Here is a 288,358-nt window from a genome sequence, read left to right on the forward strand (position 1 = left end):
CCAAAGTTTAAGACTACTCTAAGCTCAAACAGTGTGGACCCTTTTTATTCCTACCCATTTTACAGGTCATTCAACTTAATGCTCTCTAAAGAGAGATAAGTACAAGCCTTTTAAGTAGCTTTCAGTATCATTGAGACATATGTGAGTTAATAGCGGTTGGGAAGCTATTTATTATAAAGCAGCCCGTAGGGTCCAACAAGTAAGTTTGTATGATTATTGTACTTGAGGTGTTGGCACAGTTCACTGGTCGTCTTTAGAGATCTCTGGGGCCTTTCTGCTTTTGTAACTTTCTGGTTTGTGTGGTTCTCTCAGCCTAGGTATTACCCTACCGAGGATGTGCCTAGAAAGCTGCTCAGTCATGGCAAAAAGCCCTTCAGCCAGCATGTGAGGAGACTCCGATCTAGCATCACCCCAGGCACAGTTCTGATCATGCTCACTGGCCGCCACAGGGGCAAGGTAAGCTTGTGATTGTGAAGGGCTCGGCTTTTGTTGGCTCCCATAGTAAGCTCTGCTTGTAAGTTCTTTTGCTCCGTTCCTGGGTAATTGTATTCCTTTACACGCCCCTGTTTTAGTTACAGATAGATCTGTTTTCTGGTCAATAAAGAGAGTATCAGGGACAAAGGCATGATAGTTCAAAGATCTGACATTTCTTTTTCTTTTGTAGCGAGTGGTTTTCCTGAAGCAGCTGGCTAGTGGCTTACTACTGGTAACTGGTAAGGAAACTGCTCCCTTGAAATACCATTTCTGTGTACAGTTTTCTCATGAAAATAAATGTAACCACGTGTTTGTGCCCAGTGGCCAGTCAGTGGACACCTAGTAGATGGGGTGCTGGGCCTCTTGATGGAAAAATCGGAAAGTCCTTTTTCCACTTTGCCAAGCTTCTAATGGCGTAGCTTCTGGTCATTGTGAAAAGGAAATGAGAAAGGGGGTGCCCCATGCTCTCCCTCTGAACTTTAGGGTGCTTCCACCACCCTAAGGGAATCAATGACTCAATGTGGAGACATCTGATAAGATGACAGCTTTTTCTCAAGGTCACTTTTCTAAGCTTAATCATCATAAAGTCTCTAGCTCCCAAGCTTTTGCACTTGTCTAGTAGTGAACACTGGCTTTTCTAGAAAGCCGTGTCAGTGACATGGGGAGCGTTCCTCTGATCCATCCTATCTGAGGACAGGAAGAATATCATGGGAAATTTGATGAGCCCCCTGACCCCAAATGAAGTTTTCTGGACAATATTATTTAAATGACATTTTATATTTGAGTTAGGTCAAAAACCCTATCAACTTTCTCATTTTTTAACTAGGACCTCTGACCATCAACCGTGTTCCTCTGCGAAGAACCCATCAGAAATTTGTTATTGCCACTTCTACCAAGGTTAACCTTTCAGGTGTGAAAATTCCAAATCATCTTACTGATGCTTACTTCAAGAAGAAGAGGCTCCGTAAACCTAGACACCAAGAAGGAGAGATTTTTGACACAGAAAAAGAGGTAAGTTTTCTATTTTTTTGTTATGATGGGTTTTTTTGTTTTGTTTTGTTTTGTTTTGTTTTTAGTGAGGCAATTGGGGTTAAGTGACTTGCCCAGGGTCACACAGCTAGTAAGTGTTAAGTGTCTCAGGCTGGATCTGAACTCAGGTACTCCTGACTCCAGGACAGGTGCTCTATCCACTGCGCCACCTAGCTGCCCCTTCTATTTTGTAGGATATTTCCCTAACTCTTAAAATGGTCTCAGGGGTTGGGGGGGTGTTTTTTGTTAAGGGGACACAATTGGGATTCACTAGTGCAATTTTGACCTACAATTCCACTCTATCTAATCTCCAAGGAACTTGCTGCATTCTGTTGTACTGTATTTTGTTATTAAATATGGATCTTTCAGGACCTTTAATAGCCAAGGCTTCTTATAGAGATAACTTTGCTAAGCTGATTTGATGGTAGCTATTGAGCATATTTTAGTCTTCTGGTTGAATTTGAGTATGTTCTTTTCTCTTTAGAAATATGAGGTTACAGAGCAGCGCAAGGCTGACCAGAAAGCAGTGGACTCTCAGATCCTGCCCCAAATCAAGAAGATTCCTCAGCTCCGTGGCTACCTGCGTTCTGTATTCTCTCTCTCCAATGGAGTCTATCCTCACAAACTGGTGTTTTAAATGCCTGGCAGAGAACTCTTATTAAAATATTTGAAATAACTATTCATTGTTCTTTTTGTGTGTCCTAAAGGACTGGGCTGCCATGATTATTTGTTAGGTCCGAGCTCCCAAATCCTGAGGTTCCTAATCATGCCAACCTGAAGCATTGGGTCTGAGTGCTTTATTGTGGTGTAGTGATGAACCTAGGGACCTGGGAAATTTCTTCCCAGTGATACTATTTGTATGTTCCACAGGGTATGTATTTATGTGTGAATTCGGTGTCTTAGGGAATGGCACCACGGCACTTATTTACAGAAGGTTTGGAAGGGACTTGAAGACCACCTATACCATTGCAGACCCTAAATATGGTCCTCTCCCTATCCTGCCTCTGGAAGCAGCCATTTCCCTTTTTTTCCCCCCACGGGGCAATGGGGGTTAAGTGACTTGCCCAGGGTCACACAGCTAGTAAGTGTCAGGTGTCTGAGGCCAGATTTGAACTCAAGTCCTCCTAAATCCAGGGCTGGTGCTCTATCCACTGCGCCACCTAGCTGCCCCCATTCATTTCCTTTTGACTACAGCTCTAATGGTTGTTTCCTAATGGGCAAGCTTTCTATTTCTAGCTGTTGCTCCCTTTTCTTCCTTCTGGGGGTCAAGGAGAGTATCTGATCTCTTCTGTGTGACAGCCTTCAAATCCTTGAAGGCAGCAATCTGTCCCCTGCCCCCCTCCCCATTCCTATTCATTTGAACAATCCTGGTGGGGGCACTCTCCTGATCCTCACTTGGATGTTGTATTGAGAACTGCCAGGCATGGACAGCTAGGTGGCATGGTGAATAGAGCACCGGGACCGTAATCGGGAAGACCCAAATTCAGACAACAGCTGTGTCACCCTGGGCCTCAGGTCTTCATCTGTGAAATTAGCTAGAGAAGGAAATGACAAACCACTCCTAGTATCTGCCAAGAAAACCCCAAATGGGGTCACCAAGAGTTGAAAAAAATGACTAAACAAAAGTGCCAGGAACTGTGCAAAAAAGGCCTTAGCGCTTTTCCTGAACATGAGTGATACTTGATATTAGTTGAATGCTTGAAAGTACACCACTAGGACCTGTCAGCACTAAACTTTAGGATGTAACTCCTAGGAAGTAGCAACCTAGCTGAATACCATCAGGCCAGGCCTAGGTATCTCAAGTTTCAATTAGCATATTGATTACTGGCATTAATGTAATGACACAAGATGGTTCACCGCTACATGGGCAAGAAGAGGCCCTGCTAACAAAAATCAGTTTGGAGACTTAAGATCCATATGGAGCTTTAAGAATAAGCTTATATGTGCATGTATGCATGTGTGAGCTTACTTAATCATCTGGTACAGTTCTGACACCATGTAGTTTCGAGAGCTGGATTCCAAGCTCAAAAAGAGTTGGTTTTGAATCCCCATCTATGACAAATTTATGTGTGGCCCTGTACATGTGCCAACTTCTCAGGGTTCTCATAAGACTTTCAGAAAAAGTGAGTGATAACCTGCCTTGGTTGAGGGGAGTTCCCAATATAAATGAAATTGTAGGGCCAGCCCCTATTAATTTTTGCCCAATAGGAAGTGTATCCTTTTTTTCATGCATCATAATACACTGGAAAGAGCTCTAAAATGAGCAATTAGCCCTAAATCTTGCTGTGAGATTTTAGGCAAATCATTTGACCTCCTCAAGGGCCAAACCCTCATTTGATACAAGGAAACAAGCCCAGAAAGGAGTCTGGGGCAGAATTCAAACCCCATTCTTTTCTGACTACAACAGACATATATAACATAACTCATAAATATATATTACAACATATAGCCTCAATTATCAACTATAAATGCCAAAAACCTTCCTAGCTCCTAAAAAAGTTTGACTTGACGGTATTTCTAGGACAGAAAAAACTTATACAATTCTTTAATGTCCAGTCTAATTTTTATCCCTGTGGGAGATAGGGAACTTATATAATAACTATCTTTTTTGGTCATCTGGAAGACCAGAAACTTCTACTGGTGAAGATTGGCAATCTTGTCTGAAATTTATAATCTTAGAGAATTTCCTGGGGTATAGGAAGAGATTAAGTGACTTGCCCATCCTTACGTGGCTAGTAGGTGCTAGCAGGGAGAAGGTAACTTTTTTTTTTCATAAAGTATTTGATACTTTTTCAAAAATTTTTGGGAGAGAAAGTTTAAGTTGAAGGTGTTATTAGTGCAAGCCTATCTGGAAAGAGTCAACAAGTCCTAAAATCCCTTCATGTTCCCATATTTCTGTAGCTTCAGAGCCTAAATCAGATGAGAATTTGGCTGTATTGAAGAGCCGAATCACAGGTTTTCTATCCTTTTCCAGAAAAGAAAAGCCAGTCAGCCACCTCATCAGAAGTGTTCAAGATATTACATTCTTTTTTTTTTTTTTTTTTTGCGGGGCAATGGGGGTTAAGTGACTTGCCCAGGGTCACACAGCTAGTAAGTGTCAAGTGTCTGAGGCCGGATTTGAACTCAGGTCCTCCTGAATCCAGGGCCGGTGCTTTATCCACTGTGCCACCTAGCTGCCCCCTCAAGATATTACATTCTTAAAATAGCGATAGCTAGAACCCCAAACAAATCATTGGACCTCATTAGTGTCAAATCTGCTCTCCGGTTCCATTTTCCTAAACAGATCAGGGCAATGCCCAGAGAACAGCATCCAAAGCCAACCGCATCATTGGACAAATAACACTGGACTCGAGTTAAGATGCCAGAATCCCATTTCTATTACTGATATGGTGTGGAATATCAGATAAAAAGTACCCCACATTTGCCTTACATTATCCTTTCCTTTTTGCTGTAAACATAAGAATCTAACAAATAAGCCATGCTTTTGGGGGGAGAGGGCGTTGGGGAGGGGGAGGGCTGGGTTTGGTTTTTCCGACCTTGACTAATTTGGAAATTTGTTTTGCATGACTTCTCTGTAATGGGTTTTGTATTTTTTGCCTTCTCAGTGGGTGATGGAGAGAGAATTTGGAACTGAATATAAAACTAAATTTTTAAAACCATGCTGTTGATACAGAGAAGATCCAGAGATGATTGTATGTGAAACTGAACTGACGGTTTTTTATTAGATTGCTTTCTGTCTCAGGCAGAGGGGAGGGCAGGGAGGACAGAATGTGGAACTCAAAACTTTAATAAATTTTTTTTAATGTTTAATATGTAATTGGGGGGAAATAAATATATAATTTAAAAAAAATTTTCTTTTTTTGGTGAGGCAATTGGGGTTAAGTGACTTGCCCAGGGTCACACAGCTAGTGAGTGTCAAGCATCTGAGGCCGAATTTGAACTCAGGTACTCCTCATTCCAGGGCCGGTGCTCTATCCACTGCGTCATCTAGCTACCCCAAAAATTTTTAAAAGAAGGAAAAAAAAAAGGATAGGGAAGGAACTAGCATTTATTAAGCACCTTCTCTGTGCCAAGCACTGTGCTAAGCATCGTACAAATATTACCAAATGACAACCCTGGGAGATAAGGTGCTGTTATTATTTCCATTTTTTTTTTAAACAATTGAGGAAATGGAAGCAAGCAAAGGTTAGATGGTTTGCCCAGGATCATATAGTTAGTAAGTGTCTGAGGTAGGATTTTAACTTGGGTCTACCTGATTCCCAGATGTATCCACTGTGCCATGTAGCTGCCTCTAATAGAGGATAGGGACTTGACCTGTGATTTCTTTGGAATAGAATTAGGGTTTGTCATGGAATTAGGGTACTCCCTGGATGGGAAACTCCCTTTACCAATACAAGATGGTGCCATCTCTGCAACTTAAGACTATCAGAGAGTTAAGTGACTTGGCCAGGTTTATGCAGCCTGCATGGCCAAGATGGGTCTTCAGTTCAGGTCTTCCTGGCTCCAAGACCTCCTCTTGATCTGCTTCATGCATGGCTCTTGTTTTTAAGAAACTCTTTGTATTTTCCAGTGCATTTTCACATTAAGTGACGTGACCCCATTTCCTTACAACTCCAAATTATCTACATCCCTCTCATCCTCCTAGGCTCTCATTAGGTCCTACCTTTTGTATGTCCCACCCTAACTATCTCTCAGATCTGGAAGGAACCTCAGGGGCCAGCCAAATCCACCCCATTCCATTCCCCCTCCTCTCTGGACACCCCAGATACCATCTCACCCAAGAGACCATGTCTTGGAAAAACTTCTGTCTGCATCTTTGATCTCCTAATTGGTGACTACCTCTCCTCTCTGGGAATACTTTCAGGAAAGCTTTATCGAGGCTTCGCTTCACTCCTCTCTGCCCACATTACGACTTTGCCAACCTTCCCTAGTTCTGGATTTGAGAACCATGATTACCTCAATTGTACCTGGAGAGAGGAACTGTTATTGTATCAACCATGCTTCCATGAATGGCCCCGTTCACGGTCCTTGTAACTTTCTGAACCAAAGTGACCCCTCCCTGGTCACCACTAAAATATGAGCTACTTAAGGACAGGGACTGTCTTTGCCTTATTTTAACTCCATAGAAAGAGATACAGCTCTTAGGATAAGCTCATCACTTTTTTTTTTTTTTTTTTTGGTGAGGCAATTGGGGTTAAGTGACTTGCTCCGGGTCACACAGCTAGTAAGTGTTAAGTGTCTGAGGTTGGATTTGCACTCAGGTCCTCCTGACTCCAGGGCTGATGCTCTATCCACTGTACCACCTAGCTGCCCCATAAGCTCATCACTTCTAAACTCACCCCCCTGCCACTAACTCCAGTCTTGATTGACACCACCTCCCTCAGTCCCCTCTGATTAAAGGGCTGGAGGGTGGGGTACTAAACTCCTCCCAATGCCTTTATAGAGGGCAGACATTATATTCTCAGACACTTTGCATTTGCTGCCCTGCCTCATTTTAACTCTATGGAACATGATGTCCTTGCTCCAGGTCCTCCTTGGTCCCCCTTTCCTGTCTCCTTTATGTGTTGTCTCCTCTTTTAGATTGTAAGCTCCTGGAGGGCAGGGGCTATTTGGAGTGTTGTTGTTTTATTATGGATTGTATCCCCAGCATTTAGCATAGAGTCTAGCACATAGTAGGTGCTTAATAAATGTTTACTAGGTATTGGATTGGATCCCTGGTTCTTAGGATGGTGCTTAATGAATTCCTTTTCATCCATCCATCCATCCATCCATCCATCCATCCATCCATCCATTCATTCATTCATTGTCCTTTTAAAATGGTCATTTAGCCTCAGCTGAAAAACCTCCAGTGAGTGAAAAATCAACCTTCTGGGTCCCATTTATTTCACTTTTGAACAGTCCTCTTACAGCAAACCTAAACTTGTCTCTGGACACTTCGAAACACCACACAGGTTTGATGCTTGTTCAACTTTCTGAGTTCCTTCTGGTATGATACATCAGTGTCTAGCATTTGTTGGCTTGGTTCATATTTCTCTCTTGTGAGTATGGCCAGACTCCCCGACTACATTACAAGCCCCCAAAGACAAATAAATGAATTTTGTACCAATAGCATAATAGCTTATATATAATCAGTGAACAATTCAAATCAATAAACATTAACTGCTACCTGTTTTCACACCAGATATTGGCATATATACTAGAAACACCTAGAAATATGGAAATAAAAATGAAAGACAGGCCCCCAACCTCAAGAAATTTACCTTTCTAATGGGGGAGATGATATAGGTAGATAAGGATAATACAAGGGAGAAACTCAGAGGCATTCTAGTCCAACTCAGTCAATAGAGCACAGGGCTTGGAATCAGGGCTTTGCATCTTCATGAGTTCAAAACTGACCTCAAGACATTTCCCCTGGGTAAGTCACTTCACCCTGTTTGCCTCAGTTTCCTCATCTGTAAAGTGAGCTGGAGAAAGAAATTGCAAACCACTTCAGTATCTCTGCCAAGAAAACCCCAAACTTAGGGGCAGCTAGGTGGTGCAGTGGATAGAGCACCAGTCCTGGAGTCAGGAGAACCTGAGTTCAAATCTGACCTCAGACACTTAACACTTACTAGCTGTGTGACCCTGGGCAAGTCACTTAACCCCAATTGCCTCACCAAAAACCAACCAAACAAAAAAACCCCAAATTCAATCATGAAGAGTCACATGTGACTGAACAACTAGATCTCAATGAATGCAAATAACACCTAGGTCACAGTGAATGTGAATAATGAATTATTGGGAAACATCCCTAGAATTCCAACTATTCACAATTATCATTATGTAAAATATGGTAATTGGTTCCATCCCAAAGACATTTTCAGAGCTAATTCAATTGATGCGACCACTTACTGGGATTCATTATTCACACTAATCAGGACCTAGCCATATTATTTATAGAGGGCTAGGTCTTCCCAAGAGGCAGCTGGTGGTTCAGTGAATAGAACATTGGGCCTGGAGTCAGGAAGATCTGATTTCACATCCAGCCTTAGACATTTACTAGCAGCTTGACCCTGGGCAGGTCACCTAACCCTGTTTGCCTTGGTTTCATCATCTGTAAAATAAGCTAGAGAAGGAAATGGTAAACCAGTCCAGTATCTTGGCCAAGAAAACCTCAAATGGGGTCACAGAGAATGAATGGATGGATGGATGGATGGATGAATGGATGAATGAATGAAAAGGCATTCATTAAGCACCATCCTAAGAACCAGGAATCCAATCCAATATATAATAAACATTTATTAAGCACCTACTATGTGCTAGGCTCTATACCAAGTGCTGGGGATACAATCCATAAAAAAAAAAATGACCCAACAACAACAAAAGCCCAAGTCTCGAGGTTCATAAATCTAAAGCAGGGTAGTGATTTACCCAAGATCACAGGGGAATTAGCAAACCTGAGACTCAAACCCAGGTCTTGTGACCCCCAAATGAATCATTCCTTCTTATGTGTCTTACACTTGGCTATAACCTAACCTCAGACCCATATCATATACTCTCTTCTGGGATTTTGGCAGGAAAAAGGAGCATAGGATGAGCAGACATGGATGGGTTGGAATCTATCTTTTTTTTTTTTTTTTGCAGGCAATGGGGGTTAAGTGACTTGCCCAGGGTCACACAGCAAGTAAGTGTCAAGTGTCAGAGGCCGGATTTGAACTCAGGTACTCCTGAATCCAGGGCCGGTGCTTTAGGCATTGCGTCATCTAGCTTCCCGGGTTGGAATCTATCTTGCAGATACCACTATGTAATATTTTCCCCAAAACCCACCCCCCTTCTCATCCTCTCTTTCTTTCCAAGATACCACCATCTTTCAAGTTCTAGGTCTCACCTTCCCCTTTCATTATCCTTGACTCTTCACTGAACTGAAGTATTAAGAATCTTCCTATTAGCATCCTTTGGGAATCTGAAAAGAGAATTTTTTAACCTGTTTAAAAAATCTCCTTAATGAAGATTCTGCCTGGGTTTTGAACCCCCTTGCAAAAAATAGAAAAACACATCTTCTGATTACTTTGTGAGAACAACTGATTAACATCAGGGAACACAGACATTTATTGGTCAAATTTCAACAAAAACCTTTGCTTAACTGATGGATGAGATTGAAGAAATGATAGTTGACATTTATACTGCCCTTCAAGATTGGCAAAGTACTTTGGCTATGTTAACTTGTTTGAAAAATGAATATTCTGTTTTAGTGCGTGAAGCCAACAGTATACTTCTTCCATTTGGATCCATATACCTTTGTCAAATATCTTTGATAGCTCTGACAGCCAAGTATGGAAATCACATATTGAAATAAATTGGTTAGAATTGGGTCTTTGGCTTGCTGTATTTATTGCAAAGTGTTAAAATAAGATTTGGTTTTTTTTTAAATGACATTCAAGGGGGTTGGTCAGCTGGGTGATGAAGTGGATAAAGCACCTGGCTTCAGGAGGACCTGAGTTCAAATCCACCCTCAGACACTTGACACTAGTTGTGTGACTCTGGGCAAGTCACTTAATCCTCATTGCCCTGCTCCACCCTCCCCCCCGCAAAAAAGACATTCAATCAATGACATAAAAATATCATTACTGATATTTTTAGTGAGAGCAAGAAGGTTATTAGTCCTGTCAAGTTTTTTTAAAGTACTTCATCTCAGCCATTTTAAATGTCCACTTTTGTGTGTTTCAAAGTGTAAATATTCATTAGAACAATAGTATATGCTTATCCTTTTAAAACTTTTAATGATTTTATTATTTTTGTTTGTTTGTTTGTTTTATGGGGCAATGAAGGTTAAGTGACTTGCCCAGGGTCACACAGCTAGTAAGTGTCAAGTGTCTGAGACTGGATTTGAACTCAGGTCTTCCTGAATCCAGGGATAGTGCTTTATCCACTGCGCCATTGAGCTGCCCCCTTTTAAAGCTTTTAAAAATAATATTTAATTTTTTCCAATAACATGTAAAGACAGTTTTCGACATTCGTTTTTGTGAGATTTTGAGTTCCAGATTTTTCTCTCTCCTTTCCTTCCCTCCCCACTATGGAAGCCAGCAAGCAATCTGAGATAGGCTATACATTACAATCATGTTAAACATATTTCCACATTAGTTATGTTGTGAGAGAAGAATCAGAACAAAAGGGAAAAAACCCACAAAAATGAAGAAAGAAACAAAAAACAACAACAAAAGTGAAAATAGTATGCTTCAATCTGCATTCAGACTCTATAGTCCTTTTTCTGGATGTGGAGAACATTTTCCCTCATGAGTTCTTTGGAATTGTCTTGGATCATCGTATTGCTGAGACCTAAGTCTATGTGTAATTTAAGATTCTAAATGTGGATTCTAATCTGTTCCCCCAGTTTGGGGGAAACTGACTAAAAATCACTGATAAAACGAGTTTAGGTTTTTAAGGGTTTATTGGAAAATAGAAAGAAAAAGATTGAGAACAGAATTCTAACAGCCTGGCATTCCTATCTTTCCTCAAATTTCCTGTGAAGTCCTCTGCCGCCACCACCATCAAGTCAGGAAGCCAAAAAAGGGCAGCTCTCTCTGCGCAGGCTCCCTTTCCTCCTTCCTGTCTCCTCCCAGACCATAGGAGGCTCCTCAAGTTGATTGGCTGGTAGCCTTGATAGACAGCACCCATGAGCAAACGTCATTTCCTGACGCCAAGGAAAAGCCACAATGCCTCTGAGGCATTTTCCTCATGGTGGAGCTTTCTACAGCAAGTCTCCAGTAGGTGGCGTCATTCCAATCATTACAGTCTATCATAGTTGATCATCACACAATGTTGCTGTTACTGTGTACAATGTTCTCTTGGTTCCGATCATTTTACTCAGCATCAGTTCATGTAAGTCTTTCCAGGATTTTCTGAAATCTTCCTGCTCATCATTTCTTTCTTTCTTTTTTTTAAACAAAAGCATTTTATTATTTTCCAGTTATATGTAGAGATAGCTTTCAACATCTGTCCACATAAGATTTCCAATTTCAAATCCCTCTCCCTCCCTCTCCTCCCTCCCCCCACCCCCAACAGCAGGTAATTTGATATAGGTTTTATATATATAATAACATTAAAAATATTTCTGCATTAGTCATGTTATAAGAGAATAATCAGCTGCTCATCATTTCTTACAGCACAATAGTATTCCATTACGTTCATGTACCACAACTTGTTCAGCCATTCCCCAATTGTTGGGCATGCCCTCAGTTTCCCATTCTTTGCCACCACAAAAAAAAAAGCAGCTATAAATATTTTTGTACATGTGGGTCCTTTTCCCTTTTTTAGGATCTCTTTGGGATCATTTTAGAGCCCTTTGGGCATAGTTTCAAATTACTCTCCAGAATGGTTGAATAAGTAAGTATACAACTCCACCAACAATGCATTAATGTTTATGTTTATAATTTATGTGTAAGTAAATATACATATATTGGAGTATGTACTCAGAAAGAATAGACAGTTAGGTGGTAGACTGCCAGGTGTGAAATCAAGAAGACTCATCTTCCTGAGTTCAAATACTGCCTCAGATGTGTACCACCTGTGTGACCCTGGACAAATCACTTAACTCTGCTTCAGTTTCCTCATGTCTCTGTCTCTGTCTCTGTATCCCCTCCCTCCCCATTTTGACCCACAGAACCACCTAGGCACATTATCTCAAAATCTTCCCTGCCTGACACTGATTAGATTAAGGTTCTAGAACTGAAAGTGAGTGGTAGGAGAGGAAGATGACTCTCCTTTAAAGTGTAGCTTTGGGGCAGCTAGGTGGCACAGTGGATAGAGCACTGGCCCTGGATTCAGGAGGACCTGAGTTCAGGTCAGACCTCAGACACTTGACATTTACTAGCTGTGTGACCCTGGGTAAGTCACTTAACCCCAATTGCATCACCAATAAATAAATAAATTAAATTAAATTAAAATAAAGTGAAGCTTGGCTTGGGGCTACCTGGATATATCAGGAGGGAGACCCAGCGACAGAAGTTACGCAGCTGAAAGGGTTAAACCTTTTAGCTTAACTGATGGATGAGATCTGCTCTGAGGGTGTGGCTTTGTTGAGTGATTGCTATTCACGCAGATGTCCTGTTCTCTTCAGTAAAACTAAGAAACCAGGGACAATTTTTGTCTTGGTGTATTCCGCTACCATATCCCGCGGTGGTTCTGCCCCCGTCCCGCCCCCTAGCCGAATAGTCGGCTCATCCTGGGCACTCCGGGAGCGTTTCTGAGCAGGGCTTGCAGTTTGATCAGGGGCCGCAGGCACCTCAGCCCCGGCAGCAGCTCGCTCTGGGTCGGCCTCGCTGTGCCCAGGAGAGTGGCCCCTCTTGCTCTTATCCTGACCAGAAGACGCTATTCCTCGGGCTTTGTGCATTGCCCCTGCCAGCCTGGAGATGGAGTCGGCATCCCGAGCTAAGAAGAGAAGCGGGGTTCTACCAGTGGCGCATAGCCTAGGCTGTCTGAAACGGCAACAGCCGCACCGACCGGGGGAGTCTACACAAATTAAAGGGGATTTTGTGAAGCCTACCTACGGAGGGGCCAGCCAAGGGGTCACAGGAACTGAGTTCAAATCTCACCTTTCCTATTGCATGACCGTGGGCAATTTCCTGGGCCTCGGTTTTCTCATTTATAAAATCAGGGAGTTGGACTAGCTCTTTAAGACCCAAATCTGTGATCACATGACTTTAAGTGAAGTCAATACCGACCTTTTAGAGCTCTAGTTATCCTATCCTTTCAATTCTGTTCTTGCCCTACTGTGGTTCCCGTCATGTACCTTAATTTGCCTGGAGGAGCAGCTAGGTGGCGCAGTGGATAGAGTTCAAATCCGGACTCAGACACTTAACACTTACTAGCTGTGTGACCCTGGGCAAGTCACTTAACCCCAATTGCCTCACACAAAAAAAGAGAAGGTAATTTGGGGGCAACTAGGTGGTGCAGTGGATAAAGCACCAGACCTGGATTCAGGAGGATCTGAGTTCAAATCCAGCTTCAGACACTTGACACTTACTAGCTGTGTGACCCTGGGCAAGTCACTTAACCCTCATTGCCCTACAAAAAACAAACAAACAAACAAAAAACCTCTGATAAACCACCAGTAAGAATTTGCCTGGAAGCTTAAAAAGTCTCACTCCCTGTCTCTGTCTTCCTCTCTCTCTGTCCATTCATCTATAATTCTTTCTTCCTTTCTTTCAATCTACCCACCATCTATCAATCAACCTATCTACCCACCCACCCATCCATCTTTTTATCTATCCATCTAATTTGACCCTCCCAACCACTCCGACACATTATCTCAGCATCCTCTCTGGCTGCTACTGCATTTTCCCAACCACTGGACCTCGCCAACTGCCTGGTCACTGGAACCTTCCTGTGGGACTTAACGCCCCTTAGCTGTGCAACTCCCACCCTTGTTCTGAATTGTCTCGACTGGTGAGGGTATCACATGACCTGCTCTGTTTAGTCCCAGACATAGTTCATCTTTCACCCCAGCCTTTTCCTTGCCACTCATCCTCCCTGACTGCTCCTGAATCCTCCGGATCCCCAGGCCTCGACACTCACCTTGGTAACCTTCCTTCTCCTCCAATGCCCTTTATTGGACAGCTCCAGAGCCATATTTAAATCTGTTCCACCATCCTTACCGGCCAAGGGAGTTCCAATCATCTCCCCTTGACGCTACTCACCCCTCCCCAAGACGTCCCAAACCAAAACAACAGCCCTTTCTGGCCACTGTTCCCACTGTTAGAATGAAAGCTTCCTGAGGCCTAAGACTGTCTTGATTTTTTATTTTTTGGTTTGTTTTTTTTTTTGGCGGGGCAATGGGGGTTAAGTGACTTGCCCAGGGTCACACAGCTAGTAAGTGTCAAGTGTCTGAGGGCAGATTTGAACTCAGGTCCTCCTGACTCCAGGGCCAGTGCTTTATCCACTGCGCTACCTAGCTGCCCCTCAAATGTTACTATTTCTACCTTAAAGGTGAGGAACTTAAGATTTAGCAGGATCAAGGGACTTGATCAAAGTCACTTAGCAATTAAGTGATCAAAAAAGCAAACAAGCAGCTATATATATATATATATATATATATATATACTCACCCTTTCTCACATATATATGTGTCGACATACATACATGCACACATAGGTTTTATATACACGTTATATATGCATATATATATATATATATTTGTGGGGCAGCTAGGTGGTGCAGTAGATAAAGCACCAGCCCTGGATTCAGGAGGACCTGAGTTCAAATCCAGTCTCAGACACTTGACACTTACTAGCTGTGTAACCCTGGGCAAGTCACTTAACCTTCATTGCCCCACCAAAAAAAGAAAAAAAAGATAAGATCATCAATTATATATATATATTTGTGTGTTTATATATGTATTTGTTGTTGTTTAGTCATTTCATTTGTGTCTGACTATGATCCCATTTGAGGTTTTCTTGGCAGAGATACTGAAGTGGTTTGCTGTTCCCTTCTCCAGCTCATTTTACAGATGAGGAAACTGAGGCAAACAGGCTAAAGTGACTTACTCAGGGTCACCTGCCTAGTAAGTGTCTGAGGAAAGTTTTGAACTCAGGTCCTCCTGACTCTAGACCCAGGGTACTCCATCCACTGCACCACCTAGCTCACATACACCACACACACATTTTGGTCTGGAGAAGATAAGACTCAGAAGGGTCCAGTATTTCAAGGGCTGTCATGCATATGGAAGAAGGACTAGACTTTTTCTATCTTGGTCCCAAAGGACAGAACCAGGAGCATTAATTAGGAGGGAAGACACAAGGGGGAAAATTAATCTTGATGTCTGCAAACACTTGCAGAGAATGAGAGCCATCCCTAAGTGGAACAGGCTACACAGAGAACTCATGGGATCATTGTTTTGCCTGTCTGTGCCTGGAAGAGACCTTTGGGGTCAGCTGGTCACCAGCCCTTTGACTGCAGGCTTTTACCCTCATTCTGCTGCCAAATACGTTGCAGACAGGTCTCTCGAGATCTGTTTTGTCCTCATGTAACTGTAACTCCGACAATCTCTTTGTTGTTGTTGTTGTTGTTTTTGTAGGGCAGTGAGGGTTAAAGTGACTTGCCCAGGGTCACACAGCTAGTGTCAAGTGTCTGAGGCTGGATTTGAACTCAGGTCCTCCTGAATCCAAGGCCAGTGCTTTATCCACTGCGCCACCTAGCTGCCCTGACAATCTCTTCTTAATAGAGCCTGCTCTTTGACTTGGTCTTTCCATCTTGGTAATGGGTCTGCTATGATACCTTGATTTCTTTGTGGGCTCCTGGGAGACCAAGGGCTCACATTTCTGATGGGGTGGGGGCGAAGCGCGAATGAGCAAGAATGAAGGCTGTGTCCATGACACTGAAAGCAATTACTTAATCCCCCTAAGATCAAACCTCTGACCTTATGAACCTAAGAATCCTAATAGCTCTGTGCTTGAACCATATGAGGAGCACTGGGCTTGGAGCTCAGCTTCCAAATAAATAATTTGGGTCAAAAGGACATTGCCAGATGAAGATATCCTGAAGTAAATGGGGGGGGGGATCTTTAGCCTAGGAAGAGAAGACTTAGAGGGGAGATGATAAGACCAGTGTTCTCCCCATTTCCCCACAACAGGGAGTAGTTTTCCCAAAGAGGAAATTAAGCTACATCTGGGACCCAATGCCCTGTTGCCTCCCTCAATGCAGTTTCTTGGTCAGAGGAAGACGGAGCTCACAGAAGCTAATTGCCTATGTATCATTGTTGCACATCTTTGCTATTTTGTGGCTAAGTAAATTTTTTGTTAACTGGTCAATGATTTAGGAGAGCCTCACTTTACTCCACCTGAATCAAACCTGAACTCACAGGGTCCCAGTGCCGGGCTTGCCCCTAACATTTGGGCTAAGTAATGATTTGGATGAGTTGAGATGGCCTTGAGGCTCACATTATGATATATATTTTACCACTGGACCCAAATGGCTATGAGGAGAGAGTGAGGCTGATGACTTTGCACAGCCCTCCCTCACATAAATCCAATTCACTGAAAATGATGACATCACCCTGATGTCATGGTCCTCTTTAAGAACGAAGAACAAGCAATTTTAATGACCCCTGATTGAGTTGGGGGAAGGGCACTGCACATATGGGAGGGTGTAGGATGGCTGGACACCCCATGGTGGTATCTGGTAACAAGAGCTCTTCTGGCAGTGAACGGGGAGTCCTCTCAGTGGGACAGGAAGCAAGCTCCTGCTGACAAAGGGCCATTAGTGATGGATGATGCTGACCAGGAGGGCAAAGAAAGTGCCAAGTCCAGCATTCCCATTGTTGACTGACCTGCGGAAGTTGGACTGCCAACACAATCAGACTGAAAGGGAACTGACTCAATATATACAGCTACTGGAGACAGAAACCTTAGCTTTGGGGGACTAAGCAACAAAACAGGAGCCCCTAATGGAGCTGGTAACTGGGCAAATAAAGGGATTTCTCCTTTTTTAAAAATTATTTTTGTTTATTTGTTGTTTTTTTTCAGTGAGGCAATTGGGGTTAAATGACTTGCCAGGGTCACACAGCTAGTAAGTGTCAAGTGTCTGAGGCCGGATTTGAACTCAGGTACTCCTGACTCCAGGGCCGGTGCTCTATCCACTGTGCCACCAAGCTGCCCCATTTTATTTTATTTTTTGGTGAGGCAATTGGTCTTAAGTGACTTGCCCAGGGTCACACAGCTAGTAAGTGTTAAGTGTCTGAGGTCAGATTTGAACTCAAGTCCAGGAATCTTTCCTTTTAAAAAATTAAATTTTTTTTGGTGGGACAATGGGGGTTAAGTGACTTGTCCAGGGTCACACAGCTAGTAAGTGTCAAGTGTCTGGGGCCGGATTTGAACTCAGGTCCTCCTGAATCCAGGGTTGGTGCTTTATCCACTAGGCCACCTAGCTGCCCCCTAAAAATTTATTTTTAATATTAAAATTTAAAAATATTTAGTTCCAAATTATTTTCCTTCCTTTAGCCCCTCTCCCACCCATTGAGAAGGCAAGCAATATGATCCCCATTATCCATGTGAAGCATATTTCCACATTAACCATATTGGGAAAAAAAGAAAAAAGAAAGAAAGAAAAAAGCAAAAAGCTAGAAAAATAAGGTGAAAAAAATCTGCTTCAATCTACCTCAGAGTTCATCAGTTCTCTGGAAGTGGATAGCATTTTTCATCATGAGTCTTTTGGAATGACTTAGATCATTCTATTGATCAGAATACAACTGTCCTCAAGGAGCTTACAGTGAGAAGGCAGGGGAGAGACCTTATAGATACAAAAATTTATATTACACATATGCAAAATAAATCCAAAGTGATTTTCAGAGAGGTAGAATCATTTGCAGCTTGGGAGATCAGGAGGGACCTTGGGTAGGAGATGATGCTTTGTTGTTGTTAGTTGTGTCCAACTCTTTATTTATTTGTTTATTTATTTTTGTGAGGCTATTGGGTTTAAGTGACTTGCCCAGGGTCACACAGCTAGTAAAATGTTAAGTGTCTGAAGCCAGATTTGAACTCAGGTCCTCCTGACTCCAGGGCCAGTGCTCTATCCACTGCACTACCTAGCTGCCCCTGTGTCCAACTCTTCATGATCCCATTTGAGATTTTCTTGGCAAAGATATTGGAATGGTTTGCCATTTCCCTCTCCAGCTCATTTTACATATAAGGAACTAAGGCTAACAGGGTTAAGTGACTTGCCCAGGGTCACACAGCCAGCAAGTGTCTGAGGCTGGATTTGAACTCAGTAGCTAGAGATGAAAGTGGATTCAGGAAGAGGTAGATCTAAATCTTGTCTTTAACACATAGTAACTGTGAGATCCTGAGCAGATCACTTCACTTTCCTTGAGCCTCAGTTTCCCCATCTGTCAAATAAGGATAATAACACTACCTCTCTGAAAGCTGAGGCATGGTGAGGATCAAATGAGATGAATATGGAAGTATGCAGCAAACTACAAAGTTAAATAAATGTGAGCCATTATTATTATCAGGGCAATTGAAACCTTCAACAAAGAAACTGAGTTTCCTCTCTATTTCAGAGGGTCATAACATAGAAAACTGGAAAAAAACTGAGTTCAAAATCTATTCATATTATATAGATCATCTTATCCAAACCTTCCATTTTACAGAGGAAGAAACTGAGGGCCAGTTTCCTCTTTTCTGTGATGAAAAGGATTTGGTCCAGGCTGCACTGGTTTGGATTTTTTTTTTTGTTTAGTTGAATTTTCCATTAAAATTTCATTTTAATAAGGATGTTTTCTGAACACCTTTGAGTAATAAGTAGCAGCTGGCAACTTGACCTAAGGTAAATCATTAATGAAATACTCATCTGTCTCCTTAAGACATTTTTCTGTATAATTTCATTTGCAAAGTAATGAAACAGGGATGAGTTTTTATAGAATAACATGGTTCTGATCCATCCAACAAATAACCAATAAGGAAAAGAAAAGGAATAATCTTTTTTTTGGGGGGGGGGGCGAGGCAATGAGGGTTAAGTGACTTGCCCAGGGTCACACAGCTAGTAAGTGTCAAGTGCCTGAGGTCACATTTGAACTCAGGTCTTCCTTAATCCAGGGCCAGTGCTTTATCCACTGCACCACCCAGTTTCTCTCAGAAAAAGGGATAATCTTAAAGATGAATATCAATGATCAAGGTCTGGGGGTTCTGTCTTATCCATTATCAATTTAATCCATCGGATATATTGGATGTTCAGGGAAGACTAGTACATGTGGTGTAAGGGCTCATTGAGCCCTTTTCAGGGCTGCTCATCCACGTTTGGTGTCCACCTTTCGCCCAACCATCACTTTTTTTTAGTGAGGCAATTGGGGTTAAGTGACTTGCCCAGGGTCACACAGCTAGTAAGTGTTAAGTGTCTGAGGCCGGACTTGAACTCAGGTCCTCCTGACTCCAGGGCCGGTGCTCTATCCACTGCGCCACCTAGCGGCCCCCCAACCATCACTTTTAGCTTCAAGAAGCTGTATGTGGCATGTACAGTGGCCCCGCCCAAATAAACCATCTTGGAAGACAGGCTAAACCAGGTTGAGTTAGTGAGTTAGAAGGATGTCTATCCCGAATATGTGAAGACTTTCCTTGGCAGCAGGGGTAGATAAGAACAATTTGTTCCAATGGCTATGAAGGCGGCTGAAGCAGGCACTGTGGAACACTTAGAGCTTGGTCAGACATTGAAGATTACAAAGTCGTCCACTGCATCCCAGGTCACCACCAGCCATCCTGACTGCTGTCCTGCCGCTGGACTGGACTTCAATGACTCTGGAAGAGAGAGTGAGGCTGAAGGCTTTGTGCAACTCTGCCTCACTTCAATCCAATTCACACACAAATCTTCTTCAAAAACAAAGCAGAGGGGCAGCTAGGTGGCGCAATGGATAAAGCACTGGCCTTGGATTCAGGAGGACCTGAGTTCAAATCCAGGCTCAGACACTTGACACTTACTAGCTGTGTGATCCTGGGCAAGTCACTTAACCCTCATTGCCCTGAAAAAACAAAACAAAACCAAACCAAAGCACAAACAACAATTTAATCCATTAAACTGTAAACTCCTTGAGGGAAGGGATTGTCTGTTTTTTTCTTATTTGTATCTCCAGTACTTAGCGCAGTGCCTAGTAAATGGTAGGCATATAATAAATATTTCTTATATAGTATTTTTGGTTTTTGGTGAGGCATTTGGGGTTAAGTGACTTGCCCAAGTATTGAAGGATGACATATTACAGAATATTTCCAATAGAGAGTCCTCCATTAGGAGGGAAAGGGAGTAAACATTTATATTGTACCAACTGCCAGGCAGTTTACAATAACCCTTGGTGGTAGTTCCTGTGTTAGCCCCATTTTATAGTTAAGGAAACTGAGGTGAATAGAGGTGATTTGTTCGGGGCTACACAGCTGTTGTCTGTCCTTTGTTCTCAAAGAGGACCATGACATTGGGTGATGGCATGACTTGTACTGCATTGGATTTAAGTGAGGGAGGGCTGTGTAAGGTCAACAGCCTCCCTCTCTCCTCCAGAGCCATCTGGGTCCAGTGGCAAGTTATACATCAGGATGACTGGAGATGGCCCCGGATGTTGAAGGCAATTGGAGCTAAGTGACTTGCCCAGGGTCATACAGCTAGCAAATGTCTGAGGTCAAATTTGCACTCAGGTCTTTCTGACTCCAGGCTTGGCAACTTTCTCCACTGCACCAGCTGTCTGCCTCTGATTTTCACTACATCTGACAAGGTCACTTGTAGCAAGGAAAGACCTCTGTGTACAAAAGCGTTCAGGGCAGTATTATTCATGATGACAAAAAGCTGGAATCAGTATAAACACCCAGCAGTTTGGGAATGGCTAAATGAATTGTGATGTGTGAATGTAAGAACATAAGGAAGGATGATCGTGAAGAATGCAGGGGATTATGGGAACACACATTATAGGAAATACTGCAGAAGCAAATGATTGGTGTACATGTAACAGGGCATATCCAGGGCTGCTCAGCCCTGACCTGCCTACTCCATCATCACCACATGGATTAGTTCAACACTTGGGCACTCTGGGAATGATGAAGCTCCTAGCTTCTCATAGCTGGCCACTGGGGCCTTAACAATGAAGGTTCTAGGGGCAGCTAGGTGGAGCAACGGATAAAGCACTGGCCCTGGATTCAGGAAGACCTGAGTTCGAATCCGGCATCAGACACTTAACACTTACTAGCTGTGTGACTCTGGGCAAGTCACTTAACCCCAATTGCCTCACAAAACAAAAAAACAACGAAGGTGCTTTGGGCATTTCAAAGCAATCCTCTTATTTGCTCCTGAGAAGAAAGAGCTCATGACTTGTTGGGTATTTACAAGGGAATATTGTTGTTCAGTGATTTCAGTCGCGTTTGACTCTTTGTGACCCCCTTTGGGGTTTTCTTGGCAGAGATACTGGAGTGGCTTGCCATTTCCTGCTCCAGCTCATTTTACAGATGAGGAAACTGAAGCAAACAGGGTGAAGTGACTTGCCTAGGGTCACCTGGCTAGTAAGTGTCTGAGGCTGGATTTGAACTCAGGTCATCCTTACTCCAGACTCAGCACTAACTGCCTATGTGATTCCTCCCACAATACAATACACATTTATTAAATGCTTATTATGTATCAGGCACCATGCTAGGGATACAAATAAGAAAATTCCTTCCCTCAAGGAGCTTACAGTCTAATGGGGGAAGACAACGTGTAGAAGGAAACAATGCAGCTGATGAGAAATGAAGAAGAGACTGAGTTTCTGGATTCTCTCTCTCTCTCTTTTTTTCTTTCTTTTCTTTTTCTTTTTCTTTTTTTTTTTCTGGGCAGGGTAATGAGGGTTAAGTGACTTGCCTAAGGTCACACAGCTAGTGTCAAGTGTCTGAGGCTGGATTTGAACTCAGGTCCTCCTGAATCCAGGGCCAGTGCTTTATCCACTGCGCCACCTAGCTGTCCCCCTGGATTCTCTTTAAAGGGAGGCTTTGGGAGGAGTTTTATGCTCTGCCCTCCAGTCCTTTGATCAGAGGGACAGAGACAATTGAGGGTACAACTCTGTTGTCATTTCTCTTCCAGGCTGCAGAACTCACCTTGTCTATTTGATTCTGCCCTTGCAGCAATGGGGAAGTGGGATGGGGAAGAAAGAGGCTATCCTTCCCCTAGACTTAGGAACGGTGCCTCCTCCAGAGCAAATGCTCAGCTAGGTAAACTGAGCGTTGAGGACTCAAAACTGACTCAATGCTTTGTATTTCCTTTCCTGAGTATGGTGACTGGACAATAATCCTTGGATGGAAGAGTCAGATCTTTTTTTTTTTTTTTTTTTGTGAGGCAATTGGGGTTAAGTGACTTGCCCAGGGTCACACAGCTAGTAAGTGTTAAGTGTCTCAGGTCGGATTTAAACTCAGGTACTCCTGACTCCAGGGCTGGTGCTCTATCCACTGTGCCACCTAGCTGCCCGGAAGAGTCAGGTCTTAAAGACCAGTTCAAGATTGGAGATCCTAGAAGCAGGGGGAGTTTTTGCATTGGAGAGCCTTATAGAGTAAACATTTCTTTTTGTGTATGTGAAATAAATACTAGATGGACATTGTGCTTTGAATATCTTTCTACTCTCCCTTTGGAAGGCCCTAGACATGAACCAGACTAAAGTTTAAGAAAGTTTCCCTCAGGGAACTGAGTACAGGACACGAAAAGTCAGAGTTTAAGAAAACGACCTTAAACTTTACTTTAGATGGGAGTTGATTGACTTGCCTTTTTATTAGCAATGAAAATCTTAACCTGATTATGGTGCTAGAGCTGGAAAGTGGAGTGTGTGGGGGGGGGGGACAGCAGGAAGAAGGTATGAACACAGGTGGAAAGGATAGGATGTGAAACATGACTGGGGCTAGCTAAATAGAACGAACTGTGTGATATACTCATCAATCAGTGTAGGCTCGTGTTGGAAATCCAGATCTGAGAAGGTAAAAATATCCAGTCAGGTTTCTAGACAGGTGGTGTGGCAGGTGTAATTGCAAGGCAGATGGTAAAGTCCGGTAGCTTGGAGGGAGCCACAGCAAGATGGATGGCAAAAAGATTCCCAGCATTGATAGCAAAAGGCCATTTGACTCTAAAAGAATGTTAGGGCAGGAGAGGAAAAGGGTATGTATGTATGTATGTATGTATATATGTGTGAAGTATGTGTATGTGTATTCATATCTGTATCTGTATATAGAAAAGTTTTTCTTATATCTACATGCATATATGTGTATATATGTATGTATATATAATATTCCTTTTTATAATGAACTTAGCAATAACTACAAACATTTCAGTATTTTTAAAAAGTTAAAGGGGGGGCAGCTAGGTGGCACAGTGGATAAAGCATCAGCCTTGGATTCAGGAGTACCTGTGTTCAAATCCAGCCTCAGACACTTGACACTTACTAGCTGTGTGACCCTGGGCAAGTCACTTAACCCCCATTGCCCCGCAAAAAACAAAAAAAAGTTAAAGGGGCAGCTAGGTGGTGCAGTGGATGGAGCACCGGCCCTGGATTCAGGAGGACCTGAGTTCAAATCCGGTCTCAGACATTTAACACTTACTAGCTGTGTGACCCTGGGCAAGTCACCAAAATAAATAAATAAAAATGTTTTTAAAAGTTGAAACAAGGTTGTAAATAAAACCATAAACTTCTGTTATGTATCATTGTGGGTTTTTTTTTTTTTGGTAAATTTAAAAACTTTTTTTGTGTTTTGCTTTTTTTTTTAAATGTCAGATTGCTTTTCTTGAAGACTAGTCACATACCCTACTCCATGGCTATTAGGTAAAAGAGGATATTGACATCCCTGTACTTCCATTGATTTAATCAATGTGGACATCCCCTCCAATGCTATAAATCACATCTCCTTTATGTGTTTTTCCTGTGACACTCCTGTCTCCCTGTAAACTCTCCCAGTGTTCTGGGGGTCAACCTTTAAATGTCTCAGTATCAAATAGACATCAAATAGTTGGATCTTCTCTTAGCTCTTATTCTCTCTACTTGGCCACCTCACCTTTTTTCCAGACCGACATTTCTCCAATAACATGCCGAATGCCTCTTTTCCTGTGTAATTATTCAGTATACATTTTGACAGAATTTTATTGATTTTTAGACTCAGAATGGACTAATGAGGAAATTAGTTCTGAGTGAAAACCTGAGCCCCAATGCTGGGTTTCCCCTGCAACAGCTAACAACAGCATTAGCATCTCTAATAAAAAAGGAACCATCTGCTCTCATTTGACCAATTTAAAGTCTGAGCCATCTATTCAAGGACACTGAGGGATAATCGGTGTCTGGACTCAGGCTGTGGCAAGAAAGGAAAGGAAAGAGATCTGACCATCTTTAATTTCACAATTTAAATTGATCCATAGTCTTCTCTGTGTGAAAAAAAAAATCTGACTTTCCTCATAGTTGCTTTAAAAAAATAAATAATTCAACTAGTGTGCTATAAGGAATAGTGAAGGAAAAGGTTTAATAAAAACTTGGGAAGGCCTGTCTGAACTGATGTAAAGTGAAGTGAGCAGAACCAGGAAAGCAATTAACACAGCAACATCAATGTCATAAAGATAATCAACTCTAAAAGACTTAGTGACTGATCAACGTAACTGACTACAATTCCAGAAGACTCTTGATAAAATATGTTATTCCTCTCCAGATAGCAAGGTGATGAATTTGGAATGAAGACTGAAGCAGATTTTTTTCTCTTTCTTACTTTCTCTTTGGAACACTGATGCGGAACAATAATGGAATAATAATGCAGAAATTTGCTTTGCATAACTATACATATTTTTATAGGGTTTGTTTTTCTTGCCTTCTCATTGGGTGGGGCGAGGGGTAGAAAGAGAAAAAGAAATTTGAACTAAAAAAAGGATAAAAGAGTCTCTCTGCTCTAAAAAAAAAAATTCATTTCAAATAAGCAAAGTGTAGGGGGCAGCTAGGTGGCACAGTGGATAAAGCACTGGCCTTGGATTCAGGACGACCTGAGTTCAAATCCAGCCTCAGACACTTGACACTTAACTAGCTGTGTGACCCTGGGCAAGTCACTTAACTCTCATTGCCCTCAAAAAACAAAAAACAAAAACAAATAAACAAACAAACAAACAAATAAGCAAAGTGTGATAGTAGATAGTAGATAGACAGCCAGCTTTGGAGTCAGGAGGACCTGCTTGGAATCAAATCCAAAGTACAATATATACTAACTGTGTGACCGCTGGCAAACCATTTAACTGCTCCAGCTTCCAAGCGAGTCTCTATGACTATAAATTAAGGCACTTTCTGATTTGCCCTGGTGGAGGGAGTTCCCACAGTAAGAGCAGATGAAATGACAAATCCCGGTTTTAAAAAATTCAATTCAACAAATATTTATTGGTCACCTAATATGCATGACACTGAACCAAAGTTTGGGAATCTGAAAGGAAAAAGAAAGTCCAAACCATTGCTATTTTCATGGCATTATTTTTGGAGTGTGTGGCTGGGTTTGTTGGGAGCTTGGGGAGTCACAGCCTTTCCTCCACCATCTTGGCTCCACCCCCACCATCCCTATTCTCAAAGAACTTATATATTACCAAGGAATACACTATGTATGCAGGTAAGCACAAGATAATTTGAGGAGTGAGAGAACATTTCAAATTGGGAGAATCAGGAAAGGATCTTCTAAGGAAGTGCTACCTAAGCTGAGACTTGGAGGAAAGCAAGGATGCTAAGAGATGGAAATGAGGAGAAAGGGGATCATAGTCAAGGAGGGCAGCCTATAAAAAGACACAGAGGTGGGAGATTGAATGATGAGTTCAGGAAATAGCAAGCATGCCAGTTTAGGTGGAACATAATGTGTATGAAGGCAAATAATGGGAAATAAATATGAAAAGGTAGGCTAGACCCAGATTATGGAGGTCTTTGAATGCCATGATGATAAATTTGAGTTTTATCTTAGAGACAATAGGGAATTACTGAAGATTTTTGAACAGGGAAGTGCACGGGTAAGACCTGTGGTTTAGGAAGGTGATTTAGCAGTTATATGGAGAATTGATTTGAGAGAAAGAAGAGGTTGGAGGCAGGGAGGACAGAAGGCTATTATGATAGTCTAGATGAGAAAGGATGAATGGATGGAAAATTATTTATTAAGTACTTACATTTTTTTTCATGAACATCATGCTTCCCCTGGGATAAGCTTATCACTTAAAATCTCCATCATCATTGTGGCAAAAATTTCTAAGTCACAGGGTTAGATGAAGAAAAACCAAAGTCTCCAAGCTGAAGAACATAGGTTTATTGAGAGAGAGATCCTGTCTCACAATAAAGTCAGTCTCAGGTCTAGGATCCAAAGACCCTGAGCCTCAGGATCTAAGACTATTTATACACAGTAAGTTCCTCCCACACTATTAACACAATCCAAGTGGTACATGTACAATAAGTATGAAGTAGAGATAAAGGAACCATTAGTCTTTCATCATCCAGTTGGCTAGGCCAGTGAATTTGGTTTTGCCTCCATAAACAATGACGATCTGATGACATTCCACCAAGCTGATTGCCAATGTCTGGCTGTCTGGTTGTCCACCATACCAATGTTCCAATTCTTCTCTAGTTCTGATTGGTCCCTTTCAGCTAAGAAGTTAATTTTTTTGGTATTTGACCTTTAAGCTGATTGGTAGACACCTAACTACAATTAGGATTCAGTTGATGGATATCAGTTATGTGGTTTCTAGACCAGTTTACAATATAGCATTTGTATTAGCTCGACTAATGTGTCTTACTCCATTTACTCCATTATTATTTGCTTAAGCTACTAAAGAATACCTAAACGTGTTAAATCAGAGTTTGTAGTCTATAAACTGATTATTACCATCATTGAATCACTTATACCTAAAGGGTGGGGAAAATCTCACTCACATCATGGAAACAGATTCAGTTTTTGATACTCAACTCCTCCTCTACACCCTCATTTGCTTTTCCCTCTTACAGGAGGGCTGGAAGATAAAGCATTAAGTTTCTCCCCAAACCTCCCTTTACAGAAGGCTCAGAATTTTCTGGCTAACTTCATTTCCCATCAGTTTCTTTGCTTGGTTTTGACTCCATGAACAACATGCCCCGGTTCAAGGTACCCTCTGGCAGTCCCTCTTCCCCATCAACTTCCTTTTGTGTACTGTCTTCCCCTATCAGATTGTAAGCCCCTTGAGGGCAGAAACTGTCTTTTTTCCCCCTCATTTGGATTTCCAGCATTTAGCACAGTGCCTGGCAAATAGGTGTTTAACAAAGGTTGATTGATTATTGACTTATTATGTGCCCAGCACTGGGCTAAGCACTAGGGATATACATTTTAGAAGCTGAGACAGTCCCTGCTCTCAAGAAGCTCATATTCTTCTTTTTTTTTTTTTTGGTGAGGCAATTGGGGTTAAGTGACTTGCCCAGGGTCACATAGCTAGTAAGTGTTAAGTGTCTGAGGCTGGATTTGAACTCAGGTCCTCCTGAATCCAGGCCTGGTGCTTTATCCACTGCACCTTCTAGCTGCCCCCGAAGCTCATATTCTAATATGAAAAATAGCATAGATTCAATTCTTCTGGAAAGGTCTCATGATACTCAGAGTGCAGAGGCAAAGCAGATGGTAATATATCTCCTTTAATGTCATTTACACTGACAACCATCTCCATTTCTGACACCATTTGACAGTGCCAAGGACTTGGGTGGTAATAACTTTCTTTTCTGGGTCTTTAGTAGTTGTAGATGACAAGGAGGCAGGGTTGTGCATGTGCCCATTGGTCAGTAGTTGGATGGAAATGGTGATCAAAGACATGGTGATGATTTGACTTGACTGGCACATGCTGCATCTTGTGATAGGGGTTTGAAGGTGGCAGTGGCCATAAGGGTGTGGAGAATGAGATGGATGCAAGAAATATTGTGGGGGTTGAATGCACATCTACTGGAAATGGATTGGATATGAGAAATGAGTGAGAAGAAGAATGACTCTGAGTTTGTGAATCTGGGTAATTGGAAGGATCATTTGCCTTCCTGGTCTACTGGTCAACATATTACATTGATGTTCTCTACATTTAAAAAAAGGTTAGCTATATGGACACCCCCATCTCCAAATAATGAATATGCAGCCTATATAAAGGACATATATCACATCTTCTGATTCTTTTCAATCTCTCTTTCTGGGCATACAAGTAGGGAAACCCATGTGACCAGGGCAACAACTCAGGCCTGAGTCCTACAGTCTCTTAGGGAGTGGTCTGGACCATATGTCACTTGTTCCTCTTCTGAGCCTCTCCTTTCTCTTGCTAGAAGAATTTGCTTCTCTGCTACTCTCAGACCATTAAAATTGTATTAAGCTTTTTTAGATAAAAGCAGCCTTACGCTCAACATCTGTAGAGGTTCTCAAGTCTCCTCCTTGGCCTGAGAAAGTATTTGAGGGTTTTCCCTTCTTGAGCCAAAGAAATCAATGTCGACAAGTTTTTGAGGGGGTATTCCCTCTCTCAAGTTATATATAGTTGTGGAAAGAAAGGCAGCCTTTCCACCCTGGACAGTTTTTCACCCATCAGCTCCTTCAAACAGCTAAGCTTTCCTCCAATCAGATCAGCTCCCTGCATCAACAGCAGGATCTGTGATCAGCTGGTTTCAACTTCTCTCAGCCTCTCAGTTTAGAAGGACTCTGTACTTTCTGGATTCTGATGTCTAGCTTCTAATGCTAGTAAAGGATAGGTATCCTCATTTCTTTCTTTCTTTTTCTTTTTCTTTGCAGGGAAATGAGGGTTGAGTGACTTGCCCAGGGTCACAAAGCTAGTAAGTGTCAAACATCTGAGGTCAAATTTGAACTCAGGTCCTCCTGAACCCAGGGCCAGTGCTTTATCCACTGTGCCACCTAGCTGCCCTAGGTATCCTCGTTTCTAACTTGGGTTGAGAACCTTCAAATCTGAATTTCTTCATATATGCCTCAAATAGTCATTGTACAATAGACCCCAAACAGTTCTTTGATGCCGTTTCTAAGCAACAAACTCCCAAATCCCCAAAACAGTCATATTCAAGTTCATGGCTAGAAAGAAAATCCCCTACAGCTTTCTCTATAATGAGTACATTTACCTTTGAGGGGCATGCTTTCACTCTGGTCCTCTCAAAACTCTTTATCTCTCCTCATGCACTTTTCTCCAAAGAGCTGTTCTTTGTGTTTCTTCAAGTGGCTTTTCTCTATATTCCACACAAAATGTCCTTTTCCTGCTCCTTTCAGCAAATAAAACGTCCATATAAGAAAGGGGCAGCACCTTACAAATGAATGAGTGAATGAATGAATTAAAAAAACAACAATATTAAGCACTTACTCGGTGCCAAGCACTAGAAACACAAATATAAAAGCAAGATGGTAATGGCTCTTAATGAACTCACATTCTAACTGGGGAAAACAACACAGAGAGGAGGGCCCAGCGGCAGTGCCGATGGAAAGGCCTCATTGAGTTTTAGGATTTCAGGGAAGGGAAGAGAGTGAGTCTCAGTGGGTCAGAGGACATGACACACAGCTTAAGGCAGAGGACATTGGTTAGTTTCATTTCATTTCCCAGCAGTGCTTAGAAAGGGTCCTGCCAACATGGGGAGAATTGTACTGACTCTTCCTCCATCCGCCATCCAGAATTAACCAAGGGAGCAGAACAAAGATGATTCAGCCTCTTCTGAGCCCCAGGATCCAGCCTGTGTGACGGCTGCTTTCCGGGGTCTCTGCAGACCTGGGGATTTACAATTTACTCATCTTCCTGACTTTGCTCTTTATTTATTCTTGGATGTGACGGGTCTCCCCATGCGCTCCTGAGTTCCCTGGCTCCTCTACACATGAGGATGCCAGTTGTCTTCCTTCAGGCCTTTTCTCCCTTTGTCTGTGCTTTCTGTCCTGTAATGAAGCTGGTGACTGGGAGCAGATGCTTAGGCTCCTGAGGCTGTTCTCAAATCACTGGGCTCTCAGGCATGGACATTTCAAGGAATTACTTCTTCCTTTCCAAGACTGCTTCGTTGACAGTGGAAAGAAAAAGCCTCTAGTCTTCTGGGGGGAAAGCTGGGAGCAATTATTATTTCTATTATTTCTATTTAGGAATAAAAGTAAGCTACCTTTACAAAGTAGCTTTGCTTACCAAAGCGAAAGGGACAGGGGTACGGGGTAAAAGGAAATGAGTCCTTGGAACACACTGGAGAGAGAAGTTTCAGCCATCTAGTACCAAGCCAGCACCTAGTGCTCTCTGTCTCTGTCTCTGTCTCTGTTTCTATCTCTGACTCAGTCTCTTTTTCTCTAGATTTTTTTGTTTTGTTTTGTTTTGCGGGGCAATGAGGGTTAAGTGACTTGCCCAGGATCACACAGCTAGTAAGTGTCATTTGAACTCAGGTCCTCCTGAATCCAGGGCTGGTGCTTTATCTACTGTGCCACCTAGCTGCCCCCTCTCTCTTTTTCTAGCAGAATGGGGCGAGGGTGGGGGGGTGTCAGGAGGATTGAACTTTGACCTGGCTTTGAGTCCTTCATCTGCTGCTAGCCATATGTCCCTGGGCCTGTCACTCAACCTCTGTTTCCTTATCTTTAACATGGGGGTGATAATAAATCAATCAATATTTATTAAGCACCTACTATGTGCCACTTGTTGATGGGACTACACGAAGCATGTAAACCTCCTGCTCCTATAGAAATAAGTTTTGTGACTCTGACAAAATGGTAATTCCCAATTCTAGGGTGATTTAGATTACAAAGTATCTTCCTCACTACCCTAGAAGGCGTTGCAGAAATGTGTATGTGTATGTGTGTGTGTGTTTGGGGGGTGAAAGCATGCATATAATGTCAGATTTCAATGTATCAACTGATTTTGATAATTTTTTTACTTTTTAAAAAAATTATTTGTTATAAGGGATGTTACTCTGAGGGGAGAGAGGAAGGAAGCAGGTGGAAATGTAGTCAATATAAAAACAAAAGATCAATGAAAAATATTTTTAAAAGAAAAAAAGTCTATCACAAGCGCCTTGAGAGATTACTAGTACAAATCTCACAACTTCCATTTATTTTTATTTTTCTCTTCCATTTTACAGATGAGGAAACGGAGGCTTATGGACATACACCATCCAACAGTGTTACTCACTAGGAGCCAGGATCTGAATGCAGAGGTTTCATCTCCCCAAACCTAGAGCTCTTTTTATACCTCAATCCTTTATACATTTCTCTATACCTAGACTACATTAATTTTAATAATAATGTCACCAAAATCAACTTACTAACTATATCTTAAACTTTTTAATTTTTTTTTTGCGAGGCAATGAAGGTTAAGTGACTAGCCCAGGGTCACACAGCTAGTAAGTGTCAAGTGTCTGAGGCTGGATTTGAACTAAGGTCCACCTGACTCCAGGGCTGGTGCTTTATCCACTGCATCACCTAGCTGCCCCACTAACTGTATCTTTTAACAAGATTTAACAGTTAAACAAAATCCATGCAGTGGAAGGAACACGAGTTCTAGTGTCAGAGGATGTGGGTTGAAATCCCACCTCCGATGGTTATCACCTGTATGATCTTGGGCAAACTGTCTGGGCCTCAGTTTCCTCATCTGTAAAATAAAAGAGCTATAGTCAACAATTACAAGTCAATAAACACTTATTAAACACCTACTATGTGTCAGGCACTGTGCTAAACCCTGGGGATCCAAAGACAGGCAAAAACCCAATCTCTTTTCTCAGGGAGCTCACAGCCTAAGGGAGGAGACAACATGCAAACAACTCTATGCACTTGTCACATACAGGATCAATTTGAGATCATTGCAGAGGGAGGGAGCTAGCATTCGGGAGGAACGCAAAAAGCTTTTTGCAGAAGGTGGAATTTAACAATGACTTGAAGAAAATCTAAGTCAGGAGACAGAGAAGAGGAGCAGGAGCATTCCAGACATGTAGGACAACCAGATAAAAATGTCCAGAGTCTAGAGATGGAGAGTCATGTCTGAGGAACAGGTCAGCATGACTGGATTACAGAGCATAAAGAAGGGAGTAAAGTAGAAGAAAACTGGGAAGGTAGGAGGGGTTCAGGTTATGAAAGGCTTTAAAAGACAGGGGCTGGGGGGGGGAGGCAGCTAGGTGGCGCAGTGGATAAAGCACTGGTCCTGGATTCAGGAGTACCTGAGTTCAAATCAGGCCTCAGACACTTGACACTTACTAGCTGTGTGACCCTGGGCAAGTCACTTAACCCCCATTGCCCTGCAAAAAAAAAAAAAAAAGACAGAGGAGGGTTTTATATTTGATACTGAAGGTAATAGGGAGCCACTGGAATTTGTTGAATTGGGTTGGGGGTCAACAGAGTCAGGGAGGGCAGCTAGGTGGCGCAGTAGATAGAGCTCTGGGCCTGGAGTCAGGGAGATCTGAGTTCAAATCCAGCCTCAGACATTTACTAGCTGGGTGACCCTGGGCAAGTTCCTTAACCATGTTTTCTTCAGTTTCCTTATCTGTAAAATGAGTTGGAGAAGGAAACGGCAAATTATTCCATTATCTTTACCAAGAAAACCCCAAACAGGGTCATGAAGAGTGGTATACAAATAAAAAATGACTCAACAACAAAACTTATCCCAGCTGCTGTCACATGCATGACATTTCATTTCTTGACCAGGAGACTATCTCTGAATAGCAACAAAAAGGCCTCCGAGAGAATGGGTGATGAGAGAAGGAGAATAGAAAAAAAATCCCCTCCTTCCTCTCTAGAGTGGAGGAGCAGTTACCTCTCAAAAACTTTGTTTTTCCTTTATCAATGATTATCTGTGCCACCTAGCTGCCCCCATGGTTTTTTTTTTTTTATTGAGACAGGGACAGCTAGGTGGCACAGTGGAGAAAGCACTGGCCCTGGATTCAGGAGGACCTGAGTTCTAATGTGACCTCAGATACTTGACACTCACTAGCTGTGTGACCCTGGGCAAGTCACTTAACCCCCATAACCCCACAAAACAAAACAAAACAAAACAAAACAAAACAAAACAAAACAAAACAAAACAAAAAAACCACAAGGGGGAACTAGGTGGCACAGTGGATAGAGCACAGGCCCTGGAGTCAACAGCACCCAAGTTCTGATCTGACCTCAGACACTTACTAGTTGTGTGACCCTGGGTAAGTCACTTAACCCTAATTACCTAAAAAAAAAAAAGACCACCAGGACTGCGACCAATCAACTTTGTTAGACACACAATGACTAGCTATCATTTCATTCTATGGATTTTGTAGTAGAGTAGGATTAGCCATTATAGCTTGTGATTTCATTTGTGAAGGAAGTTCTTAGATGACTTAAAAAGTGCCAATGCAGAGGGCACCTTCTTTACAACTTAGATTCTTAAAGGGTCACTTAAAGCATTGAGAAACAAAATGATTTGTCTATGTCACACGACAAATCCATGTCAGAGGTTCCATTCTGGCCACCATCACCACCTTTTCCCCACCAGAAAACTGGATTCTATTCCTGGAATCAGGCTGGGGTTTAATGCCCTTTTCCAGCCCAGACCCAGCACTTCCCACCCATGTCCATGTCATGGTGCTGCTAACTACTGTACAGCCTTCTCTCTCTGTCTCTCTGTCTCTGTCTGTCTGTGTGTGTCTCTCTCTCTCTCTCAGATCCCTTTTATATATTTTGTTCCTCCACTAGAATATCAGTTCCTTGAGGGCGGGAGTTGTCTTGCTTATAAGTATTTATCTCTTCAGCACTTAGGAGAGCGCTTGGCATGTAGTGAATGCTTCATGAGTGTTTTAATCTATCTGTAAATCTGTGATGGATTGAAATGAATCTTGTTTTTAGTCCTTTCCAGGTTTTGTGTTCTTTTTATTGTATGATGGCATGAAATTAATTTTTTAGGAAAGGGGAAAGTAAAACAAAGTTGACAATCTTAAGAGCATGAAGGGGATTTGGTGCTTCTTGACAATTAAGACAAATGAGCTCCTTTAAAAAAACACCAAAAAAGTTGTATTATAATCATTTTCTAGGGGGGAAAAAGACACAAAAAAAACAACAACCAAAAACCCAAACCTTCCCCTCTAGACTGAACTTATGATAAAAAAATAATTGGCAATACTAACACAGTAGACCTCATTTGACAATGTGCATAACATCCTGCCTCAATGTACTCCCCCATCTTTGCTATAAAGATTATAGGATGGGGCATCTAGGTGGCTCAGTGGATAAAGCACCGATCCTGGATTCAGGAGGACCTGAGTTCAAATCTGGCCTCAGACACTTGACATGTACTAGCTGTGTGACCCTGGGCAAGTCACTTAACCCTCATTGCCCCACCAAAAAATATATATATATTATAGGATCGTATGGATCATATCATAAAGAGCTGGAACTGATTTTGAATTCACCTAGTCCAGGGGTTCAGAACCTTGTGTCATGGACCCTTTTGGTATTATACTAAAGAGATCTCTATGGGGAATTTTTTAAAAAAGTAATCCAAGGAAATGCTAAATTTCAGTTAGAGGTTAGTGAAAATCAAGATGTCATTTCCCCCCCCTTGTCCGAGTTCACAGACCACCTAAAATCTGTTTACATATTCTGGGTTTAAAATCCTTGGTTAAATTTAATCCCTTCATTCTACAGTTCAAGAATCAGAGAAGTTAAGTCATTTGTCCAGGGCCATATAGCAAGTGTCTGAGATGGGATTTGAAGTCAGGTCTTCCTTATTCTGAATCTGACACTCTTTGTTTTTTTGTTTTTTGTTTTTTGTTTTTAAGTGAGGCAGTTGGGGTTAAGTGACTTGCCCAGGGTCACACAGCTAGTAAGTGTCAAGTGTCTGAGGCCGGATTTGAACTCAGGTCCTCCTGACTCCAGGGCCGGTGCTCTATCCACTGCACCACCTAGCTGCCCCTCTAATTACCTTTGAAGGTAAGTTCCATTATTATCTGTTCTCTAGAACTTTCATTAAAACCCTCCTTTTTTTTTTTTTTTCCAAGCATCTTGGAGGTAAGGAGATGATGCAATTTTGAAATTCAGGGCTCAATTTTAGCTTCCTGGACCAGGAGGAAAGCAGCTCCTTCAGTGACCAAAAGGTGGCATGGAAACACTTCTCTCATTGATCTTGGGGTGCTGAATTCTTGAACAAGGAAAGCAACAAGATGAACGTTTTCATGATTCTTTCTTTTGCGTTTTGATGATTCTTGAGCTTTCAGACTATGGGCAGGGCATCTTGCCTACTCTGTTATCTGTTGCCAGTTGTTGGGGCTTTTCCCTCCTCTGCATTATCTCTTTTAAAAACTCCCCTTGCTTAAAGCCCCTGCCTGGACAAAAAATATTAATATTAACTTAATAGCAATTTATTTATATAATTCATATAATAATTTAATAATATAATTGATTTTAATTAATTAATAGTAACAGTAGTTCTTTTTGTAGTGGCAAAGAACTGGAAACTAAGAGGATGCCATCAATTGGGGAATGGCTGTACAACTTGTGGTATGTGAATGAATGGAATACTATTGTGCCACAAGAAATGGGGAGTGGGCTGGTTTTAGGGAAACATAGGAAGACTTGTATAAACTGATGCAGAGTAAGGTGAACAGAAGCAGGAGAGCAATTTATATTATTACAACATTGCAAAAATAAGCAACTCAGGTCCTTCTGACTCCAGGGCCGGTGCTCTATCTACTGCACCACCTAGCTGCCCCTTGCCTATTTGTTAAAAGAGTCCCCTCTCACCTTTTTTATTATCTCCATTTTTTTTTTCAGGGCAATGGGGGTTAAGTGACTTGCCCAGGGTCACACAGCTAATAAGTGTCAAGTGTCTGAGGCCTGATTTGAACTCAGGTACTCCTGAATCCAGGACCAGTGCTTTATCTACTGAGCCACCTAGCTGCCCCCCTTTCACCTTTTTTAATGGTAAGTGGTAGGGGGAAATGGATTTTTATTAATTGGAAAAATAAATTTTAATTTTAAAATACCCTCCCTTTTTTGGCTACTTTTTTTTTTTTTTTACTATTTCCTTCTTTTTTTTCTTCTGCATCCCTTCTCGACCTCCCTAACCAATATTAAGAATGATGGGGGGGGGGGGCAGCTAGGTGGCACAGTGGATAAAACACCAGCCCTGGATTCAGGAGGACCTGAGTTCAAATATGACCTCAGACACTTGACACTTACTAGCTGTGTGACCCTGGGCAAGTCATTTAATCCTCATTGCCCTGCAAAACAAAAACAAAAACAAAAACAAACCAAAAAAACAACCATGGGGCCATAATTTATAACTGGGAGAGACCTTAGAATTCAACTAGTCCAAATTTCTCATTTTACAGATGAAGAAACTGAGGCTCAGAGAGGTTAAATTAAGCAAGTGTCAAAGCTGGTATTTGAACCCAGATCTTTTTATTCTAAACCTAATATTTTTCTCCCACTATATCACAGTAGCCCTGGTTTTGATATCAGAAAATTTGAGTTTTGAGCCCTGGCTTTGACACTTATTTGCTTGAGATCACATGCAGGGTCAGACTTTTAATCCGGCTCCTCTGACTGCATACCCAGTGCCCTTTCCACTATACCACATTAGCCCTACTCAGAAAGAATGACCAAAGAATATATATGTTTATATGTGTGTATATACACATACATACATATGCATGTGTGCATGTATAGACACACAGATACATACATATTCATACATACGCATTCATATATAGATACCTTTTCATATTCATATGTGCATAAAGAATATATACACAATTAATGTATTTCTATGTATACAATATACATATTCATATATACATCAATATACACCTCTATGTACATATTCACATGCACATCTATGTATATACATGTATACACACATATATGTATATGCATGCATACACACATCTATATCTTGCATTAACTCCCTAATGCATGTGTGCCACAATATCCCTTCAAAGGCCCTTGGGCCCCTTTAAAAGTAGAAGTTAAATGCATGCTTCTTCCTTAATGCCGATTATTAAGGACATAGAAATAATCTCCCTACTGGTTCTGTCATCTGGGCTATTGATCAGGTTTGGGGCTCTCTCCTTGGTATTTTAAAGGCAGTGAAATCAACATCTCAGCGTCATTGACCAGCACTGACTCCAATTTCCCTAATGGCTCATTTCGTTCTCCTTATCTCTGCTTTCAGCTCCTATCTGTGGACCTCACTCAGCTACCAGAACCATCTTAGCCAGTTAGCTCTTGCTGGGGAGCTAGAGGAAGACAGCGTAAACATTGAGAATCCCTGGGGGCTCCAGCCAAGCCACGTCAGCAGCTGCCATGGGCAGCTGTAGCAGCCTGGTGATGTCTCCATCAACAAGCTTGCTCTCTCTTGGGTAAATGGCTCCCAGTGGCCCCATGAACCCAAGCCTCCTGTTAGATCATCTGCTTCTTCCCCTTCCTTAAGATTCCTCTGTGCTCCTAGCCCTGCTCTCTTCAATTGGCTTCTTCCTGGGCTCTCTCTTTGATCTCTTGCCCATCTTGAATGACATAGTCAAAGGAAAATGACAAGGAAAATAAATTCACAAAGCAGATAATTTCTCCTTTTTCTTTTCATGGGTTTAATTACATTTGATTCAAGAAGCATTTATTAAGTGCCTACTATGTGTAAAGTATTGCTCTCCAGAAGGAAAAACAATAGATACATAGATAACTAAATAAACATACACATACAAAGTAATTTTCAGGGTGATACTAACAACTGGGGGAGATCAGGAAAAGCCTTATTTCAAAGGAGACACTTGATCTAGCTTTAAAAGGACCTGGGGATTCCAAGAGGCAGATATGAGGAGGGTGGGGAGAGCATACAAGACATAAGGTGGGGGACATTGTGCAAAGGCTCAAAGATGAGTGAAGGGATGTCCCCTGCAGGGAACAGCGAGCTGACCAATTAGTCTGTACATAGTCTATGAATGGGGTGCAATATATAATAAGCCTGTAAGGATAGGGTGAGTTGGATTGTGAAGGATTTTTAAAAGTAAAAGAGAAACTATTGTATCTATCCTTGAGGTAATAGAGAGCCACTGAAGCCTTTTGAGTAGGAAAATGACATGGTCAGACTTATGTTTGAGGAATATGAAATTGATCACTATGTGTATGATGGAATGTATGATGGAGATGGGACAGTGTGGAAATCAGAAAAAGCTGTTGCAATATTACAGGACAGAGTTGATGAGGACCAAAACTGGAAATTGTGTGAAGTGAGGATGCTGTGTTCATGGAGAGAAGGGGATGGATTTGAGGAATGTTGTTTTTCATGTGTTTGGCTAAATATGAACTCTGGTTTTCTATAGCTTGAATGTGGAGAAGTATATACATGATCAATGCAAAAATGAATGGAAGGTAGTTTTAGAAGGGGATGTGCAGGGACAGCTAGGTGGCTCAGTGGATAGAGCACCGGCCCTGGAGTCAGGAGTACTTGAGTTCAAATCCGGCCTCAGACACTTAACACTTACTAGCTGTGTGACCCTGGGCAAGTCACTTAACCCCAATTGCCTCACTTAAAAAACAAAAAAACAAAAAAAAAAGAAAAAAAAGAGAAGGGGATGTGCAAGCAACACACTTGTTTTGCCCTTATTTGCCCTCATATCTGAAATCCAATGTAATGAATTTATACCAATAATCATTAGCATTTGTATATCATTTTGGTTTTAATTTTAATTTTTAGCATTAATTTTTATAAGATTATGAGTTCCAAAATTTTCTCCCCTCTTTTCTTTCCCTCCCCCCCAAAAGGTAAGGATTTTAAATAGGTTATGTATGTACAATCATGTAAAACACATTTCCATATTAGTCATGGTGTGAAAGAAGAAACAAAAAGGGAAAAAACTACAAAAAAATTAAGAAAGTGAAAACAGTATGCTTTGATATGTATTCGGACTCCATCAGTTCCTTCTCTGGATGTGGATAATATTTTCCATCATAGCATTTTGTTCTTAAAAAATATTTTTTCAAATGTTATCTCATTTGATCCTCATAGCTCCCCTGGGAGGTAGGTGCTATTAGTATTTTGTAGATGATGAAACTGAGGCAGACAGAGAGGTTAAGTGACTTGCACAGGGTCACACAGGGAATAAGTATCTGAGGTTTCTACCACAGGTCCTCTTGAGTCAAGGTCCAGGACTCTAATCCACCTTACCACCTAGTTATCTGCTTATACTATGCCAGATGTTGTGCTAAGTATTGCTAATACAAAGAAGCAGGGGAGTCCCTGCCTTCAAGGAGCTTCCATTCTAAGGGATGACTATTTTTCTGTATACCATATGCATTTGGGTGGGCATCCCACTGAGACATTCCTAAGTGGACAAACCTCTAAGGACTCTTACAGATTTCAAGATCACCATGACTACCACCACCACTAATTCACATTTCTATATCAGGTTTGCAAAGTCCTTTCCTTACAACACCACTGGGTCATAGGTCATCTGAATATTATAGTATTTTATATGTAACACCTGGTTTCAGTGATGGTTTACTTGCTCTTTCTTTCTTTCTTTTTTTTGTTGAGGCAATTGGGGTTAAGTGACTTGCCCAGGGTCACACAGCTAGTTAAGTGTCAAGTGTCTGAGGTCAGATTTGAACTCAGGTCCTCCTGAATCCAGGGCCAGTGCTTTATCCACTGCACCACCTAGCTGCCCCAGTTTACTTGCTCTTAATCTTTGCAGATAGTGTAGGAATATCCAGAAGGACTGACAATTTAGGTTTAAGTAGCCTCAAGGGATTAGTGTAAATGAAATGCCTATGGTAATTTTAATGTACACTCTAAGGGGAACACCTAAAAACCAAGAAAGTAACTTTGCTTTACCTAAAAAATGGAAGAGAGACCAGAGTTTATCAGCATCAGGGGTTTGAGCTTATAATGGGAGCTCAGGATATGGCCATACTTTTGACCCAGGAAAGGACTCTGGGAGAAGCCAGGGGATTACAGAAGAGGAGTTATTGGGATATCATTTTACCACAGACCCTCTAGTGAATAGTTCATGGAGTATTCAAGGTTATGAAGAAATTTGAGTACAGGTATAGCCAAACAATGGGAGGTGAATGTTGTAAGCTGAGACAGACTTGTAGACCTTTGTCTTTGTCTCTGTGACCAAAAGGCTCAAGCAATGATCTCCTAACAGTATGATCTTTGGGTATACCAGGGAAACATGCAGAAGTCTGGAATGGAGGAGATGACATTTCAGACCTTACAAGGAGCATCCTGCTGCTGTTGGGGAGTTTTAAAAATGACATCAATTTCATTTTCCATTTAATGTGCATGAGGATCATTTTGAAATGTGTGAAGTTTAGAGCATGGATTAGAATCTCAATGGGGAGAGAGCCAAGGCATGAGATACATATGAATTATAGCATTCATATTCCTAGACAGTAACCCAAACTATGGGGTGGGGATGGGATGTTGTCTCAGCAGGCTCAGTTGTTACTGAATAAATTGGCCAAGATTGGGCCATAGGGGCTATTCGTGCATGCTTATTGAATGTTAGCTCCAGCTCAAACTCCAAAGGCCATTGTAAAGGGCTAAAATTCTAGCTAGTCTGTCTAAAATATCTAATGAGTGGTCACCAATAAACTATAAGCTTTAGCAAGAGTTAGATTTTTTAAACATTTATTAAGGAGAATAAGAATTTGGTGAAGAGAGAGAGAAAGAGGCCTAGACTCAGCTATCTCAGGAAGCCCGTATTTCTGTTCCACTCTCCACGACAGTCCTGATGAAAGAGAGCCCCTTCTTCCTCCCACAAACCTCCTGTGAAACCAGGAACATCCCATCCACACGTGCACACAAAGCTCCAAGCTAATTGGCCGGTAGCTTTGATAGATAGTACCCACGAGCAAACATCACTTCCTCATGCCAAAGAAAAGCCACATGGCTTGCCCTCAGACGCCTTCTCCTCATGGCAGAGCTTTCCTACAGTAACTTTCCAGTAGGTGGTGTCACTCCAATCATTACACCATCACGGCTTTCCCAGATTTTCCATGCCGAGCCAGTAGCCAAGTGGGAAGACTGGGAGGCGAGCTCAACAACACATTGGCAATATAAAGTCTCAATGGCAGGGCAGCTAGGTGGTGCAGTGGATAGAGCACTGGCCCTGGAGTCAGGAGTACCTGAGTTCAAATCTGGCCTCAGACACTTAACACTTACTAGCTATGTGACCCTGGGCAAGTCACTTAACCCCAATTGCCTCACTAAAAAAAAAAAAGAAAAAAGAAAAAGTTTGGGCAGCTAGGTGGCTCAGTGGATAAAGCACCGGCCCTGGATTCAGGAGGACCTGAGTTCAAATCCGGCCTCAGACACTTGACACTTACTAGCTGTGTGACCCTGGGCAAGTCACTTAACCCCCATTGCCCTGCAAAAAAAAAAAAAGTCTCAATGGCATACAAAAGTGTTTTTGTACCTCCTGAAAGGGATGCTTAGGTTCAGAAATTTAGTAACCCTGATACACTTTTCCAAAGAACATAAAACAGGTAGACCCACTGGTCATAAGACCAGTGGAACTACAGGATGCTTTGGGCTAGAACATGAAGGGAGCCTTCACTTTAAATATCAATTCCACAGTTCTTAATAAAACAAAGGTCTGGTATATTTTAGCCTTTGACAGATCTGCCATGGTTTCATCAGAAACTCAGTGGACAATCTGAGATAAGGAAACCCTACCTTTCTGCCTCTGACCCCCACATTAGAATCAATCAATCAATGGTGTGGTCAATGGAGTTGCTGCCATCCTGTGTGGCCAAATGGAGAACTTTTAGGTGATAGTACCATATTGCCTCCAATGATATAAAATAAAAAATCCTTTGCCTGGCATTTAAAGCCTCAGTACAGCCTGGATCCACTTATACATCTGGTTTTATTTCACATGACTTCTTTTGTTTTTTGTTTTTGGTGAGGCAATGAGGGTTAAGTGACTTGCCCAGGGTCACACAGCTAGTAAGTGTTAAGTGTCTGAGGCCAGATTTGAACTCAGGTCCTCCTGAATCCAGGGCCGGTGCTCTATCCACTGTGCCACCTAGCTGCCCCCTTCACATGACTTTTTATCCAGCATGCTCTCTATGATTCTAGACTTGTCATGGAACTGTACTCTTCACTGGGAGTGCTTTCTTGAGGAATGGAAGATGATGTCAGATTCGACAAAATGCATTCAGCATCCAGTTGGTTTATGTGCATAGCCATTGTATGGTGCTGTAGAAGTTCTGGATCTCAGTCAGAGGACCTGGGTTCAAATCCTGGCTGTCACTTATTGCCTTGGCATTATTTATCCTTGGATTCTCAAAGGTAAAACCAGGGGAATTCTGGTGGGTTCTATCAGGCTACAAAGGGTTTGCGCGTGGCCCCAGCAACAGCCTATATCTGCATTCCATGTGCTAGCCTAGCTAAATATAGACAGGCTCATTCAGCAGATAGCTTGGCCACTTGGTGATGAATAGGTTAGCTGGGACAATTCAGGAAACAAAGAAAAATACAGAAAGGCCCTCATTCCCATTTCTCCCTTTTGGTTACTGCAGCGATCAAAGCAGAATGGTATAAATAGAGCAAGTAAAGGGCAATAAGGATCCCAATCCTGAGACCTTCTATAAACATTGACTTAGCTCTTGTTACTTTAAAAATGAGATCTTTGTCCAGTGACCAGGTAGAGATATCCTACTGGATGAGCTGAATTTTATCAGTCTTGTTATTCAACTACAATTCCAATTGAGTGTAAAAGAGAGAAGGAAATGCAAATAAATGGAAAGGGAGGACGTTCAATTGACTTGAGAGTTCTCAAGCTCTTCTTGAAGTAACACATAAAGGAGGTGGTTTGGTTCATGTAAAGCCAGCATGAGCCAATTAGCAGCACTTGCTAGTGTTTTTTTGTTTTTTTTTTTGGTGAGGCAATTGGGCTAAGTGACTTGCCCAGGGTCACACAGCTAGTAAGTGTTAAGTGTCTGAGGCCGGATTTGCACTCAGGTCCTCCTGACTCTAGGGCTGGTGCTCTATCCACTGCAGCGCCACCTAGCTGCCCCACTTGCCAGTAGTTCTTGCTGCTGGGGATGCTGGTAGACTACTTGAGTCTGGGAGTTCAGATGTGCAATATCACTGACATTGACTGGGCATCTGTGCTCTGTCCTGGCACCAATATGATGAGTCCGTGGCAGTGGAGGACCACCAGGCTACCTAAGGAGGGGGTAGATTGGCCAGGGTCAGAATAACACAGCAGTTTAAGACTCTGTGCCATTCATTACCAGGATCAGGCTCAGGAGTGGCCACAGCCCTTCCAGTATGCATGAGATAAGGATATTCAGTCTCCAAAAAACAAAATTAAATCAAGGTAGTGTGAAAGATAATTTCGTGGGACAACTAGTTGTGCAATACTCATGATCAAAAAGACCACCATGAAAATGATTACAATGTATGCTCCAACATCTGTTGCTGATAATTAGGTAGTATTGAGGAGCTCGGTAAGATCCTCCAGGTCAAACTGACATATACTTTATTTATTTATTTATTTATTTATTTATTTATTTATTTATTTATTTATTTATTTATTTATTTATTTATTTATTTATTTATTCATTCATTTATTCATTCATTCATTTATTTATTTATTTATTTATTTATCTATTTATCTATCTATTTATCTATCTATTTATCTATCTATCTATCTATTTATTTATTTATTTATTTGTTTGTTTGTTTGTTTGTTTGTTTATTTGTTTGTTTGTTTGTTTATTTGTTTGTTTGTTTATTTATTTATTTATTTATTTATTTATTTATTTATTTATTTTGAGAGGCAGTGGGGGTTAAGTGACTTGCCCAGGGTCACACAGTTAGTGTTAAGTGTCTGAGGTTGGATTTGAACTCAGGTCCTCCTGAATCCAGGACTGGTGCTCTTTCCACTGTGCCACCTAGCTGCCCCATGACATATACTTTATTAGAGGATGGCTTCAATTCAAAGGTGGATATAGAAGAAGACAGCTTAAAATAGATGGTAGATAGAGAGATAAACATATTTATTAAGTGTTTGCTAGGTACCGAGAATTGTGTGAAGCACTGGGAATACAAAACAAGAAAACAAGATGGTCCATACTTTCAAGGAGTTAACTTTCTTTTTTTCTTTTTCTTTTTCTTTTTTTTTTTTAGGCAATGGGGGCTAAGTGACTTGCCCAGGGTCACACAGCTAGTAAGTGTCAAGTGTCTGAGGCCAGATTTGAACTCAGGTACTCCTGAATCCAGGGCTGGTGCTTTAACCACTGCGCCATCTAGCTGCCCCAACTTTCTTTTTTTTAATCATAAAATTTTTTAAAATTATTTTTCAGTTACATGTATAGATAGTTTTCAACATTTGTTTTTGTAAAATTTTGAATTCCAAATTTTTCTCCCTCCCTCCTCCCCAAGAGAGAAAGCAATCTGATATAGGTTATATGTGTACAATCATATTCAACATATTTCTGCATTAGTCATATTGTGAAAGAAGAATCAGAACAAAAGAATCAAAAAAGAAAAAAACAACAACAAAAAAGCAGAAACAGTATGGTTCAATCTGCATTCAGATCCCACAATTCTTTTTTCTGGATGTGGAGAGCATTTTCCATCATGAGTCCTTTGGAATTAATTGTCTTGGATCTTTGTATTCAAGGTGTTAACTTTCTAATAGAGTAAGACAAAAGATGAAGAAAAGGTAGAAAGTAAAGGAAGGCAGTGAGGAGAGTGAGATGGGAGGGAGTGACAAGCATGACTGGGACCTTTGATGATATAGTGATTACATATCATGGTGCAGGCAAGGACCCGTACATTTAAGAAATGTGAAAGACTAAAGGTCAGCACACAGTAGCCTTATATTTACACATAACAAAATAACAAATACTTTATTTGAGAAAAGAGTTGGGAGGCACTGGACAAGGTGAACACCAAATGACATCACACACAAAAATGAAATAGATTATTTTTTAACATATAGGAAACAACTAGTTATCCCCCGTGTAGGAGTCATTTTTGAAACAGTTATCTGTACTATGCATACTTAGACTGCTGACTTGTTGAAGTAAAGATAAAAGTCATGACCAAACTAGGAAAAGGAATAAGAATGAAAAGATACAGCATATAATTGAGGCAACTTACACTTGACCTATTTAAACAAACTATTGAAGCCCCAAAATTGGAAATAGATAAAAGAACAGACTATTACCATTTTCTAAAGAAATTTATATCATGAAAATTAATAACCATATCATGGAGACCAAAGGATATTTAAGGAACAAATACTTGCTCTTCTTGCCAAGTGAAGCAATATTTCAGCCAAGTCAAGTACAACAAATTTTTAGAACAGGGTTGGGCAAACTGCGGCCAGTAGGATCAAATCCAGCCTTCATCCTGCTTTGTATGGAGCTAAGAATACTTTTTACATTTTAAAATAAGGTTTTATTATATTTGAAAATGTAAAAAAACCCTATTCTTAGCTGTACAAAAAGGGACGGGGAGATTCAGATTTGTCCCTTGGGCCATAGTTTGCCAACCCCTACTTTAGAATACTTTTATCTCATAAACCTGTAAGTATCGGTGAAAGGGAAAACAAGTTTACAGAAAACTCTATGAGAGATTTTTTGAGTGCGTTTAAGGATTATAGTGAAGAGGGAACAATACATAGATGAAAAATGGAGATCTGTAATGATTTTTAAACCTCTTTTTACCATCAAGCAATGTGGAGCCACCACAGACAGACTTTATAGCTACAACCCTTGATGGTCTGTATAAGGAAATGGAAATGTCATCCAAGGAGACAAAGATGGAAAGGGCAGCGAGATAAGACAAGTATTTATTATAAGTATTATGGATGCAGAGGAGGTCCATGCTTGAAGAGAATTCATTTGAGGGTATTGAGGGTTGGATTCTCAAAGTATCTAAATGAAGGGAGAATATCAAAGACTCAGAAAAATCTTCAAACCTTATTTTTTTTTTTTAAAGAGTGCCTGTAAGAAATTACTAGTAACTAATGACCCATAAGCCAACTTTCTCAGGTATACATAATTTTTTTTTTGGTGAGGCAATGAGGGTTAAGTGACTTGCCCAGGGTCACACAGCTAGTAAGTGTCAAGTGTCTGAGGTCAGATTTGAACTCAGGTACTCCTGAATCCAGGGCCAATGCTTTATCTACTGTGCCACCTAGCAGCCCCAGGTATACCTAATTTTTATGAACATAATTGACATATGCATAGAGGGAATCTTTAGTGAAAGTTTGAGAAGGAAACAGGTAGATTTTCACAAACAATATTCCACAGCAGACTGCATGTTTATAGTTACAAAGCCTACTGAAAGGCACAGGGAACAGGAGGCCCTGCTATGTTTATTGTTTGTTGACTAGTTGAATTATTTTTTATTTGATTGAACAAAAAGCCACATTAGAGACTCTCCTCCAGGAAATATTCTCTCATGCATATGGCAAAATCATACAAGATTCCTTGAAAGATATAGCAACAGAAATAATTTTCTTCAAGGACTCTGATTATTAATAGAATAGCAAGCAAGGCATAAAGCAAGGTTACTCTGCATCAATGTTCTTACCTATGAAGGAGGATGTCCATGGAAGAGTCCAAATAGAATAATAATACCTAGCATTATATAGTGCTTTAATATTTGCTGGTGCTTTAACCACTGGGCCACCCAGCCGCCCCCTAGGACAACTACTTGGAAGAAGATTGTACTGGCTCTGGAGCTAGAGGACCATTCTAGTATTTACTCCCTATATGATCTCGAGCAAATCATTTAGCTTTGTTGGGGCTCATTTTCCCATCTGTAAAAAGGGGGGTTGGGTTACATGATCCTAAGCCCTTTACAGTTTAATATTGATGTGCCATAGCATTACTGAGGAATAACTGCAGCTGCCAACAAAAGTGCATTTGAGCATGATTTCAGAATAATTGGGGGTGGAAGAGTAGTAACATGAATAACAATAACTAACATTTATGCCCACTTACTATATGCTCCACACTGTGTTAATCACCTTATAAATATCATCTCTTTAGATTTTCACAACAACCCTGGGAGGGAAGTGCTATTGTTAGTCCCATTTTACATTTGAAGAACTTGAGGCAGACAGAGGTTAAGTGACTTGCTCAAGGTCACACAGTCACTAAGTCCCTAAGGTTAGTTTTGGGTTTTGTTTTTTGTTGTTGTTGGGTTTTGTTTTTGTTTTTTTTTTGCAGGGCAATGAGGGTTAAGTGACTTACCCAGGGTCACACAGCTGGTGTCAAGAAGTGTCTGAGGTCGAATTTGAACTCAGGTCCTCCTGAATCCAGGACTGCTGCTTTATCCACTGCGCCACCTACTGCCCTGATGAGGTTAGATTTTAAGTAGGGCCTTGCTGATTCCCTGGACAACACTCTATCCACCAAGCCACCTTGCTGATTGGAGATGGGGTAGCAGTATGCTTATATAAACCATAAAGCAATGGAGAAATGGATTGTGGATCAGGTACTGGGCTATGTGTTTGGTGTATAAGGACAAAAGTGAAATAGTAGAGAGCAGTGTATTATATAAGATGACTGGCCCCCAAGGAATGGCATAGAGAGGCAGATTTTGTTTGATGTCAGGAAAAACTCCCTACCAATTAGAGCCACCTCAAAATAGAATGGGCTGCCTCAGGAGGTTGCAGGTTTCCTTCCCCTAACTTGAGGTTACAAGCAATGGATATAAGCAATGTTTTAGAAAGGACACTTGTTCAGATTCAAGATGGACAAGATGGCCTCTGAAGTCCCTATTAGCTTAGAGAGTCTAAGATTCTGTGATATCATCCAGGAAAATGAATAATCAGGAAAAGGAAGTGGGTCAATTAGGTATCCACAAGGAGGGATAGCAGATAGCTTGAGTGGGGGCACATAGAGAATGCTTAAAAAAAAACAAACCTCTAAGAATAGCACCTAGCATATTTGGCTAGATTCCCTATGGAGAGTTTATGAAAGGATATGAAGACATGGAAAAGATTGGCATGAATGGATATAGAATCAGAAAACTTTATACTATAACATTGATATAAAACATTTTTATGGAGGAAATTGGTGGGATTTTGGGGGGTAGGGGTCCTTAGGAATTCCTCTTTAAAGAATTACACCCTCTCGCACACAAATCCAATTAAAATAAAATAATATTTTATTTAGGCACTAGAGAAAGGAAACCAAGAGAGAAGTCCTTGGACTTCTCAAGGGGAGAAGGCATGGCACAGAGATGTGGCTCTCTGAGATACCTTTCTCCTCTAGCAGGAGACAGGCAAATCCTTTTATAGAGGAACATGGTGGTCTGATGGGGTGATTATCTGACTGTGGAAAGTTCCCTTATTGGGTGGTAGGTTGGAAGCAGACACACCTAATAGGGTTATCTTCTCAAGGGGTGGGGGAAGACTTGAATGAAGGGTGGTGGTCCTGGAGTTATCTCAGTCCAGATCTGGTGCCACTTATTTCTTTAAGGTGTGTCTGTCCTTTGGTTTAGTTTCTCTAGGAGAAGGTTCCTTGATTTCCCCAAGAAAACTTCTGTGGTACCCCGGGCCCATAACAAAATGAACCAGTTTGAAGACTTATACAAGCAAATGAAGAATGAAATCAGCATAACCAAGAGAACAATTTTTGTAGCTAAAACATTGCAAAGATAAGCAACTTCGAAAGCTGTAAGAACTCTCATCAATGCAGTGATCATCAATGATTCAATTGGACTGATGATGAAGCAGGCTGTCCACCTCCTGACAGAGAACTGATGCACTCATGGTGTGGAATGAGTCATACAGTTTTTGGACATGAACAATGAGGGTATCTGTTTTGCTTAACTGTGCATTTTTGTTACAAGGAATTTGTTTTCCTTTTCTTTCTTTTTCCCAGTGGGGTGGAAGAGAAAATAGATTTCTGTTAGTTAAACAGTAAAATTTTAATTAAAAATGAAGGAAGGTTTAGCACAATGTCTAGCACATAATAATCAATGTATTGAACTGCCTGAACAACTAGATATGAACAAGAATCATACAGAATGGGGGCAGCTAGGTGGCACAATGGATAGAGCACCAGCCCTGGAGTCAGGAGGACCTGAGTTCAAATCTGGCCTCAGACACTTGACACTAGCTGTGTGACCCTGGGCAAGTCACTTAACCCCAATTGCCTCACCAGAAAACAAAAACAAAAACAAAACACAACAAACAAACAAAAAAACCAAGGGTTCCCTTCTCCATGGTGCTTCCTGGCTAGTAGGGGCCTGAAGCATAGACACGGTTGACAATTGTAAGCAGTGTGGTATGGTGGAAAGAATGTTAGAGAACAAGGGTGGTAGAAAGAGTTTTTTTATTTCTTCATTTATTTAATGGAAAGAATAATTCTTACACTACCTGTCTCACAGGGTGTTGGAAAGAAAGTGTTTTTGGAACCTTTAAGACCCTAGACCCTTCCTCTGCTGGACAGCTCCAAGGGATAGGAAATTCTTCCTTATATTTTCCTAGGTGTTGCAGCAGAAATCATGCTGGACTTCCAGTTCAGGGAAAGGGGTTTAAATCCCATCTCAGACACTCACTAGCTAAATGACCTTGGTCAAATCACTAAACCTCTCTGACCTCCATTTTCTCATTTGTGAAAGAGGGATAATAATAGCCCCCACCTCACAGGATTGTTGTGGGGACCAAAGGAGAAACTATATGCAAGCAACTGTCGTTCTTAAAGCACTATACAAACGTTTGCCATTGTCGACTTTGACTTTTTACCAGTGTAGACCACAAGTCATTCACATCATATTCTTTGAAATTCTTGTCTGAATCCTTCCTCAAATCCTTAGCAGAGAAGCAACCCAATGGGCTTGAAGTCTTCTTCCTGGCCTTTTAACCATGGGTTGCATCTTTCTTTGACCTAAAATCTGCCTTCTTATAAATTCCATCCATTGGTCCCAGCAGAATAGAAATATAATAATATCAACTGGCATTTATATAGCACTTTAAGGCTTGAAAAACACTTTAATCTCATTTTGTTCTCATAGAAATGGGGGGGGGCGGTTTCTCGGGAATGAATTATTTCTCAGGAATTTCTTGGCTATTATTATCCCCATTTTACAGATGAGGAAGTTGAGGGAGATAGAGGTTGAACTGCCCAGCATTGCACAACTAGTGAATTCTTGAAGCCAGATTTTAACTCATACCTTCTGGGGAGGGGGGGGGGGAAGGGAGAGAGGGAGAGAGACAGAGAGAAAGGACTTGAAAAGAAATTCTTTTGCACGTAGATTTGTTAACCATGGAAGGGGAAGAAAGGAGAGGAGAACAGACAATTCAAGCTGTCTCAAGGTAAAGTAGGTTCCCTCCACAGGCAAGGAGCTTCCCATAGATGCAGGTCTCCAAGCATAGTCTGGATTACTGCTAGTCAGGGATGTTGCAGAGTGGAAATGTTGTTCAGAGAAGGGTTGGAGCAGATGGTCCTTGAGGCCCCTCCCAAAGCTGAGATTCTGTGTTTCTCCCCAGGCTGTCAGGCTGTCTTGCTTGTTCAGAGGTGAGAGGGATAATAATAGCACCTACCTCACTAGGTTGTTGTGAGGCTCAAATGAGATAATGCTTTAGAGTTCCATAGACATGTAACTCATGATGAGTACAAGTGTTTCCACCCTTTGGAATGTAAATTCCCTCTTGGTGAGGCCTTTTCCCCCTCTAAGTGCAGATTAATAAATTCTGGTTTGGCTGAATATAATGTAATGGGCCACTGCGCTCCCCCAGTCATTTATAAGCTCCTTGAAGGCAAGAATAACTCAACTTGTTTTTTGTTTTGTTTTGTTTTTCAGGGCAATGAGGATTAAGTGACTTGCCCAGGGTCACACAGCTAGTTAAGTGTCTGAGGCTGGATTTAAACTCAGGTCCTCCTGAATCCAAGGCTAGTGCTTTATCCACTGAGCCACCTAACTGCCCCTTCAACTTTTTTTTTTTAATTGCATTTGCAGTGCACAGTGCCCGACATCCAAAGGGGACTGACCTGTCATTTTATTAGCATAGGGAACTTTTGATTGAGGAAACGCCCTCTACCAATATCCGTGACAATTTGTAGTTTTAAAGAGTGGCCCTGGCCACTGAGAAGTTAAACATGCCCACCTTTCCGTGTCTCAGTTTTGTCATCTGTAAAATGAGGAAGGTTAGACCTCACGGACTTTAAGACCCCTCCAATGGACGATCCTATGACATATCACTTGCGTGTTACATTCCGCAGGCAGAACCCAAGCTCCAGAGGGGACGGGAGGGGCTCCCTCACTTTTTTGCATTCCCAGACTGAGTCTTTGCATTCCCAGACTGAGAGCTCCTTGGGAGCAGGGATTGCCTTCTGCATAGAACTGGTACACAGTAGGATCTTCATAAATGCAGGCTGCCTTGGCTGTTTTGACTTGACATTTGGCCTGTGGGTCTCCAGCGCTTAGCACAGAGCCCGGCATACAGTTGGTGGCTAATAAATGCTGATGAGCTGAAGGACCTAGCGCGGTGCTTGGCCCACCACTGAGGCTTAAGCAATGTTCTTGAAATTGAATGGAATTATTGCTCTCTCCCAATAAAAGGGCGTGGGAGGGGCCGAGATGGGGCCTGACTGACAGCTGACCAATGGTCTGGACGGGGTGTGTGACAGGTCACGCCGGGGGCCATCCCGAGCAGGCCCCGCACGGACCATCCCGGAGGCCGCCCAGCTCCAAGGGAGGAGAGGCGGGAGGGGGCAGAGGAGCGCAGGGCGGGGCGGGGAGAGAGCCCGGGAGAGAGGGAGGGAACGCGTCCGTCCCGAACTCCCGGGCAGGGGCGGGGCCAGGCGGCGACCGGGGGCGGGGCCTGTATTGTCCGCTCCGCGGGGCATGCCGGGAGCCCCCGCCCCCAACATGGCGTCTCACTGACAGTTGGCTGAGGAGCGGCGGAGGCGGATCGGGCTCCTCAGGGCGGCGGCGGCGGCAGTGGCGGCGGGGCCTCCAGGTCGGGGGTGGAGACATGGCGGCCGCGGCGGCGGCTGCTCCTCGGGCTGTCTAGGGCGGCGGCGGCGTGGGCGCGAGCGCGGATCCCCGGGGCCGGGGGCGGCCATGGAGCGCTAGCGGTTCCGGCTCCGGCTCCTCGTCAGGCGGCTCCCCCAGCCCCGCTCGGGCCGCTCGGCCATGGGCTCCTCGGCGGCCGCGGCGGCCGCGGCAGCTGCGGCGGCCGCGGACTCGGCGCAGTGGCTCTCGGTGAAGGAGGAGACCATCTTCCTGCACGACGGCCTCATCCGGGTCACCGACCTGGCCGAGCTGCCCAGCGAGATCCTCGGCGCGGCCGAGGCGGCCGACACGGACCTGGAGGTGAGCGCGGCCCCGCCCGGCCAGGCCCGGCCCCGCGGCTGGGGAAGGGGGCGCGGGGGGTCACTCCCTGCCGGGGCCGTGGGGCTAGGACGGGGGCGGGGCCGGGGCCGGAGCATCATTGTTCTTCCTCATCCCGGGGGTGGGGTGTCAGCAGGGCCGCGACCCCTCCTGCCGCTCTATCCCAGCCCCCCCACCTTTAGTCCCGCTTGCCCCCGTCCGTGCCCCCATCCGTGCCCCCCTTATCCCTCCTTCCTCCATCCCTACCACCCCACCTTTATCCCTACTGTCTCCATCCCTGTTTCCTCCCTTTATCCCCACTTCCTCCATCCGTGCCCCCATCCTTGCTTCCTCTTTTATCCCTGCTCCCCCTTATCCCTGCTTCCTCCATCCCTACTCCCCTCCACCTTCATCCTTGCCCCCATCCCTGCTCCCCATTATTCTTTCTTCCTCCATCCCTATTCCCTCCCACCTTTATCCCCACTCCCTCCATCCGTGCCCCCATCCCCCTTGTATTTCTACTTCCTCCATCCCTACTCCCCCATTATCTCTGTTCCCTCCATCCTTGCCCCCCATCCCTGCTCCTCCACCTTTATCCTTACTCCCTCCATCCCTCCCCCCACCTTTATCCCTATTGCCATCACCTTTATCCCCACTCTCTTCCTTCTTTACTTTCCCCCACCTTTATCCCTACTCTTCTCTATCCTTAACTCCCCCACCTTTATTCCCACTCTCCTTCGTCCCTATTACTCTCATCTTTATTCCTGCTCCACCACCCTTAGAGCTGTTCTCCTCCATCCCTCCGTCTTCCACTTTTATCCCTATTCTCCATCCCTTCCCCCATTCTCCCTATTCCCCCCACTTTTATCTCTACTTCCCTCCATCTCTTTTCTCTCCCACCTTTATCCCTACTTCCCCCTCCCTGTCACCCTTATCCCTATTCCTAGCCTCCCTCCCTATCCCTTCTCCCCGCTGTTTCTCCCCACCCCCATACTGGGCTTTCACTGCCTTTATCTGTACCCTACCACAACTTCCATCCTTATGTCTTTATCCTCATTCTTCTATACCTATTTCTCTCTGACTCTACCACCCCCATTCCTGTGTGGGGTGGTGTTTTTTTTTCCCCTTTAACTCTGTACCAGGTACTTTGAAGGCCATATTCCTCCCCTGCCCCAGCCCCTGGTTTTTTATTAATTGAAGTAGTAGGAGGAGGGTGACTCCAGATTATAACACTAATTTCCATAAAATTTCTGTTATCTTGCCACTTGTGTCCTCTCTGCTTCTGCCCCAGGTGAAACTGAGCAACCTCTTCTTTCTTGATGATGGGTTTTGAAAATGACATGAGGTCTTTATAATGGGAGCTGACTGGTGTGAAGAGAGACAGACTGAGACTGGTTTAGCATTATTACATTTGTGTGTGGTGTTAGGTCACAGGCATTTTAGAATACAGAACCTTTTTAGGAGCCCAGGGTTGTAAATTGGGGTGTTATCAGAACCTGAACACTTAGGAAGTATGGCAGGTGGGTTAACCCCTGCAGTCTTGATAGTATTACTATTCTTTTGTCAACAAGAACTGGAATATGTTTATATGAACTTTCCCCCTATTTTCTATCAGCATTCTTTAAGAAAAAAAAGTCAACCCATGATTCCTGTTTGCCAGTACAGAGGTAGAAATACTCTTGTTACCAGCACCTCAGGTCCCTCTTGCTGACACTGCCCTCCCAGTTTTTCCCTTTCACTTGAGAGGTGACATTTTGGTTTGTAGGTAGCATTGGTTAGTTCTCATGAAATTTTTATTTTCACAAGTAGGGAGGACTCTGGGTAGAGCAAGGAAGGGATGTCTTGTCTTCTAGCTATAAAAGGAAAGCAAGAAATCCTTTGTGTTTTATGTTTTGAATACATTGGCTTTCAGCACAAGGAACATTTAGAAATGGATTTAAAACCATGACTGGATGATTTTGGAAACTATAGTGATCTAATCTCATCTCAGACACAGAGATGAAAGCATTTCAGAACCAGAGACAGGATATTTCTTTCTGGAATTGGTCTCCTCAGCATTCCTTTTGTAAGCTCTTCGATTTCACATTTTATAGCTTGTTCCCCCAACACCCTCTCCAAAATAAAGGCAAGTGCAGTCATTGGTAGGCCGTTCTTAACCTGGAACAAGATTCTGTTTCATAACATCTCATTTTGGTTTATTCTCAAAAGACAAAGTTCTTCATGGAAACTTAAGGTGTTTTGCAGTGATAGTAAGATGCTTTTGGTTAGTTTACCGGGGCTCTGGTGGGATGTGGGTGAGTGATAATCTTGGGTCTTTAGAGACTACCTGACCTTAATAAAACAAAACAAAACCGGAGAATGCGAATTTGCATAGAGTATTTCTACTGAATACTGAATTAATGAGGCAGTGGAACCTTCGTGGCTCTGTGGAAACAAAAACAGTGTGGCTTTCTTTTTGTCTCTAGATTTAGAGTTTAACTTCCCAGATAGCCATATGTATGTTGTGAGTAAACATTTATTATGACTGATAGTAGTGAAAAGCATTTTCATTCCTCCTCTTCTCCCAAGGTTGCATAGGTCATAGCATCAGAAATGAGTTGCCAAGAATGTGTTTGTGATCACTAGACTAAAAAGAAAATTCACAAAGCATATATGATCTTCATATTGGTGTTTACTGTTTTTTGATAACTTGAATGTAGATGTAATACATTAATAATGAAAAAAGAAGTATTTGCGCCCATTTTTAGTAATTTTTTGTCCTATGTATTTGAGAAAGGTGGGAAGTTTTATATCAATTTTTCTTTTTACAAAAATTCTTTGAAATGCTCTCACAACCATGAAGAATATTGCCATGAGGGTATTTTCAGATTTAAAGGCCCTTCCTCATAAGTCATGTACTGTCTCTTTGGCCTCAATTTTCTTATTTGTTAAATGTAAAGGTTGAATTATTTGATGGTTGAAACCTCTTCTGTGGCTAATTTTATAATCTGGTGATCTCAGTCAACAGAATTTTTTTGTGTATCATCTTATTTACCCTTTATTAGAAATATAATTGTTGGGGGCAGCTAGGTGGCTCAATGGATAAAGCACCAGCCCTGGATTCAGGAGGACCTGAGTTCAAATCCAGCCTCAGATGCTTGACACTTACTAGCTGTGTGACCCTGGGCAAGTCACTTAACCCCAATTGCCCCACCAAAAAAACCCCACAAAAAACCAAAGAAATATAATTGTTGGCAAAGGTTAGGTGATTTGACCAGAGCCATATGATTAAGGGCAAAGTTGGGACTTTACAGTTTAGATTGATTTTTTTTTTACTTACATTACTCTTGCCTCTGCTTCAAAAATTTTTTTCCACAGTTACTATTGTTAACTGTTTCCCTCCATCCTATTCCCCTCCCCATGATATTTACTCTATTTTCTATCTTCTTTCACCTTACCCTCCACAAAAGTGATTTGCTTCTGTCTGTCCCCTCCCCCAATCTGCCCTCCCTTCTTTCACCCCTCCCTCCTTATCCCCTTCTGCTCCTACTTTCCTGCAAGGGTTAGATAGATTACTCCACCCAATTGAGTGAGTATGTTATTCCCTCCTTGAGCCAACTCTGGTGAGATTAGGGTCTTTGAGCCAATTCTGATGAGTATAAGGTTCATTCACTGTCCCCTCCTCCCCCATCTCTTCCCCCACTCCACAAGACCTTTCCTGTTTCTTTCATGTGGGATTTCACCCCATTCTACCTCTCTCCTTCCCCCTCCCCCAGTGCATTCCTCTAACCCCTCAATTTTACACTAAAGATGTCATCATGGGGCAGCTAGGTGACACAGTGGACAAAACATCCACCTTGGACCCAGGAGGATGGGAGCCCAAATCCGGCCTCAGACACAAAGACACTCACCCACTGTGCAACCTCAGGCATGTCACCCAATTCCAACTACCCCACAAAAAGAAGATAAAAAATAAATGCTTTACAGATGTCATCCCTTCATAATCAATTCCCACCTTTGCCCTCTGTCTAAATTTATTTCTATCATCTGCCTTAATACTGAGAAAGTTCTTATAAATTAGATTGATTTGGGGGAGGGCGGGGCAATGAGGGTTAAGTGACTTGCCCAGGGTCACACAGCTAGTGTCAAGTGTCTGAGGCTGCATTTGAACTCAGGTCCCACTGAATCCAAGGCTGGTGCTTTATCCACTGTGCCACCTAGCTGCTCCCAGATTGATTAAAAAAAATTAAATTACATTTTTATTTTTTGTTTTTTTATTATTTTTTTTTAGTGAGGTAATTGAGGTTAAGTGACTTGCCCAGGGTCACACAGCTAGTAAGTGTTAAGTGTCTGAGGTCATATTTGAACTCAGGTTCTCCTGAATCCAAGGCCAGTGCTTTATGCACTGCGCCACCTAGCTGCCCCCTGGGTTTAATCTTCAAGAAAGTTTTACTCTGTGGTATATATGTGTTTGTGTTCATTTTTGGCAGCACTTGGCTCTCTTTTACAATACCAAATTAAAGCTCATAGGAAGTTATTTCCCTGCTTAAACATACTGAACTAGGGTTAGAAAATGGATTAGAGAAAATTGGACTAGGATGCCACTGTAACCTTGTGTAAATAAATTGCTACCCTTTTTATACTCATTCACCTAATTGTAAAATAAAAATGTTGGCACCTATTTTCCCCCAGATTCATGAGATGGTTGTGAGCAGTGACTTAAGCTTATATGAACTAAGTACACAGAGCTCCTCAGAAAGTTCACCATCTCTGTGGCATAAAAAATTACTTCATTCATCTCAATGTGTCATCTAGGTAAAGCTGACACATCTCCATTAATAGCTGGGCATGGCAGTAGAGTTGTTTCTTGAGAAGGGATGGATTTTTCCTCATTTCTCTCATGTTATCTCCCTTCTCAATAGCATTCATTTGCAATATGGCTGGCCAAGCAAGACAGTGGAGAGAGGTGGTAAGCATTGTTACCATCTCAGCTTTCCTCCAGTTGCATGGGAGGAGCCCTTGTTGATTAGCAGTCTTGATGCATATCTGTGTTCTTGGCTTTTTATTGATTGTAAAGAACACTCTGTTGGCCATTGTTACCTGGTAGACTGTAAAGTATCTTGTGAACTGGGAATGGCAACTATATGAAGGTAATTTTTGAAAGAGCAGGCATTTCTTTTTTTTTTTTGCGGGGCAATGGGGGTTAAATGACTTCCCCAGGGTCACAGAGCTAGTAAGTGTCAAGTGTCTGAGGTCGGATTTGAACTCAGGTACTCCTGAATCCAGGGCCGGTGCTTTATCCACTGGCCACCTAGCCACCCCCAGGCATTTCTATTTTTAATCTCTGCATTTTTGGTAACACCTGGAAGTGGCCCTTTCATTCCTTCTTTCATATGTCCTTCCTATGACTCTACCCATTATACAAAAGTGGTTATGGGATCCTTGATATTGGTTGTTTGGTTACTTACTGTATTTAAAGGTAAAGTTTATGTATAAAACTTTATACAGTATTTTACCACAATTTATGCTGAGATTAGTTATTTCCAGTCACTTGGGAGTTCTCACCTGATTGTTTTTTAGTGAGGCATTCGGGGTTAAGCGAGTTGCCCAGGGTCACACAGCTAGTAAGTGTTAAGTGTCTGAGGCTGGATTTGAACTCAGGTCCTTCTGACTCCAGGGCTGGTGCTCTATCCACTGCGCCATCTAGCTGCCCCCCTATTTAATTTTTTACACATGTCTTCTAACTTCTCCCTGCCTCCTTTCCATCCTCCAAAATTCCCTCCTGTCTTTGCTGTATGACATATTTAATGAAGGTTACTTCCAACTGTATTTTGAGAGTTTGGGGGAAACAGGATAATTGGAACTATCCTTAAGTTGTTGAAAACCCAAGATGCAGAAAGTCTAACTTATGAAATTCTTTGTTTAAAGCTGTCATTTGCTTTTTATCTAGAAGAGTCCAAATGGACCCAATTAGGAATCTGAAAATCCACATGAGCAGAGCCTTTGCATGGCTGTAGCAGAAGCCAGCTGGCCTGTTAGCTTAGACAGACCACTTGGCCTCAGAGGACCCTTTCCCCAAGGGGCCCATGCTTTTTTCTTGTGGTCACCAGTAATACATTGATTACAGATGCAACTCCATAAAGAGCTAGGGGAGAACCATGGCTTGTTGCTCCATGATGACCTGGGGATTGTGCCAGAGGCCCAAGGCAGACCTGTGTGGAGCCCTCGTGCACTGCAGTGGGAATGGAGATGCTCCAAGGGAAAATCCAGCTAATTATCTCCTATCTTAAATATGCGCACGAAAGGAGCAATGCTAGCTTTAGGAAACAAGAAAATAGTGTTCAATTTGAGCAGGTTTTATTTTTGCTCTTCTAGAAACTGCTTATTTGAAAGGGAATTGCATTTTTGCTGGGGGGGGGCTTCCTTCAAATATTTCAGTGTTGGAGATTAGATTTATTTGATTTTATTTTCAAAAACTGAAGCACAATGATGACCAGAGAAATTTCCAAACAGTTTTTTAAGTTGATCTTTTTTAGGTTTTGTATTTTCTTTCTCTTTTTTTTGTTTTTAAAGTATTTGGTTGAAAAGCATTTTAACTGTGTGTGGTTCCTGACCTTTTCCTATTTCAACCAAACGTGTTTTTAGAATAACTGGTATAGAGAGCTGTTTTATGGTGGGTCTGGAACCTCTGAACTGCTCTTCCTGTGGCCATATTTGGAATGCTTCCTGTGCTCACTCAAACTGGTATTTGGCTGTTTTACTAGGTCATAACACAGTGTGCAGTAGGAGAAAGGATGATAACAAGCTATATCGTGCTCACGCTCCCTTATGCCCTCATGTTATAGGTTTCTTTAAGTGCAAATAACTATTAATGCAGTAGCAGAATTGTAGTTTGACATATGATCAATCAGCTTCTTTGTATAAGTAATGGATCGTCTTTAAATTTATGGCAATGCTACAGTTATGAACTTGGTGCCTTTTAAACTGCAGTACCACTTTCAGGTGAATACATTCTAGAAATGCACAGATACCTTTTTGCCAGTTTCAAAGATTTGAACATTCTGCCTTTACCTTTAAAAAATATATGTAGCAGGTTGCATTGAGCTTATTGTTCAAAGAAAAGAATTATGGATATCAAAGGAGAATCTGTGATGGACACTTTCTTCAAAACACTGGCAAATAATAGAAAAGTTGTCTACATTATTTCTTGATGTCCCTTTCCTGTTTTTATACTTATAATGTACATATCTGAAGTAACCACTGACTTATTCTAGAAAGGAAAAGAAACTGGGGGGGGAGATTAATAACAATCTATAAGCACTTATTAGGCACCTTCTTGGTTCTAGGATTAGAAGTAGATAATATTGGTAATACAGAGACAAAAATGAAATAGACCCTGTCTTCAAGAAACTGGCATTCTATTAGGGGAAACAATGTGGACATGTAAGTGAACAAGACATACATACAAAATACAAAACTAATTTGTGGGGAGGTTAGGAAAGACCTCAGTTGAGGGGTAGCAGTTGAGATGAGGTCTGAATGGAGCGAGTTATTTTAAGAGGCAGAGATGAGAAAAGAGTGCATTCCAGGCATGGGAGATGGAATGTTGTGTGTGAGAACATGCAAGTAGGCTGATTTGAACTGTAGAGTTCATAAAGAGGATAATGTGTATTAAGCTGGGAAGGTACTGGAGCTATCAAAGAGAAGAGTTTATTTTGGATTGGAGAGGCAGTAGAGAGACACTGTAGTTTTTTGAGCAGGAGAATGACATGGTCAGACCTATGGCTTCAGGAATATCGCTTTGGGAGCCATTGTGTGGGGGATGAATTGGAGAAAGCAGTCATCTTCAGATATATGGCATACATGTGCTTTTTCTTTACTTAGATTCTAAGGGAAGTGTAGTTCTATTCAACAACAAATTCAGTTCAACTGGTGGTCATTAAGGGCTGACTTTTTGGGAAGAGCATGTAGACTCTGAGGCTAGGCACCTGTCTTACTCATCTTTGTATCCTTTCCACTACATAGCACATACAGTATCCTGTGGGTAGTAATAAAGGCTCTCAGCTCCATGGTGTTTTAGGGTTTTTTTCCAACTTTATGAGGTAATCAAAATATCGCCCCCATTTTACATGTGAGGAAAGCAAGGCTCAGAATGGTTGTGACTTGACTGAAGTCACCTCATGGGTGATAGAACCAACTCTAGTGTTGTCTTTGTTATTAAGTACAGTAAGCACTTAAAATGTTTCCTAAACTAAATTTGTGATATGTGACTGATCATTCAGCAGCTTTTAAGAAACTTCCACATTTCCATGTTGCAGCCCTCATCTCTTTCTTGACCGCAAGTACGTCTCTTTCTGCTTGCACTCTACCTGGAAGTCCCATAGGGAGCTCAAACTTAACAGGTTCGAAGTAAAACTCATGAGCTTTTCCACTAACCCTGCCTCTCCTCTTCACTATTCTGTTTCTGTTGAAGTTACCAGCATTCTTTAAGTCACTCAGCTTCGCAGTCTAGGAGTTGTCTTCCCGGTCCTCCACTCTCTATCATCTCCCATCTCCACCTTGGCAGTCGCCAAGTCTTACTGATTCTACTTCGTTAATATCTCTTGTTTCTTACTTTTAGAGAGGAGAGTGTCGTAGAGGAGAGAGAAGGGTTATAGAAGCCAGATAGCAAAAGACTGAGAAGGGGTTGGGGTTGTGACAAACTGGAAGCTCATCTTTCTGCTTGGTTTATCAATGAAAGGAAGAATAGATAGATATAGGGCAGTAGCTTGAGGAGATGACAGGGTCAAGGGAAGGTGGTTTTTGGTTTTCTTTCGGTTTTTAGTGCTTAGAGGAGACTTGTGCATATTAAATTCAATTCAGTAAGCATTTATTAAGCACCCACAATATTTAGCTCCCAGGCATTCCAAAGATAAAACCCAAACGCTTCATATCCTCTGGGCTCTGATATTTTACTTTAAAGTCTGCAGAATACTTTGCATACCCTCTCTCTTTTGAACCTCACAGTGACTCTGAGGTGGGCATTATCCCCATTTTACAGATGAGCAAATCAAGACTTAGAGAAGTTAAATGATTTACCCTTGGTCACATAACTGGTAAGTATCAGAGATGGGATCCAGGTCTTCTGACTTGAAGTCTACCCACTACCCCACTTTACCTGCCTCTTGACTTTTTATATATTACTCCCCTCTCTGCACTCTGCAGTTCAGCCATACTGTTCTATTTACTCACTGTCTTTACTCCTTTGCCCTGGTTCTTATTCCTTGGTCTCCCAGAATTCTTCCTTCCTGGGAAAGAAAATGGACCTCCTAGCTGCTAGCGCCTTCTCCTCCAAAGCTTTATGTGTACATGTTGTCTTATCTGTTAAGTGCAGGCTCTTTAGGGAGGGGACTGTTTCACCTGTTTTTGTATCCTCAGTGCCTAGCACAGTCTGACACACAGTAGGCATTGCTGTCCACTTCAAAAGATGCCATTCTTTAGCATGATTGATTCTTCATTTCTTTGCCCATGAAAGCCCATTATTCTACCTAATCAAGTAGTGCTTAATTGATCGGCAGGACATAACCACCCTTGTGGGTGGCTGAGGTACAGTGGGGACAAACAGAGGTCGTGGGATTTGAGGTTGATGAACTGAGGGGCTAAGGTTCTCAAAAGGTTATCAGCATGAATGTTGAAGTAACCAAGGAGTGGAGAAATCTGAGGAGAGTTAGGAGTGTGAGTAGCAGAGGGAAGGTTTAGAAGTGGCAGTGGGGGAACAAGGTATATGCTGATTCCTTCCAGCTCCCTGTGTAGAGGACGGAGGTTGGTGGTGAGGGAAGGGAGATGTGGTCTTCAGTAGAGATGGTAGGGAAAAGCATGAATTCTGTTTAGAAGACAGCCAGATTGTAGTAATTGGTTGATTGGACTAGATAATTCCTGAAGTCCCTTCTAATGCCCACAGTTTATGTACCTATGAGTCTATAAGTAGGTCAGCTGAAATTCTGGAAATAACTCCTTAATTTCTGTGTTTAGTATTAATGCACAAGCATTTTATACAGGTATCCTCCCGCAGTAACGTCTGCTGTTGGGAGGGCTTTTAGGATGGGAATCCATTTTTGATGAATAGAAATGAAATTTGCTTTCATTTTCAAAAGGCAAGATATTTTTTGTGGGGTGAGGCAATTGGGGTTAAATGACTTGGCCAGGGTCACACACCTAGTAAGTGTCAAGCACCTGAGGCCGGATTTGAACTCGGGTACTCCTGATTCTAGGGGCTGTGCTCTATCCACTGCACCACCTAGCTGCCCAAGTCTTTTTTTTTTTTTAATGTTTGTCATGTGAAAGTCCATTAACCTATCCATAGATTTTTTTATTTATTTAAACAAATTATTGATAACTGTTTGATACCACAAACATTTTCCAACAGAACACCCAAATAAGCTCTCTACAAAGTGCATTCTCTTCTCACCCTTCCCAGGTCCTATAAAGTTTATTATTAAGAGAGAGGATTGAGATAGGATACCAACATTGACTGTTGTCTTTGATTGGAATTTTGTTATTTCTCCAAGTTAACTTGATTTTTATCATTGTATACAGTTCTGTTACTGACACTAATGGACATGGGGCTCCTATATCGGAGATTTACGTTCTAAGAGAATTGATCATTTTCATCCATCTTAAAATGGTTTTCTGATAATCACAATGATTATTAAGAAGCTTGGTAGAGTGTTATCTTACACTTGTTGGTAAGGGCAGTAAACGAGTAAGACACAGGGAAAGTAACCTTCCAGTTACCCCCAGGAGACCAGACAGATTCTGGCCCTGGTCCTGGTCCTGGCAGCATTTGAACTTTGTCAGCAGTAACTCCAAGATTGGTATCTGGGGCATGTAGGTCCATTGAGGTTTTGGGGTTTAAAAAACAATACTGTGGGGGCGGCTAGGTGGCGCAGTGGATAAAGCTCCGGCCCTGGAGTCAGGAGTACCTGAGTTCAGATCCAGCCTCAGACGCTTGACACTTGCTAGCTGTGTGACCCTGGGCAAGTCACTTGGCCCCCATTGCCCCGCCAAAAAAAAAAAACAAAAAACCAATAGTGTGAGAAAGGGACAGACATCAGACTACAGTGCAAATGGAGAGGAAACAGTACATGGTAACTTTTGGTGAAATGAGATGGAGTCCTGCAGCCACAGTTACAGCCCTCACATTAAAGGGAGATGCATTTTAGTTTAGACCAAGTGTACCTCAGCATTGGAGGTTTGTTAAGGCCGAAGAGAGTCATGTAGAGGAGGAAAGCCGTTTTGGTTTTGCCAATAGAGTAATAAAGGTTTTTGTTGATATGTCTGTTAAAAACTTGAATGAGTTGGAAGAACTTAAAACTGTTTCACCTATCTCTGGTTCTTATTCTGAAGTGTTGGCCTTCATTTTAAATAGCTATCATGTAATTCCAAAAGACTCACCATGGAAAATGCTCTCCAAATCCAGAAAAAAAAGAACTGTGGAATCTAGATGCAGATTGAACCATACTATTTCTACCTTTTTTGTTTTTCCCTTTTGTTCTAATTCTTCTTTCACAGCATGACTAATGCAGAAATATGTTTAATGTGATTGTACATATATAACCTATGTCAGATTGCTTTCTGTCTTGGGGAATGGCCAGGGAGAGAAGGGAGAGATAAAATTTGGAACTAGAAATCTTATAAAAACAAATGTTGAAAACTCTCTACATGTAAATAGAAAATAATAAAATACTTTTATGGTTTAAAAAAAAAACTATCATGAATTTAAATGGACTTTATTTTTGTTTTTGCAGGGCAATGAAGGTTAAGTGACTTGCCCAGGGTCACACAGCTAGTAAGTGTCTATTGTCTGAGGCTAGATTTGAACTCAGGTCCTGCTTTATCCACTGCACCACCTAGCTGCCCCTTAAATGGACTTTAGAGAGATTTAGACATCTTGGGGCAAGGTACTAAAAGCTTGATCATATTTGTTTGAGTTCATTTTCATCCATAGATTTCTTTTTTTAAAGTTTCAAAAAGCTGTCTATGTCATCTTGTATAGAGTTTAAGTACCTTGAACACTGGAATTGTGACTCTTGGTATTGATACCAAGATGGTGCATTTGTGTGCCCTCTGCAAGGGTTGGGAATTATGCCTCATGTATGCAGCTGTCCCCAAAGAAGCTCTGGGCCTCAGGGAGTGGGATTTTCTGCCATGAACAATATGTATATTTGTGAAAGGTAATAGCCTTTCATTTTGCCCTTGCATATTGCCTCCTAGTCCTGCTCATAGTCCTGGCCCTGTTTATTGCACTGAGTGTATTTTGGGCACTGAATAAGAAATAAGAAAAAATGTCTCAATTTACTAGTGTGGGTGGAATAGTTTTGTTTAAATGAATAGGATCATTTTATTCCTGATTAAATTTTATAAGGTCAAACTTCTTAAGATTTGAAACATTGAGGAAATGTTTTTAGAAAAGGAAAAGTAAGGTTCTTCCATTTAAGAATGCAAAGTCAAATATACTGGCGTCATTTAAGTGCAGTTGTCATAAATCAAAGAATGAGGGAGGCTTTGGAGCCGTCCAAAATGATAGTTTTTAGCTTTCCAGTTTGATAAGGGTAATTAAATTCACACTATCTAGTCATGTAAGAAGTTATAATACATGCATTCCTCTGTTCTTTTCAGTTAGCCTCAAGGTAGTAATTGGATGTACCTAATGGAACTCTGCAGGGAATTTTAAAATGTGTACCCAGAGCAAGATGGTCCTCATGCCAAAGTCCTCATTATAGAAACTGGGGGTGCATTCAGCAATGGATAGGGAGGAAGGAAAGTTGAGGTGCCTGGTAACTAGTATGCCTTATCACAAGCCAATGCAAGCATCTTAGTGTTCCTTGGGTCACACTGCCTCCTGTACATTTTTGACCACCCAGTAGCTCATATTTCTATAGTACTTTAGTTTTGCTAAATGCTTTCCTTGTAACAACCCTCTGTTTTGTTATATAGAAAACCCCCCATTGCTATTTACCTAGAATGCTGCTGCTTTCAGCCTTCTTTCAGGCTTTCTGTCCTACAATGTATCCTTCAGACTCCTAACAAAATAATTCTTATTCATTTACCTGCTTGTGTGACTTCTCTGTTCAAAAATCTTCAGGGATTCTTTGTTGCCTAAGTGAGTTCAGTACTGTTTGCTAGATGCTCAAAGTGCTCCATAACCTGACACCTTCCTTGCTGCCTTAACAGTTGATCTCACATTACTGTCCATGCAGTCTATGCAGCAGGCACACTGCTTTAGTTTCTGTCTCTGAATGAGCCGTGTAATCCTTTACTTTCATGCCTTGGCCAAAGCTGTTTTCTGGGCCTAGAATACACCCTCCATTGCCACCCCACCTTTTTTGCCTATTGAATTCCTGCCCAGTCTTTAAAATTAAATTTGTGGCACCTTTTTTTGGGGAAGCCTTCCCTGACACTATGGGTCAGTAATAACCTTCTTCCTCAGATCTTATCTAGAACTTTATTTTGTAGTTCTTAAATACACTTTATATGTAATATTTTATGTTAGAACTCTCTCTGGGGTCATTTCCCATTCGACACATGGAAGGGGGAACCAGAAGGGCAGGGACAACATCTTTTTAAAAATATAACATTTTCCAGTGTCCAGCCATGGTACTCTGTACACAGTGATGCTTAATAAAGGTTTGTTGTTGCTCTTGTATTTTGGTCTGTTTTGCAGATGAGGTTATTGAGGCTCAGAGTTTGTTTACTTACATGATTGTTAAATGATGTAGTTATAACCCATACCCATACTTAACCCCGATCCAGTGTTCTGTCTATTATTTGAGTTTTTCAGGTGAAACACTGGTATTTTTAGGCATTTTCTATCCAATGCAGTTTTTTTTTTATCCATAAGAAATCTTGATAATACTTCCTTACTACAGCAGGAATAATGTGTACACATGCACCACAATTTTGATTTCTGGAATTCCTGGGATCTTGGCGTATTTTAGTCTGACTTAATGTGTAGATCTTCCAAAGCTCTCAACTGCACAGGATAGATTTTTTTTAAAATGCTGTTGGAAGAGGAGGGCACTTACCATAAAATAATATTGAATCCTTCATAATTTTTGTGTAGTGTATTGCTCCTCATCAAAGCATCAAGTGAATTAACACATCTGTTCCATTGCACTCCAAGCCCCAAATAGCTTACACCTAGAGGTGAGATGGTGCTGGAGGATTAGCATAAAAATAAGCCCTTGGGACTCCTTTTACCCCTCTTTGACCTCAACCCCATGAGAATTACATACCAAGAGGCAAGACAGAGATCACCTAGTGCATTTTTTTTTGGTAAGTTCAAGAATCTTTTTAGAGAACCTATATCTCCTTTGTAATAACTGAAGGAGGTTTAGACTCTTTTTAAAAACCACTGTCACAGTGGACTGTAATCAGTTTGAAAGGATTTGCTGTTTGAGGTCACAGTGCTTTTCAAAACTTCTTGAGGGATTATGACAATTAATGGAATTTGGGGGTAATCACCATTAATGATGAAAAGTTTCCAAGCCTTCTGGACTTAGATTTTCTCAGTTTAAAACCTTGACCCTCCTCACCACTCTTCCTTTACTAGTCCTTTCAGTAGAGCTTATATGCAGTCGAGGGAGCTTGGAGATCAGCTGGCTGCCTTTTAGGAGGAGCTGTGGTGTAGGCCTGAAGGAGAGGCAAAGTGCCAGTGAGCACTTGGTGTCTTCTAGCTGGGCTTTGCCCAGAGCTGCTCATTTTGTGGGCTTCTTGGCTTCAAGGCTAGCCGGAAGGCTTGATGTGTTCATGTGTGAAGTTCTCAGGTGGGAGGTAGGACCAAGCAACCTGATTTGTCTTAGAGTCTGTGTTTAAAGGTAAGAGAAGGATCCTGGCTGCTCTGTTAAGAACTGGATCTGTATAAAGTTTGTTTGGAATCTGCCAGCGTTACTTTCTCAAACTAATAGGCTGTGTTTGGCTTTCGCAGTCTAGTGGTTTGTAAATTGGGCTACTGCTTTCAGAAAGTGACATTTTGATGTTAATGTGTATAATTGTAACAAGCTTTGAACTTGTTAAGATGAAAAAGGTAACTTTACAGAATAATAGCTACAGATGAAAAGAGTAATGGCTATAAATGTACTTATTAGCTGAACTGCATCCTGTCCCTTCACCTTTTCGCACTTTTTGTGTGACTGATATTTATATTATATAAATGTTGAAGGAAAATTAAGTTAACAAACTTTTATTAAGATTCTATTCTAAGAGGGCAACTAGGTGGCACAGTGGATAAAGCACCCATCTTGGATTCAGGAGGACCTGAGTTCAAATGTGGCCTCAGACACTTGACACTTAACTAGCTGTGTGACCCTGGGCAAGTCACTTAACTCTCATTGCCCTGCCCCCCCCCCAAAAAAAGATTCTACTATATGCCAGGCATTGTAAAGCTTTGGTATTATGTCAGTTCTTTGAGGGCAGGGAGCTTGACCTTTTTGTCTTAGTATTCTCAGTCCCTAGCACAGTGCCTGCTACACAAAGCCTTACAAATGTTTGTCAGTTGTCATCGAAACCTTATCCATCCAGGTAAGCTTTTGATTTCTCTCATTTGGCAGGGAGGGGGCGTGTATGAGAATCGAATATGGTTTTAAAGAAATATCGATTAGACATCAAATGGACATCAGGGTCACAAGGAAGTAGCTGAAGTGCCAGGCCAGGAACCTCAGCCATGTGTCTCAGTGCTCCTTCCATTGCACCCCAGTAGGAAATAAATGTCACAGAATTTTACCAGATTTCTAGTCACACTCCTTTCTTTCTTTCTTTCTTTCTTTCTTTCTTTCTTTCTTTCTTTCTTTCTTTCTTTCTTTCTTTCTTTCTTTCTTTCTTTCTTTCTTTCTTTTTTTGTTTTTTGCAGGGCGATGAAGGTTAAGTGACTTGCCCAGGGTCACACAGCTAGTAAGTGTCAAGTGTCTGAGTCTGGATTTGAACTCAGGTCTTCCTGAATCCAGGACCAGTACTTTATCTACTGCGCCACCCAGCTGCCCCTAGTCACGCTCCTTTCATTCCTACAACATGCACCTCAGTTTCCATTTTCCTCTTCAGGCATCATAAAGATAGGAAACTTTTAGTGGAGGCATAGATAGCATGTGCATCAATTTGCAGATGATACAAAGATGGAAGGTGTAGCTAAGGTGCTGGAACACAGGAGGATTCAAAGATACCTCAGTGCGTTAGGTCTAAAAAAGCAGAATATGTTGGGATAAATAGAAATTCTTAGAATTATGTTTAAAAAATCACCATCATAGGGGCAGCTAGGTGATGCAGCGGATAGAGCACCGGCCCTAGAGTCAGGAATACCTGAGTTCAAATCCGGCCTCAGACACTTAACACTAGCTGTGTGACCCTGGGCAAGTCACTTAACCCCAATTGCCTCACTTAAAAAAAAAAAGTCACCATCACAAGTACAAGATGCTGACTTGTGTGATAGGCATCTTGATATATTGGCTAGAATTCTGGATCTGGAGATATGAAGGACCTGAGTTTGAAACCTCCCTCAGATATACCACCTCTATGTCTCTAGACAAGCCATGGAAAGTTTCCATGCCTTAGTTTCCTTCCCCATAAAATCAAGATAATATCCATTGCACTTACCTCATGAGATTATTCAAATGAGAAAAATAATACAGTTTGAGCCTTGAAAATCTGAAAGCACTTGAAATATCATCATTATTTTACAATTTGAAAAAGATGTAGGGTTTTTAAATGGACTGCATGTTTAGCATTATTCATTAGTATCATATGGGGGCCAAGAGAGCAGCTGGCTGCACTCTTGGGCTGAATTAGGAGAGGCCAGGTCTAGAGGTGACAGCTCCTCTGCCCGTTACCTTTGTCAGACCACACCTGGGATGTTGTGTTTATTTTCTGTGTGATCCATTTCAGGAGGAACATTGATAACCCTTAAACCTCAGGTGAAGAATCCCTTGTCTCATATAAAAGCCTTCGCTGATACTTCCATCCATGTCTTGACGTTCTAGAACACTTGGAGCAGTACTCCCCCCTCATGTGGAGCTCAAGGCTTGTCTTCAGTCTTTAGCATGGCTTTAATGAGTTTCCTGCTTTGTTCTTTCTCACAGTGATGTGAATGATTTTTTAAAAGTTTCTCTCTAAATAGCAATTTTCACTCTTGGATCTATAGTTTCTTCCATGGCCCTTTATTACCTTTACTGACATTTACAGTTAACTGAGAGACTGGTGTCCTCTGTAAGCTCTATTTACAGGTGTATTGACTGAGCCTTTCTTGTGGCTATCCAATAATAATTGGAAGTATTGAGCCAATTTTTGTCTAGTGGTGACTTGAATTTCATTACTTTAATTCACTAATTTTTTCCCCATAACAGAGAGATGTAGTTGCTGCTCTTTTTGTTTTATTTTTGAGTGAGGGCCTGGCTTACTTCCAAAGGCTATTGTCTGTACCAGTAAATCCCTAACTTTTTTTTTTTTTTTTTAGGCAATGGGGGTTAAGTGACTTGCCCAGAGTCACACAGCTAGTAAGTGTCAAGTGTCTGAGGCCGGATTTGAACTCAGGTACTCCTGAATCCAGGGCCGGTGCTTTAACCACTGTGCCATCTAGCTGCCCCAATCCCTAACTTTTTAAACCTTTTGACTTATATGATTTGATGACATCCCTTTAAAAATGCTTAATGACATGTCAGGATTGGTGTAATCAGCATTCTACCAGTCAGAAATCCAGGACCCTGGTAATAGGTGCTAATTATGACCCTGACACACTTTAATTCCAAAGTGCTATCAGAGTCCTCAAAGAAAGATTAGAACATAGAATTTTAGAGTTGAAAGGTACTAGATATTCTGGCCCATATCACTTTACAAATGAATCTGAGGTATGAAGAGGTCCAGTGAGTCAGCAAGCAGCTATTAATCAGTTACTTGGTGCCAGGCACATATACAAGAATCGAAGTAAAAAAGTTCCTGTCCTCACTGATCTTACTTTCTGCTTGGGGGAAACAGTGTGTGAGAAATGTATGACAGTGCAAAATGTACACCAGGTAATTGGGGAGGTCTGGCATTTGAAGAGGATAAACAAAGCTCTCCTATGGCTCTCGAGCAGTGGTTTGAATGGAAGTAGTTATTAGATAAGGAAGAGGTGAGGAGGAGTGCATTGAAGACAGGGGGCAGTCTCTGCAAAGGCCTAGAGAGGTCAAGCTTGCCCACTTTTTGCAGCTGTAACACTCCTGAGCGGAGTCTGAACAAGATTAAATGTAACTGGAAAAGATTTAGTAAATAAAAATACAGTGCAACATAGATGATATTTATTTATGGTTTTCTAAGTCACTATGCAATCAGCAGGGATCCATTTCTACTGCCGCAAATAGTTTAGTTTAGCTATAGAGTATAGAGTTGGCAGTGGGGTGTGTGGGCCTAGATCTGAAAAAGCAGGCGGGAGCCCAAACATGAAGGGCTTTAAGTGCCCAGTAGGGATTTGTATTTGATCCTAGAAGCAAGAGGGGCCTACTGGAACTTTCTGAACAGGGGCATAGCACTTTGGCAAGAGGGCGAGATCTGGGGGTCTAGAGACTCGTAACAATAAGGAGACTATTGCAGTAGTCCAGACAGGAGATAGTAGTGTGATGGCCTTGTGAGTAGAGAAAACAGGAAATGTATTAGAGCTGCTGTGGAGATAAAATTCACAAGAGATTAGATTTGGTAGATGAGGGAAGAATGAAGCGTGGAGGACGATTGCGACCCTGGATGACTTGCAGGAGGGTGATGGTGAGCTCCACAGAAATAGGGAAGTGGAAGAAGTACGACGTTGTGGGGAAGGGAAACAGGAAAGGAAGAGATGATATTGGAGGGGCTTTTAAAAAGTAGTATTTTATTTTTTTAATTAATACATTTTTAACATTAATTTTTATAAAATATTGAGTTCCACATTTTTCTTCCTTTCTCCCTCCCCTCCCTTCATCCTAAAATGGTAAGCAATTTGATATAGGTTATTTAGGTGCAGTCATATAAAACACTGCCATATTAGTCATGTTGTGAAAGAAGAAACAGACAAGAAGGAAAAAAACCCACACATACAACAAGAATAATGAAAGTGAAAATAGTATGCTTCTATCGGCATTCAGCAACCCTCAGTTCTTTCTCTGAATGTGGATGGTATCATGAGTCCTTTGGAATTGTCTTGGATCATTGTATTGCTGAAAGGAGCTACGTCATTCTTTTTTTGGGGGGGGGTGAGGCAATTGGGGTTAAGTGACTTGCCCAGGGTCACACAGCTTGTAAGTGATGGTAATACCTTTGGGCATTTAGTGGTGTATCCACAGTATCTTTAATGATTTGATATTTAAGAAACTGAATTACTGCTGACATACTTTGTTTTTTTTCTGTTACATTCATTTCTTAACAGACTTGTACTCAATTTCCCATATAATTGCCACATTTTGTTTTTTTTAAATCCTGTCTGAGGTCATATTTGAACTCAGGTCCTTCTGAATCCAGGGCTGGTGCTCTATCCACAACGCCACCTAACCGCCCCTAAAGTCATTCTTAGTTGATCTTCACACAGTGTTGCTGTTACTTTGTACAGTGTTTTGCTGGTCCTGCTCATGTCTTTCCAGGTTTTTCTGAGAGTGTCCTGCCCATCATTTCATATAGCACAACAGTATTCCTTCATGATCTTATACCACTTCCCTAATTGATGGGCATTCCCTCAATTTCCAATTTTTTGATACACAAACATTGCCCCTAGGCAATGTCTTGACATGTACTAGCTATATGACCCTGGACAAGTCACTTAACCCTCATTGCCCTGCCAAAAAAATTATTATATGGCATAGTTTGGGATAAATATTTAAAAAGGGAATCATCAGGGGCAGCTAGGTGGTGCAGTGGATAGAGCACCGGCCCTGGAGTCAGGAGTACCTGAGTTCAAATCCGGCCTCAGACATTTAACACACACTTACTAGCTGTGTGACCCTGGGCAAGTCACTTAACCCCAATTGCCTCAACCCCCCCCCCCCAAAAAAAAAGGGAATCATCTGTTCAGTACCTTACCCATTGAACTTAGTATTCCAACATGATGCTGTAAGGAATAATGTAAACTTGTTATGAACCTGTTTGGGATAAGCCTTTTGGTTGCCAATGTAGTGTCATCTACTGTGTCTTTTTTTTCTTTTTCTTTTTTTGGTGAGGCAACTGGGGTTAAGTGACTTGCCCAGGGTCACATAGCTAGTAAGTGTCAAGTGTCTAAGGTCAGATTTGAACTCAGGTCCTCCTGAATCCAGGGCTGGTGCTTTATCCACTGTGCCACCTAGCTGCCCCTAGGCAATGTATTTTAAACTTGTCTTCTTGACTATGAGTACAGTATCCTATCTACTCCACCACCTAGCTGCCTCCTTGTTACTGTGGTTAAACAATCCATCTCTTGTGACCAGCCTAAATGATGAGCCTCCTGGAACATCAATAGGCCGGTTTTCAAAGGACAGATAAACAGCTATCTTTGTGCTATATTTGAAGCTTTTCTAGTTTGGTAGCAAGCATCAGGGATTGTGGGCTTCAGGAATAGCTTTTGAGAACTCAGGGATATTGATATTGCCATGCCACAGTGAAGCATCAGAGTAGGAGAAGGTTCTTCACCTTTTTTGTTTAATATACTCTTTGGCAATCTGGTGCAGCCCATGGTCGCCTTCTCGGATTATTGGTTTTATGTACATGAAAGAAAACATATAGAATTACAAAAGAAACCATTTATATTGAAATACTCTTATCAAAAATTTTTTTAAGAATCAAATTCAGGGACCCGAGATTAAGAATCATGACTTAAGTGGAGATTCAGTACATACAAATAACATATCAATCACTGTGAAGTGGTCAAATTGCAAAGGTTCTAAGCTTTTCTCTTTTTAAAGGTTTTTAAATTAGGTTATTGTCGATAATTTTGAGTGAAGTTACATATTTTTGTTAAAGCCATGAAAGGATGACAAGAGCCTCAATAATTGTCCTCCCTGATATATTCAGAGTAATTTGTATTATGGGATCCCAGGCTCCCCTGCTTGGAAAGGTCTATTCTCCAAGGGCCTTTATCAAACTGTATGCTTTAGAAGTCCTAGTCAAAAATCAAGAATACTTCAAAACTGAAGTAATTTTGACTAGACGGTAATACCTTTGGGCATTTAGTGATGTATCCACAGTATCTTTAATGATTCGATATTTAAGAAACTGAATTACTGCTGACATACTTTGTTTTTTTTCTGTTACATTCATTTCTTAACAGACTTGTACTCAATTTCCCATATAATTGCCACATTTTGTTTTTTTTAAATCCCATTTGGCAAATATGTATTTTTTTTTTTTGCTTAATTAGGTACATCATGAATCTTTGATCAAAAGGACATTGATTCTTAATGTTTAGCCCTAATTATCATTACCTGACCCAGATTTAAGGACAGCTAGGTTGTCAGGTGGGTAGAATGCCAGGCCTGGAGTCAGGAAGACCTGAGTTCAAATGTGACCTCAGAAACTTCCTAGCTGTGTGACCCTTGAGCAAGTCACAACCCTGTTGGTCTCAGTTTCCTCATCTTAGGTCCTGAAGAGTTGGACAAGACTGAAACAGCTGAATTCTGCGCATCTATGACATTTGAATTTGAAATAGAGCTGAGGTAAAAACGAAAACAGACCAAAAAACAAGAGACCATAGGTCAGAATACAAGTTTTGTAGGAATTCATCCCTGCCGTCACCCCCACACAACATAAGGCCTGAAAGCAAATTGAGTTTTGGTGGTCTTCCTGCTGTTTCATGACTTGAATTTGAGTTTCAGTACATAGTCTCTGCAGAATTTCAGATTAGTAAAGTGGTGAGAGGAACATAGCCTATTCTAGAAAATATCTACTGATGAAGTTAAAATGACCTCTCATGGTTTCAAGAAGTCATTATTATATAATTAGCAAAGAGGAAGAGCCTTTGGGAACCAGGAAGGAAGATCATCTTTAAGTTACAAATTTGTTTTGCATTTTTATCCTGAAGCATGAGAAGGGAGTCTGGTGGTGCTCACTCCTTATTTCTTCTACTTGGAGTGTTGAACTGACCGCTGAAATCTTAAATGTCATAAAATGGAGAGAGCATGTGTGTGTGTGTATGTATGTATGTATACATGCATACACACATATAAGGAAAGCTTATAAATCTTGGCTTCTAGCGGTATTACATAATTTCTTTTAAAAAGTGATTGGGGGGCAGCTAGGTGGCACAGTGGATAGAGCACCAGCCCTGGAGTCAGGAGGACCTGAGTTCAAATCTGGCCTCAGACACTTAACAATTACTAGCTGTGTGACCCTAGGCAAGTCACTTAACCCCAATTGCCTCACCTCCCCCCCCCAAAAAAAAAGTCAATCAAAAAGTGATCGTTAGGGGCAGCTAGGTGGCGTGGATAGAGCACCGGCCCTGGAGTCAGGAGTACCTGAGTTCAAATCCGGCCTCAGACACTTAACACTTACTAGCTGTGTGATCCTGGGCAAGTCACTTAACCCCAATTGCCTCACTAAAAAACAAAAACAAAAAAACACACACACACAAAAGAAAAAGTGATCGTTAAAATTAAGTAGCATGCAGCTATGGTGAAAACATTTTACTTTAGCACCCCTTCTCTCACAAAATATTTATTAAGGCCCTTTGATCTTAATTCTAAGGGTCATTTAATTAAAGTATCCAAATCATTTGTCACATTATATTGCTTCAGTAGTTCTTGTGCTAAATTAAGATCTTGGTGTATGTCTAGTAAATCTCTTAGTCAGAAAGGTACTATTCACAATATCCCTATATTCCTATGTAAAATCCATCGTCTTCAATGCGAGAGGATCTCTCACCTATTTTTTTTTTAAGTGAGACAGTTGGGGTTAAGTGACTTGCCCAGGGTCACACAGCTAGTAAGTGTTAAGTGTCTGAGGCCGGATTTGAACTCAGGTCCTCCTGACTCCAGGGCCAGTGCTCTATCCATTGCACCCCTCTCCTATTTTTTAAAAGGTATAATTTGGCTGTAGCTCAGGCATAGGTAAGGCTTCTTGGAAGCCTTTAAAGCTGTCCACATGCCCTGGTCAGTGTAGATCAGGCAGACTGAGCCAGGTGGTGGGGTGTATTCTAGTCAGGTTCTCAATTCTTACACAATCTCTCTGCTTATTGTGTCCATAGGGTTGTCATCTGGGAAGAAGAGAAGCCTGGCCCTTTCCTAATTCAGTTTTGGGCTGGGCCACGGCAAGGACTTAGTCCCTGCCCTGGATGTCTGCTAACGTGAAAATGATGAGGCTTCCAGCCTTTTGGCGACTGCCTTGTAGGAATTCTGAAGTTTTCTTCATTACAGACAAGGCCTCCTCAAGACCCAGATACCAAGTTTCAGCTATTGAGTTTTCAAGAGTGGAATTGGATTTATGCTCTGTATATTTAAAACTAAAGCAAATTGATAGATGATAAAACAAGAACAAGAACAAGAACAAGAACAAGCACTTTTCCCTTTTGCTTTCTGTATTTTCAGGTGTTTGAGGTCTTTTATCACATATCTGGTAGTAATTCATGACCAAAAGCCCTTAGGGCCTTTGTGTATTATGGTCCACCAGCCCTGAAATTCAGCTGTCCCTTTTGAAAGATAACAGGCCTTTAGGCAGTGTTCACCCCATTGTCAAATCCTCTGCTTGTAGTAGGTGTTCAATAAATCTTTGGTTGATTGCTGATAGCAATTAGAAAAGATTGTGTGATCCTAATTATTTTCAAAGCTGTTTTTCCAGTTGTCCAACCTATATTTAAGTTTGCGCTGGGTGGCACAGTGGATAGAGCAATGTGCTTGGAATCAGGAAGACTCATCTTCATGAGTTCAAATCCAGCCTCAGAGAACTCGCTAGCTGTGTGGCCCTGGACAAGTCACTTAACCCTGTTTTCCTCAGTTCTTCATCTGTGAAATGAGCTGGAGCAGGAAATGGCAAACCACTCTAGTATCTTTGCCAAGAAAACCCCAAATGGGGTCATAAAGAGTCAAATGTGACTGAAAAATTACTCAACAACAAATATCTAAGTTATCATAGTTAGTTTCTTTCTTCATGCTATTTGAAAGGCCAAGAGTATTAGTGAAATCATTTTAAAGGTTTTTCTGAAAATTAATTCTTTGACTCTCCTGGCAGGACTTTAGACTGGGATTCCTAGTCGTTTCTAGTATAAATTCACTCACAAAGATCCACTTTATATAAAAATGAACTGAAAAGTGAGCATAAATGTTTATGGCACATAGAACACATCATAGTTGTGGTTCTTAACCAGAAAGTGCTTTGTGTCTTATGTTATGGTGTCGAACAATTTCTCAGCTGCTAAAAGAGAAACACAGGATAGAATCTTTGGAAAAGAGGAAGAAAACCAGCAGGCTGAATGATGAAACTAGTGGCATGTCATACATTGACACTGAAGTCCTATTAGATGCTGAGGCTTTTTTTTTTAAGTGCCTTCATTTTGAAAGACCTCTCATAAAAATCGGAAGTGCTCCATGGAGCACTGGAAGGAAAGTCAAATCCATGTGATGAAAACTCTTTCCAAATAAAACCCCAGAAAAGGAACCTTAAAGAAAGCAAAATAAAAGGGAAAAAGGGTCCCCAGATCCATGGTCAGAAATGAAAGAGTGAAACTTTTAGCCACCTCTTTGTTTCACTCTCAACTCTGAATTTATTCACTTGTGCTCATGAATATTCTGGGTTACCAATGGATAGAACCTGCAGTTTGTGTTTTAGCAGCAAAAAAAAATTTGGATGCCATTATCTTAATACTTCTTTTTCTGTGGAGAGGGCACTTCAAGAAGATCCTTTTTAATATTTAATTTCAAGATGTTTGTCCTTTCTAAACATGTGCTTTCTAGACTTTTTTGAGTTGTCATTACATTGTTCTGATTTACTTACATCCTTTCCCACCTTCTCCTGAAAAGTGCGATTTGGCATGGTTTTGTTTTGTTTTGTTTTTCACATTAAAGTGACCTTAAATAAATTTTGTTTGGAGAATTTCGTTACCTCTTTTAAGGAAAATGGGAACTATGTTTGGTGGGGCATCTCTCAAACCTGAATTGGGAGTTGTTCCTCCAATTTATCATTTAGGAATTGTTATAGGTGAGCCAGGAATTTTTGCTGTCCCTTACCATTTCTAACCCCCTCACTTTTCCTCTGACTTCGTGTGAGTGTGCATGTGCATGTGTGAGAGAGAGTGTGTGTGTGTGTGTGTTTCTGCTATACATAGTATAGGGACTTGGGATCCATTATAGTAGATTCCATTATAAGTAGTGAGTAAAAGGAAACAAATGAAAAATTAAGATTTTCCATTTTCTATGTGGCAGTAGGTGCAAGGTGAGGGATGGAAAAAATATCCTTAGATCTTAGGCACAGTATAGTTGGACACCAAATGTCTACAAATATCATAGGATCATAGTTCTTTAGAATTGGAAGGGACCTTGAAAATGTAGTTTAATGCCTTCATTTTTTAAGGCCCACAGAAGTTGATTTGCTCAAGGTTACAAAGATAGTTAAGTGGCAAAATGAAGATTTGAACTCCAGTCTTTTGACTCCTGCAGGGCTTTCCAACCTCCCCTCAACACCCAACTCAAAAAAATATCACCACCAAGCTTCCCTTTTACATATCCAGGTTTGACCCTGAAAATAAAAGCAAATGCTTAAAGAATAGACTTTTTGAGTAGAATATATACAACTCTTATTATGTGGAGCATTGTTATATCTATATAATGTCCAGATAATCGTTCCTTGTAGCACTGGCATAAAAAAGCATAATTACATACAAATTCCCAAACCTATACTTTTCTACCTGACCTTAAATCACATAGTCCAATTTATTACCAGAAGGAAAAGCTTTCTCAGTGTTTCTGCCCTAGTTGTCCCGGCTTCCCTTTACCCCTATAGGTGATGGGGAATAGTCCTAAATGTCCAAGCTCAAATTGGATCTCAGTTTATTCCCCTCAGAGATTGATCTTGTTTCTGGATTCTTCCCCTCTTTCTTCATGTTTTTTTCAAGGCCTAGTATGGTGAACTGCTACCACAGCCATCTTGTGAAATTCTGATGAATAAAAGGATATTTTTTCCATCCCCAAGACCTCCTGCACCTATGGTCTATTCTCAGTTGATATTTTTTAAAACTCTAGCCATTGTTTTAACTTCTTGTTTTGTTTTGGGTTTGTTTGTTTGTGTTTTTTTTTTTGGTGAGGCAATTGGGGTCAGGTGACTCGCCCAGGGTCACACAGCTGGTAAGTGTAAAGTGTCTGAGGTCAGATTTGAACTCAGGTCCTCCTGAATCCAGGGCCTGTGCTTTATCCACTGTGCCACCTAGCTGCCCCTGGCTGCCCCTGTTTTAATAAGTTCTTAGTGAGTTCTTGCCTAACTAATACATTTGGACAACAAAGAATGACATGCATTTATGAAAGAGAGAGCCATAATCTTCTCATTTCCACAATGCAAAATAGTAGGTTTGTTGGATTATTGATTAATTAATTGAAGCACCACGAAGTGAAAATATCAGATTTCTGAGCAGAGAAACAGAGAAGTCAGAGTCACTGACTAATTCAGGCTGGCCCTTTCCCATTAGGCTGTGGGCCGTTATTGTGCTTAGGACTGCTCTCTCTCTTATGCGCTCATGTGTCCTTTAAGTTCTTCAGGCACATCACCAGTCACCAGGGACATGAAAAAGAAGAAATAACCTATCATGATTGACCAGAATTTCATAGATTGGAGGAGGGAAAATCCTTTTCTTTATCCCATCTCCTGGAAATAGATGATGAAAAGTAGCAGATTCATAACCCATCTACCCAACTTCTGTGAGTGATTTAGAAATCGAAGTCCCAGCCATGGTTGTTTTGTTGTGGCACATACTATGAGGGGTTCATGTGATTTGTTCCTTATAAACATTGAACTTAGGCATTTCGGTTCAGATCTTTTGTTTTACAGATGAGTAAATGGAGGTCCAGACAAATTAAGCGCTTTGCCCAAAGTCACACAGATAGGAAGTAGCAGAGCCAGGATTCCCACCTAGGGCCTTGGTCACCAAGTTCACTTTCTACCCCACCAAGCCCCTCTCTTATGGAGGTTCTTAACCTCAAGTCCACTGACCCCTGAGAGGCCCATGGGTGGATTTCAGAGGGATCTGTGGACTTCGATGGAAAACAAAATTACATCTTTATTTTTATTCACCTCTAACTGAAATTTAGCATTTCTTTTGATTTGTAAAAACATTATTATGAGAAGTGGTCCATAGACTTCACCAGACTCCTGAAAGGAACATAATGCACAAAAAGGTTAAGGTTTCTGCTCTATTATCCGATGCTGGCAAAAGCTAATGGATTGGCTTTAAGAAAGTGTTTGAAATGGTAACAGAAAAAAGAGAAAACTCTCACTACCTATACTTCTAACAGCTCTTCTCACTTATCTCTGGGCTTACAGGCACTTTGGGGCTTAATTTAAACATGCCCCACCCTGCCAAGTCTAGTAGGAAAGTCAAGTTTGGGAGTTCCAATTCTGAATTTCATACCACATTTGTTACTGTCGTATGTCAGTATACCTTTGTACTCTTGATACTCTGGTACTGTTAAGTCGGTGTGCTTTTTTTGTGCATGGAAGAAAGAGTCATAAAAGGTGGTGGCCTACAGTGGCTATTTGTAGCCTCCCTATGGAATATTGGGCACAGATAGCTCAGGTGACTGATAGAAAAATGAATAAAACATTTTTTAAAATGTACACATACAGGGGCAGCTAGGTGGCGCAGTGGATAGAGCACCGGCCCTGGAGTCAGGAGGACCTGAGTTCAAATCCAGCCTCAGACACTTAACACTTACTAGCTGTGTGACCCTGGGCAAGTCACTTAACCCCAATTGCCTCACTTAAAAAAAAAAAATGTACACATACAGATATGGAAATGAAATCCCTGACGAGTCTTAGCACATATAGAGAGGTGATTTAGAATTTAGATGTTTAAACTTCTAGACAATAAGAAACTCGGAGGTAGATGCAGTTAGACTTTTCATTGCCATCCTTATTGTTAAGTGCAAATCAACAGAGCTGATCTGTCCAATAAAGAAAGCTGAACTCATCCTCTTTTGGGAAGGCGTGGAGGCAGAACAGACAAAGGATGCTATGAGGCTAGGTGGAGAGACCTGCATCTGTGTCATAATCTCCCATAAGTAAATGGCAATCACCATATTAGTGATGACTCGTGTAAGCATCGCTTCTGAGGGTGAGCCTTGATGACTGTCTTTGGCTATACTTAATTAGATTATCATTTAGTATGAACAGATTCTTGTTTACATGAAGGATGTAATATGCTTGTAGGTACTATTGGAGCCAAGAAAAACTCTCCATTACGAATGGTAAATGGGGCAGCTAGGTGATGCAGTGGATAAAGCACTGGTCCTGGATTCTGGAGGACCTGAGTTCAAATATGGCCTCAGACACTTGACACCAGCTGTGTGACTTAACACTTAACACTCATTGCCCTGCAAAAAAAAAAAAAAAAGAATGGTAAATAACAGTTTAAATTATTTCTTGTTGAGGGTTAGGAAGGGCCTGTCTATTTTTATACTTCATGGTTTCCATGGATGACATCAGAGTATATCTTTACCTGAAAAAAACCCAAACATATAACTTAAGTTCTTAGAGACCAAATTCATTTTTGAATATTTATATTTGGGGAAAAGGATGCAGGAAGACTTACGAGAGTTTGACAATATGACTTCAGGTACTACCAATGAACTCGAGAATAATTACAAGAATGAGGTATTTTTTTTATCCTAAGAATATTTTTTAAAAATTGTGTTCCCATGAAAGCCTGCCACCGTCTTTCAGTGATGCTTTGAGAAGAAGTTTGCTTTGGATTTTTTGAACCGTGGGAAGAAAAAAATGCTACTAAAATACTGACTTGGTTATTCACATTACTGAAAGGTTTTTTTTCTTTACTATTTTTCTTGATGCCTTTTAAAAAAATAGTCATTTCTTACCCTCCCTAACATTTCCTTAAACAAGCACAGTTAAAAAAAAACAACCAAGAAAGCAGCCATGTCTGATACCCTACATAACATTTTTCACTCTTAATTTTCCATCTTTCTGTCAGATAAGGGGATGTATGTTTTATCCTCAATTCTTTGGAGATTCTAAGATTGTTCACTGTAATTTATCTGAGTTTAGCCACCTGTTAGTATTGTTTTCATTTACATTATTGAAGAATTTGTTGTCTTTATAATTTTCATGGTTCTGATTTCTTCACTCTGCATCAGCTGATACAAGTCTTCGTATGTTTCTCTGAGTTCATTATATTCATTGGTTCTTATGGAGTAGTAGGATTCAGTTATATTCATATGCCATAATTTATTGTCATTCCCCAGTTGAAGGGCGTTGACTTTGTTTCCACTTTTGGGTTTTTTTGCTACCCCAAAGAATCCTTCCTTCTTTGAATCCTTTTTGATATATGGGTCTTTTCTTTCTGTTGTTGAACTGTGGGACTCATCCCATTTCTGATGCTTACTGTGTGCATCTGAGACTTGGTTTCCTTATCTATAAATAAGGACAGTAACTTCACCTTTGTCACAGATCAAATGAGATCATGTTAGTAAAGTGCTTTGCAAACATTAAGGCACTATATAAATATTAGCTATTATTACTATTAGTGGGATTGCTCAGTCAACTAAGACTTTGCAATTTAAAAATGTTCAAGGTATACCTAGCCCACACTAAAATAAGATTATTCTTGCTTTTTTAAAAAAGTAAGTAGGCTTCTTTAGTCTGCAAAGACAACAGGTACTTCTGAAAGATTTATTTTTTACTAAAATTTTAGGCTGCCATCTCCTTTCTCCGCCAAAAATAACAGCCCCCTACACATGCTTGCTCACTTTTGGTAACACTCCAGGAGCTGTTTTCAGGAAAAGGTTAGAGTGAGGGAAAGTGTATTTCCTGCTGACCATCAGTGTTTCACTAAGACAGCTGAATCCTGTGCCCATACCTGTGCCAGTTTCTTTGGCCATCTGCTATCAGCATGGATTAGTTAAAAATCATACAACAGGAGGAGGGAAGGGAAATAAGGTGGTTGGACCTACTTTTCCTTCCCTACGAAGCTGATGCCTTCTCTGCCAGCTGGATAATACAAAATCTCAGATCTTTACTGGAGAACAACTGAACATGGAAATATGCAAGTCCCATTTTAAACAAAGTCCCATTTGGTCCACTTTCATTATTATAAAATCCATGAGATTTATTTTCCATAGATATAACCATTTGGTGCTTTATAGCTTGATGTTGTTATTCAGTCATTTTTCATTTTTCAGTTTTTTGGTTTTTTTTTTTTGTCTGGCTCTTCATGACCCCATTTGGAGTTTTCATGGCAAAGATACTGGAATGGTTTGCCATTTCCTTCTCTGGCTTGTTTTATAGAAGAGGAAATTGAGACAGAGTTGAGTGACTTACCCAGGGTAACACAGCTAGTAAGTGTCTGAAGCCAGATTTGAACTGAGGAAGATGAGCCTTCCTGACTCCAGGACTGACTCTCTATCCACTGTGCCACTTAGCTGCTGTTGTACATAGGAAGAAAAATCCTAGTGTCATCCTCCCAATAAACACCTATGGTCTTTCTTTGACCTGGTGCATCCTCATTGAGAACAGATATTGTGTTGATTAGTCTGTCCTATTTAATGGTTCCAGGACAGTCATCAGCTGTATTCTGTGGGCTGCTGTCATTTCAATAAATTAACTTGAAGTTCTCTCCACCAAAAGATAATTTATCCACCTGTCTTTAGAAGATTTGGCATCTATGACTATCTCCTACAAATCAGTGGTGCAGGAAGTCAGTTAGTTGGCACATTGTCCTCTAATAATTTTATCGTAGATTCCTCTGGTCTCTTAATATGAAGTCTGAAGGAAGAAATGAAATCTTTCTATTCGAGCCTGGGGCAAGGACATTGGCTCAGTTAATGAGGTGACAGACTGGAAACAAGCTCTAAATTCAATGCACTAATCATATTACATGTAATTCATATAAATGGGGTGCTTTATAATACACATGGCTGACTGAGATTGCAGCAAGCCCAGCCTGAGCCAGCAGATTGCCCTTCTGTGCTACATGCTTCAGTGTCTAACAGTCCTGATGCTGCTGTTCTGTAGAGCTCTGTGCGGGGAGAACCCTGCAATTTTTTCCTGGGAAGTCAGTGACTGTTGAGTCCAATTATAGAAGGAAGAGGTGGTTCTCTTAATACCAGTATGCATATTTCTACCTCCCTTAAGCTTCTTTGCTTAAAAAGGAACACTGGACCAACCTTAGGTCATTGGTGGAGGGAGCAGAGCTCAATGAACCACTGTTACAATGCCTTGGTGTTTTATGGCCGGCAGGCTCTCTCATTCCAGAAGCTTACTTTACCTGGAGTAAAGGATCAGCAAGGATTTTCATGACACATTTGGCCCCTGTGAAATGATTTAGGGGAAGGTGTTCCTTATTTTGCTTTATAGGTAGAGAAATGGAGGCATAGAGTTTAGATTACGGCTTAAGCATTCAAGTAGTTCATTGGCAGAACTGTACTGAGAAGCTGGTTTTTTAGTCGATGGCTCTACTTTTAGGTCAGTATTTCATCTTAAGAGAATACTTTCATGCATTTTCTGTTATGTTTTTTTATAAGGAGATAGTACCAAACTTACATGGTTAATAGCAAATAATTGCTTTCTCCTAGAAAAATTATGCATGTTCCCTTTCCCCAAAACTGGATTCCTAGGAAAAGCTGAGCTTCAAGGCCTGCCTTCTGCAGTCTTCCACTGCCTTCCACCACCTAGTCACAGTGACTCCTGCTTCACTTGTTGGTTCAGAAAATTGGGACAAAGGTCTTCCCAGGCAACTAAGATTCCAGAAAAAAAAAAAAAAAAGGAAATGGGTCAGGGGCTAGACAAAGGCTGGATCTTCTTTCTTATTAAATATGAGGTGGCCTTGATGAACACCCAACTAAAGCATCAAATTAAATTGTTTGGTATGTAGGTAGAATGTACCGTCTAGGCATTCAAGCTTAGGTCATACTGGTAAAATGAATTAATTGGTATGCAGTGGTAGATTAACTACTGAATAGCTCTACAGTTTCAGAAAGCACCAGGGGCTTCTGTGGGCTGATGTTCAAAACCGAATCTCTATAGCCTGCAGAGGAAATGGGCATGTTGTTTTAAAAATCAGTTCATTGTCTGCTTTCCTTACAGTATTCTGTTACTTAAATGTGGAGTATTTATATTTTCTTTCATTTAAAGGAATTTGGGGGCATAGTAAGCCTTAGAATATTTAGTGTGCAGGTCAAAATCCCATTACAACAACTTCTATATCAATAAATAGATTTCTATAATTTGACTGATTATAGTTTATTTCAAATACTCATCAATATGGCAACTTTATAGTATGATAAAAGAATTTAAGCAGCCCTTTGCAGTTTACTATATCAGTATTTGACCCAGATGGGAATTTCATATATTCTTAGTTTTTGTAAAATGCCAAGTTACATAATTTTGAAAAGTTGCCATTGACATCTATGTGTGTGTATGTATATACACATAGACATATATAAATTAAAATGTTCATTTCTTGAATATCTTTGTGCACTGCTCTGACTTAGACATTTCCTAAATATATACCTATGTGGTAGACCAAAATGTATTCAGAGTCACTTCAGTAGATCCAGTATTTCTCGGAGATAGATTATGCCCTGTTATTTAGGCTTTCTGAAAAGGGTTTCCTTGCCAGCTTTTGGAAAATCTTATTCATGTTGGATGGGACATAGACTTAAGGTGTCTAGTTAGTTCAGAAGACAGATATGTATGTCTAGTACAGTTTAGTGTATCTAACTTCAATACAGATTCACTCTATTTTATTCTTACAGAAACAATTTAGAGAAACTTCTAGAAATCAGTATGAAACCTTTCACAAATGTCAGTCATTTGCCAGTTCTTTGCTTTTGCTTCCGCATTTTTAGGTTTGAACTATCATAAGAAATGGTACCAAAAGGGAAGAAATCTATGTGTTATGGCCTTAGGAATACTTTATCTTGAAGTAATATAATCCAGACAGGGGCATCTGACATACAAGTGTTAGATATACAGGCACAAGAGTTTGAAGGCAGGGAGAAAATGGGTGAAGTACCAGTGGTTTAGCCTTTCTAGATATTTCAGGAACAGAGAGATAAAATTATATACAAGGAGTGATCTAGATGGTTCACTGCTGTTCAGAGGACAGTAAAAAGAACCATAGGGATTTGGGATCTACCAGGAAGAGTTAGGTTGGTTTGGTGGGTTTTATTTTATGGAAAACTCTTAGAAATCCAGTGTGGGATTAGAAATGATACAAAAGTATAATCTGTTATATCATAAACACCAGAAAATTATGCCATCAGCTTATATAGATTGTATAGCTTTACAAAGATGAAACACTATTAGTAGCCATCACAAGAGACGAGGGGTGTCATTTATTGGTACTAAGACAAGCACTCAAAAGAACATTTTGCTAGGGTCATGATGATATAGTGTTACTTCCCTGCCTTGGTCCTTGACTTGTAGTAGGTGAAAGTTGCAAAAAGATAACTTCTGTCATTGGAAAGGTAACATCGTTTTAGCTGGCTGGTTAGTTTTCCTAAGCATTTGGTATTTGCAGCATGAGGGAGACCGATGGATTTGCATTCTAAAATGAAATTGTTTGGTTTTTATAGTAGAATCCACGCACTAGACAAAGCTTCTGGGGGAGTTTTAGTCAAGCATTGCTTCATGTGAGTGGAGGTTGGAGAAAGAGAGAGACAGATTGAGGTAAAACAGTCAATAATTTTTTACATTTCTTGGATGTAGTTGCTCAGCTAATATCATTAGTTAACATTTTTTGAATTCTTGTTGGATAATACCCAGGGTCCTGACCTTGGGCTAGTAAGTCTCATTGATTGATGTCCTTTACATTATAGTCATTTCAACCCCTCCCATCCCCTTATTGGGTCTTCCCTTTGACAAAGAAAAATGATTTAGTAAAATAACAGATACAATTATATATAATAATCTATTCTGTCCAAGTGCTCTCCTGCCTCTGAGCTGTGAGGTAGGGAGCTTTATTATTTCTGCTCTGAGTCCTTCATTGTTTTCTTTTACTCTGAGTTTACATTTCAGTGATTGTGTGTGTGTGTATATATATATAGGTATATATTGTATATATTATCTTAGTTCTTTATTTTGCCCTCCATCAATTCATCCATATTTGCCCATGTTTTTCTCTACCCAAAATTTCTCTGAATCCCTCACATTCCCCCCCTTTTTAAAAACACTATATATTACCAGTCCATTACATTCTTCTACTATAAATTTTCAGCCATTCTTCAAAAAATAGACATCCATTTATTCAATTATTTGCCACCACAAATAATGCCACTATGAATATTAGGGTAGATCTTTGTTTCTGTCTGTGACTTTCTTGGGTATATGTCCAGTGGTGGGATCCTTGGGTCAAATGGGGTTGATTTTTCTTTCTGAGACAGTGAGGGGTTAAGTGACTTGCCCAGGGTCACACAGCTTAGTAAGTATCAAGTGTCTGAAGCCAGATTTGAACTCAGGTCCTCCTGAGTCCAGGGCTTTATCCACTGTACCACCTAGCTGCCCCAGAGGTTGACATTTTAGTTACTTTTCTTCCATAATTCCAAATTGATTTCCAGAATGAATGAACTTCACAGCACCACCAGCTGTGCCTCATGGTGCTGATTTTCCTGTAGAGTCACACAACTAGTAATGGACAGAGCTGTGGTTCATTCCCAGGTCCTCCTGCCTCCAAGTTCAGGGCTTTTCCCACTGAACGTGCTGCACTCCGTTATAGGGCCAGAGTTTAGAACTGATCTCCATGAGCTTAGAATGAAAAGACTGATAAAAGCTGATTACAGGAAGTGCTTCAGGACTTGGAACAAGCCTTTAACCTTATCTGGACCTCACTTTCCTCACCTGTAAAAGAAGGAATTTGGACTTGCTGACTTTTGATTTCCCTTCCAATTAAGGTCTAACATTACATCAGCCTATTGCATTGTCAGAGGTTTGTAGCTCCCAAAAGAGGAAGATTAGGCCCAAATTCTAAAACTAAATTCCTGAATAAAACTTATAATTTATAAAAATTAAGTGACCTTTTTTTTTCATTTTCCCTCTAGGTCTCTTTCTACTTTCTGCCTATTTTTTTCTATATACCTAAATCTTTTAAAAATTGTCATAGATGATTATTATATAGTTCACTTGGCTCTGCTTTCCTCACTTTATGCAGATATACTTATGCAGAGAATCACTAAATCTCTAAGCCGAAAGGAGACCATAGAAATCATTTAGTATATCCTGGCTTTAAATTGGAATTCTCGGTACAACACTCATGACAAGTGCTCATCCAACTTCTGCTTAAAGACTTCAAGTGGAAGGGGACTTGCCATCTCCAAAGGTGCCGTTGGGGACTTGGACAGCTCCAATTGTTAAGTTTTTCTTCGCATCACAGTGAAATGTGCTCTTTGGAAACTCCATCCAGTTGCTCTTTATTGAGCCCTTGGGAGCCAAGCAGAACAAATTTCATCTTTTTCTACATTACAGCCCTTTACATACTTGACCACAGTTAGCATGTGCTGTCTAAGTTTTCTCTATGCTAAACAGGTCTTAGTGTGGCATGGTCTTGTCTACTCACCATCCTCGTTAACTTCCTCTAGAGCTGTTCTCACAGTGTATTCATCCTAAAACTGTTGTTGAAGTCTGCTTTTAGTACAGCCTATATTCAAAAGCCCACTTGTATCTCGTTCTGAAGACTGGGGTTACAAATGATGGAAAAGTATACATTAATAGAATTGAGCATGATGCCAGAGCATCTTTAGTCTGATAGAAAGGTCACTGGATTTGGCCCTCTCTCTGCCACTTACTGTGATCCTGAGCCCCAGTGATTTTGTCAAATTTAGAAAAAATTGAACTCTGAATTTATTGCTTCGCTTGTAGACTTCAGCTTAGAGATCTCATATTAAGATGTTGTTTGACAATAAAAAATGAATTCATTATTGTGGAAATATGTGTCACCTAATATATCAATCACTGTGCTTTAATTTGGTAACATCTAGTTTATTGTCCAAATGACTTGGCCCCAGGAAATGTCATAAAAGATATCAGGATCATGTGTATTTGGAAAAAGAGGCAGGCTTCTTAGGTAGAGGGAACAGGGGAAAGCAGATGGACAACCCACCTGCTACACGGGTGTTCATGAAATTTTAAAAGTCCCAGAGGAAGGAAAGTCTCCAAGATGTCAAGTAGAGCTTCCAGTGAGGATTTATATAAGACTCCCACAGGCTAGAAGGTATAGAGTTGGAATCTGCAGTGCTGGAGGGAGTGCTGACAAGAGTGTGGAAGGAGCCCCTCTTCTGTTCCCGAGCCGTAAGAAGCTGTCTCACCAGGGAGGGAGGAGGGAAGAGAGACATGCTGGGAAGAGGCAAGGCTTCCCTCCTTTCCTCCCTCTGGGGGCCCATCTGAGGGTCCTGGGGTACGGGTCCCTTTCTTCAGATTGTTGCCTAGATGTTTGATGGAGTGAAGGGAGCCTGGATTCCCATTCAGAATGGGAATACTGGCTTTGTGATCTTGGGCAAGCTACTTCATCTCCAGGCCATGGTTTCCCCTCTGTTCACCGGAGAAGCTGGAGCAGGTGAAGCCAAGCATAGGGCAGGGCCCTGGGCCAGTGCTCAGGATTGGTTGAATTAAATCCTATCAGATCATGAATCCATTGAAATAAGACCAGATGCTTTCATTTGCTGCTCTGATAACGTTTTGTCAGAATCCTGGTAAGGGTATGGGGGAGTTAAGCCTTGTTTAGTTTTATCATAGTGGTGCCACACTGTTCCACTTTTGGGTCACGATGTTACATTTCCTCAAACATAGGAGGTTTAGACGTATTTATAAAATCTCTTTACAAGATAAATTTGTTGCAATATGATCACATCCTTAGATTATCATGTCACAAAGTAATCTTGTTATTCCTCTCACAGGATAATCTTCTAAGGCCTGAGAAAGAGCCATATTGCTGCTTCAGTTGTGTTAAAAAAACTCTTTCCAGGAATTGTTTCTGTGGTAGACTAGGGACATGTGTGCTGATTTCAGCCATCTTGTTGGCATTTCCATTGGTTAGAATGTCTTCCTCAAACTCACTGGCTCTGTTGTGGGAGCTTGGACAGCATGTGCCGTTTAAAATTCTTGCAATGGATTGGGAGAGCTATCCAAATAGAGAGACCCTGCATTGAAGTGATAGGCAGACCTTTAAAGAAGTCAGGTTACTGTTGGTACATTACTAGTTGGGAAGACCCTAGTTCAAATCCGACCTAAGATACTTCTTAGCTGTGTGACCCTGGGCAAGTCACTGCCTGCCTCAGTTTCCTCCTTCATAAAATGGGGATAATAATAGCATGATGTTAGCAGGAGATGATAAATGTAAATAATTTGCAAACCTTTAAGTGCTTTTTAAGTACTAGTTATTATCATTAAAAAGAAAAATTTTAATATTATTTTTGTATTTCCTTTATTCATTAATTTGTCAAGTGTTTATTGAATCCCTGTTACATGCATAGCACTGTGCTGCTTAGGATAGTGAACTGGGTGCTTTAAAAAAGAAACATAAGACATGGTTCTTGTTGTCTGGGTACTTATAATCTAGTTTAGAAACCCTTAATTTAATGTATAGCCTTATGAGATTAGGTGCCACGATGGAATTGAGAGACAAGGGAAATCAATGTGGACTAGTCTGTTTGACCAAGGCCTTGGGAGGGAGGTGGTTTGAGCTGGAATTGAAGGAGTAAGATTTATACAGGCAACAGTATTCTGGGCAGAGTGGGCGGAGGAGGCCCAAATGGAGAGAAATAGCAAGCACAGTATCTTGGTGTTGAGGCCAATCACAGCTTGTTCTGGTCTGGCAGGAAGGATGGCATGGACCAGTCAGTAAGTGAATGCTGGCTATGGAGACAGTGAATCAAGGATGAATTTAGAATCATGAAGCCAAAGGCGTTCACCTGGGCCACCATTTTGACCCAAGTTGACAAGTGAATGACCAAAGCAAGATTACCTACTATACCAAAATCATGGAGAATTGATGACTGAACACTGGTGAAAAGATATTTTACAGAGAGAACTAGGAAGTGTTGATGTTATTACATGTTCACATATTTAAATATTAACTTTCCCTAGTTCTTCCACTGGAACATCATCAAGTGAGGATGGACTTCCCTCTCCCTGAGTTGACCAATGCATACTTTCTTCTCATCAGTCTGGAACCCACCTTGACTATGTGTGTCAGGGGTCCTAGGCTTTCTACTGTCACGGTTGTCCTAGGGGCAGGGAACACCTCAGTTTGGGGTGGTTTTGGTCATTGGCAGAGAGCCAAGTCTGGAGGCCTCCCATACAGCTCTGATAGCTCTCATTGCCCCAACTCCCTGCCCTGGCACATCCCTCCTGCGTCCTTCAGATAGGCAAGAATACTAGCAGTCTAACAGTTCTGTCACTCTGTATAGGAAACTCAAAGGAGAGAAGGAAATCCTGTCAGGACCCAAATGTGTCTGCTCCCCTTTCATATGGGAACACTCGTAAAACTGAAGAGTGGTATGGTGTGTGCAGTGCTGAGCAGACTGGCCTGAATTCAGGTCCCAGCTCCGACGCTGGGTAGTCCTGGACAAGGAGGCAGCCTTTCTGAGCTTAGGTTTTCTCCTCTGTAACATAGGGAGAACACTTGCATTAACTACCTAACAGTGATTGTACAGCACTGTCTAAATGTCGCGTCCTCTGAGGTGTCTTCCATCTCCGATCCTCTTCTTCTTAGTGTAGGTGCCAGCAGCTCTCTGCTCCTAAGTCCCCTGTTAAATACCCTTGAAGTAGCCTCACCCTAAGGGAGGTCCTTGTAGAGCTGTCCAGATCCATCTGTTCCCCGCCACCCCACCCCAAGATGCTTTGATCTCCCTTTTCTGCTGAGAGATGGCTGACAGTGTAGAATGATTTGAGCTCCAGGAGGGCTTCTTTACCTTGTCTGTGTCCTGGACCCTTTGGGTATTACCTGATGAAGTCTATGGGCCCCTTCTCAATGATGCTTCTAAATGCACGAGATGAAATAGACGAGATTCCAAGGAAATCCATGATCAAAAATGAAAATGAAAAATGAAAAAAAAAATAGTTCACGGACCTTAGGTTAGAAACTCTTGAGAACAAAGTTTTATATAGTGAAGTATTTTTAAAATCTATTTGCAAGGTAAGGTCCTTTCCCAAATTTTGATACAATATTCAGGAATGAAAGTTATGAACGAAAGCATAGAAAGTATCACATTATTAGCAGTCAGGCTAAAGTCCTCCCTGTAGAAAAGGTGTTGGAAGAAGGAAATTTAAGCCATTTTTAGTTTGGACAGATATAATTTTGAAAATTGTATAAAGTAGTATAGAGTCAGGGTCTGATTTATTTGAGACAGATAAGAAATCTGCAGTTTGGCTTCAGTTCTGCTTCTGAGTTTGTATCCACTAAGTTAACCTGAAAAGTCTAAACAGAAGAGAATCTGTTGTTGAATACCAATAATAATATTATTCATTTTTTCCTCTCACTTATCCAACTACGGTTTGATTTAGATTGAAGTCTTGCTGACTTTTGTTCAAAGTCTGTTATGTTCCGTTCAGAGCATCTGTGATTCGGAATGTAAGAAATAGTAGAGAAAAATCTAGTCAGGTTTAAAATCTGATCAAACATTTGAATGGGATTCAGGATTTCCTGCCATTTACTGTCAGTGGATCAGTTTTGAAATAAACCTTGGAATAAATTTAGATTATCCTGACAGAATCACATAATGAATTGAATCAGTTAATGTACCGTACAGACTGGATAGTGTCATAATGTAATTCATCTATTTGAGCTTGAGTGATTCCAGGTTTGAAACACCACCCCTCTTTTGGTGAGCCAGAGCTTTTCTTTTTCATCATTGGTTCCAAATATATGCAGTGGTTTGTCCAAGGAACATGACCCAGCATTGCTTGAGATAGATGCCAATGGTACAATGGCAGAGAGTAGGGATCTGCATTTGTATTTCTTAAGATGCTTGTTCGCCTCATTGTGTTGCTTGAGCTTTGCCCGGTTTTCTAATCTGTTTCGTAGAATCTGAGTCAGGAGAGTTTCAACCTATAACTAACTGAGCAAGAGTCTCCTCTATAATGTACTTCACAAATAGTTATTTACCTTAGAAGAATAGAAAGAAAGCGGGAGGAAGACTTGGGAAGGGGGAGTTTTAAGGGAGATCTCTTGGGAAGAGAGGACATGTCCCCCTTTATTGATTTGACTAGTGCTAATTAGATGGAATTGGCTTATGAACACAAACAGTTCTAACTACCGTTTATTTTAGTTTCTGTCTTCACTGACTTGTAACAAGTAGAGTGAAAGTGTTTGAGAAGACATAAGCCAACCAAGTAGCTCTTGGGGTATTTAAAGGTGAAACTGGAAGGAGGATATAGATCTGAAGAAAACCAAAAAAGATCTTTTTTCCATCCCAGACAGCGGAGCCGCAAATGTGTCTTAATAGGCCCATCCCCAGGGTGCTGCAGAAAGAAGTGGAAATGGTGCAAAAGCAAGCAGAGACGGGAAGATAGTTGGACTAGAGTGCCGACCTCTGTGCTAGAGGTCACAAAAGAACACCAGACATTTAGCAAAAGAACATGAGTCTTGTTCTTAATCAAAAGAAAATTTCTTTAAGAGTACGACAGCTGAGGAAATAGCAGTGACTACTACCCCTTATGACTGACTGTCTGTCTGCCTCTTAATTTTCTATGACAATAATTTACACATTTCAAGGGAACTCTTGGTGGGAATATGAGAAGGTTGACTTTTGCAAATTATATTTTACGAGAGACCACAACTGATTGGTTTGTTCTTGCTTTAGTGCCTGGCACATAGGGGAGCAATAATAGCAACAATAGCTAGCATGTATGTAGCACCTTGCACTTTATAAAAACCATCCCATTTGATTCTCACAGCTCTGAGATAGATACCATTATTATCCCCGCTTTACAGATGATGGAACTGAGGCATAAAGAAGGTACCTAGGGTCACATAACTAGTATTTGAGTCAATATTTAGATGCAGGTTTTCCTGACTCCAGATTCAGTATTCACGATTCATACTATTCACTGTGCCACCTGTCTCAGGTTAATAAATGCTGAAGGAGTTGAATTTAGTTGGGAATATTAGATCACATTGAACTTACTTTTTGTTGGCTGCCAAAAGCATTTTATATGTTAGACTGAGATGCCACCTTGAAGGCTCCTATGAATATCTTAAAGTCATACAGAATTCCTTGAAGTAATAATAGATCATTTTGCTTGACAAACCTCTGATTAGTAATATCAAGAGGGCACATTTCTCTTCAGAGCTATTTGTTGTTGTCATAGAGAATCTAAATGGGAGATGGACTCTCTATAGCTGGTGACATCCTTCAGTTATGTCTGTTTGTGGATGAGTAGGTTAACAGAGTCTACTAAATGGTATTCATAATCTTTCAAACAAGTTTGATTTAACTATCCACAGTACACAGATCAAGTGGATGAAAAATCACTCTTTGTCCAGACTATAACATATTGGTGGGTGATCCATTGGTATGTATATTTTGGGCAGGCACTGCGGATGAAACACGTAGCACACATCGTGGCACATAGTAGGTGTTTAATCAATCTTGATTGGTTGATAAAGAATGAACTGAATCTGGGACTGAAAAGGAGGTGAGGTGCAAGGTTTGAGAAATTGCAGAGTGCCTTTTAGGGGACCAAGCGTCTTCTGGAAAGCAAAGATTCATCATTTTAATGTTAATATTCTTCTGATTCTTTTGGATACCACTTTAAATCATGAAATAATAAAGTCTCCAAAGAATTGTAGTTGTGAGTCACCTAGCAGTGGAGTCATGGGTGTGAGGATATCATTAGCTCTAAGCCCAGCACCTGGTAGATAGTAGGTGCTTAGTAAATGCTTTATTGGTTGATCAGGGAAATAGGAAAACAAGGGATGGTGGATGAGCAGTTTGTATGCTCCTTTAGTCTCCACACAGCCCATTTCAACATAGATATTCCCTACAGAGTTGAAGTGTTGGATTGAGCCAGATTGTATTGTTCTTCAATGTTCCAAGGGTGGCTACTTTCTCCATTGATGTAGATGACAAGCCCTCCATGTCTTAGGAAATGGCCTTCATGCATAAATGAGAAAAAGAAAGATAGCCCCTGCCCTTGTATAGTCCAGACCAAACAGGAGCTGGTGGGAAATGAAGTTAGAAATTCTGAGCCCCCTATAAAACTTGACTTATGGCGGAGTTTTTGTTTGTTTGTTTGTTTGCTTTTGTTGTTGTTGAGGAGTTTTTTTTGTTGAGGCAATTGGGGTTAAGTGACTTGCCCAGGGTCACACAGCTAGTAAGTGTCAAGTGTCTGAGGTCGGATTTGAACTCAGGTCCTCCTGACTCCAGGGCTGGTGCTCTACCCACTGTGCCACCTAGCTGCCCTTAGGGTGGGTTTTTTTTGCTCCTCCCTCTAGCTTTCCAGAGAAGAAAGGCAACAGAGGATACTGAGGAGAGGTTGAGCACCCAAACTGAAACAATTTCCATAATGACGAGATTTCTGGTGATGAGCTTATCCTGTTGGAAAAGCACCAGGCCTATGAAGTAGAAGCCAAGCAGAACAGCTGGTAGGGAGGACAAAAGATGAAAGTTCTTTACCAGGTCAATGCATGAATCCTCTTCAGCTTGCTGCTATGTACCAGAGATTTGAACTCTGACAGCCTTGAGAACCCAAGGTCATCTTACATCATGATGAGATATTGGGTTAGAACTTTGGCAGAAGCAGCTGTATTCTTATATATGGTCCATGTCAAGGATCACCTCTACATTGGCTCCAACCACTTCTCTGCATTCCCCCATGAAAACTTTAAACTTCTTTGTCAAGTATGGGCTTTTAAAGCATTTTCTATTATATTTTTCATAGGAAGAAAAAGGAAAAAACATTAAAAATGACTTGACCCATTATAATATCCTTGTGTTCTTATGCCAGAATCTTATTCAGAATCAGATTTGACTTCAAGTGATGTCCACCTCACTTAGCATACCCTTCCTCCCTCCCTTTCCCACCTGGCCCCAGATTGGTGTAGTCAACATGTGTGTCAGGTTTGATAGCATATTGCTCCAAGTCTGTAGATGGCTTTGAGGGTGCCACTCCTTTAATTAGAGAAGACCTGGGAGTTGCCACCCATATGCAGTTTCTGGCCCCTTTGTTTAGAGATAGCAAACGATCTAGCCACACATAGCTTTCTCTCACATAGCTTTTTTTACTTTTTTTCCCCCTTAGGGAAAAAGTGTTGTTAATTTTCTAACATGTTGGTCTTTTGCTCTCTTGGCCAGGAGCAGATATTGATAGAAGGCTCATATGTTAAACTGTGACAAGTCACTTAATAAAGCACAAATTTACCCAAATGGCTCCTCCAGAGCAAGCTTACTAACCTAAAACTTATAGTGGTTTTACTAAAGGATTTCAGGCTGGCTGCCCTTCAGACTTGAGTGTTCTAAAAACAGCAGCAGAGTCTTATTAATAAATGGACAGCTCTCAGTGCTCATAAGGTGCCATTGAAAATGGATAATGCTGAATAGTCTAATGGATTTTTAAAAGCACAGTAAGCCTTAGACACCAATAAATCAATAAATGTAACAGCCACTTAAGTGTATGTATTGCATAATATTTGGTTAATTTTATTATAAGAATTCTTTCAGAATAGTTCTTTTTAAAATGGAATGCTAAAAATAAACAGAAGTATTTGATGTAAAAAAATGGACCAAAAATACAGATTATATTACATATTTTTCAACAACAGATTGCGCTATTTGGCATTAGAAATATCTAGCCACATACCTCATTTTATGAACTATCAAATATTATATTTCAGAAGCACTTATGTTTGAACATTGGTCATAAAAATAAATAGCTAGGTTTAATGTTACAGAATTTTTCATCTATTCTTGAATATAATAAAAGCCCATTTTGCATTTTTCAGTAGTAGCTTCCTATAGTTGAGCAGATCCATGTCCAATAAAGCATGAAGTTATATATACGCTGCACATACAGAGCTGATTCTTTTTAAAGCCTTTTGGGGGGGGGGCAAGGCAATTGGGGTTAAGTGACTTGCCCAGGGTCACACAGCTAGTAAGTATCAAGTATCTGAGGCCAGATTTGAACTCAGGTCCTCCTGACTCCAGGGCCGGTGCTCTATCCACTGCGCCACCTAGCTGCCCCTAAAGCCTTTTTTTAAGCTGAAGAAATTATAAGGTCAACAATGGAATAGCTTTGGCAGGTATTCTCAGATTCAGGTAGATAAGAAGACCAAAAGGCTCATAATTGCTTTAAAGCTTCTGTTTTATGTTGTCTAGAAAAAAATACCTGGCTGGAATAATTCGTAAACTTTGGGATGTTCTTGGGTATTCTTGATGATGTGATAGAAGCATCAGCAACTGTAGGCCTTAGAAAGGAAATGCTAACTTCATTCCCAGAGTAAATTTCCTTGAGGATGACTGTAGAGCCCAGGCATTTAGGAACAAGTATTCATTAAGAACCTACTGTATGCCAAGAATTTGTACTAAGCACTTTTTACAAATATATTGTCTCATTTGATTCTCACAATAACCCCTGGAGGTAGCGCTATCACCACCACCACCACCACCACCACCACCATTGTCGTGCAGATGAGGACATTAAGGCACACAGGTGAATGACTTGCCCAGGGTCACTAAGTTAGTGTTTGAAATCAAATTAGAACTTAGGCCTTTCTGACTCCTGGCCCAAGTTCTCTACCCTCTGTACCACCTGGCTGGCTGCATTTAGGCCAAGTGTACGTGGCCAGAGAGAACCAGGTCATTGAGCAGTTCAGTTCTCTTTGATTGCTAGAGATTTTCAAGGATCCCTAGAAGACTTTATCCTAGTTTCTTATGAGAAAATAATTCAGGATCGGGGAGTTTTCTTTATGAACATAGAAAATCTGGACTGGAAAATCTGCAGTCTTGGCAAGCATAGAGAAGGGTATTTAATATCTATTTACTACTAAAGCTTTTCTTTAAGAGTGACTGAGTTTGCTCTTGTGTGAAAAGCCTTGTGATGTGCTAAGAGTAAGAAAAAGGTTGGACATTTGCGGTGACTAATGTGGTTTTTAATGTAGCCGAACCTAATAGTAAATTTCTGAGTATGCCTAGTCTAGTTGGAACTATCTACATTCAGGATTAGCTTTGACCATTAACAGCATTTCAGACCTCATGGGTAGTTATTCTATTTTGACTTGCTTTTTTGATTTTCCAGAGTCAACATTTTTCAAATCAGTAGAGCAGTCAGTGTACACACATTTTATAGCTTGGCCCAGCAACTCCAATATTTACATTGCATCCAGAAGAGCTTGTTATTTTAGTAGACTAACAGAACATTTAAAAAAGCAAAATTTGAGATGGAAGGAAATTGGTTTTTGGTTAATAAGAAAAATAATGTGAACCAATGCCTGTGTATTTTGTGATCTCTCTGCCAGTGATTTAACATAAATTTTTTTACTTTCTGTTTTCTGAGTACCTCCATGCTTTGACCCTTTAGTCTAATGAGAACTAGACTCCATCATACATCATTCCCAATAACCTGTTCTTATGTGCAGCTCTCCCAAATTGTTCTGTATTATGTTCTTTCTAACCTAGTAGAATTTCAGTGCATGAACTCTTTAAGTTCATAAAGTTGGTTTTATTTTTCTTAAGAACTGGTTCCTTGCTTAGTTGGTTGAGTGTTTCATAGTTTTATTCCCCAGCTGGTTAAAATCAAGGGGAACTTCTTGATAATGGTATGTTTTGGCAAGAAGATGGTGGAAAGGAAGGCTTCCTTATAAATTGGAGAAATTTATATATTGTTTCAAAATTAGAATGTGACAAAATTGAAGACAGATCTAAAGTTAAAATAGAATTTTTCTATGATAAATAGCCTAGAAGTATAAACACTGTGATTTTTTTTTTTTAAATAAAGGTAATAGATTTTCTGGAGAAGTAAATCCTTTTTGCTTTTGTATAAAATTTTTGGCTTTGAAGTTTGATTTTAATCATTTTCTCCATTACATTTAGGCAACAAGTAAGCCAACTTTCTCCCTCCTATATTAGGAGGAGTTTTAGCAGAAATATGTAGGAAAAGCTCTTCCCAACAATAAATAACTTACCCCATGGTACATGTTTCGATAATGGAATTAAATTATATTTTGCTTGTTTATTCTCAGTGATGATCGATGAAATAGACATATTCATTGTTGGATACTAACCTTTTATTACTTTCTTTTCTTAGATTTTAACATTTGAGACCAAAAATCCTACTGAACTTGCAGAACGTTTGCGGTCTGTGTGTGGGAATCAGAGCAATGCCTATGCCCGCCTGCTCGAATACCGTCTGAATGCCCTTCGAGGACTGTGGAATGCTCAGCGCCAGCTGGCCTTGGAAGAACAACATGAAAGGGAAAATTCGGGTGATGAAGAAACTTTGGCTCTGCTCAAACGCCAGGGGTTGTTACAGCAACCAGAGCAAGCGCCGTTCACATCACGAATGGGGCTCCTCCTGGTTTTTCCTCTCCTTCAGTCGCAGAGTAGAACAGACCCGTCTCTCTGTAATATAACAGCGGAGGTGCTGTTGAATTGCCTTCGAGACTGCCAGCCCTTGAGTTTGACTAAGGAGCCAGCCGACTGTCTTAATGGAATTGAGGCTCTGCTCTGCTCTTGGCTAGAGGAGACCTCTGCCACCGGCCAGCATGTCCCACATAAGCAAAAGGAGAATGCTGCTGCGGCTCTTGTTGCCTTGGCTTGTGCAAGGTAAGGGGCAAAGGACCATGGTCCCAGTAGCTCACATGGATACAGGCTTTTCTAGGTTCCAGGGCACTTACTAAACTCACTGCTTGCTTGAATTGCCTTATGACTGCTGGTAACTGGGTCAGTTTAGAGTGGTGGCTGGTAAGGTCTTACAGCAAGAATTGTGTTGGCTAGTGTTGTAAGACAGCGCATCTAAGTGGGAAGCCAGCATTTACCAACATCCACTCATCGTACGTGAATGACATTTAGGCCAGCTGATTGGCAAAGTGCTATCCTTTACATATCCACCTGGTAGATGGTCAAACACTTTTGGGTTCTATCATTTTTCTAGTCATCTGCAAGAGGGAATTAGCACCATAGAGGCAGTTTGTTTGAATATTCTTATCTGTGTGATCCTTACATGTGACATTAAAGGCTAGATCTTCATGCAGATCATGCTTCCCAAGGCTCTCCTCTTCTCTCCTCCTTTTATTGTTTTGTTTGGTGTTATCATCAGCTCCCATGGATTCAATTATTGTCTCTGTGCACATGTTTGTAGAGTCTGTTTGCCCAACCTTAACTTCTCCTTTAGTCTCCCATTTCCAATTGCCTGTTGAACATCTTGGAATAGGGTGTCTGTTAGATAGATGTCTTAAACTCAACATGTCAGAAACTGAACTCTTTCTTTTCCCCATAACCCTCCTCTCTTCCTAACTTCCCTGTTACTGTTAAGAGCACAGGACCATTCTCTCAGTCACCTGTGCTCAAAACATTGGTGATATTCATGGCACGTTCTCGCTCTCTCTCTCTCATGCCCTGTATCCAAATAGTTGCCAAGTCTCATCTATTTAGCTTTCTATTATCTCTTGTTTTGCCTTTTCTCCTTCTCCCTGGCACCACCCTAGGCAAGGCCCTTATCTCCTTACACCTGAACTCTTGCAATAGCCTTTTGTTTTTTTGGTGAGGCATTTGGGGTTAAGTGACTTGCCCAAGGTCACACAGCTAATAAGTGTCAGGTGTCTGAGGCTGGATTCGAACTCAGGTCCTCCTGACTCCAGGGCCGGCACTCTATCCACTGTGCCACCTAGCTGCCCCTTGGTTGGTTCTTAACACTTAAATGAAACTCTCACAAAAGCATATATACTTTATACTTAAAGCTCTCTGATAAAGTGATTGAAGATAAAGTATCAGAATTTTCATAAAGCAAAATTTGAAAGTTTAAAATGTATAACTTATTTTGAATTGCTTGAGTTCTTGTGGGTGGGGGTAGGAATGGAGGAGGGAAGAGAAGTTGGAACACAGTTTTAAAAAAATTGATGTTAAAATTTTGTTTTTACATATATTTTGGAAAATAAAATTCTATTCAAAAAAAATTTTTTTTTGATGTGAAATTCTTTACATTGCATCACTTCATGTAAGTCTTCCTGGGTTTTTCTGAATTCATTATATTCAATAATCTTTATAGTACAGTGATATTCCACTACATCTGTATATCAATAATTTGCTCCAGCATTTTCTCATCGAGGGATACATAGTCTATTCCAACAAATATTCCTGCTATAAATATCTTGCATACATGGTCTCTTTTTGCTGTTTTTAACCTTATTGATTACAAAGATACAAACCCAAGGTCTGAAATCAAAAGGTCAAAGGGTATGAAAAGTATAGCAACTTTTTAAAAGCAAGACCTATGCTGGTATTACTAGAAGACTCTGATGTTCCCAGCTGAAGTTTCTTTTTCTATTTCTCATTTTCATTGAAAGAATCTTCTATTGATTATATCAGTATCTTATTGCTTCTTCCTATTTTTTGTCACTTTGGCCATTTGAAATTCAAAGTTGACCTTTAAATGGCTGAACTTCAAATTATTTTTAAAGCAGAATCTGAACAGCAGTTATTTTCATTTTTATCACCTTGAGCAAACTCTCCTAGCTTAGTTTTAAGCCCTAAGAGTATATGCCATTGTAGAAACCATGTACGTCATGATTTCCACATAAAGGATAATACCATAGGCAAATTAAGAGAGCAGGGAATCGTTTAGGACCAAAGAAGATATTAAGAATAAAATTAAATGTAAAATGGACCATTTTGATTATATAAAATTAAAAAGCTTTTGCACAAACAAAACTAATGTAACCAAGATTACAAGGGAAGTAGAAAACTGGGAAAGAATTTTTGAAACAAGTATCTCTGAAAAAGGCCTCATTTTTCAATTATATAGAGAACTGAGTCAAATTTATAAAAATACAAGTCATTCCCCAGTTGATAAAGAGTCAAAGGATATGAACAGGCAGTTTTCAGACAAAGAAATCAAAGCTATCTATAATCATATGAAAAAATGCTCTAAATCACTATTGATCAGAAAAATGCAAATCAAAACAACTCTGAGGTATCACCTCATACCTATCAGAGTGGCAGCTTTTTTTTTTTTGGATGAGGCAGTTGGGGTTAAGTTACTTGCCCAGGGTCACACAGCTAGTAATTGTTAAGTGTCTGAGGACGGATTTGAAGTCAGGTCCTCCTGAATCCAGGGCTGGTGCTCTATCCACTGTGCCACCTAGCTGCCCCCAGAGTGGCAGATATAATAAAAAAGGAAAAGATTGGATGTTGGAGGGGATATGGGAAAGCTGGGATGCTAATCCACTGTCGGTGGAGTTGTGAAAAGATCCAACCATTCTGGAGAGCAATTTGGAAATATGCCAGGAGGGTTATCAAAGTGTGCATACCCTTTGATCCAGAAATACCACTGCTAGGTTTATATCCCAAAGACATCCCCAAAAAAGAGAAAAAAGACCTATATGTACAAAAATATTTATAGCAGCTCTTTTTGTGGTGGCTAAGAATTGGAAATCAAAAGAATGTCCATCAGTTGGGGAATGGCTAAACAAGCTGTGGTATATGAATGTGACGGAATATTATTGTGCTATGAGAAATGACAAGCAGGATGACTTCAGAAAGCCTGGAAAAACTTGTATGAACTGATGTATAGTGAAGTGAGCAGAACCAGGAGAACACTATACACAGAGACAGCAGTATTTGTTGAAGAACTGCGAATGACTTAACTATTCTCAGCAGTACAATGAACCAAGGCAATACAAAGATCTAATGATGAAACATATTATCCACCTCCAAAGAAAGAACTGATATTGATTGAACACTGACTGAAGCATGCTATTTTTCACTTTCTTTCATTTTTTTCCTTTATTCAGGTTTTCTTTTTTTTTTTTTAGTGAGGCAATTGGGGTTAAATGACTTGCCCAGGGTCACACAGCTAGTAAGTGTTAAGTGTCTGAGGTCAGATTTGAACTCAGGTACTCCTGACTCCAGGGCCAGTGCTTTATCCACTGAGCCACCTAGCTGCCCCTATTCAAGTTTTCTTGTACAAAATGACTAATATGGTAATGTTTTACATAATTGCACATGTATAACCCATATCTGATTGCTTACTGCCTCCGGGAGGGAAGAGGGAAGGAGGGATAAAATTTGGAACTCAAAAATATAAATAAAAATATTTCTTATTTAAAAAAAAAGAAAAAGAAACCTTGTATGTGGTTCATTGAGGAAGTCTGCCTAGGTTTTATCTCTCTGTTGAGGCTATGATCTATAAGAGAAGGAACAGAAAGCTGGATAGACAATGGGCCTGGTCACATCTAGCACTTAGTAATGATACATTATATTAATCATGGTGCTTTTTTTTTTTAACTTTGTGAAGTACTTTGTATCCCATATTCCCTTCACAAAGTGTTATGAGGGACACAAAGAATTTTGACAGGTAATAGTGAACTCAAGTCAGGAAGATACTCAGCAGGCATTATGTACAAAATATATACAAAGTGAGTAAAAGAGAGTTTGGGTAGAGAATGTGCTAGTAACAGGGGTGGGCAGTAAGCAGAGACTTATTCAGAAGGTGGTACTACAGCCGCCCAGGGATGGCAGGAGGTTGGGGTGAGAGGGGTGTTCAGGCCAGGCATGGGGGATAGCTAGTGCAAAGGCACAGACAGAGCCATCCTATCTGTAGAACAGCAAAGAGGTCAGTATTGGCTGGATCACAGAGTGTGCCAAGAGGAGTCATGTGTCAGAAGACTGAAAAGGTAGGATGAGGCCCAGGTGTGTGGAGTTTTAATTGACAAACAGAAGAGTTTATATTTGGTGCTAGAGGTAACAGGGGGTCACTGGAGTAGGGGGAAGAAGAGGATGGATTGCAGTGGGAAGAGACTTGAGGCAGGCAAACAGTAATTACATTTAGAGGTGTTGGGGGCTTGAACTATGGTCACAGCACTACAAATGGAGAGAAGGAGATGTATGTGAGAGATATTGTAGAGACAAAAACAAGACTTGGCTCTTGTGATGTATGGGGTGAGAGAGAGGACCTGGGAATGACATCAAGGCTGTAGACCTGGGTGTCTGGAAGGATGTTGATGCCTTCAACAGCAATAATGGGATTGGGTTTGGGGGAGAAAGATAATGAGTTTTGTTTTGAGTTGAGTCTGAGATGTCTGCAAGGTATCCCACGTCACATGTCCAATAGGCAGGTAGTCGTGACTGAAGGTAAGGGGAGAGACTAGGACTCTATGTATAGGATTCTCAGATTTCTGGATACAGAGAGTCATTGAACTGTTCCTTGGGATCTGACAAGGTGAGCAAGTGAGAAAATGTAGACAGAAAAGAGGAGAGGCCTAGGAGAAGAGGGTGATTGGGAATGTGTGTCAAAGGTTGCAGAGAAGTCAAGAAGGATAAGGAGTGAGAAAAGGCCATTAGATTTATTAATTAAGATATTATTGGAATTTTTGGAGAAAGAAGTTTCAGGTGAATGATGAGGTTGGAAGCCAAATTGTAGAGGGTGAAGGATAAAGTAAAAGGAGAAATGAAGATACTGAGTATAGTTTGGCTGAGGAAGAGAGGAGAGGGATATTGGACGATGGTTGGCAGGATGGTGAGTTCTAGTGATGGTATTTTAAAGATAGGAAAGACTAGATGAGTTGGTAGCAAGGAAGAAACCAGTAGCTAGTAAGTAACTGAAGATTAGAGACAGAGGCGGTACTAGTAGGGACAGTCTGCTGGAGAAAACGAGGGAGAACTAGCTCATGGGTATATGTAGAGGGATTGGTTTTGGTAAATGGGAAGAGACACTTCTTCATTAGAGTCTTGTGTAAGGAAGCAATGGGAGATTACGTCAAGGGTTGGTGAGATGAGGAAGAGGGGAGAAAAGGGAGCCCTCATCAACTGGCCTCAGGTTTTTTCAGTAAAGTATGAAGTGATGGTCACAGATGAGAGGGTGGTTAGAGGAGATAATGTGGGAAGCTTGAGGAGGAAACAAAAGGTTTGGAACAATTGTTATGGAGAGTGAGATAGAGAATCAATTAGGAAGACAAATCACCGGATTCTCAGTGTCATGAGATCACAAATTCAGAGCAGACCTTGGAGACCAGTTTATTCAACTTCCTCCATTTACCAAGGAGTAAACTGACACCCAGAGAGTTGAAGTGACATTCAGTCACCCAGCTAAGTGGCAAGGTAACAGCACGTGGGAAAACAGCTGAAACCTATTCCGCTTTTAATAGGTTCTAAAACTTTGTGGTTACACAAGTCATTTCACCTTCTATTTTGATGTATTTCTGTTACTTTTTCAGGGGATCACTGAAAACTTTTGTACATACAGTCCATCTCTTACAGAAACAGACGGATCTGGGGTCTCTGCCTGTAGCTGACGTGCTCTACAGGTGAGCCTCAATTTGAAAATGGCCTATGTGTTTAAGGCTTCTTTAAAAGGGAGATTTTACCACCCTTAGCAACAAACATTAAAGAATAAAAACTGTCCAGTTATATTTTCAAGAAATACCATGATCAAATTCTTATTAGGTCAAAATTTTGTTCATCACAAATTCTACTTTGAAAATTTTTCTGTACTACTTGGGGGCAAATTTGAGAATGCTTAATCTTCTGTTCAAACACCTTAAGTTGTTATTTTGTCAGAGAACAGGGATGAAGAACTTGAATGTCTTTCCCCTTTTACAGGTTGCTACTTTTGGAAGGAGGTCCTGGATCACCATCCTGTTTGCTTGGGGGCAAGCACATGGTTTCTTGGGGATATGAAGATATGTTACCAGCACCAGATGGTAACACTGGTTCCAGTGCTGAAAGTAAAGGTAATTTGGTTTGGGGGAAGAGTCGATCAAAACAAGGGAAGGTGAGCATGATTTACATGTAGCTGTGTCCAAGGTTCCCATAATTTCATTTTGGTTACTTTTATTGTCAAAAATGTAAAACTTGATAGTGTATGAGAACAGAACACAGTTCTACCGTTACAAGGCATATCTGAAAATTTTAAATATTCCTTAAAAAATACGCATGGATGTTTGACTGTGGTCTAAGGTGCTCAACACAGGACGAGATCATGAGGTCTTGTTTCCTTTTTTCGTGAATGATGAAAGGCCCCCGGGGCCTAAAGGCAGCCAATAAAGGGAGGAGAGAAGGAGGGAAATTCTTGTACATCCTGAGTTGGAGTGCCATTTGCTGAGTTACCCAGTGTGATAGGTCTGGCCATTGTGAATGCAGAATTATTGACCCTTTGAGCTGAAAGGCACCCCCATAACTTTCTAGATGGAGAAACTGAAATTATCTCACTGAAGAGTTGCAAAAGAAACTTTCTTCCATGCTAGGAGGAAAGTTCCCAGTTACTTTTGGAGGATTCATTTGGCCCAAAGCTGGGCGTTCTCCCAGTTATCTTCAGGGTGGTTTTGAACTCTTTCTACCCTCCCTCCTCCATTGTTCCTGTGGTATCAAGGGGTATAGCTATAAAGAAGTCCTTGAATGATTACTTTGAATGTACAGACCTTGGAAAGAGACAAACACGGCCTTGAAGAAAGGAACCGAGAAAGCTGTCCCTAAGTGGGGTGGGCTGCCTCGGGAGGCGGAGCGCTCCCCCTGCCCAGGGGTCTCCAGGCCAGGCCACAGGAACCCTTAGCAGGGATGTTGTCGAGGAGACTGTGTTCAGACTCGAGTTGGATAAGAGAGCCTTTGAGATCCCTTTTAGCTCTGATCTTCTGTAAGTCTGTAGCCTGCTAGTAACTGGGCTGATAGGATGCTAGACTTCCTTCAGCCAGACTCTGTACTCCATTGAGTAGGCAGAGTGACTCGAGTGTTTATGAAAGTAACCTTTAAAGTCTTAGCCATAGTTTTATTTAAGGCCATTCCTTAGAAGATACGGGTTAGCACACAACATAATTTTTAGAAAAAAGACACAAGAGACATGCTTATCACATACTTCTTATATTTGATTAACATTTAAAAATCATTATAGAAAATAGTGATAGCTCATATTCTCTAAGGTTTAGAAAGCACTCTCTGCCCAACCTGTGTGTGCCGATATTATTATCACGATTTTACACATAAGGAAAGAGCCTGGGAGAGGCTGAGTGACTTACTCAGAGTCAAACACCTCCAAAATGTGAGACCAGGAGCCAGAACCCGGGTATCTTCTCAGTCCAAGCTCAGTTCTCTTTATCTGGCACATCAAATGGTCTTCCTCAACATTCATATGAAATTAATTAGAGGAGTTGACCATTACTGTCTTCTTGTAGTGTAGGGAAACTGAAGATCAGGGTGTCAGTGCTACTGCTGACATGTGCTGACTGGGTGAGCACGGGCAGGTCCCTTGCGCTCTCTAGAGCCTGAAGTCACAGATAAGTTACCTTTGGCCTCCATCAATGGAGGGAATTTCCCTATCAGAAGTTCCCTCTGCTGGTGAGATTATGGGCTGGAATTAAACAGCAGCAACAACCACAAAGCTCCTAAACTGGCTCTACATTTGCCTGGCATTTTAATTTCTTTTTCAAAAAGTTTTGGTGCCCTTGTGGACAGTGCGGGGAAATAAGAAGCTGAATGACATTGCGATGGGGAAATCTGCACTTTTGGTCCAAAGAGTGGTGACGGTTGGCTTGGTCTTCAGTGGACCTCCATGAGGCTGTGTCCTTGACCCTGTCCTGCTTAGCATCTTTTATGTATGAAGTGGATGGAGACATATTAGGGATGCCACCCAAACTGGAAGGGAGCTTACCAGTGTAACACACCTGGCCAAATCAGTCACCTTAACTTGGGCCCAGACTGGCAAGGTGACACTAAACTGAGATAAACTCACTGAATGAGCTTAGGTACCATGCAGTTGCCCAGGCTTGGCAGGGTTTTATGTGGGGAAATCCTGGGGTGTTTTGTTAATCGCAAGTTTTATGTGTACTGACAGTATGACCAAAAAAGGGGGGGGTCACAATTTTGGGGCTTGGGTCAGAACACACCTGAAGTATTGGCAGACTATGGCCCGCAGGTCAAACTCTGCCTACCACCTTTTTTTGTAGGCTCTGGAACTGAGTGGGTTAAAAAAAATGTTTTGAAATAAAGTTTTGTAGTATTAAAAATGGTAAAAACCTTCTTACATCATGGGCTGCACAAAAACAGGCAGTGGCAAGATTTGGCCCTTGGTCAGGAATTCTATCTATACCATCTCCAGAAAGGTGCATCCAGCCCCTGCTCAAGCCAGCAACGGGAGGACTCAGTACTTTGAGCTTTGGGCCTCTCTGATCTTTAAGGGAGTTTTCTTCACTTCTAAATTTTCTCTTTTCATCTTTCGTGTCTCTTCCTTCAAGCCAAAGAGAGTTTAATTCAATTTCTACATAATATCCCCTCAAGTGCATGAAGACAGCTGTCATGGTGAACCATCCCAACCTCATGTCACCCTTCCAAGAGTTTTCTTTCTCCAGGTTCATCAACTCCAGTTCTGTCTACAGGGCCTCATGTTTCACATGCAGTGACTTTGTCCTTGGGGGTTCACAATTTAAGATCTCAATCTGTTAAGATACTTAAATTAAAAAAAAAAATCTGTGAAGATATATGCATAATTATATATCTACCCATACACACATACATATTTATTCATTCATTCATTCATCCATTCATTTATTTATCTGTTTATTTATTTCAGATGCTGACTTGGGGCGCTGCCTTACAGCAGATGGTCTTTACCTATATACTACTAACTCTGTTGGTAGAGGAGTAAGCAAATTAGGATCTGGATTACATGGTACTTTACGGTAAGTTGTGTCAAATTTGTTAAATGTTTTTGTTGGAATATTTCCTTTTTAATAAAACTCTGAAAGGGAATTTTGAGTATGGAAGAAACTTTCTTTAGATTAATAACAAAATTGTCCTTCTAAATTGTGAACCAAATAATACCTGTCTCATTGTCATTTTCTTTTTAATTTAATCTTTCCCTTATCTCGAGTAGTTTTTTTTTTAAAAGATAGATTTTGAACTTTGACCTAATGTGGAAGCCACAGAATTTTGTGCCCCAGCCAGAAGCTGCTCCAGGTTTAGTATTTCTTTCTTTTTTTTTTTTTTTAAAGTGAGGCAATTGGGGTCAAGTGACTTGCCCAGGGTCACACAGCTAGTAAGTGTCAAGTGTCCGAGGCCGGATTTGAACTCAGGTACTCCTGACTCCAGGGCCGGTGCTCTATTGACTGCGCCATCTAGCTGCCCCAGGTTTAGTATTTCTGAAACTATGCTAGTAACTTCTTTGTTGCTAAATAAAACATTTTATGGTTAAATATTTACATATACTTAGCTTGGAGATTGAACAAATAGTGTTTCTCTGTTAAGAGAGTCTATAAATTTTAATCTCTGCAATGGAAATAAAAAGTGAGATTCTATTACTAATTTCCTCTGGTTTTTTAAAGATATTTTTTTCATAGAGCACCAGCCCTGGAGTCAGGGAGTTCAAATCTGGCCTCAGATACTTGACACTTACTAGCTCTGTGACCCTGGGCAAGTCACTTAATGCCAATTGCCTCACCAAAAAAACAAAACAAAACAAAAAGATATTTTTTCTTCTGTTATCAATTGTGCAGAATTTTTGTATGCTATATAAATTGTCAGTAAAAAAAAAGAGAATTTTATTTATTTCTCTTTACCTCAGAGGTTCTGTCTACTCTAAGAATACTATTATTAGTAAGTCAGAAATATTACTTGTCTTTGATAATTTTTTTTTCAGATCACAATAACCTATTAAACACTTGTGCCCTGTTCTCTTACAGAGGTTTTGTGTATTGTCGGAATGAGGAACTGGAGCCAGGATGGGTTGCTTTCGGCAATGGCAGTCTTCTTCATCGGCCTGTCTCTTTTGATAACAAACCTCATTCCCTTTTCCAGGTCATTGACCAGAATACTCTTCAGGTAAAATAAAATAATGGAATGAAATAATAGTTTCTTGGGGGATGTTTTTAAAAAGTTATTACGAATATAAGTTCTCATTATAAAGAATATGAATTGAACATATATTCAAATAAAAACCTCTCGTAACATACAAATAACTTCTCATTTTCTTCCTTTGTATTTCCTTTTCATCTCTTTGCCCAGTTCATTTTGGTTACTTTTCTAGTTTTTATTTCATTGCTCCCTGTTATTTCATATGACTTTCTATATTTCTCTGTAATTGTAATGCTTGTTGCTTTTAAGGACAGCATAGTTTTGTATTGCATTAATGTGCTAGTTTGTTTAGCCAGTCCCTAACCACTGGACGTTTAAGTAGTTTCCCATTATAGATATTACAGGTGTAAATATCTCTGTACATATAAGCTCCCCCACTTTTAATAACATCCATAAGGTTTATTCCCAGTAATAGGATTATTGAATCAAAGAATATTTTGTTTTATCATTCTAATCTGAAACTGTCCTCTTCAAAGTTATTCAGTGAGCTCTTAATTGCCAAATCTAATGGCCTTTTTTCAGTCTCATTCCTCATCCTTCTTGATCTCTTTGCCTCCTTTGACCTTATTGACCTATTGCCTTCTTCTCTGAGCTACACTGTCTCATAGTTTTTCATGATGCTGCTCTCTCCTAGTTTTCCTCTTACCTATCTAATCGCCTTTTCTATTTCTCCTTTGCTTTTTCTTCCCTGCTCCCCCCTCTCTCTCTTCCCCGCCAAAATCATGGATATCCCCAAAGGCTTTGTCCTAAGCCGCCTTCTCTCTTTATACTCCCTCACTTAATGATCTCATCAGCTCCCATGGCTCATCAGTTCCCCACGCCCTTATTTCTATGCTGCTGATTCCCAGAGCTCTATATACAGCCCTAGTCTCTCCTGACCTGTAGTCATGCATCCCGAACTGCCTCTTGGACATTTCAAATTAGATACCCCACAAGCATGTCAAACTCAACATTTCCAAAACAGCTCATTATTCCCCTAAAACCTTGCCTTTTGCAAACTTTCCTGTTACTTTTTTAGGGCACCACTATTCCCAGTCACCCAGCTACACAACTTTAGTGTCATCCTGTCTCTTCATTCTTATCCCCCCATTTATCCAGTCCTTTGCTAGATCTTGTGTCTACCTTCACAATACTTCCTGTATACATCTACCCCTCTCCACTTACATAGCTACAACTGTAGTCAACCCTAATCGTTAGCTCTTGCCTGGATTATCACAATAGCCTTCTGACTGGTTTCCCTGCCTCCCATCTCTTCCTCTCAGCTGCCAAAGTGGTTTTCCTCAAGTGCGGCTCTGACCATATCACTCTCCCCCATCCTCATCCACACACATACTTCCCCCCATTGACTATCTTGTCCCTCCCACATCACATAGCAAGTTCTCTATTTGGCCTTTCTGACACTGCTTCCCTCCAGCCCTCCTGGCCTATGAACTTCCTTGAACACAATATCCCATCTCCTCTCTGGGCCTCTGCGGTGGCTCTCCCTCAGTCCTCACCTCTACTTCCTGGTTTTCTTGACTTCTTTCAAGACTCATCTCAAGCCCCACCCTCTTCAGAAGGCCTTTCCCAGTCCTTCCAGCTATCTCATATTGCCTTCTATTTCCTCTTTTTATCTTGTATGTTCCCAGCTATTTACATGTTGTCTCTCCCACCATGATGTAATCTTCTAGGACAGGGACTGTTTTTGCCTTACTTTTATGTCCAGAACTTAGCACAGTGTCTGTCACATAGTAGATGCTTAATGGTTAAGTGCTTATTGATGGACCAACAGACTGCTTTCCATAATTATTGCACCAAAAATACAAAAGTCCTTGGCCCTATTAATTGATAAAACCAACAACCATCTTCCTTTTCTTTTTAATGAATATAATTTAAAAATTAAGATGGGAAAGTTAACTGAGGGACATATTTCATTATCTGTACTTTGGAATCGAAGTCATTTAACAATTCTGTTATTGTAAGCTATCTTTGTGGGACAAAAGAGCATTAATATGAAGCTCTGACCAAAAGTAGATTTTGTCATTGCTAACCACACATGACCTCAAACTGCTGGAACTGAATTTGATGTTTCATCTGTTTCCAGTATTCTTCAGTCAAACTGACCAATTGTCTTTATTCTGAGTGTCTTGGTAGCACTAATTTCCCTCCTGAATCTGGAGATTCACTATCCCCATGCCTTATGGAAGACAGAATAATCAATCTGCATTGTAAGTGTTTATGAGGAATGCCCTCTTTGTTCTCTTCTTTAAAGAATAAAGGGAGGGGCAGCTAGGTGGCACAGTGGATAGAGCACCTGCCTTGGATTCAGGAGGACCTGAGTTCAAATCCGGCCCCAGACACTTGACACTTACTATCTGTGTGACCCTGGGCAAGTCACTTAACCCTCATTCCCCCTCCCCCCCCCTGCCAATTTTTTTGTTGATCAGATTCTGAAAATGGGAGAAGTTCCTGTAAATGATTCCTTATGTTCTTAATTGACACTTCTTTTTTTTTCTTTTGGTGGGGCAATGACTTGCCCAGGGTCACACAGCTAGTAAGTGTCAAGTGTCTAAGGCCAGATTTGAACTCAGGTCTTCCTGAATCCAGGGACAGTGCTTTATCTACTGTGACACCTACCTGACCCTTAATTGACACTTAAAGGAAAAGTTAGCTTCCTCTAAATTTGATAGATCATCAGATTTACCTGAGATTCTCAAATGATGCTCTTTTACTGGCTTTACCAGCTTTATCCCATTGCTGCTGCTAGAAAGACCATCTTCATTTTATTTCTGAGAACAAAAGCTGCTTGGCGAGATTTACTTTTATATTATATTCATTATTATTGTTATTTTTTTTTTTTGGTGGGGCAGTGAGGGTTAAGTGACTTGGCCAGGGTCACACAGCTAGTAAGTGTCAAGTGTCTGAGGCCAGATTGGAACTGAATCCAGGGCCGGTGCTTTATCCACCATGCCACCTAGCTGCCCCCATTATTATTAATTATAGTTATTAGAAACACCTCTGAAAGCTCCAAGTTTAAAAAAAATGCAAAGCATTCTTGGAACATGCAAATCTGGTATTTGTAGCTGTGTCTTGACATCTGAGTCAGTCAATAAGCATTTATTAATTCCTACCATTTTAGAGCCATAGAGTTTCTGTAATCATTCAGTGAAGTAGAGTTAAGAGGTTCCCGAATACACAAATGCATTGAGAGCAATTTTGTGAATTAGTTTAGTTACGTAAATTGTGACATCCCTCAAAACAACTGTGCCAAACTTACTTTTTCTTCTTCAGTGCCTAGTTCCTCACTAAGAGTTAGAGACCTCACTTCCTACTTCACTGGATTGATTGAGGCCATCCACAACTTCCTCTCTCCTCATCCATACCTCACGACCTGTTTCTGTCTTTACCCATCTTCTCCTCCTTACTTTCACTGTCCACTTTTCCCAGCTCGTCCTTTGACTTTGGACCCTGCAACTTTGAGTATCTGTCATTCCTTCTCTCAACCATGTTTTGTCTCTTCTCTTCTGGCTCCTCCTCCTTTACTTAAAGAGATATTCTGGGGTTTTCCTATGCTAAACAAACCTTCCCTTTGTTCTGATTACCTCCCCATCCCCCAGAGATTATTGAATCTTTCTCTTCCCTTTCACTGCTAAACTTCTAGAAAGAGTAGTCTGTCTTTGCAGTTTCTACTTCTTTACATCCGCCCCTCCCCAGTGTACTGTAATCTGATCTCTCAAGTTCTTCAGCAACCTCTTAATTGGTAAATGCATTGGTGCTTTCTCCGGCCTTATACTCCTTGACCTTTTTATAATATTGGACACTACTGAATACCCTCTACTTTTTGTTTTTATCTCTTCCCTTGGCTTCCATGATTCTGCTCTTTCCTGGTTCTTCTCTCTTTCTGATGGCTTTTTCGTAATTTCCTTCAGTGGCTTCACAGGATTTAGCTATTTAACTTAAGCCTAAGCAGAAATCCAGTCCAAGAATATAATATCCCCAACAAGTGGTTATTTAGCCTCAATAGGAAGACTTCCCAGTGGTAGAACCAACTTTTCCCCCAACGTAGCCTATTCTACTTTTTTTGGGCAGGGCAATGAGGGTTAAGTGACTTGCCCAGGGTCACACAGCTAGTAAGTGTCAAGTGTCTGAGGCCGGATTTGAACTCAGGTCCTCCTGAATCCAGGGCCAGTGCTTTATCCACTGCACCAACTAGCTGCCCCCAGCCCATTCTACTTTTGAACAATTCTTAATTGTTGGGAGATTACCTCATTATATTAAATATAATTTGAGATTAAATTTGTCTGACTATACCTTCTACACATTACTCCTCATTCTGTCCTCCTCTGGGGCTAGCCAGGACAAATCTAATCTGTCTTCCATGCGCAGTTGTTCTCTTACTTGAAGACAGCCAATTTGTCCTTCCTATGTGTTCTTTTTTCTAAGCAACACACCCTAAATTCTTTCACCTGGATGTCATATGTCCTAGTCTCCAGTTCCTGCCCTAGTCTAATCATCTGTCTCAGGTACTCTTCATCTTCACTTATCACAGCATCGATTCACAATGAGCTTGCAGGCCATTAAAGCCTTCCTATTTTCTACACAAAGTTTTATGGAGCAGTGCCCCTCCCACTTTTTTTAATCCAAGTGAAAGACTTTGTATTTGTCCCTGTTCAATTTAATCTCATAGACACAGCCCCCTTTTTCTAGTTGTCACGATCCTTTTGAAGTTTGCCTGTCAATTATACCGTAGACGAGCTGTTCTCCTAGCGTCATCTCATCATTCATTCAACTCCAATAGAATATGCTCCTTGAGGAAAGTGATTGCTTCCTTTTTTAAAAATTCCCAGTCTTGGGGCAGCTAGGTGGCACAGTGGATAGAGCACTGGCCCTGGAGTCAGGAGGACCTGAGTTCAAATCTGGCCTCAGACACTTACTAGCTGTGTGACCCTGGGCAAGTCACTTAACCCCAATTGCCTTGCTTAAAAAACAAAAAAATTACCAGTCTTGACACAGGACAGGCTAAATAAATACTTGTTGATTTGCCTGTGCACTCAATACACATGCCATTTGTGTTTTCAGATCACTGATAAAAATGTCGAAGAGCACAGATCCAAAAACCAGTCCCTGTAGACCTCTCTCCAAGCTTCTATCAACCCATTTGGATGATCCCCTAGATCTGGGTGTTCTTCCAGCCTTTAGACCAGTGTCACTGCACTCTTTTCTAGTCCATATCTCTCTCTTGTCAACAAGCATAGCATGAAGCGTTTGGTCAAACATTGGCTAACAATCTAGGTGCGCCTTGTTCGTGGTCCTCCCCTGATCAACCGATTTTATAACCATGTCAAAAAGGAGGCAAACCTGATGTTCAGAATTCTCTGATTTCTAGAAAATCACCTGCACATTGGATTTCTATGTCGGGTGTGTGAGTGCGTCATCAAAGTCCTGTATTGAACAGGCTTGAATCAGTAGAAGAAGCATTGAGAGACCCAAATTGGCTTGTTGTACACATCTTTGGGAGTTTAATCTGTAAATTCAGCCAAGAAGTTTTTGACAACATTTTTCAAATTTTTTTCTGACTCTTCGGAGATCATTCCATCCTTCTTGATGTTAGTCAAGAGGGGCTGGTGTTTCTTGATGACATGAGCTAAAAAAGTACGCTCAAACTTGGTGATTTTACTGGGATCCATTTTGTCGAGATACCCTCTTACCCCAGCATAGATGACCGCCACCTGTTCTTCAATCGCCATGGGAGCATATTGGCCTTGTTTTAGCAACTCAGTTAGACGTATCCCACGATTCAGCAGTTGTTGAGTGGCAGGGTCTAGGTCAGTCCCAAACTGAGCAAAAGCAGCCACTTCACGGTACTGAGCCAGCTCTAGCTTCATTGTACTTGCTACCTGCTTCATGGCCTTAGTTTGAGCAGCAGACCCAACACGGGACACAGACAGACCAACATTAATGGCAGGCCGGATACCTTTGTAGAACAATTCTGTTTCCAAAAAGATCTGTCCGTCAGTGATAGAGATGACATTGGTCGGAATGTAAGCAGATACGTCCCCAGCTTGGGTTTCAATGACTGGTAAGGCAGTTAAGGAGCCACCACCAAAAGTGCTGTTCATTTTGGCTGATCTCTCTAACAAACGGGAGTGTAGGTAGAAGACATCACCGGGGTAAGCTTCACGACCGGGTGGGCGACGGAGCAGCAGAGACATCTGGCGGTAGGCAACTGCCTGCTTGGATAAGTCATCATAGATTATTAGAGCATGTTTACCATTATCCCGGAAATATTCTCCCATTGAGCAGCCCGCATAAGGAGCCAGGTACTGAAGTGGGGCAGCATCAGAAGCAGTGGCTGAAACCACAATGGTGTACTTCATGGCACCTGCATCTGAAAGTCTCTTCACCAGTTGGGCAACAGTGGATCTTTTTTGACCAATAGCAACATAGATACAATATAACTTCTTATTTTCATCAGTTCCATCATTAAAACGTTTCTGGTTAATGATTGTTGCAATAGCAATCGATGTTTTGCCAGTCTGTCTATCGCCAATAATCAGCTCCCGCTGACCACGGCCAATTGGTACCAAACTGTCTACAGCCTTAATGCCAGTTTGCATAGGCTCAGATACAGAGATTCTGGGAATTATTCCAGGAGCTTTCACACCAACTCTTCTACGTTTGTTGGCTTTAGTTGGACCCTTTCCATCAATGGGATTGCCCAGAGCATCTACAACACGACCCAACAACTCCTCACCAACTGGAACATCTACAATGGCTCCTGTCCTCTTCACAGCATCTCCTTCCTTAATGAGTTTATCATTTCCAAATACAACAATACCAACATTGTCAGGTTCCAGGTTGAGGGACATACCTTTTAGGCCTGAAGAAAATTCCACCATTTCTTCGGCTTGAACATTCCTTAGCCCATATACACGGGCAATACCATCACCAATAGTCATGACACGCCCAGACTCTTGAAAGTCAACAGAGGTTTCAGTTTCCAGAAGTTGTGATTCAAAGATAGAAAGTAGCTTGGAAGTGCCTCCCTTAGAGGTATGGATGTTCTTCTGAGCAAGAAAGGCTGCCCCCAGGGCATTTCTGGAGACTAGCCTGGCTTGGTGGAGGAAGGCATGGGCCAGGCCCGTAGCTACCCTTATGGAGAGCATCTTTGCAGCTCCTTATCAACATTCATCTAGAGCTCCTGCCCCTGGGTTGACTGTACTTGAATTTCTAAATGCTTACAGACCATCCCTTTAAGAGTACATTCTAGAATTCTGTCAACAATTGAACTTTAGCTCACTAGCCCATAGTCCTTGACTCTAGAGGAATATGTTCCTCTCTCCAGACCTGAAATATCTTTCCTGTTCCCCACAGTCTTGAAACAATCTTGTCAGAGATTCTGGATGGCAGCTTAATATTCACCATCTGCCATTTCTTCCAGTATCAAGGGATGAGGTTCAGACAGATCATGTGACTTGAACTCATTTAGGGAAAGGAGATGTTTCCTTAGTGTCTCCTCCTTTATGTTTGGTTTAAACTCTATGTCACCCATTTTTGTCTGTTCTTCCTAGTCCAAAGGTCATTGTACTAGGCAGAGAGAACAGTGTTGAATTCAATTTCCTTCTGTCACAGGATCACAGAATTAGAGTGGGAAGGAAGTTCAGCAGCTCTCTGGTGCAACCTCTCCCTGAAAGGGAGTGCCCCCTACCCCCTACCCAACTCAAGGCCATCCAGGCCTTGGCAGACCCCTCAGCTTTTGTGAGGGTCTCGTCATTAGGCAACTTTTCTTTACATTAAGTCTAAATTTGCCTTTCTGCTACCTTGACCTCTTTTTTCCTTCTGTACTCTAGGTGTGTCAGATTGTGCCAATGCCAGCAAACCATTTTCCTATTGGCAGCACCATGAGCACTGTGCATCTTTCTTCAGATGGTACTTACTTCTATTGGATCTGGTCTCCTGCAAGTTTAAATGAAAAAACACCGAAAGGGCATTCTGTTTTTATGGACATTTTTGAACTCTTGGTAAGTTTAACCTTTCCCGTTGTAAAGAATTCTCCACTGGTATTCGATTTCAGTTTGGTAGCATAAATGTTTTAAGACTGTAAAAAGTGTGAGGTATGATTGCTTTTCCTGAATCTTTCTAATGCAGCTACCATGAGCCAAAGTTTGGATTTTCACCATTGTGTCATAGGGCAGTGGTGGGGTGGGGTGGGGTGGGGCCCGACAGCCAGCATTTATGAAGCACCTGCTGTGAGAAATTAATTATTTTTCTCATATACTTAGTAACTATTGAATCAGGACCAAAATTTTTCTCCTTTTCTGCTTCCTCATCCAGAAACCAACCAGTGTGGGAAATCTCCCTTAAAGATTTACTCAGGCCAAGATCTAAAAAGACAGTAAAAAAAATTCTAAGTTTGGGCTCCTGAGTGTATTCCTGCTCATTGTGTTTGCTCAGATAGGTGTGGGAAAATGTGCATCCTACTATTTGTCAGGCAGGTGATATAGAAATTGATGTCTCTTTGACTAAGATTTGGGTGATCTATGTCACATGTCCCCAAACCCTCATTTTAATATAGCCTACCTCCCATTGATTTAACTAATCAAGGTTGTTTGGCATTCCTCAGGACACCTACTCTTCAAAGGGCATATAAACTGTGAGCCCACCTCCATTAGGGGTCTTTGGTCTGAGAGGGATGGCTTAATGACCATCCTTTTATTAATACTGTGCTGTGATTAAATTACCCAGAAACTGTGTCTATTGAACATTTACATCACCACACTGCCATGTGTCAGGCATTGTGCTAAACACTGCGGTACAAAGAAAGGCAAAAACCAGCCAGATTCTGCTCCCAAGGAGCTCACAGTCTAATCACGTGCAAACAGCTGTGTATAAACAAGATCCATATGGGATAAATTGGGAATCAATTCAGGGGAGTCACTTAGGTTAGAAAGTGGTACATCAGCTGAGATCTGGAGCAAGCTGGGAGGCAGAAATAAGGAGGAAGACAGTTCCAAACATGAGGACAACCAATGAAAATGCCAGGAGCCAGGAGATGGAATGTGTGAGGAACAGAAGCAAGGAGGCCAGTTTCCGGGGATTGCAGAGTATGTGGAGGGGAGTAAGCAAGGTAGAAGAAGCCTGGAGCCCAGGACAGAGCGGGGCAGGTTACAAAAGGCTTTAACAGCCAAACAGAAGAGTTAATAGTTGATCCTGGAAGTAGTAATGCTTAGGTGGGTCTGTATGTGTCCTAGTTCTGGATCTCTGTGTGGGGAACTGTTAGTGCAGAAGCTCCCTCCGTCAGGCTAGTTTTGCCTCTATTATGTAACTTGTTCTTGATAGTTGCTTGGGGCACTGGGAAGTTAAATGATTTGTCTACAATGTATGTATATGGCCAGTATATGTCAGAGACAGGGCTTACACCCAGGTCTTTTTGCCTCCAAGATGTCCTTTTATTTTTTGTATATGCTTAAGTCTGAGTCAATGGAGGGATGGATAGGTGGATATGAGGGTGATCTGTCTCATTGTGAAAACTCTGCCCTATTGATTGCCAGATTTTATTTGTCCAATCATGCTGGCTAATCAGGGTACCCAACCATAGGACTTTCTGTCCTTTCTCCTGTTTCATATATATCCTCGAAGGTGCTCCAGAAGTTGAAGGGAACAGCCTTCATTCAAAAACATGTGCCCATCTCGGGCTGAGGAGGCAGTATTTCTATAATCAGTTTCCCTACCAAGCCATATAAGCATATGTATTCCATACCTTGCTGCACTTTATTCTGTTGTTTATCTTGGAAACCTTTCAGTTGCTCTTCCTGGGATGAGATTATTTTAATTAGAAGGCACTGCTTATAAACACTTGTGCATAAAATTTTATCAAGTTTTCCAGTAGAACTGATTGATCTTTACTTACTAAATGTGTAATCTGGAGTCACTTTATATCCAAGAACAAAAAGAGAATTTTCAGTGTTTTGTATCATGTTTCTCTTCTTTTATTCTTAAAAGTTTCTATTGAGCCCTTAGGTTTTACATGATGTTTTTTTGTAAGCACTATTTAGCAGCTAGGTGGCTCAGTGGATAAAGCACTGGCCCTGGATTCAGGAGGACTTGAGTTCAAATCTAGCCTCAGGCACTTAACCCTCATTGCCAGCTTCCTGCCCCCCCCCCCCAAGAGCCCTATTTAAGCCTTTCAAGTCTCATGTTTAGAAGTAACTGCTTTGTTGGCAACCAGAGTACACTGCAGTTCTGAAGTGGAAGAGAGTACCTTGATAAAAAGAGATGTGTTGCAAATGTTATTCTTCTTTCAAATAGGTTGAAAATGGGCTGTATGTCGCCAGTCCTCTCCAGGAGCGCATCATCCTAATGAGGAAGGAGGGTGAGTCCGCCAAGAGCATTAACGAGATGCTCCTGAGTAGGCTTTCACGGTATAGAGCCTCTCCGTCAGCAACCCTGGCAGCCCTAACTGGCTCTAGCATCTCCAATACCCTGAAGGAGGACCAAGCAGGTATGATGTTCATTTCACACTTCGGCTTATCCACATGATGCGCTTGGTCTGATTCCGTCAGTCTCCATTCAGATACGTGCTCTGGTAGCTTAAAAACCTAAACCAGCTTCCAGGAGAATGTAAGCTACTCTTTAGAAAGTTTTGTTGACGGCTTTTGTTTTTACATTTCCTGTATGTTCCCTCCCTTCCCCCCTTCCCCAGGACCACTCCATCTGCAAGCATTTATTAAGTTCCTGCTTTGTGCCAGGCACTGTAGTGAATGCTAGGGATGTAAAGAAAGGCAAGAAAATGTCCCCGCTGTGGAGGAGCTCCCAGTTTAGTGGGGGAGACAACATGGAGATGACTATGTATGAACAAGATAGAGACAGGCTCGATTGGCCACTGAGGTTGAGGAGGACTGTCAGAACAGGAGACTGGCAGAAACTTTATGGAGGCCAGGGAAGCCTGGAGATGGGGATTGGGAGGGAGATAGAGGGTCTCAGGGGAGGAGCTGTGAGGAGGCCGGCGTCACTGGGCCCAAGAAAAAACAATCTAGAAGAACTAACCAACAGACTGAAAAGGTCTGACCTCATCTTGTGCTGAGAAGGCGGGGAGGCACCCTTCTCCTTCCTGCTCTTGGGGGCTGAGCTTGGGCATAAGGATTGTGCAGTGTGTGGTTTGGGGTGTTTTGTTGTTATTGGTCCTTGACTTACATTGTTGTTGTCATGTGTATTCATTGTAGTTGTCATTTTTTATAGCACAGGTAGTCTGTTATGACAATCTTCAAGCACTGGGATTCTCCTTTGTTTCTAGTTCTTTCCTACTACAAAAGACTTCTGTAGACCTATAATTGGTGTGGCGTACATGGGACTTGGGGCCACTGGGTAGCATCGTAGTGCATAGACTCATCTTCCCAAGTTAAAATCTTGCCTTGCTAGCTGTGTGATCCTCTTTGTCTCGGTTTCCTCATCAGTAAAATGAGCTGAAGAAGGAAATGGCAAACAACCCCAATATCTTTGTCATAAAAACCCCAAACGGGGACACAAAGAGTTGGACAGGACTGAAAACAACTGAACGACAACAAAAATATGGGGCTTATCTCATAGTCAGAAGGTGTGGACATTTGAGTTGTTCTGCAAAAGAGAGACCAATTCCAGGCCCTACCATTAGTACAATAGTGTGCTTGTCTTTGCATAACATTGACTATTTCACTTGTATTTTGTTTCTTTAGCTCCTAGGAAAGTACCTGGCCTGCTAGGTGCTTGATATATGCTTGTTGATCAACTGGTTGAATGTGATACTGTTGACCAGAACTTTGTTGCCCCTCCACGTTAAACTTTGTAATTTTGATTCTTCCAGAATTGTAATATCCCATAATTGGTGAGAAAGCCTCATTGAGATTGGTAAGAAAGTATCAGGGAAGAGCTTGGGACTATCAGAAACACGTATGATTTTCCAAGTGCAATCCATCCCACTCTTTTATTCCATTTAAATTCCGGATCCGGTTCACTGTCCAAGACAGATGTGCCGATGGAATGGCTCAATGGGCTATCTACCCAACTTGTTACAACGTGGACAATGGACATTCTTCATCCATTTGCTTTTTCCTCTAGAGATGTGAGGCCTGTATATTTTCTGTGGTTACAGATCTCATTGAGGAAGACCTGTAACACCCAGTGGAGTTGATGTAGCCAGCACAATGAACATCTGGACTACCTCACCATCTTAAAGGGAATCTTGCTTTCTTTTGCATTTTCTTCCAGATATTATCCATAACTATGGTATACTTAACCTTTGTTGAACATTTATCTCCTGGTTTTACGCCTTGGTTGATGTTGGTAACCAGAAGATCATTGAACAGAATCATCTCTCTGGTTAAGAGAACTGAAAGTTGGGGGCAGCTAGGTGGCACAGTGGATAGAGCACCGGCCTTGGAGTCAGGGGGACCTGAGTTCAAATCCGGCCTCAGACACTTGACACTTACTAGCTGTGTGACCCTGGGCAAGTCACTTAACCCCAATTGACTCACTAAAAAAAAAAGAGAGAGAGAGAACTGAAAGTTGGGGGCAGCTAGGTGGCGCAGTGGATAAAGCACCAGCCCTGGATTCCGGAGGACCTGAGTTCAAATCCAGCCTCAGACACTTGACACTTACTAGCTGTGTGACCCTGGGCAAGTCACTTAACCCCCATTGCCCTGCAAAAACCAAAACAAAACAAAAAAACAAACAAACAAAAAAAGAAAACTGAAAGTTGGTTGAAGGAATTGGAACATTTAATATGAAGATGATAATAGCTAATAATAATAGGTGGAATTTATAAAGTGGTTAATATTTCCAAAGCTCTTGACAAATATTAGTTCATTTGATCTTCCCAGCTCCCTGTGTGACAAGGTTATGATAACTGCCTTCATGTTTTTGACAGGAGGACTGTCATGGGAAAGCAGGATTGATTTGTTCTTCTTGGCTTCTGAGGGTAAAACTAAGACAAATGGGTAGAAGCTACATAGAGGAAGCTTTTGACTTGACATAAGAGGATACTTCTTAATAGTTAGAAGTGGCCAGAATTGGAATGAACCCACCCTAGGAGGTGGTGGGTTCTTCTGTACTTCCTGGATGTTTTCAATAGGAGCCTTGATGACTACTTGTCAGGCTTCTATAGACGGGATTACTGAAGGGATAGGTTTGGTTAGATGGCTTCTGAGCCATCTCTTCTACCTCTGGGATCTTTGGATTTCATACCACTTCTGACTTTATTGAGCAGGGAAAGGAAAGAGACCTAAAAATATCAGACCTTCCTATTTCTGGGAAGGCTAGATCATCTGATTTCCATTGTCATCCTTGATAAAAAGTGGATTATAAAAATACTGACAGATGCATTTCTTTTCCTTCCCTATATTCCAGATTTGTCTGTACATACTCTTGGGATGATCCTGCTGCATTGCATCTTATACCAAGCTTTGTACATATTTCTCTTTGTCTCTTCAGCCCTTTGCCATTTTGTGAGGTGGTTCTGCTCATCATGTTTTACACATGATTTTATATTTGACAAAGGTGCTACCTTTTATCATTGTCTTTCCATTTGGTGCATTGAGCATTTTCTAGCAGAGGTGGTTTCTGGGCCTTCACGTTGTGAAGATTGTGATTCATCTAAGCTATAGGAAATGGTGATAATTGGAGTCAAGAGCTTTTTCTTTAGCCATTTCCTATTTTTTTGGATGAGTAGCTTCTTTTTTGTTGTTGTTTTAAATAAGTTTTTATTGATATCTTTTGATTTTTTTAACAATATAATAAACCCCAGTAGCCTTCCCCTTACAGAGAGCTATCCCATATAATAAATAGTATTTTTTAGAGTCAAAAAATAGGGGGGATATCGGCATAAATGATGAATATGTCAAAAAAAGTCTGAAAACATGTGGTCTACATTTGTGAATCTCCATCTCAGCAAAGGGGTGTGGTGGGGATGTCTTCTCTTCTCTTTTCTTTCAAGATAGACTTATTCTTGATAATTTTGCAGCATTCACTTTGATTTTTTTGGTGGATCTTTCCATTTACTTTGTTGTAGTCATTGTGTATATTGTTTTCTTGGCTCTTCTTGTGTCGGTTCATGTAGAACTATACATATTTCTCTGGATTCATCACATCTGTCATTTCTGACGGTGCAGCAATATCTTATTGCATCGATATACCACAGTGTGTTTAGCCAGGCCCCAGTCATGTAAATAGTGTGTTGTACGGAGGGACCTTGACAATGACCTCCTTGGAGGATGAGCCTAGTAGTAAGACATCTGGGCCAGAGCTATGGACATTATAATCACATCATTTGCATAATTGTAAATTGCTTTCCAGAATGCGTGTCCTGGTTTGAAACTCCACCAAAAATGCACCAGTGTGCCTACTTTTCCCTGCAACCCCTCCAACACTGACTGTTCCCATCTTTTGTCATTTTTGTCTATTTGCTGGTGTGAGATGAAACTTTGGGCTGGTTTGATGGGCATTTCTCTTATTATTAATGATTTGGATCATTCTTACATATGGTCATTCATGTTTTTATTATTGTTGAATAAAATGGTGTGTTTTTATTTTTTTTCTCTATTACATTTAAAATATTTTGAATCACAAATTCTTTCCTTCCTTCCCCTCCACCTCCTCGAAAAGGCAAGTAATTTGATATAAATTATACATGCAAAGTCATACAAAACTTATTTCTATATTAGCCATTTTGCAAAAGAAAACCCAGACCAAGGGGAAAAAAAGAGAGAAAGCGAGAAAAATAAAGAAAAAATGTAAAAGTATTCTTTAATCTGCACTCAGACTCCATCAGTTCTTTCTTTGGAGGTAGATAGCATTTTTCATCATAAGTCCTTCAGAACTGTGGTTGGATCATTATATTGCTCAGAATAGCTATATCGTTTACAATTGATCATTGTATGATATTGTTGTTATTGTACAATGTTCTCCTGGCTCTGCTCACTTCACTTTGCATCAATTCATATAAACATCATGCCATAAGATATTAGGGATAGTTTTATACGTTTTTTACCTGTCTTTATACTTTTAATTTCTTTTTCTTACCTATTGCTAATGCTAGCATTTCCAGAACTATATCAAATATAGTGGGATCCTTGCTTTACTCTCATTTATTGGAGAGGTTCTAGAAATTCTGTATTGCATATGATATTTGAATTTCTTTTTGTACAGATACTTTTTATGTTGTTCATAAAATGATGCCTTTTTGCCAAACTTTATAGGATTTATAACATAAATAGATACGTTACCAAAGGCTTTTTCTGCATCTATTGAGATAATAATGAGGTTTGAGGTATTTTTATGATTTATGATTTATTATATTGATTGCTTTTTTCTAATGTTGTACTATCATTATATCCCTGTTATACTCAACTTGGTCACAATCAATGATTTCTTGAATAAATTGGTGTGGTCTATTTGACAAACTTTTATTTAAAAGTTTTGAATTGACATTCAATAATGGTATTAGTCTATACTTCTATGTTTTATCGTTCCCTAATTTAGGTATTAAGACCATATTTGTCTCATAAAAGGAATCTGGTAGGGTACGTTCTGTCTTATTTTTGAGAATAATTTGTGTAGTATTGGTTCTTTAATAGTTTGATAGAATTCTTTCTGTGAATCCATAAGGATTAGGAGGGTTTTCCCCCTCTGGCAGTTCCTTTGGATCTAGTTCTGTTTCCTTTTCTGAGATTAGGTTTAAGATCTCTTTTTGGTTTTCTATTAGTTTGGGTATTTTATATTTGTGAAAGTATTCCTCTCTTTTGTATTCTCAGTTTTGTTAGTATAAAACTGTGCATAGTAGGTTGTGATCATTCTTGTTCTCATCTTATTGTTATTTCACCTTGTTTCCTATTCTGTTGGTTTGATTTTCTCTCCTTTTCTTTTTAATTAGATTGGCTAAAAGCTTTACAATTTTATTAGTCTTTTCAAAGAATCAGCTTTTAGTTTTATTTCTCATTTCTAGGTTCTCTCTAACTTTTGATAACTCCTCTTTTGTGCTTATTTTAGGTTTATTTGTTGACTTTGTAATTTTTAAATGTATATTCAGTTTATTAATCTTTTCTTTTTCTATTTTGTTAATGTATGTTTGTAGGGATATAATTTTTCCCCTGAGGACTGCTTTAGCTGCATCCCAGAAATTTTGGTATGTTTTTTTCAACATTATTATTTTCTTCCACATAATTATTATTTCAATGTTCTTTTGCCTACTCATTACTGAAGATTTTACTGTTAAGTCTCCATTTGGATCTGTCTTTTGTTTGTGTTCCACAAACTGATGACTATTTTTATTGCTTTATCATCTATAAAGGACATACTTATTATTTCTGCCTTTTTCATTTTATTTTTATTTCTCCCCTCCTTGTATTTTTTTCTTTTGCAATATGCTATGTGACTTAGTATATGATGAGTTTTTGTAACCTGAAACCTTAAGTTGTGCTGAGAAATATGTATCCTTTGCGGTCCAACTTAAAAGATGCAGTGTCTTTTAGTTCTAGGTTTTCCAACATTCACTTCTACATTATTATTTTGTTTCTGTTAGATTTATCTAAATCTCCTATCATTAAGTATTTCTAAGGTACCTATTTTGGATTCCCTCTTCTAAATAGCTTCTGTATTATTATGTTATAGATCTTGTACCCTGGTCCTTTTTTTCCTGTTGTGCATCATTCTTGGAAGTGCCAATTCCTGTTTGTGATCAAGAGGTTGTTCCCTCGTGTTTGGAACTTTCCTGTCTGTAATTGTGAGGGTCATTATTATCCTTGACCTTTCCCATGACCTTTTTTTTCCTATTTGCCTTGAAATCTCACTGGGTCCATTCCCTGCCCTTCCTCTGAGTGTTATTTGCCCCCAAGAGCTCTGATTCCCCTTCTCTTGAGGCAGGATGAGTGATGTCTCTAAGCACCAAATTCCTACACTCTTAAGGTCTGGATCTCCTTTTATAAAATATCTTTCTTTTCCCATGGGAGCATGCATCAGTAATACTCTATCCTACCAGTGAAACAAGACTTCTACCTTTCTTTCCTCCTATTCTAATCCCTCCCTATGTTTCTTCATTCATTTTCCTGTAGGCTTCTTTTTGAGAGACTACAGGACTAATTTTCCTTTCATTGTAGCCTTTGACTCGGGTACATTAAATATATTTCCTTTTATCATCTTCCTCCCCTCTTATATGAGTACTCCCATTCTGTAATTTAGTGTCTCTCTCTCTCTCTCTCACACACACACACACACACACACACACACACACACACACACACAGAAATACTGACTTATAGGAGGGTCTATTTGACTTGCTTTTATCCATGACTCCTTCTATACTTTTAGAAGGAAATCTCTTGGTTTCTCTGTTGTTATTTTGTTCTTGTCCCTGGTTTCTATATATTTATTATCTTGGGTTTTTGAAAAGCAAAAAAATTTGTTCAGGTCTGAATTTCTTTCTAGGAATGCTTCAAATGCCTCTTTTTTACTGAATGTCCTATCTTTTTTCATTAATGGTTAGCCTATGTGCAAGAAAGGTATGTGTTCTGGGGTTCCATCTTGAGCCCCTTTGCTCTTCAGAATCCATCATTCCATTCCCCTCTGTGGTTTCTAGTGAGTGCAGAATAATCTTGTGTTATTTTAATTCCTTTTCCTTTATATTTGAAACTTTTCTCCTAGTCACTTGCAGAATTTGTTGTTTATCAGTAGAATTGGTAACTTTAACTACTCTGTATCTTGGAGTTTTGCAGCAGAGGTTTTTTGGTTTTTGTTTTTCAGGAGGCAATCTGTGGTTTCTTTCGCTTGGTACTTTGTTTTCTGTGTTCAGAAATTTTTTACTATTTTCTTGTTTTATTTCTTGCATTATGGTGTCTAGGTTTTTTAACTTGTTATTTAGGCCTATAATCCTTAAATTGCCTCTCTACCTCCTGTCTTCAAATTCATCCATCGCTTGCATTCCTCCAACAGATTGTCCCCTCTCTCATCCCCACTCTATTACTTATCTTCAATTTCTGTCTACTGGCTCCTTCCCTACTGCCTTCAGATATGCCCATGTCTCCCCCATCCTCAAAAAACCCCTCATTTGAACCTTCTTTCTTTGCTATCATTCTGTAACTCTTCTATCCTATGTAGCTAAACTCCTTGAAAAGGCTGTCTACAATAGGTGCCTTTACTTCCTCTTTTCCCACTTTCTTCTTAACCCCTTATAGTCTGGCTTCCAACTTAATCATTCCATTAAAACTGCTCTCTCCAAGGTTAGAAATGATCTCTTAATTGCCAAATCCAGTGGCCTTTTCTGAATCCCCATTCTCCTTGGCTTTTCTGCTACCTTTGAAACACTTTGGAACACCCTTTCCTCTTTGATACTCTTTTCTTTGTAGATTTTCAGGAACACCACTCTCTCCTAGTTCTCCTTCTTATTTGACCACTTCTTCTCACTCTCCTTTGCTGGGTCCTTATCTAGCTTAGGGTTTCTTTAACTTTTTCCACTCATGACCCCTTTTCACCGGAGAATTTTTTACACAACACAAGGTATATAGGTATATAAAATAAGTATACATAACCTTTTACTGTTGCCAAAATTTCTGCGACCCCCACATTCAGTTACATGATCCTATATAGGGTCATGACCCACAGTTTAAGAAGCTTTGATCAAGGTCATGTCTTCTAATCATAGTTAATCCACATTATTCTCTCCTGTATCCTCTTCTCTTTTCCTTCTATCCTACTTCACTTAGTGATCTTGTCAGAGACCATGGATTTAATTACCATCTCTATAATGATGAATCTCAAATCTCCCTATCCTGCCTGAACCTCTCTGCTGTCTTCTAATCTCATCTCTCCAGTAGCCTTTTGGACATCCTTGAACTGGATGTGTAGTGAACATCTTAAACTTGGTGTCCAGTAGACATCTTGAACTCACCTTTTCCAAAATTGTTATCTTCATTATTATAATCTAATCTCTTGCCAAGGTCTGTTGATTCCACCTTTGCAATATCTCTCTAATATTCCCTTTTCTCTCCTCTGACACTTCTGTCACTCTAGTGTAGGCCCTCATCACCTCACACATAGAGGCATTATACACAGTAAATAGTGCTAATAATGGTCATTATTATTACACATATGAAGCACACACTAGCCTGCTGGTGGGTCTGCCTGTGTCAAGTCTCTTCCCATTCTAATCCATCCTCCATTCAGTCACTAAGGTGATTTTCCTAAGACTCAGGTCATCATGTCACCCCCCCACACACACACACACACACTTGTTAAACTCCAGTGGCTCCCTGTTGCCCCCAGGATGAAATACAGACTCCTGTTTGGCATTGAAAGCCCTCATAACCTATCCTACTTCTCCAGTCTTTTTGCTACTCTATTTCTTAACACAGACTTTTCTGTCCAGTGACACTGGCCTCCTGGCTGTTCTAGAAGCAAAACATTCCATCTCTCAGTTTCTGGCTTTTTTTCTGGCTTGCTCCCATGCCTGGAATGGTCTCCTTCCTCTTTGCCTCCTGCATCCCCTGCCTTCTGAGTCCCATCTGAGGTCTCATCTTCTGCAGGAAGCTTTCCCCAACCCCTCTTCATTCTAGTGCTTTCCTTCTTTTAATTATTTCCTATTCATCCTTTATATAGCTTCTTTGTACATGTTTGTTTCCTTGTCTCCCCCCTTAGACTGTGAACTCCTTTGTATCCCTAGCGATCAGCACCATGGTAGAAGTTTAATAAATGTTTATTGACTGACTCAGTTCTCTAGCTGAGTTTGGTGTTTCCATGCTACAGTCCTAGCCAGAACAAGCATTTGCCTTTTGGTTTTCTGTAGTATGGAGAGGAGTGCCGTGGGCTTAATGGGTTAATTTTGGTTGTGACCCTATTGGTTGGCTTGGTTTGGCCTTGTCATGACAAGGTGGGAAATGGGGGAGAAGTTGAGTGAGTACACTAGGGTTAGGGATTAGCCTTCTAAAGGTCATTCGATTTTTACCTTGTTGGGATTCTTGGTGTCCTTGACTGTGAAGATAGGGGAAATTGTTTTCTCTTTTGTGCCTAATTCCTATATGAAAGATGTTTGAGAGGCCCCGAGGATCACAGAGAATGTCTTGTCCTCCACCGCATTCGTGCTGTGATCCAGAAGTCTCTCACCTCTGTTTTCTCAGTCCAAAAGCACGTTTCCCAGTGTTTAAAACTTGTCATCGCCCTGGCCAGGTATTGAGATAGAAGTTGATTTGGTTTTTAGGGTCTTGCTAGATTTGTTAGATAATTGCATTCTCTTTCTCGTCTCCAGTAAATGTTGCCTTATAAACCACATTGATTGTCATGAAGCCTAAACCACAGGCATCCTTTTGGCAGCCCATAATCCTCAGTCGTCCTTAGGGAAGTTCATAAACTGTATCATCCTTATGATGCTTCCTGAGCTGTAGGCTTCCTCATGATGGCCCTTTTCCTGTGCACCTCCTGAGTCCTATAAGAAGACCAAGTATCTCATAGAATGAGGTCTTTGGGCACACAATTAAACCAACTCTGAGCCCTCCTTACATTTAGTTTGAACAGCTGTAATTTCTTTGTTTAATGGTTTTGTTTATGGAAATAATTCAGTTCCTCCAGTAGTATGTCAATTCAATGGTCATTGGATAAAAATCTGGCATTTAGAATACCAACAATTAATTTAACGTTTATGGACAATCTGAAAGTGACTTCTTAGCTCCTTCTGCGACCCTTTCCACCATGTCGACTGCAGAAGCTCAGAACTGGGTGCTGGTTTACATTTTTCTAATTTTCATGTTCAGAAGATTGCCCGTTCTTCTAATATTGAGCCTCCCTATCCTGGGACAACAGACCCACACTGTCCCTGGGACTGGGAGCAAAATCTTCTTAGCTTGGAAGAATCTCTCAGGCCTTTGACTTCCCCAACCTAGCTATTGAGAGTCAAGGGTTGGGGCAGCTAGGTGGTGCAGTGGATAGAGCACCAGCCCTGGAGTCAGGAGTACCTGGGTTCAAATCTGGCCTCAGACACTTAACACTTACTAGCTGTGTAACCCTGGGCAAGTCACTTAACCCCAATTGCCTCACTTAAAAAAAAAAAGAAGAAAGAAAAGAGAATCAAGGGTTACTTTCACACCCCACTGAGGAATGAGAGTAGGACTTTTGTGGAGGGTTCATGGATGTCTGTTCCATGATTTTATATCACCATTATTAGCACTAGTTACAGAACAGTCACATGGACTTGTTGCTTTGGTGATCAGGCATACAAGAACTAGGCGTTTTAGAGCTTGCAGGTTAAAAATGAAAAGCAGGGAGGATGCACCATCCTCTAGAATTGTTCCTCATGACTTGGGTGCTTCTGGGAACTTTGCTATGGATGGCAGCCCATCCATGCCATCTTCTCCAGTGTGATGTTTGTACCCTTTTCCAAATCTGCCACAGGCAACACGTCAGACAGATTTGAAGCCTTCCTCTGTCTTGGGACACACCAGGTATGGCCATCGCTTGATCTCCTGCCATCCATGGCCTGCCTCCTTTGATAGCCACTCAACTAATAAAAAAAAAAAATCCAGATCAGGAAAAACAGTTATGTACAGAAAGTATGGTGTACATGAAGATTACTCACTTGTACTTTTACATGCCTGTTGGGAAGAATGAGAAAAAAGATCAGCTGTTAATTAGCAGTGAGTCTGTCAAATGAATACTTGATTATCCCTTAATTTCAAGTGTTAAAAGTTTCACTGCTCCCCATTATCATGTGGAGGAGGGGAAGAAATATGTATTGTATATGGTTTGCTATGTGATTGGGGGGGGGGCAGTAAGGGTCATGTGACTTGCCCAGGGTCACACAGCTAGTGTCAAGTGTCTGAGGCCGGATTTGAACTCAGGTCCTCCTGAATCCAGGGCTGGTGCTTTATCCACTGCACCACCTAGCTGCCCTGCTATGTGATTTTGAATAAGAAGGAACAACTTAGTTTGTAGGCTTTTTTCCTTTACCTATTACTTATTTAATTTCTGTGAGGACCTCCTGGTGTAGAAACTCCCTCCACTGAGACAGGTTACCCATTGATCTGTAGCTTTTTCGTTTTTAAGAGATGTCTGCCGTCTCACAGATAGGATGTGTCAGAGGCAGAGTTTGGGCCTAGGTTTTTCTTACCAAGCCCAGCCTTCTGTCTACTATACTGGGAGTCCTCAACTATTTGTAGTTGAAAATATGCTTTCCTCCAAACAACCCTGTGTCATTTGTCCCCCACTTCACTGATAAGGGACAAGCTGAAGCACCTCATCTGAAGGCACAGCCCAGGCCAGAGTCAGCAGAGAGTTGATCCCTAGACCAGAGCTTCAGGGGAAGGATTGAAGGAGGGTTTTTCAAGTAGACTTTCAAGGGTCTCATCTTAAAGCTCTATGTTTATTAGAGAAGGAAGCTGACACCTTGTTAGTTGGGATATACTTACTAAAAATATCATGGAGGAAGGCATCATGGTGCCCACATGGTAACTAATTTCCCAATATTCCTAATGTGCTCTTTTAATTAAAGTTTCTTAACCACAAGGAAGAGCCTGTCTTCTGGATTTATGACTTGCAGAGTTCATTCGTTGTAGCACAGGAGGAAAAAACAAGAAGAGGAAGTGGCGTTGGCTATGGGGATGCTGCCTTGGATGGATGAAGCGAGGCTTTTTTCACTTTTCCAATTTCAGGCAAAGCACTGAAAAATGTCAGTGCTAGACTATTAATAAGAGGTTATGATTTAAGCCCTGACAGGTTCTGAGCTGTAATGCTGTGAATAAGTTTCTCATTATTTCTCACCCGAGTAAGGATAGAAAATCCTAAATGAGCTTCAGTATTCTTCAGATCGTGGTCTTGCCAGTGTATGCAGGGAGATTAAAGTTAATTTTATGGTCTTCAAATTAGAAAGCTCATCTTCTTAATAATAGCTTATGTCAATGACCCAAAAGAAGTTATCTAATGGAATTTCATAAATCTTGCAGGTACAAATTTATTCTGAGATATAGATGAGGAAATATTATATTATTTAGTATGACGATGAAGATCTTTCTGGCCCATTTCCTTTTCAGAACTCACTGGGTTACATGGTGTACAGAGAATCCCATAGTGGTTAGGATGCTGGGCCTGGAGTTAAGTTCAAATCCTGCCTCAGACACCCACTAGTTTTGTGATAGAGCCATAGACAGCATGTAGGTGCCACTACTACCAGCACTACAACAAAATGTTGTTGTTTGTCCTAAGTTTTCAGAGCGGACCATGACAGATGTCATGACTTGGATTGAAGGGAGGGAGGGCTGTGCAAGGACAACAACCTCACTCTCTCCTCCAGAGCCATCTGGGTCTAGTGGCAAGATATAGATCAGGACGACTGGGGATGGCCCTGGTCATTTAAGGCAGTGGGGGTTAAGTGACTTGCTCAGGGTCACACAGCTAGTACGTGTCTGAGGTGAGATTTGAACTCAGATCCTCCTGATTCCAGGGCCAGTGCTTTATCCACTGTGTGACCTAGCTGCCCCACAACAAATTGGATGTGTAATAGTTTAACATGTATAAAATCCACTCAAGTCTTGTCCCAGTGATATCACAGTATAGGGTGGCCCAAAGTTCTCAGTGGCTATGCTATTGAAATGGGAGCCATGCCCAAGGGCCAGCCCAGTTAAGGTCAGGGACCCTCATCTTTTGGTTTATTGTCCGTTACGCTTCCTGAGGATACTCCACGAAGTTGTAGTGGGTTTGGGGTCTGCCTAGGTGGAGGGTGCACCTGTACACAAAATCATGGTACCTTCTGTACAACTTACCCAGCAACCTTACTGTGGGTCAGACCAGGTGGCAGCATGACATAGTGAATGAAAGGCTTGGGGTCAGATTTCTAATACCTGTTGGCTCTGTGACCCTGGGTAAAATCACCTCTCAACTCACTAAGACTGTAGGTTGCATTAGTAGAGAAAGTTTATTCACAAGTATTGCCTCTTGCCAGTAAAATCATAGGTCCAGACCCCCCCCCCCAAAAAAAATAGAAATCATGTGCCAGGTCCTGGGGGTTCAAAGGCAAAAAACCCCCAGTGCCTGCCTGCAGGCATCTTAAATTCTACTGGAGAGAAAGAAACTCTGTGTACATAGACATGTAAAGACAAAGGGATTTCAGTGTTGGGGAGAGTGCTGACACAAGGAATGATCTGAAGAGCCTCATGCAGCTGGTGGCCCTGGAGCTGAGCCCAGAGGAGAGCTGGGGGTTCCAAGAGATTGCAGGGGGCAGCTAGGTGGTGCAGTGGATAAAGCACCGGCCCTAGATTCAGAAGGACCTGAGTTCAAATCCAGCCTGAGACACTTGACACTTACTAGCTGTGTGACCCTGGGCAAGTCACTTAATCCCCATTGCCCCGCAAAAAATAAAATAAAATAAAAAGATTGGGGGGGGGCTGGGGGAAGGTGGGAGTGAAGAGAAGCATTCCATACCCAGAGGAAGAACACAGTGGAGCCATATTGTGAATGCCTTTGAAAGCCAAGCAGAGGAGGATGCATTTTATTTTAGACAAGAAGCTTCTGGAGCAAGGGGGTAACATGGTCAGCTCTCTGCTTAAGAAGTATCCATCTGCCAACGATGCAGGGGGGTGAGTTGGAGAGGGAAAAGAATAGATGTGGGGAGAGCAATGAGGCGGTTTCGCAATAGTCCAGGAGTGACGTGCTCAAGGGCTGAGCCCGGCTGGTAGCTCTGTGAATGGAGAGGAGAGGGCGGATGGGAGCGACGCTGTGAAGCAGAACTGACAAGACTTGGCAATGGATCGGATGCAAACCTGGGCAAATACAAGAATGATGGTGTCCTCTAAATAGGGAAGTTCTTAAGCAGGGGACTCGGTGGTGGGGGATGGGGGCGGGGGGGGGGGAGGGAGAAGCAGGATGTATTCCATTTGGGATGAATAGAATTTGAGATGCGTTTGTGATTTCCAGATGGAGACATTCAACAGGTGCTGGGCAGTACAGGGCTATAGCTCAAAGCTTCTAAAACTGGTTTGCAACCCTTTGTGGGGTCACGTAACTGAATGTGGGGGTCATGAAAAATGGCAACAGTAAAAGGTTGTCTGCCTATTTTATATACCTGCATACCTGGGGTCACATGAAAATGTCTCAGGTGAAAAGGGGTCACGAGTGGAAGAAGTTTAAGAAGCCCTGCTGCTATCGTGTTCAGTAGAGAAATGAGGGCTAGGTTGCATTTATAGAATTATTGAAGTCAAATAGAAAGACTGAGAGTCTCCTAATGTTTTACCTAAAACATTTTGGTAACCCATAGCATTTAGTTTCTTTTTATTCTATTAGGTTTTAGTTTTGGCTACTTTTAAAATTCCTCTTTTAGAAAAACTGTTGAAGGAACATAAAGAAAATTCTGGGATTTAGGATGGTAATAAGGGATTTTTGAGGGGGCAGCTAGGTGGCACAGTGGATAAAGCACTGGTCCTGGATTCAGGAGGACCTGAGTTCAAATCTGACCTCAGACACTTGACACTTACTAGCTGTGTGACCCTGGGCAAGTCACTTAACCCTCATTGCCCCCCCCCCCCAAAAAGGGATTTTTGAGTGAGGAAATTGATCCGAAAATGAATTTTTTCCAGTTTTTTGTTTCTTGATCCTATAGTTTTCCTAAGCTAATCATCTCTTTATTTTCTGAGATGGGGCACTCTAATACCTTTTAATCATCTGTTTTCTTAATTAAATTTCAGTTTCTTCTAAAGCATTTTACTTTTTTTCAGCAGCAAATACCAGTTGTGGGCTGCCTCTGAAAATGTTACGGAAGACACCTATATACACATGTGGCACGTACCTAGTGATGCTGGTTCCCCCACCAGGGGGCTCAGGCAGCTCTGCGACCCGTTCACTCTTTGGTGGAACCAGTGGTCTGTCGTCTTTAAAAAGTAAGAGGGCTTCTTCCATTTGTCTGTGGTGGAGGTGGCTTCTTTTTGTTCTTATCTGTGATAGCAGTTCCATTTGATTTTGGCAGGTTCTTGGCCCTCGTCCTAATCCCCTTGAAGTGACTTTGAAAAATGTGAAACTTTTCTTACTTGATTACCTAATATGGCCTACACTGATCCTAGGCAAGAGCTCTCTCCAGTCCATGCCCTGCTACTGCCTGTTATTTAGTACTTGATCTTCTTGAAGCCATTCTAGCAACGGAATCACTTGATCTTGTAGATGATCAGCATAATCTCTTGCTCTTTTTGAAACATACAGATGTATTTTAAAATTCTCTTTTCTTGGGGCAGCTAGATGGCGCAGTGGATAGAGCACCGGCCCTGGAGTCAGGAGTACCTGAGTTCAAATCCGGCCTCAGACACTTAACACTTACTAGCTGTGTGACCCTGGGCAAGTCACTTAACTCCAATTGCCTCACCAAAAAAAAAAAATTCTCTTTTCTTTTAATTGATACTTTTGATTTTATATCATATTCATTTCCAGGTATTTCCCCTGCCAACCCAGTGAGCTCTCTTTTGTACTTAACATTTAAAAAGAAAGGGGATGGGGCAGCTAGATGGCGCAGTAGTTAAAGCACCAGCCCTGAATTCAGGAGTACCTGAGTTCAAATCCGGCCTCAGACACTTGACACTTACTAGCTGTGTGACCCTGGGCAAGTCACTTAACCCCCATTGCCTGCAAAAAAAAAAAAAAAAAAAAAGAAAGGGGAAAACAGTGGTTCAGCACACCTAACCCATCACTAAGTAGTATCTGATAGAGTATGCAGTATTCTACCCCCAGGATGGAATGGAGGAGATAAATGGGAAACCTGAGGATCAGTTATGATGGCTGCGCATATGTGAGAATGTTAGGGCCTGCACTAGGATAGTAAGGGGGGGGGGGGAATGGAGCTACAACAATCGAGGCAACAGTGTGAACAGCTTTTGTCAGTGGATGGAGGGTAGCAAAGGAGAGGGAAGCAACAGAGGTGACGCCCAAATTTTCAGTCAGTTACATATACCTGTAGTAAATGTTGTGTCGCTGCTTAATCATATTGATACATGGCGATCGAAGTGCAGGATACTTTTAGAAATATTCTGTAACAAATGAAGATAGCTTTTTCTTCCATAGTGAAAATGTACATTTCCTCACTGTAAAGTATAATTGAAAGTTTGAAGTTTAAAATTTGCTAATTGAATCACCAGCCTCCAGGAGTCACATTAAAACAGGATTTTTTTTTTTCATTGTTTCTGAAGTTCTGGCATCTAGTTTGGTGTATAACATTTCGGATGGTCAGTTCACAAGCCGTGCAGACCTCATTGATGCCGCTGGGAGCTCACTGGGACGTGGTGCTCTTGTCCCAGGACTGGGTAAGAAATTAATGCATGAAATTCCTAGGAGAAACTCATCAGATTTATAAACTTCTCTTATAAGTTCTTGGCAGTTTCCATTGAAGCAATTCATTGCATAAGTGGGATTTTGACTTTTCAGTGTTTTCGTATGTATTTTAAAAGGAGTTCTCAGCAATAGGAATGAAGCAGTTAATACTGTCCTCATCTTGAGGTGTTTATTCCAGCCTCACATCAGGATTAGACTGTAGAAGGAGAAGGAGAGCCTTAGCTTTCTGATTCAGAGGTTAAACTCAAGGGCAGGTTTGATAGTACTTTACCTATATAAGTCATTGAATGCTGCTTGTGTCATAGTTGGACTAAGCAGAATGTGCATTAGACAGAAAATTCTCTTTTATGTCTCCTTTAAAAATTCTTTCTAGTTACTCTAAAAGGAAAAACCATTGTCGAGGCGAATTTCTGCCATTGCTTAGAAAGAAACCTTGTCAAAGAACCCAATACAAGTGAAATTTGAAGGACCAGGAGCCTCTAATTTTCCTATGTAATTTAAACTCTGGTTATTATAGCATAGGTTGAACTGGCTTTTGATCTTAATTATCTGTATACCTTGAAAAGCATATAATGAGAACTTTTCATTAAAAATTCAGACTGAAGGGCAGCAATGATGCCATCCCCAGATGCCTACTATTCACCTGTGTGTCTGTGATAGATGTAGATTAGCATGTATAGATGTAGCAGCATCAAACTTCTCCTTTTCATTATTTTTATTTTTAAAATGATTAATAAGACAATTCTCATGGAAAAAACCTTCTCTCTGTCCCTCATTGTGGCATGGAGGTAACCCTAAGTCCTTGAAGGCTCTGTATCATTAGACCCCAAGATTTTTCATGGAAATTAATTTAGACAGACATGGGGTCTAGTAGCTCCTCCCTCTGTTGTCTAAGAACAGTACCATCGAGGTGTGGAAAAGCTCTTCACCACAAGTTTGGCCACAGCATCTCATGAAGACTGCTAACGTATGGAGGTGCTTGAGTGTTCCTATCACCAATAAAGATGGCATCACCTCCATGCGCTAGCAAAGTCTCGGTTCTTAGGGAGAAAGAACTTGAATAAATAGGGCAAAAACTGAAAAAATATTCAGGGAAGATACCAGGGTGATTTAAAAAAGTTTTTCTTCTGCAGGTGCTTGTTATGACACAGTAAATAACATGATATGGACATGTTCTAATGACTACATCGATCAGTGGTGCAATCCTGGGAATCAGGCTTTCCATTATGTGTGTCAAAGACTTGGAGTCAGCCACATCATTACTGAGCCAAAAGGTGAGCAAAAGGGATACTCTTGTAACCCAAGTTTGTGCCATTGAAATGTTAGAAATTGCAAAAACATCAGTGGACGGTTGGGTGAGCAATCCAGCTGGACTAATTGATCCAATTAAAGAATCAACAAGCATTTATTAAATGTCTTTTGTGTGCCAGAACTGTAGGTTAGCAGAGATTTAAAAAAAAATGAAACAGTCCTTGCTCTCATAGAGTTTACATTCTGTTGGAAAAGACAATATGGACATATAAGAGTATACAGAATAAATACAAATAAATACAAGATAGTTAAATATAAGGTGGCTGGGAAGGAAGGGCACTAGCTGGAGGACAGGGGCAGGGGCAGGGATAAACAGAGACTTCAGAGAGAGCTGCTTGAGTTGTTAATGTTGACTTACTCATAGTTCCCTCAACATTCCTGTCCTTCTGGATTCCCTTTCATTATTCGTGGTATTCTCTGTGCTGGAATGTCTTTGAATTTCTACCCATTCTCTAAAGGTGGCTTTATCCTACCCCTCTGTAATGCAGTTCTCATGAAGTTGGGTTATTTGTATTTGTGTTTGTGCCTTCTCTTATAAGCTTTGAGGGCAGAAACCCTTTCTCTAAATTGTGTGTGTCCCCCAGGGCCTGTCACAGTGCTCTGTGTAGCCTCGTCACTTAGTCTTTGTTGATTGATTGAGGGTGGAGTAAACTCAAGCAAACCTTAAACTGATGGCAATTCATTAGTCTAATGAATGACAAATACATAAAATGTTTGGGGGGAGATGTTCTTAGACCGTGGAGCCATCAACATAGGCAAGCTGGTACTGTTTGTAACTCTGTGCCATCCCCCATTTCCCATCCCCCAGGTCAAGCAGCCCTCTTAAGCCTTTCCTAATTTTCACGCCTCTTTGCCTCCTCTAGTCCTCTGATTTCAGAGGGAGGAAGTCTTTTTAAGCTCCAGAACGTTTCTAAGATCATACACCAATCGCAGCATGTGAGGGAAATAGCAAGAGGGGTGGGACCACAGTGGCTATTTGTGTGTATGGATGGGTCATTTGTATCTCATGCCTTTGTATGTTGGATCTCTCTTCCTGCTCTGTTTTTAACTTTCTAGGCGAGGCTATAACCACAAATGAGGTTATAAACCAGTTACTGCACCATGTTGGTGCCATGTGCATCCATCAACTCAATCTGCTTGCAACCAATACCAGTCTGCCAATTACCAACTTTCTGGGCAAGCAGCATCCAATTGAAGCACACCATCTTAGCAGCATTTGTGACATTATGGAGAAAGCCATGGTCAATGGAGATACCTGTATTATACGCTGCATTCTTGTTGTCTTTCAGGTGAATACATAGGTTTCAGATAAACACACTGGGAAAGGGATTCTGGAAATTGCCAGTCAACAGAAAAGATGATTTAAACCCCTCTGATTTTTGCCAGTTTTAAGGCAAAAGGTAGATTGAAGCATTCGTGAGCTGGTTTTAAATTTTAGAGACTGAAAGATTGTTGTGTTTTATCATAAAGAGGAAATATAGTAAAGCCTCCTGGTTCTGTGCTACATTCTGGTTCTCCATGAGAACTCATCCTATTCATAGCATTACAGCTACATGAATGCAAATATTTATTGATACTGCACAGTTGTACAGTAGAAAAAATTGTCTTTAAAAGTCCCCTGGGGATGCACTCACAAGACCACCTGCCATGCACTTTTTGGGGGGCAGGGTGGGGCAATGGGGGTTAAATGACTTGCTCAGGGTCACACAGCTAGTAAGTGTCAAGTGTCTGAGGTCGGATTTGAGCTCAGGTCCTCCTGAATCCAGGGCCAGTGTTTTATCCACTGTGCCACCTTGCTGCCACGCACCGCCACCCCCCCACCCCATGCACATTTAAAAATAAGAACATTTCACTCTCTCCAGGGCCTCAATGGAAAACATGCTTTTAGATGAAACTCTTCCGTTTCCGTAGGTGGTGTTTAAGTTTTTCTTCAGCCCACAAACCGAAAGGAACCGAGACATCATTCGACGGTCGGGACTTCTGCTGTGGCAATTGTTGATGGCCCCGAAAGACCAGATTTGCCCTGAAATACAGAAGGAAGTCTGTCTTGCCATCAGGTAAACTGCAGTGGATTTTCTTAGTGCTCATCACACATGGTTCTCCCAAGATGGATTAGAATTGCCCCTGCCAGTCGGTCTAATAGGTATGTCTCTTCCCCCAATGCAGAGTTGTTGAAAGACACTTTGGGGCTTCTGTTGTCTATATGAGACATAACTTAATTTGGGAGGGCATCTATACTACATTGTTTGTAATGGGGAACTTGAAGCCTGCTTTAGGGGGACCTAGAGAAAGGTTTCAGGTATTTACCTCAGTTGTCCCAGCATGGGTGTCCATCAGGGAGTGGAACAGAGGACAGAGCTTCACTTGCATATAGCTCTTTGAGCTCTAAGGTACTGTCCCCAGTTTGTTTTATAATTAATCAGTTGTACAATCAAAACCATACTTGATCTTACAGGCATCAGTAATGATTTACCCATAGCCCCTTCTATACTCCCTTCTAATCTCCAATGGCATTGTATTCACATAAAAAGCTATATATTTTCACATGATTCTAGTCCTTGTTAATATTTTTCTGGGTCCACTTTTTCCATTGTGTATTATTTCCTGTAGGTCTTGCATATTTCCACACATTCCTCTTATATTTGTCCTTCTTTAGGGCAACATAGTATTCCAGTACATCGAGGGACCACAATTTTATTCTCCAGCAATGGGACATTACAGTTTTTCTAGATTTTTACAATTAGTTTCCTTATTTCCTCATGAAAATGAATGGGTTGGACTGTAATCCCTAAGGTCCTTTCCAGCTCACATGGTGTATGGATCCATAAAACTCCCTACCCAATGTTGTGAAGAAAACCCTTGGTGAACTTTGAAGTGCTATAAATACAGGATTTGATTGTTAATTACTTCTTTCGAGTGTGTTCCAATAAGATACCTCAGGCATATGTCCCCCAGTGTTCCACAAAGGATGAACAGTCTTATGACTCTTGTGTATTGTCAGATTCCTCTCTAGAAAGATCCTCGAAAGCCTCTATGAAATTTCATCTAGACACTGTACAGCTGACCAAATGCTTTTGTGTGATGAGAGATCATTTAAATAAACCAGAGGGAAGAGGAAAGAGGAAAAGGTGCCTTACAGGAGCTCAGGACTTGCAAGGGGCCTCTGATGTCATCTAATGTGACCCACACCCAAACAGGAACCCCTGATTTCTGTTTTAAGAAGGGGGGTGGAGATGGGAAGGAAAAGTACCATAGAGCATCTTCAGATGTGACAAGATTCCAGTTAGCCTCCTCACCAACAGGAAGTCAGCCCAGAGCAGAGACGAAGCTGCTCACTCTATCCTCTCTTAGCACAGAATATCGAAGCGGGACAGAGAGCCCTGCGGGATCTAGTTTTTTCCAAATTGTCAGCAGTTCTTGTGATCATTAAAAAAACTAGACAGATTTGTTCTTCTCCCTGGGCACTGCAACACTAGATTTCCACTTTTTGTCCCTTTCCCCCAGAGTTATGTCCTTTAGTTGTTGGTTTTAGTTATTGGTTTGGTCCCCTGGCAGTGTGGCAGTTTAGACACTTGAGTGCCTCTTTTGTTTTGATAAACTCACAGCCTGGGATTGCCTAGGTAGGGTCAGACACGTCTTCTTCAAGGCATCATTACAGTGCTTCACTTCCTTTGAAACCAACTAAGATAGGTTGCCACACTACAATTAGTCTAGAGTCCATAGTTCTTTCGTTTGTGTAGAGCATGTCCAGACACAACAGGTGCCATGCTAGAGTAGAGAGAGCAAGGCCTGGCGGGGCCTAGTAAAGTAGGGCTGGCCCTGGAGTCAGGAGGGTCTGAGCTCTAATCCTGTTTGCTTGCTGTGTGACCAATCATGGACAAGTTAGATAACCTCTCTGAGCCTCAGGTAGTTCTCAAATACTCTTTAGTTTTATACAGGTTGCAATTTGTATCAGTAGAAAGAATTCCCACACCAATGAATTCCTAAATTCTTGTTGTATTGTCAGAGAGTGTGTGAGTGTGTGCCTTTCGTCTCTAAATAGGCATCTTCAGGCCTTTTTTAGTTAAAAGCTATGTTTACAGATAGATGCGCTTGGATAAAAGAAGTTTGAGATAAACTAAGCCTAATGTGATTTGCCTTGTCACCATTTTCTGTCTATATGATCCCCGCCCCCCCCCCCCCCCAATGATAGAGTAAGGAAAGAGTTCAAGTTTGGAGACCTTCTTCCTCTAAGGGAGGAGCTGGTGGCCATGATGGTGCTTATTGTCTTTTCTCTCCTTGAGGGAACTTGGGCAATGGGGACATTGCCATCTGCGGTTGCTCATAATCTGCTCTGCTCTTGGGGTTATTCTGATATGAATTTGTTAAAGCCAAATCTTCCCTTATGCTGAGAGAGCTGGGCTGCTCAGCCGCGAGAGCTGTGTGTTTGAGTCCGAGCTTGGACACTGACATTTACAGCCTGTTGCATGGCCATAAAATGAGGGGTTTCACTAGAGGACAATAGGAAGTGTCCCTTTTTCTTTTTTAAATGGAGCTTTCCAGTTTACAAAGCACTTTCCCTCAAAAGCCCCATAAGGTAGAAAGTCCAAGAATTATTGTTCTATTTTGCAGATGAGCCAACAGACGATTGGAGAGGTTAAGCTGGTATAGTCACACAGTTAATAGGGATCAGAATAGAAATTTAAATTCAGGTCTTTTGACTCTTGATCAAGCACCCTTTCTGCCGCACTAGACTGCCTCTTAATGTGACAAAGTGGGGGCAGCTAGGTGGCGCAGTGGATAAAGCACCTGCCCTGGAGTCAGGAGGACCTGAGTTCAAATCCAGCCTCAGACACTTAACACTTACTAGCTGTGTGACCCTGGGCAAGTCACTTAACCCCAATTGCCCCCCCCCACACACACACACAAAATTAATGTGACAAAGTGGATAATCTCAAAGCTTTCTTGCTTTTCTAAATCCTATGATCATATATTTAGTCACTATATGCCAGCATCTAAATGCACAATAAAATTGGCTTCCTGGGCCACCCCTATCCATTCCACTACACCAGTTGTATATGTCTACACAAGCTATATGTCAGAGAATTCACAAATAGGGCAAAGAAAGGGATCAATCTTTGTGCAGAAAATCTTGGTTCATATATGCAGGTGTATGGATTAAGTTAACTAACTCCTTTTGGAGAATTTCAGGCAGGATAAGAAATGGATATATATTAGTGAAAATGAGTATTTAGAACTCTTCTTCTAGAAAGGGCCTGGCTTGTATTTCCCTAGAATGTGTTCAAAAACTAATTTTTTGTTTTCTCTTATTTTAGCTCTGGTTTAACTATCCTGTACCCAGGAGAAGTTGAAATGAATAACTTACTTAAACTGGTCTTAACTGAAGGTGAGAATGATCTTTGGGTGACATTGTAAGAACTGACTTTGAATAGGAAATCCTTGAAGGTGGGAGCTTTTTTTCTGTATCCTCAGTGTCACCCACAAATGGGCTTCAGAAACATTTGTGGCATCGAATCGGATTGGGGAGGAGGGCTACAACGGGATAGGAATTAAAGATTCCTCTGCCCTTAGTCATATGTGAACCTGGAAGAAAATTGGAGTGTTAGAGTTTAGCTTGTTTCTTCGAATCTCAAAGACCCTTGAGCAGATGCTGCCTCATCCTCTCGGAATAGGCCCAAGACCCTGGACAAGCTGCTTAGGTTTCCTCAGCCTCCATTTCCTGTCCCACAGGATTGTTGTGAGGGTTGGATGTGTCATCATGTGAAATGCTTTGCAGACCTGGATGTGCTGTGCTAAGTGTCTGCTGTTGGGAGTCTTAAGCCAGCTTTTTCCTTTTGGCCTTCAGATTTGGAAGGTCGTGCTGAGCTAGAACTTGATCCCTCGGTCACAGGAAGATATGGAGGGGCAGAAGTCATAAGCCTTGAGGGGTCTTTGTATTCAGGGAGCAGATAACCTGGGTGGCCGAATGAGTAACAATAGCACCTAACGTTCTGGTCTTTACACTTCGAACATTTAAACTGTTACCCCCAAGTTATTTCCTAGGGAGTCAGGTTCCCCAGCACCAGTGCTGGAGTATATTGTAAACCTTTGTACTATCACAGGAGAGAGAAACACTGGGCTCTCCCAGCTGCGCGATGTCATCCTGACCAGTCTGGCTGAACAGCTCCAGAACAATCGCTTTGGGAGTGATGAAGATGATCACTACAGGTGACGCACTTACATTGTTCCTCAGTCATCCTGGCTTAGCCTCGGCACTTGGCTTGCCCTTAGGAGTATATCACAGCATCGACTCTAACACTGAGCAAACCGGGGAGGGGGCAAACGTTTGGGCATTTGTAATGCTTTTCCATATTCAGGTTTTTAAATAAAAGTTTAAAGTTAGTTAAGTCAGTGCCCCTTTTTGCCACATGGGTTGGTGCAACCTAGAAAGAGCCCCAGGCTCGAAGGCAGGAGGGTTCTTGGCCTAACTGTGCCAAAATGGGACTGGGTGACCTGGTGTAATTCACTGCCCCTCATGCAGGCTCTTCCCTTCTTCTCAACTGTAAAGTGAAGGGTTTGGACTGGAATCCAGTGCAATTCAAAGATCTGTACTTAACTTTATGCCACTGAGGTGTGAAAAGAGCTTTAGTCTCAGAACTCTGATAATGAGTGGGGGAAAGTCATCAATAAATTCCACTGCTGATGTGATAAATCCCATTTTGTCAGGAGAGGAAGTCAGGCCTAGAATTTAAAAAGATGTGCCTGAAACGATAAGGGATATTGGCTATTAAGAAGGCACAGAGGAGGGTCAGCTAGGTGGCTCAGTGGATAGAGCACCGGTCCTGGAAGTCAGGAGGACCTGACCTGAGTTCAAATCTGGGCTCAGACACTTAACACTCACTAGCTGTGTGACCCTGGGCAAGTCACTTAACAACCCCAACTGCCTCACCAAAAAAAAAGGCACAGGAGGGGCAGCCAGGTGGTGCAGTGGGTAAAGCACTAGCCTTGGATTCAGAAGGACCTGAGTTCAAATCTGGCCTCAGACACTTGACACTTATTAGCTGTGTGACCCCGGGCAAGTCACTTAACTTTCATTGCCCCGCCAAAAAAAAAAAGACGACGACAGAAAAAAAGAGGGCACAGGTGCATCGTTGGCCCCTTGGCCTTGACATTATTGCTGGACTCCAGGTTTTTCTGTCATTTACAGCAGAGGTCAACAAAGTAAGGCCAGCTGACCAAATATGGCCCACACCTGTGTTTGTAGGGCTCTCAACGGAAACTTCATTTTGAAATGTAAAAACAGCAGTTAGCTCACAGGCCATATGAAACAGGTGGAGAGCTGGATTTGGCCTGTGGATGACTACAGGTGCCTGACCTCTGGTTCACCTTCATGGGGACAATACCCTCTCCCAGGCCAAAAGGAGCCGTCTCTACTTGGATGCCACACATTTTCCTCTTGGCACCTTGGCCACATATGTTGGTTTGGCAAATGATCATTTATTTGGTTGTAAGGTCAGTTCAATGAGTCTTTCTGTATCTTCAGTGTGGTTTCTCAGGGCTTACCAATTGTGTGAAATGTGTCCTTTAACTGATAAGCCATCAACATTTTACTGTTACATTTTTCCTACATTTTCAAGACTAAATGATGAACTTTTGCACTACATTCTGAAGATTGTTGTTCGAGAGTCCTGTATCTTAATCACCAAGTGCCAAACAGTCTCTAAAGATGATTTTCAAAGACTTCTTTCAACGGTGCCCGTAAGTAAATTGCATTTCATGAAAGCAGGTTTTCTTGAGCTGCCTTCTTTCAGTTCTCCCAAATGTAGGCACACTGTGCATAGTGAGAGAGAGGTCAGAAGCAGGCCTTGACCGTCAGGGGGCTGAGTACTTTTGGGTTAGGCCCTGGAGCACCCATATCCTCCAAACTCTGTCTCTTACCTGAATCCCCAGCGCAGAGGCAAAGAGCTGGATGCAGGGTGGGCGGTGTGCCTTTTTGCTCACTGATGAGCTTTTAAGATGCAGGTGTTTAATCTGGTGCCACACACAAATGAACCCAATCTGCTCGGCCAAAGGAAATGGGCACCAGAGATCACTTTTTAGAGTCAGACACGAGGCCCTGCGTGATGGGGGGTGGGGGGGGAAGGCAAGGAGAGGGGCCAGGAGGAGGAGGAAAAGAAGGTGCATGATACACAGCAGCATGATTTAGTGGCTGGTGGGAGGCTGGCTTTATACAGCCTGGCTGGGAGATGTGAGCAGCTCACTCAGCCCCTCTGTGCCCAGCACCTCCTGGGATAAACTATCTTCTGCAGTGGTGGAGGGCATCTCCACACCAGGCCCTAAACGGACAAAATCGGTCCATTGTCCTGAGTGGTTGGAGTAGGGACAGTGTAAGATGGAAGCAACGGGGAAAGGAGCTTTGGCCCCTTAGTGAAGTCTCGCACATTGACTCTGCAATGGTTCATTTAAACAAGTGACTTGGGATTTGTCTTCTGTGTTGCCCTTCTCTCCCTTGCTTGTCTGAACATTTCTAAAGGATTTGCATCTTCTGTGTTTTCAGTAGCGTTTAGCTCATTCCAGTTGCCCTTATTTGTATTAAAGGCTGCTTCCTCCTGCCTGCGCTATCTGATGGCGGTACAGAACCACCTTCTCAGTAACACGGTTTTGATTAAGCCCGATGAAAACGATGACAGTGACAGTTCCTTGCAGGGAGAGACATTGAAGGTACAGGTAAACACCAAGCTTTATTCTAATGAGGCTTTCTCCAGTGTGTAGGGCACTGCTTAACTGGCTGCATCTCTGGGCGACTCAGTGGCCGATCTCACCATGTGGGCGCGTTTTTCATGAGAGGCTAATGGTGCCTCACGTATCACGGGGGTTTTCACGCTGTTGCTCTCTTGCGAGTGTATTTGTGACCCTGTTGTCATGTGGTGTCCCAGTTGGCCCATTTGAGGATTCCTACCTTCACCTTCCTTTCCAGACGTGTAGAAAGAAACAGAAGAATCCTGGGCTTTATAGATGATGCCCCATGCCCCTGAAAGTCATGTGCCTTAGGCTGGGAGGGAGACCTTGTAGACATGAAACATTCAGAGAAGTTTGTTTGTGTCCTGTCCTCTTGTGATGCAGGTCCCTTTGTTGCAAAGGAAGCTTAGCCTCCTTTTCATAATTTCTCTAAGTCATTTGGTTTTTTGTTGTTGGTTTTTTTTAACTCATAACTCATCTCAACTTTTCTGTAATTATTTTCTAGAAATTGTCAACAAATATTCAGTAATTTGTCCTAAAATAGCAATTAGAATAAGCCAAAGATTGTTATTGCTATAATTATATCATTTCAACAGATGCTTGGACCTTTTGTTGGCATCTTTATGTCGCGTTTTATCATTTGGGGAGGACTTAAGAACTAGGTAACTAATCTGTTCAATCCTAAAAAATTTTTATTTAGATAATTCCCTCCTCCCCACAAAAATACCCAGCCACAAACAACCCCCTGGAAAATGAAAGGAAAAAGTTCTTGCAGAATCCCTTTATTTCTGCTGAATGCATTTTGACCTAAATTCCATGTAAATTGTATATCTAGCACTCCTTCATCTTGATACAACATTAATTTGGAGATGGGGGGATTTTCTTCTCCAAATAGAACTTGGGTAAAAACTGGAAGCAGCTATATTACAGATTGCAGCCTAGAATCTATTTTATATCTCGTTGTATATTTGTGTTCTTTCAAAGAGAGCTCACTATAGGGATGTAGCCAGGATTTAGGGGGAGCCTCTATCTGAGTTATTGGGACATTTTGGGGGCTGGGGAAATGGATATAACAAACTGCATTCATGGTCAAATCCCTCAAACACAAGAAGTCTGGATGCAGTGATTATTACCCAAAGCTATTACATAGTCATCAACCTTTTTCTTTTAAAAACTGCAGTTTTAAAGTTAATCTAATGAAAAGGAGCCCCAGAAAATCCCTGACATGAAAGTAGTCTTCTCTCTGTACGTCTCAAAAGAGTCCAAGTTTACCTGTTTTGTTATTCATACACTGGAAGAATCATCATGAGGCAATGTGTACCATCTCATCTTAGGGCTTGTAACGTGGCATTTCTAAAGAAAAGTTGAGATTTCTATAGAGAGGGTAGACTAAATTTTTCCAGGAACTTTGAAATTGTATCCCCTTCCCCAGAATCTACTCAAGAAGAGCTTTTTTGACTTGTTAATAGCCTGTAACGTCTGCTCCTTCAGCCGAGTGTTTTGTCTGTTTCCAAGTGTATGGGTGTGAGACATTGAGTAAAAGCTAAGTTGTGTTGTTACAGAACTGTTGTGTATTTGTTTCATCTCTTCACCTTATGTGCCCTTTCCCTGTACATACGCCTTTCACTGTTGTGTTTCTCTCCTTAGCTACCCTCATATCACCTCAGGCCGTCTTCCACCTGTGCAGTTCCTTGGCTGGCCACCAGCAACTCTCTTGTGCTGGATGGGATGGGGACAGTGCCTTTCCTCTCTAGGGACTTGACGTGCCCCTCTGTGAACCGTGGCGTAATTGTGCCAGCGCTCGCTCCGGGGCGTAGCATCCCAAATCCAATGGCCACTTGAAGTCCCAGTGGAGTTTCTGCTTTGGGCCGACCCCGTCCACCACGTCATTTAATTTGGAAGCATTTGTTTTTCTTTTTCTTTTCACTTGTCAATGTATTCATCAGAATGTGAAGTCTAACACTGTGACATTTTGTCCTAGGAGCTAAAGGCCAGCATTTTGGCTCTTGCTACCCAAATCCTAACTGGATGTGACGAAGTCCTAGAAATGCTTCAGCAAGTCACAACTGCGCTCCTGAACAGTGACATAGCTGACCGGGACCAGAGGTGAGCTGCACTGAGTGTCAATGAGGCCAAGGAGGTGGAGGGGCTGGCTTAGAATGTGAACACCAACTCAGCTCTGGCATCATCTGTTTGTACTTCAGAGGTGATCTTAGCGATGAAATCCCCAAAAGGCAGGAACTTAAATCTAAAGACAGCAGAATCTGTTTTCTTAGTGTTTTAATTTATATTGATGGGGCAGCTAGGTGGCACAGTGGATAGAGCACAGGCCCTGGAGTCAGGAGGATCTGAGTTCAAATCTGGCCTCAGACACTTAACAGTTACTAGCTGTGTGACCCTGGGCAAGTCACTCAACCCCAATTGCCTCACCAAGAAACAAAGCAAAACAAAACAAAATGTATATTGATACCTTTTGTTTCTTAATGCCACCTGACCTGCACCCTACCCAATACACCCATTTAACAAAAATCAACTCACACCCGTCTAGAAGCACATTCCATGTCCATAGTCAGAGCTGTAATTAGAACAAGGCCAGAGGAGCTTTGGTCCGGTGTGCAGGAGTGGAGGGGGATGGATGGAACAGGCAGGGAGGCCACAGTACCACACCATTAGGAGAACTTCTTCCTTTCCCTTTCCGCCTCCCCCAGAAATCCTGTGCCTGTGGTGCCGCTGCTGAAGAGCCACCTTCCTCCAGATCCCCTGCCCCGATACTGGGCCCTCTCCCCCAGCCTAGGCTTCTTCCTAGTAGGTTCCTTCCTCTTATTTACCTTAAAAAGTATCCTGTTTCTTCACTGACGTCTTTCAGTGTTGCCTCTTCCCGGGATAGAAATGACTGTGAATCCTCAGAGTTAGAAGGGCCTGCTGAGGCCATCTGGTTCAGTGCACACCTTAACAAGCATCTCCTTTGGAGCCTCTCTGACGCGGATCATCTGCTCCGAGGGCGGCCATTCAGGCTGCCATTCCACCCTGAGACGGTTCTCATGAGCCACATCTTCCTGACTCCCAGCCCAAGTCTGCTATTGCCCAGGTTCTACCCACTCGGGCCAGCTCTGCCCTCTGGGCCCCGTCCCTCTTCCACATGGGGGCCCTTGAAATAGGAGAAGGCAGCTCTTCGGCCTTTCCTAAGGGATCTTTTCTCCTAGGCAAACTTGCATGGGATTGTCCACAATTTATCTAGGCTTCCTTTTCTTTCCTCAACAAAAGAAGCCCCTAAATGAATCTATCTCATCGTGATATAGCTGAGTCAGAGCAATAATAGTAACTTGTCATTTTTGCCATGTGGCATACCATTCTTCACCTTCTTTCTAATGATCTGACAACTGGGCTTTCCCTCAATTTCCTTCTCTTCAAATAGCACCCACACAGGTGACCACTTGCCGTCAAGCTCCTCAGAATATATGCTTCCTGATGAGAAAGAATCCCTCACCAGGGTTGCGAATGACTCCTATTCAAAAACTCCCAAGATTTTACTTTTCATTGCTGTGGGTGCTGCTTTGACTGCCATAGATTTTGACCCTGCCACTCCTTAGCAAGTCATCTTTCTTTGTCTCTGAGGCCACGGAGAAGGACCATAATGAAGGAGGAGGTCCTCGCTGTGGTTTTTTTTGAGAAGTATCAAAGGTCTTTATTTACATTCATGTGCAAATGGGCCTTTTATCTCTTAACCCGGCCGGCCCCTCCCTTCTTCCTCAGTTACCAAGACAGGTGCCAAGACAGTGGCACCAAATGCTAGCCAGTCGGAATGCAGTATAATCAAAGGGGTAACCCAAGGAGGACACTTTTTAAGGAGAACAAGAGAAAGGAAGCTAGTAGGAAGAAACCAGCAGCAGGGACGGGGCAGCAGGGCGGTTCTTCCCAAGGAGAGGCTGATGCTTGCAGGGAGTCTGTTTCCATCAGCAGGTGGATGAGCCTGTTTGAAGGTGATGGGTCTACTCTGATAACAGCCGTATGACCTGCTCTCTGCTGAAGAAGTTTGGCAAAGTAATTACTCAGTAATGATAACAATAATGGCAGCTGACAGTTCTGTGGCACTTACCATGTGCCAGGCCCTGTGTTTAGCTCTTTACAATTATTATGCCATGTGATTCTCAGAACAGCCTGGGAGGTGGGAGCTATTCATTGTTATCCCTGTTTTACAGCTAAGGAAACTGAGGCAGAGGTGAAGTGATTTACCCAGGACCATATAGCTATCTAGTGTCTGACATGCAAGATTTGAGCTCAAGTCTTCTAGATTCTAGGCCCAGTGTCCTATCCATTGGGTCAGCCTGCTACCACTGTATGATCACTGAGAGTACAGATTGTTTTCTTTGTATTTCTGTCCCCGTTACCTAGTGGAGTACCTGGCCCATAGGAGGTACTTAAGAAATACAGGTTGATAGGATGGTTGTTTGGCTGGTTGGTTGGTCGGTCGGTCGGTCAGTCCTGCCACAGCTGTTTCTCTGCTTGCAAAAGCTTGGAGAGAACTCTGGGCCATCCAGCCTTGTCCAGCATAGTCATGACGAGGGAGTGGGGTGAGTAGGATCCTAGTGAAGGGAATGTCTACACAGCTAAAGCCTGTGGAAAAGAGGACTTTTCGTGGCTCAGCTTTGGCTTGGTACTCTGACTTTGTCCAGTCCTAACACATGCCCAGGGGTTGGGTCTCTAAAGGGAACACTATCATTTTTACTGTCTTTATTTTTGTTTTGTTTTTTCCCTTTTGGTCTGTTCTTTCACAGTGTGACTATTGTGGAGGTGTTTACATGATTGCTCGTATATAACTTATATCAAACTGTTTACTGTTTTAGGGAGGGAGGGAGAAAAATTTGGAACTCAAAAAATTTTTAAATGAATGTTAAAAATTACCTTTACATGTAACTGGAAAAAATAAAATACTATATTTTAAAAAAATAAAAGAATAGTATACACAGGTCTCAGACTTATAACACACACACACACACACACACACACACGTGTGCGCATGCACACACAGGCTGTGACATACTCTGACACCTAGCTATGGGGGAGGTGTAATCTGATGTGCAAGACTGGAAGCCTAAATTCTATTTCTATCTATGACTTGGATATCCTTTTTAAGCTAGAAAAAAAATTTATATAACACCTCCCTCTTCTTTGACACTCCCACACACACTGGCCTCCCTTCCTTTCTCTGAGTGTAGAGATTAAGAAAAGGTAATCCTTGAAGTAGCATATAAAATCTTCTCTACACCTGCACAGTATCTGCCTGGATTGTCTGAGTGGTCAGTGGAGCCAAAGGTTTAGTGGGGTGGGAGTGGCTGAAGCGCCACAAGTGTTTGATTTCTCCCCCCAACAACTGCAAAGCCCATACGGTAAATAAGGACCCTACTTTGTTTACCATAACCATGTAGGGTGGTAATTTACCTGTTTGGAATTTGTTTTATAGATTTTATGTGAATTAGGAAAAGAAAAACACCCAGTAAATTTCATTAGAAGGCAACTGGATTCCCCCCTCACCTGTCTGGTAAAGTCACTGATGTAAGATGATATTTTCTCCCAGCTCTCTGTTCTCACCTTCCTTTGAGGAAGGTAGAAAGTATTTAATGTTGACTTAGATTTCTGGGTTAAACCATAATTAACAGGTTCAATGAGTTTGAGTTTAATAGACATTTGTTCAGATAAATGTCAGACAACTTTCGGTTGTTTCCACACTCCTGAAAATGGCTTAGGCTGTGATTTTTTGGATATTTTGCAGATTAAAAGGCTTGGAACAAGTCACTAAGGCTACAATGCTTGGTCACCTTCTTCCCGTGTTACTGACTTCCCTGATGCACCCAAATTTACAGACGTTGACAATGGCAGATGCTCTGATGCCCCAGCTGGTGCAGCTGGTGCTTTATACCAGTCAGGTATGGCCTTGGATGTTGGCTGAGGGAACTGGCTTTGGAGGCAGAGGGCAGGGGTGGAAGTAAGTCTTCATGTCTTAAAAAGAGAACTAGCATCTAAAATCAATAGGTAGCTGAGGGCCATTCTTCCTTTCTGATCACATAACTTATTTATGAATCCTGCATGCCGAGCTCTTTTGTACGTGTAGGACGACAAACCCAACATTCTCTTTGATCCCTTAGGCCCTTGGCAGCTGCTGGTGGCAGTGCATTCTTTGCACAGCATTACAGACTTTAATTAAGGAAAATGATGTTAACAGGTTTGAGTAATATTATTTACTGAGTGCTAGAAAGTCAGCTGGAGTGAGTCAGCAGCCCCTAGTTCTAAGTTTGGCTTTTGGATAACCTTAAGTGATTTACTTAAATTCTCGGTGCCTTTATCTCTTTGTTTGTAAAATGGAGTTAATATCTTCAGCCCCTATTTAGCAAGACAAAAGAGGTCATCTGGGTGACCCTGACCTCCTCACTCTACTTGATTTCCTGGCCTATTGTTATTGTTATTGAAATTAGGATGTGTAACTTAAGATGATGGGTTGTGTGTTTCAGACGGCCTTGCTGCTTAAAACTCAGTCTCCGGTTTTTGCCGAAATGGGCTGTTCCCCTTGTGGTACATCGGATCAGAAGGGCAGGCTGTTCCCAGAGGAGAGGTGATTGATTCTGCTTTGTCAAATGAACCCCCTACATCATTATTATTATTATCGTCATCATTATTTTTAGTGAAGGCTTGTTATCTTTTCACAGTGTTTCCTGTCAGGGGAAATGTAACTTGGAAAAGAAAAGAATTAGAGGGTCAACATTATATAGTTGTTTGTAAAATTGCTTTGTAGATTTATGAAAAGTTGGGGTTTTTTAAGTGCATTTGATATCTGTAAAGAACTGCGAGATGAGTCCAACCACTGAACTAAAATGAAGGTCAGCTCTGCTTTTCTCCAGAGCTGTTTAACAAAAAGATCTGCCCAGAGGAGAGAGCGCTAAAGTTGGATCAGTGTAAGCGATAAGGTCCTATCAGTCTCTACTCCATAATACAGGAGTGAGTAAATTAAGTTAGAATGGGCAGCATTAGACCTGGGAATTTCTTACTGTCTCATGCAAATGAAAGTTAATGATTTGCATTTGTGTAGGACTTAGATCCTGAAAAGAAGTGTGTGTGTGTGTGGGGGGGGGGCGTTGGTGAGGTATTTTAAAGGAAAAATTGCCAGGTTGCTCCCTTGGCAATCAATGCAGCGATCTAACTTCTCCTTTGAGGAGAAAATGTGTTTTAGAAGTCTTTAACCATAGGGATTTTTGATCCAGTGGCATATACTTCCCATTGATTGCCATTGTTAGCATCCATTTCATAAATCACAAACAAAACCCAGTGTTAACAGAATGCATGCTTTGTAAAATCTTTCAATGGGATCCTTCCATGTGGTCTCGTGGGAGCATCTCGTTAACTTGCTGTATTAGGATGGATAAACGTTTGGGGGTTTGGTTGAAATATTTGGTCCTTGCTGCTCCAATATATCATTGTCTCTTTCTCTGTTTTAAGAATGTTGGAAGAGAAAGAAGAGCCAGGTTTTCTCACTGGATTAAAGATTCCTGCCCCGTGGGCTGCAGGGAAGACAGTGGAAACAGTTCACCCAGTCAGAGACAACTATAAATTTAAAGAAACAGTCCATATCCCAGGAGCTCGCTGTCTCTATCTTAGATTTGATAGCCGATGTTCTTCACAGTATGACTACGACAAGGTAAGGAAGGACCAATATGGAAACATTTCTAGGCTGAACATGCTAATTGCCTATATGCTTCTCATTGATTTATTTCACTGTCTGTTTATTGTTTTGCTTTGGTTTTTTGTTTGGTTTTTTGCTAGTGGTCACCATTCATGACACCTTATTTCTGTCCACAGATATCTCTACAGAGATCCTTCCTAAAATAATGTCAAGAAGGGTAGTGATTGAGGGAGTTAAAGAACCACCACTTCTGCAGATGAAAAACAGGGTTTTGAAATGAAATTAAGATTCTAAAGCCTTTCCTTTTTCTCTGCCATGTGGTGCAAATCTAGGCTTTTCAGGAACCGCTAGCCAATTTGCTATTGATTTTTTTTCTTATGGCAAGCTGCAAGAGTATTGTGAAAACTTGTCAGTGACCTCTATTTGAGCCATAAGACACAAAGAGGGAAATTCTTCTTTAGAGATCCCAAAGTAGATCTTCTGGTCTCCTCCTTCTGATCATGGACCTTCCTCTGCAGAGAGGCATTGTGAGGTTCCATTCCCATAAAATGGTCTCCCCACATGCATCTGGAGAGGGAAGAGCGCTGGCAATCCTTGTGGCTACTGAGTGATAGGGATTGTACCTGACTTCATTGACTATCACTTCCAGTGCCACACAGATCTTTGAGAAGAAACATTTTTCCACATTCAGGCTTATAGTCATACCTAGACAAACGTATAAACGGAGAGAGAAAAACTTAGGGGAGAGGATAGGAGCCTCGTGAGAAGAGGCTTATCGAGCCTATGGATGAACAGTTTTTACGGACACCAGAGAGGGAAGGTTCCTTAGGTAGTCCTTACCTCAATTTGCTATTGACTGAACAAGAGGAATTGGCTTTAGATTGCTGCAGGAGATAGTTCTATTAATACGGAGGAGAAATTTTTAACTGTTACTATTATGAGATGGTTCAATACACATTTCAGTGCTCTTTGGCGCACACTTATTATGTGCCTAGTATGTAAGAAGACTGGTGAGGGCATTGTAGAATCGGTCCCATCTCCCTATGAATATGTATGGTCTAATATACATAACACAATCACACAATGACAGAGTGAAAAGACCTTACCAGCCATCCAGCTCTGATGGGAAAGACTCAGCTCTGATTCTTGTTACCTCTGTGACATTGGACAAGCCACTCTACTTTCTTGGGCCTCAGTTTCTTCACCTGTAACATTAAGGGGTTGGACCAGGTGACCAGCTCTAAGTCTTAAGTCATTCTCTGACCCTAGTTCAACCTATAAATGAACAAGAATCCTTTTTCTAACCTGCTTGACAAGTGGCCCTCAGTGAGGAGGAGCCCATGGAACTTGAGAAAAGCTTGAGTTCAGAGCGAGTTTTGCCTTGAATCCAGCCTGAATCTGGCACTCTGCGACTTTGACCCATTGTTCTCCCCTCTGAAGCCAGAATAAGCAAGTCTGGTCACTCTTGCACGTGGCAGCCCTTCATATGCTCAGAAACAGCCACCTTGTGCCCACTAAGCCTCTCTCCTCCAGGGTCAAGATCCCCAGCTCCTTTGCTTTGTCATCAGATGGTCTTGAGGCCCTGAATGTCCTCCTACTTACCAATGTTCTTCTTAAATGCGGGTCCTCCCCCTGCCCCCAAACTGATCATAATACTCTGCCTCTTCCTCTCATGGAGCTTGTAGACTAGTCTTGGCAAGAGAAGACTTGGATAGAAATGCTGGGTGGCATAACATGGAAAAGTGTTGGAAAGCGATTCCAAGTTCTGGAGGGTGGGGGCTCTGTGTGCTTTAGCCCTCTTTTCTTTCCTGCTTTTTAGTGATAGAACTCTTGAAAGTTGAACTTTTTAAGATTTCCCTTTTAGTTTAATTAGGGTTATTTTGTTTTTCCATTTCAAGATAGTCATTTTCATCTTGTGATGATTCAGTAGCGGTTTTTTCTAGAAGTGTTAAGAGACACAGCACAAAGAGACTAATTACCTGGCTAACCCTATCACGGACTTGGCCATCAGTCTCAGGCTGTTGACAGCCAAAGATCCCAAAGGATAGGAAATGCTATGGCCTTCCTAAGCAACCAGGGCTGAATCCCACCTTCTTTTGGGCTCATGTTGAAGTCAGAGGAAATCATAAATGCTTAGTAGGGGTCAGGACTTATTCTGTTCAAAAGTGCGAGACATCCTTTCCTAGAGAAATACCAAATCATCAGAACTGTTGCCTCATGGAAACACTGCTATGAGATTTGAAAGCTGTGTTTTAATTGGGAGAGCATTGAACAGGGTTCAAGTCTCCACTCCAGCACTTCCTAGACATACCAACTGTGGCAAATCGGTGAACATTTTTGGGCCTCCAGTTCTTAATAGAGGTCCTTTCTGGCTCTAAAGTAAAATGAAATGACCTGCTTTTAATAAAGAATAGTATCAATCAGGGCAGCTAATTGGCATTCGGCCTCAGACACTTGACACTTCCTAGCTGTGTGACCCTGGGCAAGTCACTTAACCCTCATTGCCCTGCAAAAACAAAAACAAAGAACAAAACAAAACAAAAAGAATGGTATCACTGCATGATAGACTAAGAAAGATGCTTGTCTCTAGCTCAACACTGAAGTCCAGTTTATCAAGCCAGGCACTGGGCCATGCCCTGGGACACAAAGACCTAGGACCAAATGATCACTGCTGGAGCAGGGGCTGGAGGCTGGAGAAGGGGCGTGGGAGGCAGGAGTATGAAACAAACTGATAAAAATAGAGAAATACAAGGAAATTTGAGGAGAGAGACATAGAACACTTCCTTTTTACACCTTCAGACGTGTTCCCCAACTCCACAGTTTATTTTCCAATCTGTTGCAACATTTTTTCCCTGCACTTACTTATTATTTCATATTTGTTTTTTAGTTAACTGTTTAGTTAACCATGTTTCTATCTGTGTTTGCTTGGTTTGCTCATCTTGGGGTGAATGTGAAGGGGAAATTGTTCTAGTTAAAGGTAGTTTGTGTATGTGGAATAACAAGTAGAGTTGAGCATGCCCAATAAAGATAAAGCTAATATGACTGGGCGTAGCTCATTTTTCAAGACTTGCCTCGGGGCAGCTAGATGGCGCAGTGGATAGAGCACCAGCCCTGGAGTCAGGAGTACCTGAGTTCAAATCCGGCCTCAGACACTTAACACTTACTAGCTGTGTGACCCTGGGCAAGTCACTTAACCCCAATTGCCTCACTTAAAAAAAAAAAAAAGACTTGCCTCTGTAGTCCCTCTAGCAAGTTATACTTTAGTAACTGTTAACGTGTACATTTGCTCAATGGCCAGTTTAATGGCTGCTTAGTAAGGAATCATTGCTTCTGTGATCTGTAGTGTTTGACACAGTAAAAGAGTTAGACAGATTGCCTTATAATGTTGACAGCAGTACCTGGTTATAAACTGTTTAAAAAGCAAATCTCTTGCGGCCTCTTTATTTGTAGATTTTGTTTTTGTTTTTCTCTTACAGTCTAACAGTATATTTTCTGTTTTGAAGTTGGTGATATATGCTGGGCCTAACACTAACAGTAGGAAGGTTGCTGAATATGGAGGCAATACACTGGGATATGGCAGCCGTAGTGTCTTAGGAACCGGCTGGCCAAAAGACTTAGTGAAGGTACAGTATTACAGTTCAAATCACGTAATAGAAAAGGAAAATGAAGTCTTCTTTTGTTAGCCCTGGGCCCCCAGAGTGACACTCTTTGGATGGAGGTTGGCCTTGAGCACCTTTTGTGAAGTAGGAATTTTTAGTTAGGTTCACTCAGTGATGAAGGTGCCTTCTCCAGTTGATCCTCCTTTTACTCCAGAGACGTGACCCTCTCTTGTTATCTCCAGGGACGATTCCTTATGCCCTTTTTTACAAAGTGAGACGATCACGATCCTCCCATCCCTTTTCAATACAAGGCCCCATAGTCCTCTAGACCCCTGTGTAATGGAGTCATGACATTCTCCCCTCCCTTTCCAGGCTAGCTGGGCAGTTTCAGAGACCAGTGCCTGGTAGAAAGCAAAAAGCAGGAGCCTTGGCATCGGAAGCCCTGGGTTCAATTCCTGTTCTGTCCTTGGAGCCTGAGCCAGGGCACCTGACATCTCTGGGCCTTAGTCCCTCACCCAGAAAATGAGGGGTTGGGCCAGATGCTTTCTGAGTTCTCTTCCATATCAAAATCCTCCTTAAGAAGTTTTAAAGCAGTGGATGGGTGTTTTCAAGGGTCTGACATAGGTTTTGGCCCAGCTTCCTGGACAGCTGTTAATTAGCAAGGCTTTCAAGGGCATTAGTAATACTAACCCTCAACATAGTGAGATTCAGACCCTGCCATTAGTAACGCTTGGGCTCCCGAGTCAACAGGACCATGAGCTGAGCTGATCCCCTAAGCCTGAAAAGACTCTTAAGTTTGTCCCTTGAGCTTTGTTGTGACCTCAGGGAGCACCAAACTGGTTAGCGGGGGTGTTTGCATGAATCGCAGTTGGATTCACCCAACTCTTCCCATCATAGTAACAAGGAAGAGACAGTGTAGTATTGTGGTTAGAGAGTGGAAGGTCTGACTGCAGACCCTCCCCCTGACGTGTCCTGGCTGGGTGCCCCAGGCAGCTCAGTGCTCCAGGATCTCGGGGGCTAGAAGTCACAGGACAGATGGGATTTTGCATTAATAGAAAGAATTTCCTTCTTTAGAGGTCCCATGCCCGTGAACTCCCATCTAGGAAAGTAAAAGGACTGACTCCCATTGCACAGTCTTTGAGCAGCCTGCCCCCTGGTGTTTGCTTGGTGCGGGCTACGCCGAGGGCTTCTGCCTGCCCTCTGCACCAGGGGTAAGTGCTGGCAAGTCTACCTCCAGCATAGGAAGAGCGAGAGAGGAGCTCAGAGGGAGCAGCCTGCCGGCCTCACTGCAGTTCATTCTCCCGTAAATTCTGGCCATGCACTTAAGCAGTTGTGGCCCGTCCTAGCTATGGAGCACCAGGCTCCTGAGGCTCACAAGCCGGGATGAAAGTGACATGAAATTGACTTCTTAAAGAGAACTTAGCAGGGCCGTAGGTCTTTTCCCCAAAGTAAACTTGTGAAGCACACTGATCTTTTGAAAACTCTGTTTGACTTGTTTTAAAAGTGCCTTTTTCCCCCCTTCAATTTTAAGGTGGAAGGGGATACAGTCACCTTCTCCTTTGAAATGAGAAGTGGCCGAGAACACAACACTCCAGATAAAGCTATGTGGGGCTTTGCTTGCACGGTTCGCGCTCAGGTACTCTCATGTGACCGCTGATGTTTGTCTGATGCATTTTCTCCTGTGTTCCTCGGTTAGATCATCTGCACCTGCATTAGAAAGTGTGGGTGGCGATGAGCCATTATTGCATCTGCTACCTCCATTTGATGGAACCGAACCAGTCTCTTCTGTTTTTATGAACTGACCAGCCCTCTTGACTTGAGCAGGAGAGGTCAAATTAGTTGGCCTGGATTAGGTCCCCAGACCTCTGTAGAAAGCCGATCCAGACTTTGTCCTCCAGTGGTCCAGAGAATCTGCACATCTCATGGATGGCATGTCCTTAGTTACTGGGTGGCAGAGCACGACTGTCTAGGACTGCGCTTCTGGGGTAAAGGCCATGTTATAGATCAGCTTTGATGAGGTGATGTCGTTGAAGAAGCCTCAGGGAGTCCTGTGAAATGGGACAAGGAATGTAGTAAGCTTCAAAGTGGAGGTGGCCAATTGGAATTGTGGTTCGTCCCTAGGTTTGATCCCAGAGAGCCTGGGTCTTGAACTCTTTGCTAATATTTGTCTAAAATGAATATATAGTGTTATGTATATTCCTTCCCCAGAATGTTGCTGAGGCCTCACTCAGTGGTCATTGAAATTTTATCTACCATCCGTCTGTGTTGCTGCAGTGAACAGTATGGCTTCTGCCACTGCAGAGCCTTACCCATGATGCCCTCTGCCAGCTCAGGGAGTGCCAGGGACTAGGGATGCTGCTGTTGTGGGCAGCATGACATAGCCTAGGTTAACGAGATGCATGGGAGTGCGTTGACTAGCATGCTTTGCCCCTCTCCACACTTGCAGGAGTCTTCAGAGGATGTGTCCGGAGGATTGCCCTTTTTGGTGGACCTAGCTTTGGGTCTGTCTGTGCTAGCTTGTTCCATGTTAAGGATCTTATACAATGGACCAGAAATGACCAAAGAAGAGGAAACCTGTCAAGAACTATTAAGATCAAAGCTTTTGCAAAGGTAAAAGACTTCAGTTTGACTTTTATTTAGAAAGGGTTTGGGACTTTGGGTAAGGAAAAGAGCATGTTGGGTTCACTTTTCAGCCATGATTGTGTCTTTCATTGTATCAACCCACATATACTAGCACCTGCTAGGTGTCAGCTACTATGCTGGGTACCAGGAACAGGGGATACTCCCCAGTGGAGTAAATTAGGGCCACTCACTGCAGTAGTTTCAGCAGATTGACTTTCCCATTCCAAGTCCTTCATCTGGTGAAAAATGCTTTTTCAAATGAGTGCTTACTTAATAGCTATAGGGAAAAGAACCCCACCCCAGACTTCGGTGTCCAAAGGAAATGGGGGTGATGGGCAGTGGGCCTCCCAATCTACTTCTAGATTGATAATGGTGCAGCAGCACCCCAGGAAGGTACCTTCTATGCTTTCCCTTTGGGTAGAGACTTGTGGGAGGGATGCTTCCTCCTTTTTGAGGGTTCCAGGATGGTGATTGGTGGAGCAAGGGGTTACCTGCTCTCTCTGCTATGACAGCTGCGTGATGTAGTCTTTGAGATCAGTAATTGATTGAAGGTAGCCATTGTGGAGAGTGTCATGTGCCTTGATTTACCCAAGGAGTGCTAACAAAGGGGACATGACTGGTCTTCCCTATGATTCCAGGTGCTTTGGGACTGTATGGGCCAAGGTGGACACTTTACCATGAAGTTTTTATTCAGCAAAAGAGGGGAGAGTTTAGGGCTAAAAGAAAAAACAATGGGACAAATCATCCTTACAGAATATATACCAATTGTCTGGCTACTGCCAGCAGGGTGATATTCAGCTCTTCTCTCTAGCGAGAGTCAAGGACTTCACCCAGGTACTGAGGGGTCTCCCCTTGGGATCCTCCATGTGAAATGCTCACTTGGATTCCATAAAGGAGTGGGGAATAAACTTTCAATACAAAAAGACCCTAAGGGGAAGAAGTGAAGAATTGAATTTTTTTTCCTTTGGTGAGGCAACTGGGGTTAAGTGACTTGCCTAGGGTCACACAGCTAGTAAGTGTTAAGTGTCTGAGGCCGGATTTGAACTCAGGTCCTCCTGATTCCAGGGCCGGTGCTCTATCCACCGCACCACCTAGCTGCCCCAAGAATTGAATTTTATTGGCCTTCCTTACCACCTGCCCTTTGACAGTGTGGTTGGTGGTATGTCTGAGAAGTTCAGATGAAGCTAGTCCAAGGACTTCTGTGACCCTTGCATTAGTAAATTTAGAACTGAAACCTTCAACTACACAACCTTTCCCCAAGATGGGAGAATCATGTTCACAAATTCCCATGGTGCTCCTTGATTTTAAGCCTTTAGAGAAAGGTTCAATATTAAAGCCTCGGTGCTCACTCGATCTTGTTAATGTCACTGACCAACTTTGTCCATGCAGCCTTCCTAGAAGCAAGGGAGTTGAGGAAAGTAAGTGCGAGTAACACCATCCTTGTCTTTGTAGGTGTCAGTGGCAGGTGGAAGCCAACGGAGTGATCTCTCCTGCTCTGACCCCAAGTCCTTCTCCACTGCCTCTCACCATAGACGAAGACAGAGAGTTCACCTACCCCTCTGATGTCCTGGTGCCTCCCGTGGGGAATGACTTGGAGCTGCCTCGGATCAGGCTGCCTCCTGGAATCATGATCAAACTCAGGGAAATTTCTGGGCGTGCGAGACCTCAGTTTAGACCAAGTATAAAGTATGTTAGGGCGTCTTAATGTGTTTCCAGACAAGTTTTATTGCATTTCTCATATTCTCCTTTAGAAAAAAGATCAGGCCAAGTGGTACTTTTTGGCTTTCCAGATTTAGTCTTGTCTTTTATTTAGTGAGTGTTAAACTATCTTCCCTAGAAATCCCACCTTTGGATCCAGCCTTCTAGGTCTAGTGATGTGGCAAGAATAGCATCTCTCTGTCTTATCTGGAAGAGACAGTATACCTGCAGACAGAGAGGACCATTGAAGCCGCTCCTTTGGTTTGGCAGAACAGAATCCTGGCTCTAATACTGGCATAAAACCACAGTGTTGTTAATGATTAAGAAATGTCAAATTAGGCATCATCATGTGTGTGTGTGTGTGTCTGTGTGTGTCTGTGTGTGTGTGTGTGTCTGTGTGTGTGTGTGTGTGTGTGTGTGTGTGTGTGTTTGGGGGGCTGATGGGCATTGAGCTTTGTGTCTTTAATGCTAGCTTAAAATGTCCAAAACCTAGCAAATAGAACCACTTAAAATTTTTATTTATTTAAATTTTCTGCTCTAATACATGTCTTCCCTTCCCCCCAACACCCCCGCCCTAAAAAAAAAACCCATCCCCAACTAATGTGGTTGTTAAGTGATAGTAAATGATGACCGGATCAATAGACAGCTCTCTCATTTTCGTGCCTCTTATTCTCTTTGTAGACTGAAAATAGAAATTGCAATTAATGCTTCTTTGCTGTGCTAAAACCTAAAAAGTATGCTCTGAGTAATTAATATGTGGAAATTGCATATTATAAAGTTTTTCATTTTAACTACAGGGAAGTGGTTCAACCTGATGTCATGGAAGAAATGGTTGTATCATGTGTGATTAAGCACTTGAACTTAGTTGATGCTCTGCAGTCTTTAATCAATTTCCAGTATCAAGAGGAACATGCTGAAGAATATGATTTATTATGTAAAATTATGGGGGAGACCTTTAAGAAACTCAATGCTATGGAGAGGCAGCTTCAGGTAATGATGACCAAAGTATTTATTATTTTCTCATCAAAGAGAGAAAGGATTTCTTAAATGCTGTTCGTTAAGAAAACTGAAAGTGTGTTCTTAATTTTTTAAAGAATAGTGTAACTTAATTGCCTAATTCATACAAAGGCTAGTTATTCCTTGTTGAATCTTCTACATTTATCTTTACTTTAATGTATTTATTAGAGTGTTGCAGAATTGGAACAGAAATGGCAAAATGAGGTTGATGATGCCATGCAAGGAAAACTGGAAAACAATACACCATTCTTTTATGATTATCATTTTAATGAGGTGAGCATATTAATGTAGCTGAAAATATCCAAATCCCAGCCAATAGGGCCACTCCCTTTCCCTCCCAATATCCCCAGTTATTGGGGTCGCTAAGTGATGGCCAGAGCAGTAGAGTCCTCTCATGTTCTTGCAGCTTATTCTCTTTGTAGATTGAAAATAGAAGTTGCACTGAATGCTTCTTTACTGTGTCCAGACTTAATCTCTCAGTTGTCTCAGATTTCTGGATAGTTTATTTAGCCAGTCCGTAGAACTATTCCAGAGGCATCCCTTTTTATATAGGATGAAGCCATGCTACCTTCACAGAAGGAGGAAATCATTTCTGTTGGCTAACCATGAGGCTAATTAGACCAGTCTTTTTGACAATTCAGAACTACAAATGACCAGCTATTGAAGTTGTTTTTAACTGATCAGTTTATTTATAAAGATACTGAGGAAACTGAGTTGGGATCAAATTTCACTTTGTCTGCAAAACCAGAAAAGAAATAATTACCAGAGAAGAGCCAGTGCCATTATTTAGTCATCAAGATGTCAGTTACCAACAGATAAACTTTTTCCATTCCTCAAAAATATGTCCAAAAGATGCTATTTTCTCCCTTAAGAGAGCTCCTAACCTAATGCACTGTGCCAAGGCCCTTGGTGTTAGAAGCTATGCACAGTTTTTTTCCTTGAATCATTCTTTAGAACAAGATGAAGGAACTGGAACTCTTGTGTTCAATGAAGGAGGTTTCCTTTGATGGAAGTGACCTTGAGAACATGGTCCTGTCATTGAGGTTAGTGATGGTGACAGAAATTGTCAGTGTCTTTATACCATCTCAGATCTGAAAAAGAATCCATGCATTTGCTAAGAATTTCAGACTTCTAAAGCCAAAGTATCGTAGTGTTTTATGAACCATGGTAGACCTGTAAAATTGGGGCGATATGTGAAACTGGTAAAAGTTATCGTTGGGCTGTTTTGGAAAGGAATGAGGGAAAAGCCTGACTTGAAGAGGCTGCTTTTTCTCTCTCACATTCTCTAGGCAAGCGCTTGGTAATAAAAATTTGTTTTGCCAAATGAATGAATGACTGATAGGACATAGACTTTTCTTCTGTAGGGAGAAGTTTCTTCAGGAAGTGAATTCTCTTGTTCAGAAGCCCCTGCACCCCCTGGCTAAAACAAAAACCTTAGTCAAGAGCTTAATGAACAGAGCTGAACTGCTGCTACATGTCACCATTGCTGCCCAGTCCGGCATCCCAAGGAGTGTGTCGGGGACGCCTGCAGAGACTCCAGGTACTGCTGGAAGAGGCCACCGGGCCCCCCGGGGCTCTTTAAGCTCTTGTATGCTCTCTGTTCTTCAAGCCTTAAAACATAAAATTCTAGCATTTTCTGCCTGCCCTTCCTTTTTCCCCTTTGAAAATACAGCACTTTTTTGTTTGATCCTTAAGTTGGATTCAGTGAGTGTGACTGTACTTCCTCTTGATGCAGCTGTTCCTGCATCAGTCCTGAGGGGTCCAGGGATGGGATTTCATTGTGGAAAGAACTCCTAGTGTGGAACATCCTTCCATGGATGGAAATGGGCAGCTCTTCTCTAACTCATGACTAGCACATTGCCTGGGGCACCGCAAGTTAAGTGACTTGCCAAAGGTCAAAAGCAAGACTTGAACCCAGCTTTTTGTGACTCCTGGGCCCAGAGCCAGCCCTCAGTCTGCTGCTCATGATTCCTCGCCAGCTACTGAAATAGAACATTTGGTTGTATGACAGAAACTACCATGTGCCATGTGGTTTTTAAGATCCCATCTGTGCGTGTAATGCAAAGCAATACCACAATGTAACAAGTATTTTTAAGTGTTTTATACTGGAGAATAATCAATCAATTAATAACAATAATAATCAATTATTAAGTGCCTAATCACTAATATGATCTCATTGGATCCTCACAACAACCTTGGGAGGGATCCATATTTTACAGATGAGGAAACTGAGGTAGGCAGAGGTGAAGTGACTTGCCCAGGGTCACCCATATACTGGGAAGTATATGAGGCTGGACTTGAACTGAAGTCTTCCCGACTCCAGGCCTGGCGTTCTCTCTATCCACTGTAGCACCCAATTGTCTCCAGACTAGCAGGCAGTCTGAATAGCAGTGGTTACTCTATCAATTCAACTGAATTTTAACAACAAGCATCTGTACAATCCTTTAGATGCATCACCTCGTCCGATCCTCATAAGAGCCCTGGGAGGTAGGTGTTAGTCTCCTTGTGAGGCCTTCTCGTCAGAGGCAGAATTTGAATCAGGCCTTCCTAGTTCCATGTGGACCACTTTTGCTGCTAGACCATGTTGCAGCCTGTTGTGGTCAACAGATGTGTTAACAGATGATATAAAAAGTCTTTGGAGCTCAGTCAGTCAATCAGCAGGCCTTCCCAAAGCTCCTGCTATGGGCCAGGCTCTGGGCTAATCACCGCCGCTGCTGCTGCTGCTGCTGCTGCTGCTGCTGTAGTAGACGTATCCATAGCTCCTTGGACAAATTTGAATCAAAGGACATCAGGACTGGTACTGATGGGCCCCTTGTTGCCTGTACACGCTTCTACAGGGCAGGCTTGCCTGCCACCTTGCAGCTGTGCATGACCCTCTTTCACTAATGCTTTCAGTAGGGTAAAGGCTTAGGGGGCAGCTAGGTGGCACAGTGGATAAGCACCGGCCCTGGATTCAGGAGGGCCTGAGTTCAAATCCGGCCTCAGACGCTTGACACTTACTAGCTGTGTGACCCTGGGCAAGTCACTTAACCCTCATTGCCCTGCAAAGAAAAGGAGAACAAAAAAAAGAGAGAAAGAGCCTTAGTCAGCCCCTCCTGCCCCCATGAGCTCAGGTCACAGACTAAACAGAGGAGCCACATTTAAAGAGTAATGTAAGGCAAGGAAGAAATCACCTTTGCAAAAAATGATGCAGTGAAGTGGACCCTGGCTTTGGAGGCTGAGGACCTGGGTTCAAATCCAGGTTCTGCTCCTTGCTACCTTTGTGACCTTGGATAAACTGCCTAACCTCCCTAGGCCTCACAGCTTCCTTACCTTGCCAGTCACTGGCAATTCCTTATCTGGATTAACTTTGTTTTAAATAAAAGGATTGACTTAGAGCATCAGGTCTCTACCTTTTTGGTCTCCAGACCCCTTTACACTCTTAAAAATGATGGGAAAAAAGGGAGGGCAGGGGCAGGTAGGTGGCACAGTGGATAGAGCACTGGCTTTGGAGTTAGGAGTACCCAAGTTCAAATCCAGCCTCAGATACTTACTAGCTCTGTGACCCTGGGAAGTCAGTTAACCCTAATTGTCCTTCCCCCCCTCAGCCCCCCAATGATGGAGGATCCTCCTACCACCAAAGGGCTTGTCTTGATGTAGGTTATATCTATCAGTATTTACCATATTAGAAAAAAAATGAAAAAATTTTAAATATGTATTTATTCATTTTAAAAGAATAATAAATCTGTTATGTGAATACAACACGTAAATGAAAAGGGCTACATTTTCCCAAAGCAACAAAGTTTATTGAGGAGAAGGCATTGTTTTACATATTTTTCCAGATCTCTTTAATGTTTGGCTTAGCAGAAGAGCTGGATTCTCATGTATGCCTCTGTTCAGTCTGGTGTGTGAGTGATGTGTGTGTTTCCGGTTGAAGTATATGAAGAAAATCCAACCTCACCTGGATGTGTGGTTGGAAAAGGGAGGAGTGTTCTCATAGGCAGAGAACATCTTAGTGGGATGATGACTTTGCCGACCCCCAAATAGGATCTTGAGGGTCTCAGGGAGCCTGAGAACCCCCTTGAAGAACTGCTGGCCTAGATTTTCTCTGAGTTCTCCGTGTCCCAAAGCTGCGACCCCATCACGCTGACGAAGGTCATTGCTCTTTCTTTGCCATCTTCTGCTCCATGCAGTGCTTGTACTGAAATCAAAAGTGGCCTTTCAGGAAGTTAAGGGGATTCTCCCGGACTCCTTAGAGAGCTGTGACTTAATGACCTGAGGTTAGAAAATGCCTCCCTGGTACTTTGTCACCATAAGTGCTGGCATCATCTTGATGCCTGGGGGGGGGGGCACATGAGGAAGGAGGAATGCATTGAGACAGGGGAAGTGCAGAAAGGTAGCGATGATGGACTCTCTCTCACCTTGCATTCCAGCTTGCAAATCAGCATCTGAGACCAAGGTGATTGCTCACGCTGTACGGCAGCCAGTCTTTCTTCGCAGCATGTCTGCCCCATCTGACCTGGAAATGATTGGCAATGAAGACTTGGAATTCACCCGAGCAAGCCAAAGGTAAGTTGCATGGGCGTGGCAGAGCCCGGCGTTTGACCAGGAGCACTGGCAGCCACGCCATTGCCTGACGCAGAGCTGTTCTCCACAGACGTCGACACGTCCCCAGCCACCGGAGCAGCTCCTTCACGCTCCTTCAGTCTCTGGCGATTGAGGATAGCAGGGACAAGCCTACGTACAGTGTCTTGTTAGGACAGCTGTTTGCCTTCATCGGGACCAGCCCAGAGCAAGCAGTAGGTCACCCCTTGCCCTCCTCACATTCATCCCTGTCGGGCACAATGTGACAGCCTAGAGTGCTGGTCACTGGGAGAGGCAGCACAGTGTAGAGTACACTTTGGTCTCTGACATTTCAGGTATCTAGTAGCAGCTTCCTCCTCGCTGCTCAGACCAGGTGGCGGCGTGGGAACACCCGGAAGCAGGCGCTGGTGCACATGCGGGAGCTGCTGACCGCTGCCGTTCGAGTTGGGGGGGTGACGCATCTTGTCGGCCCAGTCACGATGGTGCTTCAAGGCGGACCCAGGTCTGTCATTTTGGTCGTCTTCAGCCTGGGATGGGGTCTCTCACTTCCCCACCATCTCCCCTTCTCTTTCCTCAGTCAGCATCAGCACAAGGGGCTAGCCCTAAGAAGCCATCCTAGAGACTCTGTTACCTAAGGCCAGAGAAGCCCAAAAGATAAGGCCATTTCTGTGGCAGCAGCTCCCTCACCTCCCATGCCAACTACTGGCAGCACTTTCGGTTTCTTTTCAGTTATAAAAGGGATAACAATCCCAACAAACCCAGACAGTCAAAGGAAGGGACAAACCACATCATCACAAGTGTCATGAAAGAAAGTCACACATCACTTATGGCAATAGCAAGAGTAGCATTTTCTGATCACTTTTCTCTTTGTGCATTTTAAAGCTTTTTAAAATGCCTAGTCATTTTTTCTTCTAATCTCATCAATTCCTTTGGAGAGGCTAGCCAAGCAGTGCCAGCTCAGGTACAGGCCGGCCATGGGTGCGTGTGCTCAGAACGTCTTGATTTTTTGCCTTTTTTTTTTTTTTGGTGAGGCAGTTGGGGTTAAGTGACTTGCCCAGGGTCACACAGCTAGTAAGTGTTAAGTGTCTGAGGCCGGATTTGAACTCGGGTCCTCCTGACTCCAAGGTTGGTGCTCTATCCACTGCACCACCTAGCTGCCCCTCAGGACATCTCGAACAGAAATGAGGAGTCCCTGCCTATCAGGCAGGCTGCTTCTCAGCCATGGGGATTGGGGCAGAATAAGCTTCTAGTCTGAAAAGTGCCCTTTGCTACGTGTATGACGTTGAACAAGCCCCTCCTCTCTGGGCCTTGGCTTTCTTCATTAGCAAAGTGAAGGGTACCAGATGAGATGATGGGAGGTCCGATCTTGTCCATAGCTCTCATAGCCCATGATTCCAGACCGTGTGGAGTTGCTCACAGAAGTTCTTCTGTGATTTCTCAGTATCATTGCCATTTTTGACTTGGTCTAAGAAATGTGTGTTTTGGTTTCTGTTTCCTAGAATTGAAGAACTAACCTGTGGCGGAATGGTTGAGCAGGTGCAGGAGGCCTTCGGAGAGACGATGACCTCTGTGGTGTCCTTGTGTGCTCGCTATCCCATTGCTTGTGCAAATAGCATTGGCCTCTTGTGCACCATCCCTTATACCAGGTAAGACTGTGCCTAGGAAACAAGGAAATGCCAGCCTCTGGTTGTGTTTTCAGGAAGCTGAGCATCTTATTAAACTGCCCCCCCCTTTTGAGTGAGACAGTGATGAATCAACAAGCTTTTATTAAACATTGACCCCATGCCCATCACTGAGATACGAAGACAAACATGAAGTGGTCCCTGCCCTTGAAGACCTTACATTCTATTGAGGGATAAGCTGAGGGCAAGGGGGTCAGGGGAGGCCTCATCTGGCAGCCAGGCTGAGCTCTGCAGGCATCCAGGGATTTTAAGAGGCACTGGACTGGTGAGGAAGGAGTGACTGGATATATTAAGTATCTTACAACTATGTAAATCCCATGATGTTGATCCTCTAGAGTCACAAAGAGCCATTGATAATCACATCATGTTGTAAAAATGGATGGCTCAGGGCAGCTAGGTGGTGCAGTGGATAAAGCACTGGCCTTGGATTCAGGAGGACCTGAGTTCAAATCCAGCCTTAGACACTTGACACTTAACTAGCTGTGTGACCCTGGGCAAGTCACTTAACCCTCATTGCCCTACAAAAACAAAGGAAAAAAAAAATGGATGGCCTGGAAGGAGGATGAAGACAAAACGCAGGAAGAAACAGCGTGGTGAAAGGCATTCCTAAGCTTAGCCTTTGACCGGCCCCCTGACATGTGGGCATGGTATAAACCTCAAAGCACTCTTCTTTGATGGGCAGCTGGGCCATTTGGGCACACCCACGCTGCCCTTATTAGCTTTCAGTTGGCAGGTCCAGTGACTCGGCTGTTTCTTGTGCCAGTTTCCTTAGGAAGCATTTTGTAAGCTCCTAATTGTGAATGGGGCTGGTGATAGACCAAGTGTTGAGCTGTCGTCTGGGAGCTTTTCTGATGCCTTTTTCTTCCCCTCATGTAGGAGTGAAGAAAAGTGCCTGGTCCGCAGTGGCCTCGTTCAGCTCATGGACAGACTCTGTAGCTTGAGCAGTCAGGCCGAAGCCGGCTCCAGTGAGAAGCAGACCAAGAAGCAAAAGGTGGCCGCCATGGCTTGGGCAGCCTTTCAGGTGCTCGCCAACCGATGTGTAGAGTGGGAAAAAGAAGAAGGTGAGCAGAGGGGAGCCTCAGCCCCACACAGGCCTTCCATGCATCGAGAGGCTTTTCTCCTCACTGATTCTTAGCAAACCTTGAGCTAGCAGATGTCCTTGGGTCTTTGGGAAAGAACTAATGAGTGCTGCCTCCCCAGAGTTAAGCAGCTTGCTTCTCATTTTTACACTTAGGTATGAAAAGATTCAGTGAAATGGTCCCATTGCTAATGAGTTAGCATTAAGAGAGTGTTTATGTGTCATATTTCTAGATACCATTCATTTTCAGTTTCGTGCTTAAGATGCAATTCTTCAGAACATACCAGAGGAAAATTCAGTCTTCTGATGAGAAGGCATGGTATTAGAAGTAGTGGATTTTCATTAAGGCTGTGTTCAGTAGAAAGGCAACAATGGCCAGATGGATGGCTCGCTAAAGTCCCTCCTGCAGCCTCCTGGCTGTGTGCCTAAGAAGCTCCTTCACCTCTCAGCGCCCCCCAAACTCTCCACAACATGAAGCTGTGGAGTAGTGACTGATCTAGGTTGTTGGAGGAAGTTTTCCCTACAAATGGATCCCATGGACGACTCAATCGACAAACAGACCCTATTGGCATTTTCACTGCTCCTGATGGTTGCTAATCTATCCTAATCAATGGCTACCTAAGGAACAGTGTTTTCCCTTATAGCTAGTAAACAGTCTCCTCTAGGACTAGTCTTCATGGAGCTATTTAAATGTCTGCACCAAGGCTAACGATGAGCAGTTTAAAGCAAAATTAAGGAAGCCCAGGTGCCAGCAAAGAGGCTTCACAAAAAAGTGACTGCTCCTTGGGGCAAGTCTTTGTTGGCCCTGTAGGATCTTAGGTTCGATGCTGTCTCACCATGTGCCTCCCCTCTCTGCCTCTGACCCTAAAGGTGGCTCAGCTGAGGCCGTGCACTCGGGCCTGGCACGTCAGGTATCCAGCCTGCTCACCAACCACCTCGCCCGAGCAACTGAATGCTGTGGCAACCAGGCCGCCGGAAATGATGCCCTTCAAGATGTGCTCAGCCTTCTGAATGACCTCTCCAGGTGTGGGGCAGGGCAGCCTGTGGGTGGGCCCGGAGCTGTCCTTAAAATCCCAACTCTCCCTTTGAAAAATCCCAGTGTTAGTCCCAAGAGCTTCCCAGTTTGGTGCCAAAGTTTGAGGATACGTAGGTTCATTTCTGCATCATAAGATAATGTTATCATTTGGTAATCCCTGCTAGCGGGCTGTTTCTATTTGGTAATCAATGGTCCAGATCCCCTTTCTGGCAAGAATAAAGCATAGCTTTCCACTGCCTCCAATGAACTCTTCTTCTCTTCCTGGGCTTTCAGAAGAAGAAGTACCCCAGTGGTTTAATAGCATCAATACTGAGCTATGAGCTTAGCAAGGGCATATGATCTATAGGAAACCCCCGGGCCCAGCTGCTTGTATTTCTGAGCCAGTCTGGAGAAGGAATATCTTTCTTCATTTTTTTTCTTTTCATTTGGGGGGGTTGGGGGGAAGGCAGTGAGGGTTATGTGACTTGCCCAGGGTCACACAGCTAGTGTCAAGTGTCTGAGGGTGGATTTGAACTCAGGTCCTCCTAAATCCAGGGCCGGTGCTTTATCCGCTGAGCCACCTAGCTGCCTCTCAGGAATATCTTTAGTGACATTTTACAGACCTATTTGTAGCAGTTTCCAAAACTAGAGGCCTATGCAAGTTGCCACAATCACCAGTATTTCCTTGTTTCAAGGGCTCTAATAAGATCACATTTATAAAGCACTTAGGACAGTTCCCCTCACATAGTAGGCACTTAATACGTGCTCATTTCCTTCCATTGTTTCCTTAAAATTGAGACAAGTAGAAGACCTGAATGTTTGGTGCCAGTCATTGAACTTTTGTGCTTGGTGAAACCCTCTTTCATCACATGTCATTGAGTTTCCAGAGCTTGGGGAAAGACCCTGGAAATCTTGAATTATCTATCATGTAGTATAGGGCTTGGTTTTAGGTAGTGGCATTCACCCTTTGCCTTGAGAGCTCATAATTTCAGTAGGCATGGAATACTCAGAAGTAATATTTTAAATTATCAATCAATAGTCCAAAAAACACTAAGCTCTGGGGATATAAAGGAAGGCAAAAAATGCCCTCCCTAACCTCAGGGGGCTCAAATTCAGACAGGGCAGGCAACATGTAAATAGCCAGGTAGTAGAAGACCCATAGAAAATAAGGGGAAGTGGGACAGCTGGGTGGCGCAGTGGATAGAGCACCAGCCTTGGAGTCAGAAGGACCTGAGTTCAAATCTGGCCTCAGACTCTTGACACTTAGTGGCTATGTGACACTGGGCAAGTCACTTAACCCTGATTGCCCTGCAAAAAAAAAAAAGAAAAAGAATAGGGGCAGCTAGGTGGTGCAGTGGATAAAGCACCGGTCCTGGATTCAGGAGGACCTGAGTTCAAATCCGGCCTCAGATACTTGATACTAGCTGTGTGACCCTGGGCAAATCACTTAACCCCCATTGCCCTGAAAAAAGAAAAAAAGAGAATAAGGGGAAGGAACTGTAGGATGGTAGTAATAGCCGGCTTGGCTGGGAAGGGCCTCTTGTAGAAAGTGAGATGTGAGCTGTCTTCAGAGAAGATGAGAGTCTGAGGTGAGGAGGCAGAGCCCTCAGGCTTGGGAGACCGCCATCGGCAAGGCAGGGTGTGGAAAGCAGTTAAGCATGGGGAGACTGGTCTGGTCTGGGGGGCAATGGCTAGAGCCTGTTGAGCAGGGGGCACAGGGCTAGACATGTGTCTTTGGAAGAGGGTTTTGCCAAGGCAGGGGAGGATGGTTTGATGTGGTGAAAGACAAGACTAATGCAGTAGTCCAGCCACGAAGTGACGAGGGCCTGGTCCAGGGGGGAGGATGTGTGAGTGGAAAGAAGGAGACACAGATAAGACATGTTGCCAAGGCAGAAACAACAGGCTTTGCTGACAGGTCGGATATCTTGGGCAAGTGCAGGCACATTAAAGATGACGCTGAGGTTGGGAGCCTGAGCAGTCGAGAGGATGGTGGGATCCTTGACAACTTGTATTATGGAAATTGGAAAGAGGGGTTTTGGGGGGAAATAGAATGAGGTCTTTTTTGGATGTGTTGAATTTGAAGTGTCTGCAGGACATGCAGTTAGAGATGTACAGAGGTTGGCTAGAGCTCAGAGAGAGGTCTGGGCTAGAGAGATCTGGGAGTCGTGTGCACAGATGTGGCCATTAAGCCCATGCAAGCTGATGAGAGATCACCACAGAGATAGTATAGAGACAGAAGAGGCCCTGGGAGAGAGCCTTGGGCTCCAGCTGCACTTGATGGATTTGTCAGCAGAGGTAGCTGAGGAGATGTGGTGGGACAAGGAGGAGGACCCAGGGAGAGGACCCAGGGAGGAGAAGTGATTGGTGGGGTCAGAGGGTGGGCACTGAGAAAAGGCCGTAGGCCTGGCAGCAGCTTTGGAGAGAGCAAAGATGGCCCAGATGTTTACATGTGCCCATCAAATCCTGGGACCAGAGCCACGGGGGCTTCCTTAGGAAATCTGTCTTCAGAAGGCTCCTTGGGCTTTTCCGCTTGCAGTCTCAGCTCACGTGCCCTGTTCTTCCCTCCAGGAGCCACATAGGGAAAGCCATCCTGAGCCAGCCAGCGTGTGTGTCCAAGCTTCTCTCGCTGCTGCTGGACCAGCGGCCTTCTCCAAAGCTGGTCCTGATCATCCTGCAGCTGTGTCGGGCAGCGCTGCCTCTGATGAGTGTGGAAGACTGTGGCAACGTGGAGCTCCCCCCGTGGAGCTATTCAGTGCCCTCCCTGAACAGCGAGCACGACGACCCCAGTGATCCAGCCTCCAAGATTGCATCCCTGCTCTTGGCAAAGTTGGCAGATTATGTGGTGCCAGGTGAAGAGCTGGGGGAGGAGGGAGAGCAGCTGCCCTGAGGCAGAGTCTTGTCCTAGCGGGCCGGTCACCGTGTGGGACGGACCGTGCCTCAAAGCACCGCCGGGCCGACTCTCACAAAGAGGGGCCATGGTAGAAAGCCAGCAGGGCACTGGCATAGAGCGCAATCACGGGTGTTTTCTAATGGAGCTTTGCCTTTTCCTTGAAGGATGCCAGACCGTGCTTTCACCTACTGCCTCTGAACCGGACACAACCTTGGCAAAAGCTAGTCCAAAAAATTCCATCAAAGGAGACAAAGACCCTGGGGAGGAGAGCGAGGCCGTGGATGGCAAGCTGTCTATTTTTATTCACAAGAGGGAAGATCAGTCATCCCATGAGGTCCTGCAGCCACTGCTAAGGTAAACCAGACCTGGCCAGTCACTGAGGCAGCAGCAGGGAGGGGGCTAACACCCAGCCTCGAGACCTCCTCATAGAGTTGGGGGCCCTGGGCTCTCAGAGCCTGAGCCAGGCACGTCCCCTCGGGCAGTCTTTGTGCCCAGCTGACAAAGCTGTGTATGCTGGGTGACATCCCTAGTCCTGGGGTGTCAGAGAGGCTGACCCCTAGCCCGGCCACAGGGTAATCCTCTGGCCAGCTGCAGCTACCCAGAAAGACCACTTACCAAAGCACAGAGCACTTGCAGTCTGCACCAATGGTGGGAGGTCCCATGCCAAAGAACCCACTCGTCTCAGAAGTCTTATACTACACATGCAATGGGTGTATCCTCAGCATTGAAATTTTACAAACCTATAAGGATCCTATTAGAGAATGAAGGAAGGACATAATAAAAAACCCCAAACATTTCTTAAGCCCTTAACCTGTGCCAAGCACTGTGCATACAAATACAGAAGCAGACATTTTCAATCTCATAGTGAGATCCATCCCATGTAAGGGCCAAGGAGCAGGGTGTTTGATTTGGAAAGTCACAGGTATATACATTGAGGAGGAGAGTCATTTGATTGGCCCTTTCCAGCTCTAGTGGTAAGATTGATTCCTGTGCCCAGATCAGGGGGCAGAAAGGGAGGTGACCTGCTGTGTACCCAGTAGAGTCGAAGAGGGCAAGCAGATGACTGAGCTCGGCGGTCAGATGGGATGTGAGTCCGGCCAGGCACAGTGGGCTGTGTGCAGAGCCGCTAGCTGACTCAAGCAGTCATCACAGCTCAAATCCATAGAGGGGTTCTGGTGTGATAGAAGGGGCACTGACTTTGTAATCAGAAGACTTGGCTCTGTAAACGTGGCTCTGACTCGGTGACTGTCAGTGGCTAGTAAAGGCCAGAGGCACCTTCACATCCACATCTTATGACTCCATCGGGTCCTGTGCTGACAGCAGGAATGCTGCCCTGTAGCCTAAGGGAGGGTGGAGCTGATGGTTCAGACCTAAAGGGCAGATTCCTCTGGCTGCACCACCACCTGCCAGTCTCAGCCTCACCATCAGAAGCCTCGGTGAGCAGTAAGAGGACTTCAGTGGAGCTGAGGGGCCTGGGCGAGGCTGGGGCTCCCACATCAGAGTGGAGGCCAGACGACGGGCAGGAGGGAGGCACGCACTGGTTCCTGGACGTGATTGTGGGCTTTGCACTTTTTCTTAGCTGTTTCACTTGTGGGCAGTGTACCTTGAAATGAATAAATCAGCTGGGGATTCTAAGTACAATCAGTGCTAGTTGGCCTCCCTCCTCTCCCATCCATCCTCCACTCACCTGTCAAATGGCTCTTCCCAGGCCTGACTGTGTCCTCACCGCCCCACCCCTCGTCAATCAATTCTGGTAGCTCCGTGTCACCTCCAGGGTCAGACATCCAATCCTCTGTTTGGCTTTTAATGCCCTTCCTAACCTGGCCCCTCCCACCTTTCTAGTTGCCTTGTATCTCATTCCCTGTCATCCGCCCAGGGACACTAGCCTCTTGATTGTTCCACAAACAAGAAAGACTAAGCATCTTCCACGCCTGGAGCCTCTTGGCTTCTCTGCTCCCTTCAGGTCCAGCTAAGCCCCCTCCTTCTAGAGGAGGCCCAGGGCCTTCCCTCTGCATTGTTGCTCATCTCTCCCTAGTTGTTAAACTATGAGCTCCTCGAGGGCAGGGCTTGTCTTGTGCCTCTCCTTGTGTTCCTGGTGCTTCCCACTGTACTGGGCACACAGTAGGTGCTCGATACCTATTTGTTGATTTGACTTAACATGACTCTTGCTATGCCAGGCTGCTCGTTCCTCCTCTTATCCCACCTCCTGCTTCTGGGGGCTTTTACTAGCATGAATTCTCTCTCTCTCCTCATGTCGGCCTTCTGTGAACCCTCCTGCCTTTTAAGGCCCAGCTCAAGTGCCACCTCCTTTAAAGGTCTCCCCCTTGTTGGGGGAGTAGCCCTTACTGCTCATTGCATCCATGTGCTGGATTTATTTCTATGTAAACCCATATCTCTTAGTGGATTGTAAACTCCTCGAGGGCAGGGTCTGTTTCACTTCTATCCTTGTATTCCCAGAGGTCACAGTAGGCGCTTTATTGATGCTTCCTGATTGAGTGATAACTGTGTCATCTTGTGTCTGAAAGCTTCCCTACTGGATTGTTAAGCAAACCATTTCCCTTTTGGAAACTTGGCCTTCTTGAAACATCAGATGCCCTTTTTTGGCCTACTCATCTCCCAGAGTGGTCCTCCTTCCTGCTAACGATCTGCCTCTGCTCCCTTTTCCTTTGCATTTGCAGCAGTTCTGAAGGGCGGCCATTCAGACTTGGCACAGGTGCCAACATGGAAAAAGTGGTGAAAATGGACCGAGACATGACAAAGGTAAGCCTTCCTCAAGCCTCCTCATCAGTCATCCCTGCAGCTGGCAGCATCCTCCATTGCTTCAGCGCCATCCAACAGGATGGAGAAATAGGAAATCCATCCAGTGACCCACAAAGCAGGACAGGGCATTTTGAGATTTCTCACTAGCCAGTGTATTAAGTAGGGATATTTTAAAGGGGACTGCTCTGTTAAAATACGAATCCTGAAACGTGAAGAGGATCGGGTTAGAGATTGGGGCTCCAGAGTGGCATCGTGGAGTTCTTCCCCTCAGCTCCGTTCAGATTAGTACCGCAGCGAAATACAGATCAGCAGCACCTAGACAGACGGGGCTGCTGGTGGCTGACGTGGCCCCAGGCAAGGCCGGGTCCTCCAGACTTTTCTCATGTCGATTTCTCAGAGTGGCTGCTGTGAAGTGATCACAGAAGAGGCTGCAGCCGCCCTCCGGAAGGCAACGAAATGGGCACAGTCGGGCCTCATCGTCAGCGTGGGGCCTCCTGTGGAAACCACCAATCCAGAGGCCGTGAGTGGGCTGTCTCCGGGTGACAAGAAGAAGACTGCTCAGACCTCCGTTTGTCGAGAAAGGAATTCTGAACTGGCAAGGTAGAGGCTTTCCAGCCCGGCCTAAAACGTGTTCTTTTACGGACCAGCAGTGTGGTCCCTGCTTAAAGCCAGACAGTCCCTGATTGATAAGTGGGCAAAGGGTGTGAATAGGCAGGTTTTCAGATGGAGAAATCAAAGCTTTTTACAGTCATGTAGAGAAATGCAAATGAAAATACCCCTAAGGTACCACCTCACGCCTGTCAGGGTGACTAATCTGACAGAAAAGGAAAATTATAAATGTTGGAGGGGATGTGGGAAAAACGAAATGAGGCCATCAGTCACAAAGCACCAACCCCCACTCCTTAGAATTAGGGTTTTCTTGAATATAGACAAGGAATTCACATTGACCCTTGACATCTGTGTAGGCTTTGGGCTCATCCAAAATGCAAAGTTTGGAGATGCTAATGTCTAGCGGGTCACAGGCAGGTCAGGAAAAGGAAGGGCATTTTATTCTGAAGGACTATTCTAGGAAATGGCAAGTATAACTTGAGAGAAATGGGTAGATTTTATTGTCATCCCTTCTCCTCTCCAAAGCTCAAAGCCTCCCACTCCTAGGCCTCACAGTGCTTTCCCCCAAAGGAGGATAAGTCAAAAATAGTTATTCTTGGGAAGGTCATTTTGTTTTGGGCTGAAAACCTGAACAGATGAGGGTTAGGGCTTCCCTCACCTTGAGCAGTTGTTCTGTGGACTGAAAATCTTTGAGTATCGCCATTGTCTAGATGGCCACTAAGAGAGGAAGAAGAGAAAAGTGTGCCTGCCGGGATTCTGAATCCCTGGGCTGCTGATTGGCTTCATTCTCTCCATACTTTAACTGACTCTGCCCACCTGCACTGGCTCCATTGTGACAGACAGATGTGGCAAGATTGTCCAGAGGCCATTTCCTCTTTGTGGTAACCCTTTTGGGCCGCCTGATCCCATCCCGTGTCTCCCTCTCCAGAACAGACCCCGTGCGCCCATTCATCAGTGGCCACGTCGCAAACAGCATGGCAGCCGAAGTGATCGCCTTGCTTCATAGTTTGTTAATGGCACCTGAGTCAAATGCTGCTCAGATATGGACAACAACCGCCGAGAAGGTGAGCATCGCAACTTGGCCACGGCCTAGTTGGAGTTAAAATCATCATTGTAATGATAATCAAGATTGTGCCTCATTGAAAAGGAGATGGGTTGTGGCTCTCAGGACACTGACCTCGGAGCAGAGGAGCTGGGTTCAGATCCTGCTCTGATGCTTGATGGTCAGCATTCTTCTCTGATAACATCTGAGGTCCCTCTATATAAATACATATTGATTTTAGTAAAGGGAAATTGGGCAACTATTGCTAGTCTGTCATCCTTCCCATGGGTCTTCTTATCACAACACTTCATCTATAACTCCCTCTTTTCCCACAATCACGATTTCTCTTGGGAGCTCAAGCCTTAAGATTGACCTTGCAAGACACTGTGGTTGGTGCTGGAGGGTAGGAGATGGTTCATGCTGTTGTTCCTGCTCCCGGGGAGCTTACATTCTAATGGGGGATGGGGGACCGACAGATACAAGGCAGACTCTGGGGGGGGGGACAAAGTGGAGATGATTTTTCACTAGTGGGGGTGGTGATCGAAAAAGGATTTATGGAGAACTCATCAGCTGTGTCCTGTGTACTGACATCTCACTGAAGTGACACGATAGATGCCTTATAAAGCATTAAACAGTCATGTTTTAAGCTAAAGGTCTGTGATCAATTCCCCCTTTCCTGCCATGGAATTTAAGGTGAATTCCTTGCACCACGTGCAAATTCATTAGATACTGAGAAGACAGCGCAAACTGGATTTACTTGCTTTCATGTGGATGGCTGTAGTTTTGCTTCCCTAGCAACACAGTGTTCTGTTTTACCGTGTTTTGAAGGCCATATTTGCCAGCTCTGTGATCGTGCAAGAGCCACAGGCGCTGGGAAACACACCGCTTGCCCTTGGAGCCCCTGTAATTCCCCCAACAAGATGATTGTGTCTATCCCTTAGGATATAGGACCGAGCTCACCTCGTCAGAGATGCGGCCACTCTTTTTTCTTTCTTAGGTTCTGTCTCAAGCGCTGATGTACATCCCCCAGCTGGGAAAATACGCTGAAAGCATCCTGGAGAATGGGAGCAGCAGCGGCCGGAAGCTTGCCAAGCTTCAGAGGATTGCGCGACAAGCAGTGGCTGCACTGTGTGCGCTTGGGGGCTTTAAAGAGACCATCAAGATAGGGTCTGAAGTACAGGTAGTGCACCCCTTTTGTCTGCTCCTCTTAGTCCCTGAGCCTTCACTTTGGAACTGAGGGCTGCTTGTGGCCCCGCTGAAGCTCTGGAGGCTGAGTCTTCTCAGCCCAATTAGAGCAGTGGAGTTTGGAGATTAAAGCTCCATTCTGAAAGGACTCATTCAGTCCTGAAGCCTGTCTCCAGCTGCGTATTCATAAAATAAGTGACCCAAGCAGCTGCAGCTGGACTGCCATGGCTCTGACCTCCACTAGTGCATGTTTCAGCTCCTCGGTGCTGTGGGGTCTGGGGTCAACAAGCCTCGGGCCGCACTTCTGCGCTTGGCTAAGCTGGTCTTTGGATGCGGAATCCCCAGGGCTTCCCCAGGCCTCCACTTCTGAAGTCTTCCCAGCTTGCTCTGACCTGCCAGAGGTCACCTTGAGCTGGTATTGCCAGGAGAAGACATTGATTAGTAGTGGAGGCCTTTGTGAAAGAGATTGTATGAGAGGTGTCTTTGACTTTGGCCACCACCAGGTCTCTACTATGGATGACTGGCGAGCCGTGGCTATGCCTGGGGCTAAGTCACCTTTCTCTCTAGGTACTGGGGAGAGGAATATCCGGGAGTGTTGGCGTAGTGGCATCAATCAATGAGCAGGAAGGTATAGCCACTGTCAAATTTCCACCCATAGACTGTAGAAAGACCTCGCAAGCATCAGACACACTGACTATTCCATTATCTAGACTTTGTGTTCCAAGATCTGAGGTAAGGTCATTTTCAAATCCAATGTCACTCTAAATGGTCATTTGCACAGTCATGAGTAATATACATAGATGCTATCTGGAAAATCTGTGATTGAATTAAATATGACATATGATTTGCATGCATTTTGGTTGTGAGCATTTAAGAGCAATGTTTGTATGGAAACTATCATGTACGTGATGTAAGATGCATTCCTTTGTATTGGAGACCTACTGTGTTTTGCTGCTTTGTTGTGATTTTTCAGGTGTGTGTGTGTGTGTGTGTGTGCGCGCGCGCGCGTGTGCGAGTGCATGCATGTGTGTGCATGTGTCATTTTTTAAACTGACTGTGCAAAATGAGAATTAACGACTCCAGATAATAACACCCTCATTTCTTAGAAACTAACTACTTGAATTTAACTTTTTGCCGTGCCCCCCCCCTACCACCGCCATCAGGCATTGCCTCTTCATAAACTGTCCATTACTGAGAAGGTAGTACAGGCAGTCCAGTCCATGTTGCTTCCTCAGGAGGGAAGTCTATCTATTCATACCTCACTTCCTGCAACAGGAGATGGCTCAACTCCAGTAATGGCAGTGGTTCGGCTCCTTGCTGAGATCAGAACGAGGTGAGTTTGCCATTCTCGTCTCTCTCTTTCTCCACTCGGGAGCACGCGTGCTTATCTTAGACCATGGAGACTGGGGTGGAGAGTAGTGATGACTGACTGTGAACTACCCACCGCCGCAGGGGCTTCGGGCTCTGGTCTTTCTGATACAGACACTCCTCAGGCTTTGGGACAGAAAATAGGTTCTTTTGTGCCTCCATCGTTGTGGGTGTAAATCATTCTCCCTTCGGCACCTGGGTCACAAGCATCACCATGTGCCCTTGAGAGAGCAGCTTAGGGGAAGCCAGAGGAAGCAGGGGTCAGCGCTGGGCAGCCCAGGGGCAGTGGGGCAGATTTGTCTGCAGCTCTTTTCTCAAGGTGATTGCATTAAGAATTTACTGAAGGTTTTGAAATGTCTTTTACCATCAAGAGCATGCCTGGTCATGGCGCAGCTTTTAGAAGACAGTTTGTTTTGTGAAGAATTCCTACAGCAGTGTCCAGCAGCCGTTGAAGTCCTCAACCTCGTGGCACAAGAATGCAGCCCTGGTAAGTGCCTGCCATCTTCTGTCATCCGCCATGGCCATTCAGTGCCATCTGCATCACTGGAGTCAATGAGGGGACTGGGCCCCATTTCCTTAAGCACCTGTTACATAGAGCACTCACAGCCCTGAGACACTGGACCGCACCCTCGACCCAGCCGGGTGGTAGTGGAAGAGACACCACACCCACTCTCAGAAAATCGACCGTGCTTTTAAGATGTTAACTTTCTGTCTGTTGGGACATCTTGGTTTTCTCATCTTTGTACTATTTCACCAAGCTTTTAGGGGTGTTTCATGCATGGTCTCACTATTGCTGTTGGCTGCATTTGAGTCAAAAACAAAGTTAGGTGTTTACAGTCAGAGCTGTCTTTTAAGTGCATTTACATTTGTTCCAAGGGCATAAAGTATGAAGTTACAAAGAATCATTTTGAGGTTCAGGATTAGATTAGCATTTCCTTAATGTACCTGTACAGGAATTTCTACCATCTAGAGGGAAAACATCTGTTATCTTTGTTCTCTTTAATGTTTTCCTTATTTTTTTTCTTCTTTGGGAGGAAATGGGTCATTTTATTATTTTTATCACTATAGATTCCCTCCTGCCCTTTGCCCTTTTTCCCATGCCTGTCCCTGCTTTTGATCTCTGACTCTTCTTTAAATTCTTTCACATTCTGATTTCTTATTCTTTATCTGCTTTTATGGATAAGTCTCCTTGCTCTTTTTAATCGGAAGTCCTAACTGAAAAAATAGCACATTGTAGAATACAGGTAGGGCTGAGAGAAAGAACAGGAGAAAATGAAGATGTTTAGTCTGTGAAACTTAAAGGAAATCTGTTCCACTCCTAGACGGAAATTTGGTGGCCTAAATTTCTTCCAGAATAGGCTGCGTTTCTTGCACACGCTGCATCCCAAGTGGACTGAGTGCAGTGTAGTGTTTCTGACAAAAGCTTCATTTTGAGATGGGTTTTAGCTGATTTTAAAGATCATATAAATGACCAGATTCATCATTTGCTTTCGTAAAGATGCCTGTCTAAAGTAATCTGCCTTCTGAGCTTAGCAGAATAAGGTTATCTTGAGTATCATTTATCTTCTATTACAGAATCACAATTTGTACATTGAAAAGTGACCTCACAGCTACAGGATTAGGCAACAGCTGAGGCTTATGTTTGCTGCTCATAGGAAACATTTCTTTTTTGTTTACTATGTCATCCACAGAAGGAAACTGCTATTAGTAAACTGGTGTGAGTCCCTTCAGTCTTCTTCTTAATCAGGGGCAGGAAGCCCTGAAATTTTATGTCTGCTATTATGTTATGTTGTGTTATGTAAGGGAACTTCACTCTTTTCTTTATTCTTCTGCTTTTTCTGTAGTTGGTCTTCTGCTTTCCCAGGGTGTCAGCTCTCACCTCTCTGAAGACAGCTCCCAAATCTTTGTCCTCAGCTCCAATCCCAGTCTCCTGTTTCCAGCTCCCTACTGAATATTTCTGTGTGGATGCTCTGCTAACACCTCAGAGTTAACATGCCCCAAACCAAAATCATTGTGCTCTCTTCTGGTCATTCCCCAACCAGATTTCTTCAATGGGGCTGTTATCCTCTTGGGCTCAACACCACAGAATTCTGCTTGCCTCCTTCCCCCATCTTTAGCCCAATTCCACACCTAGTCAGCTGACATGGGCAGCTCATTTCCACTCCTAGCCTCATCACTACCTTAGGCCTGATTACTTACTACCTGGTCTCCCTGCCTTTGGTCACCCTGCCCTTCTCCCAAGTTAAGCTTCTAAAGATCTACTTTGAATATGTCCTGCCACTACGTAATATGGCTTCAGTGGCTCCCTCTTGCCTGACAAATCAAAGTCATATGCATCAACTAAGTGCCCATGATCCTTGGCTCAGCGGCCCCAGCTCCCTCTTCAGCTTTGTCTCTTGCTCATCTTTAGTCAGGACCCTGGGGCATTCACCATGTGTCCAGGGTTCTTTGGCCTCCCTGCTGTGGGGTCATCGCTTGCACACTTTTCTCTTCACCCCTTGGAAGTCACTGTAGGGGGGCAGCTAGGTGGCACAATGGATGAAGCACCAACTTTGGATTCAGGAGGACCTGAGTTCAAATCCAACCTCAGACACTTGACACTTACTAGCTCTGTGACCCTAGGCAAGTCACTTAACCCTCATTGCCCCACAAAAAAAAAGTCACTGCAGGCTTGGGAAGGTTCTCTATTCCCTCCCCCACAAGGCCTTCCTCCCTCAGCTGAATTCCCATGGCCCTTTGTACTGCTCTGCCATTGACCTAAGTCCTTCCTAGAATTCCCTAACTGAGCATAAGCAGATCAGGGACCCTCTCCTGCACTTTAGAGGCTCCATGGTGCCCAGTACATCTTAAACTCTCAGTGAATGTTCAGTGAACCAATTCTAATATTATATCTTTTTTAAAAATCTGTCTCGTTTTAAAATGTCCAAGTTACCCGGCCTACCGGCCCCGCACCTACAGATAGAATGTAAACCTCTTGAGGGCAGGAACTGTTGTGATTTTTGTCTTTATATCCCAAGTGATTACCATAGTGCTTTGCACATAGTAGGTGCTTAATAAATGTTTGTAAAATGTGTTGGTTGTTGAAGCCAATTTATGAGTGATTTTGCCCTGTTCTAAAAGAGGTGGAGGTAAATTCCTTGAACTGGAGAGAAGCAGAGCAGCAGAGTGGGAAGAGTGCTTGGAGGGGGAGTCAGGGAAATGGGTCCACTAGCTGTGTGACCTCTTTGGGCCTCGGCATCTTCACCTGTAAAATGGGGATGGTCACATCTGTGTTCTGACCCTTCAAGCTCTGTATGCATATGTGTTGTGTGCCGCTGCTGCTGTGCTGTGGGATTTCCCAAGTTTGCTTTTGTGATGTTTCAGGAGAGCGGCTTCTGGTTGTAGAAGTGCAGTGTGAGAGGTTAAGGATGCTCTACCGAGACTGTGCTCGTCCCCCACCCCCACCTCTTCAGGCAGACCGGAGACAGGTAAGCACCGGGCTGCCCCGGGGTTGGAGGCACCACCTTGTGGAGGGCATTTTGTTTGGAACTGTGTTAGTTAATACTGATCTTGAATCAGAAATTGATTCTGCTCTGGGATAATAATCTCACGGGATCTCCCATTTCCTCCTGGTCTGGCCCATTGTGACTCAGTAGAACAGCCTAACCACTATCCTCACCCTTTGACTCCCTTTTCCCCGTGTTCTTGCCACTTCTCTGCCCGGGGTCAGCCTGCCAGCTGCCATCTTTCCTGCTGAAGGAAGCCCAGGAACCATGAGGCCTGGTCCGCTCCTGTGATTCGATCTTTCCTGGGTTGGCCCTTTCTTGTTATCTCCACAGTGGCTCTAAGAAGCCTTCCCTCCCTCCTTCCTCCTCCAGGCTGTGTCCATGCCCCTGCCTCAGCAGATGGTCTCAAGAAAATTGAGACGCTCCATCTTGGCTCCCATATCTCAGAGCCCCAGTGCACCATCATGCGTCCTCTCTTCCTTCGTCTTAGTCTCTGAAGAAGCATCAGCTGTTCTCATCCAGGCCGACTCTCCTACTTTGTGCCCTTGCTTCCAGCCCCTCCCATCTCCTCAGCCAGTGGGTGGCTGTCAGTCTCACCCTGGGCACAGCGGCTCCCCAGGACCAGCAGACATCCTTGACACATTTCCCCTGACCCTGCCCGTCCTGAGAGCTCCTCTCAGCCCCTTCCCTTCTCGCCTCTGACCAATGGACTGAAGCCTTCCTCTCCAAACCTTTCTTCAGTCCTCATTCCCTTCCTACCGCTTTTGGGGAGGGGGTGGGGGTGGGGATGCTGACTACCCCCGTTCCTGGATTCTCCTGTGATACCGACTGCTCACTCCTGCTCCTGTACCTTGGCTGACCCGGCTGACTCACCCTCCCTCTCTCACCCATGAAACATGAATGTCCTTCAAGGCCCTTTCCCGGCCTGCTTCTTTCTGGGTTCTTTCTCCTTGGTGATCTCATCTGTCCCCAGGGGTTCAGTGATCATCTCTGTTTCTAGCCTTCTCTCTCCAGAACACCAATCCCCCATTACCAGCTGCCCACTAGGAGCTCTTGCCTGTATGGCCCATCAGCATCCCACCGGCTGCGGGTCCAGAACTGTGCTCCAGCACCTCCCTGCACAAGCGGCTCCTGCTGCATTCTTTGCTCTGCTGAGGCGGCCCCAGCCTCCTCGGCCACTGGGACCAGAATGTCATCGGCACACCGGACTCTTCCTTGTTAAGCCCTGTTGTCTCTCCCTTCACAACCTCTTATGGCCTCCCCCTCTCCTCCAGCCTCCGCACATCTGCCAAAATGAGCTGCTTGGTTTGACCGTGGTCTGGCCACGTCACTGCTGCTCACAAGTCTCCCGTGGCTTCCTTCTTCTCTCTAGGACAAAACAGTAACTCCTCAGACTCACGTTCCAGGCTTTCCACAACTTCTTTCCTATCTCCTTTTACATTCCTGCCCTCCACACACGCCATGCTCCAGCCACCTGGGACTTCTTTGGCATTCCTTCTATAACGTCCATAAAGGCTTACAGACTGACTGCTGTGTCTGCAATGGGCTCTGTCCTCTTCTCTGTTTCTCTAAACCTCCCCCTTCCTTCCCACCCCCTCATGATTTCCCCTAGTAGAATATAAACTCCTTGAGGACAGGAACCATTGCATTTTTTATCCATTTTTGCTTTCTCACTGTTTTCCTGGTGATTAGCAGTGTTTGGCCACATAGTGAGGGCTTAAATGCTTATTGGTTAATTGATCCGTATTTCCCGCGCCTGGCACACAATAGGCACTTACTAAATATTTGTTCAAGTGTATGGAACATTTCTGAATTTGGATAAGAAGACAGCGCAGTGCTTTGAAGTTCCAGGGACAATAATAGCGCCCTAGTAGAAGGATAGTGCTCTTAAATCTCCGAATAAGCTGATCTTTTTTTTGTCCTTTCATAAAGGAATTGTGAAAAGATGACTTGGTTTACCTTTACATTCTTCCCCCTTGATCCACTTGAATGCACATATCATGGCAGTTCACTTACTCATGGAAGATTCTAACACTTCAGTTTGGGACCACTGAAGAAGGCACAAAGGGGTGTTTGTGACAGCACCGGCTCTCCTTGGGCTGCTGCCCTGGAGTAACCAACAGCTCACTAGCAAGGCCCCTAATCCATTACTCTACCACCATGTACATACAGTTCACTCACTCGCTGTATGACCCTGGGCAATTCATGAACTCTCGTGGCCCCCTCAGTAAACCAGGGAGCAGGGTGCCTGTGGTGCTGCTTAGATGATAGCTATGAATTACATGGCAATATCTTAGTTTTTCTATATGGGGGGTGGTGGTGGTGGTGCTATGAAAGTGTTGTCCTCCACTGGACAACACTGGACAAGGATTCACAGCAGTAGACCTACTGAAAGGCTTTCTGTTCTTGCTGCAGCCCAAGGAGATCACGTGGAGTCCTTCTCGGGTGTTTCCACCTGTTCGAGCCTGCATGTTCTCATCTCACCTGACCTCTGTTACCTTCCTGGCTGATCCGAGTGCTGGTGGAGGGCTCCCTCGTGGCACGTTTATCTATGCAACCTCTCCACTTCCCATTCAGGTAGAATATCTTCCCTTCCTCCCTTGAAGTTTGAAAGAAAAGGCTAGAGAAAGGGTCTCTGATTATCCCTGACTTTTCTCCAGGCTCCATCCTTCTACTGGGAAATTGAAATTGTTTCTTACGGAGATACAGATGATGACACTGGACCAATAGTTTCCTTTGGCTTTGCTACCGAAGCAGAGAAACGAGATGGTGCCTGGACCAATCCTGTGGGTACTTGCCTTTTTCACAAGTAAGTGACTGCTATTGCCTCAAGAATGTATTTGTCTCAGAGGGGATAAGGGATTGGGGGCTTTTGTTATTTAAAAATCACTCCCCTACCAGCGCTCCTCTGCTCCTCTCCACTGTAACTTAAGAAAATGTTCCTTCTCAAAGGCATATTACAATTATAATCATACAACTAATGTTCTTTGCCTTGGTTTTGTTTTTGTTCCTAGCAATGGCCGTGCTGTGCACTACAATGGCTCCAGCTTATTACAGTGGAAGAGCGTGCGGCTGGACGTGACCCTCTCCCCTGGTAGGTGGGATGACGGCAGCTCTCCAAAAAGCCGACTCATTTCTCTTGCCTCCCTGGTTATCTTCTAGCTGGTTTAACTGAATGAACAAAACAGCCACGGTTCAGGCAGTCAGTTGTTTGGGGACACAGCCTCAGGATCTCATTTTTCATGAGAGTTAACATTAGGAACCTGGGATTGGTCATTTATGAGTCATCTTTATTTTTATCTCTGGGTCCTCTTAGAAGATTCTGAGGTTTTGCCTTATTTTTTTTTTTTTTAATGAGGCAATTGGGGTTAAGTGACTTGCCCAGGGTCACACAGCTAGTGTTAAATGTCTGAGGCCAGATTTGAACTCAGGTACTCCTGACTCCAGGGCCAGTGCTCTATCCACTTTGCTACCTAGCTGCCCCGAGGTTTTGCCTTTTGTCCACCGTCACAAATTATGTTAAGCAAATGATCCCCCAACATCCCACTTCCTGTCCCCAGGCCCCTGTCCTGCTCTCAGTCCTCCGTTCAGAGCTTCCCAGCACAGTCCCTTTCCTGATTTCCCCTCCTTGGTGGTGCCATGCCTAGCCCCTTTGAAATGACTTTGTCCATGTTTCATGTTTATTAAACTTCATTTATGTGTTTGGGTTCGCTTCTGGAGGCTAGCAACTGTTTTAATTTTATCTCCATGTCCTCCATGCCTGGCAAAGAGATATTAATAAATCCTTGTTAAGTAAAGTAACCGACGACATTGTGGCATAGTAGATAGAATCAGGTAGACCTGGATTCAGATTCTGCCACTGACATGGATGAGCTGTGTAGCCAGGAGCAATTTCCTTACATTCTCTGAGCCTCAAGCTAAGGTGTCCGTAGTCATGAACAGAATCTCAGGTCCTTGACAGACTGAATTGACCTCAGACATTGACAACACCAGAAGCAAAGGCGGCCTGTTTGTCAACCCTGTCCAGTCCCTTCTGTTGGTCATACTCGTCAAAGAGCTGGCCAGTAAGACAAGCTGATTGCAAATCAGACACGAACCTAGTAGTGGCTGACCAGGAACACAGCAGGGGCTCTGATGTTCTCCTTCCTCTGTTCTACAGGAGACGGAGCAGGAATTGGCTGGGAAAGAACGGAGGGCACCCCACCGCCTCCGGGACAGCCCCCCAAGGGCCGGGTCTATTTCACCTACTGTGGGCAGCGCCTGCCCCCATGTCTGGAAGATGTCTCGGGTGGCATGTGGCCTGTGGTTCACATTCAGAAAAAGGCAGGTCCTCTCATCTAGAAACCTTGGAGTTGGGGAGTTGGCTTCCATCCGCAGTACAGAACAAAAGACCTCAATGACAGCTCCCAATGAAAAGAAAATGCAGGGTTGCCTTGGTCATGGAAAAACTCGATATTTTTTATTGTCCCTGTAGGCTTTGATAGCTCAGTCAGCACATCATACACAAACTTTTGTGTGGAGGGAGGGAGGAAGGAGGAAAAGAAGAAGAAAGGAAAGAAGGAGGGAGGGAGGGATGAGCAATACTCTGTAAAGTAAGTGCTACAGCCTCTGAGGCTATATGTCTGCACTAGTATCTTTCAGGTCCTCCCAGGGAGTAAAATGAAGCATCAGCTTCTCATCTTCACCATATGATCTTCCTTTCAGAACACCAAGATCCGGGCTAATTTTGGCTCTCGCCAGTTTGCCTATGCTGAGGGGCAGGCCCACCGGAATGCTGCTGACCTGTGTATAGACCTGGCTGAGGAGATCAGCGCCAACTTTGAAGCCCTTCCTTTTGCTATGGCTTCTGACAGTGACAATGACGCCGGCACCAGCATAGCTTCTGACCCGGGAACGCACGGGCCTCCCTGTCGCATCGCTGCCGTGGCCACAGCTCAGCAACGTAAATGGCCTCGAGTGTTTCACTGCTCAAAGAAAATGCAATTCCCTTCCCCCAACATTACCAAAATTTTCACCTAGGATCATAATGTCATAAGATCGGGAGCTGGAAGAGTCTTTAGAACACATCTAGTCCAGCTCCCTCATTTTGTAAATGAGGAAACTGAGGTACAGAATGGCTGACTGACGTAGGATCTGATCTCTGAACCTTTGGGGGACCTCGGGTGTTAGCTAGTCTGACTCCCTCATTTAACAGATGAAGAAACTGACTTAGATGCCTCGTTACAAAAACCGTTTTTTTCTTCTTGAGGCATTATCCAAGTTGCGCTCTCTGTTGAATTAATTGTGTCCTAAAGATGGATTAGCATCATTATAGGTAATATGTTACTCCCTTGATTATTTTTCTCGAAGGTCCTCAGGGTTGCAGAGCCCTTTTCATCAAATACCCGGGGGATGTTGTGGTAGGATTTTTCAGGGTGCCGTCCATCGAGGGCTTTCCTTTCTCCTTGAACACAAGATGCACGCTTTCATTGTCCTTTGTTACAGAATATGACAGTGACACTTCTTGTCACTACAAAGTGGAACTCAGCTATGAAAACTTCATCACCTCAGGCCCAGACCCCCACCCACCTCCCATTGCAGATGACGAGAGTGATGACGACGATGATGATGACATCCCTCAGGTAAGGGAGATGCAGGTGGGAGCGCCTGAAAGCGTGAAGGCAGAGCTTGTGCAAAAGGAAGGGACTTGAAAGGAGTTGCTTTGATGAGAGGGGTGGCAAAGGCCTTTTGGCCCATGACAGATCCAGGGTGTCAGAAAAAGGATGGATTTGGGTATGGACTCGGTCAAGTTGAGCTAACGTGAGATGGCCCTCATGCTTTCTGAAGCACCTGGGAAACTGTCTTAATCCAGCCGTTCCCTGCCCCAGTAGCTGGGGGCCTTGTCCACTGGCAGCCTGCACACTCTGTGCCCAAACCTGATGGCCTTGCAGTAGCCAAGGTGTGTTGTGGGTGAAGAATGGCTGAGTCACTAAAGAAGTAAGAACCGATAGCCGCCCCTGCCCGCTGGAGCTCACTCGTTCTCTCACGTCTGTTGGCCTTCTCTTTCCAGGAGGACCACTATGCCTTGCTCGTGAAAGCCTGGGAAACCAAAGTCTTTCCTACCATCAGAAGACGCTTCCGCAACGAAGCTGAGCGAAAGTCAGGCCTGGACCAGATCAAGGGGGCTCTGCAGCTAGGTCTGGCGGCCCCGTATTTCCTTGTTTTCTTTTGGGCTAGCTGAGCTCCCCTGAGGAGAAGCCCACGGGGAGAGGCCTCGGTTCCTTCACCTGGGACAGCTTTTCTTCTGAGTGTCTGGTTCTCCCTTGCTGGTCTCTACAGAGCCATGTTTTGGAAAGCTGTAGCTCAGTATCTAAGGCCTGGAAGCTTATAGAATTAGCTTTTCTTCTCCTTCACCTCATAAGATCAGAGAGGTTTGGCTGGCCAAGAACAGGGCAAGTAGTTTTGCCCTTAGATGGTAGATTGGCAGTGAATGTTCAGTGTTCTGGGCCCTGGAAATTGCTGCAGACAGCTTGTTTCTATTTTTAGTACCTTCCCGTTCTCTTCTTAGGTTTCTTCTTCTTGGTAAACATCTGCTTTAGAGGAGAAGAAATGCCCTTTTACACGTAGTGCTAGTGCACTTTGGATAGGGATAAATCTGGACTTCAGGCTTGATTCAGGTCCCAGCAAGGGATGCCAGGATTTAATGTGGGAGCCTTTCCCCTCCTTCCTCTTCCACGGAGCCTTCGGGAAGCCTTGCATTTCCCCGTAATGCAGATTCACCCAGTTCCAGCACAAAATCCACACGTGCCCCTCACATGCTCAGTCACTCTGTTGTCCACCTGGAGAACGTGACTTGACGGCCACCCCGCCCAGTTGTCTGGATGGCAGTGGTGATGGCGATGGCTCTAGCTAGGCATGCCAGAACAGTGGAGATTCTTCTTTGCTGTCAACCAGGGCTTTAAGATGTTAAGTGATTATGAATGAAAGAGTGCAGTAGACCCTTCGGGCATGCACGAAACGCCTTCATGGGGCCAGCCGCGGTGCTGGGCAGAAACCAGACAGCCCTGTCCCCGAGGGCCTTCCTCCCTCCTAGGGACACAGTTTTGGAGCAACATGGAATCTTTATCATCTTTTACAAATACCACATTTATATAATCATCTATAATATTTATATGATTTTGTAATCCCTAAAAGGTTATAGGAAAGCGAGATAGAAAAGACCAGGATTCGCACGCAGAGTCTCCCTCTGCCAGGATCAGAAAGAAAGCCTACCATTATGTTGTCTTAGACCATGTTTCCCCTTTTCCTCTGATCTACAGGCTATTTGTAACCACTTATTCCAATGCAGTTCATTGAATCATAGATCTAGAGTTAGAAAGGACCTTAAAAGCCATCTGGTCCAACCTACCCACATTACAGATAAGGAAACTGAGGTCAGAGAGCTGCCATGACCTGCCCAAGATCACATAGCTGGTAAATGGCAGAGCCTGGATTTGAATCTCTCTCTTCAGACTCCAAACCCAGCATTCTTTTCATTGTTTCCCCACCTGTTCTGAGGCTTCTGCTTGGGGGATGATGAGGCCGATGCCCTGGGCTTAGAAGACATGAAAATGGGACAGCTAGATGGTGCAGTGGATAAAGCACAGGCCCTGGATTCAGGAGGATCTGAGTTCAAATCCGGCCTCAGACACTTGACACTTACTAACTGTGTGACCCTGGGCAAGTCACTTAACTCCCATTGCCCTGCAAAAATCAAAAAAAAAATTTTTAATAAAAAAGAAGACATAAAAATGATCTGATATCAAATGTAGTTAAGGGTCTCCTGCCCGAGCCTGTGAGACTGGATCATTCATTCTCGACATCAGGAGGCGTCGTGTATCCTCCTAGCCAGGGGCATACAGAAGGGAGGGAGGAAGGAAGGTTTGTAGCATTTGTGAGAAAGCCTCTTTTCTTGGGTGGTCACGGCATTTTGCTTTGACTCTTGCTCCTTGGGCAGAATAGGGACCGGCAGCCAGGTGCCAAGATACTCTGATCACTGTAGGATTCATTCCAGCAACCAGGAGCACTGTGTCAGTGGGCTGCCGGACCTTGTGGTCCGAGGCTTGTGGGGAGGGGCAGCCAGAAGTAACAGTGGTTCTCTGGGACCCATCGCGACTCAGGCTGGCTAAATGTGCTCATTGAGTATCAGTCGCTAGGTGTTTCCCACCACCAGCACCTTTTTTTAAAAAGTGCGTGCATTCACAATAATTGCTCTGTGGTGTGGAGGAATGAAGGAAGTTAATGATTGGGATTCCTCAGGTTAGTCAGGAGGCATTTTCTTTGAGAGAGAATTGGGCTTCAGATATTTCTGGTCACACAAAAGAAGAGAAAACCAGGCCTCATGCTTGCCTGGTTTCTGGCTTAATGCACCTATGCAGGGTCTCCTGCATAGCCCTTTAAGAGCCCTTGAAATTAAAGTACTATAGGGGAAGTGGTGATGCTACTGCATGCTCTCCTCTTGTTTCGTCTGGCACGGACTTCTCTCTGTAAGCAGCCTTCTCTAATTACAACCTCCTTTGGAATGGTGCACTGCAAATTGCTACCCTTGCTAATTGCTGTAAGGACAGTTAATGAGCAGAGCGGCCAACGAGGAGCAGTAGAGATGACCTTTATTTAAAAGCAAGTCCTGTTGACCCTTTCCCTTAGCATCGTCAGACAGATGTGATGAATGTATGTGACCACCCCCAGCCCCACACTGCCCCCATGGTGGCCTGCCTGTCTTTATGAGGAAGTGAAATATGGCCTTTGTTAGCTTCTGCGTGAGGCTGGTGACTGCTGATCCCAGGGGAGCAGGGGACAGCCCAGTTCCCAGTCTCAGTCTATGGGAGAGGTGTGCCCTCTCTTGATGATAAATCGATGTGTGTGTGTGTGTGTGTGTGTGTGACCCAGCCTGGGCTAGAGAAGGAGGGTGCAGAGGGGCCAGCGATGGACCTTCACCAAAAGGCCTCTTCTTCTTTCAGGCATGGTGGATATCGCCCGGCAGACTGTAGAATTTCTCTATGAGGAGAATGGTGGCATACCCAGAGATCTTTATCTTCCCACAATTGAAGACATCAAAGATGAAGCAAATAAATTCACAATTGATAAAGTTCGAAAAGGTTTCTTTTCTTTCTTGCTTTCCTACAAATTTGCAAGCTGTGACTTTGAGAAGCACAGCCTAGGGCCAGGATGGGATTGCTCAAGGGGAGGGAGCCTCTTACCCCCACTCTTCCCGGGCACTTCTGCTCGAGGCAAGACTTCCAGTAAGGACAGGCATCCCCTCAGCGGCATAAGAAGCACAAACAGAAAACTGCAGGAATTGGGAGAATCACCCTAGGAGTGGGGGTGGGGACCAGGAGAGGAAGGAAGTTGCCAAAGTTTAGTGTAGCCAATAGATGTCATTTTGGGTCCCGGTCTGCAGCCATTCTGAGGGCACGTTCAGATGCTGCCCCTGCCCCTCATCCCACCCTGAATCGGGCTTAGAGATGATGCTGGATCACAGAGATCCAGACTCTCAAATGAATCTCTCCCTCCCTTGGCTGCCAGGTCTCACTGTGGTCACACGCTCTCCAGACAGTAACAACGTGGCCAGCAGTGCTGTGGGGACCGCACTCCCCAAATTTGCCATCCGGGGGATGCTGAAGACATTTGGCCTCCATGGAGTTGTGCTAGATGTGGACTCAGTGAGTAAATGACTTCCTTTCTCTTTTTTTAAAATAGTAAACATTTTTTATTTATAGTTTTCAGATCCAAATTTTATCCCTCCCCCTTACCATAAGGGGCAGCTGGGTGGCGCGGTGGATAAAGCACCGGCCCTGGAGTCAGGAGGACCTGAGTTCAAATATGGCCTCAAAACACTTGACACTTACTATCTGTGTGACCCTGGGCAAGTCACTTAACCCTGAGGGAGGTGTGGAGAAGAAGAAGAAGAAGAGGAAGAGGAAGAGGAAGAGACTCTGGACCAGCTCTCAGACCTCAGTGCAGAATGTCAGCATTGACAGGATGAACACTCTGTCTTAAACACAGAATTAGGCCAGCTCATCGTGGCATCTTGCAGCTTTAAATCATTCTGATACAATGCAGCTCAAACCTCTGACATTATGACTCATATATGTATTAGCTTCTTTTCCTAGCGATGGAAATTCATGACTAATCGAAATCACTTATAAATAGCAAATCATGCAAACAGCCTTGCAGGAGAGGCAGTAATTTATTAGGATTTCTTGAGTGACTCGGCTTCCTCTATTATTGATTGCTAAGTATAGTTATATTCATGATTTTACTCCCTATCACTCGAATGCCAAATACATCTGTATGACTTCATTCTATACCTTAACGGCCCCAAAATAGAGACAGGTGCCCAGTCTGGGGAGCATCCACAATGGTAGGAACATGCAACTTGGCCTTATTGTAAAGGCTTTTCTCCTCAGGCCCTCCCACCTTCAGGGAAGAGAACCCCATCTCCAGTCACTCATCAAGTCTTGTCAATTCTACCTCCTCAGCATCCGTCCCCCTGTCTCCTCTCAGACATGCCCTCAGCACCTCTTGCCTGGACTGTTGCAGTAGCCTTCTCTTAGGCTCTTTCCTGGAGGTCTGAGCACATTCTTCCTCTGCTCAGTGAACTCCAATGGCTAGGGAACAGGCTCCTGTGTCTTCTTTGAAGCCTGTTTGCTACCAGCTGGCTGCAGGCCATCTCCACGCTAAGCCTGTGCATGAAGCGGGCCACATCTTCCTGACCTCTCTCCTCCTCAGTCACTCATTTCCTTCAGATTCTGCCTCAGTGAAACCCTTGATGCCCCCCGAGCTGTTGGATTTCCCCCACAGAAGGATCTTGTATCCATCTTGGAGCTCTCTTGTATGTAACTTCTATGTAGACATGGCCTTTCCCCTGATAGAATGCAGACTTCCTGAGGGGAGGAACTTTCATTGCTCTTTGTTTCCTTGTCACCTAGCTAAGTACTTGCTACGGAGTAGGCACTTAATAAATGCCTGTGGATTGATTCCATCTGTAAGCAATAACATAGTATTGGCACTTTTTAAAAAGTGTAATATAGTTTATGAAGAGGCATCATAACAACTGAAATTTATCTCTATTGCCTAACCAGATACGTTTAGATTTTTAGACTATCCATTGGTATATAACCAATACATATTTAAATTTCCTCTAATCATTATACTCTTTTTCCATTTCTATTTTAAATATTTATAACTAGTATTTAAAACATTCATTTTTTTTTCAGGTCTCTACAATCTCAATATGTATTGTGTTTTACACTTTCATCCAAAAAAAAAAAAAGGCAAAGTGTTAAAAGTATTGTGTATGGATGGCATTTTTTCACAAATGTAATATACTATGTTACCTTCCCTATGAAATCATTTATTCAATAGTGAAATAGCTCTGAACCAGCAATTGGCTGCCACATAGAAGAAGAGTATTGGAATGGAGAATAAACGTGCATATTTTCAAACTTTGCAAATAAAATCAATATTCAGGGGGAAAAATAAAACAACTTTCTTCTTATTGTTATAGGTAAATGAGCTGGTGCAGGTGGAAACCTACCTGCGGAGTGAAGGAGTCTTGGTACGGTACTGGTATCCTATAGACATGTTAGAAAGGCCTCCTGCAGGCTACCGGAGGACTGCAACCAATGGGCTCATTACACTGGACAACACCAACATTCAGATCCACAGGTAAGCAAGCATCCCTTTGATCAAAACTTTGTCTAGGTGATCCACACCGGAGTAGCAAGTACTCCTCTATAGGCCATTTAGTTCCTTAATGAACATCTGCTGTGTGCCCAGCACCTTGGGGGAATACAAAAGAATTAGGAGGGGAGGCCTGACTCAAGCATGAGGGGCTTGGCAGCCCCACCAGATGGGCTACATGTGCCTTCTGTCTGTTACCAGTGTCATCCTTTCAGTGGGTGCTAGATTTGTAACTGCTCATTAGCTTTAATAGAAAAATATACCCCAGACACATCTCTGAACATGTCCCTTCACGAAAGCTTTTCGACTAGTAGACCTTTTGGCTTTATTATTGACAGATATTGAGAGAAAAAAGCTGGTTGTTGATAGGCAAAACGGGTCACAGATCTGAAAGGGATTTAGAAAGTTGGAGGTCACATCCAAATGTAGGATGCCGTCATTGTCAACGATAACGTGCTTTCAGCAGCAGAGGAACATGAAATGTCCAGTACCAATGTCCTCAGTGACTGAGGGCTTGAAGTCAGGTCTCCACTGGGCAGTTCCGTTGAAAGTGTGTATGTTCCTGTGCTTTTCAAAGAGGGCTTTTTCTCTTCAAATAAACTTGAAGGAATTCCTCACCAAAAGAGGCTTTTGGAACACCTTTCCCAGGCAGAAAATAGGCCATTTGTTAGATGAAACTTCTACCAGGAAAAGAAAATGACCTAAAGAGATCTTCCCTTGTTTGTCCCATGTCTCTGTGCTGGACAATTTCAGTTCTTTGACATTGGGAATGAGAGGATTTAGAGGTGGTAAACCTGGGGATGAAAGACCTCGTATATTTGGGCTGCTCTCCTCTTTCCAGGATACATTTACATTTATAAAGAACTGTACCCTGAGGGAAGGGAAAGGCAGAGGAGGAAGACTTGGCACTTATTTAACCTGTCTTTCCAACCTTTCTATTCTACTTGGATTTTATTTCTGCAATTCTTGCATATTGAGCCAGTACTGCCCAAGGACCAATGCCCATGTTCCCGTGGCTGCCAGTCCCTAACAGAGCCCAAGTGTTCTTGCAGTAAATTTAAATGGGGCCAATCAAGAAATATCAGTAGATGGTGACCCCATCCTCCATGGCCTCCAGAGGGACGTTTGGAGACTTGAGAACTTGGACACATTTTAAAACTGCCTCTAAGAGACTTGTGTGTGGAGTTTTCATCTCTAAAAGGTTCCCTGCTTGTGGGCGATGAGTAAATGAAACCCAGGGGCAGTCTAGCCAAAAACTCGGGTGCTGGCGAGGTAGCAGATAGTTTAGAGAAGGAGACCCGATGCAGACAGGACCAAGCTGGGCATTAGTGAGTGATTTTCCAAAGCCCCTGCTCTCTGCACTGTCCTAGGGGAGGGAAATTGGGGCCCCTTGGCTTTTCCAGACAGCTCCGACCAAGCCCCTTAGGAAGTGCAGGGAGCAGTCAGCCCCAGGCACAGGGCATGCCCTGATGAGCCTGATGTTCTTTTGACTGGAGTGAGACATAAAGCGGGTCCCATTGTGACGCTAAGTCATCAGGGTGGTTTGGGAGAAACAGCCGTTGTTGGGGTCTGCGGTTGAGGGGAGCAGGAGACTTCCAGCCCCCACGTCCCGTGTCTCTTCTCTCCAGGGAGCTGCTGAGATGCGAGGCCTCCCTGGCCAGGCTGTACTGCCGCATGGCCCTTCTCAACATCTTTGCCCCCAAAATGCCTCACCTGTTTACTCGTCTCTTTCACATCCCGGCTGTTCCGGATATCACGCTGGAACATCTGCAGCTCCTGTCCAGTCAGCTCCTGGCTCCTCCCCTTCCTGGTAAGACCTAGGTACTGTCACGCAGTCAGGCCTCCTGCTGCGCCGTGGTCTACGCTCATCCAGGGTCACAGGATGGTGCTCTGTCCTTCCTTTTCGCTCCCTTTGAGATGAAGAGCAAGGCGTGAGCACACTCTGGGAGGCTCAGGTGGACAGACCGCCCAGAGGAATTCACCTTTCCAAATTGTTCTTTATTTCATTCATGTAAAATTGGCCCTGATTCTTTAAACTTCTGGTGAGCTTCTTCCAGTTCTTGTAGCTCAGAGAGGCAGGCAAGTATCGATCCCCACAGACACACTCTTTGGTATCGAGAATTGAGGGCAAAAGATTCTCACGGCAAAGAGCTCATGCGAGGCAGGCCCCTTTACCCTGTGCCTTCAGGGAGAGCTGCTTAGGGAGGCCAGCCCACCCCAGGGCTTTCTTGGGGGGAAATGCCATGATTCCTGCTTGGGAACTTGGAGTAAAGACCTTCCTGTGTAAGACTGAGGGCAACGCTGCTTTATTCTGCTCCCCTGCCCCAGGGCAAAATCCAAGAACTGCTACCATCCCTCTCCTTCCTTTCATCCCCCAGCTACCCAACCTGACCTGTGCCAAGTGCCTTCTGATCCCCGCCCAATCTGCCTTCTGATCCCCGCCCCTGCTTTACCAGAAACTTGGAAGAGGATCTGGGAGGAGGTTGGAGGAGGTGCTGGGGAGGGAGGCACACTCAGTAGAACCTTGGGTCGGCTGGATGCACGAGTCCGAGCTTCATTCGGGGCTGCACCCGGGGCAGTTGCCCCTCCGTCCCCTCTCCACAGTAACCATGCCCACCACACATGCATGTTCGATGTCCTCAGTGGCCTTTGAGGGATTCTCAAGGACTGAGGTTGACCTTGACCTTTCCCTGCCTCTGGAATTTGAGGCATTACACTCTGCTTGCAGATCTTCCGAACTCCTCTCAGAACCCTCTGGTAGTTGATCCGTGGTTGGGGGAGGGAAGCCGAGCCTCTTGGTACCTTCCAGGTGTTGCTGCTTTGGGTGAGCTTTCAGACTCAGCCTCCTGAGTGAGCGAGGGAGGGTCCTGCTGGCTGCACCCGCTGCCCTGGGCCCTGCAGTCAGGCCTCCTTTGCTTTCCTGTTTGCAGATGGCACCATCAGCTCCAGCGCTGTCCTCCTGGCCCAGTCTCTGCAGCATTGCATCCATGCCCAGAACTGTTCTGCCGCCGACCTCTTCTACCAAGGCAGCTCGCAGACAGTCAGAGAGTGGCTCAATGTCGCCATCACACGGACCCTCCACCAAGGAGAAGAGAGCCTTCTGGAGCTAACAAGACAGATCTGTTCTTTTCTGCAGGTAAAGAAGAAATCTTGGGTATAACTTGAGTGTGGTCCCAGTTTTAAAAGAGAGGACATTGATTAGCTGAAAACGGCTCATTTTATTCTCAGTCGGTTTCCTTTCCTCTTCTCCGGGTGCCTCTGTCTCTTGTTACCTTGTTTCCCTGCTCCTATAGGGCCTTCCTGTCCTACCCCCCACCCCTGCCGAGAGACCTCTTACCTTTTCATTTCTATACCGAGAACGAAAGCGTGAAAGGCTCCTGTTTCTCTCCTTGCAGCCTGTGGTTTTCATGATTAAATGTCTTTCTGCAGACAGCCCCAGAACAGTTTCCCTCAGAAGAATTCCCAGTGTCCGAGTCCAAAGTGAACATGGATGTTAACTTCCCTGGGGCCGCCTTCGTCATTGTGTCCTGTAAAGAAAGTCAGTCTGGCTTCCGCAAAGAGTAAGTGGTCCTTGGTTGGGGGAGGGCTGAGATGGGGCGAAGAAGCACCCCCGCTGTCTCTCCTACACCCACCATCTGCATCCCTCTGGGACCGGCTCTTTCCTTGAACAGCTCTGTTTTTATTGACGTCTTGTTTCCACATCCCCTCCTCTCCCCACTCCCAGGCTGGCCCAGAGACCTAGCCCTTATGACCAGGAAGGAAAAAAGCAATTCAGCGAGACCCCCAGATGAGGCGGTCTTGACATTCTGTGCTGCCTCTGCAGAAACGTGGGGACGGGCGCCTCATCTGGTCTCCTGGTTAGAGCCAGGATGGGCCATGATGCTCTCCCGACTTGGAGTCTCAATCCTTAGATCCCTTTGTGGTGGTAGTGGTTGGTCTTGTGCTCTCAGCGTGCCTTGTTTACCTGGTCCTCTCAGTTCACTGTGCACCCCTTCACACACCTTCCTGAGCTTCTCCCTATTCATCATACTGGTTGAGCTCACATCTCGGTAACATTCCACTACATTCATGGACCAGAGCTCGGTGAGTCTTCATCCAGTTGATAAACCCAGGGCATTTGCTTTGGGAAACATTTCTTTCTGACAGAGACGTAGTCATGAGTAATGATAATAATAACCACCACCACCACAGACATTTATACAATACTGTAATTTACCTGCCAAAATACTCTTTGGTTCTCACAGCAGCCAAGGAAATAGTTCATGAAAGAGCCTTCTCTTTACAAATGAAGAAACAGGCTTACGGAGATTAAGGGATTTCTTCAAGTTCATATCGTTAGTAAATAGCAGTTGGGACCCAAAGCCAGGTCTTCTGACATGGCGTCTGGTGCTCTTTCAACTGGGCCACGTTCACAAGAGACAGTGGAAGTGGCTAGGCACGATTCCATTGGCCAAGTGTCTCATCATCATCTCCATTAGACACTCCTCTGTCTCGGCGTGAGACATACATGTGGCCAACTCCTCCATCTCTGCTCATTCCTTCTTCCACAGCTCCTCCCTGTACAAGGCTCCGTGGGCCCGAGTGCTCCTGTATGGGCTGGGTCACAAAGTGAAGCGTAACGGCCAGCTCAATCTCATTGAAGCTGTCTGCTATCCCCGGGACGCTTCTCCGACCAACACAGGGCTCACCCCACCTCCAACCACCAACCAGTATCCTTCTGTGATGATAGCGACCGACAAAGTCCACATCAAACTGGGTAAATCTCGTTAGCTTATGGTGACAAAAGACTGGACATCATCTCTCTGCTTTTCCTTTTAGAAAATGAAGGGGGGGCGGCTCGATGGCGCAGTGGGTAGAGCACCGGCCCTGGATTCAGGAGTACCTGAGTTCAAATCCGGCCTCAGACACTTGATACTTACTAGCTGTGTGACCCTGGGCAAGTCACTTAACCCCCATTGCCTGCAAAAAAAAAAATGAAGGGGATTTTCTGCCGGGCTGAGTCCATTTCCCACCCTGTTCAGTCCAGTAGACTTTGGAGGCCTGTGTAATTGTGCCAGGGCCTGACAGGCGATGCCCTGCTAACTGCTTAGCACACACGTGGTTTGGGTTGGTCACCTGGTGGTTGGAATGATTCTCCTTCATAGATTGGAGCAGAGCAATAGATCATTTAGATTTCACCGTCCAACACCATTTAAAGTGGGTTCCATCCGCTTCTCATCCCTTAGACCTGCTGGGACTAAACTGGGCCCCCAGAGTAGTGGATCATGAGAGCCACAGAAACACTCTCAAGTCCTAAGTAGGAAAGACCACTGGGTGGGGGCAGGGGGTGGGGGAGGGTTCACTGGGGGAAAAAAAAGTGTCTTGTCTTTCCCAACACCTTGATTAAAACTACCATAGTTTCATGCTTGAATGCGGTTTGAGGTGACGAAGAAGTCTGTTTAAGTCTGGAGGGTGCTGCTTGCTGCTTGTCTCTCTGCACGAGATGCTGTTTCTAGGAGGAGGGGCCTTTGGTACCTGGTGCCCCAGCGCAGGTGTCCCCAGCAAGGAGAGAGCCGAGCAGGCTCACAGCTTTCAAGTGGAATTATATACTGAGCTGGAGAGTCCTCTGTCACTATGTGGGAGTCATTTCAAGTCTATTAGCTTAACTTTAAATATTTAGGTAATAGACGGAGGAGCCTGCTCTTGAGTTCTTCATGAGAGCAGTCAGCCCCAAAGCCAGGCCTCTCCACAGAGCCAGCTCCAGGGGAATAAGAAGAATAGCTCACAGGGTTTGAGACAGATAGGTCTTCAGAGTTAGAAGGGGACCTTTGAGAGCAGATAGTCCAAAACTAGCTCTATCCCCCCTTGGAGGAAGCTCAGCCCCAGAGATGTCATGTGGCTGGTGAGTTAGTGGCCGTGCCAAGGCCGGTGTCGGGCACTGGGGACCTGCAGAACATGTTGGCAGTGGAGTGCTTGCCTCATCACTAGTTTGGGAGGAAATGGAGGCTGAGAACACTCAGGTCACCTGGTCATGGAGACCCAGCTTGTTAGTGGCAGAGCCCCCGGCTCCCAGGTTCTCCTAGCTCAGGGCAGCCATTGGGAAAAACCCTGGGACCTGGGCACGGCTTGTGTATCGGCAGAGAATTGAGAGATCCTCTCAGAAGAGGAGAGAACAGCCTTAGCTCTCACAAGCGCAGGTTTGGGTGAGTCTGAGCAGATAGCAGGGATCTGAAGGAATGAGCTAGCAGGGCCTGCAAATTCAATATGGGTGGCTGGGTGATAGGAGAGCCCAGTGGACAGCTGGCATCATCTTGGGCTGTACAAGAGAGGCTCGGTGCCCAGAGCCGGGAGATGAGAGTTCAGGTGTCCTCTGCTCTGGACAGATTAGCTCCGGAGTCCTGTGTCCACTTAGGGCACCACACTCAGAGAGTGCCTTAGTAGCTGCAGAGTGTTAAAAGATGGCGGTCAGCAGGATGAACAGCCAAGTTGTCGCTTGAAGAGGAGAGGAAAAAGGGCCCAGTAGCGTGGCAGAGAGCTCCCTGCCCTTGGAGTCACAGGACCCTCATTTCAGGTCCGGCTCTGCCACTCCCTAGCTTTCAGGGCTCGGAGGATAAGGCTCTAGCTCTGATGTCTTCACCCAAGGACATAGGGAAGGGTAGAAAATTAGTCTCTAAGTGTTGGGAGGCCATCAGGTGGAAGGAGAAGTCGGCCGGCTCTTTGGCTCTCACAGATCAGTGAGTGAGAGTTTCCTAAAAAGGAAACCTGTGCCCAGATGAGCCATGACTGGACTTCCCTTTATCATGGGTCTTGCAGAAGCAGATTCTCAGCAGAGGCATTGTGTTCTTGCTTCAGTGTTGCTTGGATGAGAGAGCCCCAACAGTGGGGGGGGACATTCATTCCCTGGGGGGCAGAGTCCTCTCAGCCAGCCAGCCCCCCCCCCAGACAGTAATTCCCTGGGGTGAGAGTACAGTGCCAGAGCACTCACTTAAGCAGTGTCTCCTTAAAATACAAGATACAACACCCGTTCAGTTCCCTACAACGAGTTTGTTTAAGAATGTTGTCTCTTCTGCTGTCCCGCTTGAAAGGAGATGACGTGGGCTTCCTGTGTTTTCTCCCATCAGTAAAATGCTCATGTTTGTTGCCATCTCTCCACCTCGGCCTCTCCCGGCCAGTTTCATACAGTTACTGAAATCACGCACTCATCGGTGCCCTTCCTTCCTGGGGGTATTCTAGGGGTCTCTCCACCTCCGGGAGCTGTGCTGGTTTTGCATTCTCTGCCCCTGGAATTCCCACTGGCAATGGCTTTTGCCGAGCAGCTGTTGTCTTGGAAATCTGAGGACGGGGAAGGAAAATCTGAAGACGAGCCTGACACCATCATCCCGTCTTCGGTTCTGCTGCAAGTGGTGGAGCTCCTAGGTGAGACGGAGAATCACAATAACAGGGCTAACCGGGAGGCAAAGAGCCGGGGTGCGGATGGAGCACTGTCTGAGCAGGATTTCACTGGGGTCTCCCCACGGTTCTGAGAAGACAGTGCTTTTCATTGATGAGGAAACAGAACAGTGTTTCAGAAGGTTAGGCCACTTGTTCAGGGTAACACCAGAGAGTATGTCTGAGATCGTATCTGACCAAGAGTCCAGTCACACTGGAGCACAGATCCCCCTGAGCTGCCCCGGGCTTCAGCTCGCACCAGGCCAAAAGCCCCCCTCCTTACTTGTGCAAATGTCAGACTGGGTAGAGGGGAGCCCCAGGCGCCTTGCTGTGTAAGAAGCTGTTTTCTAAGGTAAGTCTGTATGCATTTCTAACTTGAATTCAAATTGTAGAAACAGAAGGAATCTTCGAGACCGCCGCGTCCCGTGGCCCTGGTTTCGTACTGAGTTAGACCCTGGCTGAGGCCGCAGGCGGTGGCACTCAGCCTCTTTCCCCAGTACCGCCACTCTAGGAAAAGCCCGACTTGGACAGAGCACGGGGAACCCATCTCTTGGGGGCATCTGAAGCTCTGGGTGCCCACTAGCTAGCACTAGCAGTACCACCAGTGCTTCTTCCTGCGGATGGTCTTTTCGGTCGTCCGAGCCGGAGAGAGAAGTGCTTCTGGTGCAGAGGTTGTGGCCGGGGGAGGAGAAGATCCTGACACAGTAATGGGACCTGTCTGCTTGAATCCCGTTGGTGGACAGCCACCGGCTTACTGGCAGAATGTGGGCCCCTGTCTCATGTGCTTGGGTTGCAGAAGTGAGTGGCCTGATGTGGACTTTTTTGGTTTCAATAGGAAACTTCCTCTGGACAACTGACATGGCTGTGTGTGTGAAGGAGCTGATCTTCCATCTCCTGGCAGAGCTCCTGCGCAAAGTGCACAGCTTGGAGCAAAGGAAGAAGCCGTCCGGTCTGTCCTCCTCCATCGCCCTGCAGCTCAACCCCTGCCTGGCCATGCTCATGGCCTTGCAGTCAGAGCTGCACAAGCTCTATGACGAGGAGACCCAGAACTGGGTCACCAGCAGCGCTGGCTCGGGCTCGGGGGCCCCTGGGGCCGACCAGGGTAGGTTCTCCACCTACTTCCACGCTCTGATGGAGGCCTGCCTGGCCGTAGCCGAGGTGACCCTGCCCATCAACATGAGCGTGACCTCGAGTGTCATGGCCTCAACCAACGCACCGAACCTCAGTGATTCTTCATCGTCGTCCTCTTCTTCCCCGGGGCAGACCCCCCAGAGCCCCAGCCTCCTGTCCAAGAGGAAGAAGGTCAAAGTGAAACGGGAGAAGGCCTCCTCTTCGGGGAAACGGCCTTCCTCTCGAGCGGCGGAAACGGATGCGTCTGTGCTGAGCATCGGTGGCAGCAAACCAGAGGACATGTTGTGGTTTCACAGGGCCCTGACCCTGCTCACCATTCTTCGGCACCTCATCAAGAAGGATCCCCAAGGGCTGGGGGTGACCAATGACGCCATTGCCGATGCTTGCCAGGCCCTCGTGGGCCCCACGGCCCACAGCCGCCTGCTGGTCATCTCGGGCATACCCACACATTTGGATGAAGGCATCGTGAGAAGTGCCATCCGGAAGGCTTGCAATGCCCACGGCGGGGTCTTTAAAGATGAGATCTATATTCCTCTGCAGGAAGAAGACCCCAAAAAGACCAAAGACAAAGCAGAAGGAGGGGATGGTAGAACAGAGCCAGAGAAGCCCGTGGGTTTCCCCAGTGCCGACAGTCTGGATGTCAGCAGCTCCAGCAGCGTCACCCCCGCCATGAGCATCAGCGCCTCGGCCTCCACCAGCCAAGCATCCATCTGCAGCTCCCAGGGGCACTCGCAGACGGTCAGCGAGGTCTCGGCGGAGCAGCTTCCTCCTGGTCTGGAGCCGGCCATTCCTCCCAATTTGCTGGAGCCCCATGTTGTCTCCAGCCAGGAGAGTCTCGACATCTCCCTCTGTAGCACAGGAAGCCTGGGCAGTCTGGGGAGCCTGGGGGAGCCCACTGATAACGCAGAGACAGCCTCAGCCTCCGACGTGGGGTCCATGTACACGGTCACATCGCTGGACAACCAGCCTCTCATGTCTCGTCCCATCAGAGGCTTCGCCGTTGTTGAGGTAATGTGTCATTGGAGTCTCTTCCTTTCGGCTCGCTCACTGCCTCCGAGCCACACGGGATTCTTTTTGGGGAGCTAATTAGTGGGGGGTATCTTCAGAACAGCATCATCAGTGACAGCAGCCGCTAGCAAAGTGCTTTGTGGATTTGATCTCATTTGATCCTCATTTTACAGATGAGGAAACTGAGACAGGCAGAGGTGAAATGACTTGTGCAGGGTCACACAGCTAGGGAGAATCTGGGGCAGGATTTGAGCTCAGATCTTCCTGAGAAGAAGGCAGCTAAGTGATTCAGTGGACAGTGTGCTGGTCCTGAAGGCAGGGAGGCCTGAGTTCAGATCTGGTCTTAGACACTAGCTCTGTGACCTTGGGCAAGTCACTTAATCCCTGCCTGCCTCAGTTTCCTTATCTGTAAAACAGGGCTAATAACAGCACACGTGAATAATTATAAAGCACTTAGCACAATTCCTGGCATCTAGTAGACTGGTTGTTATTCTTGACTCCATGTCCAATGCTGTATCCACTTAGCCCCTGTATTGATGGGATAGCACTGACCCAAGTTGAGCTAAATGCAGCAGAACAATACAGTCCACCATCATGAAGTGCCTGCTGTGTACAAATCACATCACTCAACGGGAACTGGGGGGCAACAGAAAATGTAGATTAGAAACAGCCTTATGCCCTTAGGAAGCATCCCAGTTACCAAACGAAGTGCTCCATGCATTCTAGACATGACTAGGGTGAGGTTACTGTTCGTTGGAAGAGGAAGGGAATGTGCTCTGGACAAAGTGGTCTTACGGGCTTGGGCTTTAAAGGCTGGGCCATGAATTCAGAGAGTATGCATAGTGAGGGGACCGTATCGCTCTCAGGGCCCAAAGCCACAGGGACAGTTGCAGAGGGCTGCTGCAGGCCCAGCGGGATGCACAGGTTACGCCAAGCTTTGTCTTATTTGAACAGCCAAGCTAGTGTGCTCTTTGTGAATCGGCCAACCCGATACCGCCAGCCTCACGTGGTCATGGGATTAGATAGCTAGAAACCACCTTCAGTAAGAGGAAAGACAAGTAGACAGTTCAGAGATAGGGGAGGAAGAAACGGATCTCTGTGGCACTGAGTGATTCTTTTTCTGCCAAAGCTCCAAGTGACCCTCTTCATTATTCACACAGATACGCTCCCGGGCCAAAATTGAGAAGATCCGAGCAAGTCTGTTTAACAACAATGATCTCATTGGTCTGTCAAGCCTGGATGGTGAAGATGAATTGATGGAAATGTCAACTGAAGAAATTTTAACTGTGTCAACAGTAAACCAGAGTTTATTTGATACCCAAGGCAGCCCAGGACTAGAGGACTATTTCAACGACAAATCTATTAAAGGTGTGGCGCTCTCTAGAAATACTTGCTGGGAGCTGGGTTTAGCATTTACTGGACTGAGGTCAAGGTGTGGTATTGGAATTCCTTTGTTTTTTCCAAAATACAATAACCCTTTCAAAGATCAGGGTGATCTTTTGCACGTCAGGAACATGTTAATTTTTTTTTCTTTTTGTATAACTGCTTCTGCTGTAGAGAGAAATTCCTCCCTCAGCCAGGCCTCCCTTCAAACCAACACAGCCCAGGGAATGAATCATCCAACCAAGAAAAGATTTCCTTGGGCCTCCTTTAATGGGTCATTACAGTATGTAGTCTTATTTTTGGTCAAGGAGTTGTAACCAGGCGGTTACATTTATTTTGTTCTGTTCTCTAGAGCCAATGAATAGAATCTTTTCAATACTTTCCTGGCTATGACTTTGTTCATGTGCTTAAGGATACTGATTCCTGAGCTTTCTCTTGCAGTGGAACTGCCACCTCCATTAGCGTTCTGTCTCTCTGTCCTGTCCTCCCAAACAGCAGAGTTTAGACTAGACCTAGTCCTGATGACATTTCTGGCAATACTGGCTCCAAAAGAAACATTCCCCTGTGGGTACGATGGGTCTTGCTGGGCCAGCCCATGAGTGTGCTGGTTCTTTTCATCACAGCCACGTATTGCTGACTCACCATCTACTGGTGGTCTCTTGGGCCTCAGCCTGTCTTCTTTCACATTTCTCTCTGGCTGGTCTTTCCGTGTGTTGCATTTATATCAATTAATTTTATTTCCTAATTATAGGAAGGTAGAAACCTCCTGTACCTCGCAATTATATGTAGCATTTAAAAAATCTAACAAAGCCTTGCTTTAGTGGATGTATAGTCAGCATTTTTTAAAAGTGCATGCTGGGGCAGCTAGGTGGTGCAGTAGATAGAGCACCAGCCCTGGATTCAGGAGGACCTGAGTTCAAATACGGCCTCAGACACTTAACACTTACTAGCTGTGTGACCCTGGGCAAGTCACTTAACCCCAATTGCCTCACCCAAAAATTAATTAATTAGTTAGTTAATTAGGGGGAAAAAAGTACGTGCCACACAGAACTGGACATGACCATTTGAATCATACTCATTGCCATCGAATAGTACTTTGTGCTGTTTATGCTACATTCTGGCCTGGCTTTGGTTTCTATGTCATTATCAACCTGTCTGAGGGACCATATTCATCATGTCCCCTAAGAGAATTAGCCTTTAAGAAAATAGAGAAAGGAAAGGAGATGATGAATTTTGCTGAGAAACTATGAGACTGTCTTCTGGAGCCACACAAAATGGTGCCTGAGAAGCAGATTTGCCCCATTAGGAAAGTGCAGAAAGCAAGAGCGAGTGCTGAAAGGCCAAAGTAACATGTTCTTTGATGATCACATGGAGTGTTGCTGTAACCTCATGGATGTTATCATTTCCATATCAGCTCCACCTGTTCTCATCCTCCACAGAGAAGCAGGAATACTTCGGGCTCCCCATTGCCATTTCTAGGTTTTCCCTTCTTTCATCTCTTTCTTGGAGGGTCTTGCTGTTCACATCTACCACCCAATCAAAATCCCCGTAGCTGTTGTCTCCAGCACCCCTGTCCCCCCAGGTTATTCCCCTACCTTCTTCAATGAGTCTGTATGTTGGCTTGCAATCTTTCCCTCCTCTCCCACTTTTTCCCTAGGGGACTTCAATATGCATATTGGTTCTTCCTCAAACGCCCTTCTTCAACCTACTCTCCTCCTATGGGCTACTCCTCCACCACCCCCCCTTCCAGCCACACACAAAGAAGGTCATGCCCTCAGTCTTGCCATCACCCCCAATGTGGAACACCTTCATATTCAAGAATTCAGAAATCTCCTTATCTGCCCATGATCCATTGACTTTTCCCATCTTCCTTTTCTTATATAACTTGATTCTCCTCATCCTCAGTGTGGCTCCTTGGTTCTCTCCCAAGCCATTTGCCCTACACTAACCACTCTCCTCTTTTCCCCCCTTGAACCCTTAATGAACACTGTTTTCCTCTCTTAAATCCCTCCCCCCTTATCATATCTCCAGTTATCCCCACCTAAGCCTCAGATTGCTTCCCCCACTCATCACCTGTTGTAGGTATACACCTGCTGAATGAAGGTGGAGGAAATCATGCAGTTGTTCTGCCTGGGTCCACTATAGACTTATGTCACACAAGCTAAACAAGGCCCTTGCTGCTGCTCAGCTGTCCTCCGCTACTTCCCTTGGTGACTCACTCTGCTCCTCTCCACAGCAGCAATTCCAAACCACCATAGCCCTCCTTAGACTTCCCATGTCTCCTCTCTCTCCCACTTTCTCAGAAAAGGGCGTTAAGACCAATTGCTCAGTGAGCTCCTTCTCTCCTCCACCTCATCCCTCTGGTGCCTTCTACCTCTCTCCTCCTTCACCCCTGTTTCACATGATAAGTTGTCCTTACCCTCCCGGTGTACAAGTGATCCTGCTCTACCTCATCTCCTCCGTTCTGTTGCCGAGACCTGTTGATTCCACCATTGCAGCGTCTCTCAAACTGGCCCCCTTCTCTCCTCTGACACTGTCCCCAGCCTGGTGCAGGCTCTTGTTATCTCAAACCTGGACTATTGCAAAGACTTGTTGGTGACTCTGCCTGCCTCAAGTCTCTCCCCACTCTGGCCCATCCTTTGACCAGCCACTAATGCACACGTGTGACCACCTCACAGCCCTACTCGATAAACTCCAGTGGCTCCCTGTCATCTCCAGGATCAGATCCAGACTGCTCCGGTTGCCCCCCTCCCCCCTTTCCAGCTCCTTGCACCTTCACTCCTCAGCATGTGCTCTGGCATCCAGTGACACTGGCCTCATGTCTGTTCCACAAGAACGATGCTCCATCTCTTGGCTCTGAGCATGTTCTCTAGCTATCCTCCCTCCTGACCTCCTTGGCTTCCTGTAAATCCCTTCTCTCTTTTTTTTTTTTAAAGTGAGGCAATTGGGGTTAAGTGACTTGCCCAGGGTCACACAGCTAGTACATGTTAAGTGTCTGAAGCCGGATTTGAACTCAGGTACTCCTGACTCCAGGGCCGGTACTCTATCCACTGCACCACCTAGCTGCCCTAAATCCCTTCTCTTAATGGCAGCCTTTCCTAAGCCCTCAGCAGCTGGCGCCGTCCCTCTCCCGATTGTCTCCTATTTATCCTGTGTATGCATATTGCCCCGGTAGGTTGTGGGCTTCTCAAGGGCAGGGACTGACTTTGGCCTCGTCTTGTATCCCCCAGCACTGAGCACAGAGCCTGGCACGTTAGGCATTTAATCAATGGTGACTGGTTGATTATCACTGAGTTTTCCACATCTCCTTTCCATGTGTCTTCAATATTTACTCTTAAATATGTAAATACTTCTCTGTCGTATTCAAAAGGACTTATGGGCAAACCACCTGTCTCTTCCTGCAGACACCATGTTAATCCTACAGTTCTGTCCCTCTCTCTCCATTCCAGGAGAGAAGCTGGTGCCCGGGGCTCGAGAGGTCCTCACAGACATATTTAAAAGTTGTGTCCACTCGGAGCAGATGCTCAGCCTGACGCCAGCCAAGCCCATTAAAGTCTCTGACATCTATCTCAGCAAGGAGCAGATCAACTCCCAGACTCCTGGAAACCTGCTTCATGTGTTCTTCACCAACGTGCGCCCCCCAAAAAAGGTGCTGGAGGACCAACTCACCCAGGTAAGCCTGCCCCTCCCTCCCCTAAGGAAAGCCTGCTTGTGGCTCCGCATCCCTAGGGAGTGGCTGGGAGTGCAGGAGCTGGAGCCCCAGAACTAACCACTCCTCTTCTGTGGGAAGATCCTGAGGAAATACGGTGTGCCCAAGCCCAAGTTTGACAAGAGCAAATACAACAAGGCGGGCAAAGAACAGCACCCTGTGAAGGTGGTGAGCACCAAGCGGCCCATGACGAAGCCCCCCACCAAGGAGAAGTCTGTGCTCAACAGCGTCAGGTGAGCATCGCAGGCGCCTACCACCCTCCATGGCAGCACCTATGCCCCAAAGGGGTTTTTGGTTTCAGACACACACCCAAGGCTTCTCCTAATCGTGCTGCAGTCGGGCCTCTGAGGTCTCTGCTTTCCAGCACAGGGATTGATGCTTAGTTCAGCTGAGACACACAGTGAAAACACATCCCCTGCTGTGAGCCAGGCATAAGTACTGGGAAGACAATGAAAGGCGAGGGACAGTCACGGCCCTCAGAGAGCTTACAGTCTAATGGGGGAGACAACACGCTGACAATCATGAATAGGCAAGACGTAGCCAGGAGCCATTGGAGATAATTAACAGGGGAGGCACTCAGGTGGAAAGGATTCTTACAGAAGGGGGCTTAGAATGCTCTAGAATCGTTTGATAAGAACACGAGCTCATATCTCTATAGTGTGAGTATCCTTGTCTTCATTTTACTGATAATGAAACCGAGGCTCAGAGAACCTAGATTTGTCCTAATCTCAGAAGGGCCAGAGCTGAGGCTTGAGCCAAGGCCTCAATATTCCCATATCTTGTCCATCCTCGGAGCTTCTTCTCCAAGTTCTGTCACCCTCAAGTCCACATAACCAAAGTCTTAGCTGGCTGGGCAAGGGTCGCTGCATGAACTAGACCTGGGGCATTTGTTGAATTGAACAGAACTGTCTGAATGATTCTATCAAAGTACCTTCTGATCCGATAGTAGATCAACAGGCAATCCTCTGGGTGTCTGGAAACATCTAATTCTCAAGTTCTTTAAACAGACTTCAATCAACTCTGTCTACTTTTTTCCAGTTACAGAGATAGTTTTCAACATTTGTTTCCAGAAGATTTTTAGTTCCAAATTTTTCTCCCTCTCTCCCCCCTCTCCAAGACAGGAAGCAATCTGATATAGGTTATATATGTACAATCACATTAAACATATTTTTGCATTAGTCATGCTGTGAAAGAAGAATTAGAACAAAAGGGAAAAACCTCAAACCAAAAACACAAACAAAAGTAGAAACAGTCTGGTTCCGTCTGCATTTAGAATCCACGGTTCTTTTCTCTGGATGTGGAGAACATTTTCTATCGTGAGTTCTTTGTAATTGTTTTGGGTCATTGCACCACTGAGAAGAGCCAAGTCTATCACAGTTGATCATCACACAATGTTTCTGTTACTGTGTACGATGTTCTCCTGGTTCTGCTCACTTCACTCAGCATGAGTCCACTTCGGTCTTTCCAGGTTTTTCTGAAATCTGCCTGCTCTGCTCATCATTCTTCAAGCACAATAGTCTTCCATGACAATCATATACTACAGCTTGTTCAGCCATTCCCCAGTGGATGGGCATCTCCTCAGTTTCCAATGCTTTGCCCACCACAAAGAGGTGCTATCAATAGCTTTGTATATGTGGGTCCTTTCCCCTTTGGGATACAGACCTAGTAGTGCTATCGCTGCTCTGTTTATTTTCTTAATAAATCTTCCTCCCAGAGCGTACCAAGGGAAACCAGAAAGCTGCTTTTCTGCATCTGCCTCAGGCAGAAACGGTTTCATCCAAACCTTTGGTTTTGTAGCAGGACGGCTTTAAGTGAGAAGAAGCCAATTGTGAAGCCCAAGTCACCAGAGAAGAGTAAGCCTGATGAAAAGGACCCCGAAAAATCCCCCACCAAAAAACAAGAAGGTGAGGAGGGAGCAAGGGGAAGGGACGGAAAGCTTTGGCCTCAGAGCCTGTCCCCATGCCAGAGGGCCACGTGGGCCCTGGCACATGGCGCTGTCCAGCTGAGGCATTGCTTGTCCTGAGAACTCGAGGTCAGACAAGCATGGCCTGGGGGTCCTGCTAAAGCCAACACTGGCAGCACTGGCAGCGTGGTGGAACACCACCTGCAGCGAGGGGCAGATTGCTCCCTTCCCATTGCAGAATCCTCAGGGGGGATTCCTGATTCTGGTAGAGTATAAGCTTCTTGAGGGTTAGGAATGGGATTTGTCATGTTCAGATCCCCAGCACCTAGCAGAGTGCCCGGCATCTACTAGGTGAGCAGTTGTTTACTGGGTGGTCTCTGAGATCCCCTTGAATCTCGAGATTCTCTGACTTAGCTTGGAAGTCTCCTGAAGTTCCAAGAACTGTGATGAAGAGGAGGGTGCGTTTTCCCAGACCCCATCAATGGCTTTGGGGCAACAGAGACGTGTCTTTGTCTCTCCCCCAGCGCCTTGCACAGCTCTCTGCACATAGTAGGTGCAACACAAAGGTGGCAGTTTGTTGGACCAAACATTCTTAGAGATCAGTGCAAACTGTGTTAAGAAAACGGTTTAAGGATTCAGGCGTGGCTCCCAGGGGAGAGAGAATCTGAAGAGGAAAAGAAGAAACTGGGAAAATCGGACATTCGAGCAGCTGTGGCTAAGGGTTAGGGAGTGCTAAAATGTTCTGACAGCTCCTAAAGATGGGGGGGAAAGTCTTAGTGCCCCTTGGGTCATCCCAGCCCTGGAGTTATGGATGGGTTTAGTGTGGCTACAAGCTGAAAAGGGACAGGAAACGCCCCAATCCCCTGTTCTCAGCGTGCTTAGTTAGTGGCCAAGAGGGCCAAAGAGAAGGACTCGCTTTGCCCAGAATACGGCAGGATATGGAGGTAGAATGGTGAGTGAATTGAGAGCTGGCCTTGGAGCCAGGAAGATGAGTGAGAAATGCCCCCTTCTCTGCCCCTGGGCATATCCCCAAAGCTGCCACTCAGCAGTGACGTAAGGAGTCTCCTCAGCCCAAAGTTCCCTTTGCCAGTGACATTACAGCTCTCGTCCCTCTCTGTGTAGGTTCAGTGCCATGAGAGATGGGTCAATAAAGTTCATTAGGGATTTAGAGATGAGACGACCAGGGCGGGCTTCATGAAGGAAGTTTGAGAGATGGGCAGAGACTGAGCCAGGGCCTTTCCCCAGAATCTCAGAGTTGGGGGGAAAAAAACAAGAGAAGTCGTCGAGTCCAGCTTGCACCCGAGTGGGAATTCCCCATATAATGTTCCAGACAAATTGTCACCTAGGCCCCTTTCAAAGATTCCCAGTCAAGGAGAGTCTCCTGCCTCGAAGCACCAGCTGCATGAGCACAAGCGTAGAGGTGGGAACTCACAGCATTGGTTCAGAAACATCTGGCTCGAGTGAAGTGGCGTGCTTCCAGGGCACCAGTGGGAGGTGATGCGGGGGGGGGGGGGGGGCAGTGCCAGGGACTTCCATGGCTTGCCTGAGGACACCGTTTCTCCCCAGTCCCTGAGGAAAAGTATCTGACCCTGGAGGGATTTCACAAATTTGTGGTTGATCGAGCCAAGCAAGACATTCGCAGCGTCTGGAGGGCGATTTTATCCTGTGGCTATGACCTTCATTTTGAAAGGTAGGTGGGTCACCCCTGCTTTTCCTGTCAGAGGTGTCTGACTTGGATGGCCGGAAGTCATAACCTGGGGAGGCTTGGATTGTTCTCCCCTCTTGTGGTGTCTCTGATGGGATAGGCATTGATTGAGCACCTGCTGTATACCAAGCATTGTGCAAAGTGCTCAGAGATTCTTTTTCTCCCTTCCTTTTCCCCTCGCCAGCCAGTGAGCCAGGCATTCACTGATCCATGTTAGCCCCTTTCCATCCCCCCCATGGAGAGCCAGAGTCACAGACTCCCAAGGATGGGTGAGTGGCACAAATGTAGGCAGTACCACCCCTGGGCCCCAAAAGGGTGTTAGAGCCCATCACCCCCATTCCACCCTTCTTGTAGCCCCATGACACTCCTCCCCGAGGGTCAGCCAATCATCAGGCCCATGTGGTCTGTCTCAGGGCGGGGCTGGGGTAGGGGTAGGTCTGGCCCTCATTAGCCAGTCATTGCCTCAGCGTGTCAGCACATCCCTGCCTCTGTCTCTTGTCCAAGTTAGCTTCACACAGTTGCTGTTCATCTTGGCTTCCCTTCTAGGTAGGTCCTGTTGACCTTTATCTTTAGCTAAGTAGGTGGATTCTCCATCACTGTCATCTTTTTCTTCTTCTAACTGGCCATCAGTCCTTAGAATGAGGCCAGATAAGCCGAGAGGAGCTGGCCCTTGGCAGACTTGTTGTCCTAGGACCTGAGTTAATCTTGCCCACTCCTGCCTTGCTGACCACTTGACCCTCATGGTTTCCCCAACAGCTGGATCTCCAGGGCCCATTCAATAGTTCTCTCTCCTTCCCAGTTGGATCTATATTTCAAGCAGAAAAACTGCTAAAGCAAAAGAAATTCCCCCGCCCCAGGCTACCCTGCCACAGCTTCCACTGGCTTCCTCTGGGCCAAGCTCCCCCAGAGACCTGGCACTGCCCTCAAAAGGAGAGATTTCTCTTCTGTTTCCAGCAGCTCAGACCTGAGTCACAATGGGCTGCTCAGGAACTGGTTGGCTTCTCTGACATCAAAGATACCAGTAGTTGGAATTTATTCGTGCATTTAAAGGAGCACTTGTGTTTCTTTTTTATTTTTCTTCTTTTTTGCAGGGCAATGAGGGTTAAGTGACTTGCCCAGGGTCACCCAGCTAGTCAGTGTCAAGTGTCTGAGGCCGGATTTGAACTCAGGTCCTCCTGAATCCAGGGCTGGCACCACCTAGCTGCCCCCCATTTGTGTTTCTTTGGAAGTGAAGATCATGGTTTAAGGGGGACAGAACTCAAACCCTTGAATGCCTAGAAAGGGACTGATTGTGCCTCACTGCAATAGCTGTCCCTTAGCAGAGCTTTGGGGCCCTCTGTGCACCACCTGTCAGGTCTCTGCCCAGGTGCCTGTAAAGCAGATGTGCTTCCTCCAGAGAGACGGAGCCAGACCTGCCTTCCAAAGAGTCCCCCCTCCCTGGAGTGCGCTGGGGCTCAGCCTCTGAGCGGCCTCTGTCGGCCACCACAGGCTGGGGGAAGCACCGCTGGCATTCTAGTCGTCCTTCTCTAGGCTGACACCCCAGGAAGCTCTAGGTCTCCAAGCCGCTGTTGCACTCAGTTCGAGGCCCAGCTGCAGGCACAGGTCATGTGCCTTCTCTCCTCCCCCTACTTTATGCTCAGGCCTGCTGGAGGCCCTGAGGCCGGGAGACCTTGGCTGAACTGAATTCTCCAGAAAGGCAGGGGTTTCCTAGGAAGCCCACAGACCCTGGGCTGTGTACATTTGGCCCATGGCTCCAGGGACGGGGCTGCCTCCACACATTCCCCTAAATCCCAGTTCCTAGCATCTAACGTCATTGCTCTTTAGGTGCGCCTGCATCGATGCCCGATATGCCCAGAAAACATCCAGGAAGTGGACTCTAGAGATGGATGTCGCACTTGTCCAGTACATCAACCGTCTCTGTCGTCATCTGGCCATCACCCCTGCCCGGCTTCACCCCCACGAAGTGTACTTAGACCCTGCAGATGCTGCTGACCCCAGAGTCACCTGTCTCCTGAGTACGTGGGCCTGGTCAGGGGCATCGCCCCTGTGCTTGTGGGACCCGGTGTCTACTGCTCTGGGCTTAGAGTGAACAAGGCCAGATTGTCCAGGGGCTCTGCTGGGGGCCTTCCACTAAGGGAGGCGGGCTAGTGACGCTGCCTGCTAAAAAAAGGCCATCTCCCAATGAGCCTGTGAGAATTCTCTGGGAGGAAAGGCAAGGAGAGGCAGATAGGGAGCTTGGAAATCGCTAAACGAATTAAAATGGCTGATTCACGGCTGTTGTTTCATTTGATCCTCACCTGGGTGTGGCGAGGCCCCGGGGTCACCCCTCACCCCCCTGGGGCCCAGAGTGGGCCTGCCTGCAGGGGCAGAGTCTTTGCCCCTGAGTATGTACCTGTGTACACACACACACACACACACACACACACACACACATATATATATATACCTCTGAGAGTGTGAAGTAGCAGCAGTCACCCAGGCTGCCTGGTTGTGTCCTAACTCCCTTCGTTATTGCTGCCTTAGATGTTCCCATCGAAAGCTTACGTCTGCGCTTTGCTCTGCTCCAGTCCCTGAACACCACCCTGGAGACATTCTTCCTGCCCCTGGTGGAGCTGCGGCAGACCGACGTGTTCTCCAACAGCATCGCTGCCTTACTGCAGGAGGCCAAAGGTCAGGATCTCCACTGGGGTCCTGGGGCTTCTAGAGGCTCAGGCTGAAGGCAGACGCCGATGAGGCCAGCAGCCGGGTGTGGTCTGATCACCCTCCTTGGGTAACCAGACACGTGCTGTCTTGTCAGAGCTGTAGAATGTGGGCTAGAAAGGGTCTCGAGAGAGACCGCCAAGGCTGCTGGGGGAAGCACTGCTCAGAAATCCTCACCTCCCAGCCTCAGCTCGAGTGTGGAAATGCCCCTGGGCCAAAAGCCTGTGACGAGAGAAGGGCGCCCACCTGTAGGCCCTTGTGCTGGTGGGTCACTCGGCCTTGGGGATGCTGAGCCAAATGGGTGTCCAAACCGAGTCCTGGACCGGTGCAGGGAGTGGAGATGGGGAGATGAGATGAGGAAAAGGAGCCAGCCAGCCCTGGCTGGGAAAACAGAGCAGATGAAAGCTCCCACTCCAGCGGCCGATGGCCTGGGCCTGTGAGGGGCCACCATTCTGCCAGCCTGGGTGAGATGGCGAGGGCAGAGCAGGTGGAGTAGCGCCAGGCATGACGAGTAGGAAGGTGTTTGTGAAGGCGCTCTGGCCTCTCTTTCCTAGGGCTGATCTTCTACGACACCAAAGTGACCGTGATGAATCGGGTGCTAAATGCTACCGTGCAGAGGACAGCAGACCACGCCGCCCCGGAAATCACCCTGGACCCTCTGGAAATCGTGGGAGGTAGGACGTGGCACCGTCTCCCCTGGAGAGGCAGCCTCACCCTGAGGATCCCAGCCCGGCCACCCTGTGAACCTAATGCCCTTCTCTCTGCACAGGTGAGATCCGCTCTTCAGAAAACTCCTACTTCTGTCAGGCGGCCCGGCAGCTGTCTTCCGTCCCATCATCCCAGCTCTGTGTCAAACTGGCCAGTGGGGGCGACCCCACCTATGCATTCAACATCCGCTTCACGGGAGAGGAAGTCCATGGCACCAGTGAGTAGTGGGGAAGTGTGCCCTGCGGGCTACTCCCCACAGCCGAGCAGGAGCTCACGGGCAGGAGCCTTGTTTCTTCTTTCCCCAGAAGTGTCTCTGTGGCCCCTGTTACCCGAGGGCTGGACCGTGTCCTGTGGGGCCCTGCACACCTCTGGGGCCCTCTGGGGCTCAGACCTGTGTTCCTGTCATACAATTGAATGGCACAACAGATAGAGCACTGGGCCTAGAGTCAGGAGAACCGAGTTCCAGTTCTGCCCGAGATACGTAACAGTGGGCAAGTGACTTAACCTTCACCAGTCGGCCTTAATTTCCTCATCTGTAAAACCTCCCAGGGTTGTTGGGAGCATCCGAGGAGCTATTTGTCAAGTGCTTTGCACACCTCAAAGCACCATATAAACGCTGGTGTTATTGTCATCATTCCTCTTATATTGCCGAGATTCCCCTGTGCCTCTCCCCGTCTCATCTCCCAGAGTCATCCCTTATTTTTTTTTTTAAAGGCATTTTTAGGGGCAGCTAGGTGGCATGGTGGCTAGATCACCAGCTGTGGATTCAGGAGGACCTGAGTTCAAATTTGGCCTCAGACATTTGACACTTACTAGCTGTGTGACCCTGGGCTAGTCACTTAACCCCCATTGCCCCACCAGAAAAAAGCATTTTTAAACAGAGCTACTTCTGATGATCTTAGCTTTTCTTTGGGGCCCTTGGGTTCCCTGAAAAGACCAAAGCGGGGCCTTGCCACAAGTGGCAGGCCACACACCCTGTGTCATCAGAAGAGCTGACACTCTTCTTGAAGCAAGTTCTGAGGAAACTCTGGGGGCCTGACCCCAGCGCATCAGGAAATACCCCCCCACACACACACTGCCCTGACCCACAGACTTTCAGAGCAGCTCTCCTTGCCCCATGCAGGGAGAAGCCCTGAGTGAAGGGACGCTTGGCTGCTAAAGCTGGAGGGCTGTTTCAGGGTGGCCACAGCCCCCAGAAGCCTGTCCATCATCCTGGCAAACTTGGGGTGGGGGGAAGAGCCCCGCCCCCCAGTGTAGATGAGGCCCACCTCTACCTCCCCTGGGTACTGGGGCTTAAGGAGAGCACAGGGGAAGTTGGCCATCGCCTCTCCATGCCTGCGAGGGCTCCACCGTGGGTCTGACCCTGGGCCGACGGTCCTCGGCAAGCTCGGAAACCGAGGCAGGAGTCGGCTGCCCCACCCCGCGCCCCCCTCCTCCAGCGTGGCAGGCCCCGATTACTGCCCCTCCCTGGAGGCGGCCAGAGGCAGTGTCCAGGAGAGCGCACAGGGCCTGCTAGGGGCTGAAGCCTCTTGGTGTGTGTCTTGCAGGTGGTTCCTTCCGGCATTTTTTGTGGCAGGTGTGTAAAGAGCTGCAGAGTTCTTCCTTGTCCCTCCTCTTGCTTTGCCCCAGTTCTGCTGTCAACAAAAATAAGGTAAGACGTGCAAGCAAGGTGGGGGCTGGGAGCGGCACTGCCCCAGAGCTGGCTTCCAACACCCCCTTCCCCCTTGGCACCCGTGTGATCTGGGCGGGGCTCAGCACCCGTGAGATGAGACCTAAAGGGGCCCCCTTCCCCTCGTGTCAGGGCCTGCTCCTCACCCGCCTCTGCTCTGCCTTCCAGGGCAAGTATATCCTGACTCCCAGCCCCATCTCCTACGGAGAGGAGCAGCTGCTTCACTTTTTCGGGCAGCTGCTGGGGATCGCCATCCGCGCCGACGTGCCCCTGCCCCTGGACCTCCTGCCCTCCTTCTGGAAGACCTTGGTGGGCGAGCCCCTGGACCCCGACCTGGATCTCCAGGAAGCAGACATCCTCACCTACAATTACGTCCAGAAGTTTGAGAACGTGAGTCGAGACACACGGCCCCTCTGCCCCTCGGTGCCCTCAGCGCCCTCGGCCTGAGGGGACAGCAGCCCGTGGGGCTGGCTGAGAAGGCCCCTGGGGTCTCAGGGGAAGCCTCGCCCTCTCTGTCCACGCACTGACACCCTGACCCCAACACACACACACACACACACACACACACACACACACACACACACACACATCTTCCCTGCAGGCTTCTGACCAGGTGAAGGCAAGGACACCTGTCCATAGGGCGGGCGGAGGGGATGGACCAAATGACCTCCGAGATCTCATCCAGCTCTGAGGTGCCCAGGGCGGGAGGCCTTCTCCATCCCTTCTTGCAGCCCTTGGCCTGCAGCATGGGATGGCAGAGTTTAGGGCAGCAGGTCAGGTGTGGATTCCATGGGTCACCCTTGACCGTGGGGGGCAAATGCACATGGAGGTGTGTTGCACCTCTGTGCAAACCTCCACAGCCATGTCCTGTTTAAGGGGTGCCAGCTCTTGGTCACAGCCTGTGAGCCTGGGTGAGCACCGGAGCCTGAAAAGCTGAGATCTCTGGAGGAGGAAGGCTGACCTCTGAGGGCATGATGACTGACAGTGCCAGCCTTGGGTCATTCACAGCTCGGATGGGGCCACAAGCTGGGGGCTCCTCGGTTGTCCTGGACCCCTTGGGCAGCAGAGATCCCGGAAGCGGGATTTTAATGTGAGACATTTAGCAGGATGGCAAAGGAAACCCATTCATCCCATTCAAACGGAGTTAGCAGAGAATCGGTTAGGAGCTCACGAGCCCTTGCCAAGAGGCCCACCAGACCTTTTCTCACTCACTCAGGGACGAAAGAATGAGTCTGGGCTCTGCCTCTGTCCCGCTCCTCTTCTGGTCGGGATGATGATGCTGATGGGTTAAGTGCAGCATTCGCCATGGGGGAGCATACACAGGAAGTCGGCGGTCCGGTTTTAGTTCTGTGGCCATTCTGTAAAACGAGTATGCTGGGCTAGATCAGCTCTGGCTGTTATTCTCTGTTCTAGGCCTGACATCCCCTGATCTCGGGCCCCCTGTTCTAAGGTCCCCCCCCAGCTCTGACATCCCCTGTTCTAAGGTCCCCCCCAGCTCTGACATCCCCTGTTCTAAGGCTCCTCCAGCGCTGACATCCCCTGTTCTAAGGCCAGCCCTTCGCTGTTCTCACATCCCTGCTTGCTCTAACTAGGGCTCTGGGGAAGCCAGGCTCCTGGAAGATGGACAGACTTCCCAATTAGTCTCTGGCCCAGATAACCCTGAGAGAAGCTGGCTTTTAGTGGATGCATCGCAAAGTGCCTCCTAGCAGGAGTACAGAAGCGGCCCATGGCCTCCTGCCCTTGTAGAGCCCCCATGCTTGTCTCTCTGCACCAGGGGGAGTCCCATTGCACGGGGAAGCACTTCCCTGCCCTCCGATGGTCACATTCTCTTCTTGGGCCGATAATAGACACGATGGGACGGAAGGCCGCGTTCCCACCTGCCGCAGTTCTCCTGACCGGCTCTCTCCCACCCTAGATTACTGACGAGACAGAACTGGAGGCCCTGTGTGCCGAGATCGCCTCTCAGCATCTGGTCACCGAGAGCCCCGACTCCCCCAACAAACCCTGCTGCAAGTTCACCTACCTGACCATGACTGGCGAAGAGGTGGAGCTGTGCTCCCGAGGAAGGCACATCCCTGTCGGGTGAGGCCCCTCTGCCCCCTGACGGGGGTGGTGGAGACCCACAGGGAGTCTGGGCAATTAGAGCGTGAAAGATGGGCCTGGGGAGAAGGTCCTGGGCAGGGGTGGGGTGGCCCCCAAACAAGGCGGGCCCCAGGGAGGGGCCCTCTGCGGATGCTCAGCCCTCCTCAGTCTCCCCTCTCTCCCTCGCCCCGCCCACACCCCAGGTGGGAGAACAAAGATGTGTATGCCATGGCCATCCGGAACCTGCGGCTGCGCGAGCTGCAGAACCAGGACTGCGTGATGGCCGTCCGGGCGGGCCTGGGCTCCATCATCCCCCTGCAGCTCCTCACCACCCTCAGCCCTCTGGAGATGGAGCTTCGCACCTGTGGCCTCCCTTACATCAACCTGGAGTTTCTGAAGGTAGAAGGGCCAAAGGCCGGCCAGAGTTGGGGGGGGGGGCCCCCAGGCATCATCCTCCCCCGAAAGAAGGCCCTGACAGGAGGCCTCAGCCCCCTTCCCACCAAGAAGGGCTTCTGTCAGCAAAGGCTTGTGAAGTGGCCAGCATGGTGCTGGGTGCCCGGGCCTGCCCCCAGGAAGCTCCCTTCTAAGGGAGGAGGCACACGGCATGTGGAGAAGGGGGCAGGGGGGGGGCAGTCACACACAAGACCCAGAATCAGGAGATGGTGGGAGGTGTTGCTGTGGCTTCCTAGAGAGACAGGGAGGAGCGGTGTTGTCAAGGGGGCGTCGAGGGCAGGCCTGTGCTGGGGCCCCGCCTGGCCTCCCGGGGGCTGCCACCCTGGACACCACTGCCCGTTCTCAGGGCCTCTAATCGCTCAGGAGCTGGGCTACGCAGAGAACAGACCTGGTTGGCAGCGCCCGTCACCCTCTTGCCAGCCAGTCCCCTGCCTCTGGATGCTGCTGGCTCATCCCAAGGTGATTTGCTCTGTGTCCCCATCAGGCTCACACCATGTACCAAGTGGGACTGATGGAGACCGACCAACACATCGAGTTCTTCTGGGGTGCCCTGGAGACGTTTGCTCAGGAGGAACTCTGCCAATTCATCAAGTTTGCCTGCAACCAGGAGCGCATCCCTTTCACCTGTCCCTGCAAAGACGGAGGTCCCGACACTGCCCATGTGCCCCCGTACCCCATGAAGATCGCACCCCCAGACGGCACCGCAGGTACCCTCCTCCCCTGGGACCCAGCGTGCTCTCAGCCAGCCCGTGGCGGCTGCTCTCTCCTTCCCAGGATTGGCCGTTTTCCTTTGTATCTCCGTGACCCCGGCAGGGCGGGCAGGGGCAGGGGCAGGGGCAGGGGCAGGGGCTGGCTTCCAGAGAGCTTAATGCAAGCGTCTGGCTGGCTGTTTTGCAGGCTCCCCGGACTCTCGGTACATCCGCGTAGAGACCTGCATGTTCATGATCAAGCTCCCCCAGTACTCGTCACTGGAGATCATGTTGGAGAAGCTGCGCTGTGCCATCCACTACCGGGAGGACCCCCTGAGTGGCTGAGGAGAGGCGCGTGTGGGCCCGCCCAGGGCACCTGGAGGCGCGAGGAGCAGCGGCCGTGGAGAAGCCTGCCAGCCTGGGAAGCCCGCCGGGGGCAGGCAGCGCCTGGGAGGAGCGGGGACACGGGGCTCCTCCGCGAGCCTGGCATGTCCTCTCCTTCCCGAAGACCACCCTTTGTACTCGTCAGTCTTGTGCCGGATTGGTCCTTGGGCCGCCTCGCTCAGTCGTGGAATATTTGTAGGGTAGTTTAGCACCAAACACTTTGATGTGTGATCTGATCTTCCCAGACACGGTATCCAAATCTGGGGACCCATCGAGTCGCCACAAGAGCCTCAGCCAGACAGAGGCCACTCGTGAGGGGAGCAGTCCCCACCACTGCCTTCAGCCAGCCTGGGCTCCCCTGGTCAGCTCAGACTCCTCCTGCCCCAGCCCTGCCCCCGGCTTCCTGGGGGCACCTGTGGGGCCTGTGCTGGAGAAACGATTCCGCTCTGCAACTTGCACCCCCCAGAAACTTCTGGGGCCACTTAGCTAATGAACGCGCCGCTCTGAGAGACTGCCGAGCCCCGTGCAGTCAGTGCTAGGGGCCTTTCTCTGACCCCTGACTGGACAGATGCTCCCAGAAGGGCCTGCCCCAATCCCGCCATGGGACTCTGGGAGCTGAGAGCTTCAGCAGCCGGCCAGGGTGGGGCACCACCTTCCCCACTGGGCACACGATGCCGGCTTCCTGTTCTTGTGCTCCAGGATGGCACTTCTCCCCTGCACCGGTCCTGATGAGGTGACTCTTGGAACAGGGAAGAAGCGAACCACACACCCCTGTGGAAGAGGGGATGATCTGAGGTACCAAAATAAGGAGTGCACAGTCAGGCCACCCACCCCCATGGGGGGGACCAGGGGTCGTCTGGCCCCTAGAAGCAAGTCCTATCATGGGATAGAAAAGCACTCACCAAAGTGGGCCCGGGACACCGGGAAGGGTCCCTTCCCACCACCCACTGAACAGAAATAGGAAAAACCCATGCTCTGCCTCCGGGCGGTTGGATGGTCCTTTGTAGGTGGGGTCAGCTCTCCCTTGACACTCGACTTGGGCCCTGGCTGGTTCTCGTGGAATTGCAAAGCTGTATTTATTGTATATTATTGTGAATATCGGGAGTTCTGAGCGCAGGGTCCAGAGGGCTTCAGCACCTACACGCGTGCCTGTGAAAAGCCCCTTCTTTCCCTGTGTGGTCCGAGTCTGTGCTACCCTCCGAGTGATGGAAATGGGCGTGAATCTTAGGGTTAGAGCTGTCGGCTACATGGCCACCCGTTGTTCTTAGCAAACGTATTAACGACCATTTTATACATCCACATATAGAGAGAGATATATATGCATATATAGAAACGATCCCCCTTTCTCCAGTCTTCTAAAATAAAGTCTAGGACTAATCTGTACTACTGAAGTGATTGCCTTGTCAGGTCATTGGAGCCTCCTCCAGGGGAGGGGTTCACAGGCTTCGTCACAGACCCCAGAGAGGGAGGCTGAGCACCACCCCCCCACCCCCACCCGGCTGCAGCCCCAGCTTTGGAACCACAGCAAGGCCAAGGCTGCTGTCCCTGAGTGCCCCCGTCTGTCCCTGCCAGTAAGTGGTCATCACTGCTATGCGTGGTCACCCTTTCCATCCACTTCTTGAGCGGACTTGAAATTCCGTAGCTACCTCCCCTGCTGGGGTTTGGGAAGCTTCTGCCGATCCCAGGGCCCCACTGAATGAACGACAGCTGTGAGTTAAGTGAGATAACCTGCTGCTAACGTCCTGCCGCTCCTCCTCTTGGAGGCCCAGGGGCCTCCCCCACGCCTGGGCCGGAGCTTACGAGGCGTCTATTTATTACCCTTATTTATGGTTCCTTTACGCTTCTGGTGCTGTGGGAAGGGCCTGTGCTAAGTCCCGGATAGACAAGTCCACAATAAATAACCTTCGTCCAATTCTGATTTCTTTCTCTGAAGTCATGTTATTGTCGATTCTGGCCAAGAACAAGTTCCAAGAATGTTAGAGAGAATGATGTGTTTGGCGGCTTTGACATGATTTAACTGCCTCCAGATGGCTTGGAATTAAAAACTTTTTGAATCATCATGGTTTCTTTGCACTTGAACTGTATTTACTCCCCAGTGGGTGGTGGGTAAGCCTCTGGCTCTTGGGGGGGGGGGGAATCCAACCACCTCTGGGTGTGCACCCAGGGGGCTCAGCCGCCACCACTTTTGTGCATTTGTACCTACTTGCACACAACGTGTAAATATTTTGTACAAATGAAGGGAACAAGAAAAGCCTAGTTGAGCCCTGCCTCTGCATGATCCCTAGCAGCCTTCCCTTTGGCCTGCACCCTCAAATTGCTTTCACGCAGACACCCTCTGCTCTGTAGAGTTACATTCGAGCTGCAGGCCCCCAGCTCCCTGTGTGAAGCGCCCCAGGTCCAGTCCTGTCAGGACTCAGGGCCGCTCATTTTAAATCTTTCATCTGCATTTCTTGTACTTAATAAATGCTTACTTTTGGTGGACGTGTCCTTAAAATGTCGTTCTTTGGGGCCGTGAAGCCATGAGCTCTGACCACTGCCTAGAAAAGCTACCACAGGGGCAGCTAGATGGCGCAGTGGTTAAAGCATCAGCCCTGGATTCAGGAGGACCTGAGTTCAAATTTGACCTCAGACACTTGACAGTTACTAGCTGTGTGACCTTGGGCAAGTCCCTTAACCCTCATTGCCCAGCAAAATAATAATAGAAAAGCTACCACCAGCCCTCTTACTCCTTGCCTTGATGCTGTGGCACCTTCCTGAAGAGTCCTGATGTGCCTCTGGGCCTCACTGTCCTAGGCAACCTGGATCCTGGGAGTCAATCAGGAAGACTCGGGTTCAGATCCAGCCTGGCTAGCTGCGTGACCCTGGGCAAGTCAATTGTAAAATGAGGATCCTGGGGCAGCTAGGTGACGCAGTGGATAAAGCACCGGCCCTGGATTCAGGACCTGAGTTCAAATCCGGCCTCAGACACGTTGACACTTGCTAGCTGTGTGACCCTGGGCAAGTCACTTAACCCCCATTGCCCCACAAAAACAAAAAAAAAATGAGGATCCTAACAGTGCCTTCCTCCCCAGGTAATGAGCAGCATTTGACAGTGCCTGGCACATAATACCATGTGTCTTTCTTAATCACAAGGGGCAGTGACCCATTTACTGCCTGGCCAAAGGAGAAAGAGGGCTTTTCTCAGAATGGGTTCGTCAATGATGGCACTTGGGGACCCCTGGCTTCCAAGAGCTGAGCCGGCTCCTCTGGCCCCAGACCAGCAGGAGGGCAGGCCCCAGCAAGGCTTGTACTGTCCAGCCGTGTGCAGAGCCCCCCGCTTAGCAAAGAGGAAGTGACGCTGAAAGGTCACCCCATGTTGGCAGGGGGGAGGGGCAAAAAGGGGTCCCTCATCCCTCCCCACATTCATGATGTTGTGAAAGAAAAATCACAACAGGACACCTCCCCCTCTGTGTCCATAGTCCACGGCTTTCTCTGGGTGTGGATCATGGCGTTGCTGAGAGGAGCCGAGTCTGTCACAGCTGATGCAGTGTTCTCCGGTTCTGCTCACTTCACTCCCCATCAGGACACTTAAGTCTTTCCGGGCTTCTCTGAAATCTGCCTGCTCATCGTTTCTTACAGTACAGTAGTGTTCCCATCACATTTACATACCACAACTTGTTCAGCCATTCCCCAACTTCTTTGCCACCACAAAAAGAGCAGCTATAAATATGTTTGTGCGTGCCACCCTCCCTTCTTGAGGAAAACTCAGTAGCCTTCATCTGACCCCACAATACCCAAAGACAGGAAGCATCCCAGCTAGGCTGTACTCCAAGTACAAATTTTATTTCTATTACAGGGAACTTTAAAAAATTAAAATAAAAAAACCACAACAACAAGGGACTCTGAAAGTTTATTTCAGAGCCAACTGTAGAACTGCTTGGAGGGAGGGGGGAAGCCACCCTGCTGGCCCAGGTCCACCCTGTGGCTCCCACTGATGGGCTATTTTCAGACACAAAAGCCCTAGCAGGGAGCCAATGACAAGACTTGCTAATGGCCACCCCCACCCTCCCAGACACTCCCTGGGGCCCTGCTCTTCAAGCCCGGGAAGTCGATGCAGGTCTAGGGCCTCCAAGTGCAAACAGAGGTTGCCGGCCATTCCCACTTTGGGCCAAAACCCAACATCCCCCTCGCTGGAATTCCCTGACCCAAGACAGAAATTTCAAAACTAGCACAGAGAACAGGAGCACATAGTCTGGCTGGCTACAGGGAAGCTCCAAACAGAGCGAGCCCCTCTCAGGACACAGAAGGACGTCACGGACAGCACAGAAGGCAGTAGATGACTGGCCTGGAGCCCCTGCCCACCCTCCACCCCACAATACTGCAAGGAGACAGAGCCCTCGTGGGAAGAGGGTCTGATCTCCACGAGGCCCCAGGCCACAGACAGAAATGGAACTCAGAATGGCCTCCCCACGACCACTTCCCCAGGTAAAAAGTTAGAAAATGACGGCTGCCTAGAAAAATGAAAATCCATAGGAGGTTCTCTGTTGGACCCATCAGAGGACCAGCGTCGTGCCCCAGGGCAGGCGCTGCGGTGCATAGGAAGTGGCTCAACCCCAGCCCTGAGGCTACTCCTCCTCTTCCTCGGCGTCTCCAGCCGCTGGTTTTGGAGACTTTGTCTGTGAACACAAGGTGGCAGAGGCAGGTGCCTTTAGCTCCAGGCAACCCCTCCCGCCGCCTCTTCCCAATTCTCTTTATACCCACAGCACTGCCCTCCCTGGGGATACTGGGGGGAAAGCAGAACCCAAAGGAGAAGGAGCCTGGGACCCTTCTCCCCCACCCACCTGCCTGCACAATCTGCCTGGAAAGATGGAGGGGAAGGTTTGCCAAGCCGGCCTTGCTCGGTCACTGGGGCGGTGCCTGTGGTGAGCATGCCCCAGGGGAGAGGCCTACCCGGACTGGATCCCAGGTTACCTTGGCAGTCCTATTCCGGAAGCTGGCAGCAGTGGTGTTAATCCGCGAGCTCCTTCCAACCTCGTTTCTCACGCTGAAAGGCCAGGAAAAGGAATTAGAACCCAGCTCCCTGAGGGCCTTAGGGCCTGTGTGTGGGCAGAGAGAGGCTAAAGGAGCCTTGTCCTGAGGGTGTCCCTGGAATCCGTCCCCCTGCTCCGGGTGAGTGGTTCCAAGGGTCCACTACAGGATGGTGGCCTCTTCTCCCAAGGGGCTCCTAGAGAGGACCCCTGGCTAAGACTATGACTTGCCTTAATCCATGTCTCACTGGAGGTACCCGGGGGAAACTGGGCACGTAGTTCTCAGGGTACGAGCTTCGAGCAGGCCGGATGACCGAGAGGGGCCCCGTGGCTGGGCTGTGGCTCCTGCGACTCTGCCCTCTCGTCTCCAGGCTATCCAAGTTGCCAGCCTTCAGCACACGGGAAGGGCTCGGCAGGACCCCAGGCCGAGGGTCCAACACCGCTTTCTGCAGTCTGTTTCGGGCAAGCCCTATGCTATTTGCAGGCCTACTGGGAGGCAGGGGATACGCTGTTTTGCTGGCCGCCTCCTGCCGTATGTCATCCATATAGCAAGACGACAAGTCTCCTGAAAGGGGAGTAGAGGCCACCCATGATTTAAGTGGGCCAGTGTGGCTGAGAGTCAGAGGCAGGACCAGTAAGGGAAGGAGACGGCGCTCCAGAAGGGGGGCATGAAGATACAAATGAAAAGTAGTGTTTGAAAGCTGGCCTGAGACAATGCTGGAAAGGCTGTCCTGCAGCTAGCTCCTCACTTGGGAGCCAGCCAGCTCTGTGGCCTTGTTCAGAAAGCAGGGTCAACACAGGAGCAGCAGTGACGCCTGATATGAGGATCTATTTCTAAAGTAGTTTTACCTCCTTGTTCACCGATCACTACATAATCATTCAAAACAAACCACGTTCTGGGTCTGAATAGAACGGCCAGAAGCACAGCCTTCAAATGTCCACCAATAATTCCCCAAGAAGAGTCAAAGGCCGCCACCCCCCATATCTGAGGCCAAGGGTCCGGGGGACTGTGTGTGCCAGTCTGAGTTGGGGGGAAGCAGGCTACACCGCAAGCCCGTGGCTGATACCTTGGTGTCTGATCCGCCGCCTGGGCAGCTCTGGGGACGTCTCTGGGGGTGAGCTGTCTTGTTTAGGAAGTAACCATTCTACTCCACTGCCTGGGCGGAGGTCACACTGGTCCTAGCAAGACAGACCCAAATGAGTCCTTGTTAACCACAGAACTCTCTCCTGCTCAACAGCCTCTCTGGGAATGGGCCCAGGTGGGTGTAAGGAGTCCCAGGAGATAATCTCCCCAGCCAGGGCAGTGCAGAGGGATCCCAGGGGAGGCAGCAGGCCAGGTTCCCCCAGAGCCTTTAGCATTCCCCAGCCCACCTGCCTCTGATCAGGGCCAGGGACCTCAGGAAAGAAGAATCAAACTCCAGTTTTCTGTTTCCTGGTAGATATCTACCTGCGAATCTCACCATCTGCCACCAGGAGGCAGCAAGGAGCCTTAGAATGTCCTGTACTGGGTCTTTGGCTAACACCAAATGCCCCCGTCAGGAAGATAAAACTGTCCTTTTTGCCCCTCCCGTTGGCTGAGGACAGGTCACTAAAGCAGCCAGAGCCGCACCTTTACTGTTAGTTCTCAGAACCAAACAGGTGGGTGCAGGGAGCCCATTTCCCACCTTAGAACTAGGGAATATTGGAGGCAGCAGAGACCTCAGGGGGCAAAGAAGCCCAAGCCTCTCGTTTTTATCAAGGGCTCTCCCAGAGTCACCCAAGCTGGTCAGTGGAGAGCACCAGGCCTGGCAGAGCGAGCGCCACCTGACGCTCCTCTCCGAGCTCAGCCCCACTGCATGTCCATCCCAAACCGCTGTCCGAGGGGCTGTGGCTCCCAAGTCACCCCCGCTGGCCAGCCCGTGGGCCACAAAAGAGGGAGCTAAGGCACAGCCTGGAGCCCAGTTAAGATGCTGTCCCCACACGGCTGCACGCTCCGTACCTGGTGGTGGAAAAGGACTTCCTCCTCTAACTGGACGCCACAGAATTCACAGGGGATGATGATGCTGCTCTCCCCGGAGGGCACAGCAGACAGATCCAAGAGGGAGCGAAACCTGCCACTCATAGCCCGTGTGGCCGGCAGGTCCAGGAACCTCTGAAGCGGATCCTCCTGGTCCTCACGGTGCCCTCGGTCCTGGGACAGGCTTGGGGGTGAGCTTCTCTTGCTGAAGGAAGCCAGGGCGCTGGTCGGGTTACAGCCGGTCTGCCATTGCCAAGTTTATGGTCAATGGTCCCAGAACATGCAAGATGATTTAGTGATGAGAGATCGCACCACTGCCAGGCCACTCGCACCACAGCGCTGCCCACACCAAGGTCTCTTGGGCCCCCACTGTCAGCCAGGGTGAGACCCGACTGCTCTCTCCAGAGCTCCCGCTCCTCCCCTCTCCCCACTGCCAAACGGAAGGCTAGGGTGCCCACCCCCCACAGGATGTTCTGACTCTCCTTCCGGGGTTCTCACGACTGAACCATCACTACATTCAAGCCCTGGGGGGCTCTGTCCTGGGCCCTCATCACCTTCTCTACAGAGAGGACCCCAGAGCTGGACATCAGCCCGTCTGCAAAGAAACATTCCTTCAAGCTCCCGTCACCTCCTAAATGTTCCAAACTGGACGTCCCAGAGACGTCTCTGTCCATTATGTCCAAGAGAGGATTCGTCTCTTCCGAAGTCTCTCCTCTCCAAGCTTCCCAGTTTCTGGCAGATACCGTTTTCTCTGCCTCTGGTCCCCGTCCTACTCCTCCACCCAAAGGCTAGTGCTCGCCCCTTCCCCAATGACCTTGAACTTGAACATGACACTGTCTGCTAATAGCAAACAGGAGTCTGAGGTCACACACAGCTGCATACAGGTCCCTAATGCTTGCTCATTAGGGACAGCTGAAGGCATCCAATCTGCTCCATTCCTGGGCCCCTCCCCCACATCAGGAATGACCTAACTCAGCTTCCCACCCAGCACCTTCTTTGACAATGCTAATGCCTTTCTAACACCATGGAGGAGTGGTGCCTTACCTGCCCCGGCCACTTTGGGTAGGTGCCCCTTGCAATTCTCACTAGCACGCACAACATACGGAATGCTCTTGTAAGCACTCAGTACTTAGTAAGTGCTGGCAAGACACCAGTGACATCAAAGATTGAGCCACAGAGAAGGTGCTATCTGCGCCCCCCCCCCCCAACAAACCCGCTGCCCGCAGCCCTCTCCATGCCAAAGGGGGCTCTGCAGCCCCTCGTCCTGCCCCCTCGCAGCACACCTGATGGAGAATCAGGTCTTCCTCGGGATAAAGCTCCTCACAAAACTCACAAGGCAACATGGTCTCATCACCTGTAACAGGATAACAGGCCCGGGGTCAGGACGAGCATACGTACCCACCTATCCTCTCCTGGCCCCAGTAGCCAAGGTTGCCCCCTTCCCACTCTGCCAAAGAGTTGGGGCCTCACCCGCTGGGCCAGCGCCACGTACTCCTCCCCGCCACCGCCCAAAGCCCCACTCATCATCTCCCTGACTCGCCCTGCAGGGGCCAGCAGCTCCAAGGGAGCCTCACTGGTTTAAATTCCCCAAAGCTACGGAGGCCAAAAGTCACCTCAGCCCAGAGGTTTCTTTTCTCGAGGCTAAGAATGAGCGGGTAGCAGGGCGGCTAGGTGGCGCAGTGGATAAAGTGCCGGCCCTGGATTCAGGAGTTCCTGAGTTCAAATCTGGCCTCAGACACTTGACACTTACTGGCTGTGTGACCCTGGGCAAGTCACTTAACCCCATTGCCCCGTTTAAAAAAAAAAAAAGGAATGAGCGGGTAGTTCAGCAGACTCCCCCTTTTCTAAGATGTGTAAAAAGGCCATCAAAGAAGGGGCTGAGAACCACCACCAGAGTCACAAGAAAATGAGAATTTACTCGGAATGGGCGAAAGCAAACCCCACACCCACAGGCCAGTGTACAGGACAGTTCATTCTGAGTCTAGCAACGTGACCCACCCACTGAACCACCCATGCCCTGAGAAATCTCAGGAGAGGGAGAGCCGCGCTGCCCAGGGCCCCCTGCAGCAATCTCTTCACTGTAGAAAACACTCTTCCACTACCAGGTACCTCAGCTGTTCTTTTTTTTTTGGGGGGGGGGGGGACACCCAATGAGGGTTAAGTAACTTGCCCAGAGTCACACAACTAGTGTCAAGTGTCTGAGGCCAGATTTGAACTCAGGTCCTCCTGAATCTAGGGCTGTACCACCTAACTGTCCCCTCAGCTGTTCTTTTAACAGTTACCCAGAGGAGGTCCCCCACTCATGTCAAGGTTTTATTTTCTTTTTAACTTACTCTTCGAGTCCTTGGGCCCATCCATGGTTGGGAAAGGCTCAGTGTAAAGGTCATTGTCCTGGGCCCGGCTCAGACCCGCAGTGGGTCCGAGGTCTTTGGCACACACAGCCCTCCAGAAATCCTCGAGGTGGGTGGCTGTGCTGCTGGGGGCACCGCTCTCGCTCTGCAGGCTCAGGGCCAGCATATAGTCCAGGTGGGCATCTTCCTCAGCCAATGCCGGGGGGGACAGCTGGCTTTTACTCCCTGTGTGCTTCTCCCGTTTCTCCACTGGAGCAAAAACCAGCACACAGAGACCAGTTAGAGGCAGGTGGGCACTCCCATGGGGGTCAACTAGCTCCCTGCCCATGGCCGGCCACTGCATATTTCACATCCTAGAGAACTGCTACGGGGCCTGCCAGGCCAAGTCTCTTCATTCCGTGAGGAGAGTAGAAAGGAAGCCGGGAGGCACCCCAAGCCCCTCTCCCCTGCTGCAGCAGCCACGCCCAGAGGGGCCCGGCCCCCTTGGCCTCCAGCCCCTTCCCACCACAGCCTCCTGTGCTCCCCGCAGTAGCCAGGAGGGCTCACCTCGATTCCGGTCGAGCTGCACGGCCGACTCGGCCCCTCGGCTTGGATTTCTCGTCATCTGGCCTGCTAGGAAACGGCTATAAAAGGGGTCCTCCAGGGACCCCGGAAACCTCCGCAGGGGTCTTGTGGGGTTTTCAGGCCCCAACATGCTCTGAACAGTCTGCGCTGTGAACCACGCTCCCTCCTCCTCCTCCTCCTCCTCCTCCTCCTCCTCCTCCTCCTCCTCCTCCTCCTCACTCTCACGGCTGCGGGAAGGCCGAGTGCCTGCCTCCTTTTCCCCCTCCTCTCTGCCGCACACTTCAGGGTGAGCCTTGAGGTCTTTCACCAGGACGTTGCGGCCGCACTTGCCACACCGCTCGGTGCGGGCCCCACAGTATTCTTCATGGTCCTTCAACTTGAGGAATGCAAGTTCCAGCTCACAGTGCTGGCAGACGGCAAGCCTCAAGGGGCATTCCAGAGCCTGCAATACAGAGCGGCTGCGGGCTCGCTTCAGTGGCCCGGGCCGGATCCTTGGGGGAGGGGAGCAGGGCTAACAGCCTGCAACAAGGTTCTCTACCCCCAACCCTGCCCCCGCCCCCCACCCTGCTTCAGGTAATGCCCAGGCCAGCTGACAGGGCTCCTCCAGAACCCCAGACCTGCCACCTTCTATCCTCGCCAGCTGCCCCTCCCTCGAGGACTTGGCCACCCAGCGGACTCAAATGCGCCTGCTTGGGCCTTGAACTGGGAAGTTGGGAGACTCTGCTGACTAGAAAACCATTTCACAATCTTTGTGTACCGGAGCACAGCAGTGCCAGGAATTGCCAACACCAAAAAGCTTGTATCGGTGAATGTGAACAAGCTGAATTTTCCACCTCAATGGAAGTGGTCATTCAAGTCAGCAAACACGCATGAAGGACTCTGGTGAGAATGCACCCATTTCTCGCCTCTGAAGCTTAAGGCTCTAATTTTAATGCAGCACCATTCCTAAGGCTTATGTGATTTGTAGGAAGCATGCTGAGGGTGAGTGACCCAAGGAATGCTCCACACTCACAAACTTTCCATACTTTTAGCACTAAAATAGTAACACCAGTGAGGGGACAGAGGGGATATTTAAGAGGTAGCGGGAAGTGAGTGAACCACACTGACTCCATCTGACTCCATTAGAACTAGCTCAGTTCCCTATTTCTGTCTTGTAAGAAAACTTTATTCAGTCATGGGAATTGTGAGAAAATATGATTGCATTGTTTGAACCCAGCCCTGCATGGCTGGGAAGCCGGACCCCCTCCCCCTTAACCAAGACCAAGGTTATGATGAGCAGAAACCCAGTCGGAGCTGAAGATCAATACAAGGAGTTTCTCAAAATTATGCATCGCAAGCAACCCATGCATCCTGTCTGAAAACTGGCCCATAGTGAGCATTCAGTTATTGTTTCCATGTTCCTCTGATTGGATGCAGATACCTGGGAGGAGTGGAACACCTAGTTTCTGATTTCAGGGGGACTGGACCCTCCCAACTTGGAAAGTCCCTAATTTTTCCTCCAATCAGAAATCAGATGACCTAATTTTGTATCCTGGTTTATAGCCTGTTTTCTTTTAGGGTATAAAAACCTGTCTCCCGCTGTATAGGGGGTCCAGTGCCAAAGCTGAGAGGCCTGGTCCCAATCTGTTAAGCAATTGGCACGCGTTGCTTAATAAATCAACATGCTCAGAAGCTGAGACCCATTTCCTCAGTCATTTCGTCTGTTACCTGCAACCACCAGCCACTGAATAATGTGGCCAAAGAGCTCACTAACACAGTCCTGTCAAGCCACTCCTAACTGCCCTAGCAGAGCAGAGAAAGGGTCAATATCAGCATGAGAAGACTCTAAAAGCAGCGTCTGCATCACGCGTAGGGCAGGATGTCCTTACTAGCCTCTCCCTACTCTGACCCAAGTGGGCAGGTCAACGGGTCAACTCCTTCCCAGACAGCTCTGCACCTGCTCAGGGCTCAAAGGATGCTGGGGCCTCTCACCAAATGCTCTTTCAGAGTCTGTTCAGGTAGAAGGAACAAGTGAGTGAGAACCAGGTGGTGAATCAGAATGAAGTGGAGAGACCCCACCACCAGTCCAGAGGAGCACACAGCCAGACAAATGAGCTCTGAAGGCAGAGACCGTCTGGACCAGCGGGGCGGGCTGAACCGCTGCGGAGCCCATCCCCTGACAGCAGAGCAGGCCTGGTGGGGTAGAAGAGGCCGTGCGGGGGAGTAGGAGTGGGTGATAGGCAGGTGCAAATCCAACTGTGTGACCAAGTGAGACCCAAACTCCCAGAGTCCTCCTGGTACCCACCTCATGATTGGTTAATTGCTGCCTTTCCATCTTCATGTTACACTTGCAGGTCACCTGGGGCGAGAGGGACGAATGATTAAGTCTGTTTTCTGAAGATAAGTGGCTCATGGCCCTGTCAGGCTGTGAAAAATCTGGAAGACGGGAGGATGAAGCTACCTGGCTGTGCTCCAGCTCGACGTGGGCCTTCATTTCGGATTTGGGGACCGGGTCCTTGCAGAGATGGCATATGCCAATGTTTCGTCGACAGTGAATTTCATGGATGGTAAAGTTGGGCATAGGAATGTCTCTTTTGCTACAGAAACAAACAAAAAGAGGAACATTTTTTACTGATGGCTACATCCATTCCCCTACTTCAAGTGTAACACAGAGCACTCAAGCCCCACGACCCTTCACACAAGGTTCTGGGCAGGCTGGTGGGGGGATGGAGTTCAATCCTTCTTCCATGACAGTCCTCCTTTATTCTCCCATCTCTCCCCTGTTTTAGAAAATGAAACCTCTGGGTTTTGAGCTGACTGTGTAACACTGAGTCTTCACCGAGCCCTCCACATGAGGAGTAATCCAAAATCAGCCCATGATTTGAAGGTGACTAATCTGAGGGAACACAGGAGGAGAGGATTCGGGTTCTGAAGTGGTCGAGTTCAAAACTCTCAAGTCAACAGAGACGTGGAAGTGGAAGCGCCAGCGCAACAGCAGCAGGCCAGCAGCCTCCCTACTCCCATTACCTTGTATAGATGCCCCCACACATAGCACAACAGACACTCCCAGAGGCCAGAAGGGGCATCATTTCTGCACACTTTCTCCCCAGGGCCCACCCAGCACAGGGGCTCACCACTTAATAAATGCTTCCTGATTAATGAGTTCTCCAAAGTGGAAGGTGAGCTATTTACAGGCGACCAGAGAAAAGACTTTCCAGTCACCAATCAGAAAACCCAAGTTAAAACTAAGGGTTTCACCTCATACCCCACCGCGTGGTGGATGGCGAAAGCTGGGACTGGGGAAGGGGCGCCCGGAAGACAAGGACACGAATGTAAGGCAGGGCGGCTGGGAAGTGGGCCACGCGCATTCTGGCAAGCAATGTACAGTAACACTAAGAAAACGACTAACCAGCCTGAACCCTCCAACCCAGAGATCCAAGGGCACAGGGAGGTATACACCCAGCTCCGGGAAGCTGCTGTTATCATTCCTAACAAGAACGCCACAACACTTTTATGGTGGCAGCGGCAAAGAATTGGAAACAGGGTGCCCCTCATCCGGGGTCTCACTGAGCAAAGGCCAGGGAACAGCACTACTCTGGGAGGAACAACAATGAGCAAGAATTCAGCAGAGCCTGGCCAGCGAGCAAGGCAAGCAGTGGCACCGAGGGAGCTGCCATCACCAGCCCTGACCACCCCAGTATTTGCCTTTGTATCCCCACAGAAGTCGCTTAACCAATGCTGGATGGCTCACTGGCTGCCAACTCCATCAGCTGAGGTCAAGGGTCAGACAAAGTCTGGGTCTCATGGGGTTTTGCTTTTAATTGTTTCACTGTCATAAGGGAAGGTTTGAATTCAGAAATGACTATCACACGGAAGCAAAAGACTCCAATAAAACTTTAAAAATAAAAATGTAGATTAAATCTTCCCCAAACACAAGGAAAGAAAGTATGAGCCCAATCAGCCTTTCCTCGCCATGAGTCTCTAGACTGGAATCAGGAAGACCTGCATACAAACCCAGATGTGCTCTAATGTGGCTCTGGTCGGCTGACCCTGGGCAAGTCCTTTACCCATCTCCTCCAGGAGAGCCTGTTGTGAGGATGCTGCCAAGTGCAAAGCGCAGGGCTTGGCACACATAGGCGCTTCCCAATGGTGCCGGGCACCTCAAGGGGCATGAGTCCACTTGGGCCTCTCCCCGTCCCTAGCCCACAAGCGCTCCCAAGTCGGTCCTGCCTCCTTGCCTTTGCCCCGGCTTCCCCTTCCCAATGCCCACCTCAGGTCCCGTCTTCCCACGTTCGCACTTAGAAGGGCCTGGTACCTCATCTAATCCAACCCCATCGGATCCAGGGCACCTCATTCCTGTGCTGTTTCCAGGTTGTTGTACAGTCATTTCAGGCACGCCCAACTTTCCATGACCCCACCTGGGATTTTCCTGGCAGATCCTGGAGGGCTCTGCCATTTCCTTCTCTAGCTCATTTGACAGATGAGGAAACTGAGGCAAACAGGGTGAAGGGACGTGCCCAGGGTCACCCAGCTAGCTGGTGTCTGAGGCCAGAGAGGAACTCAGGGAGATACGTCTTCCTGATTCCAAGCCCAGTGCTCTACGGCGCCATCATGAAAATCTCCTAAAATGACTCTGAAATGCCCACCCTCCCCCACCCAAGGCCAAGAAAACAGCTTGATGAGTGCTTTTTTTTTTTTTTTTGGCGGGGCAATGGGGGTTAAGTGACTTGCTCAGGGTCACACAGCTCATAAGTGTTAAGTGTCTGAGGCCGGATTTGAACTCAGGTACTCCTGAATCCAAGGCCAGCGCTTTAACCACTGCGCCATCTAGCTGCCCCGATGAGTGCTTTTTGAAAGGAAGCCCTGCCCTCACAATTTAAAATCAAACCCAAAAACAGGTGCTCCCCCCTCACTACCCGCCCCCCCCACACAAATCGACTCAGTTATTCAAAATTACCCAGGACGCACCTGGAACCCTTGTTTCTGTGCTGTCTGTACCCTCTAGGTCTCCTACAACAGGCCACTCTGGAATACAGGCAGCCTTGTTTTCCAACTTTAAAATAAATTTTTTTTTTTAAATCTGCCTGTGGAGGACCCAAATGCAGCCTCAAACACCTAACACTTACTTGACCCCCCCCCCATTTTTTTTAATTAAAAAAAATTTTTTTTAATCTGCCTGTAGAACTTTTCTGGCCCAAGGAAAAACTGTTTCAACTTCATCACAAATTTCCCATCTTTCTGGTGTGGGCTGATTAGGGCTCCAATTGATCCAGTCCTAAAGGATGAGAAGCTGAGCCTCTTCAGTGGATCAGGAGGCCTCACAGCCCACGGTCTGCTACTAAAGTCACTTGGCCAGCCCCCTCATCAATAAAATGAACCTCCCACTATGTGTTCTAGACCAGGGCATCTCAAACTTTTTCCACTCACAGCCTCTTTTCACCCAAGGAAATTTTTACACACCCCCAGGTATAGAGCTATATAAAATAGGTAGACATAACCTTTTACTGTTGTCAAATTTTCGCTAGCCCTATATTCAATTTATGAATGTAAAAAGTTTAAAAAGCTTTGTTCTAGAACAGGGGTTGTTCTTGACCTAGGGAACATTTACTTGGTTTTAAAAAAATACTACCTTTTGAAAACTATATTTCAATATCACCAGCTTCTTTTGAAACCCCATGAGTTTTGTGTTATGCATTTACCATCATCATTCTGAGAAGGGGTCCCTAAGCCCAAGGAGGCTAGGACACAAACAAGCAAAGCAGTCTATTCTCCAAGGTGCCTTCCAGTTCTAAGTCCTAGATCTCCAGTGAAAGTCCCCCATTTCCAGTCCTCTCCAGCCTCTGCCCCCTCACTCTCCACACCAAAAACACCAAGTTGGCTGCCAAGAAGTCTGGACCAGGTTTGGTTTTTCCAAGTCAGGCCCTGCCCAAAAGTGAACACACCCAACTCACATAACAAAGAACCAATTCAACTCAATTAACACTGATTGTTTCTACTGTTAGACTGAAGGAGAAAAAAAAGAGAAATAAGAGAAACATTTTGGTCTCAGGCCCCCCTAGACATTCTTAAAAATTGAGGACCCCTAAAAAGTATTTATTTGGGTTATCTTTATTGACATTTACAATATTAGAAATCAAAACTGATATATTTTCTAAAATTTACAAATTTGTTTAAAAATAAAACCAAAATATAATTACAAAACAAAAAGTTATGATAAAAATGGCATTGTTTTACAAATTTTTGCAAATCCCTAATGTCTGGCTTAACAGAAGATAGGAGGAATTCTCCTAAAAGCTTCTACATTCAATTTGTTGTGAAACGTGTTGTTTTGGTTGAAGTGTATGAAGAAAATCTGATCTTGCCAAGATGTATATAGTTGGGAAAGGGAAGTGTTTTAATAGGCAAATAACATCTTAGTATGACTAAAATAGTTTTGACCCTAACAGGGTCTCAAGGAGACCCAGAAGTTCTTGGACCACACTTTGAGAATCACTGAATTAGACAATGTCGGCCCTCCAGGAGAATATATTCTAGTAGAGAGAACATATAAACACAACTAATTCTGGTACAAGGTAAAATAGAATAAGTAATAAAATGGCAGAGATCTGTAGAACAACTTACCATTTACAAAAGAGTTAACAGAAATGTGTTCATCTAGGGGGCAGCTAGGTGGCACAGGGGATAGAGGACCGGCCCTGGAGTCAGGAGGACCTGAGTTCAAATCTGGCCTCAGACACTTAACACTTACTAGCTGTGTGACCCTGGGCAAGTCACTTAACCCCAATTGCCTCACTAAAAAAAACAAAAAATAAAAAACAGAAATGTGTTCATCTGATGCTTACCACAGTGGAGAGAGGGCTGGCCTTGGAGTCAGGAAATCACCTGCCACCTCTGACTAAAGCTATGTGGCCACAGCTAAGCCAGAGCATTTCTGGGCTGGCTGAGACCTGAACAAGTTCTCTCCACAACATCCCTGATGAGAGGTCATCCAGCCCTGGAGGAAGAGCTCCAACCACGGTGAGCTTACCAGGTCTTGAAGCTGCGCAGACCACTTACAGAGAGTTCCATTCCTGGGCCGTTTCAAGCCTCGATTTCCCTCTAGCCCATCCATTTCTAGTTCTAGCCTCCTGGCACCAAGCAGACCAGGTCTCACACCTATTCTATAAGACAAAAGCTCTGGGGGAGTTAGCATTTTTCCTCTTCTCTAGGCTAAACATCCAACCAGTTCCTTCAAATAAGGCCAAGGCATACACTCGAGTCCTTGACCATTTTAGATTCCTTCGTCTGGACCCTTCAGTTTATCAATGTCCTTCCTAAAAGAGTATGCCCAGAACTCAAGACAAACACTCTGTTTTGTTTTGTTTTTTTGGAGAGGCAATGGGGGTTAAGTGACTTGCCCAGGGTCACACAGCTAGTAAGTGTCAAGGGTCTGAGGCCGGATTTGAACTCAGGTCCTCCTGAATCCAGGGCCGGTGCTCTATCCACTGTGTCATCCAGCTGCCCCCAAGACAAACACTCTGAATGCCACAGGGCTATCCCACCTCCTGACTCTTGGACACTACACAGGATTTTTGTGACAGTCAAAGAGGCCGCCACATCTCACTACTGAACCCTACTGAGCTTGCTCGCCATCCATTTAAGAGCGCCAACCTCTGAGCCTCTGTGTGACTGGCACCAAAGGAGGGCAAAGAGGTGCCCACCTCCACACTGCTGTACGGACCAAAGGGGTCAATGGACACACTGGGACTTCCTGTGGCACAGAGAAGACCCGCGAGGCGATAAAGGAATCTCTGAAGTTGCTAACAGCCTCTCAGTCCTCATACACGACTGTGATCTGGTCCCACCAAACCGTGTTACAAAGGAATCTCTCCTCGACTCCCCAAGGGCCAAGTTATGACCAAAGTTCAGGTGATTCTCTCCCAAGCACCGCCAACTGCCCGCTGGATATTCTCCTGGGTCTTATGGTCATTTCCCCAAAGGCAAATCCCCTGCAAAAACTTTACTGTAATATGAGGATAACTGGGGTAAAGAAGACAAAAGGTTACTAAATTATCTGAGTGACTTAATTAAATTCCTTCTTCTCCAGGTCTTGACTTTCCAAAAAAGCTACAGGCACTTTTAACTAAAACTGATTTAGTTAAGCCTTAGGGATAAGCAATTTTTTGAGTTGATTTTTTAGATTCTTAAAAATTCATTTTTATGTGCTTTTTCATCTCTCTCTCCCACTACACTCCTCCACTTAACAAAAAAACAAAGAAGCAAACCAAATAATAAAACCTTTATCAAAAATACACATGGCAGGGGGCAGCTAGGTGGTGCAGTGGATAAAGCACCAGCCCTGGATTCAGGAGTACCCGAGTTCAGATCAGACACTTTGACACTTACTAGCTGTGTGACCCTGGGCAAGTCACTTAACCGCCACTGCCCCACAAAAAAAACCAAAAAACACATAGCACACAGTATCAACAACATTTTGTGATGATCTACTGTGATAGACTTAACTCTTCTCAGCAATACAATGATCCAAGACAATACCAAAAGACTTATGGTGGAAAATGGTCTCTGCATTCAGAAAAAGAACTATGGAGTCTGAATGCAGAATGAAGCAATTTTCACTTTTTTTGTTGCTTTTTTTGTTATTGTTGTTTATTCTCTTGCGTTTTTTTCCCCTTTTGTTCTGATTAATGTGGAAATATGTTTAACATGATAGTAATGTATAACCTATATCAATCAAATTGCTTGCTGGTCTTGGGAGGGGGGAAGGAAGGGAGGCTGGAAGAAAAATTTGGAACAAAAAATATCTTTATGGGGGCAGCTAGGTGGTACAGTGGATAGAGCACTGACCCTGGATTCAGAAGGACCTGAGTTCAAATCCGGCCTCAGACACTTGACACTTACTAGCTGTGTGACCCTAGGCAAGTCACTTAACCCTCATTGCCCTTCCCCCCCCAAAAAAAATATCTTTACATGTAACTGAGAAAAATTTTAAATAAAAATTTAATTAATTGGGAAAAAAAAAAAGAAAAGAAAGAAATACACATAGCTCCAGCAAAATGAATTCCCATCCTGGCCATGCCCACACGCCTGCCCCAAGGCATCTTAAGTTCCTCAGTTCTCTGGCAGAAGGCTTAAGTAAGTAGTGTCTCATGCTTCAGGAATCATGGCTCAGTTTGCTCCATACTCTTGTTAGTCACAGTATTCATTTACCTGCTCTGGGGCCGCTCCCTTCGGTTGGCTCTGAAACTGTCCATTTCATCATGTTATGGCACAACAATATTCTGCTGGATTCAGAAACCAAACCTGGATCAGCCATTCGCCTACTGGAGTACCACTGCCCGCGAGGTTCCAGTTTTGGCCACTACAGCGGCTATCGCTATTTTCTGTCCAAGCCCCTACCCACTGTCTTTGATCTCTCTGGAGTACGGGCCTGATAGTGGCACAGCTGGATCAAAGGGAAAAGCCAGTTAGTCATTTAGGATAGAACAATTCCCAACTGCTTTCTAGAATCTGTGGCTCGGACCCATTTACAACTATACTAACAGTGCAGCAGGGCGCCTGCTGTAGCGTGTCTGTCGTTCCCGCCAGTCTGACGGGTATATGGCGGCTTTCATTTGCATTTCTCAAATGACGGATGATTTGGAGCATTTCATATGGTTGCAGATGGCTTGGCTATCTTCCTTTTCAAACTGCCTATTCCTTATCCCTTGTCCATTTGTCTACTGAGGAACAGCTTCGTTTTCTCATGGGATTTATGCATCTTAGAAATGAGATCATCAAGGAAACTAACTGCAGAAATTTCCTTTTCCCCATTTCCATGTGTCTCTTTTAAATTTAATCTAGGGGCAGCTAGGTGGCACAGTGGATAAGCACCAGCCCTGGAGTCAGGAGGACCTGAGTTCAAATCTGGCCTCAGACACTTGACACTAGCTGTGTGACCCTGGGCAAGTCACTTAACCCCCATTGCCCTGCCAAAAACCCAAAACCAAAACAAATAAATTTAATCTACTTCCATATGGAAATCTAGGGAGGGGGAGAAGGGGGACAGAAGTGTGTGTTCCATCCTCCTTTATCAAATTCAGATGAAAGCGAAGTTTGCAGCTTGCGGGATGCCTGTTGCCCTACCCTACCCTGTCCTCAATGATTATGTTCTTCATCTTGTATACTTGTATTCTATCATGTCATCTTTCGGCATTATGTCAAAACCCTTTTCTTCCCCAACACTTTCTCTGTTCCTCCCATTTGTCTAAGATCATCAAAACAAAACCGTTGAGGGCAGCTAGGTGGGGCAATGGATAAAGCGCTGGCCCTGGATTCAGGAGGAGGACCTGAGTTCAAATCTGCCCTCAGATACTTGAGGCTTTCTAGCTGTGTGACCCTGGGCAAGTCACTTAACCCTCATTGCCCCACCAAAAAACAAAAACAAAAAAACCATCCACAGGCCCTCTGCCATTTTTACCGCTTTTCCTACGACCCTTAATTGAGCAGGTAGGTGGCACAGTGGGTAGAGCGCTGAGCCTAGCGTCAGGAGGACCAAAGTTCCTATCTGGCCTCAAACACTCGCCAGCTAGCTGGGTGACCCTGGACAAGTCACTTCCCCCTGTCTGCCTCAGTTTCCTCATCTGGAAAATGAGCTGGAGAAGGAAAAGGCCAAACCCCTCCCCTATCTCTTTGCCCAAGAAAACCCCCAATAAGGTAAAAAAGAGTTAGACATGACTGAAAACAGCTACATAACAACAACAACAACAAAAGGACCTTAGACCGAGTGGAATTTTGAGAATGTTTGTTTATCTCCTTATTAACATGCAAAAGATTCATCTCCCACCTTCCCCTTCAAGTCCACAAATGTATGTGCCTTTCTGGTTCTCTTGGTGCCCGAGTTTCCATTTTGAAGTGTCTACTAAGTTTTGTCCGAAACGCTTGGAAGTCTCCTACCCCATTAAAAATCCAATTTTTCCCTTGAAGGATATAATAGTTTTGGATGGTCTTATCCTTGTTTCTAAACCTTTATCGCTTGCTCGATTACGAGCTCTCCTCCTGTTGTATTAATAGCAGCTGCTAAGCTTTATGTTGATCCTTATTGTGACTCCAGCCTGGTGGGTCTTTGTCTGGAACTGCCAAGTCCCATAGATCATACCTCTCCTTTCCACCAATCTACCCCAGATGGTCACTGTCAGGGTCTCCACATGATTCTGGAAGCTTTTTGTGGACCCCAGGGAAGGGTAGAGGAATCTACAAGTTATTTTTATTTCTTTTTAGACTGGTGCATTTCTTTCTTGGGGGGGGGGGGGCAGGGCAATGAGGGTTAAGTGACTTGCCCAGGGTCACACACAGCTAGTAAGTGTCAAATATCTGAGGCCACATTTGAACTCAGGTCCTACTGAATCCAGGGCCAGTGGCTTTATCCACTGCGCTACCTAGCTGCCCCATAACTAGTGCATTGCTAAGCCCTACAGTGGTATTTTCTTAACACGTTGAATTAATTATATATTTGTTTGGCTGGATTTTTTAATAGTGAACATTTTTATTTATAGTTTTGAATTCCAAGTTCTATCCCTCCTTCCCTTTCTCCCCCCCCTCCCTAAGGCAGGAAGCAATCAGATATGGGTTATATATGTGCAATTATCTAAAACATTACCATGTCAGTCATTTTGTACAGGAAAACTTGAAGAAAATATAAAAAAATGAAAGAAAGTGAAAAATAGCATGTTTCAGTCTGTGCTCAATATCAGTCCTGTTTGGGGAGTTATGCTTCATCATGAGGCCTTTGGGACTGTCTTGGATCATTGTATTGCTGAGAATACTTATGTCGTTCAAAATTCTTCATCAAATAATACTGTTGTCAGAGTGGTATTTAAGGGGTCTGGGCTCACCAGACTTAGCACAGCAACATCTTCTCACAATCCTAAGAATTTTTACAAATTACAGATCGAGAGTGACAATGCTATCTATGGTTGGTTTTTTTGTTTGTTTGTTTTTGGTGGGCAATGAGAGTTAAGTTACTTGCCCCTCAGGGTCACATAGCTAGTGTCCTATTTCTGAGGCAGGATTTGAACTCAGGTCCTCCTGAATCCAGGGCCAGCGCTTTATCCACTGCACCACCTAGCTGCCCCCGACACTGCTATCTAAATTAATTTAAAATTTTAGTGCTATACCAAACTATCAAGAGGTCACTTCATAGAGTCAAACAAAATGACAACATTCATTTGGAAATTGGGGGGGGGGGTGGATAAAAATAAGGAGGCAAGAGTACTTCTAGACCTCAAATCACACCATGAAAACTTGATCCTGGTTAAAATATGTAACAGCAGCAAAAACTATCAAACTCAATCCAGTGCTTGATTAACATGAGAATATAATTTAGGAAACAACCTCCTAGTTAAAAAAAAATATTCCTAGCAGGCCTTGTTAAGTGTTGTAAAAAAATAGGTTCTGATATGATACTACATGTGCCACGTTAAGTTCACAGTGGACCCATAGCACATGAGATATTCAGGGGAAAAACACAACTAGAATAAGGAATTCTATAGATTAGTCATCAAATATCTACAATAAGGATATGATATCCCAAATCGCTGGGGAAGAGGACAGGGGTCACACATATAAGATCAAGAGCCATTCCACAAAGAATAAGTGGCAAAGGATATGAAAACTGTAAACAATCACATGAAAAACAGCTCCAAGTCACTAATAAGAGAAATGCAAGTGAAAGTAACTTTACTTCCTACCCATTAACCTAGCAAAGATGATACAAAATGGTTCCATAGTCAGCTCTCAAAGGAGCTGCTAACCGATCCAACCTAATTTGGAAAGAAAATGATTAAAATGTCCAGACCTTTTGACCCAGAAATCCTGCAGTGAGGTATAAACTCCACCCCACCCCACATCTACAACAAAATATTCACAGCTGCTCTTTTTGTAGTAACCAAGAACTAGAAGCCCATTGTTTGGGAAAGAACTAAACAAGCTGTGGAATGTGGGTATAATGAAATATTACCGGGCCATTGGAAAGCACGACTATCTAGAATACAAAGAAACCTGGGAAGCCTTATAGAAACGAAGGCAAAGTGAAGTAGAATCAGAAAAACTATATAATGACTACTATTAAGAGGAAACAAAGAAAGAAATGAAACCTCTGATCACTGGGGCCAAGTGTGGTGACCAGGAAGATAGAACATCTGTACCTCCCTGCCTCTGCAGGGATATGGGATGGAACAGGCACGGGGCACTGGCCCTGGGAGCCGGTATACTGTTTTCTGGGCTCACTCCCACCCTCGTTTTCCTTTGTCATAAAGGATGGCTCTTTGGGGATGGGGCGGAATGAGATGGGATGGGATAGAGGAGGGAGAAAGGGGAGAACACGATTTAGAATTGAGAGTGATTTTTAAAAACACTACCAGTGTTGTGTTGTATTTCTTTTAATTATACAGACAAGACAAGTTCAATGTGTTGAATTTTTACAATTCATATAAAATTTCTCTGAAATTTAATAATTAAAATTAGACTCATTCAAGAAGACAGAACTACATTAACCACTTTGATAAGACACTACAAGGCTATCAGTTAAGTTTGTTGAAAACCCATTCATCCATAAGGTTTATAATACTATCCTAATAACAGTTTATATATTAATTTATAAGTCTTATGGGAGGGAAGTGGAGGAGGATGGAAAAAATATTCAGAACAAAACAAACACACAACTACCTGAGCTAAGAAATGTTTTAAAGGCAAAACCATGAAGAGAATCCTCTCCCTCACACCCCAAAAATGTGCCACTAGAAGGTAATAAAGTTAGCAGTACTTGGTAAATGCATGTATGTCTATTAAATGTGTATATCTGTGTGCATGGACACACACATATATCTCAACACTTCCTCAGAGCCAGATGGTGCTGCTGTTATAAGCACACACCACCTAGATCTCTATCTAGAACACAAGTGTACAAATCCCAGAAGAGCTGATGCATGATGAAATCTCACCTTAGACAGAAGTCAATACTTACACAAACAGGAGACAACAACCCCCCCACCCCCCAAAGCCAAAGTCTTTAGGCCAGAAGCAGAGTCTTAAGCCCTGCAAAGGAAGAACACTGACCCCCATCCCTGGCCATGTCTGGGCTCTGGACAAAGCCGAGGGTTTTGTGCCACCCTCTGAGGGTGCCCAACATGGGCCCCCAAGCTTGATTACAGCTCAAATTTTGCACAACAACAAAAAAAAAATTACCTTAACCTTTTACTAAATAGGAATAACGGGGAAAACAACAACCCCAAAGGTTTCACGGCCTGGACTCAACAAGTTTTCTCCAGGGAGGATGCACCGGGGGGGTGCTTAGTCACATTCCTTGCTGCCTGAGCTTTTTCTTTAAATAAATAGCTTTGCTTCAAATCGCCCTGTTTTCATTGGCTCTGCTGTAAGGTAGCAACAAGCCAGCCTCTGTGACTCTCTGCACAGCTATTTATACATTGTCATGGGCCTGAAGGAGGCTGGCTTCCTGGGATGGTAGTGGCTTTCTCACTTGGGAAAAAGTCCTTTCCAAGACTAAATCCATGATACTATCACCTAGTTCTAACACCAGGAGCAGCACTAAAGTCTTCCAATAAGAGTCCACAAGCTATCATTAAGTGTTGTTGCTGTTGTGTGCTGTGTGCCAGGCATTGCCCACAACCCACTGGGTGGGTGAGATATGTTCTGGGGGATCACACAGGATATGTACAGAACCCAAAACACAGGGGTTGGAAAGAACCAGAACAGGCCTTGTGTGGCAGGGGGCACATGTGGGGTTCCAAGAGGCAAAGTAAGGAGTTGAGGGCAGCCTGGGCAAAGACCCCGAGGTAGGAGCAAGGCTGTGAATGGAGAAGGGAGCAAAGGCCAGTTGGGCCAGAAGCAAGTGTGTGAGGGGGAATAATGGACAGTGAGCCCAGGAAAAGAGGGGGGGCGCGCTCTCTGTGCCAAGCAGGGGGAGGGGTCTGCAGTTTAACCTGAGGCCACAGTGGCAATGAGGAGACAGCCTGAAGCTCCTCGAGCAGAGAAGTGACCTGGTCCCAAGCTAACCTCAAAGACAATCATTTCACAGCTTCTGGACAAAGATGGATGGAGAGAGAGAGAAGCTGGAGGCAGGAAGGCCAACCAGAAAACCACCACAATGGCATGAAGCAATGGAGATGACAATTCTCTCTCAGTGAGGGCTCAGGCCACACCATCTCATGCCATGGATGACAGAGGAGTAGGAAGAACAGCAAGAAAGAGAAAGGATAGGAAGGGAGGGAGACTTAATCCCTTTCCTCAATTCAATTCAACAGCTATCTGGCAGGGACCCAGTTGGTGCTGCAGACTCAGAGAGCCCACCTCTCCCCAACCCTTAAAACAGAGTCACTGCTTGCATTCTGCCAAGTCCCTCACAAAGCACCCAAAGGTCTCCCAGAAGCAGAGGCCCAGGAGCTGAGAAGAAGGAAGAGAAAAATCCAGGGGCAGAGAGAAGTGAGCACACGAGGAGGCACAAATAGCACCTGGATAAAAAGATAAGAGGAGCCTCCTGGGTGTCTGGAGAAAAGCCTTTGAGCTCTGCTGATCAGACTGGAACAAAGGAGAGTAATAGGGACTGACCGAAAACCCCAACGGGAGGGAGGAGCAGCAGCCAGGAGAGAGGCCTCGTAGGCCAGGCTGACAGATGAGGACTTCATCCCAGAGTGATCAGGTGCCACAGGAGATTTCTGAGCAGATTATTTGGAGCACAATCTCATCTGTTTATGGATGATCAGTTTGACAACTGTGAGAAGACTGGAGGGGAAGAGAGGCCTTGATTCCATTCAAGGAAAGACCTGTCGCTTGTTCTCCTACATTAAGATTCTGAGACAGATAGGCCAGGGAAAGGGGAAAAGACCCGGTAAAAATCAATCAATCAATCAATCAATCAATCTCTCTCACACAACAGTAATTCATGAGTATTGGCAGTTCCTCTTTGGCAGTGTGGCACACTGGTTCTGTGCTACCAACTCATGTCAATCACACTGGGTTGCTGTTGTGCTGGGGGTAGGGGAAGAAAGGATGGGAAGGACTCCCAATATGGAAACTCCCGCCACAGATGCAGAAAACAGCAAGGCCTCTAGCATTCAGAGTTTTTAAGAAGCTCTTCTGGTCTCCTGAGACACTGAGTGGCTGGCCAGGGTCATAAAGCTTATGGGTTAAAGGCAGGACTAAAAACCAGTTCTTCCTGATTCTAAGGCCGGCCCTCTTCTTACCTAGGCCTGTTGGGGTCCATGAAATGTTACTGCATCAAAGAGTATATTTCAATATATTGGTTTCTCTAGTAATCCTGAGTGTTTATTTTATGCATTTAAAAACATCTTTCTTTAAAAAGACCAGAGAGCCGAAGAGAATCCCAACCCAATAAAGGTTACGTGCCCCATGGCACTGATATTAATATTCCACTCCAGTTTATGGCTAATCCATTATTGTGACCTTGAAGACAGTCACTGAACCTCTCAGGGTCTCAGTTTCCCTCTCTATAAAATGGGCCAGTCTGTAACAGGTTTTCTTTTTCTTGCATTCTCAGCTGTGGAAGGGGGGAAAGGCAAGTGAATGCAGACCTGAAAACAAAACAAAACTGGATTTTACCAATCCAAATAAAATGGTGCAGCTGGACCAGACAGCCACTAGGATGCACTCCAGCTCCAGGATTTCTATGCCTACTAGGGCTTCCTGAGACCGAATCAGACTGTTGGAGCGTCTGTCCTCAGACACTATACTCACCCTCCCCCATTTATGTCACAAAGGCCCCAAGAGGGGAAGGGTCCCCAGCAAAGAGCACCGATTACCTGCCCTGCCTTGCAAAGCACAGCTCCCAAGGCCACCAGAAACAATCGAGGGGGACCCTTTATTCAAGCCTGGGCACTTCCATACTTCACCCAGAGCCCTACAGTCTCACACCCTCACTTTGAATCCTCCTCAAACACAGCAGCAAGGTCTGGAAAGAGTGAACTCCAACAGTACATCCAACCAGCCTATGTGGAGCAAGCCCTGGGATTCAGGAGGCCCTGGCAGAGAAACACCCAAGGGAAGCAGTCCCTGCCCTCTGGGGCCAGCGAATACACTTTACTGGTGGTTGGAACATTTGCCTGAAGAACTCACTGGAGGCTGGAGGTCAGAAGAGGCGATACAAGGACACTCTCAGGGTCTCTGTGAAGAATTCTGGTATTGGCTGTGAGACAAGGGAGACACTGAACGGCTCAGCATGATGTGTCCCCAGAGGGGGGGGGGGGGGGCGCTGTGCTCTAGCAGCTCCAAAGAAATGTGAGGAAATGCACAAACTGAGAGCCACCTCAACCCCAAATGCTCATGTGAACTATTTGTGCCCCACCTGTGGTACAGCCTTCCAAGCTCCTACTGGTCTGCCAAACACAGGTGGACACACTGTACCCTGACCCCGACATAGTGATGCCGCTTTGGTTCACCACCACATCTTACTTCCAAGCAGCAAAGTGGGGATAGGGTGAGGGGGGGGGGGTTGGTAGGGAGAGCCAGATGCACAGATCACAAAGTAAATACGGAGGCAGAGCTTAATGAAAAACATCCCAGTGAGGAGTTATCGCAAGTTAATTCTCTTACCAGTTGTCACACAGTTGAGTTTCCTGCTCTATCACTTCAGCCATCTTTAACGAGCCACAAGACTAGGGGAGAGAGAAATAAAAGTTGACACGTTTCACTTTCATTTCTTAGAAGACACCAACAAAGAGAAACTGACTGTAAACTGCCCCAGAGAACAGCTGTCAGCAAGCAGAATGACTGCTCTGAAGGCATGCCAAGGAATCCTCAACAGGTCTGAGTTCTTCTTCACAGAGTTTACAAGACTCCTCCTTAAAGGAAACATGCACACTACAAAAAATAGCTGGCAACTCTGCCGAGGATCATAAGATCACAGATTGAGGCCGGTCCAATCCGTGCTACAGTTGAGGAATCTGGGCCTCGGAGAGAATTTAAATGGCTTGCCCAGGGTCACACATGTACTGGATGGTGGGATTTGAACCCATTTCCCCCCATGCCAAATCAGGTGTTCTCTCCGTATCAATCATGCATCATCATAATCAACTGCAGCATCTTTAACCACAAATACTCCCTCATCCTGCTCAAGTACTAGGCCAATGGTCACTTTCCAAAATTCGCTTCAGGTCCTGGTCAGAGCCTAAGCCGCCCCCCCAGGTTATCGAGCCTGTGGACATGTCATGGGGGAGAAGTAAGTATGTCCACATGAATTCTGCTCTCCTTAGAATCACCGCATTTAGAAATGGGAAAAACGTCCAATCCCCTCATTTCACAGGTTACAGAATCTTGGATGGGGGGGGGGCCTGGGGGAGGGGGAGAGCCGCGATCGATCTCATCCCGACTCTCTCCACCCTCAGGTACAACCTTTTCCATACCTGAGGGGAGGGGTCACTCATTGGAGGATAAATGTCAGGGTAGTTTTCCCGGCCGAAAAAGAGGCAGAGACTCGAGGCCTGGACCGTTGGGATAGACGGGGGAGCTGCCCCTGAAGCAAAGAGCCACTCAGACCCCCGCCCACCCGCAGCCGCCACCCCCCCCCCCAGTCCACCTGCTCCCTCCCCCTTCCCCCTCCCCGGCCGTGCCCGACGCGGGGCTCCCTCAGCGGGGGGTTTCCGTGGCCGAAGCGAGGGGTCAGACGGCTCGGCAGCAGGGACGACAGGAGGCCGCCCCGCCCGCCCGCCGACCCGCGTCGGGTCCAGCCGGAGCCGCCCAAGCGCCTTCGCCCGAGGAGGACTCCCGGGGCCCGGCGGCGCGGCCCGAGGCCCGAGGGGAGGGGGCCGGCACGGGCGGAACCTCGGTCCCCGGGGCCTTGGGGCCTTCGGAGCCGGACCCGCCCCCAGCTCCCGTTACCTCCGAGCGCGAGGGCCCGCGGCCGCTCCGGCTCACCTGGGAAGGAGGAAGAAAAGGAGCCGTCACCGGCGGCAGCGGCAGCGACAAGGAGGAGGAGCGACAGCGGCAGCGGCAGCGGCAGCGGGGGCAGCGGCAGCCACAGCAACAACAATCCCACTCAGCCCCCGCACTCAACAACCGCCCCAGAACCGCCGCCGCTTCCGGCCACCACAAGCAGCCGTGCCCCGATTGGTTCTGCCTCAGAGCCGGCCTGGCGCTCATTGGCTGATGCGCCCCGTCGCTCAGAAAGCCCCTTAGCACCCGCTTACTAGTCTCTGATTGGCTCTCTAAACCTTTGAGGCGTGTCCGCTTCCTGGCAGCTCCGCCTCCTGCGTGTCTGGGGCTTTGAAGTTGAACCTCCCTGGTGTTTACAAAGACTTAAAGGAACTCTTATTAATGCTAATCGTGTTGCCGATGGACCTTGGAAGTTGTTGTTGTTGTTGTTGTTATTAGCTAATAATGTTGCTTATGGACCATGACAATTTTATTATTTTTATTATTAGCTAATACAGTTGCTAATCTCCCAGTTTCCTCACCTGTAGATTGAGCTGGAGAAAAGGCAAACCACTCCAGTATCTTTGCCCAGAAAACCCAAATGGGACCACGAAGTGTCGGACACGACTAAAAAACGACTGAACGACAACAAAATGCTGCTAATGGAAGCTGGAAGTGTTATTATTGTTATTTACTAATAATGTTGCTAATGGACTGTGGAAGTTATTGTTATCTTCAGAAATTGAACAGTTCAACAAATATTTATTAAGACCATGTGACATCCCGACCCCATATACTCCACTGGCTTCTTGTTACTTCTAGGATAAATTATAAACTCCTCTTTAAATTATTAAATATAGATGGATGGATGGATAGGTGATTGATAGATAAATGAATGATAGATGATAGGTGAATGATAGGTGATTAATAGATGATTGATAGTTGAGTGAATGAAAGATGATAGGTAGATAGATAGATAGATAGATAGATAGATAGATAGATAGATAGATAGATAGATAGATAGATAGATAGATAGATAGATAGATAGATAGATAGATAATAGAGTGGATGTATAGAGATAGAGGGATGGTTGGGTAGACGGATAAATGAGTGGATGCAGAGAAAGATGGCTAAATGGGGAGATATGAGAGAAAGGGAAAAAGGGAAGGAAGGAAGGAAGGAAGGAAGGAAGGAAGGAAGGAAGGAAGGAAGGAAGGAAGGAAGGAAGGAAGGAAGGAAGGAAGGAAGGAAGGAAGGAAGGAAGGAAGGGAAGGAAGGAAGGAAGGAAGGAAGGAAGGAAGGAAGGAAGGAAGGAAGGAAGGAAGGAAGGAAGGAAGGAAGGAAGGAAGGAAGGAAGGGACTTCAGCTCATTATCAGAGCCTAAGCCCCCTCCCTAGGTCATTGAACCTTAACAAACTCCACTAGCTCCATATTACCTCTAGGATAAAAAAAAATCCTCTATTTAGCTTGTGAAGCCTTTTACAAGCTGAACCCCTCCTACTTCTCCAGTCCTCTTAAACTTTACTCACACACTCCGAAATTCAACTGCTTCTCCAGCCCCACCACACTCCATCTCCCAACTCTGGGCATTTTCACAAACCAGGAAGGTTCCCCCTCCTCATCTCTCCCTCCGGGCTCAAGGACCCGTCTCAGTTAATATTCCACCTTCTGCAAGAAGCCCATCCCAGTTCTCCTAATTCTCCCCTCTGAATTGATATCCAGTTTCTCCTGTGCACACCTTGTTTGCACATCTTTTATTTGTAGATCATCTGCTCCTCAGACTGAGCTTCTCCGAGATCAGGGACTCCTCTGGCCTTTGTATCCTCAGGGCTTAGCACAGAATATGGTAAGTACTTAATTAAATTGGCTTAATTTGGCTTGTTGACTTTGTGGCAGGCACTGGGGGATACAAATCAATCATTTATTAAGTGCCTACTATGTGCTAGGTGGGGGATACAAATAGAAGTTCATTATCGAAACTTTCAAAAATCTGATAGGGTTCTGCTGAGAAATCTTAGTGGTCAGGGCATACCCCAGTGAGCAGCTGGATGGAAAACCATTCCAAACTCTCAAATAAAAGAGCTCAGGATAATAACTAGCATTTATATAGCATCTTAAGCTTGGCAAAATACTTTACACCTGATCCTCCCAACAGCCCTGGGAGGGTGATGCTAGTAGGGTCCCCAAATGACAGACAAGCAAACTGAGGTTGGGAGAGGTTGTATTACTTGTCCAAAAATGTACATCAAGTCATGGCTAAGGCAGATTTGAATGGCATTCTTGGACTCCAAATTCTACAAGTGCCACCTGGCTTCCCCTTGGATTATAGAATGAATTGGAAGGGACCCTAGTGGCCATCTGGTATAATCCCCTCATTTTACAGATGTGGAAACTAAGGCCCCCTGCCCAAGGTCACAAGGTTTAAAGTCAGTTTGTCTGGGCAGCTAGGTGGCACAGTGGATAAAGCACCGGCCTTGGATTCAGGAGGACCTGAGTTCAAATCCAACCTCAGATACTTGATACTTACTAGTTGTGTGACCCTGGGCAAGGCACTTAACCCTCATTTCCCAGCCCCCCCCCCAAAAAAAAAGTCAGGTAGTCTGACAGAATTGACACTCTGAAATGATGGTGCTGGACAGCATTTCCACTCTACTATTTCTTTCTTTCTCTTTCCTTCCTTCCTTCCTCCCTCCTTCCCTCTTTCTTTCTTTTTTCTTTCTTTCTTTCTTCCTTCCTTCCTCCTTCCCTCTTTCTTTTCTTTCTTTCTTTCTTTCTTTCTTTCTTTCTTTCTTTCTTTCTTTCTTTCTTTCTTTCTTTCTTTCTTTCTTTCCATGTTTTTCCCCTGTATCTGGCACATGATAAATAATGAATAAATGCTTCCTCCATTGATCCATGATCCTATGAGCCTTAAAACAATCTTGGGAGGAAAATTTAGGGGGGCTGGTCTTGCGATTATCTGTGATGGAAATTCTCTCCACAATTGCTGTCTAGCATTTCTTCTGTGAAGTATGTCCTTTCTTTTTGGAGAGTTGCCTAGGGCAATGAGAGGTCAAATAACTTGTCCACAATTACTCAGCTAGAATGTGGAAGACATGAACCTGGGACTTCATTGCTCTAAGGTCAGACCTTAATGGCAGTTAGGTGTAGTAGTAGTAGTAGTAGTAGTGGTAGCAGTGGTAATGGTGGTGGTGGTGGTGGTAGTAGTGGTGGTGGTGGTGGTGGTGGTGGTAGTAGTAGCAGCGGCAGCAGTAGTAGTAATTGTTATCGTTTAGAACTTTTCAGTTGTGTCTGACTCCTTGTGACCCCTTTTGAGGGTTTTCTTGGCAAAGATACTAAACTGGTTTGCCAGTTTGCCAGGGTTAAGTGACTTGTCCAGGGTCACATAGCTAGTAAGTGTCTGAAGCCAGATTTGAACTCATGAAGATGAATCTTTCTGATTCCAAGTCCAGTGCTTTCTCTGCTACATCTATCTATTGTATCGCCTAGCTGTCTTAATAATCATGATCATAATGATAATAGCTAAAATTTATATCACACCTATGATGTGCCAGGCAATGTTCTAAGAACTTTACAATTATCTCATTTGATCCTCACAACAGCCCTGGGAGATAGGCACTATAAAGTTCAAATCTGGCCTCAGACACTAGCTATATGACCCAGGATCATATATAGCAAATCACTTGACCCTTTTTGCCTCAGTTTCTTCATCTATAAAATGGGGATAATAACAGTACCTACCTCCCAGGGTTGTTGCGAGGATCAAATGAGATAATACTTGTAAAGTCCTTAAAACAATACCTGGCCCATGGTAGGTGCTACATATTCCCTCCCTCCTTACTACACATCCCTATGCCCCTCTCATTACAAGCATTAATACCCCTACTTTAAAAATGATAAAAACGCATGCTCAAGAGAGGCTAATAATAACAGCCAGAATTTGTACGGCATTTTAAGGTTGGCAAAAGTCTTTACATATGCAGTTTGGGGCTTTAACTTCTTCAAATTGAAATTGAACTCTTGGGACCTGTGAGGTAGGTATCTCGATTGTTTCGATTTTACAGCTGAGCAAACTGAAGCTGAAGCTGAAAGAAGTGAAGTGAACAGCAAAGGTCTGAGATGGATGGAAGGGATTTGTACTCAGGTCTTCCTGTGCTCCGCCCACTGGGCTATCTGCCAAGCTGCCTGAGCAACTGTTCAGGGTCATAGTCTTCCCAACTCCAAGCCCAGTCCTTTTCCCACTCTACCGTGCTGCCTTTAGCTATCGGCTGGGTTTAGATTATTATGGTGTTTGTAGCTACAGAAAACCTGCTGCCTGGAGATATTCTTAGTCTAAACACCATCCAACACTTTCCCAACCTTGTACCTTAGCTCACAGTTTTGTTTCCTGTGTAAATGTACTGGATTTCACGTAACATCAGGGGTCGATTAGGCTTTGAGGTTTGTTCAGGGAACTACTATTTAGAGCATCATTTACGTGGGAAAAATGCTTTCTGAATTTCAGACACATTTTTGGAACATAGCTCAATTGTAAGTTGGGGACAGCCTGTTCTGAGAACCAGCTGTGGGCAGAAAGAGCCAGGGATAGGAAAGAAAGAAAGAAAGAAATAGAGGGAGAGAAAGAAAGAAAGGAAGGAAGGAAGGAAGGAAGGAAGGAAGGAAGGAAGGAAGGAAGGAAGGAAGGAAGGAAGGAAGAAAGAAAGAAAGAAAGAAAGAAAGAAAGAAAGAAAGAAAGAAAGAAAGAAAGAAAGAAAGAAAGGAAGGAAGGAAGGAAGAAAGAAAGAAAGAAATAGAGGGAGAGAAAGAAAGAGAGAGAGAAAGAAAGAAAGAAGGAAAGAAAGAAAGAAAGAAAGAAAGAAAGGAAGGAAGGAAGGAAGGAAGGAAGGAAGGAAGGAAGGAAGGAAGGAAGAAAAAAGAAATAGAGGGAGAGAAAGAAAGAGAGAGAGAAAGAAAGAAAGAAGGAAAGAAAGAGAGGGGGGGGCAGCTAGGTGGCACAGTGGATAGAGCACTGGCCCTGGATTCAGAAGGACCTGAGTTCAAATCCAGCCTCAGACACTTAACAATTAATTACTAGCTGTGTGACCCTGAGCAAGTCACTTAACACCAATTGCCTCACCAAAAAAAAAGAAAAGAAAAGAAAGGAAGGAAGGAAGGAAGGAAGGAAGGAAGGAAGGAAGGAAGGAAGGAAGGAAGGAAGGAAGGAAGGAAGGAAGGAAGGAAGGAAGGAAGGAAGGAAGGAAGGAAGAAAAGAAAGAAAGTGCTTACCTTAATGGGTGAAGATAGAGTCTAGGGTGGGGTGTAAAGAAAACTGAGTCACCTGCCTTAGGAGCCACTGAATCCAAGCCCCATGTTTTTACAGATAAGGAAACTGAGACTGAGAGGTTAAGTGACTTGTCCTGGGTTTGAACTTATGTGATAGAAAATACATAAAGTTCTGTGAACACTTTACAACCCCATAAGAAAGAAAGCTATGATGAATCCATGCCTTGTCAGATTTACAAAGTGGTTCACATGTTGTTTTAGGAGAGATATTGCAGTGCTGGGATGCTTCAGGAGGTCAGTCAGTCAATAGGGCTTACTATGTACTGGACATTGCGCTAAGCACTGAGAGGTACAAAAAGAGGCAAAGGACAGTTCCTGCCCTCAATTAGCTCACAATCTAAAGGTGAGACAAGCAAACAAGCAGCTGGTAGGTGGATAGCTTTAAAACTGTAAATAAATGATCTTCTTTAAATCTCTTAACTTCCCTGCTGGGTAGGTGATTAATATCCCCACTTTACGAATGATGAAATTGAGATTAGAAAAGGAATATGATATTCCCCAGGGTCACATAGCTAGTATTAGAGATGAGATTTGAACTCAAGTATTCCTGACAGGGATTGATTTATTTCAAATGAACACTTGTTGATTCATTTCACCCTTATCTTTTTTTTTTGGGGGGGGGAGGCAATGAGGGTTAAGTGACTTGCCCAGGGTCACACAGCTAGTAAGTATCAAGTGTCTGAGGCTGGATTTGAACTCAGGTCCTCCTGATTCCAGGGCCGGTGCTTTATCTACTGCACCATCTAGCTGCCCTCGATTCACTTCAAATAAATGACAAGTTTGTTGACTAAATGAATAAAGAAAAAGTATTTATTAAGCACTTACTATGTACTAAGCTCTGGGTATGCAAATACAGAAGCAAAATAGCTCTGGTCCTTAAAGTACTTACATTGTAGTAGAGGGAAAAGTGGCAGCCAAGGAGGGACATTTTGGTTTAGAGTGTGTGATGTGTGTGGGGTCATTCTCTTTCCAGGAGAGATGGTAGTAGATTCACTCAGCTCTGCCCTCCCCCCCCCCCCCCCCCCGAGCCTAGCCAATGACATTTCTTCCTCAGGATTCTAATGAAGCCTGAAGGGTGTTGGTGAATTTCTCTCCTGTTGCCATCATGAGCCCCCACCCACTGCGTTTCCCTCACTGTTAGGAGCCATTGAGCAAAACTCATTTAATATCAATTGGCTTTTACTGAGGGCAGTTAGGTGGTGCAGCAGATAGAGCACTGAGCTTGGAATCATGTGTTAAGAACTCCATCATACACATACACACACACACACACACACACACACACGGTAGTAAAATACAAGATAGAGTTTGGAAAGAGGACATTAGTTATTGGGGAGAGCAGTAAAAGCTTCATGTAGAAAATAGTGTCTTAGTTTTATCTTAAAGGAAGAGAGAGACTCCGTAAGAAGGTACATTCCAGGCACAGGGGAGGGAGCAACACAAAAGCAGAGATGGGAGATGAGTGTCATGAGTGAGAAACAGAGAAGAGGCCAGTCTGATGGCAAATGCAGACTGTGGGAGAGGTAATAAATAATGTCCAAGGAGGCTAGAAAAGGTAGCTTGGGGCCAAGCTGCTGTGTAGGCTTCTAAAAATTAACAGGAGTTAATTCTAAATAAATAAACAAATAAACAAACAGATAGATAAATGAATGAATGAATAAGTAAATAAATAAATAGATAAATGACTAAGTAAATAACAGGAGTTTATATTTTATTCTAGAGGCAATAGGCAGATACTGGAGTTGGTTAAGTAAAGAAATGACATGATCAAATCCATGTTTAAGGAAAATTTGACAGCAGTGTGAAGAATGAACTGCAGTGAGGAGAGTTTCAAAGGAGGGAAACCAATTAGGAGGTTGTTACAAACCTAGACAAATGCTGACAAAGGTTCATATAGGCAGAGCTAGGGTCTTTCCCCTAGTAATGTATGACTAAAAGGAAAGCAGAACACTGAAGAATTGACGCTTTCAAATTGTGGTGCTGGAGAAGACTTTTAAAAGTCCCTTGGGGGACAGCTAGATGGCGCAGTGGTAAAGCACCGGCCCTGGATTAGGAGTACCTGAGTTCAAATCCAGCCTCAGACACTTGACACTTACTAGCTGTGTGACCCTGGGCAAGTCATTTAACCCTCATTGCCCTGCAAAAAAACAAACAAACAAAAAAGTCCCTTGGACAGCAAAGAGATCAAATCAGCCCTAACTTAATGAAACTATTTCAGGCTATTCACTGGAAGGTCAAATACCAAAGCTGGAGCTTAAAGACTTTGGACTCATTGGAAAAGACCCTGATGTTGGGGAAGATTGAAGACAGAAAGGAGAAGGGGATGGCAGAGGATGAGATGGATGGATGGTGTCATGGAAGCAATAAACATGAGCTTGGACAGACTCTGGGAGATAGGGGGTGGATAGAAGGGTGTGCTATGTATGATCTATGGGGTCACAAAGAATCTGACTGGAACCAGGGGAACATTGTACGCAGTAACAGCAACAACTAGGATAGACTTAGATCTTCTCAGCAATACAATGATCCAAGACAATTTCAAAAGACTCATGATGGAAAATGCTCCCCATAGAAAAAAGAACTGTGGAATCTGAATGCAGATTGAACCATATTATTTCTACTTTTTTGTTGTTGTTGTTTTTTTCCTTTTTTTGGTATTTCCCTTTTGTTCTGATTCTTCTTTCACAGCATGACTAATGCAGAAATACATTTATTGTGGGGGCAGCTAGGTGGTGCAGTGGATAAAGCACCGGCCCTGGATTCAGGAGGGCCTGAGTTCAAATCCGGCCTCAGACACTAGACACTTAACTAGCTGTGTGACCCTGGGCAAGTCACTTAACCCTCATTGTCCAGCAAAAACAATCAAACAAACAAAAAGAATAACTCAATAAACTACAAAGGTGGGAGTCTAGAACTAAGGTGGAGTCTTTGACAGAAACAGAGAAATTTGAAAGAGGAGAGGGTTTAGGGGAAAAGATATTGAGTTCAGTTACAGACCTGTTAAGTTTGAGATATCTCCAGGACATCAATGAAGATTCTGACCCAAGGTCCAGAGCAGGCTAAGTGAGCTAGTTTACAAATATTATTAAGCAATTACTATGTACTAAGCTCTGGGAATCAAAGAGCATATTTTTAAAAATGATTTTAAAAAATCATTACCAATCAACTGGTTTAGGTCCTAGAGTCAGAGTTCCAAAGATAAATATTCTTCTTTCCATAGAAATTAGGGGCTTGAGGGGCAGCTAGGTAGCACAGTGGATAGAGCATCAGCCCTGAATTCAGGAGGACCTTAGGTCAAATCCAGCCTCAGACACTTGACACTTAACTAGCTGTGTGACCTTGGGGAAGTCACTTAACCCCAATTGCCTCACCACCGCCCCCAAAAAAACCCACCAAAAAACAAAAAAATAGAAATTTGGAGCTTGAACTGTGGAAGACCTGGGTCTGGAAGGCTAGTTGTCAGGTCAGGAGTGGAGGGCTCTGATGCCAACCCCCCCTAAGCCTGGCCTCCTGGGTGACTCTGGTCTATCTCTCATGAGTTCCCAGGGGTTCCTCCCAATTTCTCTTGACATCACATAACTATTGATGAAGCCCATGGACTATCGGGACCACGCCACCGTCTTTGCTCATGCATGTCTTTGATGACACCCTTTACACCAGATCTCCTTCATAATTCCCTGTTTGTTATAGCTGCTCATACCTACCATGTGCATCCTTATTGTCTTCTGGACAGTATATCTTTTCTATTCTTAGAAGATTATCAGCCAAGCTAAAAGAAGAGCTAGTTCTTTTTTTGGGGGGGGACTGGCAATGAGGGTTAAGTGACTTGCCCAGGGTCACACAGCTTGTGTCAAGTGTCTGAGGCCAGATTTGAACTCAGGTTCTCCTGAATCCAGAGCCAGTGCTCTATCCACTGTGTCACCTAGCTGCCCAAAGAAGAGCTAGTTCTTATACAATGTCTTAAGTTTTGCAAAGCACTTTACAAATGCCATCTCATTTGATCCTCAAGTCAACTCTGGGGAGGTTGGTGCTATTATTATCCCCATTTTGCAGATGAAGAAACTGATGCAGATAGAGGTTAAGTGACTTACCCTAGGTCAACCAGCTAGTACATATCTGAGGCTGGATTTGAACTCAGGTCTTCCTGACTCCAGATGCTTCACTCTATTCACTAGGACACCTAACTGTTGAACAGTCAAAAACAAAACAATCTCTGCCCGTGCAGGGTTTACATTCAGCTGGTGGGTGAAGGGAGGAGGGCAATCTACAACATGTATACGAGTAAATATGAGACAAGATACCTCTGGCAGTAATAATGCCCATTGCCATAGTTACTTCAGTGACAAGGGAATTATCCTTGCAGGGTTAAGAAGCGTTCAGACTAATCCTATCACTTGAGGATTACTCCACCTTCTCATCAAAATGTCTACCAATCAGGGCTGCCATGATGTAATGTCAGGCCAATCAGAAGAAGACATGCTTATAAAGCTCCAGGCTTTGCTCTGTCATCTTGCTGATTGTTATAAAAGACCCTGTCACCCCTCACTCAGGGCCTTCTGTCATTGAGAGGGGTCATTGACTCCTTTGGTTGATTGCTGCTCTTTGTGATCCCATCTGGGGTTTTCTTGGCAGAGATACTGGAGTTGTTTGCCATTCCCTTCTCCAGCTCATATGACAGACGAGGAAACCAAATGGTGAGACAATTGGGGTTAAGTGACTTGCCCAGGGTCACACAGCAAGTAAGTGTCAAGTGTCTGAGGCTGGATTTGAACTTAGGTCCTCCTGAATCCAGGGCCAGTGCTCTATCCACTGCACCACCTAGCTGCCCCTTTTTTTTCCATTTAAAAAATTTTTTATTTTTTGCAATAAACATTTATTTTTTTCCAGTTACATGTAAGGGTAGTTTTATTTTTTCTTTTTTTCAAGGGTAGTTTTCAACATTCATTTTCATAAGATTTAGAGTTCCAAATTTTTCTCCCTCCCTTCCTTTCTTCCCCCTTCCACAAGATAGCAACCAGGTTATATATGTACAATACACAAGTGCTCTTTTTTTTTTTTTTTTTGGCAGGGCAATTAGGTTTAAGTGACTTGCCCAGGGTCACACAGCTAGTAAGTGTCAAGTGTCTGAGGCTGGATTCAGGTCCTCCTGAATCCAAAGCTGGTGCTTTATCCACTGCACCACCTAGCTGCCCCCTCCATTCCTTCTTCTCTAAGAGACTGCATCTTTTATCATCTTTCATCTTCAATCTCTCCCTCTGCTTGATGCTGCCCATGTCTCTCCCCCATCCTCACGGAGCAAGGCTGCCCCCCCACATGGCATGGGGGTGTTGTGTGGCTTAAAGGGAGGCAGACTAGACATCTTCTCCTCCCACCTTTCTCCAAGGGAGATTTAAATTGCTGGAAGGAAGATTGAGACCAGAAGCTCCTCTCTCCAGAGAGAGATGGAATACTGGGCTAGAATTATAGCTATCTACTCCCCTAAATATTATTGTTTCAATCTAAACCCCTAATCCCTGTTCATTAATTTTATTTATTTATTTTTTTTAGTGAGGCAATTGGGGTTAAGTGACTTGCCCAGGGTCACACAGCTAGTAAGTGTTAAGTGTCTGAGGTCGGATTTAAACTCAGGTCCTCTTGACTCCAGGGCTGGTGCTCTATCCACTGCGCCACCTAGCTGCCCCCCAAATCCCTGTTCATTGATGGGGAAATAAAGGCCCCATATCTAAGCCTTGACTTCCTTCCCATCAAATATAGAGAGTTCCTGTAGAAAACCTACCCCTACCAATGCAGAATTGCCCCTCCTAGTTTCAGAGAAGTGCCTTGGGCACTGAGAATTTTAGTGACTTAGCCAAGGTCACACAGTCAATATGTGGCAGAGACAAGTCTTGAAGTCAGGTCATCCCAACCCTGAGGCTATCTCTCTATCCATTATACCACACTGCCTTTCCCAGGTCAGTTGTTTATCACAGAGCCCAAGATGACTGGGTCACTTTCTTCTAAAATTTGTTATTTCCACTTAAAAGAGAGGTTTCAACGTCTTCTCCTGGGCCTCATGCAGAACTAGAACCAATAGGTGAACATTACAGAAAGGCAGGTTTGGGCTCAGCTTAGGGGAAAACGATACTTGGCTGCTTCTCGGCTTTCTCTGTAGCCTCCTCCCAGTAAGAGCACACCTGGCCAGCTAGAATTAGATTAAAATGGAGAGAGCCCTGGATTGGGAGTCAGGAAAAGCTTGGATCCAAATTGATTTAGACCCCCATTAGCACCATGACCTTGGGTAAGTCACTCTTTTTTTTTTTTTTTTTTGCAGGGCAACAGGGATTAAGTGACTTGCCCAGGGTCACACAGCTAGTCAAGTGTCTGAGGCCAGATTTGAATTCAGGTCCTCCTGAATCCAGGGCCAGTGCTTTATCCACTGTGCCACCTAGCTGCCCCATAAGTCACTCTTAGTTTCCCCATCCATAAAATGAGGAGAGTAATACCTTTATCACTTACATCTAAGGGTTTATAGGACTATAGATTTAGAGGTGGAAGCAACTTTAGAAGTCATCCAGTCTGTAGTGGAATGGTCTTGTGCTACAGGAAATGACAAACAGGATGATCCCCGAAAAACCTGGAAAGACTCATGAACATCGATGTATAGTGAAGTGAGCAGAGCTGAGAGGACATTGTGCGTAGTGACAGCAGTACTGTTCAATGAGCAATTGTGAATGACTTAACTACTCTCAGCAATGGAACGATCCAAGACAATCCCAAGGAACTCATGAGGAAGCTTACTATGCACCCCTATAGAAAGAACTGATAAAAAGAACACTTGTGGGTTGTACATATATAACCTGGTTGCGATCTTGTGGAGGGGGGAGGGGAGGGAGGGAGGGAGGGAGGGAGGGAGAAAAATTTGGAACTCTAAATCTTATGAAAATGAATGTTGAAAACTACTCTTACATGTAAATAGAAAATAAAATAAATGTTTGTTGCTTAAAAAAAAAAAGAAGTCATTCAATCTAACACCCTCATTTTACAGGTGAGGCAGACAAAAGTTAAATGCTTGGACAAGGATCATCCAGCTAGTAAATGCCTGATGTAGGGTTAGAATTACCACTCTCAAAAAAAAAAAAAGAATTAACGTTTTCCTTCCCTCCAAGTTCAGTCCTTTACTGACTGAACCAAGATGCCTTTTCTTTTTCTTTTTCTTTCTTTCTTTTTTTTTTTTGGTGAGACAATTGGGGTTAAGTGACTTGCCCAGAGTCACACAGCTAGTAAGTATCAAGTGTCTGAGGCTGGATTTGAACTCAGGTCCTCCTGACTCCAGGGCCGGTGCTCTATCCCCTTCGCCACCTAGCTGCCCCCCAAGATGCCTTTTCCCCAACCATCATGTCAACTGTTGTATGAATCCAATGAGATCATGGAGTAGCGTCCTCATTTTTTTTTTTTGGTGGGGCAATGGGGGTTAAGTGACTTGCCCAGGGTCACACAGCTAGTAAGTGTCAAGTGTCTGGATTTGAACTCAGGTACTCCTGAATCCAGAGCCAGTGCTCTATCCACTGTGCCACCTAGCTGCCCCGAGTAGCATCCTCTTCAGATTTCAGAAGACAACATACAGTAATTACTGTATGTCTCTGTGCCATTTTCTCCTCTCTTCAGTCTATCTCTCTTGGTTCCTTTCTGTAGCATCTAAATAAGAGATTATTTTATTCTAATTAGACATGAGGGAAAATTTCCTGGCCAGGGATTATCACAATCCTTGTTTGTATAACTGGTTTACCTGGGAACAGGGCCCAGCTGCATCTGTGTGGGAAAGTAGGGGCGTGGCTCTGCCAAGAATATGGATTCTCCCCTCCCTGTTTTTTCTGTGTAACAATATAAAGACAGGTTACAGGGGAAATATTCTCATTTGCACCATTTTCCTTTGGAAACATTTTCTTTTGTTGTTAATTTGAGCTTGACAAGTATATATAAAGCTCCTTTGAGAGCCTCTTTTTGTATCCCTAGCACCATGCCTGCCACATAGTAGGTGCTTAATAAATGTTTATTGACTGACCAATGTAAACATTTCCATGTCCAGAGAAGCCCAGAGAGGATTGTATATGAAAATATGAATCTATTACTTACTAATATGTGAGTGTGTATACACACACACACACACACACACACACACACACACATAAATGGCAGCTAGGTGGTTCAGTAGATAGAGCATTGGACCTAGAGTCAGGAAGACCCAAGTTCAAATCTGGGCCTCAGACACTTACAAGCTTTGTGATCCTGGGCAAGTCACTTCACCTTTGCCTTAATCCACTGGAGGAAAAAAATGGTAAACTAGTAAAGTTTGAGTTTTAATAGTATGCTAAGGTCCTTTCCTCCTGTGAGGAAATAGGGGTTGGGCTCCTCTCAATCCCGACCTGTTTGAGGAAAAGGTCTGCCTCTCCTCCCCTCACCCCAGCAAACAAAATCACATGATTCAGGGAAACCCTAGTCTGGTCACAATTAGATCTGCTCCTGAGCTGTGTCCATGTAGGGGAGGAGTTGAAGAGTTGTCCCTGTATTGCCTTCCCCATTGGCTAAGGAATACTGAGTTCCAATTAGCTAGTTCTAGTTTTTGGCGTGTGGATTATAATAATCCTTGAGTGATTGGTGAAGAAGGGGAGGGGGTCAGTCCTGTTAGGAGATAAAAAGGCCTGTGAGCCTCCATTTTGTTGTTCACTCCGCAAGGGGTGACAATAAATGAGCCTTTGACACATCACCAACACTGAGTTCCAAAAGTTATTGGAGTGATATTTCTCACACCTCCCCTCCCTTTTCTTCATTGTTTCCTTGAGATTCTTGAGTGTTGGTTCCTTGTAACCTTTTCTGTGTAATGGATCCCTCTGCCAGGCTGGTAAAATCTATGGACCCTTTGTCAGAACCATGTTTTTAAACGAATAAAATTTAAAAGTGTCTGGGGGGAAATTGGTGTGTGTGTGTGTGTGGGGGGGGTCCTTAGGTGCTCCTCTTTAAAGAATCATACCCTCTCGCACACAAATCCAATTAGAATAAAACAATCTCTTATTTAGGTGCTAGAGAAAGGAACCAAGAGAGAGAGACTACAGAGAGGAGAAAATGGCACAGAGACACGATTCTCTGAAACAAATGTATGCTTCAACAGAAGAAAGGCAAAAACTTTTATAGATGGTAGATGGAGTGGACTGATAAGGTGACCACCTGACAATGGAAAGTTCCCTTTGGGGGTGGGGAGAGCTTGAGTGAGGGGTGGTGGTCCTGACTTCTGGAGTTATCTCTGTCCCTTGGTGCCAATCATGCAGCAGCCATGCCTAATGGGTTTATCTCCCTTACTTCTCAAGGTGGGTCTGTCTTTTAGCTAGTAGGCCAGTTTAAACTTTAATAGTCCCCAATTCCTTAATATGTCCCAACCCCATATCACAAAGGAAACCAATTACATCAAAAATTAAATTATCAAAAATTTTAAAAGAACGAGTTCATAGACATGCCCCCCCCCAGGTTAAGAACCCTTACTCTAGATGAATTTTTATCATTTTTTGTCTAGTTTTATAAAGCAACCCCGTGGTAATTTGAGTAGTATTGTGCTATAAATGTAGTTTAATTTAAATAGTGTTGTCTTTTTATTCTACTGGCATGGCCCAACCATGAACAATTAATATATTTCTGATTATTTGTTTGTCTTTATTTTTGTAAAAAGTATCTTGTGGTTGTAGTCATATCCTGCATATGTCTTAGTTGGTGGACTTCCAGATATTTTATACGTTCTGTCATTATTATTATTATTATTATTATTATTATTTTTTAGTGAGGCAATTGGGGTTAAGTGACTTGCCAAGGGTCACACAGCTAGTAAGTGTTAAGTGTCTGAGGCTGGATTTGAACTCAGGTCCTCCTGACTCCAGGGTTGTGCTCTATCCACTGCGCCACCTAGCTGCCCCTCTATAATTATTTTGAAAGGAAATTAATTTTTTCTACTCTTCCTGATGGGTTCTGTTGGCAATATATAGACAGGTTGATTGCTTTTGTGGATTTATTTTATCCTGCAAATTAATGGAACTTATTATTTCAATTAATTTTTACTTGAATCTTTAGGGTTTTCTAAATATGCCAGTCTACCATCTATAAAAAACAATAATTTTGTTTCTTCTTTGCCTATGCTAATTCCTTCAATTTCTTTCTTTTATCTTATTGCTATAGCTAGCATTTCTACAACCATATTAAATAATGGTAGTCACAGAGAAAATCCTTTCTTTATCCCTTATCTTTGTGGAAAGACCCTACTGTTTCTCCATTACAGATAATGCTTGCTCTTAGTTTTAGATAATTTTTTTAGCCATATTAAGTGTCAAGGCCAGGAGGGGGCTTAGGTATTCTTCAATAAAGAATTTCACTCTTACACACAGTCCAATTAGAATTAAAATGATTATCTGATTGCTTGCCCCCTCAAGGAGTGGGGAGGGGAGGGAGGGAAGAAGGGATAAAATTTGGAACCCAAAACTATAAATAAAATGTTTACTACATTAAAAAAAAATTAAAATGTTTTTTGTATTTGATCCTAGGGTAGGTTACCAAGAGGAAAGCTGATGACTTCACCTCAAGCAGGGGAGAGCTTAGAAACATTCTCCTCCTCCCCAAATAGAGGGAAGGCAAAAGTTTTATAGAAGATAGATGGGGTGTCTACTTGAGAACTAGAAAATTCCCTTTGGGTGTTATGTGGGGAAGCTTGGTGCTTCTCACATTCCTGAGAGTTGAGGGGGATTTTTTTAGTGATTATTTATTTATTTTTTTAGTGATGCAATTGGGGTTAAGTGACTTGCCCAGGGTCACACAGCTAGTAAATGTTAAGTGTCTGAGGTCGGATTTGAACTCAGGTCCTCCTCACTCCAGGGCCGGTGCTCTATCCACTAGCCGCCCCCAGAGGAGGATTTTTTTGAAATGATGGTCCTGACCTTTGGGGTTATCTCTCTCCTAGCTCCAGTTGACTTTCCTGCTATAGAATTTTTTCTCCCTTTACTTCTTAGATATGACTGTCCTGATATCGAGTTGGTCAATCTAAACTTTAATAGCCCCTTGATTCCTCCATATGTCAGTTCTGTTATCTGGTCATCTTTGGTTTTCCTTCTCACAGGAGAAATATCTGATTTACCCTAAACCTCATGTTATTAAGGAACAGTTCATTTATTCTTCTGCTTTTTAATGTTTTTAATATAAAATGTTGTATTTTGTCAAAAGGTTTTTTTGCTACATCTGTTGTTATGATTGTGAGGAAATGGGGGTTGGGCTCCTCTCAATCTGGAAAAGGTCTGCCTCTCCCCACCCCAGCAAACAAAATCACATGATTCAGGGAAACCCTAGGCTGGTCACAATTAGATCTGCTCCTAAACTGTGTCTATGTGGGGGAGTAGTTGAAATTGTCCCTGTGTCACCTCCCGCAATGGCTAAGGAATACTGCGTTCCGATTGGCTAGTTCTAGTTTTTGGTGTGTGGATTATAATCCTTGAGTAATTGGTGAAGAAGGGGAGGGGCCATTAATGTTAGGAGATAAAAGGCCTGTGAGCCTCCATTTAGTTGTTCACTCCACAAGGGGTAACCCATTCTCTCAAGAATGACAATAAATGAGCCTTTGACACATCACCAACACTGAGTTCCAGAAGTTATTGGAGTTCTATTTCTCACAATGATTATGCATTTTTTTGTTTGTTTTTGATGTTAATATGGTCTATTATGAGTAAATTTCCTAATATTGAATTATATTCCCGCTATAAATCCAACCTAGTCCCAGTGAACATAATCCTTTAATATGTTGTGATAAGCTCTGTGCTAATATTTTATTAAATATTTCCATATTGATATTCATTAGAGATATTGATCTGAAATTTTCTTTCTCTGCTTCGTATCTCCCTGGGTTAGGTTTCAGAATGATATTTGTCTCAGGAGTTTGGTAGGACGTCAACATTCTCTATTTTTATAAACAATTTATGAATAAATTTCACTTTGAATGCTTGATAAAATTCATTTCGAAATCAATCTGGTCCTGAAGTTTTTTTCTTCAGAAGTTCTTTTCTGGAGGGTTCAATTTTGTTTCGGGAAAATTGGGTTATTTAAACGATCAATTTCTTGTTCTATAAATCTGAATATTTAATATTTTTGTAAATACTCATCCATTTCATTTGTCATCAATTTTGTTGGCATACAGTTGAACAAAATGGTTTCTAATAATTTCTTTTCCTTTGTTTTGAATTATCTTTTTCCAATTTTAATTTTGGTAATTTGCTTTATCTCTTTTATCAGATTGACAGATAGCTATGCATATATGTATGTGTGTATATATGTATACATATAAACTAATTTTTTCAAAAAGCCAAAGCCTACTTTTATTTATCAATCATTGCTTTTTGTTTTTAATTTTCTCTGATTTTAAATTTTTCTATATTTATATTTAGTAGTGGTTTTTTGATTTATTGCTCTTCTGTTTTTTAAAGTTGCACACCCAATTCACTAACTTACTCTTTCTCTTTTGTTGATAATAGTGTTTAGTGATATAAATTTTCCCTGAAGAATTGGTTTGGCTATATCCCAAATGTAGCCAAACGTAGATATAGTCAATGTTGTCTCATTATTGTCAGTTTTCTTTGATAGAAATCATCCATGGTACACTGACTTGTGGGGTGCCATTTTATAGGGTTTCGATGGGGGGGTGGGTAAGAGTCTCTTATTGGGTGAGGGGCTGGTGGTCTTCCCGTGTTGCGCTGTGGTAGGAAGAATCCCTCGTGAGAGATCTGGTGGTGGGTGTCAACTTTGTCCTGATGGGTCTAAGCAGTCTGCTGATGGGCGGTTCCAGGTGGTCTTCTCCTGGATTACCTCATCCAGATGCTTAGGAGGACTGGAATGTGGGGTGATGGTCCTGGAGCATGCTCAGTTCAATCTGTGCCGCTTATCTCCGTTAGGTGAGTGTGTGTGTCCTTGATTGTGTTCAAGGAGAGGCCTACTTGATTTCAAGGGAAAACCCCTGAGGTTTCAAGGAAAAGGTTCCTTGAACCCCCCAGAGAATTGTTGGGGTGACCGGGGCCCATAATCCTCCCATGACAGTTTCAAGTGTGTTTTTTGTTATCAAGTAGATTTTGTTGTTGTTCAGTCATGTCTGACTCTTTATGACCCCATTTGGGGTTTTCTTGGCAAAGATATTGGCGTGATTTGCCACTTCCTTCTCCAGCTCATTTTACAGATGAGGAAACTGAGGCAAACAAGGTTAAGTGACTTGCCCAGGGTCATCCAACTAGTAAGTATCTGAGGCCAGATTTGAATTCAGGAAGATAAATCTTCCTGCCTCCAGGCCTAATAGTCAATCCACTGGAACACCTAGTCGATAAGTATTTAGATAAGTACCTAGAAGATAAGAATTTAAGCACTGCCAAATCCAGGCACTGTATTTAATGCTGGGAGTACAAATACAAGCAAAAACAAAGTCCTAACCCTCAAGAAGCTTACATTCTGATGGGGAAAGAAACACAAAAGGAGGTGGGATGAAGGTGGAGGACCCTCCCTCCCTGCCCCCCAGGGGCTGTGGAAATGAGTCATCAGGAGCGGAATAAAGACATAATCAGCCCAGCAGTCTTCCTTAAAATGAAGAGTCTGGGAGGAACCAACTAATCAGAAGACCCCAATAAGAGAAGTTGTCCAAAAGTGAACTTCTGTAGTGGAGAGCTTTTTATAGAATGTCAGAGAAAGGCCAGGTAAAGGTGAGTCAGAGTACAACCTGGAGAGGCTCTTCTTAAAAACAACACATTGGTGGCCTTTGGATTTAACAGTTTTTTAAAAAAATCACTGGTAGCTCTGGAGATAGCAGTTTGAGTTGATGATAATAGTTAACATTGATGGAGCACTTTATAAATATTGGGGTAGTTGGTGGATAGAGTGCCAGGCCTGGAGTCAAGAGGACTTGAGTTCAAATCCTACCTCAGACATTTACTAGCTGTGTGATCCTGAACAAGTCACAAGTTAACCCTGTTTGCCTCAGTTTCCTCATCTGTAAAATGAGTTGGAGAAAGAAATGGCAAACCACTCCAGTATCTTTGCCAAGAAAACCCTAAATGGGGTCACAAAAAGTCAGATACAACCGAAATGACTAAACAACAACAAATCACAAATATTGTCTCATATGATCCTCATAAACTTGGAAGGTAGGTTTTATTATTATTATTATTATTATTACCCCCATTTTTTAGATGAGGAAATTAAGGCACAGAGCAACTTCCCCAGGGTTACATAGATACTAAGTGTCTGAGACTGAATTTGAACCCAGGTCTTCCTGACTCCCTGTCTAAAACTCTGTCTACTGTGGCCCCTAGCAGCCTAAATGGAGTTCTTGGTTTGCTTCAGTTTCTCTGCCAAGGACAATGACCCTTGTACTTGAAATGATGGAGCACAGATGGCAAAGGGGGAATTGATAGCCATGATAAGTCAGTCAAATAACAAGGGAGTAACTTGGTGCCCTTGATGGATTCAAGTCTTTGACCCAGATGAAGTATATCTTTGGGTAGTAAAAGCCTTGTTAGTGGTGGTGTTGGCATTGCTGGTGATTTGTTGTTTTCTTTTACTGTGTCCAATTTTTTATGACCCCATTTGGGGTTTTCTTGGCAAAGATACTGAAGTGGTTTACCATTTCCTTCTCCAAAGGGCTTGCCATTTCCTTCTCTAACTCATTTTGGTTTGGGTTTTTGGTTTTTTTTGGTGAGGCAATTGGGGTTAAGTGACTTACCCAGGGTCACGCAGCTAGTTAAGTGTCAAAGGTCTGAGGCTGGATTTGAACTCAGGTCCTCCTGAATCCAGGGCTGGTGTTCTATCCACTGTGCCACCTAGCTGCCCCTAACTCATTTTATAGATGAAGCAGACAGGGTTAAGTGATTTACCAATGGTCACACAACTAGGAAGTGTCTGAGGCCAAATTTGAACTCAGGTCTTCTTGACTCCATTGTACCACCTTGTTGGCCTATGGTTATATGATTCAGTGTCAGGGTAGTAGAAGATAGAACAATAGAGAACACCAGGGTTCCGTACTTGGTCTTGAGCTGGAGAACATTATTGATCACCTGGATAAAGCTACAGATGATATGTTGAATCCAATTTGCAGATAACCAAAAGCTTCGAGGATCAGCTAATATAGTGAATGATGGTCAGAATCTGAAAAGAATTTATGTCAGACTAGAGTTAGAATGAATTAAAATAGATGAAATTCAATAGGGGTAAATGTCAAATCACATATTTGAATTTTTAAAAAATCAATTTCACAAATTCAGCTGAATTAAAACAGATGAAATTCAATAGAGTTAAATGTAAAATCATATACTTGAATTTTAAAAAAATTAACTTTACAAATTCACCAAAAATGAAACAGATGAAATTCAATAGGGTTAAATGTAGAATGATATACTTGATTTTTAAAAAATTAACTGGGCAAGCCACTTAACTCCAATTGCCTCACCAAAACAAAACAAAACAAAAACTTTACAAATTCACCAGAATTGAAACAGATGAAATTCAGTAGGGGTAAATGTAAAATCATATACTTGAGGGGCAGCTAGGTGGCGCAGCAGATAGAGCACTGGCCCTGGATTCAGGAGGACCTGAGTTCAAATCCAGCCTCAGACACTTAACACTTACTAGCTGTGTGACCCTGGGCAAGTCACTTAACACCAATTACCTAAAAAACAAAAACAAACAAAAAAACCCATATACTTGAATTTTTTAAAAAATTAACTTTACAAATTCACTAGAATTGACACTGATGAAATTCAGTAGGGGTAAATGTACCCGAGTTTAAAAAAAAATCAACTTCACATATACCGGATGGAAGAGGTATGGTTAGAGAATAGTTTGTCTAAAAAATATCTGGACATCTTAGTGGACTACAACCTCAGTATGAGTCAGCAGGGTGATATAACAACTAAAACATAGCGAATGTGATCATGGGCTATAAACAAGAGTAAGACAATTTCCAGGAATAGGGAAATAAGTCACACTGTTTTCTGCTCTGATCAGACCGCATCTGTAGTATTGAGTATTGAGTATTGGGTATTTAGTATTGAGTTGAGTTCAGGGCACTCACTACTGTTTAAGAAGGATATTGACAAGCTGAATAGGGTCCAACACAGGACATCCAGGACTTTCAGATCATACCATATGAATACTGGTTGGAGGAACTGGAGAAGAAAAGACTGAAGGGTAGGAAAAGGGAGTGAGGCATAAGCACTGTCTTCAAGTACTTGAAGTGTATGGAATTCTATACAACAGTACTGTTGTATGTAGAAGAAAGAGTAATCTACTCTGGGTTTTAGCTAAATGCTTAGGGCTTGATTCATTCATTCAATCAATCTGTAACACCCTCTTATAGTAAGTAACTCATTTTAAGCCCAAAAGTAATATAAATGTTCCTAATGATGTAGGAGGCAAAAAAAAAAAGGGTTAATAGAAAAACCTAAGACCCAAGCTCTAATTTAGATCTGAGCTCTAAGAGGGATTCAGACCCTAGTTAATGGATAATTTAAGATTTGGGAAACAAGTCAGGACCTAGGTTTTCTTACCCACGTAAATCAGCACCCATAACAAGAACATAACAGAGGCAGGTCAAAAAGACCTTAACTAAAAAAAAAAAAACTTAACTATAACAATGACACACAATGATACACTGACAGGGTATAGAAATTCTACTGATAAATGAAGATATTTTGAAACTAGCCATGGGAATCAAAAAGTGACATGGCAGAAAAGGCCAAATTTGTTCCCAGATTCACCTTATGATGGGTAAACCCCAAAAGCACACCTCCATGGAAAAAGGTACCTGCCTCAGGGATTGGCTTAGGACCCCAGGAAGTCTAAATTAGGATAAACCCTCCCCTGTACCTCCCTAAAGTGGAGATTATTATAAAGAGACTAATAATCAATTTATCCATACTATAAATATAACTATCTTTCCTTTCCCTATTCGAGAGACAACTTTCCACTTTTTTCGTTCTCTCCCTGTAGTCACTCACAGTATTGCAATAAAACTTGGGAAACTGAGTCACTGAATCTTGTAATTCTTTTGGGACAATTCCCGATCAATTTGACCCTAATTCCATCCCACATCACTAAGGTGCATGTTTCCCTCCTCTGTAGCTGTAAGAGTTTATTTTAGACAAAAAAAGTTCATTCACAATTGCTCTGAGCCCCCAGTTCAGACAGTTCTTAACATTTAGGCAGAAATTGGTTGGGCTCTTTAATTTATAATTGCATCTATCTCTAGTTAACCCGTAGTCTGTTTATGGTTGAAGAAAAATTTAGGTTGCTGGAAACATTTGGGTAATGGAACAGAAGTTTATATTATAATGTCTATGGACAGACACAGAGAAGAGAGGGCATGGGAAAAGCAGATCTTTTCTTGGAACTTCCTTTAGTCCTTGACTAGGTAGGTGAACTGGTGACATTAGCTTGAGTCTCCTGTTCTAAAGGGGTCAGCAGCTGTCTTCTAGCTTGGCCACAGATCAATCCTACCTTCTCTTTCTTCTATATCTGGTTGTTGGATGTGGTTCAGTGGACAGAGCACTGGCCCTCAAGTTGGGAGGATCTGAGTTCAAATCTCACCTCAGACACTTACTTAGCTGTGTGATCCTGGACCAACTGCCATAAACATCCGGGGTCATCTCAGTCATCCAAATATATATCATGTCAGTGGACCCAGATGGCTCTGGAGGAGAGAGTGAGGCTGGTGACTTTGCACAGCCTTCCTTCACTTAAATCCAATTCACTGCAAGTCAAGACATCACCCTGATGTCATGGTCCTTCTTTGAGAAAAAGGACAGGCAATATTTGGTTGTACCTAGGCTGCCCATTCTTTCATTCTCTCTCTCTCTTTTTTTTTTAAACATTTTTTTGGTTTGTTTTTTTTGTGGGGCAATGGGGGTTAAGTGACTTGCCCAAGGTCACACAGCTAATAAGTGTCAAGTGTCTGAGGCTGGATTTGAACTCAGGTACTCCTGAATCCAGGGCCTGTGCTTTACCCACTGTACCACCTAGCTGCCCCTTTCATTCTCTTTTTTGGTTAATTTAATTTTTTTCTGCCCATCCTTTCTGGTTTGTTTTTGTTTTTGTTTTTGAAGGGCAATGAGGGTTAAGTGACTTGCCCAGGGTCACACAGCTAGTTAAGTGTCAAGTGTCTGAGGCTGGATTTGAACTCAGGTCTTCCTGAATCCAAGGCCAGTGCTTTATCCACTGTGCCACCTAGCTGCCCCTCTGCCCATCCTTTCTATGTCAACTCCATGACCCTGCTTCTTCAGTTGTTCTTCCAAACCCTGAGTCTCTCCTTGGTTCTGAGATAGCTCCTCCCTTTTACCTTAGAGCATGATTAAGTCTCTCATTAAATGGCTTTGTTTAATTCAAGGAGGTATACAGGCCCTATTTACATTTTGTAATGTAATCTGACTCAATCAAGAAGGGTTCTTACCTAACAAAAGGTAAAAAAAATTTTTTTGGTCTGGCAAGGAGGATTAAGTGACTTGCCCAAGGTCACACAGCTAGCATCAAGTGTCTGAGGTCAAATTTGAACTCAGGTCCCCCTGAATCCAGGGCTAGCGCTTTATCCACTGGGCCACCTAGCTGCCCCTAGGTAAAATTATTTTTAAGTGAAATCAGATAATCAATGGAGCCCCAGGCTTGCACATCAATCCACAATCATTTATTAATAGCCCTATTTACTTTACTCTTTGCTAGGCTCTGGGGTTACAAAGACAAATCTATCCGAGATACATTATTTGTTAATGGTTTATATGAATCTGCTTGAAGAGAGATCCTGAGCTGCTGAGATTCTTTTCTTGGTGAACCAGAAAAGATTTCTTCCCTCCAGCAATTCAACTTACATTTTGTAGTAATTATGAAACACGAGATGGCATTCCCCAGCTGTGGTGAAAACAGAAGGACCTAGCTTAGGTCAGGGTTTTCAGAGTGACTAAAGAGAGAGCTCAGTGTTGGCGTAAGGCACGCAACCATAAAGGAAGCAGCTTTTAAAAACTCCTTCCAGTCTGGTCTACTAAGAAAAAGGGATACATTTCTTTATCTGGTTAACAAAAAAGACAGCCTCCCTCTGAGCTTGGCCTATTACGGATTCCATCTATGCATCCAGCTCCCAATTCTGCCTTCTCTGGGGAATTAAATATATTAAGTATATTTTGATTAAGTGTTCTTTTTTTTTTTTTTTTTTTGCAGGACAATGGGGGTTAAGTGCCTTGCCTAGGGTCAGTCACATAGCTAGTAAGGGTCAAGTGTCTGAGGCTGGACTTGAACTCAGGTACTCCTGAATCCAGGGCCGGTGCTCTATCCACTGCGCCACCTAGCTGCCCCTATATCTTTTGAACTCCCTAAACCTAGAATGAAAAACAAATGTGGGGGCCAAAGACGAAGCTTGTTTCCGGTGGCCACAAGGCCTCAGAGGGGAGAAGGCCTCATGGCTTCTCCTCTTACAATGTGGTCTCTCACTAGATACAAAGGGTGAAGGAGATGACACTGGGAATAGAGAAGCTTAAAGAGCTGAGACAAGAGAGAGATGGTACTGATTGATGTGGGATGGAATTAGGGTCAAATTGATCATGAGTCTTCCCAAAAGAATTACAAGACTCAGTGACTCAGTTTCCCAAGTTTTATTGCAAAATACTGGGGGTGACCACAGGGAGAGAAGCAGAATAGTGGAAAGGTATCTCTCAAATAAGGAAAGATAGAAAATTATGTTTATGGTATGGATAAATTGATTATCAGTCTCATTATAATAATCTCCACTTTAGGGAGGTACAGGGGAGGGCTTATCCTAATTTGGAGTTCCTGGGGTCCTAAGCCAACCCAAGGCAGGTACCTTTTTTCATAGAGGTGTGTTTTGGGGTTTACACATCATAAGGGAACAAATTTGGCCTTTTCTGCACATGTCTCTTTCTGATTCCCATGCCCAGTTTTCCAGAAGAAGAAGAAGAAGGGTGTCGTGGCTTCCTTTTTCTTCTTTCTTTTTTTTAGTATTTGGTGGCTTCCTTTTTCTAAAGAGATTGTAACTTTAAGCAAGTGTGTGGGGGTAAATGTTTAACAACCGGCTCTCCTCCCCTCCTCAAAAAAAAACAAAACAAAAGAAAACATTATATACACTGTAAGTTGACTGCTTTAATAACATGTTCTCCATCATTTGCTTTTTTTCCCCCAGGGCAATGAGGGTTAAGTGACTTGCCCAGGGTCACACAGCTAGTAAGTATCAAGTGCCTGAAGCTGGATTTGAACTCGGGTCCTCCTGACTCCAGGGCTGGTGCTCTATCCACTGTGCCACCTAGCTGCCCCCCCACCCCAATCACTTTCTTAAATCTAGACAATCACCTGATTTATAGCCTTTGCCAATTTTGTAGGTGTAAATGATCATCCTGAAAATTTAACAACCAACTTCAGGGAGGCAGTTTGAGCTAGCTCAGAGTACACCAGTACTTCCCTCTCTCTCTCCTTTTTCTTATCCATTTGGGTCATTTCTCTACTCATGAACCTTCAGTGGCTCCCTACTGCCCATGCACGGAAGTTCAAACTCCTCTCGTATGCAACTGCCCTGCCCTGCCCCAACTCCCAACCTCATGTTACCAAACCTTTCTTCTTCCTCCCTCTACTCTTTAGCTAAGCTCCTCCATGCTCTGTCACCCAAACAGCTCCAACTCTCAGGCTGCTGTTTGTCCCTGAAATGCCCTCTTTTCATTTCCTCAACAGTGGAATTCCTACCCAATCATTAAAGGCCAACTTAAATATTTGAAAATTCCCAGCAGGCAACTTTCCCTAATCCCTCCCCACTCCCCCACCCCAACAACTTTCCCCCCTGAACTGTTGTTCCTTATTTTTCTAATGCACAGACCATGCAATATTGCAGAGTCATATATTGCATAGTTTTCCTCTGAGCTCTAACAGAGCCTGCCTTCCTGCCCACCTGTCTGCCTATCTGTCTGTGTCTGTGTCTGTGTCTGGGAGGGGGTGTTTCTTCTTCCTTAAAGCCTCCATGGGGGGGGGGGTAGCTAGGTGGCGCAGTGAATAGAGCACCAGCCCTGGATTCAGGAGGACCTGAGTTCAAATCCGGCCTCAAACGCTTAACACTTACTAGTTGTGTGACCCTGGGCAAGTCACTTAACCCCCATTGCCCCGCAAAAAAAAATTAAATTAATAAAATTTTTTTTAAAAGCCTCCATGGGGGTGAAGGCAGGTATCTCTGGGGGTGGACCACCCCTTTCTCTGGCATGACTGCACAATCAGGTATGGACCTTCTTGTGGGCTGACCCTCTCTTCCTACCGTCCTCTGTGCCACCCCACCCTCCAGACCCCATCCCAGGTGACAGGACTTATAGGTAGCACTCTACCATTTGGAGCTGTCATGGGGCGCAGAGCACCCCAGAATTTCTCTGGGGCACACCGAGGAATCTTCTCCTTGAGAAACTAAACCAGAGGACAGATAACGCCTAGAGGAACCAAATCGGACTGAGCTAGCTTGGGATTCCTACCCTTCATTCCGGTCTCCCTTATCCTGGGGAGATAAGTTTGGGTGTGGCTTCGGCCTTTGTGTCCTGAAGAGGGATCCGTAGCCACCCCTCACCCAATTCCTCTAGTCACTACTAGTGGGGGATGGTCCTCCACTCCTCACCCAATTCCCCCAGCTACCACCAGTGGGGGATGGTCCACCTTCATTAAAGGAACTTTTCACGGGCAGATGGTCCACCCCCATCAGTCCTCTATAAAAGTACCTTCCAGTCTCCTGTTCGAGGAGATTTGGTACCTCTGAGCCATGTGCTTTATGCCAAATCTCCCCATGAAAAGTCCAAGGATTTCTTTCATGGTTTCCCTCCCCCCACCCTTCCCTTCCCTTGCTCCTAAATAAACTATCACCTTGTTCTAACTATGTTTTGTGTGCAAGAGGGTGTCATTCTTTAAAGAGGAATTCCCAAGAACCCCAACCCCAAACCGTACCCCATTTTCCCACTATAACAGAGCCAACTTGGGGATCTCAGGAATCCCTCAACAAAAATGCCCCTTCACCAGCTTCACTCACACTAGACTGGGGATTGAACTCTTTCTCCACTGGGTTCTGACCTTTTCCTACTCCTATCCTGTCCAATCCCCCCAACCCTGGGGCTTTGAGGTTTGGGAACAGTTTAGTAAGCACTGGTTATAGCACATCAAAATGCTTATTGAATAGGCTTGGTGTAGGAGGCATCCCAAATCAGGCTGAGTTGAATTGCATTGAATTTCCTGGAATATGAACCCTGATCTTCAGTCACATGCTAATTCACTGTTCCATGCTATCTCTCTTACTCAATAGTTGGGGGTTTTTTGGTTGTTGTTCTGTTGTAATCACAGCAACAGAGCCTAAGGCATATGTCCTGTCCCTCACCCACAGCCCCCTACCTCTGCAAGGAAGGGGTAGGCCAGCACCTTCTCACCTGACTTTGGGGCCAAGTTCAGTCACTAGCAATAAGTCACCTTCTGTGGGGGGAGTTTTGTTCATTCAGTTTACATTGTTGTCTTAGTCAAGATCCATAAATGGCTAAATAATGATTGGGCAATTGAGCATGTTGGGAAATCCCCAGGAGGTCAGGTTACTCAGTTGAAAGTCTTCGTACTCACCCCCTTGCTCTTCCCTTTCTTTGCTCACTGTGGAGAAAGAAATGTGGAAGCCCCTACTAATTAAGATCAATACTATGGAACATAAATTTATAATATTGGTCTCTAGGGGGAAAAGAAAGAGCAAAGGATGAGAGGAGCAAGGAAGCCTTGATCTTTTTTTATTTATTTTTATTTTTTAATTTTTGCAGGGCAATTGTGACAGGGCAAAGTGACTTGCCCAGGGTCACACAGCTAGTAAGTGTCAAGTGTCTGAGGCCGGATTTGAACTCAGGTACTCTTGAATCCAGGGCTGGTGCTTTACCCACTGCACCACCTAGCTGCCCCAGAAGCCTTGATCTTTAAGGAAAACTTCCTCATAATTAGAGCTGGCTCTGAGCATAGTGGCCTGCCTCAGGAGGCTCCCATTAATACATCCTAGGAACCTGGCACAAGAACTGGAAGGGACCTCGAGTCTGCCTGGCTCCAACTCTCTCACTTTGCAGGGGAGGAAACTAATGTCTCCATTTCTGAATGGGGAAGTGACTTGCCCACGGCAGACAGCTAGTGGACAGAAGAGTCTTTGAGCCCAGCTCCCTAACTCCAATTAATTCCACTGTCCTATGCATTATGTCCTCTTGTTCAGTTCACCATGAATTTCCCTGGCCAGGAGAGGCATTTTTGTTGTTGTTGTTCTCTTTCTTTTTCTTTCTTTGTTTCTTTGTTTCTTTCTTCCTTCCTTCCTTTCTTTGTTTCTTTCTTTCTCTCTTTTTCTTTCCTTCCTACTTTCTTTCCTTCTCTCTTTTTCTTTCCTTCCTTCTTTCTTCGTTTCTTTCTTTCTCTCTTTTTCTTTCCTTCCTTCGTTCCTTCCTTTCTTCCTTCCTTCCTTCCTTCCTTCCTTCCTTCCTTCCTTCCTTCCTTCCTTCCTTCCTTCCTTCCTTCCTTCCTTCCTTCCTTCCTTCCTTCCTTCCTTCCTTCCTTCCTTCCTTCCTTCTTTCTTTCTCTCTCTCTCTCTTCCTTTCTTTCCTTCCTCCCTTATTTCTTCCTTCCTTCCTCTTTCTTCCTAACATTCATCTTTTTAAAACTTTCATTCCCCCAATTTTCTCCCTTCCTCCTGTCTTAGCAATTCTATAACTAAATTGTTGAAGCATTTTTAAAAGAAGTTGTATTTTTTCAATTATATGTAAAAACAATTTTTAACATTCATTTTAAAAAAATCAGAGTTCCAAAATTCTTTTTTCCCTCACCCCTCCCATTGAGAAGGCAAACAATTTGATATCAATTATACAGGTGAAGACATACAAAACATTTTTTTTATATTAGGCATATTGCAAAACATAAAAAGAAAGAACCATTAAGAAAGTGAAGGGCAGCTAGGTGGCACAGTGGATAAAGCACCAGCTGTGGTAAGATAATGCAATGTGGCAGACTGATTGGGATGGGCCACACCTGGCCTGTCCTGAGCGACCGTTGATGTCAGCAGGAGAAACCACTCTCCACAGGCAGTTTGAAGGACCTCCCCTTTTGGGGGAGGAAGAGTAAACGCTCACTGAGGGGAGCTCAGCCTCTTTCCGGAGTCACTTTCCTTCCGGTGGTGTAAGCTGCAGGAGCAGGCAGAAAGAGGTTTTTTCCTGGCAGTTTGTCCTGCAAAGCTGTTTCCCATTGAAGCTATGGACCCCAGGTGGTAAGTTAACATAGGAGCCCTGCCCTGCTCTTTTGAATTAGCTGAACTAGAAGGGAGTTTGGGGATTGTATAGACTTAGGTTAGAGTTAGGGGATTATCCATTTTTCTTTTTCCCTATTCCCTTGTCTTTGACTTTATTAATTTCACCTTTGCTGTTTATTTTGTTCCCATTAATAAAACCTGATTCATTTGTGGCAAAGAGGCTGTTAGGCTCCTTTCTTCTTGGCCTGGGAGAAATATCTAAAAGGGCAGTTCGGAGGGGAGGGAGCTTTGGACCTAGAGGTCCCTCATTATTTGTGGGACCCCAATATTACAGTGAGCCACTCAGTTAACTCTCCCTATATTAAATTTGGCCCACACAGAGCCCTGGATTCAGGAAGATCTGAGTTCAAATATGGCCTCAGAAACTTGATACTTGCTAGCCATGTGACCTTGGGCAAGTCACTTAACCCTCTTTGCCCTCCCCCCCCCCAAAAAAAAAAGTGAAGAAAATTATGCTTCAATTTGTCCTTAGAGTTCATCAGTTTTCTCTCTGGAGACTGACAGCATTTTTCTTTCTTTTTCTTTTTTCTTTTTCTTTCTTTCTTTTTTTTTTTTAGTGAGGCAATTGGGGTTAAGTGACTTGCCCAGGGTCACACAGCTAGTAAGTGTTAAGTGTCTGAGGCTGGATTTGAACCCAGGTACTCCTGACTCCAGGGCCAGTGCTTTATCCACTGCGCCACCTAGCTGCCCCAACAGCATTTTTCATCATAAGTCCCTTGGAATTGTCTTGGATCATTGTCTTGATCAGAGTAGTTAAGTCTTTAATGGTTGACAATTGTTGCACTATTGCTGTTATGGTGTACAGTGACCTTTTGTTTTTGTTTACTTCACCTTTGCATCAGTTCATGAAATTCTTCCTAGGTTTTTCTGAAACCATCCTGCTCATCATTTCTTTTTTTTTTTTTAAGTGAGGCAATTGGGGTTAAGTGACTTGCCCAGGGTCACACAGCTAGTAATTGTTAAGCGTCTGAGGCCGGCTTTGAACTCAGGTCCTCCTGACTCCAGGGCCAGTGCTCTATCCACTGTGCCACCTAGCTGCCCCCCTGCTCATCATTTCTTATAGCATAATAATATTCCATCATAAACTTGTTCAGCTATTCCCCAATTGATGAACATCCCCTCAGTTTCCAATTCCTTGCCATCACAAAAAGAGCTTCTGTACTTTTGTACTTATACGTCCTTTTGCTCTTTCTCTGATCTCTTTGGGATACAGACCTAGGAGTGGTATTGCTGGACCATAGGGTATGCATAGTTTTATAGTCCTCTGGGCCTAGTTCCGGAGGTCTTTAAGTAAAGGCTAGACAACAAAGTGTCAGGGAGCTTTTATAGCAGATTCCTGGCCAGGTACAACTTAGAATAAATGACTCTTGTGGTTCCTGCCATCTCTGAAATTCTATGATTCTGTCAGGACTCAGAACTTTGGGATGACACAGAAAACCCTGCGTGGTCCCTTGGTGTCCCACCTTTCTGATGGAGGTATCTGGCTGGGCAAGTTTAAAAGGAATGACTCTGGGCAGCTAGGTGGTACAGTGGATAGAGCACCAGCCCTGGAGTCAGGAGTACCTGAGTTCAAATCCAGCCTCAAACACTTAACACTTACTAGTTGTGTGACCCTGGGCAAGTCACTTAACCCCAATTGCCTCACTAAAAGACTCTCTGACTCTCTGAAACATGTAGCCCATACCTTTCTCTCTCTGGTTTTTGTTTTGTTTTGTTCAGGTTTGCTTTTTTTGGTGGGGCAATGAGGGTTAGTTGATTTGCCCAGGGTCACACAGCTAGTAAGTGTCAAGTGTTTCAGGTCGGATTTGAACTCAGGTCCTCCTGATTAGAGGGCCAGTGCTTTATACATTGTGCCACCTAGCTGCCCCCTGTCTCTCTGTTTTTCTGTCTGCCTCTCTCTGTCTCTGTTATTCTCTCTCTCTCTCTCTCTCTCTCTCTCTCTCTCTCTCTCTCTCTCTCTCTTATCTCTGTGTCTCTGGGTTTCCCTCTGACTGTCTCTATCCCTGTCTCTCTGTCTCTATTTCTCTCTGTTCTCTCTGTCTCTGTTTTCTCTCTGCTTTTCTGTCTCTTTTTCCTTCTCTCTGCTTCTATCTGTTTTTTGTTTTTGTTTTTTTAGTGAGGCAATTGGGGTTAAGTGACTTGCCCAGGGTCACACAGCTAGTAAGTGTTAAGCGTCTGAGGCCGGATTTGAACTCAGGTACTCCTGACTCCAGGGCCGGTGCTCTATCCACTGCGCCACCTAGCTGCCCCTGTCTATCTGTTTTTATGTTTCTGTTTCGGTCTCTGTTGTTCTGTCTCGGTCTCTCTGTGTGTCTCTGTCTCTTTTTCTCTCTAACTCAGAGAGATGCCTGAGGCACAGAGAATTTTAGCAATTTGCCCATGGTCACACAGCCAGTAGATGCCAGACTCAGAACTCAGATCCAGGATTCCAGAGCCAGCTTTGACCAGGCTTTGCCATGCTGCCTCTCACATAAAACACACTAACAATAAAATGAAAACAAGAGAATCCCCCTTCTCCTCCCCTCCCCACCAGCTCTCCTTGAAGATATGTCTCAGACACTGAGATTCATCTCTTTCTGGACGTTCTTTCTGTAGCCATGGACATTTTGTAATGAATCACTCGATAGGGTGACTCCCTGGCTCTCTCTATTAGTCTCCACCTTGGGCATCAAGCTTCACCAAAGAAAAGGCTTCCTTCTTTCCCTTACCCAGCTGTGGGCAACGCCCTGGGCACTGGCCAGCTATGGGCATAACAACAAATGGGGGGGGGAGGGGGGAAGGGGGAGCTGGGAGGGACACTCGTCAGGGCTCAGAACCCGGCCTGGGAGAGGCTTGGCAGGCTCCTTCTCTCCCTCTCCCGATTCCTTATTTGAAGAACACAGCACAGGGGCCTGATCTTTAAATGGTCTTGCAGGCTTCCCCTGGCAAGCAGCCTACACCACCCCACCCTCTCTTCATGCCCTTCATGGGTACAGCAATCTGCTCTCAGAGAAAACCTGCTCTGTTTTCCTTGCAGCCCAGCACAGACTTAGTCTTTTCTTTCCTTCTAGTTCTCCTTCCTTTCTCTCTTTCCCTCTCTTTCTTTCTTTCTTTCTTTCTTTCTTTCTTTCTTTCTTTCTTTCTTTCTTTCTTTCTTTCCTTTCTCTTTTTCTTTCTCTCCTTTTACCCTTCCTTCCTCTCTCTTTCTTTTTCTTTCCTTCTTTTCTCTTCTTTCTTACTTTCCTTATTTCCTTTCTTTTTTCTTTCCTTTCTCTTTCTTCTTTCATTCCTCTTTCCTTCCTTATTCTTTCTCTCCCTCTTTCTTTTTCTCTTCCTCTTTTTTCTCTTTCTCTCTTTTCTTCCTTCCCTCTTTCTTTTTTCTTTCCTTACACTTTTCTCCCTCTTTCTCTTTTTCTCTTCCTTTCTTTTTCTTCCCTCCTCTTTCTTCCTTTTCGCTTTCTTTCTTTCCTTCTTTCCTCTTTCTTCTTTCCTTCTTTTTCCTTTGCTTTCTCTTTCCTTTCCTCCTTCCCTGCCTCCTTCCTTCTTTCCTGTCTCTCTGCCTCTGTTTCTCTGTCACTCTCTGTCCATCTCTCTCTGTCTCTCTGTCTCTGTGTGTGTCTCTCTCTGTCTCTGTCTCTCTGCCTCTGTTTCTCTGTCACTCTCTGTCCATCTCTCTCTGTCTCTCTGTCTCTCTGTGTCTCTCTGTCTCTCCCTCTCTCTGTCTCTGTGTGTCTCTGTCTCTGTCTCTCTGCCTCTGTTTCTCTGTCACTCTCTGTCCATCTCTCTCTGTCTCTGTGTGTCTCTCTGCCTTTGTCTCTCTCCCTCTGTCTCTGTGTGTGTCTCTCTCTGTCTCTGTCTCTCTGCCTCTGTTTCTCTGTCACTCTCTGTCCATCTCTCTCTGTCTCTCTGTCTCTGTCTCTCTGCCTCTGTTTCTCTGTCACTCTCTGTCCATCTCTCTCTGTCTCTCTGTCTCTGTCTCTCTCCCTCTCTCTGTCTCTGTCTCTCTGCCTCTGTTTCTCTGTCACTCTCTGTCCATCTATCTCCCTCTCTCTGTCTCTGTGTGTCTTTCTCTGTCTCTGTCTCTCTCCTTTCTTTCTTTCTTTCTTTTTCCATCCAAGAAAATTCTGTTGTCAGGGGAAGAGGGTGCTGTCACTTTGGCCCAAAGCAGCCCATAACACGGGGTATAATTCAGGACGGATCACTCTGTTGGGTCCAGTCGATCAGTCCAAGAAGCATTAGTTAGATGCTATGCGCCAGTACCGTGACGGAGATTGAAGAGACAAAGATCAAAGCAAAACATTTCCTGCACTCAAGGAAGTTACATTCTACTAGTCACAAGGTCACTGGCTATTACCTTTGGGGGGGGTGAGGCAATTGGAGTTAAGTGACTTGCCCAGGGTCACACAGCTAGTAATTGTCCAGTGTCTGAGGTCCGATTTGAACTCAGGTCTTCCTGACTCCAGGGTCACCTAGCTGCCCCTGATTATATAACCTTGACCAAGTCTGAAAATCAGAATTTTGAGGGATGAGAAGACCCGTGGTTTCATTTTTGCAAGTAACTACTGGGTTAAAAACAAACAAACAAATAAAAAACATTCCACTGAGGCATATGGGGAACTAATCATTTAAGAGCTGTCTGTAGCACTGAAAAGGTAAGTGACTTGTCAAGAGTCACACAGGTATTATATGTTAGAAGCAAGACTTGAACCCAGGTCTTCTCAACTCCAAGGCCAACCTTTTAGAGATCCTTGTACCATGTGGCTTCTTTCTTGTGAAACAATATAATGATGTGGGCTAGAATTTGGGGTCAAATTGATTGTGAGTCGTCCCAAAAGAATGACAAGACTCAGTGACTCAGTTTCCCAAGTTTTATTGCAATACTGTGGGTGACCACAGGGAAAGAACCAGAAGAGTGGAAAAGTATCTCTTGAATAATGAAAGGAAAGACAGTTATATTTATAGTATGGATAAATTGATTATCAATCTCATTAAAATCTCCACTGGGGAGCTCCAAAGGAGGGCCTGTCTTACTCATTATAATATTCTCCACCTAGGGGTGTTACAAGGGAGGGCTTATCCTAATTTGGAGTTCCTAGGGTCCTATGCCAACCCACGAGGCAGGGACCTTTTTCAGTGGAGGTGTGTTTTGGGGGTTTATCCATCATAAGGTGAATCTGGGGACAAATTTGGCCTTTTCTACACATATCTCTTTCTGATTCCCATGGCTAGTTTCAAAATATAATCATTTTTCTTTAGAATTTTTATAGCTTTGTCATTTCCTTTATTGTTATTTTTACCTGGCTCGTTTTGATCCGTTATGGATGCTGATCACTGTGGGTACGAGAACCTAGCATTTTGACTTGTAAGTTATCCATTAACTGGGGCGTAACTCCCTTTTTAGAGCTAATATCTGAATTCAAGCTTGGGTCTTGGGTTTTTCTGTTAACCCTTTTTTGCCTCCTACATCAATAAGAGGAAGAGACAGTGTGGTTCAGGGGAAAGTATGTGGTAGAATCAGAAGCCCTGTGTTCAAAGCCCAGCTCTCTTACTTGATACTTCTGTGATTCGTGGCCAAGTTGCTTCTCGGAGAGATTTGATTATTTGGCATCTGAGGTCTCCCACAGCTCTTAGTCTTGGATCTCCTGATTTTGTGTTTTCCCTAGCCCTGAAAACCAGACCTGTTAGCACACTCAACACTGGAGAAGGCCTTGGCTGCCCAATGGTATCATCACCTTGGATTGACCTTGGAGTCCGCTAAAAAGCCCAGGCCATTTTCTTCCTCACCTGTAACAACATCCTAAGGCTCTCTGGAGACCAAGTGTGGGTCCTCGCAAGGAGAATGAATCCACTTGTTGTAGGCACTCAGCCTGAGAATGAAGGGTGCTGCTTGTTGAGACCTCCTCTAACCCGTCAGCTCCAGCGAGAGGTATATCGTGCCTCACATTCATCCTGCCATCCACAAGGCAACTGAGGCCTCCCCACACCTCTTGCCATCTTCCTGCCATAGGCCCAGTACCTACCTCCTCCTCCTCTACCCAAACTGTGACATTCTACCCTTTTCTCTGAGAAGAGTCATCTAATTGACGTTACCATTGCAACCCGCAGGAAAATCGACTCATCCTCCCTGTGACTCATCAGGCCCAAATCCCTTCCCTACTATGTCACCAGTCTGTCTCATTCTACCCTAAGGTTTTGTTTTGTTTTGTTTTCCTAAGGTTTTTTAAAAGTAACAAGTAGGTCATTGCTCACTAGTATATGAAAGTTTGCTGGTAAAAGTTTAACAACAGCTTTTTAAAACCGGCAGCCTCCCTCAAAACAGAACAGGATTTATTTTATTTTATTTTATTT

The 288,358-nt window shown here is 44.4% G+C and overlaps 4 protein-coding genes and 1 long non-coding RNA gene across 13 annotated transcripts in view; 3 read left to right on the plus strand and 2 right to left on the minus strand.

Moving 5' to 3' along the window:
* Window positions 1–2,180, plus strand: part of RPL6 (ribosomal protein L6) — a 5,514-nt gene extending 3,334 nt beyond the window's left edge. The window contains exons 3-6 of the mRNA XM_043977408.1: window positions 313–456; window positions 665–713; window positions 1,301–1,485; window positions 1,988–2,180. Of these exons, the coding sequence (XP_043833343.1) occupies window positions 313–456; window positions 665–713; window positions 1,301–1,485; window positions 1,988–2,140 (531 nt within the window). The 3' untranslated portion in view covers window positions 2,141–2,180. The remainder of the gene's footprint in view (window positions 1–312; window positions 457–664; window positions 714–1,300; window positions 1,486–1,987) is intronic.
* A 49,576-nt stretch (window positions 2,181–51,756) lies between these two features.
* HECTD4 (HECT domain E3 ubiquitin protein ligase 4) lies at window positions 51,757–223,646 on the plus strand. 7 transcript variants are annotated; one of them, XM_043968519.1, is made up of 76 exons: window positions 51,757–52,209; window positions 98,560–99,077; window positions 104,684–104,773; window positions 105,069–105,199; window positions 108,028–108,136; window positions 109,136–109,274; window positions 117,137–117,307; window positions 119,595–119,787; window positions 134,999–135,160; window positions 136,454–136,567; window positions 137,729–137,869; window positions 138,963–139,195; window positions 139,818–139,963; window positions 143,222–143,292; window positions 144,008–144,113; window positions 145,523–145,643; window positions 146,484–146,612; window positions 148,606–148,730; window positions 152,395–152,548; window positions 153,131–153,231; window positions 154,113–154,311; window positions 157,773–157,919; window positions 159,427–159,531; window positions 160,342–160,505; window positions 161,970–162,203; window positions 163,013–163,205; window positions 163,401–163,505; window positions 164,187–164,275; window positions 164,597–164,772; window positions 167,645–167,780; window positions 167,869–168,010; window positions 168,131–168,297; window positions 169,295–169,441; window positions 170,354–170,538; window positions 171,426–171,579; window positions 174,139–174,419; window positions 174,625–174,814; window positions 177,139–177,220; window positions 177,618–177,820; window positions 178,758–178,893; window positions 179,869–180,051; window positions 180,624–180,788; window positions 181,220–181,389; window positions 181,796–181,911; window positions 184,788–184,891; window positions 187,325–187,486; window positions 187,570–187,718; window positions 187,924–188,003; window positions 189,069–189,232; window positions 189,614–189,851; window positions 190,394–190,530; window positions 190,959–191,085; window positions 193,888–194,025; window positions 194,453–194,589; window positions 196,437–196,597; window positions 198,241–198,422; window positions 199,543–199,748; window positions 200,042–200,172; window positions 201,163–201,368; window positions 203,825–204,007; window positions 204,855–206,158; window positions 207,319–207,526; window positions 210,991–211,214; window positions 211,332–211,483; window positions 213,048–213,154; window positions 214,720–214,843; window positions 216,683–216,873; window positions 217,382–217,528; window positions 218,113–218,232; window positions 218,328–218,483; window positions 219,814–219,917; window positions 220,104–220,325; window positions 221,851–222,017; window positions 222,221–222,416; window positions 222,955–223,177; window positions 223,368–223,646. In XM_043968519.1, the coding sequence occupies exons 1-76, from the start codon at window positions 52,030–52,032 to the stop codon at window positions 223,502–223,504; spliced, it is 13,290 nt and encodes a 4,429-aa protein (XP_043824454.1). In that variant the 5' UTR covers window positions 51,757–52,029; the 3' UTR covers window positions 223,505–223,646. The 7 variants fall into 7 exon arrangements, with proteins under 7 accessions (XP_043824454.1, XP_043824468.1, XP_043824483.1 ...); XM_043968533.1 differs by having other exon boundaries at window positions 213,051–213,154; XM_043968548.1 differs by having other exon boundaries at window positions 157,800–157,919.
* LOC122729606 lies at window positions 73,612–75,903 on the plus strand. The gene is made up of 2 exons (XR_006353343.1): window positions 73,612–73,832; window positions 75,359–75,903. It is a non-coding gene; the product is annotated as an uncharacterized LOC122729606 (long non-coding RNA).
* On the minus strand, window positions 114,806–116,452 carry LOC122736629 (ATP synthase subunit alpha, mitochondrial-like). Its single transcript, XM_043978970.1, has one exon. The coding sequence runs from the start codon at window positions 116,450–116,452 to the stop codon at window positions 114,806–114,808; it is 1,647 nt and encodes a 548-aa protein (XP_043834905.1).
* A 3,693-nt stretch (window positions 223,647–227,339) lies between the features above and the next one.
* Window positions 227,340–252,522, minus strand: TRAFD1 (TRAF-type zinc finger domain containing 1). 3 transcript variants are annotated; one of them, XM_043975958.1, is made up of 13 exons: window positions 252,361–252,522; window positions 251,850–251,959; window positions 251,041–251,102; window positions 235,901–236,036; window positions 235,745–235,798; window positions 233,443–233,902; window positions 232,879–233,145; window positions 231,829–231,899; window positions 230,528–230,788; window positions 229,617–229,728; window positions 228,781–229,114; window positions 228,494–228,566; window positions 227,340–228,198 (listed from the first exon to the last, which is right to left on the minus strand). In XM_043975958.1, the coding sequence occupies exons 2-13, from the start codon at window positions 251,868–251,870 to the stop codon at window positions 228,148–228,150; spliced, it is 1,902 nt and encodes a 633-aa protein (XP_043831893.1). In that variant the 5' UTR covers window positions 251,871–251,959; window positions 252,361–252,522; the 3' UTR covers window positions 227,340–228,147. The 3 variants fall into 3 exon arrangements, with proteins under 3 accessions (XP_043831893.1, XP_043831894.1, XP_043831895.1); XM_043975959.1 differs by lacking the exon at window positions 252,361–252,522 and adding an exon at window positions 252,325–252,350; XM_043975960.1 differs by lacking the exon at window positions 251,850–251,959.
* Between the last annotated feature and the right edge of the window lie 35,836 nt (window positions 252,523–288,358).

This window comes from Dromiciops gliroides, chromosome 1, assembly GCF_019393635.1.
Source record: "Dromiciops gliroides isolate mDroGli1 chromosome 1, mDroGli1.pri, whole genome shotgun sequence".
Classification (NCBI taxonomy): Eukaryota; Metazoa; Chordata; class Mammalia; order Microbiotheria; family Microbiotheriidae; genus Dromiciops; species Dromiciops gliroides.

Bases quoted from the DNA above. Each gene is read 5' to 3' on its own strand.
- HECTD4 (XM_043968519.1), top strand. From the start codon at position 52,030: ATGGGCTCCTCGGCGGCCGCGGCGGCCGCGGCAGCTGCGGCGGCCGCG. The intron at 117,308-119,594 runs GTAAGTTTAACC...TCTTTCAAATAG, and splicing joins TGGACATTTTTGAACTCTTG to GTTGAAAATGGGCTGTATGT. The intron at 191,086-193,887 runs GTCTGGCGGCCC...TTCTTCTTTCAG, and splicing joins CAAGGGGGCTCTGCAGCTAG to GCATGGTGGATATCGCCCGG.
- LOC122736629 (XM_043978970.1), bottom strand. From the start codon at position 116,452: ATGCTCTCCATAAGGGTAGCTACGGGCCTGGCCCATGCCTTCCTCCAC.
- TRAFD1 (XM_043975958.1), bottom strand. From the start codon at position 251,870: ATGAGTGACCCCTCCCCTCAG. The intron at 231,900-232,878 runs GTAAGTTAAAAA...ATCCTGTTACAG, and splicing joins TGGGCCCAAGGACTCGAAGA to GTGATGAGACCATGTTGCCT. The intron at 228,199-228,493 runs GTAACCTGGGAT...TTGTGTTCACAG, and splicing joins TCCGGAATAGGACTGCCAAG to ACAAAGTCTCCAAAACCAGC.